The 260,124-nt window shown below is 53.9% G+C and overlaps 8 protein-coding genes and 1 long non-coding RNA gene across 15 annotated transcripts in view; 5 read left to right on the top strand and 4 right to left on the bottom strand.

Moving 5' to 3' along the window:
* Positions 1–17,556: 17,556 nt before the first annotated feature.
* On the bottom strand, positions 17,557–26,196 carry ACADSB (acyl-CoA dehydrogenase short/branched chain). Of its 2 annotated transcripts, XM_061556184.1 has the most exons (12): positions 26,084–26,196; positions 24,398–24,572; positions 24,108–24,208; positions 23,713–23,919; positions 23,433–23,603; positions 22,933–23,058; positions 22,562–22,654; positions 22,376–22,465; positions 21,816–21,953; positions 21,201–21,300; positions 20,948–21,014; positions 17,557–19,800 (listed from the first exon to the last, which is right to left on the bottom strand). In XM_061556184.1, the coding sequence occupies exons 1-11, from the start codon at positions 26,120–26,122 to the stop codon at positions 20,950–20,952; spliced, it is 1,305 nt and encodes a 434-aa protein (XP_061412168.1). In that variant the 5' UTR covers positions 26,123–26,196; the 3' UTR covers positions 17,557–19,800; positions 20,948–20,949. The 2 variants fall into 2 exon arrangements, with proteins under 2 accessions (XP_061412168.1, XP_061412167.1); XM_061556183.1 differs by having other exon boundaries at positions 17,557–21,014.
* A 923-nt stretch (positions 26,197–27,119) lies between these two features.
* On the top strand, positions 27,120–31,341 carry LOC133345449 (large ribosomal subunit protein uL24). Of its 2 annotated transcripts, none has more exons than XM_061556185.1 (4): positions 27,120–27,240; positions 28,828–29,012; positions 30,145–30,285; positions 31,132–31,341. In XM_061556185.1, the coding sequence occupies exons 2-4, from the start codon at positions 28,845–28,847 to the stop codon at positions 31,258–31,260; spliced, it is 438 nt and encodes a 145-aa protein (XP_061412169.1). In that variant the 5' UTR covers positions 27,120–27,240; positions 28,828–28,844; the 3' UTR covers positions 31,261–31,341. The 2 variants fall into 2 exon arrangements, with proteins under 2 accessions (XP_061412169.1, XP_061412170.1); XM_061556186.1 differs by having other exon boundaries at positions 27,130–27,240; positions 28,831–29,012.
* A 1,849-nt stretch (positions 31,342–33,190) lies between these two features.
* On the top strand, positions 33,191–40,336 carry ATP6V0E1 (ATPase H+ transporting V0 subunit e1). Its single transcript, XM_061556182.1, has 4 exons — positions 33,191–33,384; positions 34,858–34,905; positions 39,079–39,187; positions 39,520–40,336. The coding sequence occupies exons 1-3, from the start codon at positions 33,281–33,283 to the stop codon at positions 39,170–39,172; spliced, it is 246 nt and encodes an 81-aa protein (XP_061412166.1). The 5' UTR covers positions 33,191–33,280; the 3' UTR covers positions 39,173–39,187; positions 39,520–40,336.
* A 1,046-nt stretch (positions 40,337–41,382) lies between these two features.
* On the bottom strand, positions 41,383–51,503 carry ENTPD4 (ectonucleoside triphosphate diphosphohydrolase 4). 3 transcript variants are annotated; one of them, XM_061556178.1, is made up of 13 exons: positions 51,286–51,503; positions 49,433–49,545; positions 48,878–49,150; positions 47,809–48,014; positions 47,484–47,634; positions 46,944–47,047; positions 46,776–46,844; positions 45,931–46,085; positions 44,866–45,059; positions 43,639–44,002; positions 43,193–43,278; positions 42,603–42,764; positions 41,383–42,435 (listed from the first exon to the last, which is right to left on the bottom strand). In XM_061556178.1, the coding sequence occupies exons 2-13, from the start codon at positions 49,450–49,452 to the stop codon at positions 42,195–42,197; spliced, it is 2,025 nt and encodes a 674-aa protein (XP_061412162.1). In that variant the 5' UTR covers positions 49,453–49,545; positions 51,286–51,503; the 3' UTR covers positions 41,383–42,194. The 3 variants fall into 3 exon arrangements, with proteins under 3 accessions (XP_061412162.1, XP_061412164.1, XP_061412163.1); XM_061556180.1 differs by having other exon boundaries at positions 45,958–46,085; positions 51,286–51,502; XM_061556179.1 differs by having other exon boundaries at positions 49,439–49,545; positions 51,286–51,502.
* Positions 51,504–62,784: 11,281 nt separating this feature from the next.
* Positions 62,785–84,060, top strand: LOC133345442 (mitoferrin-1-like). Of its 2 annotated transcripts, none has more exons than XM_061556174.1 (4): positions 62,785–63,035; positions 74,083–74,299; positions 76,665–76,721; positions 81,393–84,060. In XM_061556174.1, the coding sequence occupies exons 1-4, from the start codon at positions 62,877–62,879 to the stop codon at positions 82,340–82,342; spliced, it is 1,383 nt and encodes a 460-aa protein (XP_061412158.1). In that variant the 5' UTR covers positions 62,785–62,876; the 3' UTR covers positions 82,343–84,060. The 2 variants fall into 2 exon arrangements, with proteins under 2 accessions (XP_061412158.1, XP_061412159.1); XM_061556175.1 differs by lacking the exon at positions 62,785–63,035 and adding an exon at positions 63,472–63,529.
* A 7,157-nt stretch (positions 84,061–91,217) lies between these two features.
* RAB28 (RAB28, member RAS oncogene family) lies at positions 91,218–122,035 on the bottom strand. Of its 2 annotated transcripts, XM_061556176.1 has the most exons (8): positions 121,778–122,035; positions 117,878–117,974; positions 114,367–114,455; positions 112,107–112,236; positions 96,634–96,737; positions 95,991–96,068; positions 94,109–94,241; positions 91,218–93,695 (listed from the first exon to the last, which is right to left on the bottom strand). In XM_061556176.1, exons 1-7 carry the CDS (start codon positions 121,853–121,855, stop codon positions 94,134–94,136), a joined length of 684 nt encoding a protein of 227 aa, XP_061412160.1. In that variant the 5' UTR covers positions 121,856–122,035; the 3' UTR covers positions 91,218–93,695; positions 94,109–94,133. The 2 variants fall into 2 exon arrangements, with proteins under 2 accessions (XP_061412160.1, XP_061412161.1); XM_061556177.1 differs by lacking the exon at positions 94,109–94,241 and having other exon boundaries at positions 121,778–122,033.
* Positions 122,036–122,097: 62 nt separating this feature from the next.
* LOC133345445 (uncharacterized) lies at positions 122,098–124,691 on the top strand. The gene is made up of 3 exons (XR_009755443.1): positions 122,098–122,252; positions 123,357–123,502; positions 124,553–124,691. It is a non-coding gene; the product is annotated as an uncharacterized LOC133345445 (long non-coding RNA).
* Positions 124,692–131,851: 7,160 nt separating this feature from the next.
* On the bottom strand, positions 131,852–142,714 carry LOC133345704 (myb-like protein Q). The gene is made up of 4 exons (XM_061556683.1): positions 141,720–142,714; positions 133,546–133,928; positions 132,077–132,790; positions 131,852–131,917 (listed from the first exon to the last, which is right to left on the bottom strand). Exons 1-4 carry the CDS (start codon positions 142,102–142,104, stop codon positions 131,852–131,854), a joined length of 1,548 nt encoding a protein of 515 aa, XP_061412667.1. The 5' UTR covers positions 142,105–142,714.
* Positions 142,715–239,036: 96,322 nt separating this feature from the next.
* The window catches only part of LOC133345703 (homeobox protein vnd-like), a 42,809-nt gene continuing 21,721 nt past the window's right edge, over positions 239,037–260,124 (top strand). Inside the window, exons 1-2 of the mRNA XM_061556681.1 lie at positions 239,037–239,605; positions 239,945–240,504. Coding sequence (XP_061412665.1) covers positions 239,952–240,504 — 553 coding nt within the window. The 5' untranslated portion in view covers positions 239,037–239,605; positions 239,945–239,951. The remainder of the gene's footprint in view (positions 239,606–239,944; positions 240,505–260,124) is intronic.

Raw genomic sequence — 260,124 nt, 5'->3', positions numbered from 1 at the left:
CGCACGAGTCGCCATCGCCTCCTCCTGCTGCTGCTGCTGCCAGTCCCCGTGAGAGCCCCCCTCGCCACCGCCTGGCGGCCTGATGTCTCCTGGGGTCTCCTGGGGTCTCCTGGGCACCCTTGGTCGCTGATCTCGAGGTGCCACTCCAACGCTCGTCTCGTCCCCTGCCCACGTGTCCCGCCTACCACGATCTCCTCCTGACCACGTGGGTACATCTCTCCTGCCACCTTCTGTCGCCAGCCTCCTCATACGAGGCGGGGGCCAGAGGACAACCCCCTGCCCCCCCCCCTCGGTTACAGCTGCTGCCCTCTCAGCTGCAGCTCCTCAGCGTTGGCTCCGCTTTATTTGTACTCATCATCTCCTCGTCCCCCCCCCCACTTTGCCCCCCACTGGGAGTTTAAAGGGCGACACCTTGAATCTGTCGGAGGCCGCCTCTCCGATGTCGATGGTGAGCTCCGTGACGCGGTGCAGGCGGCCATCGCGCGCCGGGTCGAACGCCGTGCGCGTCTTCACGGGGCTCTGCAGATGGGGGGGGGGGGGTCAAAGTCACTCCCTGCTCTCATGGTCGATTACTTCACGTCCACTCCCACGTGCTCCACCTACCCTACTTCGTCTCCCTCCCCCACCTCCTTCTCCACCACCCCCATCAACACCCCCACCTCGTTACCTCCTCGCACACGGAGTGCTCGAGCTGCTCCACGTCGAGGACGGTGAGGCCCGGCGGGGGGCCCCCACCCTGGGGAGGGGGCCCTCCCCCCTCCTGGCTCCCCTTGGGCTCCTTGGGCTCTTTGACTCGCGGTTTCCCGAGCTGCACCATGGTGCTGCTGGTGCTGCTGGTGCTGGTGGCGACGAGGAGGAGGAGGAGGAGCAGTGAATCCTGTCCACATCGTCATCATGCACATCAGCGGGGTCGTCGTTATACAACAGCGGTCACACAGGGCTGGACAGTGTGCCATGGAGAAGGGCCGATGCTCGACTATTAATGTCCTTGTAAGGCCACGCGCACACACGGGGCGATGTTATTGACAAGGAGTGTGTTTAGTTATTTGTGCACATTTGCTAATGCAGTAGCAGCTACTCATGATGTGTCTCATTGTTGGATAAGGGGGTTCGAGGTGATTGAACAGTCAGCTCCTGTCTACAAATGCGTATCCCTCCGCTCCTCCATTGTCCATTTCGCAATCTTGGTGGAGTTTTAACGTTCCGGAGATGTCTAAATTCCAGCAGATCTGTACGCGTTTCCGCGGATTTCTAAATCCCAGATTATCTGTATGCGCTTCCGCGGATTTCTAAATTCCAGCTGCTCCTGTATACGCTCCTTCAGATTTCTAAATCCCAGCTGGTCTGTATGTGCTTCCGCGGATTTTTAAATCCCAGATGATTTGTAAACGCTTCTTCAGATTTCTAAATCCCAGCTGATATTTATGCGCTTCCGCGGATTTCTAAATCCTAGCTGCTCTGTATACGCTCCTGCAGATTTCTAAATCCCAGCCGATCTGTATGCATTCCCTCGGATTTCTAAATCCCATATGATCTGTGCTTCCGCGGATTTCTACACCCCAGCTGATCTGTATGCGACGCGCGGCGGAGGCCAAATCCACACTGAGAACAAAAGATGAATGTAGAAAATATTTGGAGGGGGAGAAATATTACAGGGAGGGAGATGTGGCAGCAAGGTGTGTTGAGGGAGGTGTGGCGATTCAAGATGCGGGATAGAGTGCACTGTATGGAGGGAAATTAGAGATGTATGCAGAGGTAGACGCGTGGAATGGAAGATGTGTAGGGATGTATGTAGGGAGATGTATGAGAGATGTGTTGGGGAGATGTGTTCGAGAGATGTGTGCGAGAGAGATGGGTGGGAGAGAGATGGGTGGGAGAGAGATGGGTGTTGGGGAGATGGGTGGGAGAGAGATGTGTTGGGGAGATGGGTGTTAGAGAGATGGGTGGGAGAGATGGGTGGGAGAGAGATGGGTGGGAGAGAGATGTGTTGGGGAGAGATGGGTGGGAGAGATGGGTGGGAGAGATGGGTGGGAGAGAGATGGATGGGAGAGAGATGTGTTGGGGAGAGATGCGTGGGAGAGATGTGTGGGAGAGAGATGGGTGGGATAGAGAGATGGGTGTTAGAGAGATGGGTGGGAGAGAGATGGGTGGGAGAGAGATGTGTTGGGGAAAGATGGGTGGGAGAGAGATCTGTTGGGGAGATGGGTGTTAGAGAGATGGGTGGGAGAGAGATTGGTGGGAGAGAGATGTGTGGGAGAGAGATGTGTTGGGGAGATGGGTGGGAGAGAGATGGGTGGGAGAGAGATGTGTTGGGGAGATGGGTGTGAGAGATGGGTGGGAGAGATGGGTGGGAGAGAGATGTGTTGGGGAGATAGGTGGGAGAGATGGGTGGGAGAGAGATGGGTGGGAGAGAGATCTGTTGGGGAGATGGGTGGGAGAGAGATGGGTGGGAGAGAGATGGGTGGGAGAGAGATGTGTTTGAGAGATGGGTGTTAGAGAGATGGGTGGGAGAGAGATGTGTTGGGGAGATCGGTGTTAGAGAGATGGGTGGGAGAGAGATGGGTAGGAGAGAGATGGGTGGGAGAGAGATGTATTGGGGAGATGGGTGGGAGAGAGATGTGTTGGAGAGATGGGTGGGAGAGAGATGTGTTGGAGAGATGGGTGGGAGAGAGATGGGTGGGAGAGAGATGTGTGGGAGAGAGATGGGTGTTAGAGAGATGGGTGTTAGAGAGATGGGCGGGAGAGAGATGTGTGTTCGAGAGAGATCTGTTGGGGAGAGATGGGTGGGAGAGAGATGGGTGTTAGAGAGATCTGTTGGGGAGATGGGTGGGAGAGAGATCTGTTGGGGAGAGATGGGTGGGAGAGAGATGGGTGTTAGAGAGATCTGTTGGGGAGATGGGTGTTAGAGAGAGAGATGTGTTGGGGAGATGGGTGTTAGAGAGATCTGTTGGGGAGATGGGTGTTAGAGAGAGATGTTGGGGAGATGGGTGTTAGAGAGATGTTGGGGAGATGGGTGTTAGAGAGATCTGTTGGGGAGATGGGTGTTAGAGAGAGATGTGTTGGGGAGATGGGTGTTAGAGAGATCTGTTGGGGAGATGGGTGTTAGAGAGATCTGTTGGGGAGATGGGTGTTAGAGAGAACTGTTGGGGAGATGGGTGTTAGAGAGATCTGTTGGGGAGATGGGTGTTAGAGAGAGATGTGTGGGAGAGATGGGTGTTAGAGAGATCTGTTGGGGAGATGGGTGTTAGAGAGATCTGTTGGGGAGATAGGTGTTAGAGAGAGATGTGTGGGAGAGATGGGTGGGAGAGAGATGTGTTGGGGAGATAGGTGGGAGAGATGGGTGGGAGAGAGATGGGTGGGAGAGAGATCTGTTGGGGAGATGGGTGGGAGAGAGATGGGTGGGAGAGAGATGGGTGGGAGAGAGATGTGTTTGAGAGATGGGTGTTAGAGAGATGGGTGGGAGAGATGTGTTGGGGAGATCGGTGTTAGAGAGATGGGTGGGAGAGAGATGGGTAGGAGAGAGATGGGTGGGAGAGAGATGTATTGGGGAGATGGGTGGGAGAGAGATGTGTTGGAGAGATGGGTGGGAGAGAGATGTGTTGGAGAGATGGGTGGGAGAGAGATGGGTGGGAGAGAGATGTGTGGGAGAGAGATGGGTGTTAGAGAGATGGGCGGGAGAGAGATGTGTGTTCGAAAGAGATCTGTTGGGGAGAGATGGGTGGGAGAGAGATGGGTGTTAGAGAGATCTGTTGGGGAGATGGGTGTTAGAGAGATCTGTTGGGGAGATGGGTGGGAGAGAGATGGGTGGGAGAGAGATCTGTTGGGGAGATGGGTGTTAGAGAGATCTGTTGGGGAGATGGGTGTTAGAGAGAGATGTGTGGGAGAGATGGGTGTTAGAGAGATCTGTTGGGGAGATGGGTGTTAGAGAGAGATGTGTGGGAGATGGGTGTTAGAGAGAGATGTGTGGGAGAGATGGGTGTTAGAGAGATCTGTTGGAGAGATGGGTGTTAGAGAGATCTGTTGGGGAGATGGGTGTTAGAGAGATCTGTTGGGGAGATGGGTGTTAGAGAGAGATGTGTGGGAGAGATGAGTGTTAGAGAGATCTGTTGGGGAGATGGGTGTTAGAGAGAGATGTGTGGGAGAGATGGGTGTTAGAGAGATATGTTGGGGAGATGGGTGTTAGAGAGAGATGTGTGGGAGAGATGGGTGTTAGAGAGATCTGTTGGGGAGATGGGTGTTAGAGAGAGATGTGTGGGAGAGATGGGTGTTAGAGAGATCTGTTGGGGAGATGGGTGTTAGAGAGATCTGTTGGGGAGATAGGTGTTAGAGAGATGTTGGGGAGATGGGTGTTAGAGAGATCTGTTGGGGAGATGGGTGTTAGAGAGATCTGTTGGGGAGATGGGTGTTAGAGAGAGATGTGTGGGAGAGATGGGTGTTAGAGAGATCTGTTGGGGAGATGGGTGGGAGAGAGATCTGTTGGGGAGATGGGTGGGAGAGAGATGGGTGGGAGAGAGATCTGTTGGGGAGATGGGTGTTAGAGAGATCTGTTGGGGAGATGGGTGTTAGAGAGAGATGTGTGGGAGAGATGGGTGTTAGAGAGATCTGTTGGGGAGATGGGTGGGAGAGAGATCTGTTGGGGAGATGGGTGTTAGAGAGATCTGTTGGGGAGATGGGTGTTAGAGAGATGGGTGTTAGAGAGATCTGTTGGGGAGATGGGTGTTAGAGAGAGATGTGTGGGAGAGATGGGTGTTAGAGAGATCTGTTGGGGAGATGGGTGGGAGAGAGATCTGTTGGGGAGATGGGTGGGAGAGAGATGGGTGGGAGAGAGATCTGTTGGGGAGATGGGTGTTAGAGAGATCTGTTGGGGAGATGGGTGTTAGAGAGAGATGTGTGGGAGAGATGGGTGTTAGAGAGATCTGTTGGGGAGATGGGTGGGAGAGAGATCTGTTGGGGAGATGGGTGTTAGAGAGATCTGTTGGGGAGATGGGTGTTAGAGAGATCTGTTGGGGAGATGGGTGTTAGAGAGATGGGTGTTAGAGAGATCTGTTGGGGAGATGGGTGTTAGAGAGAGATGTGTGGGAGAGATGGGTGTTAGAGAGATCTGTTGGGGAGATGGGTGGGAGAGAGATCTGTTGGGGAGATGGGTGGGAGAGAGATGGGTGGGAGAGAGATCTGTTGGGGAGATGGGTGTTAGAGAGATCTGTTGGGGAGATGGGTGTTAGAGAGAGATGTGTGGGAGAGATGGGTGTTAGAGAGATCTGTTGGGGAGATGGGTGGGAGAGAGATCTGTTGGGGAGATGGGTGTTAGAGAGATCTGTTGGGGAGATGGGTGTTAGAGAGATCTGTTGGGGAGATGGGTGTTAGAGAGATGTTGGGGAGATGGGTGTTAGAGAGATGTTGGGGAGATGGGTGTTAGAGAGATCTGTTGGGGAGATGGGTGGGAGAGAGATGGGTGGGAGAGAGATGGGTGGGAGAGAGATCTGTTGGGGAGATGGGTGGGAGAGAGATGGGTGGGAGAGAGATGGGTGTTAGAGAGATCTGTTGGGGAGATGGGTGGGAGAGAGATGGGTGGGAGAGAGATGGGTGGGAGAGATCTGTTGGGGAGATGGGTGGGAGAGAGATGGGTGGGAGAGAGATGGGTGGGAGAGAGATCTGTTGGGGAGATGGGTGGGAGAGAGATCTGTTGGGGAGATGGGTGGGAGAGAGATCTGTTGGGGAGATGGGTGGGAGAGAGATGGGTGGGAGAGAGATCTGTTGGGGAGATGGGTGGGAGAGAGATGTTGGGGAGATGGGTGGGAGTGAGATGGGTGGGAGAGAGATGGGTGGGCGAGAGATGGGTGGGAGAGAGATGGGTGGGAGAGAGATGGGTGGGAGAGAGATCTGTTGGGGAGATGGGTGGGAGAGAGATGTTGGGGAGATGGGTGGGAGAGAGATGGGTGGGAGAGAGATCTGTTGGGGAGATGGGTGGGAGAGAGATGTTGGGGAGATGGGTGGGAGAGAGATGGGTGGGAGAGAGATGGGTGGGAGAGAGATCTGTTGGGGAGATGGGTGGGAGAGAGATGTTGGGGAGATGGGTGGGAGAGAGATGTTGGGGAGATGGGTGGGAGAGAGATGGGTGGGAGAGAGATCTGTTGGGGAGATGGGTGGGAGAGAGATGTTGGGGAGATGGGTGGGAGAGAGATGGGTGGGAGAGAGATGGGTGGGAGAGAGATCTGTTGGGGAGATGGGTGGGAGAGAGATGTTGGGGAGATGGGTGGGAGAGAGATGGGTGGGAGAGAGATCTGTTGGGGAGATGGGTGGGAGAGAGATGTTGGGGAGATGGGTGGGAGAGAGATGGGTGGGAGAGAGATGGGTGGGAGAGAGATCTGTTGGGGAGATGGGTGGGAGAGAGATGTTGGGGAGATGGGTGGGAGAGAGATGGGTGGGAGAGAGATGGGTGGGAGAGAGATCTGTTGGGGAGATGGGTGGGAGAGATCTGTTGGGGAGATGGGTGGGAGAGAGATGGGTGGGAGAGAGATCTGTTGGGGAGATGGGTGGGAGAGAGATGTTGGGGAGATGGGTGGGAGAGAGATGGGTGGGAGAGAGATGGGTGGGAGAGAGATCTGTTGGGAGATGGGTGGGAGAGAGATGTTGGGGAGATGGGTGGGAGAGAGATGGGTGGGAGAGAGATCTGTTGGGGAGATGGGTGGGAGAGAGATGTTGGGGAGATGGGTGGGAGAGAGATGGGTGGGAGAGAGATGGGTGGGAGAGAGATCTGTTGGGGAGATGGGTGGGAGAGAGATGTTGGGGAGATGGGTGGGAGAGAGATTGGTGGGAGAGAGATGGGTGGGAGAGAGATCTGTTGGGGAGATGGGTGGGAGAGATCTGTTGGGGAGATGGGTGGGAGAGAGATGGGTGGGAGAGAGATCTGTTGGGGAGATGGGTGGGAGAGAGATGTTGGGGAGATGGGTGGGAGAGAGATGGGTGGGAGAGAGATGGGTGGGAGAGAGATCTGTTGGGGAGAGATGTGTTGGAGCAAGCTGTGGGAGAGGGAGGGCTGAGCACAATGCGCAGCGACGCGCGCTGCATCCACAATCAGTGAATACACACACACACACACAATGTACACACACACACTATACACACACACAATGTACACACACACACTATACACACACACAATGTACACACACACACTATACACACACACAATGTACACACACACACTATACACACACACAATGTACACACACACACTATACACACACACAATGTACACACACACACTATACACACACACAATGTACACACACACAATGTACCCACACACACGGTGTACATACACACACAGTGTACACACACACTATACACACACAATGTACACACACACACACAATGTACACACACACAATGTACACACACACACGGTGTACACACACACACAATGTACACACACACGGTGTACACACACACAATGTACACACACACACGGTGTACACACACACACGGTGTACACACACAATGTACACACACACACGGTGTACACACACACACACAATGTACACACACACAATGTACACACACACGGTGTACACACACACACAATGTACACACACACACTCAATGTACACACACCCACGGTGTACACACACAATGTACACACACGGTGTACACACACACAATGTACACACACACACCATGTACACACACACACCATGTACACACACAATGTACACACACACAATGTACACACACACAATGTACCTACACACACACAATGTACCTACACACACACAATGTACACACACACGGTCGTACACACACACGGTGTACACACACACAATGTACACACACACACCATGTACACACACACAGTGGACCTACACACACACAGTGGACACACACACCATGTACACACACACACAATGTACACACACACAATGTACACACACACAATGTACACACACAATGTACACACACACAATGTACACACACACGGTGTACACACACACGGTGTACACACACACGGTGTACACACAGACACACACAATGTACACACACACACAATATACACACACACACAATGTACACACACACAATGTACACACACACAATGTACACACACACGGTGTACACACACAATGTATACACACGGTGTACACACACACAATGTACACACACACACAATGTACACACACACACCATGTACACACACACACAATGTACACACACACGGTGTACACACACAATGTATACACACGGTGTACACACACACAATGTACACACATACACGGTGTACACACACACAATGTACACACACACGGTGTACACACACACAATGTACACACACACGCGGTGTACACACACACAATGTATACACACACGGTGTATACACACACAATGTACACACACACACGGTGTACACACACACACACAATGTACACACACACGGTGCCCACACACACAATGTACACACACACACGATGTACACACACGGTGTACACACACACAATGTACACACAGACACACGATGTACACACACACGGTGTACACACACACGGTGTACACACACGGTGTACACTCACACACAATGTACACACAGACACAATGTACACATAGACACACGGTGTACACACACACACGATGTACACACACAGTGTACATATACACACAGTGCACACATACACGGTGCACACACAGTATACATACACACACATGGATGTCACGGAACAGACCCAGATGCCCAGGGTTCACTGACCAAGACGACTGACAGATTCACCACCTGTGCTCCCCACTGTGCCAACTTTCTGCGTTTTAGACGCCCGGCACTCCGCTCATTGTTGTGAGCGTTGCTCCTCGGCCCTCTGCTGTTGTTGAAGGGCAACTGCCTCCCACTTTCCAGAAGCGTCCTTCACGAACCTCATTCACAGAGGCCGATCTTGACACCGCTGGAACCGGTCTGCGGCAAGTCCACTCAGCTCCACGTCCCCTGTACCGCATCAGCTCATATCTTTTCTCGCCCATGCCGCGCCCGTTTAACCCCCTCGATCCGGCCAAACAGAAGCTGCTTGGGCACGCGGTGGCTGGGCATGGGGCTACATGGTCCAGCCAATCAGCCTCGCTTGCCAGAGGAGCTCACTGATGGAACTGTCCAGATCTTTCAAGGATCTGGAAGCTCCTCACACAATCCAGTCTGGTTAAACCCAGGATGGATTGTAGGCAGGCTAGCATGAATGTTTCAAACCGGCGCAGATGTTCCTTTAGAGGGCTCCACGTTTTACAAGCATAGAGAAGGAAGGGCATAACCGTGGCTGAGAAGATCCAGTACGCCGTTTAGAGCGACAGACAAGGTAGCTTCAACACAGCGGCACGCAGCTGGTGAAAAGATAACGCCGCTCGACTGGTTCCGAGCGAGACCTCAGACGCCAAACTGGAGCTCGTGATAAGCACGCACGCACGCGGTGTGCACGCACGCACGCGGTGCACGCACGCACGCGGTGCACGCACGCACAGGGTACCGACTTGGATTTCTCAAATCGTATTTTTTCACATTAGCGACCACCGAATTGGGGAACAGCTGTTACAGGTTCGCTAGAAACGTCTCGCTTGAGCGTCACCCAAAGCGTGTCCCCCTCCTCCTCCTCGACTGAGACTTACGAAGTAAGAAGACATCGTCATCGTCGTCGTTGTTGTTGTTGTTATCCAGCAAACCTTCACCGGCATCTTTTAAACGGTGAATGCGACACACAACTGCGGTGGTCGCGGACTCGCAGCGCAGAAGAGCACGGATGCTGTCGCGACCAACGTGCGACAGATCGCGGCGCAGAGATGGCCGCTTCGACTCCATCTCCAGGCGCGGCAGCTGAGACGATGGCGCAAGGACCCCCCCCCCCCGTGTGGTGGGGGGGGGCACGCCCACGAGTCCCACTCACAATCCACTGGCGACGATTACCGGTTCCTCACTTCGGATCTGCTAACCCAATCTCACAACGGTTACCGGTGTACTGGTAATACATACAAACAACAAGACAACGATCCCCCGTATATTCTCAACAGACTGTTGGGACAAGTGTTGTGAGCGAGCATCTATGAAGATCGGAACGACACACGAGGGGGTCGGTGGCCAGCACAACGCACGGCCACCTTTGTCTCCCTAGTGGCGATGTTTATATACCGCACCAGATATAAATTTGAGAGCTGAGTCGACCTAGGGGACGCCCAGGACCGGTTCTGATAATCGTTACTGCTGTTGGCTGGGCGTTGCGGCCTTTGTCTTTGCTTTAATATATTATATTGTGTCTTGCTATACATAAAATAACAGGTTCAATCCTAATAACAACGAGGAATTCACCCTGGTCTATTTTACGTGGATGGCCAGTCACCCGAAACGTCGAAGTATTAAAATAAATAATAATTTGTCATGGATCTGTCATCATGTGTGAGGTGTGCACTCTACGTGTGAGTGTATACATATGTGTGCGCATGATATAGGCGCGTGCGTGTGTCTGCATACATGCGCACATGTGATCTCGGTGTGTACGTGCATGTATTAACATGCGTGCGTCTGTATTGGTGTCGCACGTCATAGGGCGGGTGTGTACGTTTATACGTTCGCTCGGTGCATGCATATAGTATGCGTACTATGGGCGTATGTTGTGTGTGTGAACGTGCATGCATGCCACACGCGCGTGCATGTATATTACATGCACGCGTGTGTTGATGTATGCATCTCCTAAGCCGGTGTGCGGCTCTGTGTCCATACGTGTGTACGCTAGGTGTACGCATGTTGTTCGTATGTTCTAGGCGTGTTTGTGCGTTTGCTATACATGTCGCGCTGTGCGCGTCTCACCGCGACGAGGAGACGGGGAGAGCCGCGGGGAAAGAGATCCAGAAGCAGAGTCGCAGCGCCCAGAGAGAGGGTGAGGGGGAGGGAGAGAGCGGGCGAGATCAAGAGAGGGGGGGGACAGAGAGGATGAGAGAGGTGGGAAGAGAGAGGGAGGGTTTAGACTTCATAGACAGAAGCGCGTGGGCAGCGGGAGAGAGAGTGGAGAGAAGGTGGGAGGAGAGGAGGGAGAGAGAGATGGAGAGGGGTGAGGGGAGAGGGGTGAAGAGAGAGGACAACGTGGGGGGGAGAGAGAGGTGAGAGAAAGAGTCGAGACGGGGAGTAAGAGACGGAGGAGGTGGGGGCGATCGAGAGGGAGCAAGAATAGAAGAGAGAGTTCGAGGGGTAGAGAGGGAATGGGAGAGAGGAGGGGGAGATCAGCAGTCTTCTCCCTCGCATCCACACCCCCATGCACACCCCCATGCACACCCCCATGCACACCCCCATGCACACCCCCATGCACACCCCCATGCACACCCCCAGTGACCTGCTGAGGCATGTGACTGGGTGAGTGGATATGTGCGTGAGTGCGTAAATGTCTTAATTGTTGAGTGGATGTATGAATGGGTGGGTGTATTGATTGGTGAGTAACCTAGTGAGTGTATGAATGGGTGACTTGGGTGAGTGAGTGTGTGAATGGGTGATTTTAGTGAGCATATTTATTGGCGAGGGGGTTGATTATTGGTGAGGGGGTTGATTTTGAATGAGTCCCTCGGTTGATTTTGAATGAACCAATCATTCGAGAGGACATTTAAAGGGTCACTGTATATCTCATCTGAACATTCATTCATGTGCACCTGCGCAATTCATTCCCTGTGCGCATTGCGCGTGTCGTGTGGTTAAATATAGAAGCCGTGTTAATATTTATATATATACACGTATGTATATGGGAAGATGTGTGTCGAGATGTGTGGGGAGCCGTAGCGCTCTGCGCTAAATATCTGAACCGGTCCTGGGCCTCATCTAGGTCGACTCAGCCTCAAATGAGTACCTGGTGTGGTGTGAAAGCATCACCACTGGGTGCTCGCTAACAGCACTTGAGATCGCTGTGTAAAGTGCACACAGTATATATATGTGTGTGGTGTGGGATGTTGTTATCACTTCACATCTTTCGCCTCAAATATCCCTTGAGACGGAGGGTCTCGTGTGCGAACACGCAACGACGCGTACACACAAAGACAAAGGTCTCTCGTGTAGCCTTCACAGACTATTGGGGCCAGTGCTGTTAGCGAGCAGCACCGATGAAGGCCAGCACGGCACACGAGAGGGTGGTTGGCCAACACCACGCCCGGCCGCCTTTTTCTCCCCAGTGGCGATGTTTATATACCACCCCAGGTACTCGTTTAACGCTGAGTCGACCTAGGGGAGGCCCAGGGCCGGTTCAGATAATCGTCACCGGTGTTGGCAGTGAGCGGGAATCGAACTCGGGTCAGCAGGTTCGTAGCGCAGCGCGCTAACCGCTACACTACCGCTACACAAACATACATTGCAAAAGCGTAAGGACGCGTAAACAACCATTTTAAATCTGTAACATATTCATAATTCAGAAGAATGCACGCACACGTGCATTCTTCACCGTGTGCGTACATTCTTCACGGTGTGCGTGCATTCTTCACCGTGTGCGTACATTCTTCACGGTGTGCGTGCCTTCTTCACGTGTGCGTGCATTCTTCACGGTGTGCGTGCATTCTTCACGATGTGCGTGCCTTCTTCACGTGTGCGTGCATTCTTCACGGTGTGCGTGCATTATTCACGGTGTGCGTGCCTTCTTCACGTGTGCGTGCATTCTTCACGGTGTGCGTGCATTCTTCACGGTGTGCGTGCATTCTTCGCGGTGTGCGTGCCTTCTTCACGATGTGCGTGCATTCTTCACGGTGTGCGTGCATTCTTCACGGTGTGCGTGCCTTCTTCACGATGTGCGTGCATTCTTCACGATGTGCGTGCATTCTTCACGGTGTGCGTGCCTTCTTCACGATGTGCGTGCATTCTTCACGGTGTGCGTGCATTCTTCACGGTGTGCGTGCCTTCTTCACGATGTGCGTGCATTCTTCACGGTGTGCGTGCCTTCTTCACGATGTGCGTGCATTCTTCACGATCGGTGCTCGCGAACAGCGCGCGCGGCCCTGCAGCGCGCGCAGATTCGTTCGCTGCGAGTCCCGCAGCTGCGTCCGTGGGGGGCGAGGGGTCGCCTCGTTCAGAGTCACCCCCAGCGGGGCGGGGTGGTGGTGATGTCCATTGCGCGATGACAGTGATGGTAATAATGACGGTGTCTGTGGCCTGGTGATGCATGATGGTGATGATGATGTCTATTGAGTGATGGTGATGATGTCTATTAAGTGATGGTGATGCTTGTTGTCGTTGATGACGATGTCAAATAATTATGGTGTTGATGTTCATTGGTAATTAATTGATTATAACGTTCAATGAGTGATGTTGCTGTCGATGGAAGATGATGTCAGTTGATTATTAATGATTTATTATCATAATGATAATGGTTGTGATGTTTATGATTGTGACGCTGTCGATTTAATTATTAAAATGATCATGAAGCTGTGTATTAAGGATGAAGATGGTTGTGATGATGTTGATTGGTTATGAACCCATGATGCTGCCTATTGATTATTGGTGATGATTGTGAACGATAGATGATGATGACAGTGCATATTTATGATAAGGATGATTCCGATTGATGTCGATGATTATGATGATGCCTCTTATTGATGACTCAACACGTGGGTTTTCGCGTAATTCATTAGTTGGTTAGGCTACGTGATGATGGTATTATTTAGGAAAGCACTGATGTGATCATCATTACTTTGAGTGATGATGATTTTAATGACAATGGTGGAGCGACAGTCACGAAATCTATTCTCCATCGACAGCATGGTGATCATTCAAATCAACATTATCACAGATACCAGTCAATATTCTTTTTTCATCATTCAATTATCATCCTCAATAGACAGCAACATTATCATAAAAAGACATCAGTGTCAATAACATCCCCATCATAATTTCATTATTATAGCCATCATCATACAAGACCGATAGAACGTCTCTTTGTCATCATCATGCCAATGGCACCTTCATCAATTAATAGAGGGGCCGTCATCATCATCACCACCATCATCAGTTGCGCCGTCGCCCTTCATATAACCACGTGACACCCAATTAACATTGCCATCTCAAGGGACACAGAGACACAATCACCATCAGCAGTATCATCGTGACCATTATCAGCAATATCCATGAGCAATCCACTGCTGGATGAAGGCCTCCCCAAACCGTCGCCACCTCCCGCGTGACCCAGCGATGCCACACTCCGTTACCAGCGCGAGCCGTGATAGTGACGATGGTGGAGGTCCCATGATGTGTGGATCGTCATTCAACGAGCAGTGTTGTGCTGTCCGCGGTTGTGGCGCGTACAGCGTTGACAGCAGCATCATCGTCAGCAACATCATCATCAGCTAGTACCGACTATAATCACGCAGGAATGTCTGTCCTTAACGCTCGTGACGTCACTCCACATCGACCAGCCCCCCCTCACTAATAATCATGAGCACCCCCCATTAATAATAATAATTAGCGGGTGACGTCACTCCACATGGGGGGCGAGGCGCCTCCTCCCCCCTCCTCGGCGTCAACTCACAACCCTCACCACAAAGGCAGAACCCTCACGTCACGAGATCTCCGTAACGCTGTTGAGACATCGAAGTAAAAAGGACGTCGTGATGATGAACGCGGGATGATAACCTTCACATGAACTCAGTCTGTGTCACCGCGCCCTTACAAGCTGCACACGAATGGATGCAATGCATATCACGTCGCGGGCTGCTTTTCACTTGCAAGTTTCAGATTTACTGCAATACACCCGTCCTTGGACGGGCAAAAGGCGAGTAATGATGATTTGGCAACATCATTTGCGAATCTGTGAAGATGCTGCGGATTAATATATTCAGGTAGAGAAAGAAAAAGATGGGGTAGAGAAAGGTCTCGGAGATTCAATGTCGTGGAACCCGATTTGAATGTAAACACAATGATGCTGATGATAATGAGGCGATCTACAAAACAAGGCGCGCAGAGATCCAGAGCAGAGCACGTGACCCGCGTGCACGGGCGGCGAGACACCCTGGGGGGGCGAACTTTTCCCAAAGCGCACCCAATCAATGTGCGCCTTTACACGGTGCACCCAATCAATGTGCGCCTTTACACGGTGCACCCAATCAATGTACGCCTTTACACGGTGCACCCAATTAATGTGCGCCTTGACACGGTGCACCCAATTAATGTGCGCCTTTACACGGTGCACCCAATCAATGTGCGCCTTTACACGGTGCACCCAATTAATGTGCGCCTTTACACGGTGCACCCAATCAATGTGCGCCTTTACACGGTGCACCCAATTAATGTGCGCCTTTACACGGTGCACCCAATCAATGTGCGCCTTTACACGGTGCACCCAATTAATGTGCGCCTTTACACGGTGCACCCAATCAATGTGCGCCTTTACACGGTGCACCCAATTAATGTGCGCCTTTACACGGTGCACCCAATCAATGTGCGCCTTTACACGGTGCACCCAATCAATGTGCGCCTTTACACGGTGCACCCAATCAATGTGCGCCTTTACACGGTGCACCCAATTAATGTGCGCCTTTACACGGTGCACCCAATCAATGTGCGCCTTTACACGGTGCACCCAATTAATGTGCGCCTTTACACGGTGCACCCAATCAATGTGCGCCTTTACACGGTGCACCCAATCAATGTGCGCCTTTACACGGTGCACCCGAGCAAAAGGTGAGTATGGGGTCTATAAACTAAACTATTTTTTAGCCAATTAAGTGGCTTATCTTGTGGACATGTATATCAGCCAAATACTCTCAACGCATGTTTCTAATTGTGAAGATAAAACCCGGAGGACCCGGAGAAAAAATCCACGCGACTACGGGGAGAACATGAAACTCCAAATATACAAACGTCGGGGTCGAACCCACGACCTCACGTATACCAAGGAAGCTCGTTAACATCTCGCCACCGCAGCGCGCCTGTGTGAGTCTGTGGGTCTGTATGTGAGTGACTGGTGAACGGCCCGAAACCGTCAACCCACTCGGCATGAGAAACCGGTTTTATCACGGGCAGCGGCTGAAACCCGGACGGGAACTCAGGTTTTCAAAGTCTGCGACCTCTGCAGTCCACACGAGGGCGGCCTCTAGCAGCCACCGCACGACTCGCCTCCTCCGCACGCGTCTCTCTCTCTCCATGTCAGACAAGAGACGCATTTGCCCAAAACAATTATATCTGTGAATAAGATAATCATTTTACATCTTATTTTGGTGTTTTAATCAAACATATTTTTAATGTCTCATAAATTAACACTATAAGTGTTTATAGTATGAGTACAGTTTATATATATTTTTTATATAAAACATTTGTTACAGAGGCGAGGACGTTGTCTGTGCGAAGGCTGCGCAGGGCGGGGCTCCCGCACGGCGCTCAACTCACGGCCCGAGGGCGCTGTGGCCAGTGGCCACCATGGGTACTGCGAGCACCGCCCACACCCCATTGGCACCGCCCACACCCCATTGGCACCGCCCACACCCCATTGGCACCGCCCACACCCCATTGGCACCGCCCACACCCCATTGGCACCGCCCACCCCATTGGCACCGCCCACACCCCATTGGCACCGCCCACACCCCATTGGCACCGCCCACCCCATTGGCACCGCCCACACCCCATTGGCACCGCCCACACCCCATTGGCACCGCCCACCCCATTGGCACCGCCCACACCCCATTGGCACCGCCCACACCCCATTGGCACCGCCCACACCCCATTGGCACCGCCCACCCCATTGGCACCGCCCACCCCATTGGCACCGCCCACCCCATTGGCACCGCCCACACCCCATTGGCACCGCCCACACCCCATTGGCACCGCCCACCCCATTGGCACCGCCCACCCCCCATTGGCACCGCCTACCCCCCATTGGCACCGCCTACACCCCATTGGCACCGCCCACACCCCATTGGCACCGCCCACACCCCATTGGCACCGCCCACACCCCATTGGCACCGTGGGCACCACAGGCACCGCAGGCGGTCAGTGTTCGAGGGTTCGGATTGCGTGGGTCAGACTCCGTCCCCAGGGCACGGGCGTAGCTGCGGAGTCACCGGCGGGGAGGCGCGAGGCGTCGTGGCGCGGCTCGTCGCACGCGAGGATCCGGGGGCCGGTGCCGTGGGGAGCGCCGCGGAACGCGACGGGGCCCCCCCCCCCCCCGCGGTCAGCGCCGTGCCAACAGAACCGGCGGAGCGCAGTCTCCGCTCATTGCAGAGGCTTGCGATTCCGATGCAGCTGGCCGCCCTGGTAAATACGGCGAGTGTATTAACCGTGAAATACTATGCGCAATCTGCTTGAATGGACTTTAAGGATCCCGTGACATCATTCGAAAAGAGTAGGCCATTGTGTGCTGGCGTCATGGTTCAAATTTGAAAAATGATATCTAAAATGAGTCAATGAGGATCACACAGCGGCAACATCCCCCCAACTGTGAAGCAACCGCAGCCCCGTGTCCCACGTGAAACACAGCGGCACCTTGCCGCCCGACAACTGCCTCACGCTATAAGCACAGCGTGGATAGCACGCATGGACGACGTTGCTGTTGAAACAAAAATATAAGAAACGTGCTTCAGTTTGTGAGGTTGACCTTACACGTGACTTTATTTTAAGAACATTTCGCTGGACATAACACAAGCAGCAGTGTGCGTGTTTGATAGAGCGAGGCCGCGTGCAACGTCACAGCAACGCAACTCCCAGTCGCTGCATCGGCGCTTCTCAACCACTCCACCACAATCGGGGAAATGGAAACTAAACTCGACACAGCGCCCCATCGCAAGTCTTCACGTCACCCAAGTGACTCTGATAAAAATTAAAACTCATTAGAAGAAATGTTCACGATTGAAAAAGGCCGCAATTTATTAAAATGATTGGCAATAATGCACGAGACGCAGCCAACGTGAGGGTCCGGACTCAAGTTCTGGGCCAGGCCATGGAACAATCTGGCCAAATTTGTGCCGTGTGACCCTCCATCATACGACATAACCAAATTAACTTGTCACGTGGTGCATTTAACAACACGCCAACTATGACTACACCAAGCACCTTGAGGACAAGATCCAGGAAGACAGAATTTTTATTGTTTGATCTTATGATGGAAAGTTAGTCCATGGCATTATGTGGGCTAACCCAAAAATCAATAACGAATTGCAAGAATAACGGCTCGGACACGTGACCTATGCCACAGACGGGCTACAATTCCCGACAGCTCTCACTGCAATGACCATCGAGATGCATGCAACGTGAATTGCCGCTCAGTCTGCGACTCAGCGAATCCCTTTTGCATGTGCAGGGCGGAACGAGATGGGCATTGGAGTGGCACCCCGGGGTCAGCAACCAAGGGTGCAGAGGAGACCTCATGCCGCCAGGCAGTGGCGGTGGTGAGAGGGGCCCTCACAGAACTGGTCAACGGTGTGGCAAGGAGAGAGCCTGAAGACAGGTGGTGGAGGTGGTGAGGCTGTGAGAGTGGTGCATGAAGGTTGTGTCAACTTGCAGGACCTGGAATTTGTTGCGTCCACTTTTCTTTTTAAACCTTCACAATCTCCCCAGGTAAGAGACATGAGAACACTGAACCAGTCTCAGCTACATATGCTCGCGAGCAGTGTTCACACGACTCCACGTCATTCCATCGCTGCATCTGACCAGAGGATTCCTGTATCGGCCGTGGCTTCATGGCCAGCAACCTCCTGGCAGTCAGCGGATGGGCTTGGCTCACTGATGAGCCCATGTAATAGCGAACCACAGCCATGTCTCCCACACTGTGCATGCAAGAATGCCATTAATCAAGGCCCCGGCAGCTGAAAGACCAACTTGTACTTTTTGGTGAGTGAAACCCATTCTTTACATGTTTTATGTATTTTCCTGTTTGTAAAACTCACTGAGGTAGCATTGATATAAATTACACTTAAATCCATGAGTGACAGTGGCTTAGGAGTACTCATAGTTGCCGTGTCAGAGTCCCAGTGCTGACACCACTGAGATCCTGAATCCGGAGTTTCAGCCACACAGTCGCGACCATGGAACTGGGTTCTCAAGTGCAGCGAGTTGATGGTCTCAGCCCGGTTACCAACGACTGCACCAAAGACGCATCGTATTCAGTTTGGGTTTTACATAATGGACGTTAAAGATCCCTTGAGCTCAATCGAAAAGAGTAGATCACCGAGTGACTATGTCACGGTCCAGATTGGCCAAATATGAAAGTGTCTCTGCAAATCACTCAATTGGGAGAAGGGACTTGGCGACATCACCCCCTGCTGTGAAACTACTGTAAGCCGAACCCCCCCCTGGGAACAGAGCCTTGCTTCGTGAGAGCACCCGCGCTATAATAAGCATTGTGTGATTATGAATGTACTAATGGTAGAGTGGGTGAGTGAGCGAGGATTTGAGTGAGTGAATGATTGGATGGGTGGCTGAGTTCCCTTGATGAGCAGCAATTGAAGATAAAGAGTTTCTGAAATACGGACACACATTGAAATTTACACTCGTCGACCACTCATCACTGTTCTGTTTATGCCTTTTCTCAAATTTATATTAAGAGTCATTTTGCCCATATCTTTTTTTATAATTTGATCGGGGTGTAGCACGCGGGGGGGGGCTAATGATATTCTGCAGAAAATTCCAAACGGAACCAGTCAGACACACTGAGGGACAAACAGCTGTTCCCACAGGATGAGAGCGAAATCAAAGTGGGTTCCGGTCCTTTGTGAAGCGACGAGCCGAGGTGGGAGATTTTCGAATATAACAAGCAGAAACAACGCACATCAGTCTTGCTGCGGCAAGCTCCTGGCAGTGGGCCTCAAAACCAACCATGGGTGTCGTGTCTGGCAGAGGAGAGGGACGATGTATTGTTCAGTGCTCAGTTCGGCACTGACCGACAGAGTATCGCTGAAAGTTTATTCTACATTGAGCCATCCTAAGAGAAGGGCGGGAGAGGCACCCCAGGACGCCTGCGTGAATCTAGCAGCTGCAAGAGAGAGAGAGCATAGAGCAGTGGAGAGAGCGTGACCCGCGCAACCGAGAAAGAGTGTCGGCGCTGGCGAGAGCACCGGGTGTTCGACACACACACATCGACGCAGACGGAACCTAGACAAGTGTGAGGAGCAGCGGCAAGCAATCGACCTGGAGGAAGGGCGGAGAGCACCAAGCATCGACCAAGCGAGCATCGCACAGGACCAGCAGCAGCAGCAGCTAACGACTAACCACGAGCGGAGGACTCGGAAGCCGAGCACACTCCTGCAAAGGTGGAGTCTACAAGGATCAACCGTGCCTGGTGTCAAACGGGGGTGACGCGCGGCGGCCAGCGGACGATTTAAATTAATTCATTGATGTCTACTCTTGCCTTGGGCACACGTTTCTTTATCACTGCTCGTATGACCATTGTCACATTATTGTTTAAGGACTTTCCCTATCGCCGTGTACGGTCTCGCTACTCCGAGAAGTCAGCCTGTTGTTACATTGCTCAGTTTAAACAAACTTAACCTTTGAGGGTTAATTGTGCGGATTAATGAGTAGGACATCTCCACGAGTACTGTGTTGACAATTGCGAGCATAAAGTGTTCGCATATTAGAGTGTTTTTAGATATTAAAATTGCTTAACACAAAACTCGGAGTGATTATTTCCTAAGTTGATGCATAATAATCTTAATTATAAGAACTGTATCCTGCGGTGAGATCTGAAATCTGAGACCTGACATAAACACACTCAAATATAATCAGTAAAAGTTAAAGCGAGACTCATTGTATTATCACGATTGACAAACAACCCTAGACAACGAAGCCGAGCCTAATTATCATAATTGCATACTTTCATAAATTACATATTTTTAATTGTATTATCACAATAGGTAATACACCCCTAGACAACAAAGCCAAGCCTAATTAAATTAGCATAATTTCGTACAAAAACACATTTAGCATTTTTCATTGATTTTTTTATATTTTTCAAGACACAATATATACATCGCTCACGGTCACTGATCCATGAACTTTGCGATTGTGGAGAGCTGTATGTTGGAGGTTCCTTCGTAAATGGTGCCTAATAAGGAGGTGGAATGGGGAGAGAGAAGTCGCAGGTCAGGAAATAACTTGAACAGCAGGCGAGACATTGTGTGCTTATTCCTGGAAGATGGTGATGATGCTGGTAATAATGATCATGACAGCGATCCTGCTTTTGATGACGAGTAGATGATGTGGATGATGTGGATGATGTGTGGGACCGTACCGACTTTGCAGTCCCGGTAGTACTTCTCGATGGGGTAGCTGGTAGTGAACCCCACTCCTCCCATCCACTCCATGCACTTTGACGTCGTCAAAGATGCCACCTACACGGAGACAAAGATCCCCCGTATAACCTTCGCTGTTAACGAGCACCTATGAAAGCCGACACACCATGCCCTACCGCCTTTATCTCCCCAATCCTGATGTTTACACACTGCATCGTGTACTCATTTAAGGCTGAGTCGACCTTGGGGAGGTCGTGGACCGGTTAAAATATTCGCCATCGTTGGTCGTGAGCAGGATTCGACCTCGGGTCACCGGGCTCGTAGCGCAGTGCGGTTACCATTTGTCGGCACCAGTTCTGCCGTCAACGAGTGATTGGGGCGCCGTGTCGGCCTTCACGGTGCTCCCTAAACAGCGCTGTCCCCCGTGCAGCCTGCGTGGGCTACATGGGGGACTCTCTTGCTTTGTGCGTACATGGTTCTTGTGTGTTCAAGTGTGTGTGGTGCTTGTGTGTGCAAGTGTGTGTTTGTGTGCAAGTGTGTGTTTGTGTGCAAGTGTGTGTCCCAACAGGCAGTTTAAGGATATATGGGGGATCACTGTATGTCTTTGTGTGCACCTCAGAGGTGAAGTACTTGGCCATGCAGGCCTGCGTGAGGAAGGGCAGGCCGGCCTCTCGTAGCCGCGCCGCGTTGTACGTGAGCAGCCGTGCCGCTTCGATCTGTGTCGCCACGTGGGCGATCTGGTGCTGCATGCCCTGGGGGGGGGGAGGGACGGATACGTACTCATCACCCGCTCGTCCACTCAACCTCGCGCACAACAACAACAGCAGCATGCACACAGAAACACACAATCACTTACACACGCACTCATATTTACACATGACGAAGACACAGAACCCCCGTACAGCCTGAACAGCCTGCTGGACCAAGTGCTGTTAGTGAGCAGCGCCTATGAAGGTCGGCACGGCAGACGAGGGAGTGGGTGGCCAACACCACACCTGACCGCCTTTGTCTCCCCGGTGGTGATGTTTACACATCACACCAGGTACTCATTTGAGGCTGAGTCGACCTAGTGGAGGCCCATGACTAAACTCAGGATGCCTTATTCGTAGTGCAGCGAGCTTACCGCACACTCACTGGACCACACGCGTGTACCAAGCTCGGCCAGGGAGCGAACCTGGAAGTCGTAGATGCGCTGGCCGAACTGCTTGCGCTGCTTGGTGTAGGCGACGGCGTGGTCGAAGCAGCCCTGGGAGAGCCCCACCATCTGCGCGACGGCACACCCGCATGTGTTGTTAGCGTGCAGCGACACACGCGTGTCCACGCACGGCGTTCACGCGAGTCGGCGCCATGACCCCCTCACCTGCGCGGCGATGCCGATGCGGCCCTCGTTAAGCATACCGATGGCGTACTTGTACCCTTGTCCCTCCTGGCCCAGCACGGCGCTCAGCGGAACCTGGGTCGCATCGCGACAGGCAGAGAGAGGGACGGCGGCGTACAGGAGTTATCATCCTCTCGTACGCGTCATGGGATTTCTCTCATTTCCTCAAATAGGGAGCAGCGGTCAGAACGCCAGTGCAGCAGTTGCCGGTGTGAAACACGTTCATCTTGCAGACACGCTCACCAACAAACACGCACTCATTCACACACAAAGACAACAACAACAAACACAGTTGCTGGCCACAGGCCCAAGGGCCCAAAACGCCAAGCGGCCAGCAAAAAGCAGCGGCAGACCTTGACGTTTTCGAAGTGCACAGGGCAGGTGGAGGAGGCGCGGATGCCCAGCTTGTCCTCTTTCTTGCCGACCTGCAGGCCCGGCGTGCCGCGCTCCACCATAAAGCACGTGATGCCCTTGTAGCCCTAGTGGCGGTCATACAAACGTACGAACACAAACAACGCCACACACATACACAACAACAACCGGCGATGTTTAAATACACACGTGAAAACGCGCAAACACAAATATACACGCAAATACGTGCAGGGCATTCACAACAATACACGTCACCAGGGTAGCTGATGTATAAACATCGCCACTAGGGAGATAAACGTGGCCGGGTGTTTGCTGGCCACCTACCTCCTCGCCGACATAGGCATTCACTTACAGCACTTGGCCCAAGTCTATTAATTACTATATGGGGGATCTTTGTCTTTGTTGTATGTGGGTGCGTGTGTGTGTGTGTATGTGTGTGCGTGCGTGTATGTGTGTGCGTGTCTTTGTCTTTGCACCGAACCCTCTCTGGCGCGGCGTTGGCCATGACGAGGAAGAGCCCCGCGTGCTCCGCGTTGCTGATCCACATCTTGGTGCCGTTGAGGAGGAAGTGATCTCCGCGTTTCTCCGCCCGCGTCTTCATCGCAAATGCATCGCTGCCCGAGCCCTCCTCCGACAGGCAGAAGCTCCCAACCTGCGAGCCGGGTTGAGGAGTTCTCACGTGCGCTCTCGCTGACCACTTCTCACTCACCCGCCGTGTCTCACAATCGCGCGCTCGCTCACAGCGTCAGCCTCTCTCTCACCGTGTCGCGGGCGAGCCGCGGGAGGTAGTGTCCCTGCTGCTCCGTGGTCCCCAGCTTGCGCACCATGGTGTTGATGAGCGTGTTCTGGATGTCGCACAGCACGGCGACCGAGGGGTCGACCCTCGCCAGCTCCTCCACGGCCAGCACCGACGCGAAGAACGTTGAGCCCGCGCCACCCAACGCCACGTCGATCTCAATACCCATCAGCTAAGAGCCACGCACACGCAAGATACACGTGTGTGTCAGCGTGGGGAGCAGTGCGAGGGAAGAAGCAGAAATAGAAGCGTTGTGACCTGCAGCGTGGTGGTTGAACACGGTATGGATGAGTGCATATCCCGTTTGTGTACGTGTATTCCCCATGTGTGTACCCCCGAGTGCGAATGTGTGAGCCATACCCCTTGCTCAAAGAGGCCGTCGATGACCCCCTGGTGCATGACAGACGCGCGATCCATCTCCGCCACGATGGGCGCCAACTTATCCCGAGCAAACTTGGCAACTGGGGAGACATGGGAGATATGCGAGTGGGTGAGTGTGTGGGCGAGTGAGCCGGCGAGCAAGTGGTAGGATTGCCCTATCTCCGGGTAAAACCTGGACCGGTGGCAACCCTACCACAAACGTTCCCCACGATGGGTCCGTGAGCTCAGGAGGAGAAATAGAACCCTGGATGATGTCTGCGGGGTCTCACCCGCATCTCTCATCATGGCCTCCTCCTCGTTCAGGCTCTGCAGCGGGCCCTGCACAAGAGTGGCCGCGCCGTCATGGTGCGGGTGTGGTGCTCCGGACGACAGGGCCCTGCAGCAGCGGAGACTGGCGCCGCCACTGCGCCACCCTGCCGCCCTGGCCAGCCACCCCACGCACGCCTACACCACCGCGGGAGAGAGATTTACGATGGGTAGACACGTGTTCATTAATTGATTAAAAACACTTTCTGTGCGCAATTAACTAATTACACGGTAGTGTACAGATTAATTACAGCTCAGTCTATTTGAGTTTAACGATGCATGCGATTCGATTGGTATCCATATGAGTCGATGGGTTTCGGACAAGTCATCAGTGGCCGGGCTGAGACCATCAACTTGCCACACTTGAGATCCTGGATTAATCCCAGTTCCGTGCGAGTCTATGGGTAGTTCACCTGCATTTGTTTAAGCAAATCTGACTATGCTGTCAAAACCCATCCAAAGTTGTCCTGTTGAACCAAAGCTGCTGAAATGATGCACTTCAATCTCACGTGTGGCTGATGGGATGTGTCCAACATACTTTTGTGTCGAGCAACATTGGATGTTGGAGGTGGCTTGCCTGCTCATTTATGGTGTCAGACTGAGATCGCAGCTTTGGGCCGGTTCACAAATGAGAGGTCGGGAGTGGACCCCGAAGGGGCCCGGGAGGGAAATACAAACTCGGTGCTGCTGGGATCTGTTCTGGACAAGGGCCCCATGGATCGCAGCCATTGGCGAGAAGTGCGATTCATTGGCGAGAATGTTTCTGGAGTTGCGACACAGAGTTCGTTGTTGCTGTTAGCGGCGGCGGTGGTGGTGTGAATCAGTGTAGGGAGCACGTTCGTGTGTGGCCCGCGGGGTTGACATTTTTTACAATTAAAACATTTCAAACCCCTTAAGATGCAAACACATAATGCAGTACATCCATAGAAAGCACGTAACGAATGGACACCAGGACTGTGTATAATAGAGTCATACACTTTCTTTTCGTTCATTACGCGCTGACTTTGTACAACAGCACAGACAGGACCAGCGATGCAGACAGAACAGCGGCAACACGGCGGAAGGTTTGCAAGTTCTCAGCCCATCCCTCTTGGGTCTATAAAATTAGTACCACTTTGTGGAGAAGTGGTACTATTGTCCTATGGATTAGACTCGCCCCTGCCAGAGGAATGTGGAACTTCCACCGCTGGCTCTGGCTGCAAACATGAGCACCGCATCAACGCCCAGCTGAGCAGGAAATTCCACATTCCCATGGCAGGGGCAGTCAATACAGTAGCTGCAAGGTGCTAAATGGCAGCCGTGGTCGATCCACTGCTGGATGATGAAGGCCTCCTCTGCCGGCCGCCAGTCTGTCGCCCACCACGTGCGCTCGCCACGTGGCGAGGACTCGGCCCGCGGGCCGCTGCTCGAACTGAACTCGCGGGCGGCTGCGAGTCGACTCGTTCTGCGGGTCCACGCTCGCGGAGGGAAACCTGAGAATCTTGACCGCGTCACCTCCGTGACGCGTTTGACGTCACCAAACAAACACAAGTGTGTGTTTTATATGTCACCGCCTTCAAATGAAAGGCGACGGCGAGGCAAGTGGCTGTGCGTGCGCGAGTTTAATGGACGCGAGAGAAAGGCCGCGATGTGCGAGGCAGCGAACTCGCCTTGGCCATCGAGCCCACCGCCGCTGCAGCCGCCGCCATGTCGGGGTCGCCACCGCCAGCTCGCTCCTGATTGGTGCAGACGGCAACACCCCCTCGTCCCAATCACGTGACCGCTCCCAGCCAATAGCGAAATCAGTGACTTCGTCCCGCACTGGATGACGCGCCGTGCACCTAGCCTGGCACAATCGCTGCGGTGACGTCACCGCCACTTCTTCATTGAGCATACACAGAGGCACAGTGGGTAATACGATTTGGAAGCTGCAATCGTTCACACCATGCGACCTTGTGATGATCACATGAAACATGTTCTTGTGATGACCGGTTTCACGTCTGTGAAAAAGAGCTTCGTAGCTCATCGGATTCCAGTCGTGAATTCGCGGCACTTGGCCACCGCTCAGTTTGTATTCTCTCCTTAGCGACTCGCCCTGCCAAGCACGGCTACTTGTTCAGAATGAATCCATTCAACTCCGTGCTCGCGAACTCGGCTCAGGGAGTTGCTGATAGCGTGACGCCGCCCCGACTCAAGCTCACTGTGGACGGGCTCCGACACTGCGCGGCTCGCCAGCAGCAGGGCCCGGGCTGCACGAGCCGGCGCTGCTGAACCACCACGACGCGTCTTGCTCATGCGCAGGGACAGTGGGGGGAGGGGAGCGTGTTGTCTGCTCATTCATGTGGCACTTACACTCTCCACCACGACGATAATGATTCTATACGCTTTGGGTTTTTCGGTAAAGTCGCGTAGGTGAAACATATAAAATAAATAATAAATGACAACAACTAAATTAAATCACGACGTTTCGGGCGCAACACAGGCGTCCTTCAGGTGGGGGGAACGAAGCGAAAGCACAAACACACTTATTTTATATTTTTTACCTACGAAAAAACCAGAGTATGGAACGAAAACTTCAAATATAGAGATAATGATTCTGATTCATGCAGTCACGAAAGCTTCAAATCTAGAAATAATGATTCTGTTTTAGTTTCATTACAAAATAGCAAACGGAAATAAATATAGATTTGACGTCATCTGTGCTTACATTTTACTTCACTGCGGATGACGTCATGTCACTGCTCCGCGCGGTGACGTCATCACTCTCGCCTACGTAATCGCCTTTTGGTGACATCACGATCTCCCTTTCGGCCGCCATCGCTGAGCGGTAAGTGACTGTGGTTCCTGGGCGCCGCGAGCAATCCGTGAACATCGACCCCATGAGGCATCTCCTCTCTCGTTGGGGGCCCAAGGAGTGCGGGGGGATATAGCGCCGGTCTCCTCGAGGGGATTTGGTGGCGCTGGGGCGAGAGGATGAGGCTCCCGAGCGGGCGGCGGGTGTCGGTCAATCGCGATGTTGGACCCGATGGCCGCTAAGCGCGGTGAAACAGTGTTTCGTGCTGCTGTTAATGTTGAAGGGTTGTTTAGCACGGGAAATCACCGTAGGGATGGAACTATGGAGGGATTTAGGTACTTACGGGAGTGAGATGCGTGGTCGGAGAACGGGATGGCGACTGCATGGGTATGCCTTCATCCAGCAGTGAATACACCATGGGCGATGATGCTGTTATAATTGAGTAGTGGCAATGGGTTGTATTAAAATGTTGCGGTGGCGTAATTTTAATAGACCAGCACTATTGTGCGCGGGCGGCATGACCCCATCATTAACGTGGTAGGGAGAGACGACACTGGGCCCTGTCTCAGAATGTGAAATGTCCACCACTTGGGCAGAACTTTTAAGAGCCGAGTGCCGCCACGTTTGTCCGCCGTGTATAGAAGCATCGCCTCTGTATGGCCCGCCTCTTGCCATGGGAATGTGGTCATGCATGATTATAGTGAGGACTTGGTGAGGCCTTGCTACCGCCGCTGCCTGACGATTGCTAAACTCGCCCCAGTTGTGATTTCTAATTGTAGCGGCGCGTTCTGCCGAGCACGTGGGGCATGGTCATCCAGCATCAGGCCCCCTTGCCGCGTGTGGCCATGTGATCCGTGCCGTGCCGTGTGTTTTATACACGTGGCAAGTTCAATTATAAACAACAAGTCGAATTTTACCACGTGGAGGTGAAAGTTGGAGGCACAGCCTTGCAGGTCGCTCACGCCTCTACTGGCCGAAGGAGCGCCAGAGACGCCTTCCTCTCGAGGGTGTTTGGTCTACTCTTCTGACTCGCGGGTCGGACGTCTTGGAAGACCTCGCCACCTGCTGATTGACAAACTGTAGTGTACCCATTTGTATACCGTGATGTTATGCTTTGTGGTGGATGCATCCATCACATGCTTACTGGGTAGGTAACGTGTACAGCACTTTGTCACGAGGCTGCTGGATGAGAGCGTCCCCATGCCTGGGAGGGTTATTTAACAATATTTCACGCTCGTCTGGGTTGGAGAAGCATGAAAGCGTATAAATACAATCCTGCAACAAATTGTTCTTAAAACCAACTAACAGAATGTGTTGCCTCTGTTTTCTCTCCATCCTTTCTGCTCTCCACAACTACACCAAACAACGACGCTACAACCACCACCTCCCAATCTCACCTCTACCTCCCACAACCACCAATCCCACCTGCCACTCCTTTCCACAACAAACCACCACCTCCCTGCTACTCTACTTCCCTCTCTACAATAACAACCACCACCACCTCCCTGCCTGATACTCGTCTCTCGCCACTAACAACCACGCATCACCAACAACACAACCACCACCTCCCCACTCGCACCTCTCCCTTCCCCTCCACAACACCACGAACACAATCTCCAGCAGCACCAGCAGCCGCCATGAAGCTGAACAAGTTTGTGACGTCGTCGCGGCGCAAGAACCGCAAGCGGCACTTCAACGCGCCGTCGCACGTGCGCAGGAAGATCATGTCGTCCCCGCTCTCCAAGGAGCTGCGGCAGAAGTACAGCGTGCGCTCCATGCCCATCCGCAAGGACGACGAGGTCCAGGTGCGTGCGACCCCGACGCGACGATGACAATAGTTTGCGCGTATCAAGCTTCAAGGTATCGTCATGACCAACCCGATGATGATGATGATCCCACCACCTCCCTCTGCTTGCCACTCGTCTCCACCATGAGCGCGGCAGATGCGGTCGTGTTGTGGCATTTGTCTGGAGGGGAGGAGAGTGGCAGGAGGGATGATGATGGTGGTTGTGTTGGTGTAGTTGTTGAGGTGGGGAAGAGGAGGTGGTTGTTGATGAGGAAGAAGAAATTGGCCAGCAACGCCTTTCACCTCGGCCAAATCCAGCAGCTCCTGCTGCTACACAGGAGAATCGCAGAGGCCCTGGCAGTCTCCAACCACTCTTCTTTGACTCGCATAGAGATCCATATATTCACAGAGACCCATAGATCTGCCCTTGCATTATCCCACCATCTGGCCATTAGTCGCCAGACTTGTGGAGATCACTTCAATGCCCAGCTCTGTAACAGGCCATCTTTTGTCCCGCACACGTCCTACCCAGCGCTGCCGTTTTTGCCAAATCACTTTTTAACACTAATCCGGTGTTTCTCTTCTGGACTTCATGGATTGTGAAAGGGATCTATAACATGTTTATTGTAGGATGTTCAGGCATCTGTTAACCCTGAGCCAGTGATGCAGTTCCACATTGATTTGGTGCAGGCGAATCTTCCCATAGGACAACCACTGTTGACTCCCCCACAAAGTGGCACTTGTTTTGTCGACCGATTTGAGGGACGATTGGCTGAGTGAACCCCAACGCAGGATTTGAACTCGCAACTCTGATTACGAGCCACTGGCTCTGCAGCTGAGCCACCTGGTCTCGTGTATATGGTGCTTGAATGCCTCAGGATCTTAAAAAGTACCTTGTATCTCATCTCAAACATTCAAAGGAGACCCCCCCCCCCCCCCAGTGGCAGCTGTCCCTGTGTGGCAAGGTGGTCCAGTGTGCAAGTGGGAGTTCGTGTGCCGGAAGGGGGGCAATGATTGCGATGTCTAATCCTGTGTAGCTGATGGGATGTGTGGAGGGACAGATATGTGGTGTCTTCTTATTCGTCTTGTAATCACAAGGACGAGAGGCCGTAAGTGATCCTTGTCACGTGTGTGTGCGTGGCTGTGGGCAGGTGGTGCGCGGTCACTACAAGGGCCAGCAGGTGGGCAAGGTGGTGCAGGTGTACAGGAAGAAGTACATCATCTTCATCGAGCGCATCCAGAGAGAGAAGGCCAACGGCGCCAGCGTGCACGTGGGAATCCATCCCAGCAAGGTGGGCGCGAGGGTGCAGGCGTTCTTGCTGAAACTGCCTTCATTGCCGAGTCATCATCAATCGTCACTATTCCAACTTGTCATTATCACCATATTGTATAAGCTGCCACCATAATCACTGCTGCCAACACCATCATTGTCATTGCAACCACCACCATGGTTATTGTTATATCATCATCACTGCGACTGTCGCTACTATCATCATCATTGCCATTTTCATCACGACTGGCATCCTTGTCATTGCTCCGGCCACCACTAGCATCCGTGACTTCCGCTGCTGCTGCATTACCATGTTTTCATCGATGTCTTGGTCATCCTTAACTGCTGCCATCGTCATTGTTATCCCTAAAGCCACCACCATCAGAATCACTCCTGTCATAACCAAAGACAAAGGTCCCCCGTATAGCCTTTACCACATTGTTGGGGAAAGTGTTAGATATGAAGGTCGGCACGGCACACGAGGGCGTGGGTGGCCAGCACCACGCCGACTGCCTTTGAATCCCGAGTGGCAATGTTTACATATCACACTAGGTACTTAAATGAGCCTGAGTTCAAATAATCGTCACGCTACTGCTCCACACATCAGCATGACTGCTACTGACACCACCGTTGTCACAGCTGCTACATCATTAACTTAATTTCCAAGTTCACGACCTGACGAAGCAGCTGAAAGCGGTTTCATTGAAACGTCATCGTTATTGTCGGTGTAGCCAATGCCACGGTTATCCATCATTGCTAGTGCAGGTTATTGTTGCCACGTGCTTTTAGTCGATTGGTCGACTAATCGTGCCGGCTGTGGTTGTCATAAGGACTAATATCATGGCGGTGACGCCTCCTTGGCCTGCAGGTGGTGATCACGAAGCTGAAGCTTGACAAAGACCGCAAGAAGATCCTGGAGAAGAAAGGCAAGTCCAGGCAGCAGGGCCAGGACAAGGGGAAGTACAAGGAGGAGACGATCGAGAAGATGCAGGAGTGAGGACAACCAACCTCTTCCTCCTCCCCCCACTTGCCCGCCTGCCCCGGCAATTACAATAAAAACATCGTTGTTTCACAAGAACGCTCTGTGTTGGTTGTGTGGATGTGTTGGGTGGTGGAGTGTTTTAACAACTCGACTGTTGGTTGCTGAGTATTTAGCCCAAAAACGTGAGGGGGCAGCAACAAACAGGACTGTTAAGACATGTTTTATTGATAACAGTAATATTTAATTAAGCAAGGTTCATATTCTTGGTTCTTTCGGTAAAGTCACATAGAAGGGAAATAATAAAACTAAAGTAAAACAGGATAAAATTCTCACGACGTTTCGGCCACAACGCAAGCAGCCGTCCTCGGGTGAAGAACGGCTGTCGGAGAGACAGCGTCCTAATTAACACTGCTAAGCTCGGCAGCGTATTTTTAACCTGGGTTGGAGGAGAGCACCCTGATAAAGGAGTTTACATATCAACAGGAATTTAGCATATTGATGACATGCAGATATGGGATTAGTCACTACTTGTGGAATGTGTACGCCTACACAGCTTAAAAATACGCTGCCAAGCTTAGTGTTCATTAGGACGCTGTCTTTCCGACAGCCCTGTTCTTCACGCGAGGACGGCTGCTTGCGTTGTGGCTGAAACGTGGGAGTTTTATCTTTTGTTTTATTTTTATTATTTCCTTTCTACGTGACTTTACCGAAAGAACCAAGAATACGAATCCATGCAGTCGCGAAAGTTTTAAATCGAAATTTAAGCAAGGTTATAAGAGCTTGGGAAAATAGACGGTGGGAGAATTCTCAAGTACGTAGAAGGGAGCAGAATAAGTGACCTGCAATGTGTTGGTTAAACACGAAGCTGAAATGAAGGTCTAGTCGACGCTAGTTGTCAACGTGGGTGGACGAAGGAGAGAAGTTTCCAGGAGCAGTCACCTTGGTGCTCATTGTAGAAGAGTGATGGTCAATTAGCAAACACCACTTCGCCATTTCTCCAGACTGCTTCACTTTGACGGCGATCGGACGCAGTGAGAACTGGGTGCTCACCCCTTCCGGAAGTTTGTACTTTGGAGATTAATTTGGAATGTGGTGAGCATTTGCATTAAGTTAATAAAGAGCGAAACAGCGTCTCAGTAATTTACAAAACCTGCTATTTGGAGGATTTTTAGTCCACGAACGTCGAGTATTGAGCATTGCACTCCTGATCGCACGCACAAGAGGGCGTACCAGCCGCCGAGAACCCATGTACTGTATGGAGAACTCCTTTCACACCGTACGTAGCTATCCTTGCTAATCGGAGGTGCGGGGGAAGGCCAACAAACTAAACTCAAAAAGCAGTTCTAAAGAAATTAGTTTTCAATTTAGACCAACGAGAGAGTTGAGTAACAAGGAACACGTCCACACAAGTGACGAATACAAAATGATCGGCGGCGTGTGGAATATAAGCAACAAAATACATTGATAGGAAATTTGCCTTTCATTTGTCCCTGCAAAATGTGTACACATTCTATTAGCCCAACGACCTGGGAGTGCATACTTTCATCAGAATTGCAATCAAACTGGGCCGCTTTTAACATTCGGCGTCTCATCAGCAGAGTAGCTTGCTGAAGATCTGCCACATGCAGTTCGTATAAAAACAGATCCGTCACAGACTCGGAGCACGTGTTAGCGAGCAGCTATTAAGACCGACACGGCGCACGAGGGGGTTGTGTGGACAGCACCACCGCGCAGTTCACGTGAGTCGAACGGCAAAACGAAATGTCAAGTGGACCCAGCACCCTCGAGAGCCCCCCATGCTGGGGCACTCTTCTGCCGGCAGTGGCGTGGGTAGGCAATTGCGGGGCTGCGCCTGGACATGGCTTGAGACGATCAGCTGAGCAGGGGTATTTAACGCGGCTCTAATTCCATACACTGGATAGGCAGCCACGCCCCCGTGCCAATCCGCGCTGGGAAATGTAGAGCACGTGCGTGCATCACGTGACACGGGGCGATCTTCTGTGGCGGTGTCGCTTCTCGCCGCCGTCTCGCCAGGATGGGCTACCACGGCCTCACCATCCCCATCATCGTCATGACGGTCTTCTGGGGCATCATCGGCTTCGTCGTGCCCTGGTTCATCCCCAAGGGGCCCAACAGAGGGTGAGTTCTCGGCAAACCCTTTACGGGTCGTCACGTCGCTCCGGCCGGCGAGGAGGCGGGATGGTTTCCGCCCCGGCCGCTTAGGCAAGGGCGCAGGCTACGCATGGACATTTGAGGCCTACTGGGCAAATATGTTCTGTACATAACATCTTAAATGTAAATACCAGTTGTTTGATATACGATAAGGACGGCTGCTTGCGTTGTGGCCGAAACGTCGTGAGAATTATTTTATTGTTTTATTTTAATTATTTTATTATTTCCATTCTCCGTGACTTTACCGAAAGAACCAAGAAGATGAATCCCTGCAGTCACGAAAGCTTTAAATCGAAATTTATACGTTAATAGTGAAAGCTTACACTGGTAGTCGTTAGTACAAATTAAAACTATGTTTTATCAGTATCGCACGTCTCATTCGAGTTGAGTACGTGGTGTGAACATGAGCATTGGGGATACAAAGGACGTTGGACTGGTCACCGCCGTAAGCCGCTCTGCTCGCTAACAGCGCCTTGGCCCGGCAGTCTGTAACCCTGCACGGGACATTAGCTACGGAATTCGCCTCCTTCCCATATCACCTCCATAAAATTCTTATTTACACATCTCAGCAGCCTTCAAAGAGTCCATATTAGCGGCAGCAGCAGCCGCAGCATTGATTTAACGCAAGCCAAACGCTGGACCGGTTTCAATATTCATTGTTTCATCAGTGGAGTGGAGTGTTTAATCAGCTCGCTTGCTCCAATACGTTGTGTTTTCGGCATTTGTATGGCGTATAATTCTTAGACCAGCAGTGGCGAAAATAATTTTAGCGAGAACCTATTAAGACCGACTAGAATGCGTTACCCGTTGTGTGCTTTGTCAAATACGAGCAGCACGGCTGGCGACGTAGAGTGCGAAAGAAGTTCAACACGAAGTGCCGAGTCGACCCTAGCGGTGGCCCGGGTCATGTTCAGTGACCACTCGTGACTGATGTTACCCAAGGCTGGGATTCGAACCCAAGTGTGTTGCAGTGGTTCTTGCATTAAACCTGACTCCAAAATAATAATTATGGTCGTTGTGGAGAAGACTAAATAACTAAATATATAAAAGTGGTTTTTTTTCATGTGGAGGGACAGATATGGGAGGCGGATTGCTTCATCATTTCGTTTTTTATATTCTCAACAACGACGCTGGGAGTTGTTGGTGTTGATTGTAATCGAGCTTTGTGTTGAATTCGCACCCAATAACGAACAGTGGAGGGTCCTTGCATTTGAACATCTGGCGTTCAGCATTGGTTCAAAGAAAGCCACACTGCTGATGAGACAATTAATATTAAAAGTGGTCCAGTTTTCTTGCATTTAACTGATTGTGCTGAAATTGTGTGCTCCCAGAACCCGGCTTGCTGATGGGATGTGTAAAAAACTGTTTTTTTATACGTGGAGAGACAAATATACATTTGTGTGCTTATGATTATTCCTGACTCCGCTCTTCTTTCCACAGAGTTATCAACACCATGCTGGTGACATGTGCCGTTTGCTGCTACCTCTTGTGAGTTCCACAGCACTCTACACTCACCACTCCACACAGATGGATGTACTAATCCATTGCTATACTGCCACTTCCTGGCCACCTTGCAGTCCGGGCCTACAACACTGATCTCCAGGCACTTGATAAGATCAGGCACGTTGAGGGTGGTGGTCGGTGTGGGTCATTGACTTGCATATTTATACGTAGTGAAAGGTGTATTCATTAAACACTGCTATCGTAAAGGGCTGTGTGCAGGTAATAGCTGTAAGTGGGTAATTGTCAGTGGACGAGACTTGTGGTGGAATAACGGCCAAATGATTAAGCACGAATGAGAGCATGACCATTGCTAAACGCGGCTATGAGGTCAGTAGCTATGCAGGACCGGGATGGATTGTGGCATCACATGGTCATGAGGAATGGCCATAGCATGGGCACGCCTTCATCCAGCATTGGATAGACCATCATTCGTGATGGTGAAGAGGGCCTACTTAAAATCTAAAATCCACAAGTTATTTTCTGGTTGAGGGTCAATTCAGCCCATTATCCATTCGGGGTACATACAATTAATACCAGGCACTGCAGAAGTACACAATAATTATATGGTAAGACTAGTCCACACTGTATGAATATGGAGTGGTTAGTAATAGTTTTCTGCTGCATGAGGTGCTACAGTATGATACATTTTTACACCGCACTCATAAATCCCTTGCCAGTGCTGTGCTGGACTCTTAGCACAATCTCCGCGGAGGTGTTTTGTGAACGCTGCAGTAAAAACGACATGGTCACCGAGCGATGGAACATTCACAACGCGGGAAAGCAACTCGCGGTGACGTTGAGTTGGGGGCAGCTGAGCTCCTAAGTGGTGGATAGCGGTGCCTGGGTGACTAGCTGATAGGCTAAGTCGTTCATTGGATGTGTTTCTATCTTACAGGTTGTGTAACTTTGAGGCACTCTGGTTGACTAGATGGCTTACTTCTGGTTGGATACAGTTGGTGTCTTAGTGACTGGCCTTTAAGACCAGTAAGTATGTGTGTGTTGTTGTGTGTGCTGTTGGTAATGCTTGGCGTATTGCCGGCTGGCTGAGAGGCTGGCTGGGTGGGTGCGTTAGTTGTGTTCGGTAAACACCGCCCTAGCCGGACCTGTCCAGTCTCCCCTCGCCTGTGTCGCCAAACCTGGACCCCGCCGCTCTGGGGCGGCAGCAGAGGACAAAGTCAGGAGACGATGGCGCTCGCTCAGCCGACCTCTGCAACACACAAATCACTCATTCATTCATGAATTATATTTGGGTTACAGTGCGAATAAAGTTCAATATACACACATAGATACGCACATCATCCTCGTAGACCAAACAAGTACATACTGCACTTGAACGAAGACACCACATTGTTTATGTTGTATTAGTTTCATTTGCAGCCTCGTTTACTCACTTGGTCTGCGTACAATTGTGCAAACTGTAAATCACTAATACTTGTTTTCATTTGACTTAAAACTTTCCCGCTTGTTCTCTCTGCCTGATGACGACCGCTTGTGTTGCGATCGAAACGTCGTCAGTTTTGAAATAATTTTTATGTTATTTTATATCTACGTGACTTTAATGAAAGAACCAAATAATATGAATTGTTATCATGCACGTATCAAAGGATGTATGGTGGTGATCATAATTAAGTTAAATCTACGAGTCGTTAGAAGCCTGCCAATGTTTTGTGATCATTGAGCCGAGTTCTGTAGCAACAGCAGGCGGAAGGGAGCGAGTTCCAATCCTGTTTGAGACCGACTCGGCCCATCATCATCTTTCCCTCCGGGGGCCAAATGAATGAGTACCACTGTGTGGGGAACAGTGGTTGTATATACTCGCCCCCGCCATAGAAATGTTGGGTTTGCACCACTGGCTCCGAAAAGCCCTATAAACAGATGAGCAGAAATGGCCATTCGAACAGCAGCAAGTCACTTGTGTTGTACCGGAGCTTCGCCGCCGGGAGGCGCCCAAAGACCGGGAATCGGGGCAAAGATTCACCCAGGAAACCTTCCCGAGTCTTGTGGTCGTGTTTTCGAGACTTGGCCAAATCTCTTTTCATGAGAATTTGTCTTCATGTGGGAGAACCGGAGAAAACCATGCGTACGGCTGCAGCAACCAGCAATATCAACATTCTTATAGCATTTGTTTATGCAGGAATGCTCCAAACTGATTTCAGTTTATCTGAGTCTCATCAGCAAGGTGTGGCCTCTTAAACCGCCGAGAGATTTGCTTGGTGTTATAGGCAGTTTTATACTAACGCTACGGAGTGCATTCAATGCAGTACAGCAACTTTGTGCAAGATATTAAGTAACAACAGCACGAGCTGTGTCTCCATGAGGATTGGTAACCGATAACCATTTTCAGAATCAATAGGCCGTTCCAAAGGTCAGAGACTGGTAACGGATTCCAGTGGTGTAACAAACGCGCTGACTGGCATGCGTGTACGTACACTCCGCATGGCGGCAGGCCTGAGGGTAAATCATCTATGGGCAAATAAAAGGTAAACATGCAGCCCTGCAATTGCCAGAGCACATAACTGCTGACGGAAAGCGCCTCCACTCGAGGCAGCTCTAGATTTGGCCTACTCTTCCATTGTCGACTCAACTGCTGTGCGGAGAGATGGAATCGAGCCCGCAACCTGTGTGTTCACCATTCCCACCACCCCTGGCGGCAGCTTGCTTCGTTCCTCAGTTGAGAAGCTCAACACGTCCGGTTTGTTGCTCGAGACGTTCCTACGTGTGGCAAACCGCTAACCGGGGTTTTACCGGTGAACTCGTGCAGTTTACCAGTCGGTTCACACGCGGTGCTCCCTGTCCTGTTGCGGTGCCGAGCACAAACATGGTTGATCGTGCTCGGGATTCTCCGCTGAAAACCCCAAATATCTGGATTCATGGCCTGGGGGTTGTTTAGTCTGGCACAAGTCCTCTGCTCGTGGCCTGTCGCCGTGATGCCCTCCGTCCTCCGTCCTCATCATCGCGACCCCCGTGGCCCCGTGTCTCCCCCCGATCACCCTCCGCTAATGGACGCAGAATTGAGACAAAAAAAATACAACCCCTGTATGAAAACAACAACAGAGACAGACGTTCCGGCCTCCAGCGTTTGGGTGGTGGTGACATTCGTTTAGCAGGGAGTGGATTACAGTTGGAGGAAGAGAATGTGGGGAGCAGGTGTGTGAGAGAACTACGGATTTCACAGCAGTGTAGAGTTGCGGTGAGTAGATATTTGATGGTCCTTGCCTATAAACATTTGGCAATTCATCATGGTTCAAACGAGTCTTACTGCTGATGAGATGGTAAATATTAAAACCGGTCAAGTCTTTATTTTGTTGAACCAATGCTGGTGAAATTATCCACTACGATGTAGGCCGTGCGGCTGATGACCGGGTTCTCAGGTGTAGCGAGTTGAGAACCCGGCGTGGTCACCTCTGGGCCGCCACGCCGCCCGCCCGGTACACGCCAGACCTGCCGGGCTGTGGCCGGTGGTTGGGTGAGGAGGATCGCTCACGGGGACGCTGTTTGTTTTGGGTCGTTCAAACAACAACAAACGGAGGCATCAGATCTGCATCGCCACCACCCGCTCCAGCCCCTACTACCGCCCCTGGGTACGAGAGGAGGAGGAGGACCAGGAAAGTGGAGACTCCGTTGAGACCGCCACGGTTCAGTTTGGAGATTATTTGTCGTTCTTTTTTTATTTAATACGGGGGGGGGGGGGGTGGGGGGCTCGCCGGAAGAGCGCACGGCCTGCAGTCGGAAGGTTGCGCGTTCTGACTTTGGCAGCGGTAGGGGGGGGATGATGAGCTGGGTCACCCGGTCAACTCCCCCCCCCCCCCCCCCCCCCCCACTGTGGGGAAGATCAACAGTGAATGTCCTCTACATTGACTTAACCCCTGTGAGTCATAGGAATGTTCAATTAATACCACTGGTGCAGGGATGTTCATGGCTCTGCTCATTTGATCTTGGTGAATGCCACTCAACGTCTCGAGCCGGGGCCATGTGCGGTTAATCTGTGTTGTGTTGTTCGTGACACCAATGCCACTCTCCCCCCCTCTCCACTTCCTCCCTGATTTCTCTCCACTCTCCCCCCCCCACCTCACTCCCTTATCTCTCTCCCCTCTCCTCTTCCTTTCTCTCCCACCTATTTTCCCCTCTCTCGGCCCACCCACCCGTCTCCCCCTCTAGCTGGCTCATCGCTATCCTGGCTCAGTTGAACCCGCTGTTTGGGCCGCAGCTCTCCAATGAAACCATCTGGTACCTCAAGTACCAGTGGCCCTGAGGAGCGATGGCACCGGTACGTGGCTCCGTGGACACTCGCACACACGTGGGTTCAGGTGTGGCTGGGGTGGTGTAAACACCATCGACGCCAGAACTACGGTGCACATGTTTTAAAGTCAAATATTACACCGCACAACACTCAATTGGGATTTCACACGGAAGCAGTCATTGCCCCCTATCGGCAAACGCCCGCTCACTGCCAGGTGCTGAGTGGCCCTGTGCCATACAGGGGCAGCAGGAGCAGGAGGATTGCTCTTACAGAACGATCACTGCTGCTCCTGCGACGACACAAAGCCCATCCCCACATAACTGTAAATGTCCTCACCCCCCTGCGTTCTTGTTTCTCAGGAATCCGGTGACACCACCTACTGAAGACGGGTTCCACCAACTCCCTGGTTTCCCGGATCCGGTGAAAAATGTGAATTGAATCTTTGGTGTAATTTGAGATTTTGTCCTCCCATTCTCTCCTGCTGCCCAACCCCCCACCCCCCCCCCCCCCCGTGTGACTGGTGTACATTTTAATGCTGCCCCTGCCCCCCTACTGTGCACCCACAATTGTGGACGCCCTCGCTCACTTCCTATCACCGTGGCGCAGAGTAACGAAGCGGACGCCGCCACCGCCTCCACGCGTCCGTCCCTCCGCGTAAATGACGCGTTCTTTACACGTCCCTTCGACCACCACCACGCGGCCTCGTGGGCATGCAGCCTTCTTAAAATAGCCGTGCATCGAACGAGCACCGCTAAGAGAGGGCCCTTGCCTGTAAACATCAAGCAAGCCAGACTCCCCTGCTGATGAGACACTGAATATCAAAACCCCTCTAGCTTTGTTCCTATTGAACCAATGCTATCAAAAATACGCACTCTCAGCAGGCTATTTGGCTGATGGATGTGTAAATGTTGGCAGTGTTTATGTAGAAAGACAAGAGGTGGAGAAGCAGTCTACCCAATTGCGTTCTCCATGATGCCACTGGTGGGTCTGGTATGGGGCGGCCTGCGTCCACTCGGTCTCACCGCGTCGCGTTTCGGCACCATTCCCAATGACGGTTAGATTTTTTAAATGATTTTTTCTGTGGCAATGCTTTTCCCATCTCGCTCGTCTCATCCCGTGCGGTCTGATTCAAACCATCGGCTTGAGAGCAACATTACCATAAACCTTAAAACACTCCGTTCCTGCGTGCGGGATCTTCCTAAGCCATTCACCGATTCTGCCAAATCTCAGAAGCTAAGCGAGTTTAAGTCTGGCGAGTACTTGGGGTCGGATCCCTGGGAACACCAGGTGTAGCAGGATAAGTGTTTCTGCATGTGGGAGGAAATTAGCAATTCTCAAAGACCATTCATCAACGTTGGGGCAGCTCTATTTGGTGTCTAGTCTTAAGAGCAGATAGTGGCATGTCTTGGTGGTCGCTGCACATCTCCTGAGGTGCATTGGAGGAGGTGGAAGGCATCCGTGGCATCAACATCCGGGGCCACGGTCGATGTTTAAACGCACGGTGCCACTAACTGGGCAGCAGTGCAGTGGTTAACTCCCGTGCCTCGCTGCAAGCGCCTGGGTTTGACTAGACTCGGGTACCTTTGAGTTTATTGTATGTTCCCCCTTTGTTCTGCATGGGTTTCCTCCAATTGTTAATTAAAATACAGTAATTGATGTTGGCCAAACATCCTAATGCTGACATACTCCCTGAGCATCACCCCCTACTCAAAACTTGGCAGGATCTTCCTAAAGTCATGAGACTCGGTGAGGCTTCCCAGGGTGAACACGCTAAATCAAAATTGCCCAGCGCTGAAAGTGAATAAGACCGACTTACCACCCTTGCCAATGTGTCCCAAGTTCATCAGTGGTGTGGAATATTTGTTTGTGCTGTGCCTAGGCTAGCGTCGTGTTTGAGTAGCTGCCACTTCACGGTGTAAATGTCGTTGGGTGTTGTGAACCACCCAGAGAGCGCCGCTGGTTGGGAGGTTGTGCGCTTTATTCCGTCCGCAAGATTCACGCCCGCGCGCTCTTTCGCCACTCAGTAAACGTCCGGGAGCCAACCCCACACCACCCTGGTCGCTTCCACTTGTGTCCGTGCACATGGGGGCGGAGCGGTGGCGCAGCAGTTAGCACGCTGCACTACGAACCCTGCTGTGTAAACATCACCGCGAGGGAGACAAAGGCGGCCGGACGTGGTTGATTCCATCCACCCCTGGTGCTGTGCCGACCTTCATAGGTACCACTCGCTCGCAGCACTTGCCCCGACAGTCTGTTAAGGCTATACGGGGTTGCCAGCACACTGAATGTCTTGGTGCTGGAATGAGTTGCCTGGCCGCCTTTGTCTCCAATGCTGTTTACACACTGCACCAGATATGTATTTGAGGCTGAGTCGACCTAGGGGAGGCAGAGGATGGATTAAGATGTCACCGGTGTTGGCGTCGAGCTGAGAGCGAACTCGGGTTGCCGGGATAGTAGCGCAATGCATTAACCCGCTACGCACGCACACACAATGGGAGAGGTACCTACAACCAGACGTGCAGAAATTCTCTGCAGCATTCATTTCACGCTAGCAAATATACACACACATCACCGTGATAAATTATACAAGCAGCGCACTTCCAAGCATTGGGATGATTGCTTTCTCTCTATAGATCTCTCCAGCCGTCTCTCGCCGCCCCAACAGCACCACTAGAATGTACATCCAACGTTGCTGTTAATGAGTGCACAGGCGGTGCAACTGCACCAGCTCTGCAGCGGGTGCCAGATGCCTGGCTACAAGATTCTGAGGGGAGGAGTTAATTAGACCGGGTCGGTTGTGGGGGCCCGTCCGTGGGAATAGTGGTCTGGGTCCTGCACCGCACACGGTGGTCAACGTCAATCGGCCGTCGGCGAATGGGCTTCGATGTCCTCACGACGGCGATCTCCAACGATTCTCTACGATCCCGAACACCGGCCAGCGTCGTGGCGCAACCGCCGCCGCCTTCCTGCCGCCACAACTCCGACCTCCCGACCCCCAGGGGCTGGACACCCCGAGAAGCCCCCTCGCTCCTACTCAGGGGGCACCGCCCTCTTCCATCCACAGTAGCGCAGAGGAGGCGGACGAGGCAGGGGAGCTGGCCGCCAGGCGGCGGTGGATGCGACGCAGACGGAGGAGGTACAGCAAGATGGCGAGAGCGACGACGAGGAAGCAGGCGGAGAAGAGGTGGGGGTTGTAGAGGAAGGAGGAGTAGCGGCGCCATGGGGAGCGGGGCCCACGTGGCCCCTCCCCCACTCCCTGCTGCTGGTTCATGTCCCTGTGGGGTGGTGAGCAACGACGACGATGATGATGATTACCCGTTTATAAAAACCCTCAACGCACAGGCTCTGCACTGCACCCAGTTCCGTGTGCCCCGTGCTCGCCGCGGGTCTCAGTGCGGCACAGTCGGCTATGTACAGTGCGAAATGAGTTCAACATGCATACCTGAGTGGTAAGAAGCGTGTGCGGTAGAGGATGGCTCCCAGCGTCCACTGCACCTCCTTGTCGTAGACTAGCTGCGCGGTGCGGAGCCCAGCGTAGCTCTCAGGGAAGCCCAGGCCGGAGTGCAGCATCTCGTAAACCCACGCCGACTTGAAGCACTGGTACCTGCGTCGCGCCGGTGGTGGTGGTTACAACGCTCTGCCGAGGAACGCCCAATGACTTTTATACTTTGCCATCGTAGCGCCCCTAGTGGACACGGCTGTCAACGCCAGTTCATTCGTCTACGCATCACTGCCGTCGGCCATGACCAATCCACTGCTGGATCAAGGCCTCCCCAAGGCATAACCATCCCTCTGGATCCTGCGTCTCCTTCCCGGCACGTCCCACCGTTGGCTGCCGCCACCTTCCCACGCGTCCGGCCCATGCCCACACGCAGTGTGCGACGGTCAATGTCACGGCGACGTCTCTAGCCTGCACGCGTTCCTGCGTCTGGCACGGGGGATTAATTCACAGCGTGCGTCTCTCCTTGTTCCTGTGTGCACTGTCGGTGTACCCTCGTGCGTGCGTCGGGAGCACAGCTCCATGCCACTCACTTGAGGCGGTGCGTGTCGGCGTGCGGCGAGTAGAGTTTGCGCTCAAAGCGCTCCACCAGCGTGCCCCAGCGCGTTGCACAGTACTCCTGCCGGCAGAGTACATGCAGCACGCGGTGTTCAGCTTACAGAGCACGCAATGCGCAGGCTGCGGTGCGCAGGAAATAGCACAGCACGAAACATTCAGGTGCACAGCATAAAGCGTGCACAGTACATAGCGCGGAGAGCACAGTTATACATAGCACATGCATCGCATACAAGATTTGGCCATGAGGCAGCCCCACCAAAAAAATCAATGACGAATCAAAATACGGGTGACAAAAACCCATAGCCGACTCACGAATAGAATATATAGCACAGGGCATAGCACAAGCATGAGACCGGACGAGTGAATCGTTACATCATCGCAAGCCAAATCACTATCACTGACAAACTTGTGAGGCCCTCACCGCGGCGGCCTTGGCGTATCTGCGGGCGTCGTAGGCCCCGCCGATTCTCAGCACGTCCTCGGTGCAGTAGTAGAACTCGGAGAAGCCGTAGAACTCCCCGGCGCCGGCAAGAGCCGGCAGGTCCAGGGGCGGCCGCAACGCACCGGTCAGGAAGGGCCGCACGGCCGCCCGGCACCCATCAAAGTCTCCGGCGCCACGCAGGAGCAGTCGGCGAGAGGGGGTGCCCCCCCCGGCCCCCCCTCGCCGCTCCACCGTGTCCGCCGCCTCCGCCGGGAGGCAGGGGTCGTCCACGAGGGGGGGGGCCGGGGCGCCCCCCACCGCGGGGACGAGCGCCACGGACGGAGACGCCCGCACAGCGGAGGCGCTGGGACGGCACGACGGGTGGACGAGTTAATGAGTGGGTGGGTGGGTTGGTGAGTGGGTGGACGAGTTAATGAGTGACGTAGTGAGTGGGTGGGTTGGTGAGTGAGGTAGTGAGTGGGTGGGTGGGTTGGTGAGTGACGTAGTGAGTGGGTGGGTGGGTGAGTGACGTAGTGAGCGGGTGGGTGGGTTGGTGAGTGACGTAGTGAGCGGGTGGGTGGGTTGGTGAGTGACGTAGTGAGCGGGTGGGTGGGTTGGTGAGTGACGTAGTGAGTGGGTGGGTTGGTTGGTGAGTGACGTAGCGAGTGGGTGGCGGGGCATGTTGTGAGCTGCAGTATGGTTGTTGAACACAGTCCGGCAGACCAAATCTTTGCCATGGGCAGAAGAATCAATGAGTGATGTTCACAGGAATGTTCACAATGGCAGTAGTAACTATAAAACTGACCGCGAGTAAATCGGTGCCAGACCATTGATCACCCGGACTGCTGCCTCATTGAACGCTTCCCAGTGCAATGTGACCGCAACACCCACGCTCCCTGAAGGGGGGCCCACACCTTCCCTTGACCACGCCAAACCGGAATCCCTCATTGGGATTCCGGTTTGGCCCTACGAGGAGGACGTGCCGTGCACGACCGGTTCACTCAAGGCAAGGAAGCCCGTGTTTAAACACCCGGTCACGCGTGTTTAAACACCCGGTCACGCGTGTCAGGAATGAGTGCGAGCATCTCGCACACTCGTACACCTGCTGGTGCTCACTCGCTCAGACGCGCAACGTAGACTTGCACACGTTTAGATCTACTCGGTCACACTCTGCGCAATCACTTGCGCGTCCTCTTGCTCGCACACTCGCGACGCCACCTTGCTCACCGCGCGGTTCCGTTGTCGCCGTTCAGCGCCGCGGCGGCGTCGGTCGCGTTGAGCAGCGCCTGCTCGTAGCGCTGGCGCACGGCGTTGGCACCCGAGCCCAGGAAGGTGGTGACGAACACGCGGTAGATGTGCTGCGTGTGGTGTTCGTCGCAGCCCAGGTTGAACTCGGCCAGGGACGACTTCGCGATCTCCTCCTGAGACACGCGCAGACAAAGGTGCCCCCCCCACCTGTGTAGCCTTCACAATCCTGCAGGGGAAAGTGCCGTTGGGGGGCAGCGCCTGCAACAACTGGCACGGTGCACCCACGAGGAGGAGGAGGGGGGGGGCGGTGGGGCCGACACCGCTCCTGGCCACCGTTGTCAAAGTACTCAAAGTCGACATTCAGCCCAGGAACCACTTCGGATATTCGTCACCGACGTTGGCCGTGAGCGGGAATCCAACTCGGGTGACCGAGTTGGCTGCAAGCAGGCGACTGTGCGGCCACGCGAGACCGGACGGTCGCGGCCGCGTGCGGTTGGCGTTACTCGCGAGCGAGTTGCTCGCGCAGCAATTTACGCAACGGGGGCAACTATGAGGAGGGAGGAGGAGGAGGAAGATGAGGGTAGGCCTCCGCTAAACGCCGTGGCACGCAAGCGGAGAGGCAGCACGTGCAAGTGGCCGGTAAGCGATGGGATGGGGGCGGGGGGGGGGGGGGTCGCCACCTGCCCGGGTTTGACCGACTGGACACTCCAGGAATTGGCGTCTGTGTTGGGGTGGCGAACCCAGTTGTACCGAGATCCGGTGCCTGCATTGCCGGTGCCAGCATTGCCGTGGACTTTAATGCAAAAGACCGCACAATGTTGATGATAGCCCCAGGCCAAGAAACATGTCTGGGTTTGGTCACCGGAAAAGGTAGCGACCCTTAGGGTAGGCGAGTAAGTGGTTAGGGGAGGGTGGTAAGCAGCTGTGGGAGAGTGTGTTTGTGCAAGTGGTGGTGCGTGTGTGTGCGGGGGGGGGGGGGGGGCACGTGTGAGCATGTGTGGTGGGGGAGAGACGAGGAAGGAAAGGAAGAGGAGGGCTAGTGACCTGTGCGGTGCCGCTGCCGAAGCTTACGCTCTTGGGAACTTCGTACGCGACCTGCGTGGACGCGCCGCCCATGTCCAGGATCCCCACGGTGCGCTTCCTGCCCCCGCCCGCGTGGGGGGCCCCCCCGCCGGGTCCCACCGCCTCCTCCCCCTCGTCTGGGCCATTCGCAGGTCACAATGAGAGGAACGGAGGTGAGAGGACACAACAAGGCACAGAGACCTATCGACAGATTCAGAGACCCATAAACTAACACGGAGACCCAAAGACAAGGATTTGCACATATAGGGCACTTACTTGAAGGCTTTCGCATCTCAACGCTTCTTAGATCTCGTCTCAACCATTCCATTTCCCTGGAGCAGTCTAGCCTAGGGGACCCCCAGTGGCAGCTATCCCAACTTGACATAAGTTGTACGCAGCACTGGCCTGCAAGTGGGAATCTGGCAGGCATTTAGCTCCCTAACATCTTGCCATACGCAAGAACAAAATAGTCTGTTAGGGGGAAATGTTGCCGAGTGTTTTTTTTCCAATTCAAATTATTTGCGGTGTAATTTTTCAAATGTGGTCAATTTTCACCAGGATGCCAGTGCCCATCGTGGTTCGGATAACATAACGGGATCTGTAACATCTATTGTGAAGCAGACAGCGCACAGTATTTATACGGTTAATACTGCAGTGTTAACCAGGGCGGCCTGCCACAGCCTCACCGTAAACCTCCGCAACGAGCGGCGAGCACGCCACCACCGGGCCGCGTCGCCTACGAACAACTGACGATGATTCCGGTGTTGGTAAAGAATGTTAGGAATGACGACGACGACCGATAGCGATGACGCCGGGCAAATCCTCACCCTCCTCCTCTTCCTCCACGTGATTGAAGCGATCCAGAACAAAGTTGATGCCAATCCACGCGTACACACCTGAGACACACACGCGCACACACATACCACAATAACTCGCGCACATACAACCAACTGGGTTGGCACCACTGCATGAGATGCGTGAGCCAGTGACCTCACCCTCCTGCTTGCCCGAGATGACCTCGACGTGCGAGTCGGAGAAGAGGAAGTCAAACTCGAGCGGGATGTCGGTGCGCAGGTCCTCCAGGATTGCCTCCTGCAGACTGCAGAGACAGACAGTGAGACACAGTGGTACGGTGCACTCACCTCCAATAAAGGTACACTGCTATTCACTAATGGTACAGTCCACTCTTCTAGTAATGGAATAGTCTACTTTGAATGGCATTGGAAACGCCACTCACAATCCCGAAGACACGGTCGAGTGTGCATGTACAAGAGACACGTACACCCACAAACTAAAATAACAGCCGCCATTCACCACTAAGTGGTGGTGACGTCACCACAGCACTTGTACCGGGCTAGGTGCATTTTGAGGCCCTTGAGTGAAGTGTTAAAGGCTCACTACTGGCAGCGAGTCGATGTTGGGCATGAATGGAACTCGAGTTCATCGTGCAGTTCGCGAACCACCTTGCCTACCGCTCCCCACACACACAAGACACACGCAGACACGCACGCCGCAGTAGCAGCAGCAGGCATCACCTGTCGGGCAGCAACCTCATGCCGGCAGTGCACAGGATGTAGAGCGGCGTCTCCCTGTGCTTGCCCAGGGGGATGTGCGACGCCGCAAAGCTGAGCAGCGGCCGGATGTAGTCGCTCGCCTTCTCGGGGCTAGGAGCCAGCGTGGAGATCCCTACCACAGCACGGCACGACAGCACAACATAGCATACAACATAGCACACAGCAAGGCACAATGCAGCACAACACCGGTGGGGCGAGCGCTGAATATGAAAGAGGACAATGAATGGACCGTGCCGATGCCGACAATGACCCCAACACGGCCGACCCGGTGCTGCCGGGCACTCACCGGGCTTGATCTTCTTCACCACGGGGTTGCGACTGCGGTCTCGCATCTGCCGGATGTCGAGTAGGTCGTGCGGGTTGCCATTGTGCGGCGGCCACACGTACACGAAGACACGCGTGCCGCTGCTACCGCAGTCCACCACCACGCCGTACGACAGCGCCGCGTCCAGCGTGTCCGTGGCCTCCGCCTGCAGCATGTGCTCCAGGAACCTGCACGCACCATCACCACGGTGACCACCATCGGTGACCACCACCGGTGACCGCTACCACCGGTGACCGCCACCACCGGTGACCGCCACCACCGGTGACCGCCACCACCACCGTTGTCACCACCGTCATCACTTTCACCACCGGTGACCGCCGCCGTTGTCACCACCGTCATCACTTTCACCACCGGTGACCGCCGCCGTTGTCACCACCGTCATCACTTTCACCACCGGCGGCGTCTGCATAACCATTACCATAACCACTACCTCCAATATCACCACCACTGTCAACGTTACCACCACATCCCATCAGCCACATGGCGTTCCTTCTGGGAGTGCACCTTAGTAGCATTGGTTCAACACAACCAAATTCTGGACTGGTTTCTACATCGAGTGTCTCATCAATGCTCGTGATGGTAATAGTTAACTTTCCATTACTTCACGGCACACACCCTCCCCAGACCCTCCATTATATTACCACAATCTCCTCCGCCGCCTCGTCTTTAATATTTCACAAACGCTTTTACTGCCCGGGCGGAGAGCGATCGCGAGCGCCGTGCCAAACTCCGACGTGGCACTGGCAGCAGCTGCCACGTCACACAACAGCGACACCACTCGCCCAGCCACTCGCCCAGCCACTCGCCCAGCCACTCGCGAGACCGCTCATGCAGCCACTCACCCACCACTCGTACCGCCAGCCACTCCAGCGAGCGCTCGAGTGGCCGGGTGCCGGTTGTCGTTAATACGACGGCACGTGCGTCGCGGTGCTGTTCAGACAGCCGGCGGCCATTCAGCCGGCTACTCGAGCGCAGCACGGACTCTGGTACCGCGTGTGCCCGTTGATCCCCCCCCCCCCCCGGCTCCCACCTCTCAAGGGCACGGCTCTCCGTGCGCTGCGCGCCGGCCGAGTGCGCCGCCCCCAGCACGTAGAGGCCGCACAGCAGCACCAAAGCGGCCAGCGCCAGCAGCAGCGCCAGCAGCCTGCGTGGCGCGGGGGGCGCCCCGCCTGCCCCCCCCGCTCCCAGGCAGCACGAGGAGATGGCGGTGGCGGCGCCCGGTGGCGCTCGCGGAACGGCGGCGGCGGCGCACGCGGCGCAGCTGAAGTGCCACGAGGCCGGCAGCCGGCACCATGAGAAGAGCCTGAGGGAGATGAGTGTGGATGGAGTGAGGAGGAAGGAGACGTGAGGTTGCGAGTTAAAATCCTGCTTGGGGAGGGGGGGGGTGCGGGTGCTGTGTGTAATGGGTTGTGTGTGTAATGTCTTTGTTGTTGGTGTATAATTAGTTGTGCACGTAACAGGTTTTGTATCATTTTGATGTGTGCATGTGCAATGGGGTGTATGTATAATGAGTTGTGTGTGATGTGTTGTGTGTATGCGTACACGGTGTTGTGTAATGTGTACAAGTGCGTGCGTCCACGCGTACCAGCACCTGGCCATAAGCATCAATCAGCTGCTCCCCCCCAGCAACACTCGCCGTGTAGCCTGTGCCTCATCACTCCGCACCGCCTGGGCCTCCCCACGGCATCGCCACCGCGTCTGAGTACAGACCAACATCATCACCATCAGCATTACTCACCCCATCATCACCAGCAGCCTTATTCTCATCAACACATTTTCTATCGCTACCATCAGTACAATCCTGTCATCACGCGTGACATCATATCCATCTCCAAGATAACACCAACATCATCGTCATTATCACTAAAGTCTTGCAGGAGCAGGCTGTGGGGTGGATGCCGTGCAGGATATACGTAGTAGCTGTTGTAATGTCTTTGACAGCATCATAATCATCATTATTAACAGCATAGCCAACAATATCAATATAACCAGAACCCTATTGAAAATATCATTACCACCACTAGCATCAATTAAATAGTCATAACTGTCATGATTAACATCACCCTCATGAATAACATCACAAAAACATCACAATATCAGCATTAATATCATCATCAACATCCTCCCCAGCGTCACCAATATTGTGACACGAACTCCACCAATAAATCCACCACCACCACCGCGCCTCTGGACAGCGTCACAACTCGAAAGGCCACCACCACCACCACCACGCCTCTGAGCGGCATCACAACTCGAAAGGCCACCACCACCACCACGCCTCTGAGCGGCATCACAACTCGAAAGGCCACCACCACCACCACCACGCCTCTGAGCGGCATCACAACTCGAAAGGCCACCACCACCACCACCACGCCTCTGAGCGGCATCACAACTCGAAAGGCCACCACCACCACCACCACGCCCCTTGAGCGGCATCACGGCCACGCGTCACCGCACCTCCAGCTGCGCGGTTTCCCACCGCGTCACTCGATTACAGCGCAAAGTCAACAGCGCACACGCACACACACAGCGTACACACAGCGTACACACAGCACACGCACACACACAGCGTACACACAGCACACGCACACACACAGCGTACACACAGCGTACACACAGCACACGCACACACACAGCGTACACAGCACACGCACACACACAGCGTACACACACACATCACACAAGGGAAAGGTCCCCCGTGTAGGCGACGCGGACGTTCGAGGGCAAGTGTTTTTTAGCGAGCGCATATTAACGCACAAAGAGGTGGAATGGCCAGCACCAATATCCTGGCTGGCCGCCTTTGTCTCCCCAGTGCTAATGTTTGCTACATGGCGCGCTGGGTATTCATTCAAAGATACAGTACAAGCACACATTACATAGTACTGTACTTGGCGACACGTGTAACCAAGTGCAGTGTGTACAGTGCACACACGAGTACAGTCGACCCATGATCGCCGATACCCGGACATGAACCCCTCTGGCTCCGCGTCTGGGTCAGTACGGAAGAGGAGGCCAAGCACCGCCAGAGCTCAGTCGAGCAGTGCGGGCCCGACCGCCGCCAGCAGTGGCGTCGAGCGGCTATTGCAGCGCTGCGCCGTTCACGTTCGAGCTGGTCGACTGCGCGTACACACAGCCATGTACACACGCCATGTACACACGTCATGTCCACACGGTACTACACAGCCATGTACACACGTCATGTCCACACGGTACTACACAGCCATGTACACACGTCATGTACACACAGCCATGTACACACGAGACGCGCTCGGAAAGTAACCCAACTGCACTCACACGCAGCCGCGTACAGTGCGCGTACTGTACACATACTGCACGTACAGTGCGTGTACAGTAGCGAAGTGCGCAGGCGAGCAACTCCGCTCATTTATCCGCCGCCTCCGCGGTGGTCGCCCCGCGCGACCCGCGGTCGCCACTCACCCCACGGCAGCAGCGCCTCCTCCTCCTCCTCGCCGCCTCCTGCCGCACGCCCAGGCGACGGCCACTGACCAACACGACGCACGCAGCCTCGCTGGCCGGCGTCGTTAAGGAGCAGCAGGAGGAAGAGCAGCAGGAGGAGGAAGCAGAGCGGCAGCAGCAGGAGGAGGAGGTCGAAGAAACGAGGAGTCGGCCTCCCCCACCTCCTCTTAGCCGGGATGCCGTAAAGGAGCTCACGGCGCTCAGCACGACCACTTCGCGACACTTCACGACCGTGTGGACACGTGTCGCTGGGAACACTGGGAGGCGACCGGCTGCGGTGGGGAAACTCGCTTCGCTGCTGCACCGATGCTGAACTTGACATCGATTAAATACAAAAAACTCCTTTAAAAAGTTTTTTTTAAGCAACTTTTTTATTAACAACTTCGTTTAACTCACGGTCGAGAAGTGCGTCAATGATGCGGTGCCTGATCCACATCAACGCTTTTACTTGAATTAATTGATTACTTCCGCAACTCGTTGACACGGAGCGTGCGGCCTGGGACACCGCGTGGCGCCTGCTTCTTGGGCGAGGCGATTCCAGAGTTTAGGGACCGCGGCGTTTTTGACGTACACAAATAAATATTTAATTAATAAGCCGTCCATACAAAATGCGAATTGCTTTAAAAGAGCCAATTCATTTATCAATCGATGTCTCCGGAGTACGTGTGCAACATGGTCTATTCATTGGACAACAGGAAGTAGACTACATTTAGATTGCAAGATTTGACCACGACAAACATAGGAGTCAAGTTAAGTAAAACCGTTGAAAAAAGCCCGGCGTTCCGTTTGTCTGTCAACAACAACTATTATTCTTAGAGCCTTTTAGAAGGCCTGAACCAAAAAGTTATAGAAAGTCGATCCCCTCCCCGAGATGTGGGGGTAAAAATTTCATCCAACAGCTCTCCAGAAATTGTCGACCCCCCCCCCAAAAAAAAGAAATGTATTTTGTAGGCAAGTAACCCCCAACACACCCGATATAGTATACAGTACCTACACACCCGATATAGTATACAGTACCTACACACCCTACATAATATACAGTACCTACACGCCCTATATATACAGTACCTACACACCCGATATATACCTACACACGCGATATAATAGATACCTACACACCCGATATAATGTCCCTACACACCCTATATAATATATATACCTACACACCCTATATAATAGATACCTACACGCCCTATATATACAGTACCTACACACCCTATATAATATACCTACACACCCTATATAATAGATACCTACACACCCATATAATGTCCCTACACACCCTATATAATATACCTACACACCCTATATAATAGATACCTACACACCCGACATAATGTCCCTACACACCCTATATAATATACAGTACCTACACACGCGATATAAAAGTAGCTGCACACATGACGGGGGAGAAGAGGACATCAGTGGGGGCGACGAGTTCGAATGTCGGCCTTAGTGCTGCGTGGAAGCGAATCGTCAAATAATACATTCTTTAAATACATGTCTATAAAGGGCAGCATACTTCAACAGGGATTACCGTTGGTAGGGCTATTTTAATACACACAATAGACAGGAAGGACACGATCAAAGGGCTCGCATAATGCACGTGCATCATGTACGTTGACTCGGCAATCCCTTCCCACGTTGTGCAAGAGCGCAGAGCGGGGTCGCCACATCTGCGCCTCTGTATAAGGAGTGAAACAGGTGGAGGACTTCTCCACAAATCGGGCTGTCGCCTGATGAAGCCAGTTGTAATTACTGGCGAAACGTCGTACTCAGATTGTGAATGTCGTGGCTTGGCTCTCCAACACACCGGTGTGCTGCTGTACTAGTGACGAATTGGCCACGTTCTGTTTACGTGACAACCCTTACTAGTTGGCTGTGTCGGGTGGTGGCGGGTTTTAACGACACATTTATATATTTACGCGATTTCACCCAAAAAAAACCTCTATTATGAACGAAATAATGATTTACACATCTCATCGAGCACGCGGCTTTCCGTTTGAATGTGAATATTTTTTAAATTATGGTTGAACCAATGATGGGCCCTCCCAGGTGTGTATAAAGGCGATGACCCACTGCCCTGTGTTGACGCAATGCTGCTGGGGGTCATGCACTCCAAGAAGGAAGGCCGTGGTGCTGATGGGATGTGTTAAACATACCTTCATACGTGTTTGTAGAGGGACAGCTGTGGAAAGTGCATTGTGTGGTGTGTTCAAGTCAGGTGCAGTTGCCATTCGCCCCGAATGCGCCCGGTCTCGTCTGATCTGGGCAGCTCAGCTTGGATGGGAGGCTGTATGGGAACACCAGGTGTTATAGGCTTGTGCTGTGAGATGGCCAGAGATTATGGCGGTGCAGCAATGAATGTTATATATATATGTGTGGAGCTCCGAGTGTGTGCGTCACCTCTGGGTCCTTCGCTTCTCCTCCTACATGCAAATTCATGATGAGTGTGTGCGTCTCTCTGTGTACCATGCTTTGTGTATCTTTGTGTCCGAATCCTTGTTTTTTCTGTCCGTGTGTGTCTGTCAGTTTCTTTGTGTCTCTGGGTGTCTGTATATACGTGTGGTGTGTTTGTCTCTTGTCTTTGTTTGTGTCTATGTGTGTATCTTTGTTTTCGTAATATATGTATTTGTGTGCGCTTGTGTGTGTGTCTGCCATTCGCCGTGTGCGTCTGTCTCTCTGTCACACCCGGTGCGGTGGGTAAACATCGGCGCTGGGGAGACAAAGACGGACCGCCCTGTGCGTTGTGTGCGTGCTCGCTCACGACACTCGCCTCCACGGATGTGTGAGCGTGTCCGTGGTGGGGCCTGACCATCAGCCCCAGAGTGTCCGATGGTGAGTGTCCGATGTACCATCGGACACTCCACCCACACAACTCCCAATCGGTGATGGGGCAGTTGTGGAGAGAGTGGAGAGTTTACCATACCTGGGCAGTGTGCTTATGACCGGCTCCGGTTTGACAGCAGAGGTCTCACTCCGAATCAGTCGAGCGGCATTATCTTTTCATCGGTTGCGTAACGCTGTGTGGAAGCTACCTGGTCTCTCGCTCCACACGAAGCTTCAGGTCTTCTCGGCCACGGTCATTCCCTCCCTTCTCTACGCTTGCGAAACGTGGACCCCCCTAGTGGAGCATCTTCGCCGGTTAGAAACATTTAGGCTGGCCTGCCTACGATCCATCCTGGGTTTAACCTGCAGGCTGGATTGTGTGAGGAGCTCACAAATCCTTGAAAGATCTGGACAAAGTCCCATCGGTGAGCTCCTCCGGCAGGCAAGGCTACGTTGGCTGGGTCATGTAGCCCGCATGCCCAGCCACCGCATGCCTCAACAGCTTTTGTTCGGCCGGATCGAGGGGGCTAGACGGGCGCGGCACGGGCTAGAGAAGAGATGGAGTGACGTGGTAAAGGAGTACGTGGAGCTGAGTGGACTTGCTGATGACTGGTACCAGCGGTGTCAAGATCGGCCTCATGTGGAGGAGGCTCGTGAAGGACGCTACTGGGCAGTTGGAGGCAGTCGCCCTCCAACAACAACGGAGGGCGGAGGAGCGACGCTCACAACAACGAGCAGAGTGCCGGGTGGATAAAGCACAGCAAGTTGACACAGTAGGGGGCACAGGTGGTGCATCAGCCAGTCATCTCGGTCATCTCAGTCAGTCGACCCGTGGCACCTGCTGGGTCTGCCCCGTGACCTCCTGCCAGCGGGCGTTCGACACTTCACGTGGCCTCAAGGTGCACATGGCCTGGCACAAGCGTCGTGGTGACGTCACCGCCACTTAGTGGCGAATGGCGGTTGTTGTTGTGTTGTTGTTGTGTTGTTGTTGTGTTGTTGTTGTGTGCCTGTGGCGTCGCTAGGCGGCGCAGTTGAGGAGCGCACCACGCGGTTTGTGAGCAGAGCTCGAGCGACGGAAGCGGAGTGGGGTGGACTCGAGGACGACTCGAGGCGTCGCGCAGCAGGGCAGTCTCACGGTCATCGCGCCCGCCGGGAGACGCGAGCGGGGCCCGGGCGGCAGCAGCAGCAACAGCAACAACAGTAGCAACAACAACAACAGCAACAACAGCAGCTCGTCCGGGCCTCGGCGATGGCTGCCGGGCGAGACTAACGACGGAGCGGCGGTGGAGGATCGGATCGCGTTCGAGATACGGGACGGCCACCCTGGTGGAGATGGAGCGATTCAATTGGAGAGGGGTCGCTGGGTGGATTGTTACGTCGCAGGGTCGTGAGAGGCGGCAGCGGCTTGGGGAAGCCCTCATCCAGAAGTAGATAGACCACGGCTGATGACGATGATGCGCCACAGTGGTGCGAGAGGAATGTCTCCTGGCATCGTGATCAATAGTTGTGCCATGATAACCGGTTTGTCCGGTTAATCGGCGATCGGTTATGCAAAATCACATTTAACACCCCTAGTTCTGTGCAGGTCCGATGTGGGAGGTTAAAATCACGGGGGAGCCGATTGAGAACTAAACCTGCCCCCCCCTACACACACTTATGGAGAGCCCCCCTAAAAAAGAGTTCTTGTTTTATCCGTGTATGGTGTTTGTGTTTCTGTGTCCTGCATTGCGTCTTCTCTGTGTCTGTCTCTACCCGTGTCCCGTCTCTCCACGTCTGCGTGTCCCGTCTCTCCATCTCTCTGTTCAAGTGGCTGTGTCTCCATGTCTCTGTGTCTCGGTGTCTCTGTGTCCCCATGTCTCTGTGTCTCGGTGTCTCTGTGTCTCCGTGTCTCTGTGTCTCCATGTCTCTGTGTCTCTGTCCCTGTCTCCACACACCTCTCTCTTTCCATGTCCGTGTGTCTCTGTGTCACTTCACGGACTCTCTCATCCGTGTGTCTCTATCGCCTATCCCTGTCTCTCTATCTCTCGCCAATGTCTGTGTCACCCTCTCGGCGGTGTCTCTTTGGCGGTCGAGAAGGAACCACGTGCCGCTGGTGCTAATGAACTTCTTTCGCGCCGTACGTAGCCAACGACAACAAACAACACAAAACGCAATTTGAAAGAAATGAGTTTTCAATCTAAGAGATTAGTTTTCAAACTGCTCTCTGCTCTGCTTATCGCGGATAAGGCATCGCCACCTTGCCTAAGCGTGGCGCCACTCTGCATCTCGGTGTCTCCATCACGAGAGAGGAGATCGGGGGCACAAATCGCCGACACATACAGTTCACGTCCTTGCACAATTCCCCCATCCCTCGGCGAGCCACCAACCCGGCAACTCTCAACACCACGGGGGGACAGATAATGGAATCAGGGTGTTTATTGTGTGCTGTGTTATGTTCATATTTTACACGCCCCATCGTTCTGGGAGTGCAGAATGTCAGCAGCGTTGGTTCAATATGACAAGGAGTCGAATTGTCCGCTTCGTCATTGTGTTGCTCATTCTCTACAACCACGCGACTGATGATTCTGTGTTGTGTGTTGGATCGAGTTTCTCGTCGCACTCGGATCAATATCTCGCAGAGAGGGTCCGTGCCAATTAACATCTAGAAGTTCACCATCATTACTTCAAACAAGCCTCACTCTGCTGATGACATACTGAATGTCGAAACCGGTCTGGAGTTTCGAACCAATGCTGCCGATAAGATGCACTCGCAGAGTAGAAGCCGTGTGGCTGATGAGATGTGTAAACAACATGGTCGTCTGTAGTTTACATGGAGGTCCAGAGGTGGGACACGGACGCGTCTGCTTTGCCTCTTCAATGCGCATCGCCGTCGTATTCTGGCAGCGGTTCGTCACGAACTAAACCCCACCGACGCAACCGCTCCCGTCCTCTCCATCGGCGAGCCGAGCCTCGACTCCCGGGGGGGGGGGGGGGGCGCGCGAGGCGGCTCTGGAACGCGCAGCGGGCAGCCAGGGCAGCCAGGGCAGCGGGCAGCCAGGGCAGCGGGCAGCCAGGGCAGCCAGGGCAGCGGGCAGCCAGGGCAGCCAGGGCAGCGGGCAGCCAGGGCAGCCAGGGCAGCGGGCAGCCAGGGCAGCGGGCAGCCAGGGCAGCCAGGGCAGCGGGCAGCCAGGGCAGCCAGGGCAGCGGGCAGCCAGGGCAGCGGGCAGCCAGGGCAGCCAGGGCAGCGGGCAGCCAGGGCGCGCTGTCTGCCGAGCCCGGCCGAGCGGCAGTTCTGGAGCCAAGCCGCCGTACTCTGCCATTGAGGCACCGTATGTCGAAACAGGTCCAGAGCTTTGCTTGTGTTGCACCAATAATGCTGCGAATGGCATGCATTCTCAGACATGCATTCTCAGAAGGCCGTGTGGCTAATATGATGTGTGATAAAATAGTTGTGCTTTGTTTTGTTATGAAGAAAGATGGATATGCAAAGGAGGCGAATTTAACACTATATAACATAATTTTTGTTCCTGGGTAGTAAGTGTTATTTCGTAATTGCTTATGCCTAAAAAGTATAGAGAATGGCTATTATTCCCCACAAACTTTGCTTTTGTGACCAGGACAGTGATATTTTGATATTGATCTATTTGCAAGGAGAAAAAGGGCGAATTTGTGTCTTTTCGTTCACATAAAGTCAGAAAACAAAACATATGAATCAAAATTAACATGTATTTACACTAAAGTAATACAAAAATGACTACAAAAGATTTAGAAGTAAGTAGTTTTTCGAGATTTACGATTATACTGTGATTATATTGTACACTTTCACGAATCAGCCACCAAATGTAGTCTCCCATCACGTTCTCGTTATACTGTCCTTGGTAGCGGCGTTCAAAGTCCAGTATATCCTGGTGGAAGCGCTCGCCTTGCTCCTCCGAGTACGCTCCCATGTTCTCCTTGAATTGATCAAGATGAGCATCAAGGATATGGACTTTGAGGGACATCCTACAGCGCATTGTGCCGTAGTTCTTCACCAGAGTCTCAACCAGCTCCACGTAGTTTTCGACCTTGTGATTGCCCAGGAAGCCACGAACCACTGCGACAAAGCTGTCCCAAGCCGCTTTCTCCTTATTAGTGAGCTTCTTGGGGAATTCATTGCACTCCAGGATCTTCTTTATCTGTGGTCCCATGACCTATGCCTCAGACAGCTTCGGGAAGAAGTCTTGAAGGCACTTGAAGTCTGCCGACTCCTTATCTACAGCTCTGACAAATTGTTTCATGAGGCCCAATTTGATGTGCAGTGGTGGCATCAGCACCTTCCGGGGGTCCACCAGTGGCTCCCACTTGACGTTGTTCCTACCCACGGAGAACTCGGTCCGCTGTGGCCAGTCCAGCCTGTGGTAGTGCACCTTGGTGTCCCTGCTGTCCCAAAGGCAAAGAGACCAGGGAAACTTGGTAAAACCACCTTGCCGAAGCAGAGCCCATCTTAACAGGTGAAGAAGTGCAAAAAGGTTGGTGACGCTTCCTCTGATCTGCGACTTGCACACTTTCATCCAACAAGTTCCACTGCTTGAGCCGAGATGTCAAAAGCGGCATTGGACTTGGTGAGACCAAGATCTCTGATCAAGTCGTTGAGGTCTTTTTGGTTGGGGTAGTATGAGTTTCTCTCCTCAGCTCCACCTCTGAAATTGTCATCTGGATCTACAACGTCTTCCTCGCTCTCTGACTTGCTGCTCTCTTCTAAAGACGACTGCTCTCGCTCCGGAGGAGTGGGTACGGGGAGCTAATGACAGTGTGGCACCGGGGCGATGGATGAAGGAAGGTCCGGATACGTGATAGCAGGTGCATTCTTGCCAGTCCGACGTTTGGAAGGGTCCTCCTTGCAGAAGTAGTTGCTTGAGTAGTTAGTGGGTTCCCGCCAAATTCTTGGGATAGCGAACTTCATGGCTCTCTTTTCCCCTCTACCATCCTACAAAAATAAATTTATTTCCCCCATGACTAATGTGTAAGCGATTCTCGCAACATTTTTCAAATATGATATATTTTTTCAATAACAATTAAAACTGTAAAACATTTAAAAATTAAAAACTTTTACAATTTTAAAATTTTGAACAAATTGTCCATCTTACCTTCCAGAGTTTTTTTGCATTGCTCGCAGGTGAAATGAGGTGCCCTGGGTTTGTCTTGATCTCCGACAGGCATGCCGAAATATGCCTTGTAGGCTTCACACATCTTAGCAAGATGCTACCACAGAGTACTTTTTTTGCTCTTGTCTTGATAAATTGGCCGCAGACATAGCAAAATGCGTCTGCCGGATGCTTGTAGCCTCTTGATGCCATCTCAGAAAAAATGCAGATATATATCCACTTAGACAGCTGGAACTAAACTGAACTGGTGGGCTTAAAGGCCCCTGTATTTATACTACAATTTATAGTACTGGAAAGTTCTAGAATGTTCTAGAAGTTACTCCAAGTTTACTCAGCACTGAATCTATCTGGAATGTTCTGGAAAATAGGTAAATTTCAAAATATCACTGTACTGGTCACAAATAACACTTACTACCCAGGAAAAAAAATTGTTACACAGATAATCTGCTTATTTTGCCTCTATCGGATGGCCTTCTGGGAGTAAACAACATTTCAGTAGTACTGTATTGGTTTAATACTAGCAAATACTGGACTGGTTTTGACATGCAGTGTCTCATCAGCAGAAACCGGGTGGGATTTTTGTTTGTATCAATCCAATGCTGCTGAGACGCATTGGGATGTGTAAAAGAATACGTTGTATTTGTTTATGTGGAGAGGCAGATATGTAAAGGAGGTGGCATGTTGTCTGATTATTTATGAATTACAATGTCCACTATTGGCGCCAATGGTTGCCTTGTATTTTGAACGCTTTAGTAGTGTGGCCTTGTTGGAGCCCCGCAAGCAGATTACAGTTCCATAAATAAATCATTTGAAGAAAACAGGACAAGGTGCTTGTACAAGGTGCTCGTGCAGAAACCCGCCTCGACACGGCCCTGCTCACCAGATCAAACCCACCACGTGACGTCTCGCACGCTGCCTGATGTCGTCATCCCCACCGCAACTACCTCCGCCGCCGCGTATCCCTCCCTGCCCCCTCCACCCCATCATCATCCTGCTTCACACCGCAGCTCCGGAGCCGCATGCGGCGCTTGAAGGACTGCTTCGTGGCGTTATTTATGAAGGACCGCCGTTTCGTATTCACATGCATTGTGGCTCTTGCATAATTTTTTTCGAAATTTTGGAAAAAAATACCTTTCAGAGTGTGGTCCTAATCTCAGCTCGTTACCTGTATAAAAGACACCTGGGAGCCAGAAATCTTTCTGATTGAGAGGGGGTCAAATACTTATTCCCCTCATTAAAATGCAAATCAATTTATAACATTTTTGACATGCGTTTTTCTGGATTACTCTGGATTGTTTTGTTGTTCTGTCTCTCACTGTTCAAATAAACCTACCATTAAAATTATAGACTGATCATTTCTTTGTCAGTGGGCAAACGTACAAAATCAGCAGGGGATCAAATACTTTTTTTCCCTCACTGTAGTCCCTCGATTACATTGCGCATTGAAATTGAACTATCGATACACGGGTAAGGTCAAAATTGCCAATAACATTTTAAAATGTGGCTGTATCTGCACTAATCTGTTTCAGAATATTTTTGAAGGAAGATTTACGATGTTAAGGGAAGAAACAAGTTGTTCAAAACTTGGTTCTGTGAATATTTAAAAAGAAATTAGATTGACGTCTTAAGTTTCTTGGATTTGACAATGTGGTTAATCAGTGAGCTAAGTATCGGGAAGATTTTCCAAAGTAACTTTCTGGATGAACAGGGCCCAATGTCGATTTCTTCTTGATGTCAGATTGTATTTTAAGTAGAGGTCACAATGGTGGGTTCTGTGTGGTACATCCAGTGCAAATCTAAGTGCAGAATGATAAAGCGGGTTTAGTCTGTTTAGTGATTCATTAGTAGCTGGTCTGTAAGCAGCATCACCGTAGTCAAACAGTTGTAGAATGATAGTTTCAACGATTTGCAGGCGTAATAGATCATTCAAACAGTGTTTGTTTCTATATAAACTGCCTATTTGTTATTTGATTTGCTTTAAAATGTGATCAGTATGTATGCATGTATGTTGAACTTATTTGCCCCGTACGGGGTTGGAATGTAAGTTTTGAATCAATCAGTAAACCCAGTAATTTGAAGCACTTCGTTTGTTTAACGATGTTGTTTCTGATATCCGTAATAGATGAAGGGAATTAAAGTGGATTTTTGTTTGAAGAAAACAGCATGATCTTAGTTTTTTGGGGGATTTATGAGCAATTTTAGTGATGACAATTGATATTTATTTGAATTTAGATCTTGTTCGGAGATTCTGTTTGACATCGTTTGGATATTTACCCAAGACTTAACATGAGTGTCATCAGCACTGAGATTCTGAGCGATTTAGGTGTCGCGTCTGCCACCATTACTGTCGTGTTCATGACTTTATTCACGAATCGATTGTTTTATATCGGCAAACGAGACGATCAATCCACTGCTGGATGAAGGCCCACTCAAGTTGTCGCCATCTCTCACGAATTTGCGATACAACGATCCGCTTGGCTCCTGCACACGAGCCGATTCAGTCGCTCCATCTCTGCGTGAACGTCCCCTCAGGATCGTTCCCTGACGTAGCTGCCATTCCCGTGTCAGCCCAGACCTCGTCCCATTCCGGACGTGCCCATGGCGGGGCGGGTGATTCTGAATCGAAGATTGAAAGGAGCCAAGCGTGGGTGACCACTCTCGAGTGGGCGAAACTAAGTAAACGTGACCACTGCAATGAAATACGCGACAGTAGTATTCATATTCTTGGTTCTTTCGGTAAAGTCATGTAGAAGGGAAATAATAAATAATAAAACAATAAAATTCTCACGACGTTTCGATTCCAACACAAGCAATCGTCATCAGGTGTGAAAACCAAAAGCAAGAAAATTTGAAAAAAGTGGTATTACCGAACATCGGGTTGGGCCAAGCCAAGTTGGCGGGGGGTTTAAAGTTCGCACGTGAGCTGAAGTGGGCGTGGCCAGGGCGGCAGGCGTGGCCTGAGCCCCCAGAGGGTTGCCTCGAGTGGGCGGAACCCCCAGCGCGTGGGAGGGGGCGGGGCGCGTTGGAGGGGGCGAGGCGAGTGGGAGGGGGCGGGGCGCGTGGGAGGGGGCGGGGCGCGTTGGAGGGGGCGAGTGGGAGGGGGCGGGGCGCGTTGGAGGGGGCGGGGCGAGTGGGAGGGGGCGGGGCGCGTGGGAGGGGGCGGGGCGCGTTGGAGGGGGCGGGGCGCGTTGGAGGGGGCGGGGCGAGTGGGAGGGGGCGGGGCGAGTGGAGGGAGGGGGCGGGGCGAGTGGGAGGGGGCGGGGCGAGTGGAGGGAGGGGCGGGGCGAGTGGGAGGGGGCGGGGCGAGTGGAGGGAGGGGGCGGGGCGCGTGGGAGGGGGCGGGGCGCGTGGGAGGGGCGGGGCGAGTGGGAGGGGGCGGGGCGAGTGGAGGGAGGGGGCGGGGCGAGTGGAGGGAGGGGCGGGGCGAGTGGAGGGAGGGGCGGGGTGAGTGGGAGGGGGCGGGGCGAGTGGGAGGGGGCGGGGCGAGTGGGAGTCTGCGCAGCAGCAGGAGAGACGCGAGCGCATCCCGCGTGAGCGCCGCGCGGAGCGAGAGCGGCACCGGGGGGAGGGAGGCGGGCAGAGGACGACGGACGAGGAACGATGGAGGAAGAAAAGGACTCCGCCGCCGCCGTCGCCGCGGATGGCGAGATCGAGTACGAGGCGCTGCCGCCGACCGTGTCCATGGGCACGCACATGGTGGCGGGCGCGCTGGCCGGGGTGATGGAGCACTGCGTGATGTACCCCGTGGACTGCGTCAAGGTGTGAGGCACTCACTCGGCGAACTCACAAACTCCGGCTATCAACTCAAGAGTTACCCCGAGTTACCCCGAGTCCGGGCTAACTCGGGGTAACCCCGAGTCCGGGGTAACTGCAGGGAGGCAGGGTAACTGCGAGTCCACGCGTCTCTGGGGACGACTCGGAGTTCACCTTGGGTCGCCTTGGGAGCCGCGGAGCGCTCTTACAATTCCCAGCTCAGATAAACAGGCGAGCCCCCCCTAGCGTGGTGTTGATTGGCGGAGCGTGTTCACGTGCTGTTGCGAGGCGGACACGCTATTGGCTGATAGCGCAACCGTGTTTGGAAATATAAAAGAGGTTCTGGGATAGGACTTATGAGTGAGGGGAGGGGGGTCGAGGTTGGGGGGGGGCGATGGTCAGGAGGGGTCACGTGGGATGGGATTGCCAGGGGTCACGGAGCGGAGGGGTCACGGAGCGGAGAGGCCACGTGCGCGACGTCTCCCACGTGGGTACAGACAGTGAGTACAGTGTATCAGTACTGTACAGCTATGTGTGCCTCTCACTGTGTGTGTCACTGTGTGTATCACTGTGTGTGTGTGTCACTGTGTGTCTGTCACTGTGTCTGTCACTGTGTGTGTCACTGTGTGTCTGTCACTGTGTGTGTGTGTCACTGTGTGTGTGTGTGTCACTGTGTGTGTGTGTCACTGTGTGTGTGTCACTGTGTATCTGTCACTGTGTGTATCTGTCACTGTGTGTATGTCACTGTGTGTGTCTGTCACTGTGTGTGTGTCACTGTGTGTGTGTCACTGTACAGTTACCACTGTGTGTAGCCGTCCTTGTGCGTGTGCCCCTGTGTGTGTGTGTATCTGTCCTTGTGTGATATCCTTTGCTGTGTGGAAAGCTCTGTCTGTGTTAGTGTATGCATGTGTCTTTGTGAGTGGAGCGGTAGCGTCGTGGTTAGCGCGCTGCGCTATGGACCCAGTGGTCTGAGTTCGATTCCCGCTCACGGTCCACACCAGTGGCAATTACCTGAACCGGTCCTGGGCCTCCCCGAGAGTGACTCGGCCTCAAATGAGTACCTGGAGCGATATGTAAACATCGCCCACATGGAGGCAAAGGCTCCTGTGTGTGTGTGTAGCTGTGCTGCTGCTGCTGTAGGCATTGTGTAGCTGTGCTGTTCGGCTAGGGTGGTCAAAGGTGACGATCAGTGGACCTTGTCAACAGGGGTGTGCCTGTAGGAGAAGGTGGGGAGTGGTGGTGGTGGTTGCGATCGTTTTAGTAGTGCTTGTGGTGGTTGCTGTGAAGGTGGTGGTTGTGGTGGTTGCTGTGAAGGTGGTGGTTGTGGTGCTTGTGGTGGTCGCTGTGAAGGTGGTGGTTGTGGTGGTTGCTGTGAAGGTGGTGGTTGCGGTGGTTGTGGTGGTTGCGGTGGTTGTGGTGGTTGCGGTGGTTGTGGTGGTTGCGGTGGTTGCTGTGAAGGTGGTGGTTGTGGTGGTTGTGGTGGTTGCGGTGGTTGTGGTGGTTGCTGTGAAGGTGGTGGTTGTGGTGGTTGCGGTGGTTGTGGTGGTTGCACCCTCTCGCCGTATAAAAAAACTAAACGATGATCTCCTCAAATGAGCATTGCGGCCGTGATCATCTCCTCTTTACAGCCCTGAGCCAGTGGCAACAATTCCACGTTTCTCTGACAGGGGTGAGTCTATCCAAAGGGCAAGAACCACCGTTGACAAAGTGATGCTCATTTACAGACCTCGGAGGGAGGGGGGTGATGGGCTGAGTCAACCCCTCCAAGCTTTACCACAGAGCCACGTGGCCAGTTGTTGGTGTTGGTGTTGTTGTTGGTGGTGGCGATGAATATTATGCAAATACACGCCGTACAAGATGATCAAAGTATATTTTTTAAAATTATTATCAAAGATAATTCTAACGTACGAACAATCCACGCATAACACCGACTCAGCAAACTAAATTGCCACCACAGCGACTGTGACCATAAGTGGCGGTCACGTCATGACGGTGCTTGTGCCAGGCTAGGTGGACAAAGACACGCTCACCCAATCGCGAAGCCACTCGCCGCACCACGGGTCTCTCTGCTTCTGCCCTCCACTCTGGAATCCCGCCCCGTCGTCGGCTCTTTCCCCCAAGCTCGTTCAAGAATAACCCGGCTCGGCTCAAGAGACGCGTTACCCTCCTATCCATTTTAACTTTAACAGGGACATTTGTTGCCGGTCGCTTAACATTTCAGAATGCGAATCTTTCTTAATACTTGAAGAGGAATCCGATGAGCTATGAAGCCCTTTTTCACAGATGTCCAGTGGGGGCTGTTCAACGAAATACCCCAACAAACAGTACAAAAGACGATCCCACTGCAAAATAGAGACAGTGTCATCAAGTCACTAAATAAGTCAATAAAATAAAGTATAGAAGTACAAATTGCATAACTACAAACATTCCTGCTAATTTGTTAACACCAAATGCAAGCTTGGGGCAAGGCAGCAAAACAACAACAGTCCCAGACCACACCAAGACAAACACACAGACCTTCAATTACATTGCACGGAAGAATTGAACTGTGGATACACGGGTAAGGTCAAAGTTACAAATCGCATTTTAAACTGAGGCTGTATCCGGCACTAATCTTCTGCTCCAGAATATTTTTTAGGAAGGTTTACGATGTTAATTGAGGAAACAAGGTTGTTCCAAAACGTTTGTCCTGTTTGCAATGGCAACGGCCTTGCTGCCTTTCCCAGTTCTTGTTCGAGGGATAATCAAAAGCCAAATAGATGGATGTGTTGGGTTAAATGGGATTGACAGTGGAGTGAATGCATTGGATAAATATAGGGCAGATTTACTAATGAGGATGTTATGGATAAAAAGGGCCCAATGTAGATTTATTATAGCATCAAATGATGTGATTTTGGATTTTAAGTGGATGTCACAATTCTGGGTCTTGTATGGTATATCCAGTGCTGTAAGCAGCTTCACAATACTCATAAAGTGGTAGAATGATAGTTTCAACAACTTGCAGGTGCAATCAAATCTGAAAACATTGTTAGTTTCTGTATAAAAACTATTCTTGATTAGATTTTCTTTTGAGATGCAATCAATGTGAAGTCGTAAGTTTTGAATCAATCAGTAATCCCAAGAATTTGAAGCACTTCGTTTGGTCAATGATATTGTTTCTGATATCTGTAATAAGTGAAGGAAATGAAACTGGATTTTTTAAAAGAAAAGAGCATGATCTGGGTTTTTGGGAGATTAAAGAGCAATTTTAGTGATGAAAATAGATTTTGAATTGATATTGAATCATTGTGGAGATCTGTTTAACTTTGTATTTTTATCCAACACTAGCATGACAGTGTCATCAGCAAAGAGATTGGGGCCGTTGGGTCTGTGCTGAGCAAATGCGTTTAACAACACAAAACCCGACACTGATTGACCGTGAGTGGGGACGCTACGCCAGGCCTCTGTGGCTCCGCGAGCCCTCCGGGCCACGGCTCGTGACGGGACCCCCCACGGGGGGACCGGCGACGGCGCCAGCTCGTGCACGGCGCCTCTCGCTTGTCGGGGGGCACGGGCCTCACAGCAAGAAGAGCCTGAGTTACATTTCCGACTTAGGCCCTGTTCTGTGTGGAGTTTTGCGAGCGAGTGAGCGTGCGCACTTAGTATGTTTTCCCCCTGTTGTGCATGAGTTTCCAGCGGGAGATCTGAGCCATTTTGTTATGTAATCGAGTGCAATGCACAAGTTCTTGCATTCTACATCCATCTCTGCCCTCCTCTTAATGTCCACAAACACTCCTTCCTTCAGCTCCGCCACCACCCAATCCTCGGCCTCCCTCACGTTCTCATCCCTTCCGTTCCTCCGTAACGTCCTCGTTCATCAACCTGTGTCCTCGCAGAGCGCGTCCAGTCCACTTTCTCGTCTTCTCCTGGTGACTTCGACTGCCATTCCTTCTTTTGTTGATGTCATTCAAGATTTCTTCATCGGTCTGCTCTGTCCAGCTTGCGCTCCACCTCCTCCATATCCCCATCCCGAGCGCTTCCAGCCGTTTCCCTCTGTCCCTTCTGTCCCTTCTGTCCCTTCTGTCCGTGTCCGCGTCTCCACCGCGTGCCGAGCTCCATCGTGCCGACTCTGCTCTTCGCCGCTGCTTCACTCACCGCTCTGGTCCACAGCTCACTGAATCAAGGTCTCTTTTTACCATCCACAGTTGTTTTTGCTCTGATAATTTTTTGCTTCATTGGTGAGTTGTATGTTTTTGTTGTAATTTTGGTGACCCAGGTCACTCTTGCGAATGATGCTCCTCTATATTGTTCTCTCTATCGTCATTCTAAAGAAATGAGTTTGTCAATCTAGTTGATTTAAAATATCGGAAAGAGGAGCGTTCCAGACGGCCACATAAGCGCATCTGAAAGCGCACGATGCAGTGACCGTCTTTGCTCGATGTCCTACGCGTGTTCTCCAATCCACATATGACACTTTGTGTCTGTTAATGTCACTCGGCGCGTGCATCTCTCCATGCTTTCATCATCGCCATCATGGCCTATCCACTGCTGGATAAATATCAGCCTGACGATGTCTCTAGCCTGCGCGTGTTCTCCACCTGCTCCTCTCTCTCCTCGCGTGCGTCCCAGCACGCTTCTCTGCAACCCTCCAGAACATGTGTTCTCTGCGATTCCTCAACGAATGCGAACGCCCTCCTGGAGAAACCAAACCGCCCCGACTGCGCCCGCGTGTTCGTGCGACACTGCGGTGGAACGCTCGTCGCCCAAACGCGCTCCCAGATCCGCGTTCCATCCCTGCGGCGGCGCCAACTTCACTCGGGCTGAGCCTCTAATTGCATTTTGCGAGCGAGCGAACCTTGCGAGGTGTTGAAGTGGGACTCGATGCCCGAGGCGTGAACTTTCATGGAATTATGAAACTATTCATACTCTGTGGTTTTTTGTTTTTATGGTAAAGTCACGTAGGTAAAAAATAAAATAAATTAAAACAACTAAATTACATCACGACGTTTCGGGCGCAACACAAGCGTCCTTCTTCAGGTGGGGACGATGTAGCGAAAGCACAAGCGCTGAAAACGTCTCGAGTGATTTATCTCTCGCGCAAGCATTGGGGGGGGGGAGGTATTGTTGCCCACCCTTTTACGGCTGTGAGTCCATGGTGGAAATTCCACATTCCTCTGGCACGCGAGTGGCAAGTCTATCCATAGAACGATGGCTGCTGACTTTACCGACAAAGCGGCAGTTGTTTTATTGGCCCTAGAAGGAGGAACGATGAGCGTAGTCGACCCCCAACCACGATCAGGATGTGAACTTGCAACCTTCCGATTGCGAGCCACTCGCTCTGCCGCTGAACCGCCCGGGCGGGTGTGAGATTGTATCTCAGGAACACTCTGAGATACAGTCTCCCATGTGTCTGTTGGCGGCTAACCTGTACATACAGACAGAAAGAGGAGCACGCGTGGGTTAGAGAACACATGTAGGCCGTGCCACGGTTGGGCTGCGGGGGGACGTCACGACCGGAAGGGACGACGATGGGCGACGGGCTAGACTAATGGCGGAGCGAGGAACAGAACGCGTCCGAGACACGGGACGTCCACCGCGGAGGAGATAGAGCGATGAGATTGGCTCCTCGTGCGCAGGCGCTGGGCATTTTGTTGTTGTATGCCACGGCAGCATTCCAATGGAGCCAGGAGCCTCTTGAAAATCAGTCTCAAGTCTTCCGTGCAAAAGTAATAAAAATAATAATTTACTTTTGAACTGCCCCTGTGGTGTGGCGGTCAGCAGCGCACTGGACTCCCCCCCACCGCCTTGTCCACCCAGCAGTAGCGTCGTGAATACGTTCAGCACAGCCAGGGCCGGCTCCGATATCGCCCGCCACTGATGACAGCCGTGCCCAGGAAGCGAACCTCGGGTTCACGCGGTTAACAGCACTGGACTGCGTTGGTGCGACCGCTGTGGATGGCGATGCTCGCTCTGCCAAATGACGGCTCTAAACCCACCACCGCTTTGTTTGAAGTCGGTAGTTTTTAGTCGTACGGATGGGCTGGCTTCCGTACTGGGAATGTGGATTTTCCACCACTGGCTGAGGGTCAGCAGTGAAGATCGGTACTGCCCTTTACATGATTCACCATTGAGCTTTGTTGGGTCAACCCTTACTTTCATCATTATCATCAACACCGTGATTCATGGTCAACAATGCTCAGAGCTCTTACTCTACATGCCATGAGCATGATTTCCCCGCTGCATCTCTGTGGTGGCCCTCCTCTCCTCTAGAGGCATCTTTCCGCGCTTAACTGATTTTGTTCCACCGCCGCATGCAATGCGGAGCGAGCACGGCGAGTGCGGGCGTCCTGCCCGGTCAGCCTGCCCGGAGATGGCAGGATAAGCATCGCGCAGCAGTGCCCTGGCGTTTGCACATCTCCCGGCATCTTTGCACAACGCATAGAGTCGCAATACGTGGGCTGCTCTTGAACTCTGGATGAAGGTCTCCTCCCTCCCCAATCCGTCATTCCTCGCGACCCTGCGACGTGACGATCGCCCCAGCGGCTCCCTCTCCGCGGTGGCCGTCGTCGCACCGCACGGCCGCGTTCCCGTTCCCTGGCCGCCGCTTCGCTGTGGGCCCCGCTTGCCGGGACGCGTCCTCGACCCGAGTGACGACGCCGCTCCACGCGGGTGAAGTCGGGCGGAGGCCCCGGAGTGCCGTGTGCGGTGTGGGGCGCGGGACGGGCGAGGGGCCGGGCAGCGAGGCGGTTGACGTAGAACGGCGACTGAGGGGCCCCGTTCACACGACGGCTCCCGTTCACAGGACGGGCCCTGCTCACACGACGGGCCCCGCTCACACGACGGGCTCATTCGCCGTGTTGAGTCGCTACATCGCGGCGCCGGCGTCGGCGTCGTCCGTGAAAATTACGTCTCTCGCAAGCGCGCGGAGGGGCCGCACGCAGGGGTCCTGCTGCCATTAGTGTCTCAGCACTGGAGATCTTTGGCCAATACGGGTTAACTTGTGTGGTGTCCTTTAGCTATGGGGGGCAACGGGAGAACCCGGAGAAAACCTGAGCAGAAAAAGGGGAGAACACCCGAGTTGGGATTGAATCCCAGCGCTGCTGCTTGCCGTGAGGCGGCACGGGCGTGTCCACTACTCCGCCCTGCCGCCCTCATCATGGCTCTTGAGTGTGATTAGTGGTGAGTGTGATTGGTGGCGAGTGTGGTTGGTGGCGAGCGAGAGTGTCGACGATTGGCGTCGCTCGTTAGCGAGACGCTACGGTGGCGCCGTTTCACCGCACGCCGCCGGAGCGCTCGCTCCGTCATCCCACGCGACGCGGTTAAAATCACTGCCAACACAAGCGCGGTCACGGCCGCTGCCTCGCGCAGAGTGGCGCGGCACTCCCGGTTGTTTTTGCTGCGAGCGTCGATTTGGTGAGAGGACCCTCCGGCACGCCGGCGCATTACCGTTGCCGCGGCCTCGCGCTCCCCCGTCCACTCGGTGCCGCGGCTCGCGGTCGGAGCATCGGATCCCAGTCGGGGGAGGGGGCAGAGTCCATCTGGGAGGCAAGAAGGGGCCACGTGGACTAGAAGACGCGAGTAGGACTCGGGCAACGGGATGCATCGCGGCCACAAGGGACGATGATGGCCGACGGGCGAGACTCAAGACGGAACAGCGGCCGAGGAACGGATCGCGTTTAAAATACGGAACATCCACCGTGGTGGAGATGGAGCGATGAAATCAATTGGTGTGCAAGAACTGGGTGGATTGTGACATCGCAGGATCATGAGAGGTGGGGGAAGCCTTTGTCCACCAGTGGATTGACCATGGCTGCTGATGATGATGACGGTGCGTTCTGCTGGCTGCGTGCGTGACGTGTTGCGCCATAACCTTCGATGTGCGCGCAACGCTGAACCGTTGGGGCCACTCCTTACGACACGACACCGATGTGAAATTCAATTCCCACGAACGCACGCAATCCACCCAGCAGTTGCCTTACGCACGAGCTTATTTTGTTATCGCTCCATCTCCGCGGTATCCATCGTCTCATCTCGAGGCATCTTTCTGTCCTTCCCCCGCACCTCCGAATAGCGCGATTGGCAATGTATGGTGCGAAAGAAGTTCAGCACACAAATGTACAGCGCCTATCGCTGTCCCTTGTGGCATTGAAGCGTCCTGCACCCCCAGCCGCACGCCTCGTCATGTGGATGATCTCATTCGCCCGCTTGTGCTCTATCTTCAGCATGTCGGTAAAATGAATGAGTGGGAAGTCAACAGCGGTTGTTTTATGTATAGACTTGCCCCCGTCATGGGAATGTGGAATTTTCATCACTGGCTCTGCAGGCCTGTGAACGGGACATAACACCAATGCCTCAATGCTCGTAAGAGCCGCAGGAAACCACGGATTGTTGGCCATGGGCTCCACGACCACTTCTATCTGTGGAGGCGATGCCTTCATCCTCGTTCCGCCATCACACCCGCATATGTTGTACGCACACCCTGAGCAGGGGCGCAGCGGTGAGCACGCCGCGTCACGAACCCCCCGGCGATCCACGTTCGATTCTTGCTCACGGCCAACGCTGGTGACGATTTTCTTAACTGGTCCTGGGCCTCCCCTAGGCCTTAATGAGTACCTGGTGCAGTGTGTAAACATCACCACTGGAGAGACAAAGGCGGCCGAGCGTGGTCCTGACCACGCACGCGCCCCCTCTTGGGTGCACTGTGCCTGCCTTCATAGGAGCTCGTTAACAGCACTTGGGGCAAGTGCTGTTAAGCCTACAGGGAGAATCTTTGCCTTTGTGTTCCTGCTGGAGCGATGCGAGTTGACTGGGATCGTGCCGTCGTGGCCCAGGGGCCTCTCTTTGATCTGCCAGGAGACGGGAGACGGGAGGTGTGAACACAGTGGGTCCATTCACTACTGGAGTGTCTCACGCACACACACCCACCGACACTCACCCAACCACACATACACCCACCGCACCCACCACCACTTACCCAACCACTCACCCAACCACTCACACACCCACCGACACCCACCACCACTCACTCAACCACACATACACCCACCGACACCCACCACCACTCACCCAACCACTCACCCAACCACTCACCCAACCACTCACACACCCACCGACACCCACCACCACTCACTCAACCACACATACACCCACCGACACCCACCACCACTTACCCAACCACACACACACCCACCACCACTCACCCAACCACTCACCCAACCACTCACACACCCACCGACACCCACCACCACTCACTCAACCACACATACACCCACCGACACCCACCACCACTTACCCAACCACACACACACCCACCACCACTCACCCAACCACTCACCCAACCACTCACACACCCACCGACACCCACCACCACTCACTCAACCACACATACACCCACCGACACCCACCACCACTTACCCAACCACACACACACCCACCACCACTCACCCAACCACTCACCCAACCACTCACACACCCACCGACACCCACCACCACTTACCCAACCACACACACACCCACCGACACCCACCACCACTCACTCAACCACACATACACCCACCGACACCCACCCAACCACTCACCCAACCACTCACACACCCACCAACACCCACCACCACTCACCCAAACACTCACACACCCACCGACCGACACTCACCCAACCACTCACCCAACCACTCACCTACACACATACATGCATATACAAATACAAAGATCACACGTATAGCCTTGACAGAATGTTGGGGCAAGTGCTGTTAGTGAGTAACACATGAAAGCCGGAACTGCACCCTAACGGGGGTGGTGTGGCCAGCGTGACTGGCTCGCACTCAGAACAAACACTGTGATACATGCACGGTTTGTGTTTATACAGTGACCAAAACCAGACGCATTGTCTCAACATGAGGGACATTGCTAGCTGCCGTTCATACTGACGACGCAGCTGCTGGTTCCACTGATGAGGCAGCTACTTGTTAAACTCGCCTGTACCCCCCCCCCCCCCCCCCGTGTAAGTGGCTGTGTGGAGCAGAGTGGGGGGGCCGCTTCTCGTCGTGTCCACTTTGCAGTGCCGAGTCACGCGGGGTGCGTGTGCGGAATGCGCCGCGTCATGGATGATGATCGCTCCCCTGAGAACCTGCTCGGTCCAGAGATCCACTCCACTGTAGACTCGTTCCACTATAGACCCGTTCTGCTGCAGATCCACTCGACTATAGACCCGTTCCACTATAGACCCGTTCTGCTGTAGACCCGTTCTGCTGTAGATCCACTCCACTATAGACCCGTTCCACTATAGACCCGTTCCACTATAGACCCGTTCTGCTGTAGATCTACTCCACTGTAGATCCACTCCACTATAGACCCGTTCCACTATAGACCCGTTCTGCTGTAGATCCACTCCACTATAGACCCGTTCTGCTGTAGATCCACTCCACTATAGATCCGCTCCAATGTGGATCCGACAAACACCACTTTTCAGGATAAATCGGTGAGGCTGGTTTGTGGGCGATGGTCGCTCGGCCTGTCGCGCCTGTGACTGGGAACTTCGGAGAATCTCCCCATTGCACCCGGGACCCCTGAGAGATGAGTGGAGGAAGGAAGCTTCACACCCACCACCTCTTCCTCCTCCTCGCTTATTTCCCCCTGCTCTGGCCTCCCTGCTCCCCACCGTTAAGCCTGCAACCTCCCAGTCATGAGCGTCTGGGTTCGAATCCACCCCGGGGTCAAGTCCAGACGTCGTCCATCCACAGCGACGTGGCGCAGCCGGGGCATCCTCGCCGCTCGGTTCACAGACTCACGGTTCAAATCTGCCTGTCCGTTTTTGTAAGGATGCTGAGGATTGGTTGCTTGGATTCAGGTGATTATAATTCCTGGAATTCCAAAAAAGTAGCTGCTGTAGATTTGTCAATAGTGCGACTGATGAGCGGGCAACACGGGGGGGGGGGTGGGATCTTCGTGTGCGAGTGGCAGTTTGAGCACTGCGCCATGATTCCAGAAACCCGCGTCTCCCCGTGCCTCACGTCTCCCCGTGCCTCACGTCTCCCCGTGCCTCATGTCTCCCCGTGTCGTCTCCGCGAGCGTGCAGACGCGCATGCAGTCCCTGTTCCCGGACCCGCGCGCCGCCTACCGGAACGTGTTCCACGCGCTGCGCACCATCGTGCGCACCGAGGGCGCGTGGCGCCCCGTGCGCGGCGTCAACGCCATGGCGGCGGGAGCGGGCCCGGCCCACGCCCTCTACTTCGCCTGCTACGAGCACGTCAAGGCCTCGCTCAGCGGGGGGCGCAACTCACACCTCGCCAACGGTGAGGGGGGGGAGGGAGAAGGGAGAAGGGGAGGAGCACGAGGAAGAGCGGGAGGGGGAGGAGAAGTAGGAGGGGGAGGAGGGGGAGGAGGAGGAGGCCGCTCCATCGGGAGGTGGCGCCCCACCGTGCCCATTCATTCCCGCCAAAAATCGGTTGTCAATGGTTAACTGGTTAACTGCTAAATGCTTCAAACTGGTTTACTGGTAAACCGGTAACCGCTCTAAACTACTAACCAGTGTATACCGCCAAACCGGTATGAGCTGGTGTGAAGCGGTAACGGTGTTGAGAATCGGTGGCCGGTTGTGCACTCGGGGTTGAAGTTCGCCGCTGCGCCGGGACGGTGCCCACGGCGCTCTCTGGTTATGGAGAAACTCGAGACAAGTTGCGACTGCGCTCCGTGTCAATATCAATATGGCCTTCAACGCAATGCAGTGATAGGCGACGTTAGTGGCAGGGGGCCTTGCCCACAACGCTGCCCTTTTATTTGTTTTGCTTATAAGCCCCCCCACACACAGCGGTGTTGCTACTGACACGGGTCGCGTTGAGTCGTTGGCTGTGCTCGTGCACCAACACCGCCGACTGCGCTGGACATTGCGGAGCGGTGGCGCAGTAGCAATGAGCCCCCGCGGACAAGTTGCAGGCGGCACCAAGAGCGTCGCCGGAGGAGGTGAGGGCGGCGGGGGGGGAGTGGCGGCGCGGGGAGTGGCCACCAGGGGTCGCTGTGGCCCCGCGCTCCGGGCCGCGCCTCGCCTCCCCGTGTCGGCGGCGCCTGTGTTGGGCTGCGGTGTTCACTCTCGAGGCGTGTGCTGTGTGCGATATGCAACGGGTGGGTGGGTGTGTGGGTGTGTGGGTGGGTGTGTGGGTGTGTGGGTGTGTGGGTGGGTGTGTGGGTGGGTGTGTGGGTGGGTGTGTGGGTGTGTGGGTGGGTGTGTGGGTGGGTGGGTGTGTGTGTGGGTGTGTGGGTGTGTGGGTGGGTGTGTGGGTGGGTGGGTGGGTGTGTGGGTGGGTGTGTGGGTGGGTGGGTGGGTGTGTGGGTGTGTGGGTGTGTGGGTGTGTGGGTGGGTGGGTGGGTGGGTGTGGGTGGGTGTGTGGGTGGGTGTGTGGGTGGGTGTGTGGGTGGGTGTGTGGGTGGGTGTGTGGGTGGGTGTGTGGGTGGGTGTGTGTGTGGGTGTGTGGGTGGGTGTGTGGGTGGGTGTGTGGGTGGGTGTGTGGGTGTGTGGGTGGGTGTGTGGGTGGGTGGGTGTGTGGGTGGGTGTGTGGGTGGGTGTGTGGGTGGGTGTGTGGGTGGGTGTGTGGGTGGGTGGGTGGGTGGGTGTGTGGGTGGGTGTGTGGGTGTGTGGGTGTGTGGGTGTGTGGGTGTGTGTGTGGGTGGGTGTGTGGGTGGGTCGGTGGGTGTGTGGGTGGGTCGGTGGGTGTGTGGGTGGGTGTGTGGGTGGGTGTGTGGGTGGGTGGGTGGGTGTGTGGGTGGGTGGGTGGGTGGGTGTGTGGGTGGGTGGGTGTGTGGGTGGGTGTGTGGGTGTGTGGGTGGGTGTGTGGGTGGGTGTGTGGGTGGGTGGGTGTGTGGGTGGGTGTGTGGGTGGTGTGTGTGGGTGGGTGGGTGGGTGTGTGGGTGGGTGGGTGGGTGTGTGGGTGCGTGGGTGGGTGTGTGGGTGTGTGGGTGGGTGTGTGGGTGGGTGTGTGGGTGTGTGGGTGGGTGTGTGGGTGTGTGGGTGGGTGTGTGGGTGGGTGTGTGGGTGTGTGGGTGGGGGTGTGTGTGTGGGTGTGTGGGTGGGTGTGTGGGTGTGTGGGTGGGTGTGTGGGTGGGTGTGTGGGTGTGTGGGTGGGTGTGTGGGTGGGTGTGTGGGTGTGTGGGTGGGTGGGTGTGTGGTTGGGAGTGTGGGTGTGTGTGTGGGTGTGTGGGTGTGTGTAGTGCAGCGGTTAGCACGCCGCACTACGAACTTGGCAAACCGAGTTCGATTTCCGCTCACGGTCAAGACCGGTGACAATTATCTGAACTGGTCCTGGGCCTCCCCTAGGTCAACTCGGCCTCAATTGAGTACCTGGTGCGGTGAGTAAACATCACCACTTGGGAGACAAGGGCGGCCGGGCGTGGTGCCTAGCCACCCACCTCCTCGCGTGCCATACCGGCCTTCATAGGTGCTACTCCGCTAACAGCACTTGCCCCAAAAGTCTGTTAAGGCTACACGGGGGATCTTTGTTGTTGTGTTTGTGTGGCTGTATTTTGCCTGTGAATGTTTCTCTTTGTGTTCGTGTGTGAGTGTGTCGATCCACGTCTGTGCCTCTGTGTGTGTGTTTGTGTTCGTTTCTGCTGCACGCTGGCAATTTAACCCGGTGCCCTCTGCCCCTTGACCCTTGACCCTGGCAGGTCTTGCAGGCTGTGCCGCGACGCTGCTGCACGATGCCACCATGAACCCAGCCGAAGGTAACGCAGCCGCACAGAGATTCATTGACTTGCATAGAGACGCATCGACTTGCATAGAGACCCACTGAGTCATCTCTGCCGGCGTGCACCTCACCGCTCCCGCACGTTGACGTTGCCATCGGCGGGCTTTGTTGGTTTTCTTGTCCGAGCGTCCGAGCTCCACGATCGACAGGACCCCCGCGAGCCCTGCTATGGTCACCTTCACCACCGTCGCCACCACCTTCACCGCCACCACCAACGTCAACATCACCACCACCACCACCACCGTCACGACCACCATTACCATCACCACCACCGTCACCACCACCATTACCATCAACACCACCGTCACCACCACCGTCACCACCACCATCACCACCACCACCACCGCCGCATTCACCACCCCACCCCCACCGCTACCACCGCGGTGATTGAGTCATCACGTCTCACGCTGTCGCTCCGCTCTCGTTTCACAACACGGCCTCCCCAGCTTCCTCCTCCTCCCTCCCTCCCTCTCATCAGATTCCTTATTTAAATAAACACGGTCGCCAGGCATTGGGCGACAACGGCAAGTGGCCAGCAACAAACAGCACTGTCAAAGGTGTTGATGGTATAATAGTCAACGCCTCGATTACATTGAGCAAGGTTGTTGTTACAAGAGCTTGGGAGGAAAAGAGACGGCGCTGATGATGATGATGATGGGAGTGGAACAGTGCGAGGGAATAATCAGAGAGAGAAGGGAGGTGATCTGCAATGTGGTGAGTGAGCGGGTGAGTTGTTGTGCCCTGCAATGTGGTGGCGCTGGTGGTGGCGCTGGTGGTGGCGCTGGTGGTTGATGAGCGTGCACAAGTCCGGTCGGCCGAGTCGTCGGCTCGAGTGGAGGAGGAGTCCGTGAGTGAAGTTCTCGGACTCCGTGAGTGAAGTTCTGGGACTCCTCGATCGCCGCCCGCCAGCATCGCGCTCGGTGCTGGCGGGCGGCGCCGCCGAGAGACGGAACGTTTCCGCTCCTTCACCATTCTTTCATCTTCCCCATCGGCAGCGGAGACAGCTGGCCGCCGGCGCGGCGGAGAGTTCATCAAACAGCCGAGAAGCAAAATAGCGACGCGTTAAGTAGCGCTCGTGTCGTGGGGCGGGGGGGGGGTCAGGCAGCTGAGTGGCGAGCTCGTTAGCGTGACCCGCTGGCAAGGTCAAGGCCGCGCCGGTCGTTAGGCTCCGTCTGGCCTCGTCATCTTTGAATCTTCGTCACCGCCGTCACTGCCGTCCGCCGTGATTTGTCTCCGTGCGGTGTCCTTGCGGGGCGGGGAGGGGCGGCATTGCCGTGCGGCCGAGAAACCGTCGCTGCCGTTGCGCGTTGTGGAACGCGTTGTTGTTACGGTAGCGCGCCGGTTATACCTGCCTGCGATTGGACGGAATCTGTCACGTGTGTCTTATTGACAGTGACTTCCTAACTGTACACGTCAGTTTTGGTGACCATTGTTACGATGCGTAATTGATTGTTGGTATTTCTGGATTCTCGTCGCTAAATCTGTTGGTGAGAATTATTCCTCAACTTTACCGGTAAGTGAGCTGCAACAGTCGGCGTGACAACACCCCGTGACATCGTCGTTTGTTTGGCTGTGTCGGGTGGTGGAGGGTTACATGACACAAATGTGGCCACATCATTACATGGCCAGACCCAAACATCAGTTTTGAGTTGGTAACTTGCTGTTCACAGCCTTCTGTGATTGGATAGAATCTGGCACGTGTGGCTTATTTAAAATAAAGTCCACATGCGTCTGCCCAGCTTGCGGGAAGGGGAGGACCATCTCCATTCATGGAACCAATTATCTGCGAAACAATTACTCGTATGAAGAGAACTCATTTGAGGGAGCGATTGAAGAGATGGATTAAAGTAGTGAGGGGGGGGGAGTGGGTGGGTGAGTTGGATGAGTTAGGTAGAGGGTGATTGAGTAGCTGAGTGAGGGAGTGGGTGAGCTATTGAATGAGTCACTAAGAGGGTCGGTGGGTGAGGGGGTGGGTGGGTGGGTTTGTCACCCCTCGCTGGTGGAGTGAAGTGTTTGGCGTATGTTGTTGCGCGCGTGTTTGAGCGTGAATGCGTGCACACGTGCGTGGTGCGTGTGCGGGTATTTGTCCGAGTTGGTTGTTTGTGTTTGCGCTGCCCGTGTTTGTGTCTTGTATGGGTCTGGGGTTGCGCATGTGTATGTGCACGTGTACGTATTTGTGCAACCGATCTGCCCACTCACCATCGGCTTGTCATCTGCAAGACGCGCCTGCCATTCTTCCCCTGCGGTGATGAGCGTCCACCTCAGACCCCATTCAAGCCCAAAAAGCGCCTGGTCTCTGTTAGCTAATAGAAGTTGCAAGCGAGAATATCATCATCGTTTGCAGCTGGGGTTGGCATCGCCTCCCTCTCCTCCCGATGCCGAAGGGAAATGGGCCATGTCCAGGACCGCGACTCCTGCAGCTGCAAGGGCTGCTTTGGGTGCGCAGTCCAGACCTCCCCAGAGACCGTGGCTGATGGAGGTGTTCAGGCGAGCTGAGAGAAAGTGACAGGTCCGCTCTCACCCTCTACAGCATCCCACGTCCGAGAATGAGGGAGGATTGTTGTAGCCTTTGCTTAGAGGTTCGGTAGAACGATGCGGTGCTGCAAGGATGAGTGGTGGTCGCGGGTTTCTGAAGAGATGGAAACTGCCTCGGTCGCACGCAATCACAAATTACTCTTTAATTCTATCAAAAAACTGACAGCACCACAGCTATCACTGAAGGAAGTAGCCGCTCCCAGTGAGTGGTTGGTTGATGTGCCATCTGTTTAGAAAGTGCAAAAGGCGATGCGCCAGGCAGAGATGACCTCTCAAGCGGACTGCTGACAGGATGGTGATTGTGTGCAGGCTGCCCTACATTACAGAATTACAATCGGCTGGTCGACAGGATTGAAAGGATGCCATTGTGGGTCCCCATTTTTAAGAAGTGGTCGTCTCTGATTGCAACAACTCCTTCTCAGTCTGAGGTCCTGTTCAGGATTATTCAACATCTCCTTGCCAGGCACGCTGAGTGGAGGCTTTCAGAACGCCCGATGTGGTTTTAGACCATATTCTCTGTCTGTCTGCTACACCAGAGGTGTGGGGAATTCTAACAGAACCTACATCTCTGCTTTATTGACCTCGTCAAGGCCTATCATACCATCAGCAGGCCAGGGCTCCGGGCTGTTCTTCATGTGTCTGTACGACACACGTCTGTGGGCACAATCACAACTACGTGCGTGTGTGCGTGTGCGTGCGTCGGCGGATGCGTCTCTCGTCCGTTGTTTTGCTTCTCACTTCCTCCTCCTCTTCGCTCCTCTCTCGAGATTTCATCGCGCGTCACAAAAACACAATCATCTTTGTCGCCCCCCCCCCCCCATCGCCCACCTCCTCTCCCACCATCCCACAAATTCCCATCCTCTCTTCCCCACCCTCTCTCTCCCTCTCTCTCCCGTCTGTTTAACTCGCCCACAGCCGCACACATCTGCCCCCCGCCCCGCCCCCACCCCGGGCCCCCCCCCCCCCCCCCCCCGTGGCCCCCTCCTCGTCTCTGAGCGTTGCTGGTGAATGCTCCGTGAGCGAGTGTTTTGAAACGCTCGGACGATGCCTCACAGTGCACCCGCTCGCTCGCTCTCTCTCTCGCTTGCCCAGCTCGTTAGCGGAGGGGGGGGAGGGGACCACCAGGTGCCCGTGCCGAGGTGTGGGAGAGGGCGCCGGGGTCACACGGAGTGGCGGGGGCTGTGCCGGCATTGCCCATTGTGGGCCTGCCGGCCGTGGCTTTGTGTGTGGGGGGGCTGCCGCCGCCGTCCCCACCTCCTCCTCACGCCCCTTTGTGCCGTGGCCACGCCGCACGCTATCGTGCAGAGGTGCGCGAGTGTGCGTGTCATTGTGTCATAGGTCGACTCGGCCTCAAATGAGTACCTGGTGCAGTGTTTAAACATCCACACTGGGGAGACAAAGGCGGCTGGTTTGGTGCAGGCCACCCCCTCGTGCTTGCTAACAGCACCTGCCCCAATGTCTGTTGAGGCTTTTCGGGTGGTCTTTGTGTGCGAGTGTGGAAGCGCGTCAGTGTGTTCCCATGTCAGAGAGAGAATATATGAAAGCAACTGTTTGTGTGTCTGTGCGAGTACTTGTGCGTGCCTATCTGTGTGCACGTCTCCGTGTGTATCTGTGGGAGAATGTGTCAGTCGAGATTGGTGGCGCAGTGGTTAGTGCACTGAGCTACCAACCTAACGTTTGATTCCCGCTTATGGCCAATATCGCTGATGAATATCGGAACCGATCCTGGTGCGGTGTGTAAACATCGCCACTGGAGAGACAAAGGCGGCCGGGCATAGTACTGACCACCCATCCCCTCATGTGCCGTGCCGGCCTTCATAGGTTGCTCGCTCACAGCACTTGCCCCAACAGTCTGTTAAGGCTACACAGTGGATCTTTGTCTTTGTGGGAGAATGTGTCAGGTGGCTGCCTCCACTGCCTGGCAGGCCTGGCTTGACTCCTCTCCGTGCCCTCTGCACTCAATGAAATGTTGACTCGTGAATTCAACTCCATGGTATTCATGATCAAGCCTGGCGTAGACGTCGTTTCGAAATGCGACTACGTAAACCACCTCGACCTCGGCTCCCATAACGCCGCGTGCCGACCCCCCGTGCCCGTGCCCCCCCCCCCCCAGTGGTGAAGCAGCGTCTGCAGATGTACAACTCCCCCTACGGCGGCGCCCTGGAGTGCGCGCGCCGCATACTGCGCTCCGAGGGCCTGGCGGCCTTCTACCGCAGCTACCCCACGCAGCTGGCGCTCAACCTGCCCTTCCAGAGCCTGCACTTCGTGGCCTACGAGGCATGCCAGGAGCGCCTGAACCCGCGGCGTGCCTACAGCCCCGGCTCGCACGTCGCGTCGGGGGCCGTGGCGGGCGGCCTGGCCGCGGCGCTCACCACGCCGCTCGACGTCTGCAAGACGCTGCTCAACACGCAGGAGATGGCGCTCGTGGAGATGGGCGTGGCCGGAGCCGGGGCCTGCGCCGGCCTCTCGTCGGCCGCCAGCGCCGCCGAGGGCTGCCGCGCCGCCGCCTACGGCGCGGCGGCCGCGGCCGGGAAGCGGCAGCAGCAGCAGCCAGCGCCGTCGGCGGCCGCCGGGCCGACCCGCCAGCCGCTCGCGACGCTGGCGGCGAGGACTGCGGCCGCCGCGGCCGCCGCGGCCACCGCCGTCCCGGCCGGAGGTCCGGCGCCGGCCGTCCCGGCGGCGCCGCCGGGAGGCGCCGGGCTGAGCGCCCTGCTGGGCGTAGGCGCCGGACACCTGCAGCAGCAGGCGACGCAAGCGACGCCGCTCCGCGCCTACCGCTCCGGGGAGCGCCCGGCGCCGCAGCCGACGAGAGCTCCCGGCGCCGCGGGGGGCGCGACGTTGCGCGCCGGGAGCGCGGCGCGGCAGCAGCAGCAGCAGCAGCAGCACTGCCGCCCGCCGCGCTACCTCACCGGGCTGGCCATGGCGTTTCGCACGGTGTACCGGCACGGGGGGCTGCCGGCGTTCTTCCGCGGCACGCAGGCGCGCGTGCTCTACCAGATGCCGTCCACCGCCATCGCGTGGTCGGTCTACGAGTTCTTCAAGCACTCCCTCAGCGAGCACTGAGCGGCGCGGGCGACGAGGAGTCGCCGGGCCAGACCGGTTCTCCGTGCCGCCTGCGGTCGCTGCCGGAGGCTGCGATCGCGGCGTCACGCGTGGCCGGGTCTGGGTGACTTTGCGGGCGGTTGTGGCTGTGGTCGCGGTGGTTCTGGTGGTTGTGACTGTGGTAGCGGTGGTTCTTTTGGCTGTGACGGGTGCGCGATGTTTGTCACCGTCTCCTGGTGGAGCGGTGGTACAGCGGTTAGCGTGTAGCGCTACGAGCCCGGCGACCAGAGTTCGATTCCCAGCCCACGGCTCCCGACAGTGGCGACTGGTTTACATGAACCTCTCTCCCGCTCCTTCACCAGCCCACGCCGACCAACCTGGTGAAGTACGGCTCTAGCCCGGCAGTGGACTGCGACCGAGGGGCCCTGTGCACCGCTCGCTGTGCTCGTGGATCTGCCGTGGGGCGCCTCCTGGGTGCGTCGCTGCAAGAGAGAAGAGCTGGCTGCTGTCGGCTCGTGCCTCCAAAACTTACAACTTTAAGACTGCTTTTTATTATTTGTTTTGCGTAAGTTGAAAAAGCCCAAATATCTAAATTCGTGGGTTTCCTCAGCCAATGTTACAAATCGTAATTGAGTTTTGGCTGAGGCCACGCAACGATCTGGCCAGATTTGTGTGGTGAGACCGTTGATCGCCTGACACTGATAAGCAAAGCTGCTTGGTGCGCGAGCGTTCACGTGGCCGGCACGCCGTGACAACGCTCGGGCACGCGGCACTCCCATTTGTTTGGCTGTCGGGTGGTGGAGCGTCTTATGACACAAATGTGACCAGATAATTAAGTGGTGGCCTAACCCAACATCAACTATGACTGGTATGTTTATTCACAATGAAACACATGTACTACTACTACTACGTAACTACCACTACTATAACCCCGTAGTGATGATGATAGTCATGGAGCTGTACTCAAGGATGATGTCGTTATTGTTTGGGATGATTTCCTAAACTCATTTAATGAGCGCACATGGTGGACACAACATACAAAGTACACAACAACTTACATAACACATAACGTACACAACTTACACAACGTACACAAAGTACACAGCAACAGACACGACAAGCAACAATGTACTCAACAAACACAACAACCACAACAACGTACACAACAAACAACAACCACAACAATGTACACAACGTACACAACAAACACAACAACCACAACAATGTACACAACAACGCACAAATTGAGCCTCACCGGAAATGTTATCCTAAATCCTGCTCGGACAGGAGCAGGCCTGACCCGAACCCCAACCCTCATCAAAACTTCACCCTCACCCCGAACTCTCGCCCTCGCCCAACCCCCAGTGTAACCCGACTGCTCACGCCGACTGTAGCCTGCACATGGACTCTGATTACAGCCACGAGTCAAACCTGCTGACCCTGACTCCACGCCCTGACCCCTGACTGAGGCCGACCCAAGCTTTAACCATGGGTCGACCCGTATCATGACTTTAACCCTGCCCCTGACCTCTAACCCTGGCCCTGACCTCTAACCCTGGCCCTGACCTCTAACCCTGCTGGGGTCGGGGACGCAGAACCACAAATGTAGAGGGAGGGGGGGGCTCTCAGTTTGCTGAGCTGTGACGCGCACAACCGCGAGGGCGTTTAACGACGCACTCGGCGTTTTAAGTCGATGTTTTCGGAGCATTTTGTTTGAATATGTAAGATTTGACACCTTAGCCCGTGTGTGTGCCAGTGTGCGTGTCTCTGTGTGTGTCTCTGTGTGTGTGCCAGTGTGTGTGTGTCTCTGTGCGTGTCTCTGTGCGTGTCTCTGTGTGTGTGTCTCTGTGTGTGTGCCAGTGTGTGTGTCTCTGTGTGTGTGTCTCTGTGTGTGTGTCTCTGTGTGTGTGCCAGTGTGTGTCTCTGTGTGTGTCTGTGTGTGTGCCAGTGTGTGTGTCTCTGTGTGTGTGCCAGTTTGTGTCTCTGTGCGTGTCTCAGTGTGTGTGTCTCTGTGTGTGTGTCTCTGTGTGTGTCTCTGTGTGTGTGTCTCTGTGTGTGTGTCTCTGTGTGTGTGCCAGTGTGTGTGTCTCTGTGTGTGTCTCTGTGTGTGTGCCAGTGTGTGTGTCTCTGTGTGTGTGTCTCTGTGCGTGTCTGTGTGTGTCTCTGTGCGTGTGCCAGTGTGCGTGTCTCTGTGTGTGTGTGTCTCTGTGTGTGTGCCAGTGTGCGTGTCTCTGTGTGTGTGTCTCTGTGTGTGCCAGTGTGCGTGTCTCTGTGTGTGCCAGTGTGTGTGTCTCTGTGCGTGTCTCTGTGTGTGTGCCAGTGTGCGTGTGCCAGTGTGTGTGTGTCTCTGTGTGTGTGTCTCTGTGTGTGCCAGTGTGTGTGTCTCTGTGTGTGTGCCAGTGTGTGTGTCTCTGTGTGTGTGCCAGTGTGCGTGTCTCTGTGTGTGTGTCAGTGTGCGTGTCTCTGTGTGTGTGTCTCTGTGTGTGTGCCAGTGTGTGTGTCTCTGTGTGTGTGTCTCTGTGCGTGTCTCTGTGTGTGTCTCTGTGCGTGTGCCAGTGTGCGTGTCTCTGTGTGTGTGTCTCTGTGTGTGTGCCAGTGTGCGTGTCTCTGTGTGTGTCTCTGTGTGTGCCAGTGTGCGTGTCTGTGTGTGTGCCAGTGTGTGTGTCTCTGTGTGTGTCTCTGTGCGTGTCTCTGTGTGTGTGCCAGTGTGTGTGTCTCTGTGTGTGTGCCAGTGTGTGTGTCTCTGTGTGTGTGCCAGTGTGTGTGTCTCTGTGTGTGTGCCAGTGTGTGTGTCTCTGTGTGTGTGCCAGTGTGCGTGTCTCTGTGTGTGTGCCAGTGTGCGTGTCTCTGTGTGTGTGCCAGTGTGTGTGTCTCTGTGTGTGTGCCAGTGTGCGTGTCTGTGTGTGTGTCTCTGTGCGTGTCTCTGTGTGTCTCTGTGTGTGTGCCAGTGTGCGTGTCTCTGTGTGTGTCTCTGTGTGTGCCAGTGTGCGTGTCTCTGTGTGTGTCTCTGTGTGTGTGCCAGTGTGTGTCTCTGTGTGTGTGCCAGTGTGCGTGTCTCTGTGTGTGTCTCTGTGTGTGTGCCAGTGTGCGTGTCTCTGTGCGTGTCTCTGTGCGTGTGCCAGTCTGTGTCTCTGTGTGTGTCTCTGTGTGTGTGCCAGTGTGTGTCTCTGTGTGTGTCTCTGTGTGTGTGCCAGTGTGTGTCTCTGTGTGTGTGCCAGTGTGCGTGTCTCTGTGCGTGTCTCTGTGTGTGCCAGTGTGTCTCAGTGTGTGTGCCAGTGTGTGTGCCATGTGTGTGTCTCTGTGCGTGTCTCTGTGCGTGTCTCTGTGTGTGTCTCTGTGTGTGTGCCAGTGTGCGTGTCTCTGTGCGTGTCTCTGTGTGTGCCAGTGTGTGTCTGTGTGTGCCAGTGTGTGTCTCTGTGCGTGTCTCTGTGTACGTCCTTTGTGTGGGGAGTGGGAGTCTGGCGGTTCGCGCGCTGCGCTACGAACAACAACCCGAGTTCGAATCCTGCTCACGTCCAACACCAGTGGCAATTGTCTGAACTGGTTCTGGGCCTCCCCGGGTAGACTCGGCCTTAAATTAGTAGTACCTGGTGCGGTGTGTCAACATTGGCACTGGAGAGACAAAGGCGGCCGGGCGTGGTGCTGTCGTCACCCACCCCGAGTGCGCAGTGCCATCCTTCACAGGCGCTGCTCGCGAACAGCACTTGCCCCAACAGCCTGTTAAGGCTACATGGGGGATCTTTGTATTGGCGGAGTCTTCATGGTGGCCTTGTCTGGTGATTGCGTCTGGAGAGACGCGGGGCTGCGAGGAGACGCGGGGTGCCGCGGATGTTGCCGTGGCCGCCGCCGCTCGGCTCGGAGTGGCCGCTGTCCCGAGCTGTGCCCCCCCCGCCCCCGACGACTCCTCGTGGGATCCGGGCACTCTCCGACCGCCGCCCGCGACTTTAAATAACAAAATTCGAAACCAAATATCCACGAGCAGACGTGGCCCTCCTTATCAGGGGTCCTGAGACGACTTACAAAGGACTCCGCACCTGAGTTTTGGCAGAGCGATGCTCTACCACGCTGCTCGTTGTATTGACGAAGTGGTAATGGGTTTTAGAGGGAGAGGCCGGTCGTGAGAATAGTTCCGGGATCCCCGCGCGGAGCGTCCCTTGCGAGCGGTAATTCGGTTCGTGTGGCCGTGCCGGGTGGTGGAGGGACCTGCGGCAGAGACGTGGCCCGGCCCAATAAACGGATTGAGACCCGGAGGGTGATCGTGCGACTGGCTGTGCGCTCATCGGAGAGAGGCGCCTTGCGGCGTCGCCCGGCTCGGTGGAGCGCTTTGAGTTCGTGAAGTCCGCAGGGCGAGTTCCGCATTGCTCGGCTGTCACCAGCAAGGCGTGGAATCGGTGTTCACCGTGGGCTCGTGAGCGTTCGATGTCACTGGGACTCGTCGGCAGTGTCGGGCGCGTGTGGCGTGTCGCGTCGCGATGCTGCTCAGGAGGAGCGCGGCTCGCCGAGGGCGGGCGCGGTGGCCGCTGGACCCGAACTTGGCCTGCGATGAAGTCTCGGCGGTGGTGGCGGCGGCTTCGTCCAGCAGCGGATCGAGCGGGCGGCTGAATGCAGCAAGTTGGCACGGGAGGGGACCCAGGTGGTGCACCTGCCAGCCATCTCGTTCAGCCAATGGCACCTGGGTCTGTCCCGTGAACTGCCAGGGAGCCTTCGACGCTTCGCGTGGCCTCCGAGTGCACCGAGCATGGCACCAGCGCCGTGGTGACGTCACCACCACGTGGCGGTTGCGGTGGTGCACTTGTGTTCACGTCTGTGCGTGAGTGTGTGTACGTGTGTGTGTACGTGTGTGTCTGTGCGTGTGTGTACGTGAGTGTGTGTCTGTGCGTGAGTGTGTGTACGAGTCTGTGTATTTGGCTGATCGCCACGTGCTGATGCTGCTGCTGTTGTTGATGCAGGCCTCGTCACTCGCTCTCGTCTCGCGCTGACGCCTTCAGCCTAAACACTCGCATCACTCACTCGCGTCACTCACTCACTCGCGCTCGAACAAACACAACGATCCCCACCCCCCTGTGTCGCCTTTAGCAAACAATCCGGGCAAATGGTGGTGATGTGGCTGGTGGTCCTGATGACGGTGATAGTGATTATGCTGATGTGTTGATCGTGGTGGTAGTGATGTTGGCGATGGTAGTGATGTTGGTGATGGTAGTGATGTTGAGTCTGAAGGTATCCCGATGGATGAAGCCTCGCGCCGCGCTCAGCCGCGACGTCTGAAGATCGGGGCCCAATTTTGGGAGCAGCCCCTCCCCCACTCCCCGGGGGGTGGGGGCTTGGGGGATGAACGCAGCTCGATTCACCGCGCGCCTCGCCGGGTTGGTTCGTGACCGATCCCCATGGAGCCCAGCATCCCAACGTGGCAGCGCCCTCACCACAAAGAGGCTGTCCCGGGAAAATAAAACCGTTCTGATGATTCCCTTTTGTGGTGATAATATTCATCATCCAGCAGTACTGGTCAACCCGCAGCCAGATGAAGGCCGCCCTCCACCCCCCAAAACCGCCGCCGCCGCCTCTCCCGATCTTGCGACGCGACGATGCGCTGTCCCCGGGAGATGGCGAATCGGGACGGGCGCCCCGGGCCCCGCTCCTTCGAGGCGGGGGGGGGGGCGCTTCAGCGTCACGGCGTTTGATGTCATACTTCCGTTTTAGTTTGAAGGCGCTGGGGGGCCCCACACCCCCTCCCCACGTGAAGGGTTCTGCCTCCTGGACGCGCTCCGCCCCTTGGCTGCCGCTCCGTGGCTGTGCTCGCCCATCGTGCCGCTCGCGCCCGCCGGCTCCTCCCGGCGGTCGAGGCGATGCCACGAAGCCTGCGGCGCGCGCGTGGACGCCGCCGTCGTCGCAGGATTACACAACACGGTGGCCTCAGCCTCCTCTTGGGATACACATCTTGACTTGAAGCTTTCGTGACTGCAGGAATTCATATGATTTGGGTCTTTCGGCAAAGGCACGTCGATAGAAAACAAATCTACGTGGCTTTACCGAAAGGCCCGAAAACTATCTGGGACACTTCGGAGGTTTTTGGGTTCGAGAGCGTCAATATGAATGTGTCGTTATCACCCGCCACCACCACCTGACACGGCCAATTAGTAAGGTTTGTCACGTAAACGTGCCAGTTCGTTAGTAATTCAGCACACTGCTTGTGTGTTGGATGGTAACCCCACGTTGACAATTAAACATGAAACAAACATCTGGCAGTTCCCCAGCATGGGTTCCACTGACTTGTCACGAGACAATTGGCCACACACACACATACACACATACTCACACACACATACTCACACATACACAGACACACACATACACACAGACACACACAGACACACACCACACATACATACACACACATACACTCACACACACACATATACACACATATACACACACACACATACACACACCACACACACATACACACCACATACATACACACAGACACACACACACATACACACACACTGCGGATACGATGCACTGCGAGGAGGCGTCGTGGCTGGCTGGATGAGTGAGACAGTCAATGCTCGTCGTGCCCGCGCATTGTTCCGAGTGGAGAGGCAGCTGTGGCAGCACGAGGAGGCGCCGCTTAGTCAAGAACCTGCCTCCGAATTCGGCAAAGCAAACACACCGCAAGACAAAGATCCCCCGTGTAGCCTGAACAGGCTGTTGGGACAAGTGCTGTTAGCGAGCAGCACCGATGAGTGCCGGCACGGCACACGAGGGGGTGGGGGGCTAGCACCACGCCCGGCCGCCTTTGTCTCCCGCGTGGTGATGTTTACACCGCACCAGGTACTCATTTGAGACTGAATCGACCTAGAGGAGGCCCAGGACCGATACTCGTCACCGGTGTTGGCCGCGAGCATCCAGCGAGCTCATCGCTACGCTGCCGCTCACACGCAAAGACAAACACAGACAGACCGTCTCAGCAGCGCCTTTGCGGAGACACCTCTCGCCTCCACGAAGCCTCACGAGGCCGAGTGGATTTACCTGGGAGAGCACAGGTGTGACGAGAGGGTGTGTACAGGTGTGACGAGGGTGTATGTGCAGGTGTGACGAGAGGGTGTGTGTAGACAGGTGTTACGAGGGTGTGTACAGGTGTGACGAGGGTGTGTATGTGCAGGTGTGACGAGAGTGTGTGTACACAGGTGTGACGAGAGGGTGTGAGCACAGGTGTGAAGAGAGTGTGTGTACACAGGTGTGACGAGAGGGTGTGAGCACAGGTGTGAAGAGAGTGTGTGTACACAGGTGTGACGAGGGTGTATGTGCAGGTGTGACGAGAGAGTGTGTGTGTACAGGTGTGACGAGTGTGTGTGTACAGGTGTGACGAGGGTGTGTGTGTAGACAAGTGTGACGAGGGTGTATGTGCAGGTGTGACGAGAGAGTGTGTGTGTACAGGTGTGACGAGAGGGTGTGTACAGGTGTGACGAGAGAGTGTGTGTGTACAGGTGTGACGAGAGGGTGTGACGAGGGTGTGTGTGTAGACAAGTGTGACGAGGGTGTGTGTACAGGTGTGACGAGGGTGTGTACACAGGTGTGACGAGAGGGTGTGTGTACAGGTGTGACGAGAGGGTGTGTACAGGTGTGACGAGGGTGTGTGTACAGGTGTGACGAGAGGGTGTGTCTATAGGTGTGACGAGGGGGTGTGTGTACAGGTGTGACGAGGGGGTATGTCTACAGGTGTGACGAGGGGGTGTGTGTACAGGTGTGACGAGAGGGTGTGTCTACAGGTGTGACGAGGGGGTGTGTGTACACAGGTGTGATGAGAGGGTGTGTCTACAGGTGTGATGAGAGGGTGTGTCTACAGGTGTGACGAGGGGGTGTGAACAGGTGTGATGAGAGTGTGTGTGTACACAGGTGTGACGACAGGATGTGAGCACAGGTGTGACGAGGGGTGTGTAGACAGGTGTGAAGAGGGTGTGTGTGCAGGTGTGACAAGAGGTGTGTACAGGTGTATGGGTGTGCACAGGTGTGACGAGAGGGTGTGTACACAGGTGTGACGAAGGTGTGCACAGCTGTGACGAGAGGGTGTGTGTACAGGTGTGAAGAGGGTGTGTGTACACAGGTGTGACAAGAGGTGTGTACAGGTGTATGGGTGTGCACAGGTGTGAAGAGAGGGTGTGCACAGGTGTGACGAGGGTGTGTGTACAGGTGTGACAAGAGAGGGTGTGCACAGGTGTATGGGTGTGTGTACAGGTGTGTACAGGGCGTGTGAGAGTGTGGGGAGCGTTGGTGCAGTGGTTAATAAGAACTGCGCTACTAACCCGGCAACCCAAGTTAGATTCCCGCTCACGGCCAATACTAGTGACCGGTCTTGGGCCTCCCCTAGGTCGACTCAGCCATAAATAAGTACCTGGTGCGGTGTGTAATACTTCAGCGCTCGGGAGTTAAAGGCGGCCCGGCCGTCGTTCTCGCAAATTCAGGTGCTATTCGCTCACAGCACTTGCCCCATCACCGCGAGGCTTTTAACGTCCGTCCACTCCATGCATCCGCATCACCACCCGCTGTGTGAAAGCGCCTTTCAAGTCCGCGTGGAGATTGAGACTCCAGCGAGGCGATACCCCCCCCCCCCCACACGCCCCCCGCCACATCGACCCACTCCCCGCAGCATCAACGAGAATCCACAACACTTCGTCTCGAGACTCTTGGACTGTAGGTTTGTCTGCGAGTGGAAATGTCCATAATGCAGATTTTTTTTTACGCGATCTAACCCAAAAAAAACTCTTATGGGGGTGGGTAATTGTTTATGTAATTGTGTATCTGTGTGATTGTTTATGTAATTGTGTAGCTGTGTAATTGTGTATCTGTGTGATTGTGCGAGCGGACATTAAATCCCTTGGGCATTTCGTTTCATGAATAAAACAAGTCCATTGTCTTTTATTTGAATGCGAAACTATAAGATATATACACTTGCGTGTTACCTGTTGACACGAACTCGAGTACACAGACACACGCGTGTGTACACACACTGACACGCGTGTGTGCACACACACACAGACACACGTGTGTGTGTGTACAGACACAGACACGCGTGTGTACACACACACACAGACGCGTGTGTGCACGCGACTCTTCCCAGTCAGCGATCCGATTCTTCGCCGTTCCGTGGAGATTCTCACGCCCACCCACAACTCCCCCGTAGAACCGCGCGAGTTCCCATCGACTGCTCTCTCCAGGCAGCCGCGCACTGCGTGCCACGAGGCGCGCTACGCGACCCCGACAGACACTCGGGGCGCGACGACCGTGGTACCGTCACCACGGTGTCGTGGTGGTGTCACCACGGTGTCGTGGTGGTGTCACCACGGTGTCGCACCAGAGGGGTCCGATATGCAATTCGGTTGCACGCAACCGAACCGTGCGCACTGTACGTTGACGTCTATGCGACCAGTTGCACAGCCCGTTAAGAGTACAATCACCCGCAACTCGGATGCTGGAAACCGAGTTGCCCGTGTGTCGACGTCACCGCAAGCAGTTGCAGGCGACCTCGGGAGCGACGGGGTCCCTCGTGCGCTGCCAAGCCGCGTCCTCCCTGCCAACGCCCCACTCAGCCCATCACACTCGCTCAGGGTCTGTAAACCTCGTACTACATTGCCAGAGCTCCAGCAGTGACGGTCCTGTGGATTATACTGGTCCTCACCATGGGAATGTGGAATTTCCGCCAAGAAATGAGAAGAGAGGACTGGGTTTATGACCCCGGAGCTTCTAATTTTTGGTCCTAGCCCATGGACTGCGGCGACACGCCGGGAGGGGGGGGGGGGGGGCTCGGGGTGCCTGGCCCAGCCAGGCCGAGTGAGCGCTCGGCGGCGTGGGGAGGTGGGCGAGAGCGGCGTGGGGAGGTGGGCGAGAGCGGCGTGGGGAGGTGGGCGAGAGCGGCGTGGGGAGGTGGGCGAGAGCGGCGTGGGGAGGTGGGCGAGAGCGGCGTGGGGAGGCCTTCGTCCAGCAGTGGAGAGGCCGTGGTTGTGCGGCGACTATTTTAGATGCGTCGACTGCTGGTGCCGGGCGGTCAGTTGCCTCGCACGGTAAATCTCAGGAACCCGACGCCCAACTCGGCGTGGTGACAGAATCAAGAACCCTGATCGCATGCCGACAACGTTACTAAAACACTATCAATGTGGAACAATCAAATTAATAACCACGGGCGGTCAGAATCCCGAATGGTCTCACGGTGCCACCACCTGGAAGGCGCCGGCTGGGGGGCGCTGCGCTGCCGGCTGAGACCCCCACCACATTTGTGCCGGGTGCCAATAAAGTTACACAGAGCTGGTGACAAAGACTGTTGGGGCAAGTGCCTTCACCGAGCGCCTACGAAGGCCGGCACAGCGCAAGAGGGTGCGGGGCGTGGTCTGCACTACGCCCAGCCGCCTTTGTCTCCCCGACGCTGATGCGCACGCACGGCCCACCTACTGGGGTATAAGGTGGACCTCCAACCTTTGAAGTGCGAAGGGGGAATGTGAGATGCGTTACCATCCGGAGAATACGCTGCGGCGACGACAGAATCTCTCTCTCTTCACCCGCGGAGATTGGTGGGGGGAGGAGCGGCGCTGTGGCCGTGTCTTAGTCGCGGCTCCGGCTGCCCCAGCTATTACTGCGGTGCTGCTGCTGCTGGTGGTGCTGGTGCTGCTGCTGCTGGTGGTGCTGGTGCTGGTGGTGCGCTTTAACCATACAATACTACGTGCCGTCTGCTTCACAGACGACATTTACAGATCCCGTGACGTCGTTGGTAAGAGTGGGCTATTGTTTGCCTGCGACATGGACTACATTTACAAATTACTCAATCGGGATAACACAGCAGCAGCAGCAGCATCACCCCCCTGCTGTGGAGCCAGTGCAGGCTGCGCCTCGCGTGGAACACAGCGGCGCCTTGCTGCGCTACGATCGGCGCGCGCCATGAGAACGATGGCGCCCGTAGGAAACCAGCTCAACGGACTGGCTCTAGTTCTAGATTTGGCTCTCGCAACCTCAGTCACCGCAGCCACACGGCCAGCGAGGAAGCCTCACCGAGACAACTCGGGCTCAGGAAGGCCCTGCCAAATTTCGAAAGTAGGAGGGCGATGTTGCTACTGTGTGTGATCCCAATTGAGTAATTTGCCGGCAGTTCTTCAGCATTGGGGTGTTTGGCCAACGCCGATTACACTGCATGGGTTTTATTAGCCATGAGATGAAGCTGGTCGTAACCCAACTCTACTCCCACCAATCCTACCGATGCCCACCCCCCCCCCCCACCCCCCCCCCCGAGTGGAGTCTAGTGGATGGCGCACACGGAGCTCTTGGGCTGGCTCACGGCCCGCACGGGGGAGTCCGGGGCGCTTTTGATGATGTCGGCTTTCACCACTCGCTGTGAACAAACAGAGAAACAGCGTTGAGAATGATTCACCGTCATAAGTCATCATTGTCACAATTTTGAACATCGTCATAATCATTGCCGTAAAATCATTTTCATGACATCATCTAAATCACCAGTCTTCATCACTGTTGTCATCATCATTATCACAATCGTCACCCCCATCATCATCAATGTCACCGTCGCCTAATCTTCATCATAACCACAGACATTGTCATTATCATCACAATCATCGTCACTACCACCATCACTGTCATCGTCACTACCACCACCATCATACGACTAGCACGGTTGGCTACGTACGGTGCGAATGAAGTTCAACATACATACATACACTACACACACACATCATCGTTGCTGCAATAGCAGCGGCTGTGGTGTGCGCGTGTGGGTGTGTGGCCCCATACGTGAGCGAGCGAGCGAGTTTGTTCGTCACTGCACACTGCACACGGAGCTCTTGTCGCAGCGCGCCGCCGCCGCGCGGTACTCGCGCAGCCCCGACGCCTCCCGGTAGTCGACCAATTCGGCTTTCAGTACACCCTGGGGGGCCGGGGGGGGCCGGCAGGGGCCGGGGAGGACGATGGGATGTGGCGGGCGTGGTGCCGGGTGGTTAATGTGGTGGATGGTGACGAGCGGGGGGGTGAGGCGCGGTCGGGATGGGAGTGGCAGTTGTCAAGCCAGGCGCCATGCGTTCGGGTTGGGGTCACGGTAAGGGAGAGAGTTACAGTGAGGGTCACGGCGAAGGTCACGGTGAGGGTTATGGCGAGGGTGAGATCGACAGACGCGGAATAGCGGTTGCGTTGGCGAGGTGAGCAGCAGGCGGCCGCGTGTGAATGAGAGGAGCAGGTGGAGGAGTTTGGTGGAGTGGAGGGGGGTTTAGGTGGTCGACCCGCTGCGGCTCGAGCGGTGGAATGGGGAATGGGTGCAGGATCCACGCCGCGAGGAGGGAAGCGCGTCGTCACGAGCAGCAAGCGTGTGTGGCAGAGAGCAGAGCGCAGCAGAGGTGAAGGGTGACAGGGTTGCGATGGAACGACGAGAGAGAGGAGGTTGAAATGAAAGAGGGCAGCAGAGACAGACGGGGAGGGGCGGCCAGGAAAGAGTTGAGACATTTAATCTCAAAAACAAAACGACGAGCATCACAGCGGACGAACAAAACGGCTCGCGAAGCAAAGCGAGCCGTTTAATGCGTGAGTGGGTGAGAGGGATTGCGAGTGGGTGAGCGAGTGAGTGGGTAAGTGCGTGAGTGAGTGGGGAGTGCGTGAATGATTGGGCGCTTAAGTACACGAGCGAGTGTGTGAGTGAGTAGTTGAGTGCGTGAGCCGGTAAGTGCATGAGTGGGTGAGTGAGTGAGTGCATGAGTGAGTGCATGAGCGGGTGAGTGCTTGAGCGGGTGAGTGCGTGAGTGGGTAAGTGAGCGGGTGAGTGCATGTGTGGGTGAGTGAGCGGGTGAGTGAGTGGGTGAGTGAGCGGGTGAGTGAGTGGGTGAGTGCGTCAGTGGGTGAGTGAGCGGGTGAGTGTGTGAGCGGGTGAGTGCGTGAGTGAGCGGGTGAGTGGGTGAGTGAGCGGGTGAGTGCGTGTGTGAGTGCGTGAGCGGGTGAGTGCTTCAGCGGGTGAGTGTGTGAGTGGGTAAATGCGTGAGTGGGTGAGTGAGCGGGTGAGTGCGTGTGTGGGTGAGTGCTTCAGCAGGTGAGTGTGTGAGTGGGTGAGTGAGCGGGTGAGTGCGTGTGTGAGTGCGTGAGTGAGCGGGTGAGTGCGTGTGTGAGTGCGTGTGTGGGTGAGTGCTTCAGCGGGTGAGTGTGTGTGTGAGTGAGTGAGTGGGTGAGTGTGTGAGTGTGTGAGTGAGTGTGTGAGTGAGTGTGTGAGTGAGTGTGTGAGTGTGTGAGTGGGTGAGTGAGTGGGTGAGTGAGTGAGTGAGTGTGAGTGTGTAAGTGCGTTAGTGAGTGTGGCAGTCCCGACTATGATGATCATGTGACTTCCCTTCCTCTTTGCTCAGTGGTGCGATGAACCATCGCGATTCAAGGTCAAGATTCAAACCAGGATTTTATTTTACTTGCATTGTTTCTCATTTGATGTCTAATTCGTATAGTTTTATTCAAACGCAATGTCGCATATAATTGTAATGTAATTTGCATAACTGGCAATGATTGGTCGCCACGCACACAGTAACGGGCGCGTAGCGATCGGTGACCGGCTCGATTAAGGTCGCGTGAGTTCACAAGGCGGTTTGAAGGTCGGGCTAAGTCAAATAGTCGGGGTCACACAGGGTCGTATGGGGTCGGACGGGGTCACCTGAGATTGTTCCATCTCCGCTTTGTTGAGTTTGATGCCGAGAGTGTCGGCCGCTACTCTCTGGAAACACACGGCCACCTGCAACCACAACCACATCGACCACGATGCATCAACTGCACTGGTACAACCAAAACACCACAACCACTTACACTCGCACCACCACAACCACCACAATCACAGCATCTTAACCACACCAGGCGACCGCTTCACACCACCAAAGCCGCCTCACTGCCCCACGGAACACAACAGCCACTGCCGTGCACCACTGAGTGGTGATGACTTCACTGCTGCGCTTGTGCCAGGCTCGGTGCACCTTGAGGCCACGTGAAGGCTCACGGACAGGAGCTCATAGGACAGACCCAGATTTCGTGGGCTGACTGACTGAGACATCTGGCAGATGCACCACCTGTGCTCCTCACTGTGTTACCTCACTGTAGTTTATCTGCCCGTCACGTCGCTCGTTGTTGTGAGCGTCGCTCCTCCGCTCTCCATTGTTGTTGGAGGGCGACTGTCTCCAGCTGCCCAGCAGCATCCTTCACGAGCCACTTCCCACGGAATGCACACACACACATGCGCGTATACGCACACACGCACGTACACACACACGCACGTACACACACACGAGCGAGCGAGCGAGACTCACCGAGTCCCCGGTTTTGGCTGACACGAAGTGGCTACTGAGGCCGTTCTCCTGGCAGAAGCGCGAGTGTTTGTCGGCCTTCACCGTGCGCATGTGCTCCAGGTCGACTGGGAAGGGGGGCGGGGGGCACGGGGTGGGAGGACAGGGCATGAGTGGCGTTTCGTCATGATGTTAATCGTCGTCTGCGCTCTGACGAGTTGTTAATTGATGAGTGCGTCTCTCATGCGATGTTGACAGACGCTCCTTCGTGGGACTGAGGTGATCGTCTCAATGAAGGGGTCTACTGGGAGAAACACTTCTGGTTAAATTGATTAAAACAAAGTCAGAGTGAGTTCCTGCTGCTCAAATGAGCATCGAGACATTGGTGCTCATCTCCTGTTCACAGCCCTTCAGAGCCAGAGGAGTAAATGTAATGGACGTTTAACTTCTTTCGCGCCATACGCAGCCAACCTATAGCATGGGCAAGTCTATCCGTAGGGTAACCACTATTGATTTCTCCCCAAAGTAGTACAAAGAACGTTTTGACGACGTTCCGGTCCATGGAGCGATGCCGGTGACGTGGGCTCACGTGCAGACGGCGAGCTGGGACGTCGCATCGCACAATTGCGAGCGATGGTGGCAGTGTGGGGAGGCCTTAATCCAGCAGTGGACTGACCATGGCTGCTGATGACGATGAAGTTATAAGATGTTATTCCTATGCAAGGGTTCACAGTGAGGATGGGAGGAGAGGGTGGGTGCCACTGCCTGCCAAGCTGCCACTGGTTAGGCCTCTGCTCGTTCGTCGAGGTTGGCGTTAATAGCCCAGCGAGGGATGAGCAAGGCAGCGATTATTCATCGGATGTCGCCCATGATGATGGTGATGATGACGATATTGATCACTGTGGTAAAACTTCTGCGGTTGAGAGAAACATAATTGAAGAAAAGTTGGACTCCCTTGGAGTGCCGAGTGAACGGGCCCAGGCTGGTCCCCATGAGAGACTCACATGGAGACTCAGGACGGCGGTCACAATGGTGGTGGTGGTGGTGATGCGATGTACCTGTGCATGTGTGTCCTTGTGCAGTGTATGTGTGTGCATGCAATGGTGTATTTGCCGTTATGTCCGCCAGCCTGCATGTGTCTGCCTGTCATCTGTGTGTGTGTGTGAATATGTGAGTATTTGCCCATGTGTGCATGTGCCTGCGAGTGTTAATGTGGGTGCACACCCGTGCATGCGTGCGTGTTCTCTAAACCCTTGAGCTCAGGGTGGTGCTAAGTGGGTGACATAAATAAATAAGTGCGACTGTTTACGTGAACTCCGAACCCCGGCAAGTTTAAGGATAATCTCTCCGGGGCGGGGCAGGCGGGTGGGGGGGTTGGCGGGGAGGGGAGTGGGTGCCCTGACGGTCGTCGGGGGTTGAACGGGGGTCGTGGGGGTCCCCTCCAGACATCCGTCCCCCCTGCGTCCGATAAACCTTTCTCATCCCCACGGCTCACCGCTAACCCGAGCGCCGCCCACCGCCCGGACACAGCTTAGCACCCTGCCCCGTGCCTACGCCGCGTCAGGGTGGCCCCGTGGCTACGCCGTGTCAGGGTGGCCCCGTGGCTTAGGGGTCAGAGCCGCCGAGCCAGCACTGAGCCAGCACTGAGCCAGCACTGAGCCGGCAGCGCCAAGGTCGTGGGGGGTTCAAGCCCTGGGTCGGCGCGTCTGTCTGTCTCTATCGGGGGGTTCATAATGGTCGTTTCAGAGACACTGAGCCGCCACCGCTGATATCCATGGGTGAGGATCTACCTGGGTTGTAGCTGATTAAACGGGGTTCACAGATGTGCCGAGTCGGTGGTCTCGGTGTACCGAGACGTGTATGCCTGGAGGCATCTTACTCGTACGAATCGCGTTAATAGGGGTGTGGTTATGTTTCCCACGTTTCTGAGACCGTGTGGGCCACGTGGCGGAGTGGAAGACAGAGTGTCTTTAGTAAAAGAGTTACAGACCATCCCGAGCGTTATCACCTCCGACTAGACAGGTGAGTAAGGTGTTGCGTAGGAAGACAGACAATGCTTCTGGTATCATTCTCAGTGTACACTACTGTCCCTTCTGTAACCCTCTTAGCGGGCAAGCCGGCACGGCGACACGAGGCGGTGGCGTGGCCGGCGCAGCGCCCAGCCACTGTTGTGTCCCCAGTGGCGATGTGTACACACGCCACCGTGCCCTCAGTTGCGAGGCCGAATCAACCTCGGGGAGGCCGAGGATCAGTTCGGATAATCACCACTGCGTTGGTCACGAGCGGAAGTCGAACTCAGGTTGACGGGTTCGTGGCTCGGCGCGCCGCTCCCCACGGGCGCTCGCTCCCCTCGGTGCGGGGCTGCGGGTAACGCTCCCCTCGCCCGTGGGCAAATTACGGGCGGCGCGCCGCAGAACAGAGCTCACGCGTGCCGCCGCGCCGGCCAGGTGGCCCCGGCAAGAATTTTAATTTCTCCCTCGCCGCCAACGCCGCCGCCGCCTCCACCCCATGCGCACGGGGAATGCGTTTTGGGTAAAACAGGCGCAACGGCCGGGCTGTGTTGAGCCGCGCGATTTTCCTCTTTGGCACAAATCGCCAAATCGCCCTTGTTCTGGCAAATTGCTCAACAGCCGTTCCGAGACCGCCCGCCCGACAGACATGGACTGAATAGGCTGCACTATTCACCAGCACGTACACCGCTGGGCCCTGGTAGCATACAGCGCCGTGTGTGCGGGACAGCGCTCGTGCTGGGGAAATAGTTAGGCCCAATCCCTTTGAATGATCCCCAGCCCGGGTGGCAGACTCTTGCGAGGGAGGCGTGGGGCAAAGGGGATCTGTGCCAATGTGTTTGTAAATTATTATATTTTAATAATAAAACGATGACCTCGACTGATAAAACGCCGCCGCACAGCATTCGAGGAGGAACCACAGACGAGTGGGAAAGTCGGCGACCAAGCGGCGAGCCGGTACCAAATTGATATCTCCCTGAGTTCTGTGATCCTCTGTATATTAAGGTGTTATCGACCAATTCATGAGAAGTGTTTTTAAATATTTTAAACGCATTTACTGAGCACAGGCCAAACACATCAAGCGGCCAGCAGCAAACAGCATGGTCAAAGTTGTAATGAAACAGAGTGAACACATTCCTTGAACAGAGCGAGGTTATTATGAGAGCTCAGGAGAGGAGACGGTGGGAGGAGGGAACTGCAAAGTGGAGCAGTGCGAGGGAAGAAGCACAAAGAGAAGTGAGGTGACCTGCAGTGTGGTGAGTGGGTGGGTGAGTGGGTGGGTGAGTGGGTGAGCAGGCGGGTGGGTGAGTGTCAGAGTAAGTTAGTGAATGACTGAGTGAGTGAATGGGGGGTTAGTGTGTTATTGTGACCTGCAGTGTGGTGAGTGGGTGGGTGAGTGAGTGGGTGAGTGGGTGGGTGAGTGGGTGAGCAGGCGGGTGGGTGAGTGTCAGAGTAAGTTAGTGAATGACTGAGTGAGTGAATGGGGGGTTAGTGTGTTATTGTGACCTGCAGTGTGGTGAGTGGGTGGGTGAGTGGGTGGGTGAGTGGGTGGGTGAGTGGGTGAGCAGGCGGGTGGGTGAGTGTCAGAGTAAGTTAGTGAATGACTGAGTGAGTGAATGGGGGGTTAGTGTGTTATTGTGACCTGCAGTGTGGTGAGTGGGTGGGTGAGTGGGTGGGTGAGTGGGTGGGTGAGTGGGTGAGCAGGCGGGTGGGTGAGTGTCAGAGTAAGTTAGTGAATGACTGAGTGAGTGAATGGGGGGTTAGTGTGTTATTGTGACCTGCAGTGTGGTGAGTGGGTGGGTGAGTGGGTGGGTGAGTGGGTGGGTGAGTGGGTGAGCAGGCGGGTGGGTGAGTGTCAGAGTAAGTTAGTGAATGACTGAGTGAGTGAATGGGGGGTTAGTGTGTTATTGTGACCTGCAGTGTGGTGAGTGGGTGGGTGAGTGGGTGAGCAGGCGGGTGGGTGAGTGTCAGAGTAAGTTAGTGAATGACTGAGTGAGTGAATGGGGGGTTAGTGTGTTATTGTGACCTGCAGTGTGGTGAGTGGGTGGGTGAGTGGGTGAGCAGGCGGGTGGGTGAGAGGGTCTGTGGGTGGGTGAGTGTCAGAGTAAGTTAGTGAATGACTGAGTGAGTGAATGGGGGGTTAGTGTGTTATTGTGACCTGCAGTGTGGTGAGTGGGTGGGTGAGTGGGTGAGCAGGCGGGTGGGTGAGAGGGTCTGTGGGTGGGTGAGTGTCAGAGTAAGTTAGTGAATGACTGAGTGAGTGAATGGGGGGTTAGTGTGTTATTGTGACCTGCAGTGTGGTGAGTGGGTGGGTGAGTGGGTGAGCAGGCGGGTGGGTGAGTGTCAGAGTAAGTTAGTGAATGACTGAGTGAGTGAATGGGGGGTTAGTGTGTTATTGTGACCTGCAGTGTGGTGAGTGGGTGGGTGAGTGGGTGAGCAGGCGGGTGGGTGAGTGTCAGAGTAAGTTAGTGAATGACTGAGTGAGTGAATGGGGGGTTAATGTGTTATTGTGACCTGCAGTGTGGTGAGTGGGTGGGTGAGTGGGTGAGCAGGCGGGTGGGTGAGAGGGTCTGTGGGTGGGTGAGTGTCAGAGTAAGTTAGTGAATGACTGAGTGAGTGAGTGGGGGGTTAGTGTGTTATTGTGACCTGCAGTGTGGTGAGTGGGTGGGTGAGTGGGTGAGCAGGCGGGTGGGTGAGAGGGTCTGTGGGTGGGTGAGTGTCAGAGTAAGTTAGTGAATGACTGAGTGAGTGAGTGGGGGGTTAGTGTGTTATTGTGACCTGCAGTGTGGTGGTTGGACAAGGAGTGGATGAGGTTAAACAGTCAGTGTCTGGTCGACCGAGTCCTCAGCATGGGTGGAGGAATGAACGAGCGACGTTCACAGGAAGCGGTAAGCATGGTAGTAGTAGTAGTAGTAGCCGCGATAGTAGAACGATGAGGGGACGACTGACCGCGGAAGGTGAGCTAGTGACTCGAGTGAATCGGTGAGTGCAGGATCGTGAATCACCACGACTGCTGCTTCACTCCACGTTCTACCCGGTGCAGAAGCGAGATCAGGACTGAGCGCTCCAGCGTGACAATAATACCGAATACAACGTCGACTAAACACGCGCAAAGTGCTCGTGGACACGTTGTCAAATCCGTGCCGCGTCTGTTTTCTGTGGGCGTCTCTGCACGGGAGAGGCAGAGCACTCGCGCATTTCGTAAAATTGCCACGTGGGATATTTTTTGCGCAAAAATTTTACATTAAGGGATTACGCGGAGAGACGCGGCCCGTCGGGCAAGGGACAGCTGTAATCATGTCGCAAATGCCGGGAGAGAAGATTGCCATGGTTTCCGCTTAACCGGGCCACCGCGTGCACAAAGACGCACACATGCAGCGTGGGGCCAGGCAAACAAGGCACCTTAACGATGCTGCCTCCCAGGTGAACGCTCTTAAACTGACACTCGCTCCCAGCGATCCACGAGTAGAGGTTTAGAAACAGACAAGCCAATTCAAGAGCCAGAAACGTAAGTGCGTAATCTGGGGTGGGTGGGTGAGCTGTCGGTGAAGGTGAGTGACCTGTTGGAGAGGGTGGGCGAGAGTGGGTTATGGGGGGTGAGCTATTAGTGAGCGAGCAGGCAAGCGAACAAGTCACCCATCGCACACCCTGCAACAGCTTGTTACAATTTGGATCAGAACCTCTTTGCCAAAGTGGCGGCAGCGGCGTCGGAGGAGGAGGCGGTGGAGGAAGCCGTGAGTGGCGGAGGAGGTGGGGGAAGCAGTGAAGACAGAGAAACTCCGGTTTCTTTCTCTCCTCGTCCGACGATCAAAGCCAAATGTTTCTTGTATATTTTTTTTCTCTCGTCTTATTAAAGTTATTTCATATCCACTCCAGCCACCCCATCCCACCCTCCCCCACAGCGGTCCCCCCGCCGCAGGCGATTAAAGACGCGGCTGCGTCTGTGGCATCGGCGATTGTTTGAAGGTGCTTTAAGGGATCACCCCAACAAGTACCCACACCTGTACTATTTGGGGCGCGTGTCTGGACAGGGATGAAGAGGAAGGTGGGGGGGGGGGGGGGGGTTTGAGGGTTGGTGGATCACGCGCCGCACGCGAGGTGCGATGTGACGACGACGACGAGGAGGTGGCACGGGGGTGGTGGGGCGTCCCGGTGTCCCGGCCGGAGCGCGCTCGACGCTCGTTGCAGAGGTTTCGAGGTTCATATCCGGCAGGCCGCCCTAGTTATTACTGTGGTGGTGTTAACTGTGAAATACTGTGCGCCTTCCACTGTGCTCAGAGTGGGTAACTGCACGGTCCCATTACACCGCACACGACCCAACTGGGATTGTTGACTCACCTTATGCCGCACAGGGGCAGCTACCACTGGGGGTGCTCTTTGTGATGTTGGAGATTAGATGTGACGATGTAAGACGCTCGTCACGTTTAAAGAGCGCTCCGAGGCACCCCGGCGTGAAGGAGGAGGGCGGCAGAAGCAACTCCCTCTCGTTATCAGCAGATTGAGAATGAACGGAGCGATAATCCTTCTCATACATTTAATATTTTACTCTCGTTGCAAGGTCTCACGTTCGTATAAACGATATTGTTACTCTTTCTGCGATGATGATGATTAAGTCGTGAACGATTGAGGCGTTGAAATAGAACAAATATTTCAACTTGGCCCGCTACCAAATTAGCACGGCGGCAATTCAGATGGAGAGAGAGCGGGAGGGGGGAATATAAATAAACGAGCTGGAGAGAGCGAGGGAGAGCGAGGGAGAGCGAGGGAGAGCGAGGGAGAGCGCGGTGGCGAGACGCTAAGTGGAGGTGACGCTAAACGGAGCTAAAGCCACGGCTCTGCGCGCCCTCTCGCTGTGACGATGAGCAGGGCGCCGGGCCTAAGTGGACGCGCTCTAAATCGGCAATCGTGCTGCGAAACTCCGGCTCCCCAAGGCCACCCGTCTCTCACCGGCGGCGGCACACGAGCCGGGATCTCACCACCGCTGTCATCATCGTCATCGTCGTTGTCGTCCCTTTGATCGCGTCATCGCCCGATCCGTATTGCACAAACACAACCCACCTCCTCCTCCTCCTGTCCCGACTCCACCACCAACCACTACCATTCCTACCAGCACCACCAAATTCCACACTATCAGCACCACCATAACCCCCATCACAATCACCAATATCCCGACACCACCACCACCACCGTAACACGCACCACCACCATCAGCACCACCACCACCACCACCATCAGCACCACCACCACCATCCACCTCTCAAACTCTCTCCTCCACCACCATTACCACCACTGGTTGTTTCACCACCAGCACCGCAACGGCCGCTTTCCCAGAAAACCTTCCAGGGAGAGTTAACGCCTCGGCGTGGTCGGTGGTGGGAGGACGGGAGGGAGTGGAGGAAGCAAACTCCCTCATCCCGACGTGACCCCGCGCGGCCCCCTTACAGCACCCCCCCCTCCGCCCCCTGGGGATGGGTGGGATTCTGGAGAGTGTCAGGGACTCGAAGGGGGGGGGTGGTAGGGAGAGAGGAGAGGACGGGAAATGATGGGTGGCGGCGGCGGCGCGAAGTTTACGGGAAAATGCCGCGTGCCGTCCCAATTAATCGTCTACAAACGCATGGCCATGGAGACGCCTGCCCGGGGTTGTAGCACAGGCGGTAGGATGCTGTTGCTATCCACCACGGGCAGTGTCCACCACGGGCAGTGTCCACCACGGGCAGTGTCCACCACGGGCAGTGTCCACCACGGGCAGTGTTGCTCACTGTGAGCAAAAAGCTTGTATTTTCCAAACCGAAATTCTATATTAAACATACCACGATACCCTAATTAATTGACGTGTTTATTTTACAAACAGCTATTACGCCGACTTTGCTATCGTACATATTCGTCACCTGGAGGTTGAATGCTTCAAGAAAATCACTGATAGCATTTGTCCCCCTGGGTGGTACCGAACAATAACATTTTGGGACCAATGGCTTAAGGAATAATGGAGTTGGATGGCCCCAATGTGGCCATAATGACGCCTGGCCGGTACCACGGGACCTGGGAAACCAATGGAGGGGGGGGGGGGGCGGTGGCACAAAGGCTAGCACACTGCGCTGTGCAACTGGCGACCCGAGCTTAATTCCCGTTCATGGCCAGCATTATATCTGAATCCGTCCAGAGGCTCCCCTAGGTCGACTCAGCCTTAAATGAGTACCAGGTGCGGATTGTGAATATGAGTAATGGGGAGATGAAGGTGGCCGGGCTTGGTGCTGGCCACGCTGCACTGTTCTAGGTGCGCCGTGCTGACCTTAATAAGTGATGGACAACAGCACTTGTCCCTCCAGTCTGTACAGGCTATAGGGGGATCTTTGTCTTTATTTTGTAGGGCTCATTGTGATCAGCACCGTCTTGTTGATCGTGACTCGTCCTCTCAATGATTACTCTTGTTGTGAGTAGTCACCGAGGAGAGCCTCACGGAGTCTCAACACTCTTGTTCACGAGGGCCCTGCCAAATATTTGCTATCGAGTGTGAAGTTGCTGCTGTGTGTCATCTCAATTGTGTAATTTGCAGGAATTTTTCATCGTTAACAGGACGTGGCTTGGCCAATGCCGGCTACATTGCATGGTGCTTGTTTAGCTATGAGAGGAGGGCCGGAGGAACCAAAGCAGAACAGGGGAGATCATTACAAGCCGCACGCTGAGAGGCGCCCGTCGAAAATCGCTTCCGTGCGCTCGTAGGTCCCGTTGCGACCGCTCCCTCTCCCCGCCCCGGGGTGAGGGACACATCCACAGGAGAGGCGGCGGGGGCAGCACCTGTCTAAGTGTTACGGCGATCGCGTTCGTGCCGCGCACGTAATTAAAGTTTACCCTCCATTGTTGGCGAGCCTCACTTGAGCCTCACTTGAGATCCTCCTAATTGCCGCGGCGGGCCGCTCGCCGTGTTTGCGCTGCGCGTGCGGCACTCGGCACGGCACGGAAGACGCAAACGCAAACCCGTGGCGCCATTGTCCCATTCTGGTGTCGTTTTTATTCGTTATTGTGATTATGTTGTCCACGCCGCCTCTCTCGTTTGTTTTTTTCGTCCGCGTGCGGCTCGACTTACACGCGTGATGCTCGAGGGGAGGGGGGACAGCGGTTATCGTGACCCGCACGGAGGTAACGTTTTGCCGCAGGGGATTGGCAGCCGCGGTGTCGGCGCGACAGTGACGCCCGTCGCTGCGCTCCGCTGCGTTGTTAATTGACGAGTCCACGTCTCAATCGGCCAATCACGCCATGTTGACAAACGCTCACTTCGCTCGTGGGACCAAGGTGGTCCTCTGAGAGAAACGCTTCTGGTTAAATTTATTAAAACAAAGTCAGAGTGAATTCCTGATGCTCAAATGAGCATCGAGGCATTGGTGCTCATCTCCTGTATACAACTCTGCAGAGCCAGAGATGGAAATTCCATGTTTATATGACAGGGACATCGGAACATGGAATAAGACAGGCAATATTGGTTTCCCCACAAAGTGGTACTCAATTTATCGACCCCGAAAGGACAATGAGCTGAATTCAAATTCTCCCCCAACCAGGATGTGAACTCGCAACCTTCCGATTGTGAGCCACTCGCTCTACCGCTCAGCCGTCCGTCTCTATCCCGCGTACTGTGGTATAGACGAGAGCGTGCGGGTGTTAGTTACAGTCAGTCACATCATTATGGGGGACGTGGGCCCCCCCTAAATGGCCACTGTTTGCCGAGACCACCGTCTGACTGGTATTCCGTTGAGGCCTTCATTCGGCACGAAGCCTCGAGTGGCCAGGCTGCGCTTAATTGGGCCGCGATGACCACCGCTAAATTAGCTCAGCGCTTTAGCGGAAAGCAAAAAATACGGGTGCCGCAAACGTGTCTCGACATGGGCTCCCAGCGCTTGTAAATGAGTGAGCGAGTGGCAGGCGGGTGGGCAAGTGAGCGGGTGAGTGAACGGGCACGCGAGTGAACGAGCGGGTGAGCGAATGAGCTGGCGAAGGCACATGCGGGCGAGCGAACGAGCGATGGAACGGGCAGGTGGGCGAGTAGAGGGGCGAGTGGATGGGGGGGCGAGCAAACGGGCAAGCGAACGGGCGGGGAAACCATGAAGCGGGCAAGCGGGTGGGCGAGCGAACGGTCGACGATGCTAACAGCTGGGCGTGTGGAATGAGCGCGAGCGTGCGTGGGTTGGGTTACAGTGGCCGTCTCCACCGAGCAGTCGAGAATTCACACCCAACGCGCCACCAGTCCTTACTGGAAATCCCTCTCATTAACTAATTACCAAAATAAATAACTCCACAGCTCTTATCATGTCACATATTCATGCACTGATACATACCTAGATACACATATCTAGATATACATACCTAGATACACATACCAAGCTCTGTCCAACACACGTTTGAAGTTAAGGCAAATAACTTTAAATGTACTTTTAAGAGTATTCTAGTGACATCGCTGTAGCATGCGTGACTGCTGTACATTTCAAAGCATCATCACCTAATTACCCAAGAAAGCCTCACCGAGTCTCAAGACCCTTCTTTTTCAGGAGGGTGCTGCTACACTGGGATGATAAGTTCCACTCTTAGAATGAGAGTTCAGCTTCGTGTGGGAGGAAACTGAAGAACCCTGAGAAAATGCAACATGCAAACAAGGAACTATTCAATTCTCCGTACGGATGGATTCAATAATCTAGTGCTGTACTAATCTCTAGCCACCTCGGAGTTCAAGCCTACAACACCTGGTATCCCATCCTAGTACTCACCAGACTGAACCCTGCTGAGCCCCCAAGATCAGACATCTGGCAATATTCTGGGTGATTGTAGGCAGTGAATATATTATGAACAGCGACGCACAGCCTTAATGTCCTGTTGTTGAACACTCACGCATTAAACAGATAACGAAACAAGCAGAAAATCCGCCCCCATATCAGTCTCTGCATATAAAAATTTAAGTATTTATTTACGCATCCCATGAGCCACTCGGCCTACATTCTGGGTGTAAATAATTACAGCAGCATTGGTTCAACGCAAGCAAACCTGTGGACCTTTATCGACACAAGTTAAACACGTCGACTTCCATCGTCTCATCAGCAGGCAGACTTGAACCAACGCTGGTGAACTGCCAGATGTTTGTAGGCAAGGACCCTCTCTCTGTTTGATATGGGTGCCTGGTTCACGCAAACCTCTCTACAACACAACGCAAACTCATCAGTAGCTTGGTGGCGAGAACAAACGCAACAAGATAAATCAGCAGACAATGCGCCTCTTTGCCATGAACACAGGCGTGGGACCTCCTTGCTGTATTGTAATCTCCACTGGATATGTCATCCTCTGCGGGGCGGCTGTACGCTGGCAATGACTTATCAGCCACCAGCAGCACAGGGCAGGCGCTGGCGACTACGCTTCACGTGGCCTGAACCCGGAAGTCTGGAGGCAGCGAGAGTTGGTGGATCACGCACACGACCTCAAGACTCCCTCCCCGCTCGTGGGCATCGAAGTCACAATCTTCTGGATTATGCTCAGAGTACGATAGAGGTACAGCAAGTGGGTTAATCTCCATCTCGTTACTCGGCTGTTCTTCGACAAAGTTGCCCAAACATCCCAATATAGAACCACAGAGCTTGGACATTTGTTGGCTCTGGTCCTAGCCAGCCTCCCGCGTGCCTGCGGACTCCTCTGCACGCGTTACGATGTCGACAGCGTTTTGATCGAAAATCTATAATCTGCTAGAATGATGCTGCCATATTAAAAGTAAACAGAGAATCTCTGCCTTCCTAGCGACTCAAATCCCGGCCAAAACAGCACTCGTTAGTCTTGAGACTACAAAGGAATCGCCACTCCTGCTGCGCGGGGGAAACAGCATCCCTGCTGCAAAGGCAGGCGGGATGAGTCCCCGTGGTCCCAGGCCTCCACAGGTGCGCGCGTCTGTGCACGTGACACAAAACAGACATCCTCAACGCCCTCCTGGGCCGTCGCCAAGCGAGAAGAGCCCCCCACCCCCAACAGGCCCCCCTCCCTTGCCTGCCCCAGCTCAGAGGAGCTATAAGGCCCCCCCCTCCCTCTCCTTGACTCCTCGTTGTCCTGACAGCTGAGCTGGGTGCACCTAGTCCTGTCCTCCGAGCCGCTCCTGCGAGCAGTAACCCCTTGTGCAAAGTGCTAGCCTTAGTAGGTGTTTGTTTATAGCACTTGCCCCAATCGTATGTTAAGGCTATAGGGGGTGTTTTTATCTTCATGTTGAGGACTGTATATAGTGGTTAGCGCACTGTATGAGGACATCGGCAGCCTGAGTTCAATTCCTCCTCACGGCCAACATCAGTGGCGATTATTTTAACTGAAGCTGGTTTGGGAGTTTCGCAAATCTTTGCGCGATGCACCAACCCTCGCCTCCAATGCGTCAGATCACAGTGCATCGTGGGAACAGCGGTTGCGCAGTCGGTTATCTCACTGAGAAATGCACCTGGCCACTTGAGTTCAGTTCCCGGCCATGGCTAACATCAGTGGCCATTATTTGAACAGATCTCGGGAGGGTCTGGCCAGACAAACGTGTGAACAATCATAACCACACGTCTAATTTTCCATGTTTTCCATGTTCTCCGGTTGAATTTTTTTCCCTGATCTCCGATCCATATGGAACAGCTTGTGTGCATAACTCGCTCTCCCTCGCTGTCTGTCTGCCGTGGATTTGAGAAATCTCATTAAGGGATGTCGAGCCTGGCCCTTGGGCACGGCCTCACCACGCTCCGTCCGACGCGGCCCGCTAACAGCCCTGTCGGCCACGAGGCAACCTCTCCCGCTAACCGGGGCCCAGCGGTAGTGAAGACGATCGTGACGGTAACTAAGGTGTTCACTCGGTGCAGGCGCCATCGTGCTCATAGCGCGAGCCATCGACGTGGTCTGCAGGAGTTTCACAGTCAGGGGGCGATGTTGCTGCCTTGCGTGCGATCCCAATTGAGTGATTTGCGGTGTGAGTTTACAATCTGGCGAACTTGGACAGTGATGCTGGGACACAATGACCTGCTCTTGCTCACGACATCACGGGACCTCTAATTGTCCGCTGTAAAGTGCTGCACTGTACAGTTAGTACACACTGCCAAAGTAACCAGGGCGGCCTGCAGAACCTCTGCGATAAGCGGCGAGCGCACCACCGTTGGACCGCATCGCCGCCCCAATTGCAGAGGTAATACTGCGGTGCCTATTGACCATAAAAGACGATGTAAGCGCCATCCATTTCTCTCACGGTGGCCAGTAAAGATCCCGTGACGTCAATTGAAATGAGTAGGCCGTCGTGTGCCGGCACCGCGGGCTAAAAATGGCCAAATTCTAGAAAATTAGCACCGCAAATGACTAAGCGGTGGCGTTGGTGGCGGTAGTGACCGTGACGATGGAGGAGCAGGAGTGGAACATCCGAGGGCGTTGGGGGTGTTGCGACCTCCGCGCGGCTTCCCACGCCCTCCCCACACGCGGCACGACCTCGGCGTGCGGGACAATGTAGCTGCTGGCTCGCCCGCCAGCCTGCACCTGGCACGGCCAGCACGGCCGTGCCAGCCTGCACCTGGCACGGCCAGCACGGCCGTGCCAGCCTGCACCTGGCACGGCCAGCACGGCCACGCCGCGAGGCCGCTCCCCTGGGGAGGCGTGGGATTGTGGTGGCGCTGGTGGCTATGCCGCACACCTGCAACCGGGCACTATGTAAGGTGAGGGTTGGTGGATCGCCAAGACGTTTGTGAAACTCCCAAACCGGGGTTGGTTACGATAATGGCCGCTGACGTGAGCCGTGGTTGGGTTCATAGAGCTCTCACCACTACCAAACTGCTACGCACGATTCACGCTCACACACAAAGCTCGCCTGTGCAGCCTACATAGGGTGTGGTGGTAAGTGCTGTTAGCGAGCAGCTGTTGAGGCCGGTACGAGGCGTGAGGAGCTGGTGTGGCCGGCACCGCGCCTGCACACCTTTGTGTGGCCCACATAAGGCAGTAGAGCAGGTGGGGACATTTCCCTCTGTCTCCAACTGGACAGAGACTGAGCGTAACGCTCCTCTCTTGGGCGCTTAGAATTGGGACCTCCCCTAGGTCAACTCAGCCTTAAATAAGTATCCGGTGCGGTCTATAGACATCGGCGCAGCGGAGACAAAGATTGGCTGGACGTGGTGTTGGCCACGCCACACTCTCGTGTGCCGGCCTTCACAGGCGCTCGCTACAACACTCATCTCGTCAAGGCTGCATTGGGAATCTGCGTGTGTGCTGCGTGTATGAATGTGGGAAGCAATGGTGCAGAGGTGATCTACACAGATAGGAGTAACTTGACCTTGAGCAGGATTAGAACTCATGTCACTACTGGGAGCTCTGCCATCCTCTTTATACACAAACACAACGGACAAAGATTCCCCCTATTTCCTTAACAGACTGCAGGGGTCAGTGCTGTTAGCAAGCACCTATTAAAGCCGACATGGCACACAATGGGGTGGTGTGGCTATCATCACGTCAGCCCTGCTGCCTTTGTCTTCCAGGTGCTAATGCTCACACACCACGCCAGGTACTCATTCAAGGCTACATGAAGCTCGGATGATTGGTCACCAATGTAGGCCGTGAGCGGAAATTGAACTATAGTCAGCGGGTTCCGTAGCACAGTGCACTAACCACTGCGTCACCGCTCCCCACGTGATCCACCAACCCTTGCCTACACACGTCCGGTGTTCTTCACACATACACACGTGCATAGGAATTTAATTAAAACACAAGGCAACAGATACGAATGCTGCGAGTCTGGCATCCTGTGAGCCAATGTCACCATCGTGGTGCCACGTTCGTGGGGGGGGGGGCGTTTGGAGCCAACGCAAGGCCCACCCCCACCCCAGCTCCTCCTCCCCCTCTCCCCCCCCCCGACCACGGGGCTCCCAGCTGTCCGCTCGGCTCCCCAACCCGAGCACCAAGTCAACGGCGGCAGCGTCACTCACGCCGTTCTAAGTCGGGACAAGAAGCCAACGGGCTCATCGGCCCAACGAGGCCCGTCAGGCGGCACGGCTCCTGCCCAGGGGCCACACGGCCGGTGGCCACAGCGGGGCCTGGGAGACGGCCCAGGAGATGGCACGCTCTGACAGGAGGCACGCGGGTCAACCCACGCAACCCCACGCAACTCTCACGTGACCCCACGCAATCCCGCGTAACCCCACGCAACCAACCCCAATGTGACCGACCCCAATGCAACCCTCTCTCAATCCCAATCCAACCCGCACAAAACCCCAACGCAAACCCAACGCAACTCCCACACTACCCCTCGATCTACATCCGCTCACCCTCTCTCTACTCCACATGCCCTCTCTCATCTCCATTTCCCTCATCTCCTCTCTCCACTCATCCTTCTGTCCCTCTCTCCTCTCCCCCTCTCCTCCACCAGCGTGGTCTTGATAACAAACACGCGACCCTGGAGCCCAGGCTAGCCAGGCCCCCCCCATCCCCCCCAACCTCCCGCCCCTCGCGGATAGGCGACCGCGTCCTCACTCTTGTTGGCGACCAGGGCGACGTTAGGCTGCCGCTCAGCCTCCTCGTTCACCTTGCGCACCATGCCCAGCCAGTCCTCCAGGTCCTCGAAGCTCTGGTAGTTGGTGATGTCGTACACGAGCAGCACGCCCTGTGACACAGCCGTGTTGGCAGGCGACTGTTATTATTATTCAAGTTGTTGTTGTTGTTTCGTAGCGATTTACCCTGGAAAGTCTCACCGAGTCTCAGGACTTTCAGGAGGGTCCTGCCAAGCTTCCGTAGTTAGGTGGTGATGTTGTTGCTGCTGTGTGCGATCCTAATTTTTCAATTTTTAGCAGTTAACTTCTTAGCAATGGGATATGTGTATTTTTTTGCGACGGGAGGAAACCAGAGAATCCAGAGGAAACCCATGCAGAACAAGGAGAGAACATACAACATCCAAACACTCACACATTCACACTCTGCAGAACAGGAGGAATACATTCAAACTCCACTCAAATAGTGGCACCTGGGTCAGGAATTGAACCCCGGCCCCTCTTGCTGTGAAGCGCGGGTGTTACCAGCCCCCTGCCGCCCTGACGGCCGCAATGGTCAGCGAGGGAACGACGGGGACGCTGGCATCACATCGAAATTCTGACATCGACACACTCCACCAACCCGCATTGACCAGCGTGGTGAAGTATGATGAAATAATTCCCGTGACTCACATGGCCTCAAGAGAAAGACAAAAGGGCCGTACATGTTACACTGTCAGTATTTCGGGCTGGGTTGGCCTAAGAGAGGCCCAGTGCAGGCGGATGGATTCTTAGTGCAGAGTGGGAATAACTATGCCATTATGCACAGGCACACTCGTTTATGCACACACTCAGACACTCACACATACGCATACACACTGGCACACGCTCACGTGCGCGCACACACTCAAACACGCACCCTGTCACAAACTAACCTTTCATACGTGCACACACACACACACTTACTTGCATACACATTCTTGCACACAGTCTCTCAAACACATACTCTTGCACACATAAACGCACGCACCCTCACCTCCACACCTACTCACACACACCCACATGGGCCCCAGCCAGCATACAACAACCCGTTCTGGTCTGCCACCGCCAAACCCGGGTCGCTGCGCGGTTACCACTCACACAAAGACAAAGATCCCCCAATGTAGCCTTAACAGGCCGTTGGGACAAGTGCTCTTAATGAGCACCTTGGAAAGCTGGCGTGGCACACGAGAGGGGGTGGGTGTTCGACACCACACCAGGGCGCCTTTGTCTTCCCAGTGTTGATGTTTACACACCAAGTACTCATTTAAGGCTGTTGAACTACGGAAGACCCAGGACCGATTTCAATACTGGTCATGAATGTTGGCCGTGAGCAGGAATCAAACTCGGGCCGCTGGCTTTGTAGCACAATGTGCTGAACTACTTTTCCACCGTTCCCCACCACACAAACATGCTTACACACGCTTACACACGCTTACACACGCTTACACACGCTTACACCCTGACACACTGACACTCTCACAACCCCTCCCTCACCTATTCTCACATTCACTCTCAATCGCACACTCACACGCACTCACAAAGCTCCTCACACACAGAAACAAACACACACCCAATCAAACGCAAACCTAGACACGCTGACACACACACTCTCTCTCGCTCACATGCTCAAACAAAGACACACTCTCTCGCACGCGCACACACTCTGGCACACGCACGCCCCCACCCCCCTCCCTGTGCTCTGCCCCCCTCTCTGCCACGACACCGCTGCCAGCGGAGGTGTCGGGACGTTGACGCGTGGCGCGTCCCGTAGTCACACGCGCGATGACAACTACCAGCAGAGGACGATCACTCACCCCAGCGGCGGGGTCTCTTTGTCTTTGCACATCTAGGTGTTTGTGCGTACATTTGTGTGTGTAGCTGTGTTTGCACGTGTATATGTGCGTATGTGTACCCACGCATGTGTACATGTGTACAACATGGGTGCGGAAGTGGTGAGCATGCTGTGCAATGAATCCGGCCACCCGAGTTCGATTCCTGCTCACGACCAATAATAGTGGAGAACATTTGAATTGGTCCTGCGCCTCCCCTAGGTGGACTCAGTCTTAAATGAGTTCCTGGTGAAGTGTGTAAACATCAGCACTGGGGAGACAAAGGCGGCCGGGCATGGTACAGCATGGTGCTGGCCACGTACACGCTCGTGTGCCGGCCTTCATAGGTGCTCGCTAACAGCCCTCGCTCCAACAGTGCATTCAGGCTGTACGTACGTGCGCTCCGTAGATGTACTTGTCGAGCATCTTGCCCCCCAGAGTCTGCCCCCCGATGTCCCACACCTGCAGCGTGACGCTCACGTTCCCTAGGGGAGCCCAGGGTGGTGCGGGGTTGGGGGGGGGCAAGAAAGGGGTGGGAGTCGAAGGGAAGACAAGTGTGAGCAAGGAGCGGTGCTTCCACGCATCACAGTGAAATCCTCCTGTACGCAACTCTAATTAAGCGCAACTTCTATTCAATCCACAACATCTTTGATGTCCGTCACTTTTGCCGAGTTACGGGAGTCGTGTTGGGAATGTGGGAATATTTTCCGCATTCGGCTGCAGAAAAACCGAACTTGAAAATAAAAAGCAACACAGCAAAATGCTGGAAGAAGTGGGTTTTCAATGGGTCTGTGTCGCTCGCTATGACGTGCGGATCGGACACCTGGACAGCGACAAAGAGACGATGGAACAAAAAGTGTGCAGTGGATAGACCATGGCTGATGATGACGATTCGTAGAAGTGGTCATCGCAGGAGCTAAATTGTCCGTGGTTTAGTGTGGATAATGAGATGAATTGTGCCGCAAGGAGAATCACCCCATGATCTGTGTTGTCTGCCACTGGGAGCAGTTACTGTTATCCACACGTGTTCATGGCTAGAAGTCGCCTCGCAGGACTGCGGCAAATGAATTTGATTATCCGAGTTTACCAGGGATGTACATTGGATTAAACATTTTCAGATGTGCGATTTCTCAGGACATTTTCTAATATTTTTCAGATCTTCAAGTCATTAGCATCACGAAGCAGTGGAATGCGTCTCCGACCCAACGAGCGTGACGCCACTGGGTGCCACGCAATGCCGCTCCCCACTGAGCCTCGCACTTTCCCATCGAACTCAAACAAATCAACTTTCTCAAATTATATTGCAGAGTACTCAATTGGGATTACACACTCAGTAGCAATCATTGCCCCCTGCTGGCAGACTAATGTCCGCTCGCAGGCTGGTGACCGACTCACATGACGTCATACAGGGACAGCTGCCACTGGGGGTCCCCTATCTGATTTAGGAGACGAGATGCGACGACGTGAGTCGCTTCTCGTGCTTGAAGCGCCCCGAGACGCCCCGGCGTGGAGGAGGAGGGCAACTCTATCAGAAACAACGCCATCTCGCTAACGAAATTATCACAGAAATTCGCAGATAAAGGGATCTGCCGTTTTAGCGCCGCAAACTTGCCGGCGGATATGAGGAGCGCCGTCGCACTGGGACCTGTCGCCGTGGAATGCGTCTGAAGCGGCACGGCAAGGCGCTGAGTTTACATTCCTGCCTGGCCGCTTCGCTGAGCATCTCCATCTGAGTGGAACCCGCTACAGATGAGCACGCGATTAAATTCATGGGAAATACATTCGGAGGTGTTCCTTTAGCAAACATGTTTACAGCACTGCCTCCTTCTCTACCTCCTCCCCTTCATCATCAACCTCCTCATCTGTCGACATCCTCATCTTCCTCCTTCCCGAGTCTCCCTCATCGTCTACCTCATTCTCCCTCTCCTCTACCTCCGCCTTCTTCTTCTTCTCCTCTGCCACCACCACCTTCTCCTCCATTGAGTTCCGACAAAAAGGCTTCTCTCAAATCTGCACTGTTGATTGAAGGTTACCATGTGTCTGTATATATGTGGGGAGCGGTGGTGCGGTGGTTAGCACACTGCAATGGCAAATATCTGAACCAGTCCTGGGCCTTCCTCTAGGTAGACTCAGTCTAAAATAAGTGCCTGTTGTGGTATGCAAGCATCGGCATTGGGGAGACAAAGGCGACCGGGCGTGGCACTGCCCAGGACACCCCTTTGTGCTCGCTAACAGCACTCACAGCCTGTTAAGGCTATCGGGGGAATCTGCGTCGCCTAGTTACAGGCGAGTTGCTTGCTGCCGAGGCCGGTGGGAAGGGCGAGGGACACTGCTGTCGAGGAACTTCCTCGGCTTCATGAATGTCGTGGATTCCTCTCCCACCTCAATCACAACTTGATGCTAGGCTGTCGATTATTTATAATTACTTCACTTGCAATTGCTTTTAATATCATATATCCTTGTTTGTGTACATGTTAGTACAAGTCACCCATATCTGTTTAATGTTTCTATGTTTGGTGATTTGCGCAGTGATGAACCTGGACCTGATCTTCCCGAGTCGATTTGCACTGCAGGAAATATCATATTTACTGTTGATTGAACTTTTATTCATGTTTTGCAAAAATTGTATTCCTCGTTTGACAGTGTTTTTGTTCCTATTGCTGTACTGCATTGCTGTACACTTTGTTTTTTTATTCTGTCATGTTGGTGACCCAGGTCACTCTTGCAAACGAGACTCTATGCCGGTCCCTTGAGTTCTCACCCTGGTCACACAAAATAAACTTGAAACTTCCTACAACAACCTCCACACGCCTCGCCAACACTGACTCGGTGGCCGTAAGATACTATGCGCTGTCTGATTCACTGCGGATATTAAACATCCCGTGACATCATAAGCAAGAGCAGGCCATTGTGTGGCTGGCTTCGCGGTCCAAATGTGAAAATGACCTGCAAATTACTGAATGGGAATTACACAGAGCAGCATCTACCCCTACTGTGAATCGACTGGAGACTAGGTCTGCAAAACACAAAGACAAAGATCCCCTGTATAGCCTTAACAAGACTGTTGGGGCAAGTGCTGTTGACGAGCGCCTTAATAGAGGCTGACAAGGCACACACATACACTCACTCGCACTTGCAGAAGAGGGGGAGAACATGCAAACTCCCCAAAGGGAGGGGCATCCGAGTCGGGAGTCGAACCGTGGTTCTTCGTGCTGGGAGGCGGCCCGCGTGTCACCGCTGCGCCGCCCCCTGCGGCCCTGCAGGGTATTCTCCGACTGCCTTGTGCCCTTCAGGCAGCGTGAGCGAGTGGGTGCGTGTGCGAGTATCAGTTTCACGATTGCAATCGTAATCCACTTGCGATCGTAAGCATTGTTACAGACGGCACTCGACGCACGGAATGCCCTGGCAAATATCGCGTTTTGTGCGTCTCTCTCTCCCTCTCTCGCGGCCGCATTGTGAAGCACCTGTCCACTTCAGGCACTAAAGAAATATTTTCTTACAATATTAAACAAACCAAAACAAACCTCCCCCCCCCCCCACCACCACCACCAAGCTCAACCCCTACTCCTACCGCCTCAACTCCCACCTCCTTCACTCAGCCCGCGCCAAGTGTTTGCTCAGTGTTTGGCTCTGTATCTTTCACGCTCACCCATTGTTGCGCGCGGTAAAACAGAACAGTGCTGCCATTGTATGCTGTTACGTTCCAATTACAGCACCTCCTCCCCCACCCCAGCCCTCCTCCCCACCGAGACCACCGAGACCACCGGCCACGCACGGCACTGGCCGCACCTGGCAGGCCGCCGCGGTGTGGGCGCCGTGTCCACGACGCCCGCGAGTTTAAACAGAGACGCCCAGCAAGAAGGTCGGGGTGGCGTTGGCGGCGTGTGGTGCAGGGTCCCGGCCTCACCAGGCAGGGTGATGCGCTTCAGGAAGAAGTCGAGCCCCACCGTCTGCTTGTACTGCTTGCCAAACGCCTCCTGGGCGAAGCGCGTCGCCAGAGACGTCTGTGAGTGCACGGTGGGGGGGAGCGGTGGCGCAGTGGTTAGCGCACCGCACTGGGAACCCGGCGAACCGAACTTCAATTTCGCCTCACGGTCAACATGAGTGATGCTCCAGGGCCTCCCCTAAGTCGACTCAGCCTTAAATCAGTAGCTGGCACAGTGTATAAACATCAGCATTGGGGAGACAAAAGCGGCTGGGCGTGTGGTTGCCAACCCCCCCCCCGCCCCCCGTGTGCCGTGGTGACCTGAATAGGTAGTCGCTAACAGCACTTACTAAAAATAAAGATACCACAACACATTCAAATCCGATGCCGTTTCACTACACCTCATCCCTCCACCTCCCAGCGTGCCAATTGAACCAATGCGGGAAAATTCGTAAATCCTTCGCCACCGCCTCTGTCCACCCAGTGGCACAAAGTCCGAGTACCACTGCGGTTCGTCTCTGCTCGGCAGGCGCGTGGGGTGGGGCAAAGTGTGGGTACTCCCACCTTTCCCGAGACGTGTTGGCCAGCTTGGAAGCCGAGGACTAATAACCTCTTCTAAAGGGCGCTCTCTAGAGCTCCCACTAGTGGAGGCGCTACTGCCAGCAGTGACAAGAGCAGGCAATTTCAGGGTTGCACCTTTACCTTTGTGTTTAATTCATGCGCAAAATTTACTCTGTCCGAGTTTCATTAAACACGTTTCCGTCTGCACCTGCCAGGGACACTGCAGCTCAATCCCAGAGCTCATCTTCAGTCAAATTCCACCCTTAATTCCAGTAACCGTCGTGCGCTTAAGTGAATTGCTCCCGATTTCATTTGATCGTACGCAAAGTGGATCAAGATCAATAACTGCGTCTCTTCACATGTGGTTTGGCACAGCTGGGCAGCAGGGTTCCCTACCGCCACCGCCGCCACTCATCGCCAGTGCCAATTAAGCCACAACCGAGAAACTACAAAGTCCCTCCTCGTTAGAGCTACTCACCCAGAACTCAATTAGGCTTTGCTGACGGGCGAACGGTGGCGGTGGAGGGGGTGCTCGTGGGTGGGGTGGCTGATGGGAGATTTGGCTGTCTAATCAACTGCACACTATCTGCTTCAGATAGTCAGCTTCATAACATCAACTTCACAGTGACATATTCACACTCAACTTCATGCCATCAACTTCAGAACATCAAATGAATACCATCAACATCACACACATCAACTTCACCAACTTCACACCATCAAATCCACAGATTTACTCGTGGTGTGGTATGAATCTGGCCACACACCCAAGGTGTTGTGTAACTCCGCAACGCTGCTTTCAATATTATTGGACCCCAAAAGCCTTGGACAGTTGTATAAAACAGCTTAAGTGAAAGATTGCCTTACTTTAGGGTATAGTGACTGAGATGGGACGCAAGGGGAAATTCACTTAAATTGTTTCACTCAACTTAGCACGTGGGACTTTTATTCTGACACAATATCTGCAGTGCTGAGGCAACGATCCCCAATGTCTCTATTCCAACTCCTTTGTGCCTCGGATTTCTATTATAAAGCGGCTCCTGTTTATATAACATTGCCTGAAACTTTTATATGAGCCCAGAAGGCAACATTAGTGCTTTAGACTGTGAACAAATTATTATTGTATACATTTGACATTCGCAGTATTCTCATAGCACAATGCTATCACAAAGGCACAGGCACAGTCTGCAGTAGTTTCACAGTAGGGGGCGATGTTGCTGAGCCCAATTCAGTTATTTGCGATGTCATTTTTTCAAATTTGGACCGTGGTGCCGGCACGTAACGGTCTCCTCTCTTCAAATGACTTCACTGGATCTTTAACGTTCGCTGGGAAGCAGACGGTGCATATTATGTCATTGTTAATACACCGCCACAGTGATAACCAGGGCTGCCTGTCGGATTCGAACTGCGAACCTCTGCAACAAGCAGTGAACGCACTACCGCTGGTCGTGTCGCCATCAAGCACATTTATGCATATCATGTTCCAGAGGTGTGGACTCGAGTCATGTGACTTGGACTCGAGTCAGACTCGAGTCATGAATTTGATGACTTCAGACTCGACTTGGACTTGCATAACAATGACTTTGTTCCACCTCTGAGGTGTGGACTCGAGTCATGTGACTTGGACTCGAGTCAGACTCGAGTCATGAATTTGATGACTTCAGACTCGACTTGGACTTGCATAACAATGACTTTGTCCCACCTCTGAGGTGTGGACTCGAGTCATGTGACTTGGACTCGAGTCAGACTCGAGTCATGAATTTGATGACTTCAGACTCGACTTGGACTTGCATAACAATTACTTTGTCCCACCTCTGAGGTGTGGACTCGAGTCATGTGACTTGGACTCGAGTCAGACTCGAGTCATGAATTTGATGACTTCAGACTCGACTTGGACTTGCATAACAATGACTTTGTCCCACCTCTGTCATGTTCTGCTATGTAAGAGACAAACCACAGGAGTGCGACTGTGGCCATGCAAGCCCGACTATGCACCACGCGGTGAACCACTTTCGCCTGCGCTCCTTCGACGGAGGAGGAACAGCAACACGACACGAACTCTCTCTCTCTCTCTCTGAATCCTGTCGTCGTGGCACGCACACCTCCACATTGGCATCGAGCTCCTGGACGCACAGCCATCATGAACAAGAACAGACGAGTGTCTGCTATGATAAATCAAACACGTTGCTGCGATACTGCGCTGGCACTGATGCATGCGCACAAGGCCAGTCACAAACACAACTCAACACACGCGGGCAACGACCTTTCTTTGTTGCACGTGTCTGCACTCTGAAGGGCCGTGAGGTTCAACCAACACACAGACAGCACACTGCTTCTGTGCAAAATATTCCTTACATATTTATGTGTTGTTTGGGACTTCTGGTTTTGTGGCCTGCACAATTACTCTGTTATAATAGGGTTTCTCATCATTTTAATTTTGACCATGAAGGACAATTGCCCGAAACGTCGCGTCCTGTAAATTTCCTGTTCGGGCCACGATGTTATTGACAAATGTGAGTTTCTGCTCCGATATGAGCCCTTAATTATACTGTACTCTCATCCCGTATCCTACTGTGGTGAGCTACACCCACGAGACTTACATAACGGATACTTAAACACATGTATTGGTGATACCGCGTTGGCAGCGGTGCACGAGCAAACACTAAGTATTGTTTGTTGACACATTGGTTGCTTAGGTGCATCCAGCATGGGGGCGGCAGTTGTTTAGCCATAATTCACCACGGTGTTAGATTCACGACGGTAGTCATTGCGAGGAGATGGAACGAAGAACTCAGATCGTGCGCAGCTGCTGGTTGGATTGTTAAGTCGCAGGATCGTGAGAGGCAGCGGCTGTGGGAGGCCTTCATCCAGCAGTGGATTGGCCATGGCTGGTGACAGTTTAGTGTTAAGTTTAATAAGAGTGATGATGATGAGCGTTAAAGTCCGCCTGTGAAGGACTGCGAACGCACAGAATCAACCACACGTAGCAAAGTGTCGCGATTTTGTAATTGACTCTGTGAAGCGAATACAATCGTCGTATTTACCTCAAGCTCATCTATTACCACGATATCTGCAGTATATTAATTCGTCACAAAGCTAACATGAATGATACAACAAACAAACACATTTGACCACGCGTAGGCCGTAGCGCACTTGGGAGCGCTCGGCTAGATTATTCGCCGGGCGACTCGCACCCTCCCCGGGAAGCCTTCTATCCTAGAAGAGCCTATCCCGTAAGAGCCCGGGGAGGCGTTCCCTCGGTCAGGATCGAGTGGCGAGTGAGAGCCGTGGGGGGTGGGGTGGGTGGGGGTCATACTTCACCTTTCCAGAGGCGCCGTCCCCCAAGATGACGATCTTGAGCTGCTTGTCCTGCGGCGTCTCCTCCTCCGAGTCGGACATGGCTCGGCTCGGGTCGCGAGAGTCGGGCCCTTAGCGACCGCGAGCGTCCTCACGGACACGACGGGGACGCTTTACAGTGACAGTGCGCGGGACTCGTGAATCTCTCTCTCTCTCTCTCGAGTCTCTGTGTCTCTGTGTCTGTGTGGTCGTCGTCGTCGTCGTCGCCGCTGTGTGTGTGCGACTGTTGAGGGCGCGGGCCGCTCGGCGCGTGGCGCGGCTGCTTGCCGGGGCGTGCGGCGCGACGGGAGCCGCTGCCTCTGCCCGGGTCGCCATGGCAACAGAGTTGGAGGGCGCTCGGCTTTGATGGCGGTCGCCAAGCAACGGCGGTCGCCAGGCGACGGCGGCGCTCAGGAAGCCCGCGGGCCTCCCGTCCGGAGCCCCTCTCTCTCGACTCGGGGTACCTTGGCCTACTCTTCACCGCTGGCCTCGGCGTCTTGTGACCGGCGGGGAGTGCCCACACTTCCCCCACCACAACGCGACCCGCCCCCACCGGCCGGCTCCCGGCTGTCGTCGTGAGCCAGTGTCGGGACGAGCTCCTTTATCCGCGGTGATGAGCGGCTCGCGGACTCGTCACCCGCGGGGTAAACTCGCAGGTCACCCGCGGGGTAAACTCGCAGGTTACCCGCGGGGTAAACTCGCAGGTTACCCGCGGGTTGCCGATGGAGCTTGACGCGCGATGACCGGGTGCCGTCCCGCGAGGACTCGCGGGGAGTGCGCCGAGAGTGGCGGGTGGTTTCTTGAGAACTGCTTTGCTTAGTTGAGTTTGTTGTCCTTCCCCGCACGTCCGATCAGCGCAGTTGGCTACGTACGGTGCGAAGGAAGTTCAACACACACATGCGGCATCATAGGAAGGAGAGGGTCGCACATGAGACGAGTTCTTATGTATGCTGCTGCTGGGAGGACAGAGGCGGTAGTGAGGGGGGGGGGTAAGATAACAATCATGTGCGTTGGGCTACTAAGTTGTCAATGTTTTTACGAAGTAACAATAAAGTATGTTAGCTGTGGCCGTGGTTTATGTGTCCTGTTGAACTTCTTTCGCACCGTACGTAGCCAACCGTGCTAATCGGGGGCGTGTTTAGGATGGATGTTTGTGTTCCAGTTGGTGTATTTTGTATTGCAGATTCTGTGTGTTGTGTTAAAGTTGTTGTGTTAAAGTTGCTGTGTTTGTGTTGAAATTTCTGTTTATGTAAAGTGTTGTGTTAACACCCAAGTGATGTGTTAACGCCGTCCTATAACTATGGTTACTTTTCAAAACACAACAAATGATCTTCACTGATATCAACACAATATTTTATTTATGTATCATGCGATTTCAGTCTTTAACATACTTTCCCCATGAAAACGTTACGCAATTATATATCTGTACACTGCATTGCATACTCTGTAATTGTAGGTCTGTGTGAGTCCATGGGTCTCTATGATTCTATGGAACTCCACGTGAGTCTTAGAGCAGTTAGTGATATGAATAGTGATGCTGTCAACTCGTAACGTGCCGTCACAGGAGGAGGAGGAACCACAGACGAGCGGGAAGGCGGCAGCATCCATGCTCTGCGATCCTCCCTTTATAAGGATGGTGGGAGATGGTGCAGGGCAGCTCGTGAAGGCCGCTGTGTGTCTCCCGTGCAGCATTTGCCGGATCTGACCGAGGTGAAAGACGATGGTGGCGTGGATGAATGGTGCTCGTGGTATAAGATGCTCTGGCTACGATTTTCGGGATGTTTTTGGACAATGCCACGTACATTGTGTGTGCGTTCATTTGTTTAGACCGGAGAACCTGGAAGAAACCCGTGCAGAACAGGGGCAGAACACAGACACTTCACACAGACAGATCGACATAGTCCCTCTTGGTTACGCAGCGAGGCGCCGCGGGGTAATTACCTTGCACGCTCGTAACGACGTCGTTAACTGGTTTTGCTGGAAGATAAATAATCTCACCGAGTTGTTTATTTTCCTAGATAATAGCTGCTTTGTGTGGACACGTGCCTGCGTGCGTGCTGCGGACGTGTGTGCGTGATCCCTGCCTGCGAGCCCGCCTGCGTGTGTGCTTGCCTGCCTGTGCGTGCTGTGTGCGTGAGTGTGTCTGCCTGCATGTGCGTGCTGCGTGAGTGTGTCTGTCTGCCTGCATGTGTATGTGCGTGCTGTGTGTGTGTCTGCCTGCATGTGCATGTGCGTGCTGTGTGTGTGTCTGCCTGCATGTGCGTGCTGTGTGCGTGAGTCTGCCTGCATGTGTATGTGCGTGCTGTGTGAGTGTCTGCCTGCATGTGTATGTGCGTGCTGTATGTGCGTGCTGTGTGTGTGTGTGTGCCTGCATGTGCGTGCTGTGTGTGTGAGTCTGCCTGCATGTGTATGTGCGTGCTGCATGTGCGTGCTGTGTGTGTGTGTGCTGTATGTGCGTGCTGTGTGTGTGTGTGTGCTGTATGTGCGTGCTGTGTGTGTGTCTGCGTGTGGCTCTTCTATCCCTGCGCACGGCAGTGTGGGTCACGAGCTGAGCACCGATGTCGAGCTCTGCTCGTGGCCACCGCCAGAATCCTTCTGGACAGAGTTCGTGTCGCTTCGTCGCAGGAGCGCAGTCCTCAGTGGGTTACCGTGTGGCCCTGGTCTGGCGTACGTGGCTACAGTCTGTGGATTGTTTTCGATGTCAATGTGAGATTCTGTCTGCCCCTTGTGTCTCTACTTCTCCACTCTCTACTTCTCCAGCGAGGTGTGCTGCGCATTGGCCGGGCGACGTCGCCTTGTGGCTGATGGCTCCACGAGGACACCCATTCAACGGATCGAGTTTGATCAATTCAGCACTGAATTATGGTTGACGATGAAAAATAAACCCAGTGTTCAATTAGTGGTGTGGTTACAACTGTCGTTTTTGCATTACCGGTATTCGCATTAAATACCGGTGAGAAAAACCGGTTACCGATTTGCCGCCCATGGAGAAACACCGAGCGCAATAAACGCAACTCCGAATCGCGGGCACGAAGTCTCGTCCCGATCGGTGCCCTGGACACGACAACCGGCTCCTGACCATCGATTCTGAAGACATTTACCGGTTTACTGCCGATGGTTTACAAATCACGTGTGCAATGCAGTATACACATTCCTGTGATTATTTGTCCATTCTTTGTATTTGCATCTCCTTTGCGAAGTCGATTCGGCTATCAATGGGATCACACCCGTGTCGTAGAATCGCGATTGTTCATCCAGGAAAGCCTCCCTGAGTCCCAAGACTTATTATCAATCGGGAGGGTTCTGCCACGTTCCCACAGGAGGGAGGCGATGCTGCTGCTGCTGCTGCGTGTGACGTTTTGCAGTTAAGTTTTCAGCATTGGGATGTGTTGGCCAACGCCCGTTACATTATGTGTAGATTGTATGTTGTTATTGGGGGAGAACCCCCACGTAGGAAATGGGGAGAACATACAGTCATAACAAATACAAAGATCCCCGTATATCCTGATCATACACCTGGGGCTAGTGCTGATAGCGAGTAGCTATGAGGGCCGGCACGGCACACGAGGGAGGTGGGTGGCCAGTATCACGCCCTACCGCCTTTGTCTCCCTAGTGGCAACGGTAACGTACCATACCAGGTACTCATTTGAGGCTGAGTCGACCTAGGGGAGGCCCACGACTGGTTGGTAGCGCTTCACACACAGACAAAGATCTTTTATCTTTGTCTGTGTGTATGTGTGCGTGTGTATGTGTGTGTCTGTGTGTCTGTGTGTGTCTGTGTGTCTGGGTGTCTGTGTGTGTATGTGTGTGTATGTGTGTGTGTCTGTGTGTCTGTGTAGCGGTAGTGCAGCGGTTAGCGCGCTAAGCACCTCCGAACCGAGTTCGATTCGCGCGCACGGAGACCCCGTGACAAGTATCTGAACCCGTTCTGGGCCTCTCCTAGGTCGACTCAGCCTCAAATAAGTACCTGGCGCGATGTGTAAACATCGCCACTAGAGAGACATGGCAGCCGGTCGTGGTGTTGGCCACCCACCCCCTCGTGTGCCGTGCCGGCCTTCATAGGTACTCGCTATCAGCACTTGTCCCTAGAGTCTGCTAAGGCGATAATAGAGGGGACCTTTGCCTTCGTATATAGATATATCGGCGTGTGTGTGTATATATATATGTGTGTGTGTGCGCTATTAACATGACGGAACGCCAAACGGGTTTATGTAAAGCTGACAGTTTGTCACAATAACCTGCCTTGTAGTGCCATCACACACACGTACACACACACATCCAGAGTGTGTGTGTACGTGTGTGTACGTGCGCGTACACCCACAAACACACGTGCGTGCAGTAGTCGGGCGTCAGAGCCCCTCAATCCACTGCTGCATGAAGGGCTCCCCACGCCGCGTGGCTCGCGGCGGGGAGGGTGTTGACCAAACTCCACCAGGTGGGTGCCCAGGGCCGCTTCTCATCGCACTCACCACGGATGTCGCCATGAGTGGCGGGGAGTTGAACTCCGTGCACCGGGTACACAGCACCAGCTCGCGAGCCAGTGCTCCACCGCTCTGGCGCACATTACATGTGTGTGTGTGTGTACACGTGTGTGTGGGTGTATACACGTGTGGTCTCGCTAGCTTTCTATCGGCTGTAGCCTCTCACTCCACGGGAGGCGATGAACTTGGTTCACCAATGTGTGTTTGATGTGTGTTTGTGTGTGATGTGTGTTTGTGTGTGATGTGTGTTTGTGTATTTGTGTGTTTGTGTGTGATGTGTGTTTGTGTGTGATGTGTGTTTGTGTTTGTGTGTGATGTGTGTTTGTGTGTTTGTGTGTGGTGTGTGTTTGTGTGTGGTGTGTTTGTGTGTTTGTGTGTTGGTGTCTGTTGGTGTGCTTGTGTGTTTGTGTGTGGTGTGTGTTTGTGTGTTTGTGTGTGGTGTGTGTTTGTGTATTTGTGTGTTTGTGTGTGATGTGTGTTTGTGTGTGATGTGTGTTTGTGTGTGATGTGTGTTTGTGTGTTTGTGTGTTTGTGTGTGGTGTGTGTTTGTGTGTGGTGTGTTTGTGTGTTTGTGTGTTGGTGTCTGTTGGTGTGCTTGTGTGTTTGTGTGTGGTGTGTGTTTGTGTGTTTGTGTGTGGTGTGTGTTTGTGTGTTTGTGTGTGGTGTGTGTTTGTGTGTTTGTGTGTGATGTGTGTTTGTGTGTGATGTGTGTTTGTGTGTGATGTGTGTTTGTGTGTTTGTGTGTTTGTGTGTGGTGTGTGTTTGTGTGTGGTGTGTTTGTGTGTTTGTGTGTTGGTGTGTTGGTGTGCTTGTGTGTTTGTGTGTGGTGTGTGTTTGTGTGTTTGTGTGTGGTGTGTGTTTGTGTGTTTGTGTGTTTGTGTGTGATGTGTGTTTGTGTGTGATGTATGTTTGTGTGTGATGTGTGTTTGTGTGTTTGTGTGATGTGTGTTTGTGTGTTTGTGTGATGTGTGTTTGTGTGTTTGTGTGTGTGTGATGTGTGTTTGTGTGATGTGTGTTTGTGTGTTTGTGTGTGATGTGTGTTTGTGTGTGATGTGTGTGGTGTGTGTTTGTGTGTTTAGCGCGAAGAGCAAAGAATCCACTCCGCGCCCTCGCGAGTCTCCAACAGCGCGAGGATTCTCATCACCCACGAGGCGCCCTCGCCGCTCGAGACCCAACACCACTGCTATACACTTACATATCATAAGCCACTTCGTTGGCATATCCTTTGTAGCTCAGTGGGCCTTACCTGGTGAAATGTTTTTAAAAATATTTCATTTAGAACATCATGAGAATTCACGCCGGTCACTCACCCAGCTCTGTATGTCAGATACAGTTACACCGACTCGCACCGTTAAAGTATTTATATTTACAAAACAAATAAATACACGTTAGCTTTCACACTGTGTCTGTGTATATATGTAATCTTAGCATTCAAAATGCAACAATGATTACAGAAACGACGCATACATTTGAAGCAAGCCTGAGCACTGCTGATGAGGAGACACTGGATGTCGGAGTTGTTGTTTGTGTTGAACCAATGCTGCTGCTGCTGCTGCTGAGACGCACGTCCAGAAGGAAGGAAGGGCCATACGGCTGATAGGAGGTATACAATAATCACCGTTATATGCGGAGGAGGAGGAGGCGTGGAGTCTGTTTGGTGATCATTTAGATTGTTCATGATGGCACCTGCGTCTCAGAAATAGCTCTCTTCATACGCGACAGCAATTTTGCTGGAGCAGCCACCTGATGACGGAGGCTTGTGTTGCCTTCGAAACGCCGTGATTTGTTTTAATTTAGTTGTTTTCATTTTAATGTATTTTATTTAGTTTTTTACCTACGTAACTTTACCGAAAAAAAAACAAAGAGTACTTGCGATGTTGTATACGATGTTGTGTTGCTGTATGTGTTGTTGTTGTGTTGCTGTAAGGTTGATGTTGTGTTGCTCTATGAGTGATGTTGTGTGGCTATATTGTTGATGTTGTGTTGCTCTATGTGTTGAGTGTAAAATAGAGTGGTTGTCTCAATGATCGCAGAGTTATAATGAGCAGCAGCAAGAGTATCGGCAGCCGTCACGAACGCACGTGTCTATATACTGTATATGCCGCATTGTCATTGAACATCGCACGCATTTCATAAGACGGATTTCCCTGAGGGGTCAGACGTTGTACCGACACGTGGTTATTTACCGCCTTCTCCGGAGTATAAGACGCTCCGGAAAGTAAGACGCACCCCAAACTTGTTCCCGGCGTCACTCAACGTTCGCGAATCAGGCCACACGCCCACCGGAGGAGAAGACGCACCCCGGGTCGCATCATGACGCAGCGGGGGAACGAAGTACGTCTTACAATCCGGTATGATTGTAATAAATTAACCGCACAACCACGCCGAGTTTGGAAGGACTAATTTGCATGTAAAAGTACTGCACACAAAGACCCCCGTATAGCCTTGGCAGACGGTTGGGGGCAAGTGCTATTTGTGAGCACCTATTAAGGCTGGCACGAGTTTTCGTCAGCTCCACTCCCGGCCGCCTTTGTCTCTCGACACACCACAACACTAATTTAAGGCTGAGTCGACCTAGTTGGTGCTGAATCGAACCTAGTTCGCCCGGTTCGTAGTGCAATGCGCTAACCGCTGCGCCACCGCTCCCTCCCCCCCCCCCCCCCCCCCACATAGACATACACTACAGTACACACACACATAGACATTTACTACACACACAAACACTCTATATATACAGGGTGTACACACACACACAGACATATACTACACACACTCTCTCTATATATACACAGGGTGTACACATAGACATTTACTAGGCACACATACACGTTCGTACACTGCATATATATTATACAAGCGTTAGTTGTCCAATGATCATGTGGTTGGAGTAAGTGCCGTTCGTTCTGACTGACCGTGATGGGATCGATCAGGGGTATTCGTCCATCCTTACAACGATTCCTTCTCTCGGACAGGACAAATCAAAATCAGCTCGTCAATCCTTGATGCACACGTGATGTTCGGGTAAGGCCACGTCACGATCTGGCCACGTTTGTGTCGTCAAGACCGTGCACCACCCGACACAGCACGCGCGTTGTGCGAGCGGTGGAGCGACTGGCCGAGCATTCTCCGCTCACTCGAGTCGGGGAACCGCGCTCACTGCCCAATTCAGAATTGAGATTTAAACACAAAATCGTAAGTCGCTTCCAGGACGCAGCGATTGAGTTTTAAGTGGAATTTTCAAAGGGAAATTCACCCCCTCTGTAGGACGGGCTGCCCTCGAAAATATTCATCCACACGTGAACGATTTCATCATATGACGAAATGTTATCATCGAGATGCTACGGTGAAAAATGTTCGGGTTTTAAACGATAACCGGTTAAACTGGTAACCGTTTCCAGAATATATTACCGGTTCGGAATGTGTATGAACCGTAGCGATTGTTTAGTTATTTACCAACGTGCCCCCCGCACGGCCTGAATAGGGTGCACACTCAGGGTTGGTGTCGCTACGCCCGGCCGCCTTTCTCTCCCCAGTGGGAATGTTCACACACCGCATCAGGTACTATACTCATTACAGGTTGAGTCGACCTCGCGGATCCCTCGGACCAATTACTGGTCGTGAGTGGGAATCGAACTCGGATCGCCGGGTTCGTAGTGCAGTGCGCTAATCACCGCTCCGCCCTAGACACACGCACATATATATAAATATATAATAGACCCGGCTCTTCTGATGCGCCCAGGCAGGCGAAACCCAGAGTGTTGCGTGTGGAAGCCCGATAGGTTGAAGTGCTAAATATAAATGTATTTTTATTTATCTGTAAGAAAGCCCGAGGTGGAGTTGTTTATTTGGTTTTCAGATTATTTCGCACCAACGCTCCACTACGTTTATCGGGCGCTCTGGGTGAAATCACGCATCGACTAACAGCATCGACTAATAGCATCGTTTATTTAAAATCAAGATAAATAACATCACATCATGAGCATCTGTGGTGTGGGCGCTATAGTTTCTGTAGCTGTTGTGTGCTTATGTGTGTGCAGTTCTGTACTACTGTGTATGCTGCTGTATGTGCGGTGTGTACTGATACTGTGTGTACTGATACTGTGTGTACTGATACTGTGTGTACTAATGATATGTGTACTGCTGTGTGTATTGCTGTGTGTGCACTGCTATGTGTGCTAATGTTGTGTGTGCTAATGCTGTGTGTACTAATGCTATGAGTACTGCTGCGTTTACTGCTGTGTGTACTGATCCCGATTGAGTGATTAATTTACAGTGTCATGTTTCACTACTTGGACCGTGACGCCGTTTCGTCACTGGATCTTAAATGTTAAATTGTGAAGCCATCATCTTACGTGCGATGAAGAGGGTCTACTGTCCTAAACGTCGCCTATTGCATATATATATATATGTGTGTGTGTGTTGAGTTTCTGTACAGTTAAGCGTATTTTATTGTTAATACATAGGCCGCAGTATTAATCAGGGCGGCCTGATGAATACTGCTGCCCGGAGTCGAACCGCGAAGCTCTGCACCAAGCGGGCAGCGAACGCCCCCACGAAGCGCGCCGGGGAGACTGCGCACCACGTGGTCACAGTCCCCGTGGCGAGGGCGGCACGCCGCTCGTGCACGCACGCGTACTTGACACGAGCACACACATACAAAGATCCCCCGTGTAGCCTCTACAGACTGTCGGGACAAGTGCCATGAGGAGTGAACGCCTATGAAGGCACGAAGACACACGCGTGTGTGCAGGGACCTCCCGTTTATTAGCGCGGCCCACGGGGACCGCGCTGTTCGCGAGCACCCGTGAAGAGAACCAACACTGCACAACCACACGATACAAAGATCCCCCGTGTAGCCACGCAGACTGCTGGGGAAAGTGCTGTTAGCGAGCACCTATTAAGGCCGGCACTGCACACGTACACGCGGGATTCACACTGGCGCGTCGACAGCGCAGACTGAGCGAGTGCGTGGGACTCTTGTGAGGAGCGTCGAGGAATTCACCAACGTACATTTCACATGGCCCCGTTCTGCTGATGAGAGCTCGAATGTCGAAACGGCTCAGCGTTTTCTTGCTTTAAAACACACAAAGCCAGAGTGAATCCATGCTGTTCAAATAAGCATCGAGGCATTGGCGCTAATCTATTTACAGCCCTGAAGAGCCAGTGGTGGAATTTCCACATTCATGTGACGGGGGCGAGTCATTCCATAGGACAACCACTGCTAACTTTCCCCACAAAGTGTAACCAATTTTATTGGCCCCCGGCGTGAAGGAGGGATGATGATGATGATGGGCTGAGTCAGCCTCCCACCCCGGCCAGGTTGTGAACTCGCGCCACCGCTTGCTGCTGGCCACGTGGCAGCAGGTCTTGCAGCATCATCATCATCATCAGCAGCAGCAGTATCATCATCATCATCAGCTGCTGCTGCTGCTGGTGGTGGTGGCCCGGCGTGGTGTCCCGTCTACTGGGAGGGGGAGACTCGGGGGTGCTCCGGACTCCTCGCCAAGTCCACGACGAACGAGGGTGGACGATCTCCCCCCTCCGCGGTGTTCCACCCCCCACACCGCCGGGCCGCCCTCACCGCTGCTGCTGCTGCTGCTGGAAGGGCGCCGTGAGCGCGTCGCTCTGCTGCTGCTGCTGGACCTGGAGGAGCGCGGGCCCCGCAGGGCCGGGCCTCCAGTACGCGGGCAGCTGCAGCAGCGCTGCAGCCAGCGGGAAGGCTTGCTGATGATACTGCTGCTGATGATAATGATGATGATGCTGCAAGACCTGCTGCTGCTGATGATGATGATGAATGGGTGCCAAGGAAGCGAGGTCGCGCTGCAGCGATCGCGCAGCTCCGGGTATCGGGAGCAGCGCGCGAAGGTCCCCGAGCCCCGGGGCTCCGGCGAGAGCCCCGCACAGGGGCCCGTGTTGGGGTCCAGACGAGGGCCCGTGTTGGGGTCCGTGTTGGGGCCCGTGTTGGGGCCCGTGTTGGGGCCCGTGTTGGGGCCCAGACGGGAGGCCGGCGAAGACTCCGGCCGTGCTGGCGGGGCGGCCCTCGGGGGGGTCCCCACAGACCCGCTGCGTCTCCTGCACGAGGACGCGCACAGCCACCCGGCGCGCTGCGGGCACGGACAGCTGCTGCTGATGATGACGATGACGTTGCTGCAATTGCTGCTGCAGCTGTAGCCGGTAGTGCTGCAGGGCGTGGAAGTGGTGGTTGCCGCTGCGGTTGAGATGTTGGTGGTGGTGTTGTTGCTCCAGCGCACACAGGGTCGCCTGTTGCTGCTGCTGCTGGAGGTGGTGGTGGAGGTGGTGGTGGTGGTGGTGCAGAGCACTCCCTGCCGCCGCCGCTGCTGCCGCGGCCGCCGCCGCTGCCGCTGCCGCCACGTGTCGCCTCTTGGTCTTGTAGCGCCGGTTCTGGAACCAGATCTTGACCTGAGTCTCCGTGAGGCCGAGCGTGGCGGCCACGTCGGCGCGCTCGGGACCCGAGAGGTAGCGCTGCTGGCTGAAGCGACGCTCCAGCTCGAACACCTGCCCACAGCGACAACCACAACAGTGAGAGTGGAGGGGTCGTGGGGGCATTTGTGCGTGAGTGGCGGGGTAGTGGGGGGCACCTGAGCGTGAGTGGCGGGGTCGTGGGGGGCACCTGAGCGTGAGTGGGGGGGTCGTGGGGGGCACCTGAGCGTGAGTGGGGGGGGGTCGTGGGGGGCACCTGAGCGTGAGTGGCGGGGTCGTGGGGGGCACCTGAGCGTGAGTGGCGGGGTCTTGGGGGGCACCTGAGCGTGAGTGGGGGGGTCGTGGGGGGCACCTGAGCGTGAGTGGGGGGGTCTTGGGGGGCACCTGAGCGTGAGTGGGGGGGTCGTGGGGGGCACCTGAGCGTGAGTGGGGGGGTCGTGGGGGGCACCTGAGCGTGAGTGGGGGGGTCGTGGGGGGCACCTGAGCGTGAGTGGGGGGGTCGTGGGGGGCACCTGAGCGTGAGTGGGGGGGTCGTGGGGGGCACCTGAGCGTGAGTGGGGGGGTCGTGGGGGGCACCTGAGCGTGAGTGGGGGGTCGTGGGGGGCACCTGAGCGTGAGTGGGGGGGTCGTGGGGGGCACCTGAGCGTGAGTGGGGGGGTCGTGGGGGGCACCTGAGCGTGAGTGGGGGGTCGTGGGGGGCACCTGAGCGTGAGTGGGGGGGTCGTGGGGGGCACCTGAGCGTGAGTGGGGGGGTCGTGGGGGGCACCTGAGCGTGAGTGGGCGGGTCGTGGGGGGCACCTGAGCGTGAGTGGGGGGGTCGTGGGGGGCACCTGAGCGTGAGTGAAGGCCGCTCGGGACCGCTTCTTCCGAGGGAGGGGGTCCCCCCCGCGCGGCGTCTCAACCATTCTTGACGGGCTGCTGATGCTGCTGCTGCTGATGCTGCTGCTCCTGCTGTTGATGCTGTTGCTGCTGCTGATGCTGCTGGTGTTGGCGATCCCACCGCTGTTCCTGATGCTGCTGCTGATGCTGCTGCTGTTGCTGCTGCTGTTGCTGCTGATGACGCTGCCGATGATACTGCTGGTGTTGATGCTGCTACTGTTGACGCCGTTGCTGCTGATTATGCTATTGGTGATTTTGCTGTTGGTGATGCTGCTGATGATGATGCTGCTGATGCTGCTGCTGATGCTGGGTACTCGTGAGCAAGTCGCGTGTCCTGTACACGCACACGCACGCAACCATTTTATGCAGGTGAGAGTCCAAGCGAGCAGAACAGAATCGCATTGCAAGAGTGAGTGGGTGAGGTGAGTGAGCGGGTGAGTGAGCGGGTGAGTGAGCGGGTGAGTGGATGAACGAGCCGGTGAGTGAGTGGATGAGTGAGATGATGAGTGAGATGATGAGAGAGATGATGGGTGAGATGGTGGGTGAGTTTGCGGGTAAGTGGGTAATTGATTAGGGGAGATGAAGAGTGAGTGACTGAATGAGCGGGTGAGTTGGTGAGTGAACGGGTGAGTGAGCGAGTGAGTGAGCGGTGTCATGGTTGAGATGGTGCGTGAGGGAAGACGGTGAGTGAGTGAGTGAGTTGAGGTTTCAAGGTGACTCTGTGTGTATTCCGGGTGAGAACTCAAGAGACCAGAATACGGAGTGGCCTGGCACACCAAGCCGCAAAATCACAAAGAGAACTCAGAACAAACCCAAAATCGACTACCACGTGGGAAACCACAAATAGCGCACAGACGAAATGAATCGTCGTTAAATAAAATCTGCGCGCGGCCACATCAACAACAACCACGAAGTGGCGGTGACATCACAACGGCGCTTGTGCCAGGCTCGGTGCAATGTGAGGCCACGTGAAGTGTCGAAGTCCCACTGACAGGTCACGGAACAGACCCAGAGACCCAGAGACCCAGGTGCCCAGGTGCCCAGGTGCCCAGGTGCCCAGGGCCGACTGACCGAGACGACTGGCAGATTCACCAGCGGTGCTCCCCACTGTGCCGACTTTCTGCGTTTTAGCTGCCCGGCCCTCTGCTCGCTGTTGTGAGCGTCGCTCCGAGGGCCACTATAGATCCCCCGTGTAGCCTTCACAGACTGTTGGGGCAAGTGCTGTTAGCGAGCAGCACCTGTGAAGTCCGGCACGGCACACAAGGGGGTGGATGTGCAGCACCACGCCCTGGCCGCCTTTGTCTCCCTAGTAGCGATGTTTACACACCGCACCTGGAACGTATTTGAGGCTGAGTCGACCTAGGGGAAGCCCATGACCGGTTCAGTTAATTGTCACCGGTGTTGACCGTGAGCGGGATTCGAACCCGGTGGTTAGGATTGTAGCGCAGCGTAGCGCTCACCACGAGACCACCGCTCCGCTCTGACGCATCCCATTAACATCGCGAGTGACGTTCGTTAATTGTTATTGTTATGGTAATACAGTAGTGACATCCTCTATGCGGCTGGATTTTATCTTCGATCTCTGCTGTGTTCTCCCCCGCACCCATGCCGTGTTGTGTCGTCTCTCTCTCTCTCGTCTTTCTCGTGTCTCTCTCTTGTGTCTCGTACCATTTGTGGCGTTGGTGTGGTTTGCGATGTTCAGCGGTTTATAATAAATGTTACATGAATGACGATGTGTATATGTATATATGTGTGTATAAATGTGTATATGTATATATGTGTGTCTAAATGTGTATATGTATATGTGTATATGTGTGTCTAAATGTGTATATGTATATATGTGTGTCTAGATGTGTATATGTGTGTATGTGTCTAAATGTGTATATGTATATATGTGTGTCTAAATGTGTATATGTGTGTGTGTATGTGTGTGTATGTGTGTGTATGTGTGTGTATGTGTGTATGTATGTGTGTATGTATGTGTATGTATATATGTGTGTGTGTGTATGTGAGTTGGAGGCGCTGCTGCTGAGACTGGAGCGTGCCACTAAGAGGTGGGGCCTTACCATCAGCCCCACCAAAACCAAGCACCTGCCTGGGTATTTTGTACCATCGGACACTCCACCCCCACAACTCCCAATTGGTGATGGGGCAGTTGTGGAGAGAGTGGAGAGTTTCCCATACCTGGGCAGTGTGCTTATGACCGGCTCCAGTCTATCAGCAGAGGTCTCACTCCGAATCAGTCGAGCGGCAATATCTTTTCATCGGTTGCGTAACGCTGTGTGGAAGCTACCTGGTCTGTCGCTCCGCACGAAGCTTCAGGTCTTCTCGGCCACGGTCATTCCCTCCCTTCTCTACGCTTGCGAGACGTGGACCCCCCTGGTGGAGCATCTTCGCCGGTTGGAAACATTTAGGCTGGCCTGCCTACGATCCATCCTGGGTTTAACCAGGCTGGATTGTGTGAGGAGCTCACAAATCCTTGAAAGATCTGGGCAAAGTCCCATCAGTGAGCCCCTCCGGCAGGCAAGGCTGCGTTGGCTGGGTCATGTAGCCCGCATGCCCAGCCACCGCATGCCTAAACAGCTTTTGTTCGGCCGGATCGAGGGGGCTAGACGGGCGCGGCACGGGCTGGAGAAGAGATGGAGTGATGTGGTACAGGAGGACGTGGAGCTGAGTGGACTTGCCGATGACTGGTACCAGCGGTGTCAAGATCGGCCTCAGTGGAGGAGGCTCGTGAAGGACGCTACTGGGCAGTTGGAGGCAGTCGCCCTCCAACAACAACGGAGGGCGGAGGAGCGACGCTCACAACAACGAGCGGAGCGCCGGGTGGCTAAAGCACAGCAAGTTGGCACAGTAGGGGGCACAGGTGGTGCATCAGCCAGTCATCTCGGTCATCTCGGTCAGTCGACCAGTGGCACCTGGGTCTGCCCCGTGACCTCCTGCCAGCGGGCTTTCGACACTTCACGTGGCCTCAAGGTGCACTTGGCCTGGCACAAGCATCGTGGTGACGTCACCGCCACTTAGTGGCGAATGGCGGTTGTTGTTGTTGTATGTATGTGTGTATGTATGTGTATGTATATATGTGTGTGTGTGTATGTGTGTGTGTGTATGTGTGTGTGTATATGTGTGTGTGTATATATGTGTGTGTGTGTGAGTGTGTATGTGTGTGTATATGTGTGGGTGGGGAGCGGTGGTGTAGCGGTTAGCGCGCTGCGCTATGAACCTGGCGACCCGGGTTCGATTCCCGCTCACGGCTAACACCAGTGACGATTATCTGAACCGGTCCTGGGCCTCCCCTAGGTCGACTCAGCCTTAAATGAGTACCTGGTGCGGTGTGTAAACATCGCCACTGGGGAGACAAAGGCGGTCGGGCGTGGTGCTGGCCACCCACCCCCTCGTGTACCGTTCCGGCCTTCATAGGTGCTCGCTAACAGCACTTGCCCCTACAGTCTGTTAAGGCTATACGGGGGATCTTTATCTTATATATGTGTGTGTGTGTGAGTGTGTATGTGTGTGTATATGTGTGTGTGTATATATGTGTGTGTGTGCGTGGTGAGAAGTTGCGCAATGCACTGAGTGCGCTGCACGGGGAACTCGGCAATCACGGGACGAGTCCTGCTCATGGTCAACATGGGCTACGAATTATCTGAAACGGTCCTGGACCTCCCCGAGCTTGATTCAGCCTCAAATTAATTCCTGATGCGGTGTGTAAGCATCGTTATTATGAAGACAAAGGCGGCCGGGCGTGGTGCTGGTCACCCACCCCCTCGTGTGTCGTGCCGGTCTTTATCGGTGCTCGCTAACAGCGCTTGCCCCAAAGGTCTGCCAAGACTTTACGGGGGTTTGTCTGTACGTCTATGAATATATAAATATACAGTTCTTGTGTGTGGGCCCACGCTGTGGCTCGGTTGCCGTGAGAGCTCCCTCGCGTGTGTTGGGAATGTCACGGAGCCACGCGGAGAGGAACGCGTGGATCAGAGAACGTACCATGTCAGGATTCACAATCCATGTGTTTGGGTGAAATCTCCGCGTAAATGAAATGTGTGTCGTAAACCCTCCTCCACCCGACATAGCCAGTCAACAATCTTGTCACGTGATGAATCTTCGTGCCTACACGTGACCGTGCCGGCAGCGCCACCGAAGGCCACCGCGTCCGACGACGACTCATCAGTCGGGAAGGCGCCTGTCCAGCGCTGTGCGCGTGGGGGGGGTGGGGGCTGTGGGCAGCGCGTGTGGGGGGGGGGGGGCTGTGGGCAGCGCGGGGGGGGGGGCTGTGGGCAGCGCGGGGGGGGGGGCTGTGGGCAGCGCGGGGGGGGGGGCTGTGGGCAGCACGTGGGGGGGGGCTGTGGGCAGCACGTGGGGGGGGGGGGCTGTGGGCAGCGCGGGGGGGGGGGCTGTGGGCAGCGCGTGGGGGGGGGGGCTGTGGGCAGCGCGTGGGGGGCACACGGAGCAGCCACTCGCCGCGACTAGTGCCGCTCTTCGTGCCGATGGCTCGAGAGGTCTTCGCGTATTTTAGTGCTCGCGGTATCTGCTGCGCATTCAAGAGTGACCCACCGGTTGTGCGTTCGGTGGTTAGCGCGGTGAGCTACGTACTCGGCGACCCGAGTTCGATTCCCGCGCAAGCGCAGCACCAGTGACGATTATCTAAATGAATCGCCTGGTGCGGTGTGTGAACGTCGCCACTGGGGAGACAAAGGCGGCCGGTGATGGTGCTGGTCACCCACCCCCTCGTGTGCTGTGCCGGCCTTCATAGGTGCTCGCTAACAGCACTTACCGAAAACACCTAAGAATAAGCCTGTTAAGGATGTAGGGTGATCTTTGTGGTTGTGTGTATATCTTATACACACATACACAAGTGGCTGGTAGCGTGTGCTTTCACGCTTTCCATCGACTGTAGCGTCTCTCTCCACGGGAGGCGAATTAATCGGTTCACAGATGATGATAGTGGTGGTGATGCTGCTGGCGCTGATGTTGAGTGGGGGGCTCTCTCAGCTGCCCCCCCCCCCGGGCTGAACCCGCTCAGCCTCTGCGCACTCAGCGCGCTGTGGCCCAAACTCGGAGTGAGAACGGCGCTCGCAATTGTCACAACCACGCCCATTCACACACACACAGAGACACACACACACACAGACACACACACACACATACACACACACACATACACACACAGACACACACACACAGACACACACATACACACACAGACACACACACACAGACACACACACATACACACACACAGACACACACATACACACACACAGACACACACACACACACAGACACACACACATACACACACACAGAGACACACATACACACAGAGACACACACACACAGACACACACACACATACACACACAGACAGACACACACACATACACACACACACATACACACACACACAGACACACACACACACAGAGACACACACACACAGACACACACACACATACACACACAGACAGACACACACACATACACACACACACATACACACACACACAGACACACACACACAGACACACACAGACACACACACACACAGACACACACAGACAGACAGACACACACACAGACACACACACACAGACACACACACACATACACACACACACAGACACACACACACACAGACACACACACAGAGAGACACACACACACATACACACACACACAGACACACACACACACACATACACACACAGATACACACACACATACACACACAGATACACTCACACATATACACACACATACACACACACAGACACACACACAAATACACATACACACATACACACACACACAGACACACATACACAGACACATACACACACACACACATACACACACAGACACACACACATACACACAAATACACGTACACACAAACACATACACATATACACATACACACACACACAAATACACACACAAATACACACACATACACACATACAGACACACATATACACAAACACACACATACACACAAATACACACATATACACACAGACACGAGTGTACACACACACACACACAGACACACACACACACAAATACACACACATACACACATATACACACAGACACGAGTGTACACACACACAGACACACGCGGGTGCGGGCAGCAGAGAAGCCAACACGGTTCCCGTGAAGCAGTCCAACTCTCTGACTCCCCTGGGAGATCGCCACAATACACACCAGCCAGTTACAACCACTACACTCAAACACCGTGTGTGTGTGTACTCGTGTGTGTATGTGTGTGTGTACTCGTGTGTGTATGTGTGTGTGTACACTCGTGTGTGTGTACACAATACACACCAGCCAGTTACAACCACTACACTCATACACCGTGTGTGTGTGTGTGTACACTCGTGTGTGTGGCGTGTACGTGTTGACGTGTGTGTAACGTGTGTGTGTACACAATACACACCAGCCAGTTACTACCACTATACTCATACCGTGTGTGTGTGTGTAACGAGTGTGTGTGTGTGGCGTGTACGTTTTTCTCTCTCCTCGTCCGAATTCTCGCGCCACGTTCACCTCGGCAACGTCCAATTGCGTCCCAGTCTCGGCCGATGTCGGCGAGGGGAGCCGTTCGGTGCTGCGTGGTGGACGTCAGCGTCGATCCGGCTGGGTTGGGAGATTGTATGTCAACTGAGTCCCAGTGATGGTCAGATGCATGTCTGGTGAGATGCATGTCTGGTGAGATGCATGTCTGGTGAGATGTCAGTCAGAGATGTCCGAATTTGGTCTCGTTCTCACCAGAACAGTGCCAGGCTCTTGTCCGATCACACAAATTGTGTTCATGCCGCCGCCGCTGCTGCTGCGTTGGCAGTCGCGCACAGTCAACAACAACAACCACCACCACCACCAACCACCAACAACAAACACCACAACCAACAACAACAAAAACCACAACCAACAACAACAAACACCACAACCAACAACAACAAATACCATAACCACCAACAACAACCACCCACAACAAACACCACAACCACCACCAACAACAACCACCCACAACAAACACCACAACCACCACCAACAGCAACCACCCACAACAAACACCACAACCACCACCAACAACAACCACCCACAACAAACACCACAACCAACAACAACACCACAACAACCACCAACAACAAACACCACAACAAACACCACAACAACCACAACTACCAACAACAACAACCTCAACACCAGCAGCTCCACGCGTTCCGTGTCAACAACAACGGCAGCGATGTGGGTGGCCTCCAGACGGAACAGAGACATGAATCGTAGTCGATGTTTCGCGCAACAGCTCTTCTGCAAAGCAATATTATCTATTCATAGCACGCTGATGTAACGTGGTATAGAGAAGGACCATTTCCCGAAACGTCGACTATCATGTTTCCGTGACGGCCCCCAGACGGCGCCGTGACAGCGCAGAGCGCGTCCCAACTGCAGCCCTGAACAGCCCCGCTGCGGAAAAGAGTGATGGAAATTCCACGTTCCTATGTCGGGGCGAGTCTAGTTATAGAACCGCTGTTGATTTTACCAACAAAGTAGTAGCAATTTTATCGACCGCAGGAGTATAATGGGGTGAGTAAAGCCCCAGGTGAGATAGTTACACAGGTGAGGTAGTAACGTCACAGGTAGTGTGACAGGTAGTGACACACAGGTGAGGTGGTGACGTCACAGGTAGTGACACACAGGTGAGGTGGTGACACAGGTGAGGTGTTGACGTCCCAAGTAGTGACGCACAGGTGAGGTAGTGACACACAGGTGAGGTGGTGACGTCACAGGTAGTGACACACAGGTGAGGTAGTGACACAGGTGAGGTAGTGACGTCACAGGTGAGGTAGTGACACACAGGTGAGGTTGTGACGTCACAGGTGTGGTGGTAATGATGATGGGGATTGGCAGTCAATGACGCTGCTGCTGATGATGCTGCTGCTGATGATGCTGCTGCTGCTGATGGTGGTGATGATGATGGTGGCGATGATGCTGCTGCTGCTGATGGTGGTGGTGGTGATGATGCTGCTGCCGATGCTGCTGATGATGATGCTGCTGCTGCTGATGATGATGATGGTGGTGGTGATGGTGATGATGATGATGGCGAGGCCGCAGTACGCACCATCACGCGATCTCGCCGAGTCCAATCCCACCGGCTCCTCGTCAACATCCTCGTCTTCCTCCTTTTTTTGAACCTCCTCCACCTCTTCTTCATCATCATCGTCGCCATCGTCCCCCTCGTCGCTGGGGTCACGGTGGCATTCGCAGAGGTCCTCCTCGGGGTCTCCGGTCAAAGGGAGCCCCCGAATCGAGTGACGTGGGGGGTAGAACGTCTCGTCATCGTCATCCTCATCATCACCTCCTCCTCCATGATATCTGGCCTCCTCCTCGTCGCTGGAGTCGCCCCCAGGCCCGCAGTGGGAGTCGCCCCCCGGCCCGCAGTGGGAGCCGTCCAGGATGTAGCGGATCGAGAAGGGAGTCAGCGTCACCCCCTCGCGACCGGCCATCGCTCAGCGGAGCACACAGAGTCACGATGCCGCCACCACCACCCACCACAACCAACCACCACCAACAACCACCACCAACAACAACCACCACCAACAACCACCACCAACAACCACCACTAATCACCACCACCAACAACCACCACCAACAACCACCACTAATCACCACCACCAACAACCACCACCAACAACCACCACTAATCACCACCAACCACCACCACTAACAATCACCACTGATCACCACTACCAACCACCACTAATCACCACCAACCACCACTAATCACCACCAACCACCAACAACCACCACCACCACCAACAACCACCACCACCAACAACCACCACCACCAACAACCACCACCAACCACCACCACCAACAACCACCACTAATCACCACTACCAACTACCACCACTAATCACCACCACCAACAACCACCACCACCAACCACCACCACCAACAACCACCACTAACCACCACTAACCACCACCACTAACCACCACCACTAATCACCACCAACAACCACCACCAACAACCACCACCAACAACCACCACTAATCACCACCACCACCACCAACAACCACCATTAACCACAACCAACAACAACCACCGCCAGCAGCGCCGAGTTTCCCGCTGTGGCGCTCCCTGCCTCGACTCTAATCTCCCCCACCCTCACACACTCACACCCTCTCGCACTCACACACTCCCCCACCCTCACACCCTCACACCCTCACACCCTCTCACACTCACACACTCCCCCACCCTCACACCCTCACACCCTCTCACACTCACACACTCCCCCACCCTCACACCCTCTCTCACCCTCTCACCCTCTCACCCTCTCACCCTCTCACCCTCTCACCTTCTCACCTTCTCACACTCACACACTCACACTCTCCCCCACCCTCACACCCTCACACCCTCTCGCACTCACACACTCCCCCACCCTCACACCCTCTCACCCTCTCACCCTCTCACCCTCTCACCCTCTCACCCTCTCACCCTCTCACCCTCTCACCCTCTCACACTCACACACTCCCCCACCCTCACACCCTCACACCCTCACACCCTCTCGCACTCACACCCTCACACCCTCACACCCTCACACCCTCACACACTCCCCCACCCTCACACCCTCACACCCTCTCACACTCACACTCTCCCCCACCCTCACACCCTCACACTCTCTCACACTCACACACTCCCCCACCCTCACACCCTCACACTCTCTCACCCTCACTCTCTCACCCTCACTCTCTCACTCCTTATCTCTCACACTCACACACTCCCCCACCCTCACACCCTCACACTCTCTCACCCTCACTCTCTCACTCCTTATCTCTCACACTTACTCTCACCCCTTAATCCCTCACCCTCACCCTTTCTCTCACCCTCCCCCTCTCACCCTTTCTCTCTCTCACTCTCCGTGAGCGTGGTGTGCCACTCTCACATCGTCTCGCTCGCTCACTCTCCCTGTCTCGGCGTCTTTCTCTCACTTTCTCACTCTCCTCTCACACTCTCTCTCCCACCCACTCTCTCTCCCACTTTCTCTCCCACCCACTCTCTCTCTCCCACCCATCTCTCTCCACCCACTCTCTCTCCCACCCACTCTCTCTCCCACCCACTCTCTCTCCCACCCACTCTCTCTCCCACCCACTCTCTCTCCCACCCACTCTCTTTCCCACCCACTCTCTCGATCTCCCGACCGCGCCAGATTTGAGCGCTGCTCGCAAGAGGAACTCTTCCCGTGCGATCTCTCCCCCGTCTCTCCCCGAGTGGCAGAGACCCCGGACTCTCTCTCCACCGCTCCGCGCAGAGAGATGGACACAGGAGGAGAGGGGGGGGGGGCGTTACGGGGGGCGGGAAGAGAGGAGGGAGAGGGGGGCAGAGCTATTCTCTCTGTCTCACCCCGCCCACACTCACCTTGCATCACGAGAGAGAGCCAGGGGAGAGAGTCCGAGGGTGAGAGAGGGTGAGCGAGATACGGAGCAGAGTGAAAGTGAAAGAGAGAGGGGGAGACGTGGAGTCAAGAGTTAGAAAGTGCGAGAGAGTGGGGATGGGGGTGGGGAGAGTAGAAGGAGGAGATGGGGGAGAGAGAGAAGGGGGAGATGGGGGAGAGAGAGAGGGAGCGTGCTACGGGAGGGAGAGGTGGAGGAGGAGATGGGGGAGAGAGAGGGTGGAGCTAATGGGGTGAGAAGTGGGGAGCGTGAGACAGATGGGGGCTGCCCGGGTGTGAGGAATGGAGAAAGAGCGGGGAGAGAGGGAGCGCGGGGGGGGTAGCTGAGAGAGAGGAGAGGGGAGATCGCCACGAGGCGGCGGCGGCGGCGACGATTGGGGTAACGGGGTGGTGGTTGTGGTGGTGGTGGTGATTGTGGTGGTGATTGTGGTGGTTGATGGTCCTGGTGATTGTGGTGGTGATTGTGGTGTGTGGGGTGGTATGTGGGGAGCGGCGGTGCAGCGGTTGTCGTGTTGCGCTACGAACCCGGCGACCCGAGTTCGATTCCCGCTCACGGCCAACACCAGTGACGATTATCCGAACCGGTCCTGGGCCTCAAATGAGTACCTGGTGCAATTTGAAAAAATCGCCACTAGGGAAACAAAGGCGGTCGGCCGTGGTGCTGGCCACCCATCCCCTCGTGTGCCGTGCCGGCCTTCATCGGTGATCGCTTACAGCACTTACCCCAACAGTCTGTTCAGGCTAGACGGGTGATCTTTCTCTTTGGTGGTGATTGTGGTGATCGTGGTGGTGGTGGTGGCTGATGGTCCTGGTGGTTGTGTCCACGCGTCACAACTCAAGCAAAGCACCTGGCCCAGGTGAGAGTCACGTGACGGCACTGACACCACCACCAGCACCACCGGAACGGCCCTGGTGGTTGTTGACGTTGTTGTACTCGTTTAGTTGTGGTTGTAGTTTAGTGGTTGTAGTCCTGTGGTTTTTGTGTGGTTGTGGTTATTGTATTGGTTGTAGTTGTGTGGATGTAGTTGTGGTTATTGTGGTTGCTGTATTATTTGTGTGGTTGTATTCTGGTGGTTGTGGTTGTTGTATTGGTTTTAGTTGTGTGGTTGTAGTTGTGGGTGTTGTATTAGTTGTGGTTGTAGATGTGGTTGTAGTCAGGTGGTTGTGGTTGTTGGATTGGTAGTAGTTGTGGTTTTAGTCGTGGTTGTGGTTGTTGTGGTTGTAGTTGTGGTTGTAGTTCTGGTTGTAATTGTGGTTGTAGTTGTGGTTGTAGTTGTGGTTGTGCTTGTAGTTGTGGTTGTGGTTGTGGCTGTAGTTGTGGTTGTATGTGTGGTTGTAGTTGTGGTTGTAGTTGTGGTTGTAGTTGTGGTTGTAGTTGTGGTTGTGGTTGTAGTTGTGGTTGTAGTTGTGGTTGTGCACACCGCTCGGCCAGACGCCGCCACTGGCGCTGCGCTCCCCGCAGCATCAGCGGCGCGAGCGGCCACGGCGCCTTCGCTCTGTAACGCAACGACCAGGGCGGGTGGTCAACCACGCGGGCGGGTGGTCAACCACGAGGGCGGGTGGTCAACCACGCGGGCGAGTGGTCAACCACGAGGGCGGGTGGTCAACCACGAGGGCGGATGGTCAACCACGCGGGCGGGTGGTCAACCACGCGGGTGGGTGGTCGAACAAGCGGGCGGGTGGTCAACCACGAGGGCGGGTGGTCAACCACGCGGGCGAGTGGTCAACCACGAGGGCGGGTGGTCAACCACGAGGGCGGGTGGTCAACCACGCGGGCGAGTGGTCAACCACGAGGGCGGGTGGTCAACCACGCGGGCGAGTGGTCAACCACGCGGGCGGGTGGTCAACCACGCGGGCGGGTGGTCAACCACGAGGGCGGGTGGTCAACCACGCGGGCGGGTGGTCAACCACGCGGGCGGGTGGTCAACCACGCGGGCGGGTGGTCAACCACGCGGTGACTTCGCCCGCCATGCGGTTTGTGCGCGGATCGGGGCGTTCGTTACGAACATCCCAGTGGAATGTCACCGTCTTTATTTTAATGTCACCGTCTTGATTTGAATGTTCCCGTCTTGATTTTAATGTTACCGTCTTTATTTTAATGTTCCCGTCTTGATTTTAATGTTCCCGTCTTGATTTTAATGTTCCCGTCTTGATTTTTATGTCACCGTCTTGATTTGAATGTTCCCGTATTGATTTTAATGTTACCGTCTTGATTTTAATGTTACCGTCTTGATTTTAATGTTCCCGTCTTGATTTTAATGTTACCGTCTTGATTTTAATGTCACCGTCTTGATTTTAATGTTCCCGTCTTGATTTTAATGTTCCCGTCTTGATTTGAATGTTCCCGTCTTGATTTTAATGTTACCGTCTTGATTTTAATGTTACCGTCTTGATTTTTATGTCACCGTCTTGATTTTAATGTTACCGTCTTGATTTGAATGTTCCCGTCTTGATTTTAATGTTACCGTCTTGATTTTTATGTCACCGTCTTGATTTTAATGTTACCGGTTCGTGACTGTTGGAACCGGTAATCAATCCAGACAACGGTTACCGATTTACCGGTTACCGTTGAACAGCCCGAGTCGTCGTGTGCCGCTCACGGCTCAGCTGTGGGGTGTGCGGGACGCACGCGCGAACGTACAAACCGCACGGCGGCAGGCCCGAGGGTAACTCATCTTCTATTGGCACTGCTGATGTCAGTGTGAAGATGATGACGATGATGTATGTTCTCTGCGTGAGTCCTCCAATCCACGCGTTCCTCTCGCAGTGTCGTGCCAAACACGCGTCTCTCCATGCTGCTGTGCACTCTTCGCATGCGTGTGTGCTATAGGAGTGAGTGAGTTCTATAGGAGTGAGTGCTATGGGGAGAGTGAGTGCTATAGGGTAGAGTAGAGTTCTATAGGAGTGAGTGCTATCGGGGAGAGTGAGTGCTATAAGAGTGAGTGAGTGCTATAAGGGTGAGTGCTATAGGGGAGAGTGAGTGCTATAGGGGAGAGTGAGTGCTATAGGGGAGAGTGAGTGCTATCGGGGTGAGTGAGTGCTATAGGAGTGAGTGAGTGCTATAGGAGTGAGTGCTATAGGGGTGAGTGAGTGCTATAGGGGAGAGTGAGTGCTATAGGGGAGAGTGAGTGCTATAGGGGTGAGTGCTATAGGGGAGAGTGAGTGCCATAGGGGAGAGTGAGTGCTATAGGGGAGAGTGAGTCTATAGTGGAGAGTGAGTGCTATAGGGGTGGGTGCTATAGGGGTGAGTGAGTGCTATAGGGGAGAGTGAGTGCTATAGGAGAGAGTGAGTGCTATAGGGGAGAGTGAGTGCTATAGGGGTGAGTGAGTGCTATAGGGGTGAGTGAGTGCTATAGGGGAGAGTGAGTGCTATAGGGGAGAGTGAGTGCTATAGGGGAGAGTGAGTGCTATAGGGGAGAGTGAGTGCTATAGGGGAGAGTGAGTGCTATAGGGGTAAGTGAGTGCTATAGGGGAGAGTGAGTGCTATAGGGGAGAGTGAGTGCTATAGGGGAGAGTGAGTGCTATAGGGGTGAGTGAGTGCTATAGGGGTCGGTGAGTGCTATAGGGGAGAGTGAGTGCTATAGGGGAGAGTGAGTGCTATAGAGGTGAGTGAGTGCTATAGGGGTGGGTGCTATACGGGTCAGTGAGTGCTATAGGGGAGAGTGAGTGCTATAGGGGTGAGTGAGTGCTATAGGGACGAGTGAGTGCTATAGGGGTGAGTGCTATAGGGGTGAGTGAGTGCTATAGGGGTGAGTGAGTGCTATAGGGGAGAGTGAGTGCTATAGGGGAGAGTGAGTGCTATAGGGGTGAGTGCTATAGGGGTGAGTGAGTGCTATAGGGGTGAGTGAGTGCTATAGGGGAGAGTGAGTGCTATAGGGGTGAGTGAGTGCTATAGGGGAGAGTGAGTGCTATAGGGGTGAGTGAGTGCTATAGAGGAGAGTGAGTGCTATAGGGGTGAGTGAGTGCTATAGGGGTGAGTGAGTGCTATAGGGGAGAGTGAGTGCTATAGGGGTGAGTGAGTGCTATAGGGGTGAGTGAGTGCTATAGAAGAGAGTGAGTGCTATAGGGGTGAGTGAGTGCTATAGGGGTGAGTGAGTGCTATAGGGGTGAGTGAGTGCTATAGGGGAGAGTGAGTGCTATAAGGGGTGAGTGAGTGCTATAGGGGTGAGTGAGTGCTATAGGAGAGAGTGAGTGCTATAGGGGAGAGTGAGTGCTATAGGGGAGAGTGAGTGCTATAGGGGTGAGTGAGTGCTATAGGGGAGAGTGAGTGATATAGGGGAGAGTGAGTGCTGTAGGGGTGAGTGAGTGCTATAGGGGTGAGTGAGTGCTATAGGGGTGAGTGAGTGCTATAGGGGAGAGTGAGTGCTATAGGGGAGAGTGAGTGCTATAGGGGAGAGTGAGTGCTATAGGGGAGAGTGAGTGCTATAGGGGAGAGTGAGTGCTATAGGGGTGAGTGCTATAGGGGAGAGTGAGTGCCATAGGGGAGAGTGAGTGCTATAGGGGAGAGTGAGTGCTATAGTGGAGAGTGAGTGCTATTGGGGTGAGTGAGTGCTATAGGGTAGAGTGAGTGCTATAGGGGAGAGTGAGTGCTATAGGGGTGAGTGAGTGCTATAGGGGAGAGTGAGTGCCATAGGGGAGAGTGAGTGCCATAGGGGAGAGTGAGTGCTATAGGAGAGAGTGAGTGCTATAGGGGTGAGTGCTATAGGGGTGAGTGCTATAGGGGAGAGTGAGTGCTATAGGGGTGAGTGCTGTAGGGGAGAGTGAGTGCTATAGGGGAGAGTGAGTGCTATAGGGGAGAGTGAGTGCTATAGGGGTGAGTGCTGTAGGGGAGAGTGAGTGCTATAGGGGAGAGTGAGTGCTATAGGGGTGAGTGCTATAGGGGTGAGTGAGTGCTGTAGGGGAGAGTGCTATAGGGGAGAGTGAGTGCTATAGGGGAGAGTGAGTGCTATAGGGGAGAGTGCTATAGTGGAGAGTGAGTGCTATAGAGGTGAGTGCTATAGGGGAGAGTGAGTGCTATAGGGGTGAGTGCTATAGGGGAGAGTGAGTGCTATAGGGGAGAGTGAGTGCTATAGGGGAGAGTGAGTGCTATAGGGGTGAGTGCTGTAGGGGAGAGTGAGTGCTATAGGGGTGTGTGCTATAGGGGAGAGTGAGTGCTATAGGAGTGAGTATTTGCTGTAGGGGTGGGTGTGTGGTGCAGCGGGGAGTATGGTGTTCGCTATTGGGGTGAGCATGGCACCTGGGTCTGTTCCATGACCTTCTGCCAGCGGGCTTTCGACGATCCTCGACTGGCCCAAGCGCTTTGGTGATGTCACCACCAATTATTGACGACCGGCTGTTGTTGTTGTTGTTGTTGAGCAAGCGAGTGGATGAGTTAGTGGGTGAGTGAGGGGATGGGTGGGTGGGTGGGTAGGTGAGTTCCGTGAGTAAATGAGTAAGGGATTGAGTGCTTGTGTGAGTGAGGGGTCGGGTGAGGATGTGAACGTGCTAGTAGGTTGGTTAGTGTGTGAGCGTGTGCGTGGATGAGTGATTGTGAGTGGGTGAGTGTGTGCGTGGGTGGGTGAGTGTGTGAGTGGGTGGGTGAGTGTGTGAGTGGGTGTGTGGGGGAGTGTGTGAGTGGGTGGGTGAGTGTGCGAGTGGGTGAGTGAGTGTGCGAGTGGGTGAGTGTGTAAGCGTGTGAGTGGGTGGGTGAGTGGGTGAGTGTGTAAACGTGTGAGTGGGTGGGTGAGTATGTGAGTGGTTGAGTGTGTAAGTGTGTGAGTGGGTGGGTGAGTGTGTGAGTGGGTGGGTGAGTGTGTGAGTGGGTGGGTGAGTGTGTGAGTGGGTGAGTGTGTGAGCGTGTGCGTGGATGAGTGATTGTGGGTGGGTGAGTGTGTGAGTGGGTGGGTGAGTGGGTGAGTGTGTAAGCGTGTGAGTGTGTGAATGGGTGAGTGTGTGTGTGGATGAGTGATTGTGAGTGGGTAAGTCTGTGAGCGTGTGAGTGGGTGGGTGAGTGGGTGAGTGTGTAAACGTGTGAGTGGGTGGGTGAGTATGTGAGTGTGTGAGTGGGTGGGTGAGTGTGTGAGTGGGTGAGTGTGTGAGTGGGTGGGTGAGTGTGTGAGTGGGTGGGTGAGTGTGTGAGTGGGTGAGTGTGTGAGCGTGTGCGTGGATGAGTGATTGTGAGTGGGTGAGTCTGTGAGCGTGTGAGTGGGTGGGTGAGTGGGTGAGTGTGTAAGCGTGTGAGTGTGTGAATGGGTGAGTGTGTGTGTGGATGAGTGATTGTGAGTGGGTGAGTCTGTGAGCATGTGAGTGGGTGGGTGTGTGAGTGGGTGAGTGTGTGAGTGGGTGGGTGAGTGCGTGAGTGGGTGGGTGAGTGTGTGAGTGGGTGAGTGTGTACGCGTGTGAGTGGGTGGGTGAGCGTGTGAGTGGGTGAGTGTGTGAGTGGGTGAGTGTGTACGCGTGTGAGTGGGTGGGTGAGCGTGTGAGTGGGTGAGTGTGTACGCGTGTGAGTGGGTGGGTGAGCGTGTGAGTGGGTGAGTGTGTTCCTCTGATTCTCAGTGCGGGAGAGACGGAGGAAATGGGTCGTCACAGACAGACAGACCCGGTGCTTACAATTGCCCACGCTCTGCGAGCCTATTTTTGGATGCTTGTCCGACTCCACTCTTGAATGAGTGCTCGTACATGCGGGAGGAGACTGGAGATTGCCCACGTGCGCGAAGAGGGGGTATCAATCAATCCCCATACAGATGGAAACAGATGAAGATGAACCCACTTGCTGCACTGCCATCATCCTCTTGGCATAAGCCAGGTGATGGCGACTCCCGGGTGGGGAGTGTCACGGATGTGCGCGTGATCCACCAACCATCACTGCCTGCGCAGTGCCGAGTTACAGACCCTCCTATCCGCCCCCTCCTCCAGATACAAACACAAGCAGTTGGTTTGACACATCCCATCAGCCGTACGGCTGATATCGGCAGCATTAGCGCCACAGAGACACAACTGTGCATCGGTTTCGATATGCAGTGTCTCATCGGCAGTGCTGGAGAACTGCCCGGCACTGATCCCCCCTCTCTGTTAGAAAATGCGTGCACGTCTTCTTCGAACGCTGGGGAGCCGGAAAAGCCCCTCTCTGTACCAGCGTGGACGGCACCCTCGTGGTGTTCACCTTCTGAAGCGCTCGCTCGTCACCGTGGCGTGCGCGATGACCACCACAACCACGTGACTTTTCTTTCGTGTTGTGCGCGGTGCTTTTAGCGCCACAGCGCGTCGATTTGTAGCGTTTATTTTCATTTGTTTGCTGGTGACTTTGTGTATTTCATATCTAAATCGCCTCCAGTGCTTTTGCTGCTGGCGGCAATAAAGTTGTTTAAAAAGTCTCTGTTAGAACATAAGCGTCCTAGTCAGTCGCATGTTTCCCATGTTAACTTAGTCAGCAGCGGATAGATCATGGCTGATGACGGAATGCAAAAGAGAATGAGGGATGACGCGTTCCGTCCTACTTGCTGCTCTCGCTCGCGCCGCTGTGCACATTCATTGTACGAATGTTGCATCATTCACTATTTGGAGTGTGGGGGAGGGGGGGCCTGAGCCTTCAGTCGGGACGGGCGAGGGGGGGGGCTAGCCCCCTCCAGCCGTCACGTTCACCAACTCTCAGTGACCTGCGTGGTGAAGTATGGGGAAACTCGAGATGTCGAGATGTTGAAATCGACCTTCGCTTCAACCTCGCGATATGAACAGCTGCACATCTCCACGTCACGCCGATAGGGGGCGACGGTCGCGATACGGTCTGCCGGTAGGGGGCCCCCAGTGGCAGCTGTCTCTGTGCGGCGCAGGGCCGCTCGTCACCGCTCTGCCGGTAGGGAGCCCCCAGTGGCAGCTGTCTCTGTGCGGCGCAGGGCCGCTCGTCACCGCTCTGCCGGTAGGGGGCGATGGCTGCTGCTGCCCCAGATCTCTCTCGGACTCGCGAGTGGACGTCTGCAACCACAGTCGTCCACACGCGTGCGATCTAGTTGCATGCAACCGCATGCCTAAACAGCTTTTGTTCGGCCGGATCGAGGGGGCTAAACGGGCGCGGCACGGGCTAGAGAAGAGATGGAGTGATGTGGTACAGGAGGATGTGGAGCTGTGTGGACTTGCCGATGACCGGTACCAGCGGTGTCAAGATCGGCCTCTGTGGGGGAGGCTCGTGAAGGACGCTACTGGGCAGTTGGAGGCAGTCGCCCTCCAGCAACAACGGAGGGCGGAGGAGTGACGCTCACAACAACGAGCGGAGCGCCGGGTGGCTAAAGCACAGCAAGTTGGTGCAGTAGGGGGCACAGGTGGGTGCATCAGTCAGTCATCTCGGTCATCTCGGTCAGTCGACCCGTGGCACCTGGGTCTGCCCCGTGACCTCCTGCCAGCGGGCGTTCGACACTTCACGTGGCCTCAAGGTGCACATGGCCTGGCACAAGCGTCGTGGTGACGTCACCGCCACTTAGTGGCGAATGGCGGTTATTGTTGTGTGTGTGTGCACAGGGGAGCGGTAGTGCAGCGGTTAGCGCGCTGCTCTACGAAAACGGCGACCCGAGTTGCGCTTCAGCCTTTAACGAGTATCTGGAGCGGGGTTGTAAACATCAACACTGGGGAGACAAAGGCGGCCAGCCATGGTGCTGGCCACCCACCCCCTCTTAGATGTTCCGTTCGGGCCTTCATAGGTGCTCGCGCTAACAGCACTTGTCCCAACAGCCCGCCAACGCCACCAGGGGGACCTTTGTCTGTGTTTGTGTTTTTGCTCGTTTCGCCACGAACTGTCAAAGTGGCTTTCATCGCGCGGAACTGAAGTGGGGAGGGGGGAAGGGAGGGGTGGGGGGGGAGAAGGGAGTGGTGGGAGGGGTGAGGGGAGGGGTGGGAGGGGTGGGAGGGGTGGGGGGGAGTGGAGGGGTGGGAGGGGTGGGGGGGAGGGTGGGAGGGGTGGGGGGGGTGGGGGGTGGGAGGGGTGGGGGGGGGGGTGGGGGGTGGGAGGGGTGGGGGGGGAGGGGTGGGGGGGTGGGAGGGCTGGGGGAGTGGGAGGGGGGAAGGGAGGGGTGGGAGGGGTGGGGGGAAGGGAGGGGTGGGAGGGGTGGGGGGTGGAAGAGAGGGGTGGGAGGGGTGGGGGGGGAAGGGAGGGGAGGGGTGAGAGGGGTGGTAGGGGTGGGAGGGGTGGGAGGGGTGGGGGGAGGGGTGGGAGGGGTGGGGGGGGAAGGGAGGGGAGGGGTGAGAGGGGTGGGGGGAGGGGTGGGGGGGGAAGGGAGGGGAGGGGTGGGAGGGGTGGGAGGAGTGGGGGGAGGGGTGGGAGGAGTGGGGGGAGGGGTGGGAGGGAGTGGGGGCGAGGCGTCATCTCCCTCCTTGTGGGTGGTCCCCCCCCCCGTGTTGCGATCCCGCGCGCTCCGCGGGATCGCACGGCACCCGCAGTGCGCGCAGCCACGGAGACGTGGGGGGGGGGGGCACATTAAGCATGATTATCGTGAGTGTCATTGTTATCGTGATTGCCATTGTTCTCGTGATTCTAATTGTTCTCGTGATTGTTCTCGTGATTATCATTGTTCTCGTGATTCTAATTGTTCTCGTCTATTGTTATTGTTCTCGTGATTGTCATTGTTATCGTGATTGTCATTGTTATTGTGATTGCCATTGTTATCGTGAGTGTCATTGTTATCGTGATTGTCATTGTCATTGTTCTCGTGATTCTACTTGTTCTCGTGATTGTTATTGTTCTCGTGATTATCATTGTTATCGTGATTGTCATTGTTATCGTGTCATTGTTATCGTGATTGTCATTGTCATTGTTCTCGTGATTCTAATTGTTCTCGTGATTGTTATTGTTCTCGTGATTATCATTGTTATCGTGATTGTCATTGTTATCTTGATTGTCATTGTTTTCGTGAGTGTTATTGTTCTCGTGATTGTCATTGTTATCATGATTATCGTGATGTCATTGTTATCGTGATTGTCATTGTTATCGTGCTGATTCGGGGTTGTGCTGTAGACTTGGAGTCGAGCCCGGGTCCCACAACCTCACAGGGCAGGGCCCTTGCCCATCCACATCGGCAAGTTCACCTGATGAGACACTGAATGTCGAAACCGGTCCAGAGTTGTTGCTAGAGTTGAACCAATGCTGCTGATGCGATGCTGTTGGGGTGAATCCCGTGTGGCTGATGGGATGTGTGAAGCGAGGAGCTGTGTGTGTGTAGGGGGAGCTGTGTGTGTGTGTAGGGGGAGCTGTGTGTGTGTGGAGGGGGAGCTGTGTGTGTGTGTGTAGGGGGAGCTGTGTGTGTGTGTAGGGGGAGCTGTGTGTGTGTGAGGGGGAGCTGTGTGTGTGTGTGTAGGGGGAGCTGTGTGTGTGTGTGTAGGGGGAGCTGGTGTGGGTGGAGGGGGAAGCTGTGTGTGTGTGTAGGGGGAGCTGTGTGTGTGTGTGTAGGGGGAGCTGTGTGTGTGTGTAGGGGGAGCTGTGCTGTGTGTGGTAGGGGAGCTGTGTGTGTGTGTAGGGGGAGCTGGTGTGTGTGTGTAGAGGGAGCTCTGTGTGTGTGTGTAGGGGGAGCTGTGGTGTGTGTAGTGGGAGCTGTGTGTGTGTGTGTAGGGGGAGCTGTGTGTGTGTGTGTAGGGGGAGCTGTGTGTGTGTGGAGGGGGAGCTGTGTGTGTGTGTAGGGGGAGCTGTGTGTGTGTGGAGCTGTGTGTGTGTGTGTAGGGGGTGAGGTGTGTGTGTGTGGAGGGGGAGCTGTGTGTGTGTGGGGGGGGAGCTGTGTGTGTGTGGGGGGAGCTGTGTGTGTGTGTGGAGGGGGAGCTGTGTGTGTGCGTGGAGGGGGAGCTGTGTGTGTGTGTGGGGGAGGGAGCTGTGTGTGTGTGTGGAGGGGGAGCTGTGTGTGCGTGTGTAGGGGGAGCAGCTGTGTGTGTGTGTGTGGAGGGGGAGCTGTGTGTGCGTGTGTAGGGGGAGCTGTGTGTGTGTGTGTGGGGGGAGCTGTGTGTGTGTGTAGGGGGAGCTGTGTGTGTGTGTGTAGCAGGGAGCTGTGTGTGTAGGGGGAGCTGTGTGTGTGTGTAGGGGGAGCTGTGTGTGTGTGTGGAGGGGGAGCTGTGTGTGTGTGTGTGAAGGGGGAGCCGTGTGTGTGTGTGGAGTGGAAGCTGTGTGTGTGTGTAGGGGGAGCTGTGTGTGTGTGTGGAGGGAGAGCTGTGTGTGTGGAGGGGGAGTGTGTGTGTGTGTGGAGGGGGAGCTGTGTGTGTGTGTGGAGGGAGAGCTGTGTGTGTGGAGGGGGAGTTGTGTGTGTGTGGAGGGAGAGCTGTGTGTGTGTGTGTAGGGGGAGCTGTGTGTGTGTGTGTGGAGGGGGAGCACCTGTGTGTGTGTGTGGAGGGAGAGCTGTGTGTGTGTGTGTGTAGGGGGAGCTGTGTGTGTGTGTGTGGAGGGGGAGCTGTGTGTGTGTGTGTAGGGGGAGCTGTGTGTGTGTGTGTGGAGGGGGAGCTGTGTGTGTGTGTGTGGAGGGGGAGCTGTGTGTGTGTGTGGAGGGGGAGCTGTGTGTGTGTGTGTGGAGGGGGAACAGCTGTGTGTGTGTGTGTAGGGGGAGCTGTGTGTGTGTGGAGGGAGAGCTGTGTGTGTGTGTGTGTGGAGGGGGAGCTGTGTGTGTGTGTGTGGAGGGGGAACAGCTGTGTGTGTGTGTGGAGGGGGAGCTGTGTGTGTGTGTGTGGAGGGGGAGCTGTGTGTGTGTGTGTGGAGGGAGAGCTGTGTGTGTGTGGAGGGGGAGCTGTGTGTGTGTGTGGAGGGAGAGCTGTGTGTGTGTGTGTAGGGGGAGCTGTGTGTGTGTGGAGGGGGAGCTGTGTGTGTGTGTGGAGGGAGAGCTGTGTGTGTGTGTGTGGAGGGGGAACAGCTGTGTGTGTGTATGGAGGGGGAGCTGTGTGTGTGTGTGTGGAGGGGGAGCTGTGTGTGTGTGTGTGTGGAGGGAGAGCTGTGTGTGTGTGTGGAGGGGGAGCTGTGTGTGTGTGTGGAGGGAGAGCTGTGTGTGTGTGTGTAGGGGGAGCTGTGTGTGTGTGTGGAGGGGGAGCAGCTGTGTGTGTGTGTGGAGGGGGAGCTGTGTGTGTGTGTGTGGAGGGGGAGCTGTGTGTGTGTGTGTGGAGGGGGAGCTGTGTGTGTGTGTGGAGGGAGAGCTGTGTGTGTGTGTAGGGGGAGCTGTGTGTGTGTGTGTGGAGGGGGAGCAGCTGTGTGTGTGTGTGGAGGGAGAGCTGTGTGTGTGTGGAGGGGGAGCTGTGTGTGTGTGTAGGGGGAGCTGTGTGTGTGTGTGTGGAGGGGGAGCTGTGTGTGTGTGTGTGGAGGGGGAGCTGTGTGTGTGTGTGGAGGGAGAGCTGTGTGTGTGTGTAGCGGGGAGCTGTGTGTGTGTGTGTGTAGAGGGAGCTGTGTGTGTGTGGAGGGGGAGCTGTGTGTGTGTGTGTGTGTAGCGGGGAGCTGTGTGTGTGTGTGTGTAGGGGGAGCTGTGTGTGTGTGTGTAGGGGGAGCTGTGTGGTGTGTGTGGAGGGGGAGCTGTGTGTGTGTGTGCAGCAGGGAGCTGTGTGTGTGTGTAGGGGGAGCTGTGTGTGTGTGTGTGGAGGGGGAGCTGTGTGTGTGTGTAGGGGGAGCTGTGTGTGTGTGTAGGGGGAGCTGTGCGTGTGTGGAGTGGGAGCTGTGTGTGTGTGTGGAGGGAGAGCTGTGTGTGTGTGTGGAGGGAGAGCTGTGTGTGTGTGAGTCCGCGCTGCCGCAGGGACCGCTGCGGGTGGTGAAGGGGGACTGCGGCCCCTGGTGGCTGCAGCTGACTGTGACCCTCGAGGGCGCATTCGAGTGATTCAATCTCCATGCCCACGACGAGACGCCTGCTGCTGCTGCTGCTCCACACACGCGCGCCTCCACACACACAACATCACGTTCATTCTCGACACATCCCGTCAGGCACCCCCATACTCGCCCATGCAGTGCACGTGAATGCGCACTCTCATCTGTAGTGGCTTAATACGAGCAAAGTTCTGTACACGGTTTTGACTTTCTGGCTTTTATCAGCAGGGTCGGGACGGGTAAAACTCTACTCGGGGAAGCCTCGCGCGCATCTCCGGATTATCTCTCGTGGGATGTTTGGCCTACTCTTCCACGCTGAGCAGACCTCTTGGAAGAGCAAGTACCCACCGGTGACGCCACACACTGCGGTGGAACCCGCGCGCCTTCTGCGTGTTTCTGCAGAAGACGCGGCTCGTGATGAACAGGAGGAGGAGGAGGGTCGAGGGTGAAGATGCAAAGGACGGAGGAGTGAACGAGGAGCGAAGGAGGAGGATGGAGGAGCAGGGAGGAGCAGGTGGGGAGAGGAGCCCCTGGGATGTCGGTGAGTCGGAGATGAGAGCGCGAGTGGACATTGAGTCACGTGAGCGGCGCTCGCTGCGGACCGAGCTGAAGAGGGCGCAGGGGAAGCGCGCGGAGAGACGCGCCTCGGCAATGATTGAGCCGAGAAGCAGAGGGCGCCCCCCACCACGCGGCCCCCCACCACGCGGCCCCCCACCCCGCGGCCCCCCGCAGTGCCCCCTCGCTCGCTCTGCCGCGAGCTGCCGCGGGGCGTTGTGGGACCGCGCCGTCTCACGGCACGTCCACTCCACACGCTGCTGACGAGACGATGGATGTGGAGACCGTGTCCACAGTTTGTGTTGGGCGAATGCTAACGATGAGATGCACTCCCAGGGGGCATTGTGACTTTGCAGACCAACTCCGTAATGATTTGATTCATGACTGGTTTTGTCGGTTGAGGCCACGTCATGATCACGTGTCGTGAGACCCTCCACCACCCGACAGCCAAACATGATCGCGGTTGGCTCGGTGCGGTGCGAAAGCAGTTCAACATACAAACACACGTGTCAGTGTGTCAGTGTCGCTGGCGGGAGTCTGTCTCGATGGCCCTGCCTGCGTGCAGAGCCGCGCGCCAGCAGGGGGCGGCATTGCCCCCCGCGTGGACTCTCTCGAGATGGGTTCGGCCGAGGCGACGAATATTTGAACCGCTCCTGGACCTCACCGAGGTCGACTCAGCCTTAAATGAGTACCTGGTGCGGTGTGGTGTAAAACTTCATACAAAGGCGGGCGGGGCTTGGTGTTGGCCATCCACCCCCTCGTGTATCGTGATGATCGGTGCTACTCGCCAACGGCACTTTCCCCAACAGTCTGTTCGAGGCTATATGGGGCATCTTTGTCTGTGTGTGTGGGTTTACAACAAGCATCAGTAGACGTAATGGTTGTCGCAATGCGCCACACGAACCTGGCGGCCTAAATATCGATTCCCGGCCACGCCTCTACCTTCACTGACGTGCACTCACCATCGTGGTGAAGTATGGTCAAATACCCCCTGGTCGGATATTGCGTGTGGAGGAGGCCTTGGTCCATCGGTGGATGTATTGGTATAGGACCATACGAGCTCCCGGCATGGGAACGGCCTGCGGCGCGTGGCGGGGAGTGGGGGCGGGGGAGGGAGGGAATGTCGGCGCGTGATCGCGACTCGGAGCTGTGATTAATGACTTCCGTTTCGATAAACAACCCCCACCACCATCTCCCTCCTCCACCATCTCACTCCACCACCATCTCCCTCCACCACCATCTCCCCTCTCTGTCTCTCCCATCTCTCTGTCGCTCTCCAAATGCTCACGTACACACACACGCGTACACACACACACGTACACACACACACGTACACACACACACGTACACACGTACACACACACACACACGTACACACACACACACACGTACACACAAAGATCCCCCGTATAGCCTGAATAGACTGTAGGGGCAAGTGCTGTTAGCGAGCACCTATGAAGGCCAGCACGGCACACGAGGGGGTGGGTGGCCAGCACCACGCCCAACCGCCTTTGTCTCTCTAGTGGTGATGTTTACACACCTCACCAGGCACTCATTTGAGGCTGAGTCGACCTAGGGGAGGCCCAGGACCGGTTCAGATAATCGTCACTGGTGTTGGCCGTGAGCGGGAATCGAACTCGGGTCGCCAGGTTCATATCGCAGCGCGCTAACCGCTACACTACCGCTCCCCACACACACACACGTACATACACACACATACACACGCGTACACTCGCGTACACTCGCGTACACACACACACGTACACACACACACACGTACACTCGCGTACACTCGCGTACACACACACACGTACACACACACGTACACACACACATATACACACGTACACATACACACGTACACACACACGTACACGCACACACATACACACACACGTACACAAAGACAAATATCCTCTGTATCGTCTGAACAGACTGTTGGGGCAGGTGCTGTTAGCGAGTAGCTCCAATGAATGCCGGCAGCGACACACGAGGGGGTGGGTGGCCAGGACCACCCCCGGCCGCCTTTGTCTCCCTAGTGGCGATGTTTATACACCGCACCAGGTACTAATTTGAGGCTGAGTCGACCTACACACTCTCACAGCACACACATGCAAGGCGCGCATTGGCGTGGTCGGGTTGGTGGGCGCATGGAGACTTTACTGGACATCTGTGACATTGAGCTTCATAGCTCATCGGATTCCTCCAGGAGAAATAAAGATGCCGAGTTCCCCCCCCCCCTCGACTCCCGCCCCCGCCGCCCCTCCCCTCGCGCCGTTAAATCGCGGCTCTAATCCGCGCCTTCCTGCCGCTGGTAAATCGACGCGGCGGGTCGCTCTGACAAGTGACGCTGACCACTGGGCCCCGCTGACAGCGGCAGGGGGTGAGCGGGGGGGGGGGGGGGGCTCTGTCCGCAGGGGTCGGAGGGTGGGGGGTGGGAGGGGGTGGGGGTGGGAGGGGGTCGAGGGCTTTCGCGGACCCCGGAAACGGGAGGCTCCTGGACTTTGTCTCCCGGCGGCGCCCGGGACTCAGGGTGGTGGTGGTGGGGGTGGTGGTGGTGGTGGTGGGGGTGGTGGTGGTGGTGGTGGTGGGGGTGGTGGTGGTGGGGGTGGTGGTGGTGGGGGTGGTGGTGGTGGTGGGGGTGGTAGTGGGGGTGGTGGTGATGGGGGTGGGGGTGGTGGTGGTGGGGGTGGTGGTGGTGGTGGTGTCGGGGTGGTGGTGGTGTCGGGTGGTGGTGGTGGTGGTGGTGGTGGGGGTGGTGGTGGTGGGGTGGTGTCAAGGTGGTGGTGGGGGTGGTGGTGGTGGTGGGGGTGGCGGTGGTGGGGGTGGTGGTGGTGGTGGGGGTGGTGGTGGTGTCGGGGTGGTGGTGGTGTCAAGGTGGTGGTGGGGGTGGTGGTGGTGGGGGTGGTGGTGGTGGTGGGGGTGGTGGGGGTGGTGGTGGTGGGGTGGTGGTGGTGGTGGGGGTGGGGGTGGTGGTGGTGGGGGTGGTGGGGGTGGTGGGGGTGGTGGTGGTGGGGGTGGTGGTGGGGGTGGTGGTGGTGGGGGTGGTGGTGGGGGTGGTGGTGGTGGTGGTGGGGGTGGTGGTGGTGGGGGTGGTGGTGGTGGTGGGGGTGGTGGGGTGGTGTGGTGGTGGGGGTGGTGGTGGGGTGGTGGTGGTGGGGGGTGGTGGGGGTGGTGGGGGTGGTGGTGGTGGGGGTGGTGGTGGGGGTGGTGGTGGTGGTGGTGGTGTCGGGGTGGTGGTGGTGTCGGATTGGTGGTGGTGGTGGTGGTGTCGGGGTGGTGGTGGTGGTGGTGGTGTCGTGGTGGTGGGGGTGGTGGTGGGGGTGGGGGTGGGGGTGGTGGTGGTGGGGGTGGTGTGGTGGTGGTGGTGGGGGTGGTGGTGGTGGTGGTGTCGGGGTGGTGGTGGTGTCGGATTGGTGGTGGTGGTGGTGGTGTCGGGGTGGTGGTGGTGTCGTGGTGGTGGTGGTGGTGGTGTCGTGGTGGTGGGGTGGTGGTGGTGGTGGTGGTGGTGGGGGTGGTGGTGGTGGTGTCGTGGTGGTGGTGGGGGTGGTGGTGGTGGTGGTGGGGGTGGTGGTGGTGGTGGTAGGGGTGGAGGTGGTGGTGTCGGGGTGCTGGTGGTGGTGGTGGTGGTGTCGGGGTGGTGGTGGTGGGGGTGGTGGTGGAGGTGGTGGTGGTGGGGGTGGAGGTGGTGGTGTCGGGGTGGTGGTGGTGGTGGTGGGGGTGGTGGTGGTGGAGGTGGTGTCGGGGTGGTGGTGGTGGTGTCGGGGTGGTGGTGGTGGGGGTGGTGGTGGTGTCGGGGTGGTGGTGGTGATGTCGGGGTGGTGGTGGTGTCGGGTGGTGGTGGTGGTGGTGGTGGTGTCGGGGTGGTGGTGTCGGGGTGGTGGTGGTGGTGGTGTCGGGGTGGTGGTGGTGGTGTCGTGGTGGTGGTGGTGTCGGGGTGGTGGTGGTGGTGGGGGTGGTAGTGGTGGGGGTGGTGGTGGTGGTAGTGGCGGGGTGGTGGTGGTGGGGGTGGTGGTGGTGGTGTCGGGGTGGTGTCTGTGTCTTTGTTTTGTCTCTGCGGTGCGCGAGGAGCGGTGGCGCAGCGGTTGACGCGCTGCCCTGCGACGCCCGAGTTTGATACCCGCTTAGGGCCACCACCAACCCCGGTGACGAATGATTTGAGCCGGTTCCGGACCTCCCCCAGGTCGACTCAGCCCCACACGAGCACGTGGCACCGCGATGTGTGAGCGGCGCCACGCGGGACACAAACGCGTGGCGGGTGTTCGCGTACCGCTCGGCGTCAGTCGCTGCCGCTGCTGCTGCTCGCGAGAATCCCTCGGCCCAGCGGCAGCAGCAGCAGTCCCGTGACCTGCACACGGCGAGGGCTCTGCCCGAGTCTGTGCACGGCCCGGCGTGAGTGCGCACGGGCGGGAGAGAGACACACGCGGGTGGCGGGAGAGAGACACACATCGGGCGGGGTCGCCTGCAATCCGCTCACCGCCGCCACCACTCGCCGCCCCTTGCCGCCACGCGTCCCGGCCTCTAATCAATAGGCGCTCGCTAACAGCTCCCGGTAAGCCGCATCCGTCATCGTGACTCCTGCCCTGGGGTTGCTGCTGCTGCTGCTTGTGAGGTTTGGTAGGGGGTGGGGGAGGTGGGGCAGTTCACCTGCTGAGGTTCAAGCAAAGCCTGACTGCTGATGAGACACTGAATGGCGAAACCGCCCCAGTTTCGTTTGTGTTGATCCAATGCTGCTGACGTTATGGCACTCTCGCAGTGGTGGTTGATGGGATATGTAAATAGTTATTTAATTTTGCAATGTGGAGGGAGGCACTTGGGGAGGAAGAGGAGCTGGCGTCAAATCCCTCCCCCAAGTTCTGCGAGCCTCTTCATATGAAGGCGTTCTCGGCCAATTCACGACGAGTGTCACACGTGGGGGAGCAACACGGAGCGCCCGGAGATATACCCACGGGTTTCTGCCGAAGCGCACCTGGGTGCAGGCCGCGCCACTGACAGCCAAATTGAGTCGTCTCTGCGGGGCTTAGCGCGGTGAGCGGGAGTGGCGCAGATTGCGGCAGCGGCAGCAGCAGCAGGATGAGGAGGCGAGTAGAGGAGGAGGAGTGATTAGGAAGATTTGTGCAACGTTTGAGTGTGTGTGTTTAAGATAGTGGGGAGCGGTGGCGCAGTGGTTATCGCATTGAACTACGAATTCGGCGACCCGAGTTAGATTACTGCTCGCGACCAATAACAGTGTGGAACATCTTGACCGGCCCTGTGACGTCCCTAGGTCGACTCAGCCTTGAGTAAGTAAATACCTGGTGCGGTGTGTAAACATCGCTCCATCCCTGCACATCTGTGACGAAGAGCTGTACATTTAATCGGATTTCTCCTGCAGAATAAATACAGAGTCCGATTCTAATAAGCACTGGGTGAGAGTGAGTGTGTGTGAGAGTGAGTGTGTGTGTGTGAGAGTGAGTGTGTTTGAGAGTGGGGAGCCGTAGTGTAGCGGTTAGCGCGCTGCGCTACGAAATCTGCGACTCGAGTTCGATTCCCGCTCACGGCCAACACCGGTGACGGTGTGTAAACATCGCCACTGGGGAGACAAAGGCGGCCGAGTGTGGTGCTGGCCACCCACCCCCCGTGTGTCGTGCCGACCTTCATAGGTGTTCGCTAATAGTGCTTGCCCCAACAGTCTGTTAAGGCTATACGGGGGATCTTTGTTTAGTGTGGAGCTGAGTGTGTGTTTTGCTAGGTCACAATTTCTGTATACGCGTGTTAGTAGTGTGAGAGTCTATTGGCGTGTAGTTGTGTCTTTGTGTACGCGTGCTAGGGTGTGCGTGTGTGTGAGTGTGTGTGTGAGTGTGTGTGAGAGTGAGTGTTTGTGTACGCGTGCTAGGGTGTGCGTGTGTGTGTGTGAGTGTGTGTGAGAGTGAGTGTTTGTGTACGCGTGCTAGGGTGTGCGTGTGTGTGAGTGTGTGTGTGAGTGTGTGTGAGAGTGAGTGTTTGTGAGAGTGTGTGTGTGAGTGTGTGTGTAGTTGTGTCTTTGTGTACGCGTGCTAGGGTGTGCGTGTGTGTGAGTGTGTGTGTGAGTGTGTGTGAGAGTGAGTGTTTGTGTACGCGTGCTAGGGTGTGCGTGTGTGTGTGTGAGTGTGTGAGTGTGTGTGAGAGTGAGTGTTTGTGTACGCGTGCTAGGGTGTGCGTGTGTGTGAGTGTGTGTGTGAGTGTGTGTGAGAGTGAGTGTTTGTGTGAGTGTGTGTGAGTGTGTGTGAGTGAGAGTGAGTGTTTGTGTACGCGTGCTAGGGTGTGCGTGTGTGTGTGTGAGTATGTGAGTGTGTGTGAGAGTGAGTGTTTGTGTACGCGTGCTAGGGTGTGCGTGTGTGTGAGTGTGTGTGTGAGTGTGTGTGAGTGTGTGTGAGAGTGAGTGTTTGTGAGAGTGTGTGTGTGAGTGTGTGTGTAGTTGTGTCTTTGTGTACGCGTGCTAGGGTGTGCGTGTGTGTGAGTGTGTGTGTGAGTGTGTGTGAGAGTGAGTGTTTGTGAGAGTGTGTGTGTGAGTGTGTGTGTAGTTGTGTCTTTGTGTACGCGTGCTAGGGTGTGAGTGTGTGTGAGAGTGAGAGTGTGTGTGTGAGAGTGAGTGTGTGTGTAGTTTCGGTAAAGTCACGTAGGTAAAAATGTTAAATTTAAATTAATAAAAATAAAATAAAAATAAAAAATAACGACGTTTCGGAGGCAACACAAGCTTCCGTCTTCAGGTGGAACCGTCACAGCATGACAGCTACTTGATACAGCTGTCGGGCTGTGACGGTTCCACCTGAAGAAGCAAGCTTGTATTGCCTCCGAAACGTCGTGATTGTTTATTTTTATTTTACTTTTATTAATTTAAATTTTTTACCTACGTGACTTTACCGAAAAAAACCTAAGAATATTCATCCTTGCAGTCACGAAAGCTTCAAATCTAGAAGTGTGTGTAGTTGTGTCTTTGTGTATGCGTGCTAGGGTGTGAGTGTGTGTGAGTGTGTGTGAGAGTGAGTGTGTGTGTGTGAGAGTGAGTGTGTGTGTAGTTGTGTCTTTGTGTATGCGTGCTAGGGTGTGAGTGTGTCAGCGTGAGTTGTGGCTGTGACATCTCACGTCGACTCACGTGTTACGCGTGCAAAGATTACGGGAAATAGAATATTAATTAAATATAAACACACCACCACCACCACGGGGACCTCTGTTCCCCGCACCGCCGATTAGCACCGTTGGCTACATACGGCGCGCAATGAGTTCAACATCCAACACAGTACACGCGTGTCATACACCCCATCAGAACATCACCATCATGCACATCATCATCATCACCATGAACATCATCATCACCATGAACATCACCATCACCATGAACAGCATCAATGCTCACGCGAGCATTGATGCAACAGTGTGCACCCGCTGCTTGACAGCACCCTGCTGCACAGACAGTGGCGGATCATTCCACATGCCTATGACGGGGACGAGTACACCCATCGGACAACCACTGTTGACTTCGCCCCAAAGCGATACGAATTTTATCGACCCCGCAGAGAGTGAGTGATGATGATGGGCCGAGTTAACCCACGGCACCGCGACGGGGATGTGAACTCGGGACGAGTCGCTGGCCCCGCCCCTCGGGGTTTGTGAATTCTCACGGCGCAGGGAGCAATGGGGTGTGTGTCGTGTGACCCTCCACCACCCGACCTCGCCATAGAATTGACGTGTTGACGTGTTGACGTGTTGACATGTTGACGTGTTGACGTGTTGACATGTTGACGTGTTGACATGTTGACGTGTTGACGTGTTGATGTGTTGACGTGTTGACATGTTGACGTGTGCAAGTTTGGCCAGATTATTGCTTACAAGTGACGCCACCCAGACATTCATCACGAACTGTGATGGGCCTGGTTGCTAAACACGCACGTGATCAATGGCCGTCCTGCTCACCGCCATCGCCATCGGGAGGGGACATCGCGAGAGGAGTGGACGTCTCAGGAGTGGCAGCATCTCGCGGCGCCTGCACTCGCAGCGCCAACAGCCATCTGTCTTCTTATTTAATAATAGTTATTATAATCATTCTGTAGCGAGCTCATATGCATTCTTAGATTAGTTTCTATATTGTCAAGGATTTTAAGAATATTCGGGCGAATGAATCACATTGATAATGGGAGAACAATAAAAAAGATTGTGGCGATGTTAAATGAGCCGTGGCTAGTCTTCGCTACTCCCACCTCTTCAATGTCGCTATCAACAGGATTCTTATTGTTGTTGTTGTTTAACGTCTTCCGACGTTTCAACTCCACTCAATGTTTAATTGTTACACGCAACATTCCGTGTAGCCAGTTAACCAGCTAGCTTCGGAGGCGTCGGCCCGCAGCAGCCACTACGAATGTAGTTACTGCTGGCGTGGGGAGGAGCCCAGCCAGCAGCCAGCCAGGAAAGCCGAGGCACAGATTATTTGTATTACTCGCATCACCGTCATTATCACCCGTGCATTTCTGCGGTCGATCAACTCTTCTCCGCCGTCTAATTAGAGCACGAGAGTTCGCGAAGCGGCGTGAGAGGTGGATGTCGCACGGCGGAGAGAGGCGTGGAGTGAAATCATTTTGGAAGTCGAGATCCCCCGCTGCCCCCCCCCGCTGCCCCCCCCCCCCGCTGCCCCCCCGTAGCACCCCCCCCCCCCCGCTGGCCCCGCCCCCCCGAGTGAATCTCCCATTCATGTGGTGCCGCATTAATCCACGCGTCGCCTCTTTGATCTCCGCGGACAAAAGCGGCGACTCACCCCGCGCCGCCGCGGAGTGAGAGTGACGCGCCTAATTGCCCCCCTCCTACCCCCCCCCCCCGTAGCTGTCAGATTACCACACACCTTGCCTACACCTGTACAGAGCCCCCACCCCCTCGTGCGCCCAGTAGCACCCCCCCCTCCCACCCCTCCTCCCCCACCAGAAGATGCCGATAGATGAAAGGCGGGCGTCTGTAGTCGGATGGGAGTTATAGGATCATCATTATTACAGATATGGCTGATACACACACTGAGTGACTGAGCTCAATTCCAGCGATGTTCTAGAAGGGCTAAAGAGCTAAAACTTTGGCGCCAAATTTCCAGGCGTCGAGTCCACGCTGGTCCATGCCAAGCAAGGGAACGCGTCCGGAATGAGAAAGTACCACCGAGGAGGAGATAGAGCGGTGGAATTAGTTCCCGTGCGTGCGTGGGGTAGGTGCTGGGCAGACTGAGAGGTGGAATGTGTGTACTGTATGTATCATGTATGTTGAACTTCTTTCGCACCGTACGTAGCCAACCGTGTTAATCGTAGGTGCGCAGGTGGCGACGGCTTGGTGAGGCATTCATCCTCTTAGGTTTTTTCGGTAAATTCACGTGGGTAACAAATAAAATTAAAAGTTAATAAAAGTAATAATGGAAATAAAATAAAATAATAAATCACGACGTTTCGGAGGCAACACAAGTCTCCGTCATCAGGTGGGACCGTCACAGCTAAAACTATTGCATCAAGTGTAATGATGCAAGTGTAATAATGCAAGTGTAATGATGCAGTAATTTTAGCTGTGACGGTCCCACCTGATGACGGAGACTTGTGTTGCCTCCGAAACGTCGTGATTTATTATTTTATTTTATTTCCATTATTACTTTTATTAACTTTTAATTTTATTTTTTACCCACGTGACTTTACCGAAAAAACCTAAGAGTATGAATCCTTGCAGTCACGAAAGCTTCAAATCTAGAGGCATTCATCCCCAGTGGATTGACCATGGCTCACGTCTGTTATGCTTCTTGTTTCCTGCCACGTGTATAATAAACGCTCGTTCACGGAGTTGGCCGAAACAGCCCAACAATATAGGTCGGTGGAGCTCGGGCAATTATTGGCTCCGATTCCGGCTGCCTTGCCGCTTGGCTGTGGAGTTCTGCGGCAGTGAATCGTTCCCTCTCTCAAAGGGGCACCGCAAACCGGCATGGGCATGGACGCTCGTTAATTACGAGCTGGCCAATATAGGACAGCAGAGCTTGGGAAATTATTGGTCGCGCCCGTTGTGGCTGCCCTCCTTCCCTCTCGCGCCGTTCCAGATTGTATCTCCACCTTGCCCAGACGACGATGTGCTATGCAACGTTGCACGTACTATCGCGTGCAACAACAACGACACTCACGCGACCATTCACAATAATCTATACCTCGAATTTGCTGGCTGGCTGCTGGCTGGGCTCCGCTCAACCCCAACAGTAGCTCTGTTCGTGGCTGCGGGCTGCTGGCACCGAAGCTAGCTGGGTAACTGGCTACACGGGATTTTCCGTGTAACAAAAAGACACATTGAGTTGAGTTGAAGCGGGGAAGAAGACGTTCGGAAGACGTTAGATAAAAATAAAAATCCTGTCGATAGCGACACTGCAGAGGTGAGAGTATCGAATACAGAAGACTGATGCTACCCATTTATATTGATCATCGATAACCACGTTAAATGATAACCACGCTCATTGATAACCACGCTCATCAATAACCACGTCAATTGAGGGCGATTGGATTGCATGGGGGGGGGGCCGTGTAGGGAGGGGGCAGGAGGAGCGGACTGCTAATTGAGAGAGAGAGAGGCCGGGAGGAATGGCCCCTCTTGTTCAATCGATGGTGTTTGGCCTCTCAGAATCGCGCGATGCCCAACACCGACTCACAGCCCCGAACTCGCAGGGGGGAGATGCGTGTGGGAGAGAGAGACGGCGGGAGAGAGAGGAGAGCACTGATTGATCGAATCATTGAATTTCTATTTTCATTCCTAAATTGCGTCTGGGATGGATGGTGTCGTATGGCGCGCGCGTGTGTGTTGACGTGTGTGTGTGCGTTTTGACGCGTGTGTGTGTGTTGCCGTGTGTGTGTGTGTTGCCGTGTGTGTGTTGCCGTGTGTGTGTGACAGCCTCAACACGAGTACTTGGTGTGGTGTATAAACATCGCTACTTAGGGAGACAAAGGCGGTCGGGCGTGGTACTGGCCACGTACCCCCTCATGTGCCATTCCTGCCTTCAAATGTGCTAATCGCTAACAGGCACTTTCCTCAACAGTCTATTTAAGGCTATACGGGGGGTCTTTGTCTTTTTGTTGACGTGCGTGTCGATGTCTGTGTGTGGGGGTTTTTAGTTTCTACTAAATATGTTACAATCGGTTGTTTTTTTTGCATTACCGGTAACCGCATGAATAAACCGGTTAAACCCCGGTGGTTACCGGTTTTGCCGCAAATACCGAGCAATTAACACAACGCGTCTCGGAACCGAACGGATGCTGCTGCTGTGTCTCGCAGCCCCAAAGTCGTCGGTTCGATCCTATAACCTGGCGCGGCAGCTGGAATTGTGGCGCGAGTTCGCCCCCCTGCTCACCCACCCCGCCCATGCTGTCTCTGTGCCACTGGGCAAGGCCCGTGGGGGGTCCACCACCAGCACCAGCAGCTGCTGCTGCCTCTGCGGCGGAGCGACGTGTGGGTGCGCCCACGTCTCGAGCAGCGCGTCTGCCAAGCACCACTCGAGCGGGAGGCCTCTTCCGCCAGCAGTGACGTGAGCGTGCAATTGTAGAGCTGCGCCTTTGTGCCGTTCGACTGAGAGACCGCGCGGTGACTTGGACCGCCGTGCCGTTTGTACGTTCGTGCGCGCGCGCCAAATCGATGCATTCGTTCGTGAAATTTCGCTGCAAAAAAAAAAACGGTTCCTGACTTTCAAAACCAGGAGTCGATTCTGGAAACCGGTTACCGTTTAACGCCGCCCCGTGCTCGCACAGAATCCGTGCAGCCCCGCGCGTTCCACGTCAACAACCCCGCGCGGGTGAGGCCTTCAAAAGGAAACACACAATAGGCGACGTTTCGGGCAATTAACCTACTTCATAGCACATGGGTGTTCACGATGGCCACTTCTTCCAACAATGTGTAAAGGCTATACGGGGGATCTTTGTCTTTGTGTACAAAGTGTCTGTGTGTGTTTGTCTTTGTTGTATGTATGTCTAGGTCGACTCAGGCTCAAATTAGTACCTGGTGCGGTGTGTAAACATCATGGGGAGCCAAAGGCGGTCGGGCGTGGTCCTGGCCACCCACCCCTCCGGCCTTCATAGGTGCTACTCGCTAACAGCACTTGCCCCTACAGTCTGTTAAGGCTACACGAGGGATCTTGTTGTCTTCGTGTCCACGTGTTTGTGTGTATCTGCACACAGGCCACGCACGCTGCGTCTGAGAGCCGCTTTCTGTAACGCGACTCGAGTGCCCCATGGCGCCTCTGTGTGAAAGACATTAACTCAGCTGGTTCGACGTTTCGGGTAATGGGCCTTATCCATAACAGAAGAAGGACCATGGTATGTGTAACGATGTGTGTGGTGCTGCTAATGGGGGGAGGTGGTAAGCGCATTGCGCTCCGAACCCGGCGATCCAAGTTCGATTCCCGGCTCATAATGGCAAACATTTCTCTGAATCGGTCCTGGGCCTCCCCTAGGTCGACCCAGCATTAAATGAGAGGTACCTGTAAGCCGAATGTCAACACCATCTTGGGGTAGACAGAGGCGGCCGTGCGTGCTGTGAGCCACACCAGCACCCTCGTGCGCCGTCCCGGCCTTCGTAGGTGGCTCGCTCACAGCACTTGCCCCAACAGTCTGGTGATGGATATATGGGGGATCTTTGTCTTTGTCCGTGCGGGAGGGGTGCGGGCTAATTCTGTCCGGAGTACACGGAGGCTTTGTGGAAGGAGGCGGGTGGGACTGGCACCGTGAAGTTTCACGGGCGCGGCACGACGTCTGGCTCGACGCGCGCTGCAGAGACCCTCGACACGGAATCACTCCTCGACACGGAATCACTCCGCACGCGGCAGCTCGCCTCATCCCGACTCGCGACTCATCCCGACTCGCGCGACTCGCCCCCCGACTCATCCCGACTCGCGCGACTCGCATCCCGCACATCGTCATTCAAAAGCAAAGTCTCTTTTTTGCACATCCCATCGGCCTCCCACACGGGCGGCCTTCTGAAAGTGCAATCTCATTGGCAGCATCGGTTCAATACGACGAGCAAAACTCTGGACCGGATTCGACATCGAGTGTCCCATCAGTCGAGGCCGCCTCGCTGGGGCCACCACTGGTGGAAGGGCCCCGCGTGCGGCGAGGGCGAGGGAGCTCCCCGTGAGCCGCGGCTCCCCGCGGCTCCCCGCGACTCCCCGAGCCTCCCCGAGCCTCCTCCATAAGCGCGTGGAACCCTCGCGCGTAAACAACGCGGCCACGTGATTTATCGGTCGCGACGACGTTCGGTAATTCACGACTGTTTACAGCGCGAATGCGTGCGTGTGTGTGAGTGAGTGTGTGTGAGTGTGTGAGTGAGTGTGAGTGTGTGTGAGTGTGTGTGAGTGTGTGTGAGTGAGAGTGTGTGAGTGTGTGTGAGTGTGTGTGAGTGTGTGTGAGTGAGTGTGTGTGAGTGTGTGTGAGTGTGTGTGAGTGTGTGTGAGTGAGTGTGTGTGAGTGTGTGTGAGTGTGTGTGAGTGAGTGTGTGTGTGTGTGAGTGTGTGTGAGTGAGAGTGTGTGAGTGAGTGTGTGTGAGTGTGTGAGTGAGTGTGAGTGTGTGTGTGTGAGTGAGTGTGTGTGAGTGTGTGTGAGTGTGTGTGAGTGTGTGTCAGTGAGTGTGTGTGTGAGTGAGTGTGTGTGAGTGAGAGTGTGAGAGTGAGTGTGTGTGAGTGTGTGAGTGAGTGTGAGTGTGTGTGTGTGAGTGAGTGTGTGTGAGTGTGTGTGAGTGTGTGAGTGAGTGTGAGTGCGTGTGTGTGAGTGAGTGTGTGTGAGTGTGTGTGAGTGTGTGAGTGAGTGTGAGTGTGTGTGAGTGTGTGTGAGTGAGAGTGTGTGAGTGAGTGTGAGTGTGTGTGAGTGTGTGTGAGTGAGAGTGTGTGAGTGAGTGTGAGTGTGTGTGAGTGTGTGTGAGTGAGAGTGTGTGAGTGTGTGTGAGTGAGTGTGTGAGTGAGTGTGTGTGAGTGTGTGAGTGCGTGTGTGTGAGTGAGTGTGTGTGAGTGTGTGAGTGAGTGTGAGTGTGTGTGAGTGTGTGTGAGTGAGAGTGTGTGAGTGTGTGAGTGAGAATGTGTGTGTGAGTGTGTGTGTGAGTGTGTGAGTGAGAGTGCGTGAGTGTGTGAGTGAGAGTGTGAGAGTGTGTGAGTGAGAGTGTGTGTGTGTGAGTGTGTGTGTGAGTGTGTGTGTGAGCGTGTGTGAGCGTGTGTGAGAGTGAGTGTGTGTGAGTGTGTGTGAGTGTGTGTGAGTGAGAGTGTGTGAGTGAGAGTGTGTGTGTGTGAGTGTGTGTGAGTGTGTGTGTGAGCGTGTGTGAGCGTGTGTGTGAGTGAGTGTGTGTGAGTGTGTGTGAGTGTGTGTGAGTGAGAGTGTGTGAGTGTGTGTGAGTGTGTGTGAGTGTGTGTGAGTGTGTGTGAGTGAGTGTGTGTCAGTGTGTGAGTTAGTAAGTGAGTGTGTGTGAGTGTGTGTGAGTGAGAGTGTGTGAGTGTGTGAGTGAGAATGTGTGTGTGAGTGTGTGTGTGAGTGTGTGAGTGAGAGTGCGTGAGTGTGTGAGTGTGTGTGAGTGTGTGTGAGTGTGTGTGAGTGTGTGTGAGTGTGTGTGAGTGTGTGAGTGAGTGTGAGTGCGTGTGTGTGAGTGAGTGTGTGTGAGTGTGTGTGAGTGTGTGTGAGTGTGTGTGAGTGAGAGTGTGTGAGTGTGTGTGAGTGAGTGTGTGTGAGTGTGTGAGTGAGTGTGAGTGTGTGTGAGTGTGTGTGAGTGAGAGTGTGTGAGTGTGTGAGTGAGAATGTGTGTGTGAGTGTGTGTGTGAGTGTGTGAGTGAGAGTGCGTGAGTGTGTGAGTGAGAGTGTGAGAGTGTGTGAGTGAGAGTGTGTGTGTGTGAGTGTGTGTGTGAGTGTGTGTGTGAGCGTGTGTGAGCGTGTGTGAGAGTGAGTGTGTGTGAGAGTGGGGAGTGGTCGTGTAGCGGTTATCGCGCTGCGCTACGAACTATGCAACTCGAGTTCGATTCCCGCTCACGGCCAACACCAATGACGATTATTTTAACCGGTCATGGGCCTCCCCTAGATCTACTCAGCCTCAATCGAGTACCTGGTGCGATGTGTAAACATCGCCACTAGATATACAAAGGCGGTCGGGCGTGGTACTGGCAACCCACATCCCGTGTGCCGTGCCGGCCTTCACAGGTGCTCGCGAACAGCACTTGCCCCAACAGTCTGTTAAGGCTAGATGGGGTATCTTTGTCTTTGTGTGTGTGTGTGGAAATGAATGGTGGTAAATGTTGCTGGTTTAAGCACAAACCCCTGCCGCCGGGAATAGCCAAGACGAATGTTTGTTATTGTGAGTGTCGTGCATCTTTATCGCCAATAAATAACATTCATTCTCAAATAGCAATCTCATCGCGAAGTGTGCGTGTGGGTATTTTTGGGTGTCCGCTGGGGAGCGGTGGCGCAGTGGTTAGCGCGCTTCGCTACGAACCCAGCGACCCGATATCGATTCTCGCTCGCGGCCAATAACAGTGGCGAATATTTTAAACCGGTGCTGGGCCTCCCCTAGGTCGACTCAGCATTAAGTGAGTATCAAATGCGGTGTGTAGACATCGCCACGAGGGAGACGAAGGCGGCCATGCGTGGTGCTGGCCACCCCCCCCGCGTGCGCCTTGCCGGCCCTCCTCGGTGCTGGCGAACAGCACTTGCCCCAACAGTCTGCTAAGGCTACACGGGGCATCTTTGTAGTGGTCTTTGTATATGTGTACACGCGTGTGTATGTTTTAGAGGAAAAATGTAAAATAAAATAAATAAAAGTCACATTTGACATTTCTGCTAATACGGACAGAAATCGTGTTTATTATGATTTACTTAACACGGGGAGCATGAATACTTTAGGGCGGAGGGGAGGGGTGGGGGTGTGGGGGGTGAGTGAAGGATGGAGGGGAGGGGCAAGGTAAGTGTCGTTGTGGGATCCATCACCACGCTGAGAGATGGGCACTCATCTCAGACTTACCACTCAACCGCCACAATCCACCCACCACAATTCAACAACCGCTACGAACAAACATCCACAACCCAATAATCATCACCCACCTCGCCTCACACGACCACCCACACCACCACCTACCACGTGATCCACCCACAACCCCGCCCTGCAAGCACAACCACGACCGCCACCAACCAACGCGCAACCTTTAAACCACTCACAATGCGACACCACCACCACTACCAACCACCACTGCCAACCACCACCACCATCCCGTGACCAACCACTCGGCCACCGCTCCTCCCCTTCCTCTCCCGCTCTCTCCCCCCTCCATCTCCCTCCCGCTATCTTCCTCGACGCGTGTCCCGAGTGACGTGTCCTGTCTCTGCCGCTGTGTGTCTTTGTGTGTGTGTCTGTGTGTGTGTCTTTGTGTGTGTCTTTGTGTGTAGTGTGTGCGTATGTTCCTGTGGACACGCGTGTGTATAGTGTTTGTGTATGTGTGTCGTGCGTGTGTGGAGCGTGTGTGTATGTCTGCAATCCGTGTTTGCAATGCGTGTCTGTGTGTGGGGAGCGGTAGCGTAGCGACTAACGCGCTGCGCTACGAACCTGGCGACCCGGGTTCGAATTCCCGCTCACGGCCAACACCAGTGACGATTATCTGAACCAGTCTTGGACCTCCCCTAGGTCGACTTACTCTCAAATGAGTACCTGGTGCGATGTGTAAACATCGCCACTGGGGAGACAAAGGTGGCCGGGCGTGGTGCTACCCACTCCCTCGTGTGCTGTGCCGGCCTTCATAGGTGCTCGTTAACAGCACTTGTCCCCAACAGCCTATTAAGGTTATACGGGGGATCTTTGTTTTTTCTGTGTCTGTGTGTGTGTGTCTGTCTCCCCGCGGCGCAGGACGGGCAACTCTGTCGTGGACAGTGCTGAGGGCGGAGGGCCAATGCCGATTGGCCTCTTCCCTCATGGCGTCTGTGACCACCACAGTGGCTAAACGGGGGCTCTGGACGGGTGCGAGGAGCTGGTAACCTCTCCACCTTCAATTAATTACCACTAAACCACGACTTGAATATCTAACTAATAAGCTTGTGCCGGAGGCCCCGGGGGAACAAGCGTCTATGACGTCTCCTGGCCAAACCCCAATTGGCGGAGCCAGGAGATTGAATTTTTACCCTCGGGGCACCTTCAGAAACAACGAAAAGCCATTTCTTGTGACCACGTGGAATGTTTGAACGCTCATTGCGGAGGAGAGGCTGCCACTCCTCTGTCGGGAGCTGGACCGGTACCGCCTGGATCTCTGGGGCATTCAAGAGGTCCGGTGGACCGGTTCTGGCTCCTGCCACCATGAGGGGTGGACAGTCCTCTACTCGGGGCAGGAGACTGCCAAACAACAGGGTGTGGCTCTGATCGATGCCCGGGTGCGATCAAGGGATGGCTCCCTATTGGTCAACCACGTTATGTATGCCGATGATTTGGTAATAGCTGCTCATTCAGAGGAGGAGTTGGAGACGCTGCTGCTGAGACTGGAGCATGCCACTAAGAGGTGGGGCCTTACCATCAGCCCTACAAAAACTAAGCACCTGCCTGGGTATTTTGTACCATCGGATACTCCACCCCCACAACTCCCAATCAGTGATGGGGCAGTTGTGGAGAGAGTGGAGAGTTTCCCATTCATGGGCAGTGTGCTTATGACCGGCTCCAGTTTAACAGCAGAGGTCTCACTCAGAATCAGTCGAGCGGCGATATCTTTTCATCGGTTGCATAACGCTGTGTGGAAGCTACCTGGTATGTCGCTCCGCACGAAGCTTCAGGTCTTCTCGGCCACGGTCATTCCCTCCCTTCTCTATGCTTGCGAAACGTGGACCCTCCTAATGGAGCATCTTCGCTGGTTACAAACAATTAGGCTGGCCTGCCTACGATCCATCCTGGGTTTCACCAGGCTGGATTGTGTGAGGAGCTCACAAATCCTTGAAAGATCTGGGCAAAGTCGCATTGGTGAGCTCCTCCGGCAGGCAATGCTGCGTTGGCTGGGTCATGTAGCCCGCATGCCCAGCCACCGCATGCCTAAACAGCTTTTGTTTGGCCGGATCGAGGGGGCTAAACGGGCGCGGCACGGGCTAGGGAAGAGATGGAGTGATGTGGTACAGGAGGACGTGGAGCTGAGTGGACTTGCCGATAACTGGTACCAGCGGTGTCAAGATCGGCCTCTGTGGAGGAGGCTCGTGAAGGACGCTACTGGGCAGTTGGAGGCAGTTGCCCTCCAACAACAACGGAGGGCGGAGGAGCGACGCTCACAACAACGAGCAGAGCGCCAAGTGGCTAAAGCACAGCAAGTTGGCACCGTAGGGGCACAGGTGGTGCATCATCAGCCAGTCATCTCGGTCATCTCAGTCAGTCGACCCGTGGCACCTGAGTCTGCCCCAGTGACCTCCTGCCAGCGGGCGTTCGACACTTCACGTGGCCTCAAGGTGCACATGGCCTGGCACAAGCGTCGTGGTGACGTCACCGTCACTTAGTGGCGAATGGCGGTTGTTGTTGTTGTCTGTGTGTGTGTCTGTGTATGTGTGTGTATGTGTGTCTGTGTGTGTGTGTATATGTGTGTCTGTGTGTGTGTGTCTGTGTGTATGTGTGTGTGTCTGTGTGTGTCTCTGGCGAGGGCCCCGGGCCTCGCGCTCGCCCCGCGGCCGCATTAAGGGCTTAGGGAGGCGCCCCCCGCGAGGTAACGCGACCCTAATCAGAGTCTGGGGCCTCATCATCCCCCATCGCCCCTCCCTGCCGCATCCACGCACAACCCATGCGTCCCTCTTCCATCTCCCCCCCCCTCCTCCTCCTCCCCTGCCAACCCCTCCTCCCGCCCCTCCCCTCCCACCCCTCCCGCCCCTCCCCTCCCACCCCTCCCGCCCCTCCCCTCCCACCCCTCCCCTCCCGCCCCTCCCGCCCCTCCCCTCCCACCCCTCCCGCCCCTCCCCTCCCGCCCCTCCCGCCCCTCTCCATCGCCTCTCCCTCCATCTTCCTCCCCTGTCCCTCCCTACACAGCCACTCAGCACAGGTAAACACGCACACACACATGTAAACACACACACACACATGTAAACACACACACACACATGTAAACACACACACACACATGTAAACACACACACACACGTAAACACACACACACATGTAAACACACACACACACATGTAAACACAACGACAAAGACACACACACATGTAAACACAGCGACAGAGACACACACACATGTAAACACACACACACACAGGTAAACACGCACACACACATGTAAACACACACACACACAGGTAAACACGCACACACACACATGTAAACACACACACACAGGTAAACACGCACACACAGGTAAACACGCACACACACAGGTAAACACGCGCACACACAGGTAAACACACACACACACATGTAAACACACACACACACAGGTAAACACGCACACACACATGTAAACACACACACACACAGGTAAACACGCACACACACATGTAAACACACACACACATGTAAACACAGCGACAGAGACACACACACATGTAAACACGCACACACACAGGTAAACACACACACACACAGGTAAACACACACACACACATGTAAACACACACACACACAGGTAAACACACACACACACAGGTAAACACGCACACACACATGTAAACACACACACACATGTAAACACACACACACACAGGTAAACACACACACACACAGGTAAACAGGCACACACACATGTAAACACGACAAAGACACACACACATGTGAACACAACGACAGACACACACACATGTAAACACACACACACACAGGTAAACACGCACACACACAGGTAAACACGCACACACACAGGTAAACACACACACACACATGTAACACACACACACAGGTAAACACACACACACACAGGTAAACACACACACACACATGTAAACACACACACAGGTAAACACGCACACACACATGTAAACACACACACACACATGTAAACACACACACACACAGGTAAACACACACACACACAGGTAAACACGCACACACACATGTAAACACACACACACACAGGTAAACACACACACACACAGGTAAACACACACACACACATGTAAACACAGCGACAGAGACACACACACATGTAAACACACACACACACAGGTAAACACGCACACACACATGTAAACACACACACACATGTAAACACACACACACACAGGTAAACACACACACACACAGGTAAACACGCACACACACATGTAAACACACACACACACATGTAAACACGCACACACAGGTAAACACGCACACACACATGTAAACACACACACACACATGTAAACACGCACACACAGGTAAACACGCACACACACATGTAAACACACACACACATGTAACACACACACACACACACAGGTAAACACACACACACACAGGTAAACACGCACACACACATGTAAACACACACACACACATGTAAACACACACACACACATGTAAACACGCACACACAGGTAAACACGCACACACACATGTAACACACACACACACATGTAAACACGCACACACAGGTAAACACGCACACACACATGTAAACACACACACACACATGTAAACACACACACACAGGTAAACACGCACACACACAGGTAAACACACACACACACATGTAAACACACACACACACATGTAAACACACACACACAGGTAAACACGCACACACACAGGTAAACACGCACACACACATGTAAACACACACACACACATGTAAACACACACACACACAGGTAAACACGCACACACACAGGTAAATACACACACACACATGTAAACACACACACACACATGTAAACACACACACACACAGGTAAACACGCACACACACATGTAAACACACACACACATGTAAACACACACACACACATGTAAACACACACACATGTAAACACACACACACAGGTAAACACGCACACACACATGTAAACACACACACACACATGTAAACACACACACACACAGGTAAACACGCACACACACATGTAAACACACACACACACATGTAAACACACACACACACATGTAAACACACACACACACAGGTAAACACGCACACACACATGTAAACACACACACACACATGTAAACACACACACACACAGGTAAACACGCACACACACATGTAAACACACACACACACATGTAAACACACACACACACATGTAAACACACACACACAAAGACACATATCCCCCGTATAGCCTTAAACAGACTTTTGGCGCAAGGGCTGTTAGCGAGCCCCTATTTAGGGCGGAGGGGGGTGGGTGCCCCGCCTCTCTCGGCTCCCCAGTGGCGATGTCCACGCACCGCTCCAGGTACTCATCTCAGGCCGAGTCGGTCGAGGGGAGGCCCAGGATCTGTGCTGTTGTCACTCGACACTGATGTTAGCCATGGCTGGGAATAAACCCCAGGTGACCGGTAACATAATGCGCTCACCACTGCGCCACCACTCCTCTACACAGCTAAGCAAACACACACACGCTCACACATACACACTTGTACACAAGTAGACATTCATTACATCGAAAGGTACACACACACAGGTACACACACACAGGTATACACACATTAACACGCGCACAAACACACAGGTACACACACATACACAGGTATACACACAGGTATACACACATTAACACGCGCACTCAGGTACACTCAGGTACACTCGGGTACACTCAGGTACACACACGGCGACATACACCGATACGGGGACCCATACTCACACGTAAAACGCACCGACAAACACACAGGTACACACACACACAGGCACACACACACACGGGTACACACACAGGTACACACACACAGGTACACACAAACACACACAGGTACACACACACACACAGGTACACACACACACAGGTACACACAAACACACACAGGTACACACACATACAGGTACACACACAGGTACACACAAACACACACAGGTACACACACACACAGGTACACACACAGGTACACACACACACACAGGTACACACACAGGTATACACACACAGGTACACACAAACACACAGGTACACACAAACACACAGGTACACACACAGGTATACACACACACGGGTACACACACAGGTACACACACACACACAGGTACACACACAGGTACACACACAGGTACACACACACAGGAACACACACACACACAGGAACACACACACACACAGGTACACACAGGTACACACACAGGTACACACACAGGTATACACACACAGGTACACACACTCAGGTATACACACACAGGTACACACACACAAGTATACACACAGGTACACACACACAGGTACACACACAGGTATATACACATATCACAGGTATACACACACAGGTAAACACACAGGTATAAAGACCCCAGCGCGTAGCCTTAACAGACCTCTGGGGGGCAAGGGCTGTTAGCGAGCACCTATTAAGCCCGGCACGGCACACGAGGGGGTGGGTGGCCAGCCGCCTTTGTTTCCCTTGGAGGCGATTTTTACACACCGCACCAGGTACTCATTTGAGGCCGAGTCGACCTAGGGGAGGCCCAGAACCGGTTCAGATAATCGTGACTGGTGTTGGTCGTGAGCGGGAATCCAACTCGGGTGGGCGAGTTCGTAACGCAGCGCGCTAACCACGACACTACCGCTCCCCACAGGCACACACGCAGGCACACACGCAGAAGCACACGCAGAAGCACACGCAGCTACATCGATGGGCACACACAAACTACGTACACATATACACACGTACACACAGCAGGGGTACACCCCACGTGTGTACGCCCTGTGTAAATAAACACGTGCACGTCGAAGAGCGGTGTAGGACTTCTTAAATGTTTGTTTTTACCTGTTCGCATATAAACACAAGTTGACAAATAATATAAATATGTGTTTGTGTTTATGTAATAACTGCTATATGTATAACACAAATTACTTGGGTGATGCTACTGCTGCTGCTGCTGCGCTGGCAGTGGTGGTGGCGGTGGGGCCCAGCCAACAACGCCGACTCGGCACCGCGCGGGTTCCAAGACCCTGGGCCGTGTGACCTTACAGGAACGAAGACGTACTTGGCGACGTTTAGGACAATCGGCCATTATGTGTGCGCTATGATGTGTGGCATTTATTTGCCCGAAACGTCGCCTCCTCCCGTAACTCTCGCTGTGTTCGATCTCCTTTCAAGTCGCCACGCGCGGGGCGCTGCTGCTGCTGCTGTTGACAGGCAGCGTGCCGGGTTTGTTTGTTTGTTGGTGTTTGTTGGTGTCGACACACGCGGGGTCACCGACCGCGTCACCGACACTCGCGCCCCCAGTCGCGCGCTCTGTGCGCCCTGGCACCCGTGCGCCGCGAGTCCGGTCGCGAGTTCGTGGTGGTGGCGGAGTTGATCAACTCCCCACTCGTGTGGCCTACAGTGTATCGCGAGTGCGCAGTATTCGTCTGTTGCAAGCTCTGCTGGAACAGCGCTTTGTCGACTGAACTCGTTCGATGTTCGCGAAGAGTCTCGAACGTCGTGCAGCGGGAGTGAGTTCCAGGCCAATGGGCCGCTGAGTGTGTGAGTGAGTCGGTGGGTAGGTGAGTGAGTCGGTGGGTAGGTGAGTGAGTCAGTGGGTAGGTGAGTGAGTCGGTGGGTAGGTGAGTGAGTCGGTGGGTAGGTGAGTGAGTCAGTGGGTAGGTGAGTGAGTCGGTGGGTAGGTGAGTGAGTCGGTGGGTAGGTGAGTAAGTCGGTGGGTAGGTGAGTGAGTCGGTGGGTAGGTGAGTGAGTCGGTGGGTAGGTGAGTGAGTCGGTGGGTAGGTGAGTGAGTCGGTGGGTAGGTGAGTGAGTCGGTGGGTAGGTGAGTGAGTCGGTGGGTAGGTGAGTTCCGGGCCGATGGGCCGCTGAGTGGGTGAGTGAGTCGGTGGGTAGGTGAGTGAGTGGGTGGGTAGGTGAGTGAGTGGGAAGTGGGTGAGTGGGTGGGTAGGTGAGTGAGTGGGTGGGTAGGTGAGTGAGTGGGTGGGTAGGTGAGTGAGTGGGTGGGTAGGTGAGTGAGTGGGTGGGTAGGTGAGTGAGTGGGAAGTGGGTGAGTGGGTGGGTAGGTGAGTGGGTGGGTAGGTGAGTAGGTGGGTGGGTGGGTTCCGGGCCGATGGGCCGCTGACCACGAAGCAGCGATATCCAAACCTCGCTTTCCGAGTGTCGGGTTGGAGTGGTCGGGCACAGAGTGCACGTGAAACAGCGGGCAACCTCTCCACCGCCACCTCCTCCTCGTGCTGCCAGGGAGCTCATCTCAAGAGCACAAGCAACGCCGCACGCAATTACACAGGCGTGGCAGCTCGTATCGCGACAACCGTTACCGAGTCGTGATATTTGATAATAATTAGGAACACTTGAGTGAATCTGCTCCGGGCGTGATCGTCCCCAGAGCGCAGGAAGGCGCCGCTGGGTTTCACGCGAGGCACAGCCTGTGCTGCTGTGTGCGCTGTGTGTGTGTGCGCTGTGTGTGTGTGCGCTGTGTGTGTGCGCTGTGTGTGTGCGCTGTGTGTGTGCGCTGTGTGTGTGCGTGCCGTGTGTGCGTGCCGTGTGCGCTGTGTGCTGTGTGCGCTGTGTGCGCTGTGTGTGTGCTGTGTGTGTGTGTGCTGTGTGCGTGTGTGCGCTGTGTGCGTGTGTGCTGTGTGTGCTGTGTGCATGTGTGCTGTGTGCGTGTGTGTGCTGTGTGCGTGCGTGTGTGCGTGTGTGCTGTGTGCGTGTGTGCTGTGTGCGTGTGTGCTGTGTGTGCGTGTGTGCTGTGCGCGTGTGTGCTGTGCGCGTGTGTGCTGTGTGTGTGTGCTGTGTGTGTGTGCTGTGTGTGTGTGCTGTGTGTGTGTGCTGTGTGTGTGTGCTGTGTGTGTGTGCTGTGTGTGTGCGTTGTGTGCTGTGTGCGTGCTGTGTGTGTGTGTGCTGTGTACTGTGTGCTGTGTGTGTGCGTTGTGTGCTGTGTGCGTGCTGTGTGTGCGTGCTGTGTGTGTGCGTGCTGTGTGTGTGTGTGTGCTGTGTGTGTACTGTGTGCTGTGTGTGTGTGCGTGATCCCGATTGCGTGATTCAGTCGCGACGTAATTTTTCGTTGTTAAAATTTTGTACAAACGTGGGGACCCGTGACGCGGACGCGGCGCCGTGCCCGACTCCTGCGCAACGTCGCCACGGGGTCTCCTTGGACGTGGGCGGAGTGGGACGGTGGTGGTGGTGGCGATGGTGGTGGTGGCGATGGTGGTGGTGGTGGCGATGGTGGTGGCGGTGGCGATGGTGGTGGTGGTGGCGATGGTGGTGGTGGTGGTGGCGATGGTGGTGGCGGTGGCGATGGTGGTGGTGGTGGCGATGGTAGTGGCGATGGTGGTGATGGTGGTGGCGATGGTGGTGGTGGAGATGGTGGCGGTGGCGATGGTGGCGGTGGCGATGGTGGCGGTGGCGATGGTGGTGGTGGTGGCGATGGTGGTGGTGGTGGCGATGGTGGTGGTGGAGATGGTGGTGGCGATGGTGGTGGTGGTGGTGGTGGCGATGGTGGTGGTGGTGGTGGTGGCGATGGTGGTGGTGGTGGTGGCGATGGTTGTGGTGGCGATGGTGGTGGCGATGGTTGTGCCACCGTGTCGCAATTCGAGCTGATCAAAACGCCGCGGCTCATTTGATGTACAACTCATTGTCATTGGGAGGCATTAATCCAGCTAAGGCCGTAATTATAATACATATTGGGAGGGACACATTTTTTTAAATTTTACTTTTATTAATTTTAATTTTTTTACCTACGTGACTTTACCAAAAAAACCTAAGAGTATGGGACACATCCCCCCCCCCCCCCAATATTCAAATATGCTCAAAATGTCCCCCCCAATATATTGCTATAAAAAAGAATTGCTATGCTATATAAATAAAAACAACAATTTGCTAAACCTTGGCCACAATATCTGGACTTTTCTTCATATAAATCAATGCATAGATTTATGTTCATATGATTGTGGTTATGGTTGTACTTTATTAATCCCTAATCTCTGCCATTACATACAATGAAACAAGAAATGGTAAAAAAGTAAAAACAGAGCAATGTAATACAATACACTCTTAGACATTAGTAATTTTTTAAATATTTTAGGCAGGAAATTAGTTTTCAAATTTAGATATTTTTCTATGTTGGGACCCCCAGACCCCTTTGAAGATCCCCCCCCCCCCCCATGTTGACTCCATGGCAACGGCCTTGAATCCAGCAGTGGATAGACAATGGGTGTAAACACGCAAGCATGAGAATTAGTACAATACAATATTATACTTTATATTACAATTTTTATACGCAACGTGAACATTTTGTACAATTCATAACATTATATTTATGTAGAATACTAAATATTGCAATTGCATTCCACAACATTTTGATAATATATAGTCCATGCCATCACAATTCTAATAGATAATGTTACAATTGTGTATAATACACAACATGTCACGTGTGTTCACGGCAATACATAATACAGCATATATATATACAGTAACGAATAGTTCACTACATAGCGTGTGAGGGTGTGTAAGTTACACACAAAGACAAAGATCCCTCGTATAGCCTTCACAAACTATTGGGGCAAGTGCTGTTAGCGAGCAGCACCGATGAAGGCCGGAACGGCACACGAGGGGGTGGGTGGCCAGCACCACGCCCGGCCGCCTTTGTCTCCAGAGTGACGATGCTTACACTTTGCACCGGGTACTGAAAGGTATGTATTGTTGAACTTCTTTCGCATCGTACCTAGCCAATCGCACTAATCGGAGGTGCGGGGGAAGGACAGCTTAACACAAAACGCAGTTCTAAAGGAATTCGTTTTCATTTGAGGCTAAATCGACCTACGGGAGGCCCAGGATGGGTTCATTTCATCATCGTTACTGGTGTTGGCCGTGAGCGGGAATATAACTCGGGTGCTCGGGTTCGTAAGGCAGGGCGCTAACCATTGCGCCACCGCTCCCCAAGACGATCCCCGTGGAGCCTCTAACCGAGTGTTGGGGAAAGTTCCTGACGAGTCGCCCCCTGTGAACAACGCCGCCGTGGCACGCACGAGGGGAGGGGGTGAAACGTCGGCCTTCGCTTGTGGCCGAGGCCACCGCATCCGCAGGTCCGACAGAGAGACGACCCCAACACCCCCCCGCCTCTCCCCCCGCCTCTGCCCCCCCCCCTCTCCGCATCTCCCCCCATCTTGCCGCCTCTCCCCGCATTTCCCCTCTCCCATCGCCGTCGTCGTCACTTTTCCGCCAAACCGCTTCCAACAAACGACCTCGCTCAATTCTTTCTCTGACAACTTTGACAGCGCTGCTTGTTGCTGACCGCTTGGCTTTCGAATGCGGGGCTGCTTTTTGCGATGCTTGTCCTCGGCATCGGTGATGTAGAACAAACAAAAATAGTTCGCAAGAACAACTTTCGAGTGTCGGGTTTGTCTTCACAAGAGTGTGACGGCAAAGCCGGTAAAGAGCGCCAGCAGGGTGATCCACGTGCAGATGCCCCACTCGCTCCGAGCGAGAGCCCCCCCCCCCCCCCCCCGGCAGCCGCGCGCCTCCACGTTCCACGCAGGGGCCCAGGTGCGTTGCCGCGTTCTCGTGCGGTCACACACCACGCGCACTCGCCCCCTCGACCCCACCACGGATGTTCACGCCAAAAGTGTGTGTGGGGGGGGGAGTACGTCTTATAATAAACGATTCGACACTAAACTACGTTTTATTTGAGCAGCTAAGGCCCGCCGAGCGATGTCGCTCTTTCTCAGAAGCGACCTGGTCGGAAACGACAGCCCAACGAAGTGTCTCGGCGCGTGGACATCCACAGCTGCCAGACAGCCTGGGGAGCACGTGGAGTTGACACGTGGAGGGAGGAGAAGCGGGGGCCACGGAGACCACTCCGCGTGGCCGCCGGGAGATGGGGAGAGGCACGCAAACCCCAAACAGACAGCCGGCATCGGCAGGGTGCACCGGGCGAGGTAGTAGCAGCTCGCCACCGCAGCGTACATCCAGTATAGTTGAGCGTGCGTTGTACTATTCGGTAGGCGCGCGCGTGTGTTTGTGTACAAGCACTTGACCCAGCTGTATATTAAGGCTATACGGGAGATCTCTATATTTGTCTTTGACTTTCCCTTGTTTGACCGAGTCTTAAATGAGGAGCTGGTGCGGTGGGCAAACATCGGCACCGGGGAGACAAAGGCGGCCCGGGTTGTTGCCAGCCACGCCACCCCTGCACAGATGCGCCACAGTAGTGCCGGCTTCCATTGGCGCTGCTCGCTCACAGCGCTTGCCCCAAGGGCCGATTGAAGCCGACTCGGGGGATCTTTGTTTTTGTAGCCAGATCTTAAACAGCCGCATTGACACCGCGCCCCGCTGTGGAGTGTGTCTCTGAGTCGATATGCCTCGATGTGTGTTTAGGCGTCATGCACGTCAGCGTCGTGCACGTCAGCGTCATCAGCTGTGCTCAATCCACTGCTGGATGAAGGCCTCTCCGAGCCACCACCTCGTATGATCCCGCGATGTAACGATCCGTCCCGCAGCTGCCCGACACACGAGGAGCTGATTTAATCTTCGCTCCATCTCCGCGGTGGGCGTCCTCTCGGACGCGCTCCTCCATGCCGCAGCGCAGTCGCGACTCGGGGCGATGCTGAACTGGCGCCAGACGCCAACTCTGGAGCCCGTCTGGGACATCGCTGGGCCTCGGTCGGTGTCGCCTCGTCCGCGCCGGCGTCCTGGGTGCTGCTTAGAGCGCTCTTAGTGCTTCTCCGGAATGTGCGTGCTTATAGCAATCCCGTTAATACGACATCACGTTCTAGAATAAGGGGACACATGTCGCTGTCGGGTCTAAGCTGGCACGTGACCACCGAGGGGGAGATGGAGCGGTGGAATGGCAGCGGCTGGGCGGATCGTCACGTCGCAGGGTTGTGAGTGGTGGCGGGGGACAGGTGCAGAGAGGAGGCCTCCATCCAGCAGTGGATAAACCACGGCTACTGGTGATGACGGTGGTGGTGGTGGTGCAATGCTCACACTGAGTGTGGGGGTCGCGTCGTGAGTTCAGTGCCGTGCGAGGAGTAGCTCTGTGGTGGTGGTGGTGGTGATGGGGGTGGTAGTGGTGATGGTGGTGGTGATGGTGGCGGTGATGGTGGCGGTGATGGGGGTGGTGGTGGTGGTGGTGGTGATGGTGGTGATGGTGGTGGTGGTGATGGTGGTGGTGACGATGGTGGTGGTGGTGGTGATGGTGGTGGTGATGGTCGTGATGATGGTGGTGATGGTGGTGGTGATTGTGATAGTGGTGGTGGTGATTGTGGTGGTGGTGATGATGGTGGTGGTGGTGGTGGTGATGATGGTGGTGAGGGTGGTGGTGGTGGTGGTGATGGTGGTGATGGTGGTGCCGTGTCGGGCATTCGGCCGTTGCCGCCGCTACGATCGCTCCGGGCCATAACATCACGCCAATTAAATTGTCTACAAACGTCATAGAATACCACCATTTAACAATTTGTAAAGCAATAACAAGGTACATGTTCGCCACGACATAAATCTGCTCTGTGTATATCCTGGAGAGGAGATGGGCCTCGGCACTCGACGGATAATCGTCGAGGCGGCTCCGGCCGCGCGCAGCGATCGGGGGCCGCGAGTTCGAGCCCCGGTTGGGGTGGAACCGTTGACTCGGCCCATCATCATCCCCCCTTGCTTCCCTGGCGTGGTCGATAAAGTGACTACCACTGGGCGTGTCGCTTCCTCTGTGATTTCCCGCCAATGGCGACCCGGCTCGAGGTGGCGGGTGCGCCTTTCTCGCTCTGCTCCCTCTCTGCGGCTCTGCTGGCAGCCGTTGTTCTCTGGATAGATCCGCGTTCACTCGTCATAGGAACGTGGAATTTCCTCGACTGTCTCTGCAGCAGGGCTGTGGACAGGAGCATCGATGGCTCGACGCCGGTTCGAATGATTTGACCGCAGGGAATAAATCCTCCCGGTCAGACATTCACCGTGAATCAAATGGCCGCGTAAACTGAATAACGGGGAGGGAGAATGTCAACCAGCGGTGGAGACATCGTGGCGGGTTGCTGCTCCTGCGGACGATGCTGCTGGTGCTGCTGCTGGTGGTGGTGGTGGTGACATGAACCGAGTGGAGCAAGAGTCACAGAGACATCGCGGAGCGGAGTCTGGACAGGAGTCTGGACTGGAGTCTAGACAGGAGTCTGGAGAGGGGTTATCAGGCGGGAGTTTGTGCCGGCGTGACTCTACAGGTATCGCTACAGATGGCAAGTACCAGTACCAGTACAGGCATCAGGAAACTACGAATGGTGCTGCGCAGGTTATTCGTACACAGTGCAGACATGCGTTTGTATAAATCCCAGTACAGATCCCAGTACAGGCTGCAGTGCAGGTATCGGGATTCGCGTCCCGAGGGTAACAGAAGGAACGAGCAGACACGGCACCTCCTGCCGGTATTTTTTATCTCTCCGCGTACAAACAAATATTGCTCAACACACGCCGCCAGCCACGCGCCCTTCCTGCTCGGAGAGTTCCGTTCACGCGCGCGTCGCCTTGATCCTCGCGACGAACAGCGGAACAACGAGCGCGACGCCAGTGAACCGAGTAATTCGCCTCGCGCGGAGTGTGACGCTGCAGCCGATGGAAAGCGACTCCCCTGCTGCTCCGCCGTGCTCAGTTGTCTGCCGCCTGTCCACAGTGTGGAGCGGTGGCGCAGCGGTTAGCGCGCTGCGTTCAACCAGCCCGCGACTGCGGTGACGAATATCTCACCCGGGCCTGGGAGATCGACTCAGCCGTCACACAATGTGTGTTTGGCGGGGTGTGTCTGAAGCAGCATTGCTGGGGAGACAAAGGCGTCCGGGTGTGGTGTTGGCCTCTCCACTCCCTCGTGTGCCGTTGCCAACGTTCATACGATACTCGCTAACAGCCCTTGCCGCAACAGTTTGTTAAAGGCTACCTGGGGGGGGGGGGGGGGTCTGTGTGTGTGTGTGCAATTATACTTAGACGCGGGGCATGCGTGAATTATTAAAATATAAACTCAACACGCGTGGTTTTGTTTGAATGTTTAAGTTAAACGAGCCCTCAATAGAATTTAAACAATTGCATTTAAAAGCGATCACATGTGCATTGAATTTTAAATGTAATAGAGACCGCGCCGTGCCCTGCGTGAACGCCGTTCGTTCGTGAAAACAACTGCGTAATGAATATTAATATTTACAGGTCTTCATCAATCCACTGCTGGATGAGTGAAGGCCTGTCTCGCCACGCGCCGCGCGTCGTGCCACGGGCCGGGCGCTGTCCGACTGCAGCACGGGGGGTCTGTGGGGACCGGCTCAGAGGTCCCCGTTCAGAGGGATTCACTGCGACTGCTGCTCTCTCTGGAGACAGCACGGGGGGTCTGTGGGGACCGGCTCAGAGGTCCCCGTTGAGAGGGATTCACTGCGACTGCTGCTCTCTCTGGAGACAGCACGGGGGGTCTGTGGGGACCGGCTCAGAGGTCCCCGTTCAGAGGGATTCACTGCGACTGCTGCTCTCTCTGGAGACAGCACGGGGGGTCTGTGGGGACCGGCTCAGAGGTCCCCGTTCAGAGGGATTCACTGTGACTGCTGCTCTCTCTGGAGACAGCACGGGGGGTCTGTGGGGACCGGCTCAGAGGTCCCCGTTCAGAGGGATTCATCGGCCGAGATGTCTTCTCCGTGACTGCTGCTCTCTCTAGAGTCAGCATGGAGGCCGTAACTGAGAGATTGAGGCATATATACTGTATATACTGTATTTATACTATACACATACTGTATATATTCTATACACATACTCTGTATACTGTATTTATACTATACACATACTGTATATATAGTATTTATACTATACACATACTGTATATATAGTATTTATACTATACACATACTCTGTATACTGTATTTATACTATACATATACTGCACAAATCTGGCTGCCGCCTGATGATGCTGGTTGTAATTAATTGCTGGCGAAGCGTCGTGCTCAAGGTTGTCAATGTTGTGGATTCGCTCTCCAACACACCGCTTCGTGCTGGGCCAGTGACGAATCGGCACGTTCTGTTCACGTGACAACCCCCTTACCAATTGGCTGTGTCGGGTGGTGGCGGGTTGAACGACACATTTATATATTCACGCGATCTAACCCACAGCACCTCTTATGACTGTATATGTATATACACACGATATAATAAATAGACCACATATTTGTACAAACCACACGTGGCTGCGCTGCGAGCCCGGCGCCCAGAGTTCGATTCCCGCTCACGGTCACCAACAATTCTCTGGGCCTCTCTTAAGTCGACTCAGCCTCAAATGAGTACCCGGTGCGATGTGTGAACATCGCCACTAGGGAGACAAAGGCGGCCGTGCGCGGTGCTGGCCACCCACCCCTCGTGTGCCGTGCCGTGTTGGCCTTGACAGGTGCTACTCGCTAACAGCACTTGCCCCAGCAGTCTATTAAGGCTATATGGGAAGGGGGGGGGCTTTGTGTGTATACTATCTTGCTTAGCAGATAAACGCACGGTATATTTTGTAGAGCAAGTATAACAGCAACCATAGCAGTGTATCGTTGTATCTATACAAACGAGAGCAGCCCGTGGCGAGGAGAGAGGCCTGGGACGAGCGGATCGCGACGGCGCACGCTCGAGACTGGCGACGGCGGCCGAGGGACCCCTTCATCCAGCAGTGGACTGACCAAGGCTGCTGCTGCTGAAAACTAATAATTAATTTGTTTGTAGACACCGACAATACTTTTTTAACATCGCCGTTTCGCCCCCGCGACCTTCTCTCTCTCTCGTCGCGAGCCTCGTCTCGAACGACACCGACTCTAAAGTTGTACAGATCTGGCTAAACACACGCGCACTCGTCCCAGGGTGTAAGACGCACCACGACTGTTGCATTAAAATAGCAAGCAGGCGTGCGTCTTATAATACAGGAAATATAATACAATTCTGACTCCACTGAGAGTCATAATAATATAATACAATTAGATTACTTACAATATGACGAGTGGCGATGGTTAGTCTCTTGCTGTGTTTTCTAAATACACCGAATCGCAAAGAGACATCTCATGAACATCGTGTCGGTCAATCACTGTCGCAAACAAAGTCAGTGGAAATAATAGTGGTTACCACCATCACATCATCACCACCACCACCACCATCATTACCGTCGTCACCATCGCCATCATCACTACCATCATCATCACAACCATCATCATCACAACCATCATCATCACAACCATCACCGCCGCAGCTTTCGTAATGATGAAACGTGATTACGCGCACGCTCCCCATTAACGATGATTGCTCCCCCCTTCACCGCCCCCCCACTCCACCGCCCCCCACTCCCACCCTTCCATCTTTCCCTCCTCCCCCATCACCCCCATCACCCCCATCACCCCCTGCACGCACCAAATATATCGGTGAGACTCCTGGTCGTGCTCGGAAAATGTTGCCCCACGACGAGGCCGAGAGTGAAACAGTGGAACACGCGACCCGAGCCAGACCCGACCCAGATCCAGACCCGAGCCAGATTGGAACAGATCCGACCCAGACAGACCGAGATTGGAATACATCCGAGCCAGATTGGATCGGACCCGAATTCTAATCCAGGTCCGGATTCGGATCCGTTCCGGTTTGTAAGCGGCCTCGGCGGAAGCGAGGATGAGCGGATGAGCGGCGAAGTGAAGGAGAGAGGAGGTGAGAAGAGAGCGAGGGGAGAGCGAGGGGAGAGCGGAGAGTCTTGATGGCGTGCAGCGAGGCGAGTGGGTGGGTGAGGAGTTGAGTGATTGAGTTGGTGAGTGAATGGTGGGTGGAGTTGGTGAGTGGGTGGGTGAGGAGGTGAGTGATTGAGTTGGTGAGTGAATGGTGGGTGGAGTTGGTGAGTGGGTGGGTGAGGAGCTGAGTGATTGAGTTGGTGAGTGAATGGTGGGTGGAGTTGGTGAGTGGGTGGGTGAGGAGCTGAGTGATTGAGTTGGTGAGTGAATGGTGGGTGGAGTTGGTGAGTGGGTGGGTGAGGAGCTGAGTGATTGAGTTGGTGAGTGAATGGTGGGTGGAGTTGGTGAGTGGGTGGGTGAGGAAGTGAGTGATTGAGTTGGTGAGTGAATGGTGGGTGGAGTTGGTGAGTGAATGGTTGAGAAGAGCGAGTGAGAGAGAAAGTGGGTAAGTATAAATGTGTGTGGTTGAATGAGTAAATGGAGTCTATTCAGGTGTGCTTGGGTCACATTGTTTGCGGGTGAGTGAGTGTGCTCGTGAGGGTGGGCCTGGGTGTATCGGCGCTGGTGTGAGTGAGTGAATGAACGAGTGAGTGACCGTGCGAATGAATGCGTGAATGCGAGTGAATGAGTTTACGAAGGCGGGTTTAGATTCGTGCGTGAGTGTGAACGATATCGTGGTCCCGTGCGCGTGCTCGCGCGCGTGAGAGTGCGCGTGAGTGTCTGTGAATGAGATCGTCAAGTTGAGTGCGAGTGCGTGTGTGTGCGTGCGTGTGTGATTGTGTGTGTGAGTGTGTGTGCGTGCGTGTGTGAGTGTGTGAGTGCGTGTGTGTGAGTGAATCTGTGAGTGCGTGTGTGTTCGTGTGTGTGGGTGAGTATGTGTGTGTGATTGTGTGTGTGTGAGTGTGTGTGAGTGTGTGTGTGAGTGTGTGAGTGTGTGTGATTGTGTGTGTGTGAGTGTGTGTGAGTGTGTGTGTGAGTGTGTGAGTGTGCGTGTGTGTGCGTGCGTGTGTGAGTGTGTGAGTGCGTGTGTGTGAGTCTGTGAGTGCGTGTGTGTTCGTGTGTTCGTGTGTTCGTGTGTGTGATTGTGTGTGTGTGAGTGTGTGTGAGTGTGTGAGTGTGTGAGTGCGTGTGTGTGTGTGAGTGAGTGTGTGAGTGTGTGTGTGAGTGTGTGAGTGTGTGTGTGAGTGTGTGAGTGTGTGTGTGAGTGTGTGTGTGAGTGTGTGTGTGAGTGTGTGAGTGTGAGAGTGTGTGTGTGAGTGTGTGTGTGAGTGTGTGTGTGAGTGTGTGAGTGTGTGTGAGTGTGTGAGTGTGTGTGTGAGTGTGTGTGTGAGTGTGTGTGTGTGTGAGTGTGTGAGTGTGTGTGTGAGTGTGTGTGTGTGAGTGTGTGTGTGAGTGTGTGTGTGTGAGTGTGTGTGTGAGTGTGTGTGTGAGTGTGTGTGTGAGTGTGTGTGTGTGAGAGTGTTCGACCCCCCCTCGCCCGCTCCCCCTCCCCTCGTCCCTCCTAACGGCTTTCTCGACACGCGCCGCGTGGCTTCCTGTGAGCTCCTCCAACGGAAAAATCAAAACTCGGACAGCCCCCCCAGCCCCCACCCCTCACCCCCCCAGCCCTCACCCCCCACCCCTCACCCCCCAGCCCCCGCCCCCCAGCCCTCACCCCTCTGCCCCCACCCCTCACCCCCCCACCCCTCACCCCCCAGCCCTCACCCCACCCCTCACCCCCCCACCCCTCACCCCCCAGCCCTCACCCCCCAGCCCCCGCCCCCTAGCCCTCACCCCCCAGCCCTCACCTCCCCCCCAGCCCTCACCCCCCAGCCCTCACCCCCCAGCCCTCGCCCCCCAGCTCTCACCCCCAGCCCTCACCCCCCAGCCCTCACCCCCCCACCCCGACTTCCAGCCCCGCCCCCTACATTCCCTCTGCCCCCATCTCCCCCTACACCCAACGTTGGGCTGTCCCCCCCCCCCTCCACCCCGCCCCCCTCCACTCACGCAACTCAAATCGCGCTCCCCCACCGCTCACTACGGACCCCCCCCCCCCCCCGCGATCCCCCACGCGCTCAGCCCCATCGGACCCCTCGCTGCGGGTCGGTGAGGGGGTAGCGGTCGTGGGGAGTCGGGGTGGTTGGGATAGGGGCTCGGTTAGAGTTCGGGGTTAGGGGTAGGGGCTTGCGGTAGGAGTGGGGTTGGGGAATGGGATAGGGGCTCGGGGTTAGGGCTAGGGGTAGGGATTGGGGCTCGCGGTAGGGTGATGGACAGAGGTTGGGGCTGGGGTTAAGGGCTAAGGGTTGGGAGCTACATTTGGGGGTAAGGTGAGGGCTAGGGTTAGGGCTAGGGTTACGGGATAGAAGTATAGATTGGGATAGGGTTAGGGGCTAGGGGCTAGAGCTATAGGGTTCGGGGCTAGGGCTATAGGGTTAGGGGCTAGGGCTATAGGGTTAGGGGCTAGAGCTATAGGGTTAGGGGCTAGGGCTATAGGGTTAGGTGCTAGAGCTATAGGGTTAGGGGCTAGGGCTGTAGGGTTCGGGGCTAGGGCTATAGGGTTCGGGGCTAGGGCTGTAGGGTTCAGGGCTAGGGCTGTAGGGTTAGGGGCTAGGGCTATAGGGTTAGGGGCTAGGGCTATGGGGTTAGGGGCTAGGGCTGTAGGGGCTAGGGCTGTAGGGTTAGGGGTGAGAGCTATAGGGTTAGGGGCTAGGGCTGTAGGGTTAGGGGCTAGGGCTATAGGGTTAGAGGCTAGGGCTATGGGGTTAGGGGCTAGGGCTGTGGGGGCTAGGGCTGGAGGGTTAGGGGCGAGAGCTATAGGGTTAGGGGCTAGGGCTATAGGGTTAGGGGCTAGAGCTATGGGGTTAGGGGCTAGGGCTGTAGGGTTCGGGGCGAGAGTTGGGGTCAGCAGCTCGGGTCTGAGCGCGGGCTGGAGCAGCAGCGCGCGGGCTCCGTGCCTGGGGCGAGGCTGACCGCGAGGGTGCGGATCCCGAGTCGGGGTCAGGGCTGATTGGGGGGGCGACGGAGGGAGGCGAGTGTTGTGGATGTGGGGGGCGAGGGGAGGGGGGTGTAAGGTAACACTCTCCGCGCGGCTGCTACTGGATTTCTCTATCGCATTCCCGTCTCCCCTGCCGTCTCCCCCGTCTCCCTCGCCTGTCTGAGCCCAGAGCGCCGCACAGACTCTGTCCCCTCCCTGCGCGTGTGCGTGTGTGCATGTGTGCGTGTGTACGTGTGTGCTTGTGCGTGTGTGTACGCGTGGGTGTGTGTGTTTACGTGTGTGTGTTTACGTGTGTGTAAGTGTGTGTGTGTACGCGTGGGGGTGTGTGTACGCGTGTGTGTGTGTACGCGCGTGTGTGTGTATACGCGCGTGTGTGTACGGGTATCATTGGCCTCCCCTAGCTTTACTCAGCCTTAAATGAGTATCGTGTGCCACATGTTAAACGTCAGCACTGGAGATACAAAGGCGGTTGCGGCATGGTGCCAGCCACACCGCCCCTCGTGCTGGCCTTGTTCGGAGCTCACCGAGAGCCCTTTACCCCACCACCCGCCGGCTTCCGGGGGATCTTTGTCTCTTGTGTGTTGGGGGGAGCGGTGGCGCAGTGGTTAGCGCGCTGCCGCTACCAACCCGGCGACTCCAGCTGGATTCTCGCTCTCGGCTACCAAGGTTGGGATATATTTGAACCGGTCCTGGGTCTCCTCTAGGTCTACTCGGCCTCAATAGAGTGTCTGGTACGATACCGGGGGCGGTGCTATGGTGCCCTCTGGTCTTAATAGGCGCTCGCTAACTCACTGCACCTGCTTCAACAGCAGGCGTAGTCTGCCTGTGTGTGTGGATAGTGCACGTGTACCACTGGGTGTGCGTGTGTATGTGAGGAGCGGTGGCGCACTGGTTAGCGCGATTCCCCACGGCTTTCAAATCCCATCCGCGATGCGCGACCGTCTCATGGTTCATGATGGCTAGCTGGAGATGTGAAACAACATCAGACAAGACGCCTGTTGTTAATGTCGAGGGACAGGTGCGTGAACGCCGAGCGCCTTGTTTCTCATCTCCCTTGCGACGCGCGCGGCGACTCGCAGTTGTGCTGCAGAGTTTGGAGTCCAACCCGGGTCCCACAGCTCACGGGGAGGGCCTTGCCCATGCACATCGAGACCTTCACCGGCCTCGGCACAAGCAAAGCCTGGCTCTGCTGCTGATGAGACGCTGAATGGCTACACCGGTCCAGGATGTTGCTTGTGTTGAACCATTGTGTCTGAAAGTACGCATTCGCATATAAGACAGGCCGTGCGGCTGATGGACTGTGTAAAACAAGTGCTTTAGATGTGAAGAGAGGGGCACGTGAAGGAGGAGTTGTGGGCTCGTTCGCTGCCCCCCCCCCCGCCGGCTGCGTGGTTCACTCGGGCCAAGTCGCGTGGCCCTGCGCGTTGGTTCACAACGGCGGCCGAGGCCTCGCGGAGCTCCGGAGTGGCGCCACGTGGGTTCGCATGGGCGGTGAACGGGGCCCCATGGAGGGCACGGAGCCGCCTGTCCAATCTCGTCGGCGGGAGTGAGCCAACAGCTTCCTCCGTCTCGCCTGGAGGAAGCTTCTCAGCCCGGGGTGGTTCCATCTCGGGACATTTCCACCCCCGAGCACGAAACCGCCAATGTCTTTAAGGGTTCGGGTAACCGCCTGTCCCCGCCGACGAGACACCGAAGGGTGGAACTGGCCCAGAGTTTCGCTTGCTGCCACTGCTGGTCCGGAAAGACAAACAGGGGCCGAGTGGACTCAGGCGAGGCTACTAATATACACGCGCAGAGGCGGAAATGCGCCCTGCTTGCTTCTGGCTCTACTTGCACGGCAGTGTCCATCACTGCGGCCGGCGCCAGCTGCCACAGCGCTGAACTGGCGATTCAGAACTCGCCGGTTCTACTCCATCTCCCTGCGCGTGGTAGCTGGAACTATGGTGGCAAAGAGTGGACGCAGAAGAGCCGAGCAAACACAGTGCGCTTGCCTACGCGACTCTTCCCACAGCCGTCCCGCACCATGGAACAGCAATTCACTTTTTTTACACGTCCCACCAGCCACAACACAGCCTTCTGAGAGGAACATATGTTGTGCAGCCGCATTGGTTCAAAGCAAGCAACACTCTCTACCGGTTTCGCCCGTAAGTCTCCCATTATCAGTGTGACGCTTTGCCAGATGTCCACCGATTGGCAAGGACCCTCCGTGTCGGATGACCAGCAGCTCCCCGTGGTGGCAGAAGCCCCTTCCGCCAGCAGCAGCGGCGGTGACCGAGCAGTTGCAGGGGCCGCGCCTCTGCCCGGTCCCGATCCGCGATGGCGAGGCCGTGGTGGTCCCCCCCCCCTCCGCCCCGATCCCGCGGTGGCGCCAGCCTCGTGTTGTGGCCGCCGGGCCGCGTCTCTGCGCCGCTTTGTGCCGCCGTTGTTTGTCTCCCCATTAACGGCCGCCGCTCCTCACCCCGACTCCAACCACAAACAAACAAACACGGCGGCAACCCGAGACCATACAGCCCCCCCCCCCACTACTCTCACCCTCCCACGGTCGCCCCCGTCACTCCGAGTCTCGCTCGCTCATTCGTTTAGAGAAGAGCACCCCCCCTGGGTTTGATCTGCCGCGAAGCTCACGGCCCACCCGAGCACCGCCATACACTGCACGAATCACGGCAGCAGATGCAGATGTACTTGACGAGGCACAAATGGAACATTCACGACTCTCCAGTAGCGTGCGACTGTGGTCATCCAGAACAGACGGGTACGCGTATCACGGCGCAACGGGCCGATCCACAACTACGAAGGAGACATCACAGCGATGATACACGACTACTCCTCACACGGCTTGACCACCTCAATGTGATTGTAGCTGTTGCTCTGCATCTACATCAGCAGCCATACGGAAGAAGAAGATGTATTAATGTGTTGATTATAATCTCACTCCCTCACTCTGGATCTCACTCTGGGTCTCACTCTCTCGCTCATTCCTCCACATCCTGTCACTCACCCATCTCACGCCATCACTCTCTCACTCACACCGGGGTTTCGCTTACTCATTCACTCACTCACTCACCTGCTCACTCTCTCCCACTGTCACTCCGGGTCTCACTCACTAGCGCGTCTTACAGACGTTGTTTTAACGAACGTGAGTCTCGGCCAGAGTAACGGCGAAAGTGCGAATCGAATGACTGCGGGGAAACCGCCGCTGGGTGGTGGCTCGCTCTGTCGGTCGGGAGGTTGAGACGAGGCGACAGAAACGGGGATTGTCACGATTCAGGACAGACGTACACAGTCGCGAACGCAGCTGTTTCATCTCGAGGGATTATCCAGGTTAAATAATTGAACACATGAATTATAACGTGTGTGTATGTACACACACACTGTGTAAATTGTAGCTGTTGTACACACACACTGTGTATACAATGTGCATCTCGATATCGCCGTGGTGGTGGTGTATGTGAGCGAGTGCGCGTTGTGGTGACGCTGATTTCCTGGAGGGATGCTGGAGCCCTGCAAGCTCTCAAAATGCAGCGCTGCAGGTTGATATCAACAGGGAGCCGTACGGCCTCGAGCGTGCCGGCTGGCCAGCGGTCGCACCCGGGTACCCGATACCCGTACCCTACCCGATACCCGGCTACCCGTACCCGGCCGGGTATCGAGTAGGGTACGGGTACCCGTTTGCGACCCTGATACGGCCGGGTACGGGTAAGGAATCAAAACCCGTTTGCGACCTCTGTGGCTGGCTGCTGCTTGGCTTCCTCTCCACCCCAACAGTCACTACATTGTTAATGGCGACACGATGTTAACTACCTCGCCTGGTGTGCAGGAGGTCGTGGGTTCGATCCCGACCCTGACGCCTGCTGCTACTGCTGTATATTTGGAGTTTGCGTGTCTCTCTTCCCGTGGTCCCGTGGATATTTCTCTGGATCCTCCGGTTTTTCCCTCCACATTTATAAACGTGCGTTTAGAGTATTTGGCTGCTGCTCTACTTTTCCACGTGATAAGCCACTTCGTTGAGCTGTCATTTGTGGCCAGGTCGCTTCTGAAAAATAGCTGTATAGCTCAGGGGGCCTTACCTGGTAAAAAAAAAATAGTTAATTGTTGAATCGTGGCTGCGGGCCGTTGCCACAGAAACTCTGGCTGGGTAAGTGGCTACACGAGATTTGTGTAACAAATAAACATTGAGTGGAGTTGAAACGGCAGAAGAAGACGTTCGGAAGACTTCTAACAACAACAATAAGAATATTGTCGGTAGCGACGGTGAAGAGGTGGAAGTAGCGAATACTGGCCACGGCTCATTTAATATCGCGACGATTTTTTTTACATTTATATGATTATCAATGTGATTGTTTCGCCAAGATATTCTTTAAATCCGAGAGAATATTAAAACAAATCTCAGAATGCATATTATCTTGCTATAGTATGATAATAATAATAAATAAGAAGGCAGATCGCTGTTGGCGCTGCGAGCGCAGGGGCCGGAGCGGAGAGCGAAGCACGCGGCACGAACGCGGCTTCTCCACTCGCTCCGATCGTCGTTTCAGTCGTTGATGACTATGACGATTATTAATATTATTAATATGTAAATGAGGTGATTTTGAAGATACAATTTCCGACAACTTACATTTGGTGTCGGTGTAGAAGTAGCAGATGCCAGTAATTCTCCCCCAAGTGTATTAGTATAGAGAGAAAAGTGCCCCCCCCCCATGTAGCCTGTACCGGGCTGTGGGGGCAAGTGCTGCTAGCGATGAGTCGGCCCAGGCGAGGCCCAGGGAGCGGTTCAGATTTCGATATTCGTTACCGATGTTGGCCGTGAGCGGGAATCGAACTTTGGTGGCATCCCCCGCCGGGTTGGTAGGAAGCGCGGTTCGCTGCCAAGCACCGCGCCACCGCTCCCCAGAGTGTCAATACAGAGGACGCAGAGGGGGCACAACGGCCGTGTCGCGTCGACAGAGACGCGGGTGGCGTTACCACCATCAGCAGCAGCAGCACCAGCAGCAGCACACGCTGAACGGTCCCAGCGTTGGCGCCTCCCGCGTGAGTGCCGCTACTGCCGCTACTGCTGCCGGTGCCGCGTTGGCAGTGGTGGAGGTGCACAAGCACAGCCAACAACAACAACAGCACGCGGCACACTCGCCAACAACACCACCACCGCGTGTGTGGCCTTAACAACAATAATCATCTCGTCGTCCAAGTTCGGGCAATTGCCCTTGATGTGCTATGAAGAAGGCCCATAGCCCGAAACGTCGCCTATTGTTTTATTTTATTTTGAGGCCACACACTGTTGTTATTGTTTAGTTTCATGTGGATGTGTGCGTGGGTGTCGGTAGTGTAGCGGGTAGCGCGCTGCGCTATGAAACCAGAGACCTCAGTTCAATTCCCGCTCACGGCCAACACCAGCGACGATTATTTGAACCGGTCGTGGGCCTCCCCTAGGTCGACTTAGCCTCAAATGAGTACCTGGCACGTTGTGTAAACATCGCCACTGGACAGTCGGGCGTGATGCTGGGCCACCCACCCCTCGTGTCGCGTACCGGCCTTCATAGGTGTCCGCTTAACAGCACTTGCCCCAACAGTCTGTAAGGCTATTCGCGGGATCTGTGTCTTTACTTGATTTTAGAGCGCACAGAAACCCGACGTGGACGAATGACCGCGCTCTGTTCAGCTGTTGTCAGGAGGGAAGGAACACCGCGTAATGTTGTACGAGTCGTCGCCTGTACATCTATCTTCGTTTATTTGTGTATATTTTATAAGTTTGGGCCATGACACGCCGGCACACAAAGGCGTTATCTGTTGAATGGTGTCGTGGAGTATTTTGTTAAATTGCTTGTAAAGCGATCTCGTGACGGGTTCAACTGCGACAGGTGACATTAATCTGTCTTCGGCTCCCACAGTACCTGGCGCGACGCGTAAGCATCGCCAATGGGGAGACAAAGGCGGGTGGGCGAGGTGCCGGACACCTACCCCCGCGTGTGCCGTGCCAGGCTTGTATGTATGTTGAACTTCTTTCGCACCGTACGTGCTAATTAGAGGTGCTGGGGAAGGACAACAAACGAAACATAAAGATCAGTTCTACAGAAATGAGTGTTCACGCCAGAGTCTATCCACTGCTGGATGAAGCTCCCGCCCCTCCCCCGACGCCGTCGTCATCGAAGCAACAAACCGATCTCGCTCCTGAATTCGTCGCTCCGTCTCCGCACGGGCGACCGTGCTCTGGTACGCGTTCCCTCCTTTGGATGTAATTCTGTCAACAGCTGGGTAAACTATGTGCACCAAGCACGTGGAGCTACTGATGATCATCGTGAAACACACAAACTGATGCCACGAGTCGCTTCCTTCCCATCCACATCGCTCCCCTGGGAGCAGCCGAGGTGCAACACGATCAAAACTCTCCATGGGTTTCCACATGCAGGGTCTCATCAGCAGAGTGAGGCTCGCGATGAGGGTGTCGGTCGGGTGGAGGCGAAGGGGATTGCCCACCGCTCTCTCTCGCTCTCTCGAGACGAATATCCACCTGGGGATACATCCACGTCGGATCTTCCACAAGCAAATTAATAATAATAATTAAATAACTACGAATCTATTTGAATGAAGACCCTGATCTGTATATGTATATGTGTGTGTACGGATAAACACCTCGAGGGTATTTCCCGACAAGGTAGAAAGCTGACATTTGGTACGTGGGTAGCTTTTAGGACACAAAAAACACGAAACATTTGAAAATCCGAGATTTCAATTCTAAGGCCCCCAAATCTCGATGATCGGTGCCCCATACTGATGTCTGTGCGTGGCGTCATTCAGAAACCGTTCAAGACTGAGTTTTTTTTAGTTTGATGGAGCGTTTTACGGCAAATAAAATTAAAGCGAGAAACATTATTCTATATTTTTATTGTTTTTAAGTTGCTTCGGATTCAAGCGGTTTTGAACGAAAAAAATCCACATTTCATGATGTTCGAATCTGAACTATTTTAAAACGGTAAACGATAGGAGCTTGCCTTCACGGAGTACGAAGTTCGTTCATTGTTGTTCCTCCTAATAAACAAAATAACGGAATCTTTTAAATTGAGCGTTTCCCGATGGCTACGTCTTTAAATATAAGAAGTTGAATCTAGTCGTAAATTTTTGTGTTTTTTGCGGAAAACTACTAAAAGTTAGGGTAGTGGTTAGCGTTTGATAGTAAATAAAAATGGTAAAATATCACATCAGGTGAATTATTATTAAATGTATCGAACACTTTTACCCGGTGACGGCAGGCTTCACCAACTAGTGCATGTCTCGCCCTGCCGATGGTGGAGGTCAACAATAACACACAGCGAGTGTACAGCATTGCGTGTTCAACAGCTCTCCGCCTTATCCAGACCACCAGCTCACGAGGAACTGAACGTGTGGCCACTTTGTCGATTGGGAACACCGACTCCCAGAGTGGAGAACACGTGACCGTCCACAACAACGGGCGGCAGGGAGACAGAGACACAGCCGGAGATCGGTTTCACCCTCCCCAGGACTCATCAGCGTGGCTCTCAAGGCAGCGCGATGGGGTCTTAGTTTGGACCCACGGGGCGTCGTCAGGGCCCGAGTGATGGTACGAGGGGCCTAAGGCTCGTCGGAAGGGCCTCAACAATTAAATAATCGAACATTTATTTATTTACCGATGTAAAATTTGCTAATTGATTCGACTCAAGGTGAATTCATCAAACATAGATGACTCCCTACACTCATTTATTTGAACAAACAACATTTGTGTTCCTAGCTTTAGCCGCTGTGGCAAAGTGGCGAATGGTTCTGGCATCAGTTGAACACGACGGCCAGATTTGACGTGGCTGTCGCCTGATGAAGCTCATTGTAATCACTGGCGACACGTCACGGTACTGAGATTGTTAATGTTGTGGATCTACCCTCCAACACACCGGTTAATGCTGTGCCAGTAACGAATTGTTATGTTCCGTTTACGTGACAAGCCTTACTCGTTGGCTGTGTCGAGTGGTGGCAAGCTTAACGACACATTTATATATTTACGCGATCTAACCCCAAAACAACAACTCTGTTATGGATTCTGGCATCGTCGTTCAAAGACGAATAATAGAAAGTTCCGGTGGCCGCTGAGTTCGCGTCGCTCAGCGGACACCCCGCAAGGAGGGGCCCCCCCTCACGAGGGCCTCGGGGTGCAGCCCCGCCCCCCGTGCCCCCCGTGCCCCGCCCCCCGTGCCCCCCGTGCCCCGTGCCCCGCGCCCCGTGCCCCGGTGGGCTCGGGCAGGACACACGACGAGACCAGGCACGGAGTGGCAGCTCAAGGAGGGAACTCGCCCCAGAGACAACGCCCCCCCCCCCCCCCCCCCGCGGAGATGGAGCGATGGTGACATCGTCTCCTCGTGTGCCCGGGCGAGCAGTGGAGAGATCTCGGCTCTTGATGAGCAGTCGAGTGCAGACTGTGGCGTGTCACGCAACGGACCGTGCGAGTCAGAACGGAGTTCGTCACCGATGCGAATCTTTCCCAGTGCAGGAGACGGACAACACTGACGAGGAGGCGGAGGGAGTGGACGATTGCATTGATGGAATCCGACTCTGTTCGACCCGCACCGCGTGCGACCCGCACCGCGTGCGACCCGCACCGCGTGCGACCCGCACCGCGTGCGACCCGTACCGCGTGCGACCCGCACCGCGTGCGACCCGCACCGCGTGCGACCCGTACCGCGTGCGACCCGTACCGCGTGCGGTGCCTCTGTGGAGGACTCAGCCCGTGGACTCACGCGGTGGGGAGGGGCGGGGGGGTTTGGGGGACCTGCCCCCCCCCTCCCTGCCACTCCCCACTCTGACCTCCACATCCCTCACTCTCATTGAGATTAAACCCCTAGCATTTATCGAGTGTGCGTGTATACACAATTATATATAATTCGCGTTGTGTAACCGGTAACCGATTCGTATTATCGTGTCTGTATGTGTGTCTGTGTGTGTGTCTGTATCTCTGTGTGTGTCTGTGTGTGTGTGTCTGTGAGTGTATCTGTGTGTGTCTGTGTGTGTGTATGTGTGTGTGTCTGTATGTCTGTGTGTGTGTCTGTGTGTGTCAGTGTGTGTGTCTGTGTGCCTGTGTGTGTGTCTATGTGTGTGTATCTGTGTATGTCTGTGTGTGTGCCTGTGTGTGTGTCTGTGTCTCTGTGTGTGTCTGTGTGTGTGTCTATATGTGTGTCTATGTATGTCTGTGTGTCTATGTGTCTGTGTCTATGTGTCTGTGTGTCTGTCTGTGTGTGTCTGTGGGGAGCGGTGGCGCAGCGGATAGCAATGCACCGTGCTACGAACCGAGCGGCCCGAGTTCGAATCCTGCTCACGAACCAACATCGGTGACGAATATGTGAACAGGTCCTGGGCCTCCCTTAGGTCGATTCAGCCTTACATAAGTACCTGGTGCGGTGTGTAGTAAACATCAGCACGAGGGAGACAAAGGCGGTCCGACGTGGTGCTGGCAACCCACCCCTTGTGTGCCGTGCGACTCGCTAACAGCGCTCGCCCCGACAGTCTGTTCAAGGTTGTACAGGAGATCTTTGTGTGTCTGTGTTTGTGTGTTTGTGTCTGTGTGTCTGTGTGTTTGTGTCTGTGTCGTACACACGGGGTAATGGGGTCGCGGGATTGAGATCTTCAAACCCCCCCACTTCTCCCGAAGTCTCCATGTGGAGACCACGCATGAATCTCCATGTTGACGGATGTGGACGCGCGTGTGAGCTGGGAGAGAGCTGGGAGAGAGGGGAGAGAGTGGAAGGCAGAGTGGAGTGAAAGAAGAGTGGAGAGAGAGAGGGGAGGGGGGCCTAGAGAGTGACGAGAGTGGAGAGAGGGGCACGGGGGGAGTGGAGAGGAGTGCGTGAATAGAGAGAGAGAGCACGATCTCCTCGTGTCTACGTCACAGTCACCGCGTGTATTTGTTACCGGCGAGAGAGGCGGGAGAGATAAAGAGGAGAGATCGGAGATAAGAGACAGAGCAGAGCGAGTGGAGAGTGGAGGGTGGAGGGTGGAGAGTGGAGGGTGGAGGGTGGAGAGTGGAGAGTGGAAAGTGGAGGGTGGAGAGTGGATAGAGAGTCGATATCAAATAGGGGAAACGGAGGGGGAGGGAGGGGGGGAGAAGCCGAAAATAGAAATAGGAGACGTGGAGAATAAAGAGCAAAGCGGAGCAGGGAGGGAGGGAGGGGAGATCGAGGGGAGGGAGGGGAGATCGAGGGGGGTGGAGGGAGGGGAGATCGAGGGGGGGGGCAGAGACGAGAGTTAGACAGTGGAGAGATGGGGGCGGCGGGAGAGTGAGGACAGATATTGGAGGGAGAGTTGTGAGAGAGGGCGGAGGAGCAGGACAAAGTTGGGAGAGAGTTCAGACAGAGACGGAGGAGAGAGCGAGGAGAGAGTTCAGACAGAGACGGAGGAGAGAGCGAGGAGAGAGCGAGGAGAGAGCGAACATCATCGCGTCCCGACTGTGAGTAATATCTCGTCCGCTCCCCGTCACCCCCTTCACCTCGTCGCCGGCCATGACCAATCCACTGCGGGATGTGGATAGAGCGTCGTTGCGATGTAAAAGTGCAGGAACAAGGAGGTTGGCAGTAGTCACGTGCGGCACAAACCGGCACATCGAGAACAGTCGAAGGAGTCGCGCTCCCGTCACGTGTCTCCTGCCACCCCCCACCACCACCACCACAACCACCACCACCACAACCAACACCACCACCACAACCGGCCGTGATCCACTGCTGGATGACGGCCTCTCTCCATCCCCAAGCCGCCACCGTCACCGCCACCATCAGCACCATCATCACCATCACACCATCATCATCATCACCACCATCATCACGATCACCATCACACCATCATCAACACCATCACACCATCATCACCACCATCATCACGATCACCATCACACCATCATCATCACCATCATCACCACCATCACACCATCATCACCATCACCATCACCATCACACCATCATCACCATCACACCATCATCATCACCATCACACCCATCACACATCATCACCATCACACCATCACCATCACACCATCATCACCATCACATCATAATCACGATCACCATCACGCCATCATCACCACCATCATAATCACCACCACCATCATCACCACCATCACCATCACACCATCACCACCATCATCATCACCACCATCACTATCATCATCACGATCACCATCACACCATCATCACCACCATCATCACCACCACCATCATCACTACCACCATCATCATCACCATCACACTATCACCACCATCACCATCACACCATCATAATCATCACCACCATCACACCATCATCATGATCATCATCACCATCATCATCACCATCATCACCACCATTATCACCATCATCATCATCATCACCATCATCATCACCATCATCATCACCATCATCACCACCATCATCACCACCATCATTATCACACCATCATCATCACCATCACACCATCATCACCACCATCATCACCATCACACCATCATCATCATCACCACCATCATCACCACCATCACACCATCACCACCATCACCATCATCATGATCACCACCATCACCATCATCATGATCACCACCATCACCACCATCACCACCATCACCATCATCACCACCACCATCATCATCACCATCATCATGATCACCACCATCACCACCATCATCACCATCACCACCATCACCACCACACCACCACATCGGCACCACAGCGACGACGTCTCGGGCTCCCGCTCAGCGTGGGGCCCAACTCGTGTCACGCCACGGGCCGCGACGGTTCCGTGGATTGCAACAACAGCAACAACAGCAACAACGACAACTCAACACACTCGTCAACAACACTGTAATCCTTTAAATTGATGTGTGTGTGTATAATCAGCGACGTTTCGATCAATGACCCTTCTTCATTGCACCATTGCCAACGCAGCATCACCAAATACATCGTGAATTATTTAGTGACATTAATTATTATTATTTTTGACCCATTACTTTGGCGATAAACCGTTTCCATATAATTATCGGATAAATATATAGGGTCCATTAATATTATAGGATTATTATGATAGACAGGCCTACATTGTACTCTTCGTATGTACGGTTGAACTTCTTTCACACCGTACGTATCCGACCGTGCTTATCGGAAGTGCGGCGGAAGGACATCAAACTAAACACAGAAAGACATCGTAGAGAAATGAGTTGAGTGGCAGTGTCTGACGCCGATAGTCCCTGACACGAGCCCAGCAGCCTCGCTCGCAGCACCCCACGTCGCGTGAGGACGATGTGGGGTGGACGGTTCTCGCGTCTCAGGGTCGCCGCGAGAGCTGGAGGCTGGGGCTGCCTCCCTCACCCCATGGGGCTGGGGAGGCTGGGGCTGCCTCCCTCGCCCCATGGGGCTGGGGCTGCCTCCCTCGCCCCATGGGGCTGGGGTGGCAGGGGCTGCCTCCCTCACCCCATGGGGCTGGGGTGGCTGGGGCTGCCTCCCTCACCCCATGGGGCTGGGGTGGCAGGGGCTGCCTCCCTCGCCCCATGGGGCTAGGGTGACTGGGGCTGCCTCCCTCGCCCCATGGGGCTGGGGTGGCAGGGGCTGCTTCCCTCGCCCCATGGGGCTAGGGTGACTGGGGCTGCCTCCCTCGCCCCATGGGGCTGGGGTGGCAAGGGCTGCCTCCCTCGCCCCATGGGGCTAGGGTGGCTGGGGCTGCCTCCCTCACCCCATGGGGCTGGGGTGGCTGGGGCTGCCTCCCTCACCCCATGGGGCTGGGGTGGCTGGGGCTGCCTCCCTCACCCCATGGGGCTGGGGTGGCTGGGGCTGCCTCCCTCACCCCATGGGGCTGGGGTGGCAGGGGCTGCCTCCCTCACCCCATGGGGCTGGGGTGGCTGGGGCTGCCTCCCTCACCCCATGGGGCTGGGGTGGCAGGGGCTGCCTCCCTCGCCCCATGGGGCTGGGGTGGCAGGGGCTGCCTCCCTCGCCCCATGGGGCTGGGGTGGCAGGGGCTGCCTCCCTCGCCCCATGGGGCTGGGGTGGCTGGGGCTGCCTCCCTCGCCCCATGGGGCTGGGGTGGCAGGGGCTGCCTCCCTCGCCCCATGGGGCTAGGGTGGCTGGAGCTGCCTCCCTCACCCCATGGGGCTGGGGTGGCAGGGGCTGCCTCCCTCGCCCCATGGGGCTGGGGTGGCAGGGAGGCCTTCATCCAGCAGTGGAGAGAGCACGGCTGACGATACCGATGGCGCGTGTGTGTTCGTCTCCTATCACTCGTAGCCGTACCAGCGGCCACTTTGCGATTTCTGTCAGCGGCCCTGCAAATCAGTGGCGGGAAAAAATCCACATTGCCATGGCAGGAATCAAAAACCTGTATCTGGTGCATTCGCTGCTGACGGCCTGATTTGTATGGACCACTGAAGAACAAATGGGCTGAGCCGATCGTCGACGGTTCGGACTGTGACCTTGGCCGACTCGGAAGTGGTGCGGGTCGAGCGAGAGACATCGCGGTCCAATCGTTCGCTCGACTTTGATCGGCAGCGATGATTTGAATGCGACACTCAGCGGCACCGTATCGCGCACGTAGCCACAGAGATCCCGGACGGCCAGGCCAACAGCATCGTCAGCAGCCGTGCTCGGTCGACTGCTGGATGACGACATCCCTCCCCGAGCTTGCGATGTTGATGTGGCGAGGTGTTGGCGCAACCTGTACCTCGGCCAGCTCCATCCTCCACACGCGCCGATCCCATCGCTCCGTCTCCTCGCGGGTGGAGCTCCGCTTGGAACATCGCCACGCGGTGGCAGGACCCTCCTGCCAGTCCGGTCCTGAGACTGGGACAGGCCCCGCTGGGAGGAAACGTTTATCTCCATAACGATCCGTAGAGGAATAATATTTACGCAATCCTTGTGTAACATGACGCACCAAGGCTGCTGCTGCTGGTGGGATGTGTAAGAACAAGACGCATTTGTCTACAGCAGGCGCGCACGGACGTTGGTGCGAGCAAGACGTCGTGTCGGATTATTCTGGGATGTGTCGCAGTGGAGAGTTCTCACGGTCTATGTAACATAGGTAACGTGCAGTGTGCTCTTTGTGTACATACGGTGTACATATACGGAAGTCTATTGAACTTCTTTCGCACCGTACGTAGCCAACCGTGCTAATCGGAGGTGTTACGTGCGTGTTCTTGTGTGTGTGTGTACGTGTGAGTTATTGTATGTGTGTATGTGCGTGTATGTATGTGTGTGTATGTGTGTGTATGTGTGTCTGTGTGTGTGTATGTGTGTGTATGTGTGTCTGTGTGTGTGTCTGTGTGTGTGTCTGTGTGTGTGTATGTGTGTGTCTGTGTGTGTGTCTGTGTGTGTGTCTCGAGAGAGCGGTGGAGCAGTGGTTAGCGCGCCCTGCTACGAACCCAGCGATCCTAGTTCCATTCTCGCCCACGAGTACCAGGTGCGGTGTTTAAACATTAGCATTGGGGAGACAAAGGCGGCCGGTCGTGGTTTCTGTCACACCACCACCTCATATACCATGCCGGCCTTCATACTTCATACTCGCTAATAGCACTTGCCCCAACAGTATGTTAAAGGCTATACAGGGGATCTTTGGCTTTGTGTGCACGGTATTCCGATCTATATGCTAAATATACACTCGTATACACTTACGTGTGTGTGTAAACTACACCTTGTGTATATGTGTATACGTGTGTGTATACGTGTGTGTATACGTGTGTGTATGTGTGTACGTGTGTATATGTGTGTATACGTGTGTGTATACGTGTGTATATGTGTGTATACGTGTGTGTATACGTGTGTATACGTGTGTATACGTGTGTGTATACGTGTGTATACGTGTGTATACGTGTGAATACGTGTGTGTGTATATGTGTGTATACGTGTGTGTACATGTGTGTATACGTGTGTGTGTGTACGTGTGTGTGTATGTGTGTGTATATACGTGTGTGTGTGTGTACGTGTGTGTGTGTAGACGGGTGGGGAGCGGTGGTGTAGCGGTTAGCGCGCTTCGCTACGAACCTGGCGACCCGAGGTTCCGATTCCCGCTCACGGCCAACACCAGTGACGATTATCTGAACTGGTCCTGGGCCTCCCCTATGTTGACTCAGCCTCAAATGAGTACCTGGTGTGGTGTGTACACGTCGCCACTGGGGAGACAAAGGCGGCCGGGCGTGGTGCTGGCCTACCCACCCCCTCGTGTGCCGCAGTGCCGCCCTTTATAAGTGCTCGCTCACAGCACTTGCCCCAACAGTCTGTTCAGGCTATACGGGGGATCTCTGTCTCTTTGTCTTTGTTTCCGGGTGTGTGTATACGGGTGTGTACGTGTGTGTGTGTATACGGGTGTCTATGTGTGTGTATACGGGTGTGTACGTGTGTGTGTGTATACGGGTGTGTACGTGTGTGTGTGTATACGGGTGCTATTCAAGAATCCCGTGACTGACTCTGATTACAACTTTTAGCAAAGCTGCTTGTTACTGGCCGCTTTGTGGTTCGGCTCTTTTGGGCTGTGCTCACTCGCCCCTTCTAATAAAAGATGAAATGAACTGAGATCCACGCGACTCTTGAACAGTGGCCTCTGACGCCGCGACTTTCCTGGCTGGCTACTGGCTGGGCTCCTCTCCACCCCAACAGCAACTGCATTGGTAGTTGTGGCCGCATGTAGTTGCCACAGACATCGTAGCTGGGTAACTGGCTACACGGGATTCTCCGTGTGAACAAGTAAACATTGAGTAGAGTTGAAACGGCGGAAGAAGACGCTCGGAAGCCGTTTAACAACAAAATAATAATCCTGTCGATGGCGACGGTGAAGAGGTGGGAGTAGCGACTACAGAAGACTGACCACGGCTCATTTGATATCGCGACAATGTTTCGACTTTTCTCCTGTTATCGATGCGATTATTTCGCTAGAATGTTCTTTAAATCCGAGCGAATATATCGATATAGACATGTGTATAAAACAAATCTCAGAATGCATATTAGCTCGCTATAGAATGATGATAATAATGATGATTAAACAAGAGGGCAGATCGCTGTTGGCGCTGCGAGGCACGAGGCAGGGCCGCGGCTTGTCCACTCGCGGCGATCGGCGCTGGTTTGTGGCCGGTGGCCGGTGGCCTCTCATCGGCGTCTGCGGCTCTGGCGCGCTGCTGTCCCTGCGGGCGGGTGTCCGTGCGCGAGTCGCTCGCTCCCTGCCTCGCTCCCTGCCTCGCTCCCTGCCTCGCTCCCTGCCTCGCTCCCTGCCTCGCTCCCTGCCTCGCTCCCTGCCTCGCTCCCTGCCTCGCTCCCTGCCTCTCTCCCTGCCTCGCTCCCTGCCTCGCTCCCTGCCTCTCTCCCTGCCTCTCTCCCTGCCTCGCTCCCTGCCTCTCTCCCTGCCTCGCTCCCTGCCTCGCTCCCTGCCTCGCTCCCTGCCTCGCTCCCTGCCTCGCTCCCTGCCTCTCTCCCTGCCTCTCTCCCTGCCTCGCTCCCTGCCTCTCTCCCTGCCTCGCTCCCTGCCTCGCCCCTGCCTCGCTCCCTGCCTCTCTCCCTGCCTCTCTCCCTGCCTCTCTCCCTGCCTCGCTCCCTGCCTCGCTCCCTGCCTCGCTCCCTGCCTCGCTCCCTGCCTCGCTCCCTGCCTCGCTCCCTGCCTCTCTCCCTGCCTCTCTCCCTGCCTCGCTCCCATCCGGAATTTCCGAACGACTTCTCGAACCGGTGGACGAGGTCGCAGCCGGTGGGATTCACGCCCAACACGAGTGACGATTATGTGAACCGGTCCTGGGCTTCCCTTCGGTCGACTCAGCCTCAAATGAGCACCTTGTGCGATGAGTAAAACATCGCCACTAGGGAGACAAAGGCGGCCGGACATGGTGCTGACCACCCAGCCACTCGTGTGCCGTGCCGGCCTACGTAGGTGCGACTCGCTACCAGCACTTGCTCCTACAGTCTGTTCAGGCTATACGGGGAATCTTTGTCTTTGTCCTGAGAAGAGACCATCATCTTGAGAGGCGATGTTTCTGGCCGTGGCCCTTCTTCATGGCGTATAAATAGAGACTGAGAGCACTTCCCCCAACAGTCTGGTAAGGCTATACGGGTGATCTCTGTCTTTGTTGCACGATGTACTTTCTCTGTGTATATTTATTTTGATCGTAATGTGGGGAATGTAAACGCTCTCTTGTCAGGGCACACACACAACACACGCACGTGCACGCGCGCGCGTGCTGCCCACGTGCACGCGCGCGCGCAGCGCGTTAATTGCCCAGCGCGTCACGCGGGGACGCGCTGAGCAATCAGCAGGCGCGTGCAGCGCGTGCAGCGACTCGGGCTGAGCACGCGGACCAAGTAGCGGGAAGGCGGCGTGGAGGTGACGGTGCCTTGCCACGTCTAGGACGGCTCAGAATCATCGCGTGCTGTGTGTGTCTGTGTGTGTCTGCACGCGTGTGTGTCTGTGTGTGTATTTATATGTGTTTGTGTGTGTCTGTACGCGTGTGTGTGTGTTTTTTTTGTGTGTATTTGTGTCTGTACGCGTGTCTGTGTGTATGTGTGTCTGTGTGTGTCTGTACGCGTGTGTGTCTGTGTGTTTGTGTGTGTGTGTTTGTATGTGTGTGTCTGTATTTGTGTTTGTGTGTGTCTGTACGCGTGTGTGTGTATATTTGTGTTTGTGTGTATTTGTGTTTGTACGCGTGTGTGTGTGTATTTGTGTGTCTATATGTGTGTATTTGTGTGTGTATGTACGCGTGTGTGTGTTTAATTGTCTGTACGCGTGTGTGTGTCTGTACGTGTGTATATTCGTGTCTGTGCGTGTGTGTGTATACTTGTGTGTGTGTATTTGTGTCTGTACGTGTGTGTATATTTGTGTGTGTGTCTGTATTTCTGTTTGTGTGTGTCTGTACGCGTGTGTATATTTGTGTCTGTGTGTGTCTGTACGCGTGTGTGAATATTTGCGTGTGTTTATACGCGTGTGTATATATATTGTGTGTGTCTGTACGCGTGTGTGTGTCTGTACGTGTGTATGTGTACTTGTGTGTCTGTATGTGTGTGTGTTTGTGTGTGGCTGTACGCGTGTGTGTGTGTATTTGTGTCTGTGCGTGTGTGTGTATATTTGCGTGTGTGTGTCTGTATTTGTGTCTGTGTGTGTCTGTACGCGTGTGTATATTTGTGTCTGTGTGTGTCTGTACGCATGTGTGTGTATATTTGTGTTTGTGTGTATCTGTACGCGTGTGTATATTTGTGTCTGTGTGTGTCTGTACGCGTGTGTATATTTGCGTCTGTGTGTGTCTGTACGCGTGTGTGTGTATATTTGTGTTGTGTGTGTCTGTATGCGTGTGTGTGTATATTTATGTGTGTGTCTGTATTTGTGTTTGTGTGTGTCTGTACGCGTGTGTATATTTGTGTGTGTGTGTACGCGTGTGTGTGTATATTTGTGTCTGTGTGTGTCTGTACGCGTGTGTGTATCTTTGCGTGTGTTTATACGCGTGTGTGTGTATATATTTGTGCGTGTTTGTACGCGTGTGTGTGTATATTTGTGTTTGTCTGTACGCGTGTGTGTGTGTGTATTTGTGTTTGTGTGTGTTTGTACGCGTGTGTGCGTATATTTGTGTTTCTGTACGCGTGTGTGTGTGTATTTGTGTTTGTGTGTGTTTGTACGCGTGTGTGCGTATTTGTGTTTGTGTGTGTTTGTACGCGTGTGTGCGTATTTGTGTTTGTGTGTGTTTGTACGCGTGTGTGTGTATATTTGTGTTTGTCTGTACGCGTGTGTGTGTATTTGTGTTTGTGTGTGTTTGTACGCGTGTGTGCGTATTTGTGTTTCTGTACGTGTGTGTGTGTGTATTTGTGTTTCTGTACGCGTGTGTGTGTATTTGTGTTTCTGTACGCGTGTGTGTATTTATATTTGTGTTTCGTGTGTGTCTGTACGCGTGTGTGTATTTGTGTGTGTATTTGTGTGTGTGTATTTGTGTGTGTTTGTACGCGTGTGTGTGTTTGTGTCTGTATGCGTGTGTGTATTTGTGTGTGTGTGTATTTGTGTGTGTTTGTACGCGTGTGTGTGTATTTGTGTATGTACGCGTGTGTGTGTATTTGTGTGTGTGTGTTTGTACGCGTGTGTGTGTATTTGTGTCTGTACGCGTGTGTGTATTTGTGTGTGTGTATTTGTGTGTGTGTATTTGTGTATGTAGAGAGTGCTCGCTAACAGCACGTGTGTCATGAGTGTGGATGCACTATTGTATGTATGCGTACGCGTATGTATTGTGTATGTTTGTACAGTTGTGTATCGAGTGCGTGTGTATCTGTGTATATGTAGGTTTGTGTCTGTGTAGTATATGTAGGTTTGCGTGTGTATTTGTCCGTCTTTTTGTCGTGTGGGTGTATTTGTGGGTGTGTAGTATGTGAATATTTCTGTGTGCACGTGTATGTGTGTATTTGTGTGTGTGTAGTATGTGAATATGTGTGTGCACGTATATGTGTGTATTTGTGTCGGCAGCAAATGTGTACTGTTGTATGTGTGTAGGCTGTGTATATGGGTCTCTGTGCGTATTTGTACGTGTGGTTTGTATGTCTGTGTCCGCTGTATGTGTAGACTTCAGCGTGCACGTATTTGTGTCTGTGTGTCGCCTGCATTTCATCCGCGGGTTGCGAGTAAAGAATTTTGATGCGTGTCGGCTGCATGTGTGTGTATTGCTTTGTGTGTGTAGGCTGTGTATATGGGTATCTGTGTGTGTGTACTGCTGTATGTGTGTGTGTGTACTGCTGTATGTGTGTGTACTGCTGCATGTGTGTGTACTGCTGTATGTGTGCAGGCTGTGTATATGGGTATCTGTGTGTGTGTACTGCATGTGTGTGTACTGCTGTGTGTGTGTAGGCTGTGTATATGGGTCTCTGTGTGTGTGTGTACTGCATGTGTGTGTACTGCTGTGTGTGTAGGCTGTGTATATGGGTCTCTGTGTGTGCTGCATGTGTGTGTACTGCTGTATGTGTGTATGCTGTGTATATGGGTCTCTGTGTGTGTGCTGCATGTGTGTGTATGCTGTGTATATGGGTCTCTGTGTGTGTGTGCTGCATGTGTGTGTACTGCTGTATGTGTGCAGGCTGTGTGTGTGTAGGCTGTGTATATGGGTCTCTGTGTGTGTGTGCTGCATGTGTGTGTACTGCTGTATGTGTGTATGCTGTGTATATGGGTCTCTGTGTGTGTGTGCTGCATGTGTGTGTACTGCTGTACGTGTGTATGCTGTGTATATGGGTCTCTGTGTGTGTGTGCTGCATGTGTGTGTACTGCTGTGTGTGTGTATGCTGTGTATATGGGTCTCTGTGTGTGTGTGCTGCATGTGTGTGTACTGCTGTGTGTGTGTAGGCTGTGTATATGGGTCTCTGTGTGTGTGTACTGCATGTGTGTGTACTGCTGTGTGTGTGTATGCTGTGTATATGGGTCTCTGTGTGTGTGTGCTGCATGTGTGTGTACTGCTGTATGTGTGTATGCTGTGTATATGGGTCTCTGTGTGTGTGTGCTGCATGTGTGTGCACTGCTGTGTGTGTGTATGCTGTGTATATGGGTCTCTGTGTGTGTGTACTGCATGTGTGTGTACTGCTGTGTGTGTGTAGGCTGTGTATATGGGTCTCTGTGTGTGTGTGCTGCATGTGTGTGTACTGCTGTGTGTGTATGCTGTGTATATGGGTCTCTGTGTGTGTGTGCTGCATGTGTGTGTACTGCTGTATGTGTGTATGCTGTGTATATGGGTCTTTGTGTGTGTGTGCTGCATGTGTGTGTACTGCTGTATGTGTGTATGCTGTGTATATGGGTCTCTGTGTGTGTGTACTGCATGTGTGTGTACTGCTGTATGTGTGTATGCTGTGTATATGGGTCTCTGTGTGTGTGTACTGCATGTGTGTGTATGATGTGTATATGGGTCTCTGTGTGTGTGTACTGCATGTGTGTGTACTGCTGTATGTGTGTATGCTGTGTATATGGGTCTCTGTGTGTGTGTGCTGCATGTGTGTGTACTGCTGTATGTGTGTATGCTGTGTATATGGGTCTCTGTGTGTGTGTGCTGCATGTGTGTGTACTGCTGTATGTGTATATGCTGTGTATATGGGTCTCTGTGTGTGTGTGCTGCATGTGTGTGTACTGCTGTATGTGTGTATGCTGTGTATATGGGTCTCTGTGTGTGTGTGCTGCATGTGTGTGTACTGCTGTATGTGTGTATGCTGTGTATATGGGTATCTGTGTGTGTACTGCTGCATGTGTGTGTACTGCTGTATGTGTGTAGGCTGTGTATATGGGTCTCTGTGTGTGTGTACTGCTGTATGTGTGTGTACTGCTGTATGTGTGTAGGCTGTGTATATGGGTCTCTGTGTGTGTGTGTACGGTACATGTGTGTGCGCGCTGTGTCCGTGGTTTGTAGGGCTGCGTGTGTGTGTGGAGCAGTGGCGCTACGAACCCGGCGACCCGGGTTCGATTCCCGCTCACGGCCAACACCGGTGACGATTATCTGAACCGGTCCTGGGCCTCCCCTACAGATCGAATCAGAGTCTGTTGAGCCGACACAGGGGATCTTTGTCTTTCTAACCTGAAGGTGTGTCTGAGTGTCTGAGTGTATGTGCGAGTGTATGCATATATAGTGTCTGTATATGTGTGTGTGTGTGTGCGCGTAGGCCATCACTTGCTCCATAAGTCTGTGAAGGCTATACGGGGGATCTCTGTATTTGTGTGTGTACCTGCTGTATGTGTGTGTACTGCTGTATGTGTGTGTGTACCTGCTGTATGTGTGTGTACTGCTGTATTTGTGTGTGTACCTGCTGTATGTGTGTGTACTGCTGTATGTGTGTACTGCTGTATTTGTGTGTGTACCTGCTGTATGTGTGTGTGTACTGCTGTATGTGTGTGTACTGCTGTATGTGTATGTGTACTGCTGTATGTGTGTGTACTGCTGTATGTGTGTGTACCTGCTGTATGTGTGTGTACTGCTGTATGTGTGTGTACTGCTGTACGTGTGTGTACTGCTGTATGTGTGTGTACCTCCTGTATGTGTGTGTACTGCTGTATGTGTGTGTACTGCTGTATGTGTGTACTGCTGTATTTGTGTGTGTACCTGCTGTATGTGTGTGTACTGCTGTATGTGTGTGTACTGCTGTATGTGTGTGTGTACCCGCCTACATCTCGATGTGTACGCAGCGGCGGCAGTAGTCGGTACACTGCACTCCGAACACGGAGACCCCCACTCCCTGCCACACCAGTGTCGACTATCCGACCCGTTGCTGGGCCTCTCATAGGTCAACTCAGACTTAAATGAGTGCCTGGCACGTGTGTCAGCCTTGAGGAGACAAAGGCGGTCGGGCGTGGTTGCTGTCCACAAAACCGACCCCCTCTTCGATGCGTGCCGTGCCGCCCTTCGTCGGTGCTGCTGACGAACAGCAGCAGTGGTGGGGGGGGGGCGGTGGAATTGCATCATTGGTGGTGAAGATGTTTGGTGATGGTGGTGATGGTGGTGATGGTGGTGATAGTGATGGTGGTGATGGTGGTGGATTTAAGTGAGCTCTATCGTGAAGGCGTTTCACCGGGGTCATCCCGAGGGATGGATGGTCTCGTTTGCAAGCGTGTCCAGCCGAGAACCCTCGAGACCACGAGTCTCATCTGCAGAGTGAGCTGGGTCAGCAACATGATTGTGATCATGATTGGGGTGATTGTGGTGGTGATGGTGTCGGTGATGATGATCGTAGTGATGATGATCGTCGTGATGAATAACGTTGTGGGGGGAGGGGCTGCCGGGGGGTTGGCGGCGCACCCGCTGATGGGCGCCCGTGATAAGGAGGAGGGGGGGTGGGTAGGGGGGGATGAGGGGCGGGGCTCGCGATGTTTTAACGAAAATCCCCGAAAGCTCCTGGCCACACAAACTCACTCGCTCCCCCTCATCCTCCCCACCCCCACCCCCATCCACCACCACTAAACACAACAACCGCAGACGATTGCCACTAAGTGGCGGTGACGTCACCGCGACACTTGTGCCAGGCTAGGTGCACGTTGAGGAGGCCGCGTGGAACGCGACACGTGTCGTTCACGCAGTTGCCACCGCCGCCATCGGCCAGTCCACTGCTGGATGAAGGCCTCCCTCCCCTGGTCGTGGCAATGGCTCACACCCCTGACGGTAGAGCTGCTGCTGCTGCTGGTTGTGGTGGTGTTGGTGGTGTTAGTTGTGGTGTTGGTGGTGTTGGTTGTGATGTTGGTGGTGGTGTTGGTGTTGGTTATGGTGTTGGTGGTGGTGTTGGTGGTTGTGGTGGTGGTGTTGGTGGTGGTGTTGGTGGTGGTGGTGTTGGTGGTGTTGGTTGTGGTGTTGGTGGTGGTGTTGGTGGTGTTGGTGGTGGTAGTGGTAGTGGTGGGGGTGGTGGTAGTGGTGTTGTTAGTGTTGGTTGTGGTGTTGGTGGTGGTGGTGTTGGTGTTAGTTGTAGTGGTGGTGGTGTTGGTGGTGGTGGTGTTGGTGGTGGTGGTGTTAGTTGTGGTGTTGGTGGTGTCCCCTCGTGCAAGGCGTGGGGTTGTCTCCACTGTCCTCTCCCACGTGGATAGTCGTCAACACAACTCGTCATCGTTAATTGTCTGAAAACATCTCACAAATAAACACCCGATGCAGCAGCAGCAGCAAGACCCTCCTGAACACGGCCCCACGACCCAGCGTGCCTCTCCGGTAGACAGAACTAAATAATACAACAACAACATTCTTATTATCCTGCGTGGATGTCCTTCTTTCGCAGCGTACACAGCCAACCGCGCTAATCTGAAATGCGTGATGTTTCACCATCCACCCGGCTGATTTCAACCCCCTCGGGCGCGCTCCCCGCCGTGCCCTGCCGCTCCCTCCCGAGTCTCGGCCAGCGCGGCCACGCCGCCGGCTCGGGGTCGGCCACGCGGAGGCCCTCGCTGCTGGCGCAGCGAGGGCCTCCGGTCCGCGTCTTCCTCTCACTGCCTCTCGTGTCGCCAACGTCAATCATCAATTTGTCATCTCTCTTAAGTGTTTCAAAAATAAATCCCAGCGTTCCCCATCAGTGTTAGTACCTGCGGTCTGTCATTAACATCATCGCAACCTTCATCATAATCGTCATCGCAACCATCACCACCACCACCACCACGGTGACACTAACGCCGTGCGGCTGACGGGATGTGTAATTATAATTATTTAAATTGCCGCGTGCAAGGACAGCGATGGGAAGGAGAGGAGGCGCTCTGTCTCGTCGATCTGTCGCCTTCTTTATCATCTCCCCCGCGAGGCGCGTGGTGACTCGTGGTGGTGTTGTCAAGATTGGTGTCGAACCCAGCCGCCACAACCTCACAGAGAGCGCCTCGCACGTACACATCCGGCAAGTTCATCAGCACTGGGTCAGGCAAAGCCTGGCTCTGCTGCTGCTGCCGATGAGACACTGAAAGTGGAAACTGATCCAGAATGTTGCTTGAATTGTACCAATACTCCTGACAAGATGCACTCCCAGAGGGAAGGCCGTGCGGCTGATGTGATGAGTAAAACACACTCGGATGCTGTGTGCATACTGCTCGGGGTGCAGAGAGAGACGCGATCGGGAAGGGGGCGAATTGTGAATCAGTGTCCCGGGCGCCCCACGGCCTCTGTAGCTCCCCGTTGTGCACCTCACGTCGGACCGCCGCGCGTTGTCCAGCAGGATGTCCGACGTTTCGCTCCACGTGCCGGGAGCTGCTCCATGTGTTTTGGGGGAACCAGGTTCTCGAGGGGATAATTGTTGTTTTGTGATTTGATCACGTTTCTCGAAACGTCGCCGATTACACATATTTCATCTGTGTCATGTATGTTGAACTTCTTTCGCACCGCACGTAGCCAACCGCGTTAATCGGAGGTGCGGACATTTCATGTTAAGGTCACACAAAAAGTCAAAGATCCCCCGTATAGCCTTAACAGACGTTTAGGGCAAGTGCTGTTAGCGAGCGCCTATGGAGGCCAGCACGGCACACGAGGGGGTGGGTGGCCAGCACCACGCCCGGCCGCCTTTGTCTCCCCAGTGACGATATTTACACACCGCACCAGGTACTCATTTGAAGCTGAGTCGACCTAGGGGAGGTCTAGGACCGGTTCACATAATCATCACTGATGTTTGCCGTGAGCGAAAATCGAACTTGAGTCGCCGGCTTTGTATACAATGCGCTAACCACTGCGCCACCACTCCCCATCTACAAAGCCAAAGATGTCCCTACAGCTCTGAGCAGACTTTTGTGGCAAGTGCTGGTAGCTCCACGCAGAGGCAATATCCCGCGTGCCTTGCTCCGCGGACGTGTTCTCAGTGAACGCGTGCCACTCGCATCACCGGTGACATCCCTCGTATCAGATCGTGGCCACGTGACCGCCGGCCCTACGGCGGCATTCTGGGTAGTAAAAACTTAATTTGGAGCTTTCGTGACTGCAGGAATTACTCTTTGGTTCTTTCGGTAAAGTCACGTATAAAGATAAAATAAAATAATAAATAAATTAAATACTAGCATACGACGTTTCGATTGCAACACAAGCAATCATCATCAGGTATAAATGAAATAGAAACACAAATCTAGTATACTTAGAAAGGTAATGTAATACAAATTTAGCATTCTCAGGAAGAACGTAATCAACCAGGTAGGGTGTTGACTGTTATGTTATCCGACTCTCTGTTGTATTACATTACATTTCTAAGTATACTAGATTTGTGTTTATATTTCATTTATACCTAATGATGATTCCTTGTGTTGCAATCGAAACGTCGTATGCTAGTATTTAATTAATTATTTTATCTTGATACGTGACTTTACCGAAAGAACCAAAGAGTAATTCTGGGTAGTGCATTCCATCAGCAAGCATTGATTGGTTCAACACAAGCGGCGACTCTCGACCGCTTTCGACACTGGGGGTGTCATCAGCAGCGTGGGGGGAGCCAGGCTCGCGTGGAAGCCATTGCTGGTGGAGGAGCTGCCGATGTCGTCCGCTCGTTCCGTGTCCCTCCTCTCTCTCGCTCCGTGTCGCGCGGATCGGGTGTCACGCGCCTGCACGCCGCGTTGCACCACGGGGCGCTGCGCGCAGTGCGCGTGAACGTCTCCCGCGCCGCTCCTTTCATCTGCGGCCAGAATTTGCCCTCGCCCAGATCCTCTCGGCTCCCTCCACTTCCACTCGCCACAGATCCACATCTCGACCGAAACGGCCCAAACCAACACACACGCTGCTCTCCTGTCCCCCCTCTCTCTTCCTCGCTCGAGTCCCGGTGGCTCTCTCGCCCCCTCCTCTCTCTCGTGTCTACATCGTCACAACACAGCCTCAGCGTCGAGGGGAGAATCAAGAAGTGAAGTGACGTGATCTGCAGTGTTTTGAGTGGGTGGGTGAGTGAACACGTTTATTGTCACCTCCCTAAGGCGGTTGGAACAGAGCGTGGTGGATGAGGCCACGCGGTCGGTGTCTGGAAGATCCGAGTCCTCGGCACGGGTGGAGGAATTGACCCGGTTGGCCTCCCGCGGTACTAACTGGGGCGGCCGGCTGGACGGAAACCGCGAATCTCTGCAACGAGCACGCCCCCGCTGGGCACCCGCCCTGTGGTGTTTATGGGGGGTGGGGGGGAGATGGTGGAGTGGGGGGGGGAGATGGGGGTGGGCGATGGGGGGGATGATGATGACGATGTCCGTAGTAACGAGCCACGTGGGTTTTAACGAGTCCCGCGGGGTTAATTGGCCCGTTATTGGTCTAGAATGGTCACGTGAGGAGGGGAGGGAGTTCATTGGGAATGCTGGGAAACTTTAAATCGTGACACTTCGCTGTGACGTCACTTGCTGACGACCACCAACATCACCACCACCAACATCACCACCACCAACATCACCACCACCAACATCACCACCACAAACATCACCACCAACATCACCACCACCAACATCATCACCACCAACATCACCACCACCAACATCACCACCACCAACATCATCACCACCAACATCATCACCACCACCAACATCCCACCACCAACATCACCACCAACATCACCACCACCAACATCACAACCATCAACATCATCACCACCACCATCACCACCACCAACATCACCACCACCAACATCACCACCACCAACATCACCACCACCAACATCACCATCACACCACGACCACATAATCGCAACTGCTCGCTGGCAGCATTGGTTCAACACAAGCAAAACTCTTTGAACGGGGTTTCGACATTTAGTTTCTCATCAGCAGTCAGGCGTATATCTACTGTACGTGATACTTGGGGAGACGGAATTGAGTTCTAGTAATAAGCCAATTGATGTTACCCATAGTGCTCTACACGGAACCAGAGTACGCGTGTCGAGTGCATCGTGTGTAGAGTGAATAATGTGCGTGAGTGTGTAGAGTGAATTGTGTGTATGTAGAGTGAATCTCGTGTGTGAGTGAGTGTAGAGTGAATTGTGTGTGAGTGTAAAGTGAATTGTGAGTGTGTAGAGTGAACTGTGAGTGTGTAGAGTGAATTGTGAGTATGTAGATTGAATCGCGTTTGAGTGTGTAGAGTGAATTGTGAGTGTGTGTAGAGTGAATAATGTGCGTGAGTGTGTAGAGTGAATTGTGAGTGTGTGTAGAGTGAATTGTGAGTGTGTAGAGTGAATTGTGAGTGTGTAGAGTGAAATGTGAGTGTGTGTAGAGTGAATTGTGTGAGTGTAGAGTGAATTGTGAGTGTGTAGAGTGAATTGTGAGTGTGTAGAGTGAATTGTGAGTGTGTGTAGAGTGAATTGTGAGTGTAGAGTGAATTGTGAGTGTGTAGAGTGAAATGTGAGTGTGTGTAGAGTGAATTGTGTGAGTGTAGAGTGAATTGTGAGTGTGTAGAGTGAATTGTGAGTGTGTAGAGTGAATTGTGAGTGTGTGTAGAGTGAATTGTGAGTGTGTAGAGTGAATTGTGAGTGTGTGTAGAGTGAATTGTGAGTGTAGAGTGAATTGTGAGTGAGTGTAGAGTGAATTGTGTGTGAGTGTAGAGTGAATTGTGAGTGTGTGTAGAGTGAATTGTGAGTGAGTGTAGAGTGAATTGTGTGTGAGTGTAGAGTTAATTGTGAGTGTGTGTAGAGTGAATTGTGTGAGTGTAGAGTGAATTGTGAGTGTGTAGAGTGAATTGTGAGTGTGTGTAGAGTAAATTGTGAGTGTGTGTAGAGTGAATTGTGTGTGAGTGTAGAGTGAATTGTGTGAGTGTAGAGTGAATTGTGTGTGAGTGTAGAGTGAATTGTGAGTGTGTAGAGTGAATTGTGAGTGTGTGTAGAGTAAATTGTGAGTGAGTGTGTAGAGTGAATTGTGAGTGTAGAGTGAATTGTGAGTGTATGTAGAGTGAATTGTGTGTGAGTGTAGAGTGAATTGTGAGTGTAGAGTGAATTGTGAGTGTAGAGTGAATTGTGTGTGAGTGTGTAGAGTGAATTGTGAGTGAGTGTAGAGTGAATTGTGAGTGTAGAGTGAATTGTGAGTGTGTGTAGAGTGAATTGTGTGTGAGTGTAGAGTGAATTGTGAGTGTAGAGTGAATTGTGAGTGTAGAGTGAATTGTGAGTGTAGAGTGAATTGTGAGTGTGTGTAGAGTGAATTGTGTGTGAGTGTGTAGAGTGAATTGTGAGTGAGTGTAGAGTGAATTGTGAGTGTAGAGTGAATTGTGTGTGAGTGTGTAGAGTGAATTGTGTGTGAGTGTGTGTAGAGTGAATTGTGTGTGAGTGTAGAGTGAATTGTGAGTGTAGAGTGAATTGTGAGTGTGTGTAGAGTGAATTGTGTGTGAGTGTAGAGTGAATTGTGAGTGTAGAGTGAATTGTGAGTGTGTGTAGAGTGAATTGTGTGTGAGTGTGTAGAGTGAATTGTGAGTGTAGAGTGAATTGTGAGTGTGTGTAGAGTGAATTGTGTGTGAGTGTGTAGAGTGAATTGTGAGTGAGTGTAGAGTGAATTGTGAGTGTAGAGTGAATTGTGAGTGTGTGTAGAGTGAATTGTGTGTGCGTGTGTAGAGTGAATTGTGAGTGAGTGTAGAGTGAATTGTGAGTGTAGAGTGAATTGACTGTTGGGGCAGTGCTGTTCGCGAGTTGTGATTGGAGCCGCATGGCCACCACTCAGGCCACGACAACGACGACAACAACAACAGCCGCCGCCATTCGCCAGAGAGTGATGGTGAGGTCACCGCATCGCTTGTACCAGGCTAGGTGCACGTGCAGTGTCGAATCGAATTCGTGATCGTCTCCCGTTGCCGCACGGGAGGAAGGGGGAGGAGGGGGGCCGAGCGAGCCCCGGGGTCTGCGGTGGCTCTCTGCGTCTCTTTATCTTAATGGAAGGCGTCCTCCTCCTCCTCCTCGTGACGCCACGAGGCCTCATGGTGGCGGGGAGGAGGTGATGAAGGTGTGGGGAGGCGCGGGGCAAGTGTGGTATGTGCGTGTGTGTGTCTGTGTGTGTGTCTGTGTGTGTGATTCTATATGTCTGTGTGTGTGTCTGTGTGTGCCTGTGTGTGTGTGACTCCATGTGTGTGTGTGTGATTCTATGTGCCTGTGTGAGAGAATGGCAGTGTGTGGGTGTGTGTGAGTATAACTGTGAGAGTGTGTGTGTGTGTTGGGCTATCGGTCTGTGTGTGCGTGTGTGCGTGTGGAGGGGGAGGCTCGTGAAGGACGCGACTGAGCAGTTGTAGGTAGTCGCCCTCCAACGAACGCGGAGGACGGAGGAGCGACGCTCAAAACAACGAGCGGGGCTCAGGGCGGATAAAACACAGCAAGTTGGCACAGTTGGGAGCACAGGTGGTGGTGCATCTGCCAGTCATTTGAGTAAGTCAGCCCATTAAATTTCGATTTAAAGCTTTCGTGACTGCAGGGATTCATCTTCTTGGTTCTTTCGGTAAAGTCACGTAGAAGGGAATAATAAAATAATAAAAAGACAACATAATACTTTTATTATGTTTCATTTTTCTTATTTTATTACTTCCCTTCTACGTGACTTTACCGAAATAACCAATAAGATAAGTCAGCCCATGTCACCTGAGTCTGGCCCATGACCTCCTGCCATCAGCCAGCCTTAGACACTTCACGTGGCCACAAGGTGCACTTTGCCTGGCACAGGCACCGTCATTTTGTGGCGAACAGCGACTGTTGTTGTCGCGTTTTATCCACCCGGCGCTTTGCTCGTTGTTGTGAGCGTAAGATGTGTAAACACCTTTCGATGTGTAAACATCTTACGCTGTTCGTGGTTCTGGCCTCCCACCCTCGCGTTCCGTGCCTGCATTCATCAGCGCTACTCGCGAGCAGCACTTGCCCCAACAGTCTGTTCAAGGCTATAGGGGTACATTTGTCTTTGGTGTGAGATTTGTCGAAAGGTGTGTGAATGTGTGTGCGTGTGATTGTGTGTGCGTGTGACTGTGTGTGCGTGTGGATGTGTGTGCGTGTGACTGTGTGTATTATACGATGGTGTGTGCGTTAGGTGGAGCGGTGGTGCAGTGGTTAGCGCGGCGCCGCGCACATTTGTAACCGCGTCTCGGGTCATTAGCGCGCGGAATTCCTTGCAGAGAGCCCCGCGGTTTCTCGCGGTGTTTTGTCGGAAGGCTCTCGGCTCTGGTTTCCGCCAGATCCATCGCCCGTGGAGCCACATGAAGCGACACAAACACACGCCGCGCGCTGCGCACTCTTCACGTACCAATTCTGCAGGCGACATGCCAATTGTGGACATGTGCAGTCCAACTCCATCTCCCGGAGCGGCAATCGAGGAGGTGGGGGGAGGGGGGTCCTGACCGCCCCCCTGACTCGCCCTTCGCACCGCCGCCTCTGTCCACCCAGAGCTTCCAGATGGGGGCAACCGCAGTGCACCTGCAGGTGGTCACGTGTGGCGGTGGCGGTGGTGGTGGTGGCGGCGGTGGCGGTGGTGGTGGCGGTGGCGGTGGCGGTAGCGGTGGCGGTGGTGGTGGTGGCGGTGGCGGTCGTGGCGGTGGTGGCGGCGGCGGTGGCGGTGGTGGCGGTGGCGGTGGCGGCGGTGGCGGTGGTGGTGGTGGCGGTGGTGGTGGTGTAGCCCCTCTGCTTGCGCCAGCAGTGGCGGCGGTGCGAGCGAGCGAGCCGTTGCAGGGCTGCGCCTCGAGCGCACTCTGATAGGGACATTGCATGCGGATCTTACAACTCGGGAGATAGAACGAGACGAACAACACGAACGAGACGAACGAAACACGAACGAGACGGCCGCAAGGGACGACGATATCCGACGGTCGAGACGCGCGACGGAGCGGCAGCCAAGGGACGGGAGGACCACGCGGAGGAGATGGAACGACGATGACGACGACGACGATGCCAGCTGGTGGAGCAGCTGCTGCGTGGATCGTCGCGGGTCCGTGAGCGGCGGGGGCTGCGGCTCGGGGGAGGGGGGGCCTTCATCCAGCAGTGGGTTGACCATGCCCAGGGACCAGTCGCCAGAGTAGGAAGGGGCGCCATGATTTTCGAAATCCGAAAGAATCACCGCAGCCACGTCCCGAGGTGGGCCTCGAGGAGCCGCGGGCTGCTGCCCAGCCCTGCCCGGGGCCCACGTGACCCGGGGCCCGGGGTGGGGGGCGGGGGGCGGGGGAGCGACGTCACCGCCGCCGTGCACTTGCCCTCCCGCCAGGCAGCCAGCCAGCCAGCAAAACTTGGATGGGCCGGCCACCCCGTGTTCTACTGTCGGCTCCAGCGGCATCGCGCACAGCTCCCGCGGGGTGGGGGGTCGACTACTCGGCCTATCGCTACCGTTATCCCTCCCTCGCATCGGGGTCGATAAAATAGGTACCGCCACTTCGTGGGGGAGTTCCAACGATTGCAGTTCTATTGATACCCTCGCCCCGCGCGCCATAGGAATGAGGAATTTCCACCGCTGGCTCAGCAGAGCTGTGAACGGGAGATTAGCACGGACACCCTCGATGCTCGTTTGAGTTGTTCGCTTACGGACTGCGGTGCGCTCAGTGACACCATCATCACCATCATCACCATCATCATCACCATCATCACCATCATCATCACCATCATCACCATCATCACCATCATCATCACCATCATCATCACCATCATCATCACCATCATCACCATCATCATCACCATCATCACCATCATCATCATCACCATCATCACCATCATCATCATACACATTTTCACCATCATCATCACCATCATCACCACCATCATCATCACCACCATCATCATCATCATACACATTTTCACCATCATCCTCGATCGTCAGCCATGTGCCGATTGCGATTCGAGCTGCCTTCATCCAGCAGTGGATTTCCGCATTGATGGGCGTCCCTGCATGGTGAGCACGCGAACCGCAGCGGCTTCTCTAGCCGAGGGGACCCCGAGTGGCAGCCCCCCCCCCCCCTCTGTGCGACCAGCACCGCTGTGACTGCCCCACACGAGGAAGTCCACCAGCTCCACTGGTGTTCGTGGGGGGCTCGGGTGTTCTACCCCCCCCACTCCCGGTTATGTGAGGGGGTATAGCCCCCCCCCCCCTCCAATACCCCGCCCCCCATGCCCCCGCCCCCCACTGTGGCGCCGCCCAGGGCGGGGCCGCGTCTCGCCCTGGGGGTTTTGTTTGAGGGGGGAGGGGGGGAGAGGGGGGGGGGGTAATGCGCGCTCCGCGCCCTCTTTGTCTCTCCGCTTGTTTGTTTTCTAGGAGTCCTCGCCACGGCGCGCAGGGCGCGGCGCGCGAGTGCGTGTGTGTGTGTGTGGGAGTGTGTGTGTGTATGTGGGAGTGTGTGTGGGAGTGTGTGTGTGTGTGTATATGGGAGTGTGTGTGTGTGTGAGTGTGTGAGAGAGAGCGTGTGTGTGTGTGTGTGTGGGAGTGTGTGTGGGAGTGTGCGTGTGTGTGTGTGTGGGTGTGTGTGTGTGGGAGTGTGTGGGTGTGTGTGTGTGGGAGTGTGTGTGTATGTGGGAGTGTGTGTGTGTGTGAGTGTGTGAGAGAGAGCGTGTGTGTGTGTGGGAGTGTGTGTGTGTGTGTGGGAGTGTGCGTGTGTGTGTGTGTGGGAGTGTGTGTGTGTGTGTGGGAGTGTGTGGGTGTGTGTGTGTGGGAGTGTGTGTGTGTGTGAGTGTGTGTGGGAGTGTGAGTGTGTGTGAGAGAGAGCGTGTGTGTGTGAGAGTGTGTGTGTGTGGGAGTGTGTGTGTGTGTGGGAGTGTGTGTGTGAGTGTGTGTGAGATCGGGTGTGTGTGTGGGAGTGTGTGTGTGTGAGTGTGTGTGAGAGCGTGTGTGTGTGGGAGTGTGTGTGTGTGGGAGTGTGTGTGAGAGAGAGCGTGTGTGTGTGGGAGTGTGTGTGTATGAGTGTGTGTGTGTGGGAGTGTGAGTGTGTGTGTGTGGAAGTGTGTGAGTGTGTGTGAGAGAGAGCGTGTGTGTGTGAGTGTGTGAGTGTGTGTGAGAGAGAGCGTGTGTGTGGGAGTGTGTGAGAGAGAAAGCGTGTGTGTGGGAGTGTGTGTGTAGATCGACCCAGCCTGAAATGAGTACCTGGTGTGGTGTGTAAACATCGCTACTGGGGAGACAAAGGCGGTCAGGCGTGGTGCTGGCCACCCACCCCCTCGTGTACCGTTCTGGCCTTCATTGGTGCTCGCTAACAGCACTTGCCCCAACAACCTGTTAAGGCTACATGGGGGACCTTTATTTATACACGATATGTGTATCTATGTGTGTACGTGTGTACGTGTGTGTGTATCGGGGCCTCGCTTGTGATTCTGGCTTGGTAGCGGGATGGGGGCATGGTGAGCCCCCACCCTTACTCCCCCCCTCCTTTACCCCCCCCCCCCGTCCTTTACCCCCCTCCCCCTCCTTTACCCCCCTCCCTTATCCCCCCGTCCTTTACCCCCCTCCCCCGTGCCGTCGCCCGTGATAGCGCGGAATGTTAATTGAGGCGAGTGTCGCGAAACGAGCGCGATAAGAGTCGCGATTGCCTCGTCCGCGAGACGAGGCGCTCAGACACCGGGGGGGGGGGGGGGCTGGGGGACGTGACGGGGGGGGGGGCACCGCTCCCCTTCCACCAGCCCCCACCCCCGCCTCCCACTCGTCTGTCTCCCTTCCTCGTCTGATGCTGGCACACAGCACGCACAGCACACACAGCACACACAGCACGCACAGCACACACAGCACGCACAGCCATCGCGTTGTGCACGATTAGAGATTTGAGATCATACACTTCCCAGGAGGCGTCATGGCTGATGGGATGTGTCAAGGCAGCCGCCTTGTGCGTCCACGCGAAGGGCCAGGTGCGTGCACGAGGAGACGCGACTTGTTTCTCATCTCCCTCGCGACGCGCGCGGCGACTCGGAGTTGTGCTGCAGAGCTCGGAGTCGAACCCGGGTCGCACAGCTCACGGGGAGGGCCTTGCCCAAGCACATCGAGACCTTCACCAGCTGAAGCGAAGCGTGGCCCTGATGATGATGAGACGCTGGATGACGAAACCGCTCCACATTTGTTTTGCTTTTGTTGCCCCAAGCCGTTGGCATTCCCCATTCCCAGTGGGATGTGTAGAACGCGCGTCCATGTCGCTTTGTACGTGGATGTACATCCTGCATCTGTCGAAGTGAGCTTGTGCATTATGCGTGAACGAGGCGAGTGGTGCGTGCACGCTGCCACCCAGGGTGCGAGTGGCCGGGTGGTAGCGCGCGATGCCGTGCCGAAGTGTCGCCATTCGTGAGTGACGCTCTAACCAAAACCCTCTAACAAAAACCCTCTAACCAGAACCCTATAACCAAAACCCTCTAACCAGAACCCTTTAACCCTCTAAACAGAACCCTCTAACCCTAACCCTCTAACCCTAACCCTCTAACCCTAACCCTCTAACCAGAACCCTCTAACCCTCTACCCTTAACCCTCTAACCCTAGCTCTCTACCCATAACCCTCTACCCATAACCCTCTAACCAGAACCCTCTACCCATAACCCTCTAACCAGAACCCTCTACCCATAACCCTCTACCCATAACCCTCTAACCAGAACCCTCTACCCATAACCCTCTACCCATAACCCTCTACCCAGAACCCTCTACCCATAACCCTCTACCCATAACCCTCTACCCATAGCCCTAAACCGCGGCGAAGTGAAATGAGGCAATCACCATCGGCACGTCGCCAAACGCGTGCACACCACGTGACATTTGGCTCGACCGCGTCGGGGTGGTGGAGGGTCTCACGACACAGGTCTGGGCCGCGTCATCACAGCGGCATCACGCCGCGCGTGTCGGCTGCGAGCCGGGCGAGCGCGCAACGCGTTCGTCTGTCACGACAGGTTCGCGACGTTTGGTTCGCGATAATAATTAGTGTCGCGATACTAATTGACGCAATATATACATCATTTTCGCGATAATAATTATCGCGACACTAATCGGAAGATAAAAGGGTAAAAAACCAATTATCATATCACTAATGGGAAGGTAGCATAAGAAGGGGACGTTACATCACAGGCTGCAGTTTTAAACGAAAGACGCGACGACTCGAGTCACAGCGGAGACAACGCGGCATTCAAACAAAGTACAACAAACATCCGAGTGTAGCAGGACCCTCCTGTAGGGAGTCGTTCGCGAGAGTGATTTCCCGACACGTGTGCGGTCTGGGGTTTGTGGTAGCCTGGCTCTAAGTAAATTGCGCGGATACAAAACGCGCTAATGGTTTGATAAGTAGATGTGTACACGATATGTCTTCGTCTTTGTGTGTATATCTGTGTGTGCATTTACGGGGAGCGGTGGCGCAGCGGTTAGCACACTGCGCTACGAACCCGGCGATCCGAGTTCGATTCCGTCTCACGGCCAACACCAGTGACCATTATTCGAACCGGCCCTCGACCTCCCCTGGGTCGATTCAGCCTCAAATGAGCACCCAGTGCGGTGTGTAAACATCGCCATCTGGGAGACAAAGGCGGCCGACTCGTGTGCCGTGCCGGCCTTCTTAGGTGTTCGCTAACAGCACTTTCCCCAACAGTCTGTCAAGGCTACACGGGGGATCTTTGTCTGTGTGCCACCAACGCAATCAACCATCCACACGCGGGGACATCCCCTTCTCCCCCCCCCCGTCCGCCCCCTCACCTTATCTCGCTCGTATCGCTGATAAGGGTAATCGGCCGGTAATGGGTCCAAATGGTCTCGACAGAATTCCCTCTCGGGGCTGAGAGGCGTCAGGGAGGAGGAGAGCCCCAGACCCCGTCTCGCGCCGCTCCTTCATCGCTCAGTGCGAAGGGGCGGGCGGGCGGGGGGGGCTCGATTGAGTTAAAGTGGCAGAGGGAGACGGTGAATGTTGTAATCGATTAAGCGATGTCGCCAATAACCACATAAGTTATATAATTGGAGGCGACCTTTTGGGAAATGACCCTACTTCTGAAAATGAATTAATGCCTCAGTGGGCTTTGCCTGCTAGGATGGGGATAGTTTAGTGTTGATTTGTATGTCGAAACGGCGTGTTTATTTGTATTCATTTTATTTATTTATTATTTATTTTGAACCTATCTACGTGACTTTACCGAAAGACCCAACAGAATATGTACGTGTGTGTGTTTGGGTGGTTGTTTACTCTTGTACTTTTCACTACTGTCGTGTTTTTATTATATTGTGTTGTTGTTGTTGCAACCTTCTTACCCGCCCCTACTGGGCAAATGTGTAAAAGATCTGTATAGCTCAGTATAAATAAGTAAGACGATTTTGATTCTGACATCGAGAGAGAGAGGCCTTCGGGGAGGTCGTCCTGGAGGAAGTCGCCCGTGGGCCTCGTGGCGCTCCGCGCGGCGCCGCCGCGTCCAGCGGGCAGCCTCTGCACCGCGCCGACTCCCTGGGTTTGGGTGTACTGGCGAAACGTCGGACTCAGATTGTAAATGTTGTGGCTTGACTCTCCAACACACCGGTCAGTGCTGTACGAGTGACGAATTGGCACGTTCTGATTACGTGACAAACCTTACTAGCTGGCTGTGTCGGGTGGTGGCGGGGTTTAACGACACATTCATATATTTACTCATCAACAGGGAATTGAACCAGCCCCCCACTTTCGTAGGATTCTCCTGCAAACGAGCCTTGCGATTCAGTGAGAATGGGCCTGTTGGTGGTGGTTGTGATGATTGTGGGTTGTGATTGTGATGATGGATGTGTTGATGGTGATACTGATGATTGCGCTGACGATTATGATGATGGTGGTGGTGGCGGTGATGGTGAGAGTAGCGGACACGCGCGCGTTTCACTGTCACAGGTGCTCATCAGCGAGCCACGTCGAGCCACGTCTGTACTTGCTGAGACCCCTGAGCGGCCATCATCTCGATGTCGTTTCCGATTTAAAATTAAATAAATCAACATCCGCGGCTCCTGCACGGCGCCTGGCCCGGGCTGGGTTTGCAGGAACCGCCACGAGAGCTCTCGACGCCCACCCCCTCTCTCTCGATGTCTCTCCCTCTCTCTCTTTTTTTTTTTTTTACGATCAGTGGAAACAAGAAGATGCTCGGTGTATTCGGCACTTTGTTTCGGTCATCATTTCGTAAATGTTTTTTTTTTTTTTTTTTTTTTTTTTTAAACGGGGCTTTATGTTGCCCTCGCTCGCTCGCTCTCTCGCTCACATCGCTCTCTCGCTCGCTCTCTCGCTCGCTCTCTCGCTCACTCTCTCGCTTGCTCGCTCTCTCGCTCTCTCTCACTCGCTCTCTCTCTCGCTCATTCTCTCGCTCACTCTCTCGTTATTTACGCCGCCCCCCTCGCAGTCCTATGGCCTCCGACGGGTAGCTCATAACAGCATGCAGAGCTCCCCGTCATCTGCCACGGAGCACACGGCCTCCTCCATCGCCCACTGCTCCTTGAAGGCCGGCACGGCGTGGGTCAGCCGCGCGTGGCGGAACTCCAGCCACACCCTGGCTCCGACCAGAGCGCGGAAGATGCCCAGGCTGCTGGCCGGACGTTTCCCCTCCAGGGCCACCTTCCTCGCCCTGTAAATGGCGAGCTTGGCGTAGCCGACAAGCACGTTGACCAGCCCCTGAAGATGTTGGGATCCGTCGCCCTTTCGGTATCCAAAGATGAGGACCGTCGGGGAGAAGTGGAGGCTGAACTTTAGGAGGATGTTTCTCAGGACCTCTCTCTCGATGTCTCTCCCTCTCTCTCGATGTCTCTCCCTCTCTCTCGATGTCCCCTCTCTCTCTCGATGTCCCCTCTCTCTCGATGTCCCCTCTCTCTCGATGTCCCCTCTCTCTCGATGTCTCTCCCTCTCTCTCGATGTCCCCTCTCTCTCTCGATGTCCCCTCTCTCTCGATGTCCCCTCTCTCTCGATGTCCCCTCTCTCTCGATGTCTCCTCTCTCTGTCCCCTCTCTCTTGACGCCCCCTCTCTCTCGTCTCTCCCTCTCCTCCTCCTCTCCCGTCTCCGCGTCCCTCTCCACTTGACGCGCTCCCCGTGCTCCCTCTGTCCCGTGTCTGCCTCTCCGCTCCTCGTCTCCCACCTCTCCTCCGTCTCAGCCCGACGCGTCTCCCTTGTGGCTCTCGTCTCTCCGCCCTCCTGCCTCTCTTCTCTTCTTTAACTCTCCCGTCTCTCCATCTCCTCCCCACGTGTCTCAATCTCTCCTATCTCGCCCTTCTAATATTAGTTTTATTTCACCAGGTAAGGCCCACTAAGCTGTGATAGCTCAACGAAGTGGCTTATCACGTGCGAATTTGAAGCAGCCAAACACTCTAAACGTGTGGCGATGTTTATTCTAAATGTGGAGGGGAAGCACAGAGGACCCGAAAAAAATCCACGCGACCACGGGGAGAGAGAAAGACGCAGACTCCAAATAAACAGCAGCAGCAGGCGTCAGGGTCGGGATCGAACCCACGACCTCCTGTAAACCAGGTGAGGGAGTTAACATCTCCCAGCCACCTTGATGATGATGATGATGAGAGAGAAAGACGCAGACTCCAAATATACAGCAGCAGCAGCAGGCGTCAGGGTCGGGATCGAACCGACGACCTCCAGGCGAGGCAGTTCGCATCTCGCCACCGTGGCGCCCTCTGTCACATCTCTCGTTGTCTCCCCCTCCCTCGTTCTCTGCCGTCTCTCGACATTTCGTTCCTCTCCGCCCTCTCGATCTCTCCGGCCGACATCAGTGACGAGTTCCAGAATGTAGACAACGTGCAAACACAACCACACAACAACAATAACCGCCATTCGCCACTAAGTGGCGGTGACGTCAACACGGCGCTTGTGCCAGGCTAGGTGCACTTTGAGGTCACGTGAAGTGTTGAAGACCCGCTTGGAAGTAAGTCACAGAACAGACCCAGCAGGTGCCATGGGTTGACTGACCGAGATGACTGACAGACGCACCAACCGTCCTTCCCACTGTCAACTTTTTGCGTTTTAGACGCCCGGCGCTCCGTTCGTTGTTGTGAGCGCCATTGTTGCTGGAGGGCGACTGCCTCCCACTGCCCAACAGCGTCCTTCACGAACTTCCTCAAGAGAGGCTGATGGGACTGCGTCCAGATCTTGCAGTGATCCGTGAGCTCCTCACACAATGAGGTTCGCCGTGACAGGGAATCGGAACTCGTATTCGCTGCTTCACAGCGCAGTGCACTAACCACTGTGCCACCACTCGGCTCGTGATTAATTGATGATCTCTAGAATTACTCTTTAAATATAAATCATAACTACAATACCTTACACGAATACAGAGTCGGTCTACACACACCGACCAAGATCCACCATGTAGCCCGTATGGGCTCGTTGGACACGTGCGGGCCTTGTCCACTGCTGGATGATGACCCTCCCCTCTCCTCCGTCCTTCACGACGTCTCGGTCATGGTTCTTTGACCATACTTCACCACGCTGGTCAATGGGGGTTGGTGAAATGGGGGAAGGCGGTGGACTGAGTCCGGATGTCACTCGCCGCCACTGATGTTGGCCGTGAGTTGAGGGAATCGAACTCATTTAGCCGAGGTCCGTAGTGCAGTGCGCTAACCACTGCGCCACCACTCACCTCCCGTACAGTACATAACTCACACACACGTGCAAGGTGTCTCTAAGTAATGCGGGTAAAATGTTCTTAAAAATCATTATCGGCTCTCTCTCTAAACCCAAACACTGCAATACTGACTAGAGAGAAGCCCGGAGTTGTGTGTCTGTGTGTGTGTATGTGTGTGTGTCTGTATGTCTGTGTGTGTGTCTGTGTGTGTGTGTCTGTGTGTGGCTGTGTGTGTGTCTGCGTGTGTCTGTGTGTGTGTCTGTGTGTGTGTCTGTATGTCTGTGTGTGTGTCTGTGTGTGTGTGTCTGTGTGTGGCTGTGTGTGTGTCTGTGTGTGTCTGTGTGTGTGTATGTGTGTGTGTCTGTATGTCTGTGTGTGTGTCTGTGTGTGTCAGTGTGTGTGTCTGTGTGCCTGTGTGTGTGTCTATGTGTGTGTCTCTGTGTATGTCTGTGTGTGTGCCTGTGTGTGTGTCTCTGTGTGTGTCTGTGTGTGTGTCTATATGTGTGTCTATGTATGTCTGTGTGTCTATGTGTCTGTGTCTATGTGTCTGTGTATCTGTCTGTGTCTGTCTGTGGGGAGCGGTGGCGCAGCGGATAGCAATGCACCGTGCTACGAACCGAGCGGCCCGAGTTCGAATCCTGCTCACGAACCAACATCGGTGACGAATATGTGAACAGGTCCTGGGCCTCCCTTAGGTCGACTCAGCCTTACATAAGTACCTGGTGCGGTACGTGAACATCAGCACTGGGGAGACAAAGGCGGCCGATCGTGGTGCTGGCCACACCACCTACTCGTGTGCGGCGTTGTCTTTAATAGGTGTTCACTCACGGCACTTGTCCTCAGTCGTGCGGTGAGGCTATACGGGGGGTCTTTGTCTTTGCGGTAGCGTGAGTGGAGAGAGATGATGGCACCTCTGGGGTAACGGGGCTTGCGAGCTCTCACCGAGATTACACCGGCGGGGCTAATGACTGCTGCCGCCGTTACTTTAATTACATTGATTCGAGTGCTAGTTGTTATTTTTGTTGCAGTGATTTTTATTTTTAATAATAGATGTGTGCGTGAGGCTGCGTGAATGAGCTGGCCCAATTGTGGTCGTGTAACCCTCTACCACCCGACTGTGATGTTGGAGCCCGCTCCGTGGCGAGTGTGTCATGCGGCCCGCCACCACCCAACAATTCTCACAGCCGAATTCAGCAGCGATCGGACAACGCGACGCTTCGCTTCGGGTAGAGATTCGGGAGTGAGAATCAAATCCAAGAAGTCTTGGATTTGGAGTCGCGTCTTGGTGTCGCGTCAACTGTTATTGTGATCACGCTGCACCGCTGTGTGTGTCACGAATGGTATTTGTCTTTGGTGCGTGTGAGCGGTGGCGCAGTGGTTAGCACACTGCGGTGAGTGCACTGCGCTACGAACTGGTTTAGATTCGCGCTCTCGGAACAAGATCCGTAATGAATATCTGAACCGGTCCTGGGCCTCTTCTAGGTCAACTCAGCATTAAATGAATACCTGGTGCGGTATGTAAAAACATCAGCAATGGGGGAGACAAAGGCGGCTCGGCGTGGTGCTGGCCACCCATCCCCTCGCGTGCCGTTCCGGCCTTCATCGGCGCTGGCGAACCGCACTTCCCCGGCAGTCCGTTAAGGCTGCACGGGGGATCTTATTTATGAGTGTTAGTAAATGTGTCACGTGTTGTGGGCATTGTGTATCCGGCGTGTATGTGTGTGTGTCTGTGTGCAACGGGCACGCGCGTGTGATTCTCGTCGTGTGCGTGCCTCGGTGTATGTATGTCTCCGTGTATGTGTGTGTTAGTGTGTCTCTGTGTATGTGTATATGTATTCGTGTGTATGTACACGTGTCTCTGTGTATATGTGTGTGTTCGTGTGTATGTATGTCTCTGTGTATATGTGTGTTAGTGTGTCTCTGTGTATATGTATTCGTGTGTATGTATGTCTCTGTGTATATGTGTGCTGGTGTGTCTCCGTGTACGTGTATATGTATTCGTGTGTATGTACACGTGTCTCTGTGTACGTGTGTATGTGTGTGTTCGTGTGGATCTGTGTTTACGTGCGTATATTTACGTGTTTGTTTTACTCGCTAACAGCAATTTCGCCAACAGTCTGTACAGGGGATCTTTGTCGATGTATGCGTTGTACTGTGTATAAACATATGTGAGTGTGTGTTCGTATGTATGTGTTTTTATATATGTATGGGTATGTATTTGTATGTATGTGTGTATTTGTATGTGTGTGTTTATAAATGTGTATGTGTTTGTGTATATGTCTTTGTACGTTTGTCTTGATATGTGTGTACGTTTGTACATTTCTATGGATGCGTGAGTATGTGTATTCGTTTGTGTATGTGTTGTGTATGTGCTGTGTGTATGTTATGTGTGCTGTGTGTGTTGTTGTGTGTGCTGTGTATGTGTTGTGTATGTGCTGTGTATGTTGTGTATGTGCTGTGTGTTGTGTATGTGTTGTGTATGTGATGTGTGTATGTTGTGTATGTGATGTGTGTTGTGTATGTGTTGTGTATGTGCTGTGTGTGTTGTGCATGTGCTGTGTGTTGTGTGTGTGCGTGCTGTGTATGTGCTGTGTGTGTTGTGTTGTGTATGTGTTGTGTGTGCGTGCTGTGTATGTGCTGTGTGTGTGTTGTGTATGTGCTGTGTATGTGATGTGTGTATGTTGTGTATGTGATGTGTGTTGTGTATGTGATGTGTATGTGCTGTGTGTGTGCTGTGTGTGTGTCCGTGCCAGTCTTAATATGTGCTCCCGTACAGCACTTGCCCCAACAGTCTGTGAAGGCGACACGGGGGCCTTTGTCTATATATGTATCTTTGTGTGTGTGTTCGTTTATGCACCTGTGTGTATACGGGTTATGCGCGTGTGCATATACATCTCCGATCAGCACGGTTGGCTACGTAAGGTGCGAAAGAAGTTCAACATACGTGTGCGTGTGTGTGTGTGTACGTGTGTGCGCGTGTGTGTGTGCGTGTGTGCGTGCGTGTGCGTGCGTGTACGTGTGTGCGTGTGTGTGCGTGCGTGTGTGCGTACGTGTGCGTGCGTGTGTGCGTGCGTGTGTGTGTGCGTGTGTGTGCGTGTGTGCCTGTGTGTGTGCGTGTGCGCGTGTGTGTGCGCGTGTGTGTGCGTGTGTGCGTGTGTGTGCGTGTGTGTGTGTGTCGGTGGCTAGACTCGGCCTCGAGTGAGTGGCTGTCGCGAGCTGTGAACACGCGTCAGCAATGGGAAGACAAAGGCGGCCGGGCGTGGTTCTAGCCACATCATTCCGCCGTGTGTCGTGCTAACAGCACTTGCCCCAACAGTCTGTGTAGACTATACGGAGGGGGTGTCTTTGTATATGCTTGAGAGTGTGTACCTATGTGTATATGCCGTTGTGTATATGTCTAGGTAAATGTCATAGTGTGTGTGTGTTGTATGTACAAATGTATGAGTTGCTACGTATGTGGTAGGTGTGAGCGTGGTATCTATGTGTGTGTGTGAGTCTACCGTGAATGTGGTATCTAAGTATGTGTGTGTGCATGGTATCTATGTGCGTGAGTGTGCGTGGTATCTAAGTGTGTGAGTCTACCGTGAATGTGGTATCTAAGTGTATGTGTTTGCATGGTATCTATGTGTGTGTGTGTGCGTGGTATCTAAGTGTGTGTGTGTGCGTGGTATCTATGTGTGTGTGTGTGTGCGTGGTATCTATGTGTGTGTGTGCGTGGTATCTATTTGTGTGAGTGTGTGAGTGGCATTCAATGTGAGCCTGTGCGTGGTGTATATGTGCGTGTGTGTGGCTGTGTGTCTTTGTGTGTCTGTGTGTGGTTGTGTGTGTCTGTGTGTGGCTGTGTGTCTGTGTGTAGCTTTGTGCGTGTGGCTTTGTGCGTGTGGCTTTGTGTGTGTGGTGAGCGGCGCTGCTCTACAATTCCGGCGACCCGAGTTCGATTCCCGCTCACGACCAATACCGGTGACGATTATCTGACCACTCCTGGGCCTCCCCTAGGTCGACTCAACCTCAAATTAATACCTGGTTGCGGTGTGTAAGCATCGCTACTAGGGAGACAAAGGCGGTCGGGCGTGGTGCCGGCCCATCCCCATGTGTACCGTGTCGGCCTTCATAGGTGCTCGCTTACCGCCACACTTGCCCCAACAGTCTGTTAGGGCTCTAGGGGGGGGGGGAATTTTCGTCTTTGTGTGTGTGTATATCCTTTAAGAGCGTGTTTGTTGTTTTAAAGTTGTTTTCAAGAACTTGTTTGCTTCGTGAGTTCCTACCGAACCCGCTTCTGGGGAGAGCGAGGGGAGAGAGCAGGGTTCGCGTGTTGAGGTGCAGGCCCCCCTCTCCCAGCCCCCATCCCACCCCTCTCTCTACCCCCTCTCTCTACCCCCCTCTCTCTACCCCCCTCTCTCTACCCCCTCTCTCTCTACCCCCTCTCTCTCTACCCCCCTCTCTCTACCCCCCTCTCTCTACCCCCCTCTCTCTACCCCCCTCTCTCTACCCCCCTCTCTCTACCCCCCCTCTCTCTACCCCCCTCTCTCTCTACCCCCTCTCTCTCTACCCCATCTATCTCTCCCTATCCTATCTCACCCCTCATTCTCTCCACCATTATCCCTGTTTCCTCTCTCTCGCTCCTATCTCCACCCTCTCCCTCCACCCTCTCTCTCGCCCCCCGCCTCCCCACCACCTCCCCTGAGAGGGAGCGTCTCTCGCTATCCTGGGGGGAGGAGGAGGGGTAGGAGGGGAGGAGGAGGGGGGGAGGAGATGGAGGAGGAGGGGGAGGAGGAGGAGGGACCGAGCGTGCCCAGCCCAGTCCAGGGATGCGAGGGGCGGAGAGGGGGGAGGGAGCCGCCAACCCCAGCGCCTCCCCCCCCCTCGCCCCCCGACGCGAGGCGGTGACAGGCGAGGGCGAGCACAGGGGTCGGAGAGCGAGCGAGAGAGAGAGGGACACGGGGAGAGCGAGAGAGGGACACGGGGAGAGCGAGAGAGGGACACGGGGAGAGTGAGAGAGGGACACGGGGAGAGCGAGAGAGGAACACGGGGAGAGCGAGTGAGAGATCAACATAGACGAGGGGGAGAGCGAGGGGGAGGAGAGAGAGAGGGACACGGAGAGAGCGAGGGGGGGTGAGATATCAACACAGACGAGGGGGGAGGGACACGGGGAGAGCGAGGGGGGGGAGCGAGGGGGGAGAGGGACACGGGGAGGCGACTGGAGGCGCGCGTCGCGCATGGCGACTCCGCGTCCTCGCTGCCCTCCGAGTTGCCCTCGGACTCGCGCCGCGCTCGTGTCACGCGTGTAACGCACTCACACACGCGCGCACACGTACACACGCACACACGTACACACGCGTGTCACACGCACCTACAGCGAGAGAGAGACGCCGCTGCGAGCATGAGCTGGGGCTCGCGCGCGGCCGCAGTCGGCGGGGACCCGGGGCCCCATCCCGGACGAGCAGCCTCGAGTCGCTGAGCAGGACGAGAGAGAGAGACGCGCAGGCGGAGAGAGACTCAGGCGGAGAGAGACGCAGACGCGAGAGAGACTCCGGCGAGAGAGAGACGCAGACGAGAGAGACGCAGGAGGAGAGAGACTCGAGAGAGAGACTCGAGAGAGAGAGAGGCGAGAGAGACGCAGACGAGAGAGAGAGAGGCGAGCTTAGCGAAGCGCCACGGCGATTGCGGAGCGGCGCGAGGGAGCTGCACGGGCGACGCGGAGCGGGCTCGTTCACCCGGGCCGCGCTGCCTGACCAGGTCAGAACTCGTCTCCGATGTTATTGTAATTTGGTAAACAAACATGTACGCACTGTGTCTAACACATCGACATTTGTCCGGAGTGTAGCTCTGTATCGCAGTGTTCTACTACGAACGTGTTCGATGCTTGCGCGAGAGGAGAGTGTAACACCGTGGAGATGTCACGTGGAGTGGCGGTGTTGGTGGTGGTGTTAGTGGGGTTGGTGGTGCTGATGTTGGTGGTGCTGATGTTGGTGGTGTTGTGGCGGCGTTAGTCGTAGTGGTGGTGTTGGTGGTAGTAGTGGTGGTGTTGGTGGTTGCGTTTCGCGATGTCCGAGCGAGGAAGTGGTCTCCCCACAGACCGCCGATGATGATGCTGCCCTGCCCGGCAACTTCCACCCCGTTCTCGGTGAAAGACATCCTCAACCTCGAACATCAGCATCAGCAACATCACCATCAGCAACATCACCATCAGCAGCAGCTGCCGTTCAACCTCGCTCAATCATCGTGCATGATGATGCTCCACCATCAGCAACAACAACAGCAGCAGCAGCATCATCAACATCATCATCAGCAGCAACCAAGGTCCATTCACGTTCTGCACCCAGACGATGAGGTGGAGGATGAGGAGGAGCAGGAAGACGATGAAGACGATGAGGACGATGAGGACGATGATGACGATGACGCCGCCGCGGTGCTGATGATGACGGCGGCGGCTGCGGCGGCGCGGGGCCGCGGGGGGGAGGAGGAGGCGGCCGTGCTGCCCCCGGCCCGGCGCGCGGCCTGCGGCGGCCTCCACACGACCGCCGGGGGGGCTGCCGGAGGGGGGGCCCCCGGGGGGGGGTTCGAGTCCGGCTCGCGGTGCGGCGCGGAGCGCGCGGGGGAGGCGCCGCTGCTGGGCGCCGAGGAAGCCGCCGAAGGTGAGCGACGCAGCCTTGCCCCGTCTCGGCCCGGTCGTGGTTGACCCCGCCGTGCCCTCCTCTGAGCTGCCGTGCCCCGCCTGGCTCCGACTCGCCCCGTCTCCTCCTGCTATCGCTCTGCTCTGCGGGCCCTTCTTGCTCCGTCTCGCCCTTGTCCATTGCCCCGCGACTCGTTCTGCGCTGTGCTTCTCTACCCGGCCTTGCCCCTTTCTGTAGCGAGCCGCCCTGCCCGCCTCTTGCCCTTGCGATGCCGTGGCCTGTCTCACGGCACCTTGCCCTACCCTGCCCGAACCGTGTTCCACCTTGATCCATCTTCAGCGGTGCCCTTGCCCTGCCCTTCTCCTCCTGCCCTTCCCTCTACCCTGCCCTTCTCCTCCTGCCCTTCCCTCTACCCTGCCTTGCCCTGCCATTCTCCTGCCCTTCCCTGCCCTTCTCCTGCCCTTCCCTCTACCGTGCCTGCCTTGCCCTTCTCTTGCCCGTCTCGGGAGGTCCCCGCACGTACGTGAGTTGAACTTCGTTCGCGCCGTACGTAGCTAGCCGTGCTCACCGGATGTGGGGGAGCCTCCGGAATGACTCAGGGATAGAGACGTCACGTGTGTGCGTGTATACACACGTTTGCCACACACACACGTGTACTACACACACGTGTACTACTACACACACACACGTGTGTACTACTACACACGTGTGTGTGTGTACTACCCAGGTGTGTACCACTTCCTGTGTGTGTGTACTACCCAGGTGTGTGTGTGTGTGTACCACTACCTGTGTGTGTGTGTACCACTACCTGTGTGTACCACTACCTGTGTGTGTGTACCACTACCTGTGTGTGTGTACCACTACCTGTGTGTATCACTACCCAGGTGTGTGTACCACTACCTGTGTGTACCACTACCTGTGTGTACCACTACCTGTGTGTGTGTACCACTACCTGTGTGTGTTTACCACTACCTGTGTGTATCACTACCCAGGTGTGTGTAGTACCCAGGTGTGTGTACCACTTCCTGTGTGTGTACCACTACCTGTGTGTACCACTACCTGTGTGTGTGTACCACTACCTGTGTGTATCACTACCCAGGTGTGTGTAGTACCCAGGTGTGTGTACCACTTCCTGTGTGTGTGTACTACCCAGGTGTGTGTGTGTGTACCACTACCTGTGTGTGTGTGTACCACTACCTGTGTGTACCACTACCTGTGTGTGTGTACCACTACCTGTGTGTGTGTACCACTACCTGTGTGTGTGTACTACCCAGGGGTGTGTGTATACCACTACCCAGGTGTGTGTGTGTGTACTACTGCCTGTGTGTGTCCATTCACTGAATGTGTGGGGAGCGGTGGTGTCGCGATTAGCACGCTGCGAGTTCGACTCCCGCTCATCATCAACTCCGGTGACGGACATCTGAACCTGGGCATCCTCTATGTCTGTTTAGCCTGAAATGAGTTCCCGCTGTGCAAACATCGGCACCTGGGAGACGGAGCGAGCGGGCGGAGCGCTCGCGACCCGCTCGCTCCGTGTCGGCTTTACAGCACTTGCCTCAACTTGACGGCAGGCTATACGGGGGATCTGTGTCTTTGTGTCCATCATACTCCCTGTGTGTGTGTGTGCGGGGTACATGTGTGTGCACACTCCAGCCCATGTGTATGCACGCGTGTGTATATACTGTATATGCTCATGTATACATACATATTACATAAAGTGCCTTCTTACATTGTGGTTGTGTACATTGCGCGTATTTTAGTTTCGTGCTGTATGTGCCCCATTCAATGGCTTACATCGTCACGTGTGTGTGTGCAGAATATTAATACGTGTGTGTGTGTGTACACGCGTGTGGGTGTGTGTGTACAGTGTGTGTGTATACGTGTGTGTGTGTGTACACGCGTGTGGGTGTGTATACGCGTGTGGGTATACGTGCGTGTGTGTGTGTACACGCGTGTGGGTATACGTGTGTGTGTACACGCGTGTGGGTGTGTGTGTGTACACGCGTGTGGGTTTGTGTGTACACGCGTGTGGGTGTGTGTGTGTACACACGTGTGGATATACGTGTGTGTGTGTACACGCGTGTGTGTGTACACGCGTGTGTGTGTGTGCACACACGTGTGGATATACGTGTGTGTGTGTACACGCGTGTGTGTGTGTATACGCGTGTGGGTATACGTGTGTGTGTACACGCGTGTGGGTGTGTGTGTGTACACGCTATGAATCTGGCGACCCGGGTTCGATTCCCGCTCACGGCTAACACCAGTGACGATTATCTGAACCGGTCCTGGGCCTCCCCTAGGTCGACTCAGCCTTAAATGAGTACCTGGTGCGGTGTGTAAACATAGCCACTGGGGAGGCAAAGGCGGTCGGGCGTGGCGCTGGCCACCCACCCCCTCGTGTACCGTTCTGGCCTTCATAGGTGCTCGCTAACAGCACTTGCCCCTACAGTCTGTTAAGGCTATACGGGGGATCTTTGTCTTTGTACACGCGTGTGGGTTTGTGTGTACACGCGTGTGTGTGTGTGCACACACGTGTGGATATACGTGTGTGTGTACACACGTGTGGATATACGTGTGTGTGTGTACACGCGTGTGTGTGTGTACACGCGTGTGTGTGTGTGCACACACGTGTGGGTGTGTGTACACGAGTGCATGCGTTCAATGCACAACGCGTGTTGCATTATATACCGCGCCTCCGATTAGCACGGTTGGATACGTACGGTGCGAAAGAAGTTCATACATATAAAGTCACATAGACTGTGTAAATATACATCGTCATTAGGGAGACAAAGGCGGCCGGGCGAGGTGCTGATCACCCACCCCGGCCGTATGCCCGTGCCGACCATCATATGCGCGACTTGTTGACAGCACTTGCCCCAACAGTCTGTCCCGGCTATATGGGGGATCTTTGCCTTTGTCTGTTTATACTTTCCCTCGCACTGTTACGCTATGGAATTCCCTCCCTTAATCATCACCACCATCATCGTCATCATCGTCATCATCACAACCACCACCACCATCATCGTCATCATCACAACCACCACCACCATCATCGTCATCATTATCATCGTCATCATCACAACCACCACCACCATCATCGTCATCATCGTCACCAACACCACCATCATCGTCATCATCGTCACCACCACCACCACCATCATCGTCACCACCACCGTCATCGTCGTGGTCTCTACACCCCCAGGCACTTGGAATTAAATAACCTCGCTCGATCCAAGACACGCCTCAATACCTCCTGTTACATCTTACACTACCACTGTTACATCTTACACTACCACTGTTACATCTAACACTACCACTGTCACATCTTACACTACCACTGTCACATCTTACACTACTACTGTTACATCTTACACTACCACTGTTACATCTTACACTACTACTGTCACATCTTACACTACCACTGTCACATCTTACACTACTACTGTTACATCTTACACTACCACTGTTACATCTTACACTACCACTGTCACATCTTACACTACTACTGTCACATCTTACACTACTACTGTTACATCTTACACTACCACTGTTACATCTTACACTACCACTGTCACATCTTACACTACTACTGTCACATCTTACACTACCACTGTTACATCTTACACTACCACTGTTACATCTTACACTACCACTGTCACATCTTACACTACTACTGTCACATCTTACACTACTACTGTTACATCTTACACTACCACTGTTACATCTTACACTACCACTGTCACATCTTACACTACTACTGTTACATCTTACACTACTACTGTCACATCTTACACTACCACTGTTACATCTTACACTACTACTGTCACATCTTACACTACTACTGTTACATCTTACACTACCACTGTCACATCTTACACTACCACTGTCACATCTTACACTACCACTGTCACATCTTACACTACTACTGTTACATGTTACACTACTACTGTTACATCTTACACTACTACTGTTACATCTTACACTACCACTGTCACATCTTACACTACCACTGTTACATTTACACTACTACTGTTACATCTTACACTACCACTGTCACATCTTACACTACCACTGTCACATCTTACACTACTACTGTCACATCTTACACTACTACTGTTACAATTACACTACTACTGTTACATCTTACACTACTACTGTTACAATTACACTACTACTGTTACAATTACACTACTACTGTTACATCTTACACTACTACTGTTACATCTTACACTACCACTGTCACATCTTACACTACCACTGTCACATCTTACACTACCACTGTTACATCTTACACTACTACTGTTACATCTTACATTACCACTGTCACATCTTACACTACCACTGTTACATCTTACACTACTACTGTCACATCTTACACTACCACTGTCACATCTTACACTACCACTGTTACATCTTACACTACCACTGTCACATCTTACACTACCACTGTCACATCTTACACTACCACTGTTACATCTTACACTACTACTGTCACATCTTACACTACCACTGTTACATCTTACACTACCACTGTTACATCTTACACTACCACTGTTACATCTTACACTACTACTGTTACATCTTACACTACCACTGTCACATCTTACACTACCACTGTCACATCTTACACTACCACTGTCACATCTTACACTACTACTGTCACATCTTACACTACCACTGTCACATCTTACACTACCACTGTTACATCTTACACTACTACTGTCACATCTTACACTACCACTGTCACATCTTACACTACCACTGTCACATCTTACACTACTACTGTCACATCTTACACTACTACTGTTACATCTTACACTACCACTGTCACATCTTACACTACCACTGTCACATCTTACACTACTACTGTTACATCTTACACTACTACTGTCACATCTTACACTACTACTGTCACATCTTACACTACTACTGTTACATCTTACACTACCACTGTTACATCTTACACTACCACTGTTACATCTTACACTACTACTGTTACATCTTACACTACTACTGTCACATCTTACACTACTACTGTTACATCTTACACTACTACTGTCACATCTTACACTACCACTGTTACATCTTACACTACCACTGTTACATCTTACACTACTACTGTTACATCTTACACTACTACTGTCACATCTTACACTACTACTGTTACATCTTACATTACTACTGTCACATCTTACACTACTACTGTCACATCTTACACTACCACTGTTACATCTTACACTACTACTGTTACATCTTACACTACTACTGTCACATCTTACACTACTACTGTCACATCTTACACTACTACTGTCACATCTTACACTACCACTGTTACATCTTACACTACTACTGTTACATCTTACACTACTACTGTCACATCTTACACTACTACTGTTACATCTTACACTACCACTGTTACATCTTACACTACTACTGTTACATCTTACACTACTACTGTCACATCTTACACTACTACTGTTACATCTTACACTACCACTGTTACATCTTACACTACCACTGTTACATCTTACACTACTACTGTTACATCTTACACTACTACTGTCACATCTTACACTACTACTGTTACATCTTACACTACTACTGTCACATCTTACACTACTACTGTTACATCTTACACTACCACTGTTACATCTTACACTACCACTGTTACATCTTACACTACTACTGTTACATCTTACACTACTACTGTCACATCTTACACTACTACTGTCACATCTTACACTACTACTGTTACATCTTACACTACCACTGTCACATCTTACACTACCACTGTTACATCTTACACTACTACTGTCACATCTTACACTACCACTGTCACATCTTACACTACCACTGTTACATCTTACACTACCACTGTCACATCTTACACTACCACTGTCACATCTTACACTACCACTGTTACATCTTACACTACTACTGTCACATCTTACACTACCACTGTCACATCTTACACTACCACTGTTACATCTTACACTACCACTGTTACATCTTACACTACCACTGTTACATCTTACACTACTACTGTTACATCTTACACTACCACTGTCACATCTTACACTACCACTGTCACATCTTACACTACCACTGTCACATCTTACACTACTACTGTCACATCTTACACTACCACTGTCACATCTTACACTACCACTGTTACATCTTACACTACTACTGTCACATCTTACACTACCACTGTCACATCTTACACTACCACTGTCACATCTTACACTACCACTGTCACATCTTACACTACTACTGTCACATCTTACACTACTACTGTTACATCTTACACTACCACTGTCACATCTTACACTACCACTGTCACATCTTACACTACTACTGTTACATCTTACACTACTACTGTCACATCTTACACTACTACTGTCACATCTTACACTACTACTGTTACATCTTACACTACCACTGTTACATCTTACACTACCACTGTTACATCTTACACTACTACTGTTACATCTTACACTACTACTGTCACATCTTACACTACTACTGTTACATCTTACACTACTACTGTCACATCTTACACTACCACTGTTACATCTTACACTACCACTGTTACATCTTACACTACTACTGTTACATCTTACACTACTACTGTCACATCTTACACTACTACTGTTACATCTTACACTACTACTGTCACATCTTACACTACTACTGTTACATCTTACACTACCACTGTTACATCTTACACTACCACTGTTACATCTTACACTACTACTGTTACATCTTACACTACTACTGTCACATCTTACACTACTACTGTTACATCTTACACTACTACTGTCACATCTTACACTACTACTGTTACATCTTACACTACCACTGTTACATCTTACACTACCACTGTTACATCTTACACTACTACTGTTACATCTTACACTACTACTGTCACATCTTACACTACTACTGTCACATCTTACACTACTACTGTTACATCTTACACTACCACTGTCACATCTTACACTACCACTGTTACATCTTACACTACCACTGTTACATCTTACACTACTACTGTTACATCTTACACTACCACTGTCACATCTTACACTACCACTGTCACATCTTACACTACCACTGTTACATCTTACACTACCACTGTCACATCTTACACTACCACTGTCACATCTTACACTACTACTGTTACATCTTACACTACCACTGTCACATCTTACACTACTACTGTTACATCTTACACTACTACTGTTACATCTTACACTACCACTGTTACATCTTACACTACTACTGTCACATCTTACACTACTACTGTCACATCTTACACTACTACTGTTACATCTTACACTACTACTGTTACATCTTACACTACCACTGTCACATCTTACACTACTACTGTCACATCTTACACTACTACTGTTACATCTTACACTACCACTGTTACATCTTACACTACTACTGTCACATCTTACACTACCACTGTTACATCTTACACTACCACTGTTACATCTTACACTACCCCTGTCACATCTTACACTACCACTGTCACATCTTACACTACTACTGTCACATCTTACACTACTACTGTTACATCTTACACTACCACTGTCACATCTTACACTACCACTGTCACATCTTACACTACCACTGTCACATCTTACACTACCACTGTCACATCTTACACTACCACTGTCACATCTTACACTACCACTGTTACATCTTACACTACCACTGTCACATCTTACACTACCACTGTTACATCTTACACTACCACTGTTACATCTTACACTACTACTGTCACATCTTACACTACCACTGTCACATCTTACACTACCACTGTTACATCTTACACTACCACTGTCACATCTTACACTACCACTGTTACATCTTACACTACCACTGTCACATCTTACACTACCACTGTCACATCTTACACTACCACTGTCACATCTTACACTACTACTGTTACATCTTACACTACCACTGTTACATCTTACACTACTACTGTTACATCTTACACTACCACTGTCACATCTTACACTACCACTGTCACATCTTACACTACCAATGTTACATCTTACACTACTACTGTTACATCTTACACTACTACTGTCACATCTTACACTACCACTGTTACATCTTACACTACTACTGTCACATCTTACACTACTACTGTTACATCTTACACTACCACTGTTACATCTTACACTACTACTGTCACATCTTACACTACCACTGTTACATCTTACACTACCACTGTTACATCTTACACTACCACTGTCACATCTTACACTACTACTGTCACATCTTACACTACCACTGTTACATCTTACACTACCACTGTTACATCTTACACTACCACTGTCACATCTTACACTACTACTGTCACATCTTACACTACCACTGTTACATCTTACACTACCACTGTTACATCTTACACTACCACTGTCACATCTTACACTACTACTGTCACATCTTACACTACCACTGTCACATCTTACACTACCACTGTTACATCTTACACTACCACTGTCACATCTTACACTACTACTGTCACATCTTACACTACCACTGTTACATCTTACACTACTACTGTTACATCTTACACTACTACTGTTACATCTTACACTACTACTGTCACATCTTACACTACTAATGTTACATCTTACACTACCACGGTCACATCTTACACTACCACTGTCACATCTTACACTACCACTGTCACATCTTACACTACCACTGTCACATCTTACACTACTACTGTTACATCTTACACTACCACTGTCACATCTTACACTACTACTGTTACATCTTACACTACCACTGTCACATCTTACACTACTACTGTTACATCTTACACTACCACTGTTACATCTTACACTACTACTGTTACATCTTACACTACCACTGTCACATCTTACACTACTACTGTCACATCTTACACTACCACTGTCACATCTTACACTACTACTGTTACATCTTACACTACCACTGTCACATCTTACACTACTACTGTCACATCTTACACTACCACTGTCACATCTTACACTACTACTGTTGCATCTTACACTACTACTGTCACATCTTACACTACTACTGTTACATCTTACACTACTACTGTCACATCTTACACTAAAACTGTCACATCTTACACTACTACTGTCACATCTTACACTACCACTGTTACATCTTACACTACTACTGTCACATCTTACACTACCACTGTCACATCTTACACTACTACTGTCACATCTTACACTACTACTGTCACATCTTACACTACTACTGTCACATCTTACACTACTACTGTCACATCTTACACTACTACTGTTACATCTTACACTACTACTGTCACATCTTACACTACCACTGTTACATCTTACACTACTACTGTTACATCTTACACTACCACTGTTACATCTTACACTACTACTGTCACATCTTACACTACTACTGTTACATCTTACACTACTACTGTTACATCTTACACTACTACTGTTACATCTTACACTAGTACTGTTACATCTTACACTACTACTGTTACATCTTACACTACTACTGTTACATCTTACACTACTACTGTCACATCTTACACTACTACTGTTACATCTTACACTACTACTGTCACATCTTACACTACTACTGTCACATCTTACACTACCACTGTTACATCTTACACTACTACTGTCACATCTTACACTACCACTGTCACATCTTACACTACTACTGTCACATCTTACACTACTACTGTCACATCTTACACTACCACTGTCACATCTTACACGACTACTGTTACATCTTACACTACTACTGTCACATCTTACACTACCACTGTCACATCTTACACTACCACTGTCACATCTTACACTACTACTGTTACATCTTACACTACTACTGTTACATCTTACACTACCACTCTTACACTACCACTGTCACATCTTACACTACTACTGTTACATCTTACACTACTACTGTTACATCTTACACTACCACTCTTACACTACCACTGTCACATCTTACACTACTACTGTCACATCTTACACTACCACTGTTACATCTTACACTACTACTGTCACATCTTACACTACTACTGTTACATCTTACACTACTACTGTCACATCTTACACTACCACTGTTACATCTTACACTACTACTGTCACATCTTACACTACTACTGTTACATCTTACACTACCACTGTCACATCTTACACTACTACTGTCACATCTTACACTACCACTGTCACATCTTACACTACTACTGTTACATCTTACACTACTACTGTCACATCTTACACTACTACTGTCACATCTTACACTACTACTGTTACATCTTACACTACTGTGCGTGTGTCCCTACCCACGTGTTCTATACATACATATTCATACGAATACACTGCATTGCATGAGTGTGTAACTGTGTGTGTGTATATGTTTGTGTGCACGCACGCGTTTATATTTTATGTATTTTCCCACTTTGATCGTGATGTTAGTTGCTGGCCGCTTTCACGCGTTGGGCCTGTGGTACAAACCCCTTTATTCACATCGGGTTTGTGTATGTGGATCGAGTCCGCGTCATCGATGAGACATATCCTACACACGCGTTGAGGATGCCGACACATGATGTTCAGACACGCGCGGGACGCGTCGTTGTGCAGCTTCTGTGATCACACTGCGCGCCGCGTCTTTGCGAACGCCACGTTGGCTGGGCGCCTCGTTCACTGGCGCGTGTGGGAGCGGTGGGACAGTGGTCAGCGCACGGCGCTTCGACACCCGGCGACCCGAGTTCGATTTCCGCTCACGCCCAACGTCGGTGACGATTGTCTGAAGCGATTATGGGACACAATTACGTCAACTCAGCCTTGAATAGTACCTGGTACAGTGGGTAAACATGAGGATTGAGGAGACAAAGGCGGCCGGGCGTGGTGTTTGCGACCCACCCCCTCGTGTGCCACAGTTCCGGCCTTCATAGGTGCAGCTCGCTAACAGCACTTGCCCCTACAGCCTGGTGAAGGCTGTACGGGGGCTTTTGTCTTTGTATGCACACACAGATTATTGAGTGTATATCGATATTTATTGATTATATATCTATTGATTATATATAATATTTATTGAGTGAATATCTATATGTATTGATTATATATCTATATTTATTGATTGTATATCGATATTTATTGATTGTATATCTATATGTATTGAGTGTATATCTATATGTATTGAGTGTATATCTATATTTATTTATTAGATATCTCTATTTATTGATTATATATCTATATTTATTGAGCGTATATCTATACGTATTGATTGTATATCTATATTTAGTGATTATATATATGTATGGAGTATCTGTATGTATTGAGTGTATATATGTATTTAGTGTATATCTATATGTATTGAGTATCTATATGTATTGAGTGTATATATGTATTTAGTGTTTATTTATATGTATGGAGTATCTGTATGTATTGAGTGTATATATGCATTGAGTGTATATCTATATGTATGGAGTATCTGTATGTATTGAGTGTATATATGCATTGAGTGTATATCTATATGTATGGAGTATCTGTATGTATTGAGTGTATATATGTATTGAGTGTGTTTATAATTCGTGCTGTGTACCTTGCAAGGCTCCGTGTGGTGGCGTACGGTCGTCCTTCTGGTCCCACAACGCCACTGACACTGTCCGTGGCATTCCATCGCCATGTTGGGCGACGTTTCGGGAAATGGCCCTTCCTCAAATCAGGTTGGGTGAGACCAGAGAGGCAAGCTGAGCTGAGTTGTAGAATAAATAGTGACGTGTTTTTGCGCACACACACACACACATGTAATTGTGTATACTTGTGTGTGTATATATATATGTGTGTGTACACACACACACACATGTAATTGTGTATACTTGTGTGTGTGTTTATATTCACTCCTATACCACTGCACACAAATCCCCCGCGTTGTATCGAGTTCACGTGTATATATATATGTGTGTGTGTGTACACACTGTGTGTGTGTGTGTACACACTGTGTGTGTACACGTACACACTGTGTGTGTGTACACACTGTGTGTGTGCGTGTGTGTACACACTGTGTGTGTACACACTGTGTGTGTGTACACACACTGTGTGTGTGTGTGTACACACTGTGTGTGTGTGTACACACTGTGTGTGTGTGTTTACACACTGCGTGTGTGTACACACTGTGTGTGTGTGTGTGTGCACACTGTGTGTGTGTGTGTACACACTGTGTGTGTGTGTTTACACACTGCGTGTGTGTACACACTGTGTGTGTGTGTTTACACACTGCGTGTGTGTACACACACACTGTGTGTGTGTGTACACACTGTGTGTGTGTGTGTGTACACACTGTGTGTGTGTGTGTTAAAACATCATTACACATGATCGATCCCCTTTCTGCATCCCCTGCTGGCTGAAGGCCTCCCCCATGCCGGCTCGCCCATTCGGGGGCAGTTTGACCATACTTCACCACGCTGGTCAGTGCGGGTTCTTGTTGAAGGGAGGAGGATCGATGCGGATATTGATCACTGCCGCCACTGATGTGAGCCGCGGCGATTGGAACTCGCGCAGCGCGCTGGCCACGAGGCCCGTGGCGTGTGCACGTGTGCTGTGTGCACGTGTACTGTGTGCACGTGTTCCTAGTACACGTGTACTGTGTGCACGTGTGCTGTGTGCACGTGTACTGTGTGCACGTGTACTGTGTGCACGTGTACTGTTGTGCATCGTGTACTGTGTGCACGTGTACTGTGTGCACGTGTACTGTGTGCACGTGTACTGTGTGTATCGTGTCTGTGTGCATCGTGTACTGTGTGCACGTGTACTGTGTCCACGTGTACTGTGTGCACGTGTACTGTGTGCATCGTGTACTGTGTGCACGTGTACTGTGTGCACGTGTACTGTGTGCGACAATGTTCCTGCTATCTGACCCAGAAACCCTCGATCACGGATTACAAGTTACCGCCTCTGTCCCAGTCAGAATTCTCCCACAAAGCCACGACACGCGTACAGAGCGGTTTATCTATTTATCTATTTAATACGTGAGCTTTTGTAAATAATTTATCAATATCAAATATCAATTATTTACGCAAATGTATCACATTACACATTTCAGTGCCTTTTAAAATACAATAATATGTTTTCATGTATTTGCTAAGTGGTGTATCGCACGAGGATGATGATGGTGGTGGTGATGGTGGTAATGAGTTGGTGGTGGTGATGGTGGTGATGATGATGGTGGTGGTGATGGTGGTGATGATGATGGTGGTGGTGATGGTGGTGATGGTGGTGATGATGATGATGATGGTGGTGATGGTGGTGATGATGATGGTGATGATGAGTTGGTGGTGGTAATGGTGATGATGATGATGGTGGTAATGGTGATGATGATGATGGTGATGATGGTGATGATGATGATGGTGATGATGATGATGATGGTGATGATGATGGTGGTGATGGTGGTGATGATGATGATGGGGGTGGTAATGGTGATGATGATGATGGTGATGATGAGTTGGTGATGATGATGGTGGTGGTGGTGATGATGATGGTGGTGGTGATGGTGGTGGTGATGGTGGTGATGATGATGGTGATGATGAGTTGGTGATGGTGATGGTGGTGATGATGAGTTGGTGGTGGTGATGATGATGGTGATGAGTTGTTAGTCTCTGTCTCCCCTGTGCCCTCATCACGCCTCTCGCGAAACACTGAACCCACTCAAGAACAACAACACTTTCTTACTATATATATTTATGAAACCATATATATATAAAGTGGCGACGTTTCGGGCAGGGGCCCTTCACAGACTCTTGGTGGTGACAAGGCGGCGAGCATCTTGATAGAGACCCAGACGACACAAATCTCACCCAACTATCTCTCGACATGAGAAAATGAGCAAGGAGCTGTCGGTTCGTGCGTTGCTCTACACGTCCCATCAGACTCGCTCGAGCCGGTACTGGTGAACGGCTGCCACATGTGTGTAGACAATGGCACTCTAATACTCACCTCACAGAGGAGATATTGCTTACCTATTTAGCTATTTAGTTTTTCCACAAAGCCCCCTAATGTGTATCTCTGGGTCACTATATACAGTAATCAAGTATACGAGTCTGTAAATGTATGTATGTCGTTTTAAGTCTGAGTCTATATGTATTAAAGTCTATGGGTGTCTGTGTAATTATATTACTGTCTGTGGAAGTCTGTGCCTGGCTGTGTAAGTCTGTGGGTCTTCATATCAATATTTATATATGGATGTTTATGCTAATCTATGGGTCTCTGAGTAAATCCGTGAGTCTATTTGCAAGTGTGTATGGGTGGCTGTGGCAGGGTATTTATCGATTTCTTTGTAAAGTCTTTGACACGCGTACACACGCACACACGCGAATACACGCACACACACGGACACGCGTACACACAAACGCGTGCACACGCACACACGCGTACACACACGCACACACGCGTACACACGTACACACGCGTACACGCGTGCACGCGCACACGCGCACACACGCGTACACACGCGTACACGCGCACAAAGACAAAGATCCCTCACTATAGCCTTGACAGACTGTTGGGGCAAGTTATGTTAGCGAGCATCTATGACGGCTGGAACGGCACTCAAGGGGGTGGGGTAGCCAACACCACACCCGGCCGCCTTTGTCTCCCTAGTGGCGAAGTTTACACGTAACATAAGGTACTCATTTGAGGCTGAGTCTACCTAGGGGAAGCCCAGGACCGGTTCTGTTAATTGTCACTGGCGTGGGCCGTGATCGGGAATCGAACTCGCATCGCCGGGTTCATCGCGCAGCGCACTAACAGCTACACTACCGCTCCCCACACACACACGCACACACACACGCGCACACGCACACACACGCACACACGCCCACACACACGCACACACACGAATACACACGCACACACAAACACGCGCACACACGCGCACACACACGAATACACACGCACACACGCGCACACGCACACACACGAATACACACACACACGCACATACTGCTATTGATGCACAATTACAATTAGCAATAACACTGCGTGTCAACAACACTGCCAGGCCTTCAGCTGATCTAATATAATCCGCGACGTTTCGGGCAATGGCCCTTCAGAGCACATGCGCCATTTAACTTGGCATACAATTCCCCTCCTCATATCTGTCCCTCTCACGCAGGACACTCAAAGTGTTTGTTGCACATCCCATCAGCCGAGCAGCCTTCCTGATGGGAGCGCAGCATTGCAACAACATTGACTCTACAACACCACTTGTTACCACCAGCACCACCACCAGCACTAGCACTACCACCAGCACCACCACCAGCACCACCACCAGCACCACCACCAGCACCACCACCACCAGCACTACCACCAGGACCACCACCCGCACCACCACCAGCACCACCACCACCAGCACCACCACCACCAGCACCACCACCAGCACCACCACCAGCATCACCACCAGCACCACCAGCAGCACCACCACAACCAGCACCACCACCAGCACCACCACCACCAGCACTACCACCAGTACCACCAGCACCACCACCAGCACCACCACCAGCAGCACCACCAGCACCACCAGCACAACCAGCACCACCACCACCCGCACCACCAGCAGCACCACCAGCACCAGCACCACCAGCACCACCAGCACCACCAGCAGCACCACCAGCACCACCAGCACCACCACCAGCAGCACCAGCAGCACCAGCACCACCACCAGCAGCACCACCAGCACCACCAGCAGCACCAGCACAACCAAAGCCTCGCGTTGGCCCCGTGACGCGGACTCCGCAGCGCCTGATGCGTGTCGCTGTGCGCGGTACATTAGTGTACAGTAGTGTACATCAGTGTACAGTAGTGTACATCAGTGTACAGTAGTGTACATCAGTGTACAGTAGTGTACATCAGTGTAGGGTACGGTAGTGTACATTAGTGTACAGTAGTGTACATCAGTGTACAGTAGTGTACATCAGTGTAGGGTACGGTAGTGTACATTAGTGTACAGTAGTGTACATCAGTGTACAGTAGTGTACATCAGTGTAGGGTACGGTAGTGTACATTAGTGTACAGTAGTGTACATCAGTGTAGGGTATGGTAGTGTACATTAGTGTACAGTAGTGTACATCAGTGTAGGGTACGGTAGTGTACATTAGTGTACAGTAGTGTACATCAGTGTAGGGTACGGTAGTGTACATTAGTGTACAGTAGTGTACATCAGTGTAGGGTACGGTAGTGTACATTAGTGTACAGTAGTGTACATCAGTGTAGGGTATGGTAGTGTACATTAGTGTACAGTAGTGTACATCAGTGTAGGGTACGGTAGTGTACATTAGTGTACAGTAGTGTACATCAGTGTAGGGTACGGTAGTGTACATTAGTGTACAGTAGTGTACGGTGCATTAGTGTAACAGAAATGGATCAGCACAAGCAAAGTCTACATGGACCACTATCACAGCATTGAGAGTGTCTCGTGATTGTGTGTGTGTGATTGTGTGTGTGTGTGTACACAGGGTGATTGTGTGTGTTATTGTATGTGTTATTGTGTGTGTATGATTATGTGTGTGTGATTGTGTGTGTGTGATTGTGTGTGTGTGATTGTGTGTGTGTTATTGTGTGTGTTATTGTGTGTGTGATTGTGTGTGTGTGATTGTGTGTGTGTGATTGTGTGTGTGTGTTATTGTGTGTGTGTGATTGTGTGTGTGTTATTGTGTGTGTGATTGTGTGTGTATATACAGGGTGGGCAATAAGTAACGACCTGATTTGTCTTGCCTATAAATTTTGAAAAATGAATAAAAAACACAAACTCTAAATGATATGAAATTATGTAATCCATGGAGATTCGATACAATTGCGTACGAAAGATAATATCCTGCAAATGACCGCGTGCGTTGGTGAATCCGCGATGCTTTGACGGCATCTCCCATTCCTCTCCGTGTCGATGGGAGCGCGCGAGCACTCGAGGCGGCGTTGATGGTCTCTGGGCTGCGATTCTCGTCCCGGCTGAATCTCGACGTGGACTTAGACGCAAGAACTCTGCACTCGTCTCCGCAGCGACCGTCGCGTGATCCCCGGTCGAGCGGTGCAGCGCTCCTCCTCCTCGTCGATGTTGTTTCGGGGTTCTCATTGGAACTCTCCCTTACCTTGCTCAGTCAAAGTCGGAGATCGACCGCTTCGAGGTCTGCCACCACGACGCTTTGTGACCACCGCGTTGTTCCTGGTTCACGACATCGGGAGATGTTTGCCCGAATGCGCTGCGGGGTCGGAGCCGTGCGGACCGCTCCGTCAACTCGCAGCCTTCGACTTCATTATTTCTGACAAAAAATGTTTTTTACACAAAATACCACTATTTAAAAATCAGGTAGTTACTTATGGCGCACCCTGTATATAAAATATAAACATATATATATCATCTTGGTTCTTTCGGTAAAGTCACGTAGAAGGGAAATAATAAAATAATAAAAATTCAACATAATAAAATAATTCTCACGACGTTTCGGCCACAACGCAAGCAGCCGTCCTCAAGTGAAGAAATATATAAGACAAGAAAAACATCCCTCGTATATAACCTTGAACAGACTGTTGGGGAAAGTGCTGTTAGCGAGCACCTATTAAGGCCGGCACGGCACACAAGAGGGTGAGTGGGTGGCCCACAGGCACGCCCGGCCGTCTTTGTCTCCCCAATGCTGATGTCTAAATATCGCACTAGGTACTCGTCTAAGGCTGAGTCGACCTGGGGAGGCCCATGATCGGTTCAGATAATCGTCATCGGTGTTGGCGATAAGCGGGAATTGAACTCGGGACAGCGGGTTCGTAGCGCAGTGCGCTAACCGCTGCGCCACCACTCCCACAACATACGCACACACACACAAATACATATTAAACAAGTACACACCCCCCATATATTTAGTATATATAGGCACGCAAATTATATGGAGTGTGTGTTGGTGTTTGTTGTGTGTGTATATATGTTTACATGTGCGTGAATGTTTTGACACTGTGTAATGAGACGTTGGATGTTGAAACTGGTCCATGTGTACACACACACACACTGATGAGGCACTGCATGTCGAAACCGAACGTGTGTTACCGCTCCTGTGTTTGTTCGTGTTGTATCGACACAAGAACTCTTACACACAACGTGAGGTTGAGATAAACGGTATACACAACACGTGTTCAGATAATATATATATACTGTATACACGGGCACAGACACAAACACATGTGCACATACACGTATATACATAATGTATAATATATTAGCATATATATACAGACTGAAATCCACAGATACCGCTATACATAATCAGCATACAGATACACGCAACTATACACTCGCATACATACACACGTACACTCGTGCAGACATCCGTAACTTTCACAAATACATACGCACACACACACACACATGTATACGTAAATGCACACGCACACATACATAATGGTACTCACACACACATCTCAGCCATGTACACAAAGATAGATACATAACAAAGACAAACATCCTCCGCATAGCCTTTAATAGACGACTTGGTGCAAGTGCTGTTAGTGAGTGGCACTTATGCCGGCAGACACACGAAGGAGTGGGTGCCCAACACTATACCCGGCTCCCGTGCTCATGTTTTACACACACCACACCAGATACGCATTTGAGGCTGAGTCGACCTAGCAGAGACCGGTTCAGATAATCGTCACAGGTGTTGGCCGTGAGCGGGAATCGAACGCAGGTGGCCGAGTTTGCAGCGCGCTGTGCTCACCACTGCACCACCGCTCCTCATCATAATAACATGAACACACGCACACACGGAAACACACACACACGTGCACACACGTGCACACACACGTGCACACACGTGCACACACATACACGTGCACACGCTGGTAAAATAATGTCATCTTTAGTCAAGTGTATATGAAGCGTATTAAGTTCGGTTCGTGTGTGATCGCTCCCGGGCGTGGTGCTGGCCACCCACCACCCCCTCGTGCGCCGTGTCGACCCTCATCGGTGCTGCGACTCGCCAACAGCACTTGCCCCTGCAGTCTGTGAAGGCTACACGGGGGATCTTTGTCTGTGGTGTACTCCTGTGCCGCAGTAGAGTCGAGTCGCCATTCGCGTGCGTCGCGAGCTGCGAGCGCGACACATATCTGGGCCTCCTTTAGGCCGACTCAGCCTAAAATGGGTAGGTACTTAAATGGGCACCTGATGTGGTGTGTAAACATCAGCAGCGGGGAGAGACAAAGACGGCCTGGCGTGCCGGCCTTCGTTGGTGCGGCTCGCTCACGGCGCGCGCCCCAACAGTCCCGTCGAGACGTCGGCGGCAACCCGTGAGTAAGTGAGTAAGTGAAACTCTCTTGTCTGTGACACCTTCGGTCGCGCTGTTTGCTGCGAGCCGCTTTGGCGGTCCGGGCCTTTTGAGCCTGTGCTCAAATAGCCATTATTTAACATTTATATGAATAATAGTTGTTATTTAACACATATATTAATAACCATTATTTAACACATATATATAAATAATAACCATTATTTTACACACATATATTAATACTAACCATTATTTTACATATATAATAACCATTATTTAACACATATATTAATACTAACCATTATTTAACACATATATAAATAATAACTATTATT

The sequence above is a fragment of the Lethenteron reissneri genome, chromosome 22 (assembly GCF_015708825.2).
Source record: "Lethenteron reissneri isolate LAM-NWPU_2019-01 chromosome 22, ASM1570882v1, whole genome shotgun sequence".
Lineage (NCBI taxonomy): Eukaryota > Metazoa > Chordata > Hyperoartia > Petromyzontiformes > Petromyzontidae > Lethenteron > Lethenteron reissneri.
This window is presented reverse-complemented; position numbering and strand designations above follow the sequence as displayed.

Bases quoted from the DNA above. Each gene is read 5' to 3' on its own strand.
- ACADSB (XM_061556183.1), bottom strand. From the start codon at position 26,122: ATGGCGGCGGCTGCAGCGGCGGTGGGCTCGATGGCCAAG. The intron at 24,209-24,397 runs GTGAGACCCCGC...ATGTCTCCCCAG, and splicing joins GGCCATGATGAGAGATGCGG to TTGCCAAGTTTGCTCGGGAT. The intron at 23,604-23,712 runs GTGAGAGAGAGG...CCCGGCTCGCAG, and splicing joins CGCGGCTCGCCCGCGACACG to GTTGGGAGCTTCTGCCTGTC.
- LOC133345449 (XM_061556185.1), top strand. From the start codon at position 28,845: ATGAAGCTGAACAAGTTTGTGACGTCGTCGCGGCGCAAGAACCGCAAG. The intron at 29,013-30,144 runs GTGCGTGCGACC...GGCTGTGGGCAG, and splicing joins GCAAGGACGACGAGGTCCAG to GTGGTGCGCGGTCACTACAA. The intron at 30,286-31,131 runs GTGGGCGCGAGG...CTTGGCCTGCAG, and splicing joins TGGGAATCCATCCCAGCAAG to GTGGTGATCACGAAGCTGAA.
- ATP6V0E1 (XM_061556182.1), top strand. From the start codon at position 33,281: ATGGGCTACCACGGCCTCACCATCCCCATCATCGTCATGACGGTCTTC. The intron at 33,385-34,857 runs GTGAGTTCTCGG...TTCTTTCCACAG, and splicing joins CCCAAGGGGCCCAACAGAGG to AGTTATCAACACCATGCTGG. The intron at 34,906-39,078 runs GTGAGTTCCACA...CTCCCCCTCTAG, and splicing joins GCCGTTTGCTGCTACCTCTT to CTGGCTCATCGCTATCCTGG.
- ENTPD4 (XM_061556178.1), bottom strand. From the start codon at position 49,452: ATGCTTATGGCCAGGTGCTG. The intron at 46,845-46,943 runs GTGAGGTCACTG...TGTGTGTCTCAG, and splicing joins CATCTCGGGCAAGCAGGAGG to GTGTGTACGCGTGGATTGGC. The intron at 44,003-44,865 runs GTGAGCAAGGTG...GTGCCGTCCCAG, and splicing joins GGCGACAACGGAACCGCGCG to CGCCTCCGCTGTGCGGGCGT.
- LOC133345442 (XM_061556174.1), top strand. From the start codon at position 62,877: ATGGAGGAAGAAAAGGACTCCGCCGCCGCCGTCGCCGCGGATGGCGAG. The intron at 63,036-74,082 runs GTGTGAGGCACT...GCGAGCGTGCAG, and splicing joins ACCCCGTGGACTGCGTCAAG to ACGCGCATGCAGTCCCTGTT. The intron at 76,722-81,392 runs GTAACGCAGCCG...CCCCCCCCCCAG, and splicing joins CACCATGAACCCAGCCGAAG to TGGTGAAGCAGCGTCTGCAG.
- RAB28 (XM_061556176.1), bottom strand. From the start codon at position 121,855: ATGTCCGACTCGGAGGAGGAGACGCCGCAGGACAAGCAGCTCAAGATC. The intron at 114,456-117,877 runs GTGAGGCCGGGA...GGGCTCCCCTAG, and splicing joins GAAGCGCATCACCCTGCCTG to GGAACGTGAGCGTCACGCTG. The intron at 96,069-96,633 runs GTGAGTCTCGCT...TTGTGGTTGCAG, and splicing joins CAGCCAAAACCGGGGACTCG to GTGGCCGTGTGTTTCCAGAG.
- LOC133345704 (XM_061556683.1), bottom strand. From the start codon at position 142,104: ATGGCCGGTCGCGAGGGGGTGACGCTGACTCCCTTCTCGATCCGCTAC. The intron at 133,929-141,719 runs GTGCGTACTGCG...GTGCGTGTACAG, and splicing joins CTCGGCGAGATCGCGTGATG to GACACGCGACTTGCTCACGA. The intron at 132,791-133,545 runs GTGCCCCCCACG...CGCTGTGGGCAG, and splicing joins CGGCCTTCACTCACGCTCAG to GTGTTCGAGCTGGAGCGTCG.